The following is a 288,358-nucleotide window of genomic DNA, read 5'->3' on the forward strand; positions in this document are numbered from 1 at the left end:
TGCAAAAGATTAAGGATAACTATGGTCAAAACAATAAATGCTTGATGAGACCCTTGGGTTACATGGAGGTTGAGTTTAGGGAAATTCTTTAATCATGCTAAAGGGTTGAGTTAACCATTAATGGTTTGGGAGACTTTCAAAGTTAAGTGGTTGAAGCCTTTAAGGGTTTTCAAAGACTTTGAGGGTTTGAGAAGTGACTTCCCTTTGTTTAGGGATGTGACAAAGTTTAGGAAATGGGTTAGGTTAATTTAGAAGTGATTAGAAGAGTCTAGAAGAGGTTAGGAATAGGGTTTAGGAAGCAAGTGGGAGATGTAGGATTTTGCAAGTGGATGAAGGGATAATAGGATTTAATTGAATAAAATGAATTTAATTCAATTTTGGTTGCAATTTGGGGAAATCAAACAAATTAGATTTATTTAATTTAGGTAGACTATTTAATTAAATTTGAATTTAATTAAAAGTGGATAGAAGGGATTTAATTGAATAAAATGATTTATTCATTAAATGGTAAAAGAGGTATAGTGAATTTAATTTAAATAAATTGAGTAATTTACTTAATTAAATAGAGAAATGAACATAAAATATTCATTTAGGAATATGGTCATTTTTATACGTCTACAACCGGCATACACTGGCATTTGGAGACATACACTAGTGGATACCGACATTGAGTATTTAGGGTCATCACCGGCACCAGCACCAGCACTGGCATCCAGCATTTTAGTGAAGTCGACATCAATCTGGATCCGAAAGGTTTTATTGTAAAATAATTTTGTAATTATTGTATTGGGCCGACATTGAATATATTTTGTATTGTAAGACGACATAAGGTAAATTTTTTTTAAGGGTATATAAGTCAGTATGTTAGGTCATTTTGAGGAAGAGACAACAAGACAATGTATATGACATGGTAGCAGAACTGTGTGATGTGAAGGATATGTATGTAGATCATTTGAATGTGAATGTAATATCATGCTATGATCAGTAGATAGTTTGTAAAGTATTCTTGGAGGAAGAGGAGATATCGGTAGAAGGTTCAGAGTTTATGAACCAATAAAGAAGAGAGCTTTAACCAAAACTCTTTAAGGCATTGCAGATACATTTTGTGAGTTCACTAGTATTATTTTATTTTAGCAAAAGATTGTAGTCAATGAGACTCTTTTGTGTTAAGTAGTGTGCTCTAGGCAGTGTGCCTTCTTGCATGTGCAGGCCCCCATGCTATGTAATATCTTTCATATGGCAAATGAATTGATATTGTGGGTCATGAATCCCATCATGGTTTTTCCTTCTTTGAGGTTTTCCATGTATAAATTTAGTGTGTTATGGTGTTCATTCATGTGGTTGGTTTATTTACTTCATGTTATATGCTTATTCATTTACTGGTTTATATGTGTATGTTATAAAAGGTTAGAATCTTGTGTTACCAGCAAAACACTGATTCACCCCCCCCCTCTCAGTGTTCTTGGGTTCATTGTATTCCAACAATTGGTATCAGCGATTGGTACCTCAGAGGAAGTTTAACAGCTTGAGAAAGATCCTGAAATTGTAATAATTGAACATGGCTATGGAGAAGCAACTTGAGATGGCACTTGAGGATTATGATGTTAAAAGGATGAAGAACTTGAAACTTCAAGATGAATTGAATTTTTATAATGAACTCATTCTTATTTTGCAAGAAAGGTTATCATCTGCACAAGCTAAGAGAAAGGAACTTTTGCAAAATTAGGATGGTGAAGAGAAAAATGCACTTAAGGAACAATGTCGGAAACCGAGTCAAGCAAACATGCTCATGAAGAATGAAATGCAAGACCTGACTATGAGGTTATCAAAAGATATTGAGGACATAAATAAGAAGGAAGAAAATATTGATATCTCTAAAGAACAAATTTTATGATTGTGGTAGATTGACTCATGAGATTAATCTATTGAGAATTGATTTGGTACACTCCTGAAATAATGAACAAGTTCTTGAAAGATAAATAACTACTCTGAGAGATGATCTGATTACTGCAAGTGAGTATAAAGAAAAAATTAGGATTAGTGTTGCACACTTGGATGATTTATTGAAAAGACAAAGGTAGAGTGAAGATTCTAGAGGACTTGGATTTGTGCAAGGTGAAAGCTCCAGTACTGCAAATGAAGATCAGATAACTGGTATGTAGAACTCATCAAACCAAAGGAAACTGATAAGACAATCTAATGATTACAAATTCAATGATAGATGTTTTGTTTGTAATAAATTTGGGCATATGGCTAGACAATCTAGAAATAGAGAAAAACAAAACTACAATTCAATTCCTGGTCAATGCATAAATTGTAAGAAAAATGGTCATCAGTCAGAAGATTGTAGAATGAATGTCAAATGTCATGCATGTGGAAAGTTTGGTCATTTGGCTAATCAATGTAGGTCAAGGAATGACACCGAATATGTCAAATCAATTCAAAAGAACAATGTTACATGTTATGCATGCAATAAAATAGGTCATATTGCTAAGTATTGCAGAAGCAAGTCTACATTGGTTAGCAATGATAAAGAAAATGAGAAAGGAAAGCAGAAGGTAGATGAAATACAACAAGATCACACCAAGAAATGGGTTAGAAAATCTAAAGAAACAAGTGGAGATGCAACTACACCAATAACTCCATCGGTAGACCAGAGCATTCCTACACCAGCAGGAAATTCAATTGGTAACTGAGGCATATGCCTTAGGGGTTCACAAATTCATTGCAAATCTTGCATATTCCCTGAAAGAGATATGGAGAGTGGTATTAATCATTGTTGGAGGTTTATCCGACATAAAACTATGAAACCAGCATCTGGTAGGGCACATCGCTAAGAATTTATGATAGTGATGAGTTAGGGTTTACTCGCTAATAAAAAGGGAAGATGAACTCATTTTCACTCACCCAACACTTGAGAGAACCAGAGCAAAGAAAAGGCGAATCATAGGCAATCAAGAGCGAGCAAAGGCATTCCAAATAATTTCCAACAGTCATCTGAGAAGTAATCAAAACCCTTCAATCGATGATTATTATCCAGGTTTTTCTTTGAAATGGCATCTGGATCATCATTTGCTCATACTTTTATTGTGAATCCCATTATTGTTGAGTTCAAGGATAGGCTTAGGCTTGTTTTCAAGGAAGTTCCCCAAATTTATATGAAGGAAGATTCTACTAGCACATTTTTGAGGGTTCCCGATGGAATGGTTTATGTAGAAGATGTCAGAGCCTATATTCACTGCACATTGGAGGACTTAGGAACTGAGGAAATCAAGGGAATGTATCAATCTATGATAATAGGCAGCTTTGGTGCAATCAAACCAGAATATCAAATTATTGAGGATCTAGGGTTAACCAGAATCTTGTATATTCTAGAATTCAAGGATGAAGTGATCAGATATGTTCTAAGCAGGGTCCATAATAAATTCATCTAGCTGGACCGGCCCCACATGATTACCAAAGAAGCTATTCAAGTGGTCACCAGCTTATCTAAAGTTGGACAAGAACCACGAAAGAAGATCTCCACCACTGCAGTTGAGAAGCTCACCAGTGCAACTCATGATGGAAGATCTATGAGGATCAACACCATCAAAGACACTGATGTGAAATTTTCTAGCATGATAATCAGATACAAGGTAACTCAATCAAGTTGATTGAACTCTATTGCCAGTTCCTACATCCATGTTGCATATTAGATGATAAAGAATAATGAGAAGTATGAGTTGTGTGAATGGCTAAGAAGTGAGTTAATGATTAATCTTGGCAAACTTAAAGGGGTTAAGAAAGGGACTTTTAGGTTTGGCAATCTTATTGTCTGATTGATGTTATACTTCATGAATGAGCTACCTGGTTTGGGAAAGAACCGTTGGGCACATGACATACCGGTAGGTATGCAGATCAAAGAAGAAATAACCGATCTTGGTACTAACAGGGATGAGAAGCTATGGGGATACTTCAAAACTTTTCAAGAAAATATGAGATTGGGGGAGAGAATTTACAAGCACATTGTGGAGAAATACTCCACTGATATTTGCTTTATGGTGAAAACAGATGAGACACTGATGGAAGCAATGGAACCTAGAACTATATGGGTCACTGAATTGGGTTATAAGTTAGATGAAAACATATTGGAGTTATATGCTAAAGTGTTGATTGATGCTCCTTTGGATGATAAGGCTGAACACTTTGGCACTACAGAGGAGAAGGCTTTTGAAGTTAAAACTAGTTTCAACAAGAAAACAAGAGAAAATAAGATAGACTAAATGTATGTATTTGTTCAAGATGTAATGCATAAGATTGATACAGAACTAGGTTTTGGATCTAAACCGGTTGATCAACTGGAAACAACAAGTTCTCCTAAGGTGAAGAAGCCTGAGACTTTAATTTCTTCTATCACTTTTGATTCTGATCTAGAGGACAATAAACCTCTTGCATTTAGAAGGGTATAGAGGAAGAAAGATGACAAGCCTCCGGTAGATGAGAAGAAGGTGGAACCTAGGAGGAAGTTAGTTAGAAAGGTAACAACTACACCCACACCTCCGACAAAAAGGAAGTAGCCTGCTCCATCCGCTTCTGTGACCCCCAAAAAGAAGAAAAAGAGTGTGATAGATGAATCAATTGAATCAAATAATGTTACCATCATTCTCCCAATGATGTGCAAAATTGATTGATGAGATAACTAAAGATGGAATGTTGAAGAATGTGTCAAATTTCTATGAAGATTTAGAAGATAATGAACAAGATGAAATAGAAGAAGCAATCTTGTTATATTTAGACATATATAAGAAGGCTTTGGTAGAGTTTTTGAAGGAAATTCCCTTATTATTGTACAATAAGTTAGATGCAAGGAGATTAGATGCAATTAAGAGGGACGGAGAAATCAAAAAAGTTGAACTTTTGAATATGTGTGGCTCTATAAATAATGAGGAAATGAAAAGATGTATAGATGTTGCTAAGAGAACAAGTTTTAATAGAAAAACCCAACAAATAGGCCTAATGATGGGTAGAGTCAATGAGATAGTAAATGAGACCAGAGATGGTTGGACCAAATTCTTCCAAAAGAATCCCGATTTTCTCACCTCTCAAGAAGAATTTTCTAAGGCAACTTCTCCCACCATTCCATACAAATATAAAGGGAAAGAAATTTTGGAAAGTTCAGTTAAAATTTTGAGTGAACTGGCAGTTAAACCCAAAACCAATGAGAGTGTATAGACTAAACCGGCAGAGATTACATTTGTACAATCTAGACAAGATAATATAGATAATGTACATGTTACAGATAATATTGTGGATAATACTCCATCGGCAGTAACTGATACTACAACAAGTGGAGAAGCCACCGGTGCATTAGAGGAGGACAAAAGAGATTCACCGACAAAGGATAAGGAAGAAAAGGAAAAGGACACTGAACCAATAGTAGTTTCCCCAGCAAAACCTTTGGCAATTGATACTTCTCAAGTTGAGAAGAAATCAATTACAGAGATGCATCCCACAAAACTAATGATGATGGCTACTCAAAAGCTAATGAAGGAGGGATCTATAGACAAAGGAATAATAGATCAATCAATAACAGTTTTGCATAGATTGATTCCTGATTGCATGATTGAAAATGAAGTGAGCTCTTTCAACAAGCTTAAGGCACTAATAGAGCATATATCTAAAAACTTTCAATCATTGCAGCAAATTTCAAACAAGAAAGAACTTGAAAGATTTACTCTGGCCAAGAAAGCAGTTTTTGACCAGATTATTGAGATAGAGAAGAGGAAGGTTGAAGAGAAACTTATACTCATTGAAAATTATTTGAAATAGTGTACTAACATCTACAAGGTCTTTTGTAATATACAAATTCTTACAACTAATGTAGATTAGAGGTTAAAGGAATTACATGAAAAGATAGCTAATATTGTTAATTCTTTTGATGGACTAACTTCACTTACAACTTCCATTGATGGAAAAATTTTGACTTTGGAGAACCAAGTTTTTTCTTTTGAAAAGGAAAGAGACAAGATCATTCAGAGAGCAAGGAGTCTTAGAGGTTTGGTGAGTCCAAGATTGGAGTCACTTGGTGTACATAAGAGGGAATGTATGGATATGATTACAAAGCCCACATCAACAGAAGTCACTGAGATAGAAACACTAGCACATTTACTGAGTGGACTTGTATCCATATTTGAAACATTCAAAATCGGCTGGGATACCTATGTACAATTTCTAGAGAAAGCTTACCCGGAAATTTTGAGATTGGTCAAGCTCTGATAAAGTATCTGTAATTATTCTTTCAATTCTTTCACTGGTATTTGGCATTGATGCCAAAGTGGGGTATATGTATGTAATCCTAAAGGGAGGATAGGCAGAGTATATTGCTAACAGGGTCAATCGGCTCAGGGGGAGCATGATTCATTTTTCAGTTGAACCGGCAAGGAATCCATTTTTCACATGAGTGTTGCCATCAATGCCAAAGGGGGAGATTATTGGCAATTGCCACTCATTGGAATCATATGTTGTCATCTATGGCAACAAGATTCTACTAAAGGCATATACTGGCATATACCGGCATTTGGAGGCATACACCGGCAGATACCGGCATTGAGTATTCAGGGTCATCACCGGCACCAGCATCCAGCATTTCAGTGAAGCTGACATCAATCTAGATCTGAAAGGTTTTATTATAAAATCATTTTGTAATTATTGTATTGGGCCAACATTTAATATCTTTTGTATTGTAAGCCGACATAAGGCAAATTGTTTGTAAGGGTATATAAGTCAGTATGTTCGGTCATTTTGAAGAAGAGACAATAGGACAATGTATATGACATGGTAGCAAAACTGTGTGATGCGAAGGATATGTATGTAGATCATTTGTATGTAAATGTAATATCATGCTATGATCAGTTGATATTTTTTAAAGCATTCTTGGAGGAAGAGGAGATACCAATAGAAGGTTCAGGGTTTATGAACCGATACAAAACAAAGCTTTAATCGGAACTCTTTTTGGCATTATAGATGCATTTTGTGTGTTCACCAGTACTGTTTTATTTTAGCAGAAGCTTGTAGTCAGTGAGACTCTTTTGTGTTGAGTAGTGTGCTCTAGGTAGTGTGCCTTCCTACATGTGCATGCCCCCATGCTATGTAATATCTTTCATATGACCAGTGAATTGATATTGTAATCCAACCATGGTTTTTCCTCTTTGAGGTTTTCCACGTATAAATTCAGTGTGTTACGGTGTTCATTCATGTGGTTGGCTTAATTACTTCATGTTATATGTTTCTTTATTTACCGGTTTATATGTGTATGTTATAAAAGGTTAAAATCTTGTGTTACTGGTAGAACAGTAATTCACCCCCCCCCCCCCCCTCTTAGTGTTCTTGGGTTCATTGTATTCCAACATGATTCACCCCCCCTCTTAGTGTTCCTTGATTCCAATAATTGGTATCAGAGCCTATTTCCTCTCAGGAATCCTAATAACTTGAGGAAGGTCTGAGAGATTAAATCAATGGATTCTAGTTTGCAGAGACAGCTTTGTGTAGCACTTGAGGATCTTAATGCAACAAGAAATGAGATTAGTTCCTTGAAGAGAAACCTGAATGCAGCTGAAGACTTTATTAATGACTTGAAGGATCAAGTGAACACTTCAAGAGACAAGAGGAAGGAATTGATGGACAAGCTAAATGAGAAAGAAGATCAAATCATGGAAAATCGGGGCAAAGCTGATGAATGTGACAAACTTGCAAGAGAGAATGTTGCCTTGAAGAATGAAAGGAAATCCATTGTGATGAAACTGACTAAGGAGATTGAAGACCAGAATAATAATGAAGAGAATTTGACTCAATCATTGAAGGAAAGATAAGATGAATGCTTCAGACTTACCTATGAGAATGATCAGTTGAAGCTTGAGTTAACACGATCAAGGAATAATGGTCAAGAACTTGAAAGACAAATTGTTTCCCTAAGAGATGAATTTGCTACTGCAAATGAATAGAAAGACAAGTTCAATGCTATCTCAGTAAGGGTTGATGAATTGCTGGAAAGTTAGAGACATGGAAAGGACATGCGAGGACTTGGATTTGAGAAAGGAGAATCCAACAAATCTGGACAAAGCAATGCAAAACCTAATCAAAAGAAGAGCAAGAATCCTTTGATAAGACAACCTATCAATGCTCATAAATTCAATAGTAGTTGATTTACTTGCAATAAATTTGTTCATATGGTGAATCAATGTAGAAGTAGGATGAATAATGGAATGAACAATATAAACAATGGTCCTACCTTAACCGGTCAGTGTTTCATATGCAATAATTTTGGTCACAAGTCAAATATGTGCAGAGCAGTAATGAATAATTTTAAAAACAAGAGATGCTATGCTTGTAGGATGTTTGGACATATCTCTAACTAGTGTAGGATTAGACCAAATCAGATGAACTTTAGACCTATGTATAATGTTGTTTGTCGTGCATGCAATAAAACTGATCACATTGGAAAATATTGCAGAAACAAAACTATGAACAAGAGTGCTCCAATAGACAAGAACAAAACTAATGATAAAGGCAAGGCAAAGGTAGAGGAGATCATAGATAAGCATGAGAATATGTGGGTCCAAAATGTATGAATCTAAACTAGACAATGGATCTACACCTAAATCTGGTACGTAGGAACTTCATCTGGTAACTAAGGCATTTGGCCTTAGGGGGTAGCATCTTCATGCAAAATCTTGTAGAGCCCCCCCTTTGAGAGATTTATGATCGATCAAGGTTGATTGCAGATGTTTGGAGATGATTATCTGGAACTCTTCATGCCAATATTTGAATCATGTGAGTTGATTGATGCTAAACAAGGCATCTGGTTGAACCTTATCAATGCATTTATGTCAACTTGAAATTAGGGCTTGCAAGGATAAAAAGGGAAATTGTGAATCATTTATCACATTGCATACAAAGAGGAAGTAATTTAGAGAAAGTCAAACCAATTACTAAGGAAATCAAAATCTTTGAGGTGCTCCGATAAAAGTTATTGTGCATCTATCAGAAACAATAGGTATTTTCAAAAACTTATTGTGAACCCTAAATCTTTTGAAATGGCATCTTCTTTTGTTAATACTCCATTGGTAGTTGAGGTTTCAGAGAGGGAAAGGCCGCAATTTAAGAAGAGCACATTCAAGTCAGTCGACGATGATCCAAATGGTGCTTTCTCATTTGTGCCCTATAGTGTCTTGCATGTTGACAATGTGAAAGCTTATATCCATTGCAACATTGAAGAAACCAGTAATGAGACAATTATAGCACTTTACAACCAACACCTCTGGGTAAAAGATGGAAATATTAAGAATAAATATGTGCAATTGCAGAGGAAGGGTTTCATGGAGTTCATGCATTTCCCTGTGTTCAATGAAGATGAGTGGGTGAGATATATCCTAAGCCATGTATATGATGAATTTATCTAGTTAGACAAGCCCTACAAAATCACCAAGCAGGACATTCATTTAGTCACATGTCTGTATCAAACTGATGATAAGCCTCATCTGAGGAAGGTAAGTAACACAACCATGACAAAAGAAACTAGTGTATAGTTTGATAACAGATCAATGACTATTGATGATATCCAGGAGAATGATGTAAGATTTGCATCTATGATCATTGGCTACAAGGTATATCAGTCTATTGACTGAGACTGAATTCAGTCTCTAGTACAACCATTTATGCAACATACCATATGGTGAAGGAAGATGCTCAGTATGATCTTTGTTCAGTTCTTCTTGAGGAGCTCCTGAGCAATTTGAAGAAGATAAAATCAGATAAGAAGAATGTATTTAAGTTTGGCTCTCTAATTATTTATCTAGCACTTTACTTCATGAATGAAATTCCTGGAATAGGCAGAGTGTAATGGGAATTTGATTTTTCAGTGTCCACTCAGATCAAACAAGTTTTGCAAAATTTGGGAAACTGAGGAAATCAGACAACAGCCTTGTGGAGTTTCTTTAAAACTTTCCAAGGCTAGATGAAGGATAGAGAAATGATTCCCAAAGAAATTGTTGAGAAATATGAGAACACTATCTACTTCATGGTGGACAAAGATCAATGTCACATGAAATATGTGGAGCCCATGATAGTCTAGATTTTTCCATGGGTTATGAGGTGGATGGTCAAACACTTGAAGATTATGCTCAACATGTTCTAAGAAAATTGGTGGACTCCAATGAATAAAGATTTGGCACCTTTAAGGAGAAGGATATGGAGTTGCACAAGCAGTTTACCATGCCTGCAAGGAGAGGAAAGTATCTAAGATGGTTGATGAAGTAGTTGTATAGATGGGATTTACTAGAGAGGCGATAAAGCAAGCTAGGGAGAAGCATGCTCAAATGCAAGCTAAGGAGGAATACAAGAAGCCTAAGGCTGAACTGGTTCCCTCCAAAGCCAAACCAAAAGAGACCAAGTCTACCCCTACTCTGGTAGTACCATCAATGAGACAGAGCTCATCCAAAAAGGGAATTTTGAAGCAAAAGGAGAAGCCCAAATGAACCTATGTTGATGTATCTTCGGTGGCATCTAAGACTGAATCAAATGAAGAAGAAGAAAAGGTTAAGAAGAAAGGTGAATTTGTAAGGGTGGTGAGGATATCACAATCCGGTGGAGCCCCGCAGAGCAAGAAAGATAAATCTGAACCTACCCTTACCAAAAGACCCAAGAGGGGACGGAAGCTCAAAACTCAACTTGATGATGATCTTGAAACCGGTGACTTGCAAGATAAATATACAACATATCAATTAATTGATGAGATAATTATTTGTGGAAATTTGAATAATATTAGAGCATACTATGAAAATCTAGCTGAGGCAGATCAAAGAAAAGTTGAGGAAGTTGTCATTTTGTACTTGCACAACTTTAGAAAAACTTTGATTGAGTTGGAGAGAAGCATCCCTAAGGATTTGTATAACATTATTGATGCAAGGAAGATAACAACTAGTAAAATTGATAAGAAAATGAAAGAAAGAGAATTGATCAATGTCTGCACCTATATCTCCCAAGATAAAGCTAAAAGATTCATTGAGGAAGCAAATAAGAAAGAATTCAGAAGCAAGAATAGGGTGTTAGGATTCCCAAATATACCAAGAGGGGGGGGTGAATCACTATCTTTCCAGTTAATAGATTTTCTAACCCTATTAAATAAATTGCATTCCAAAACAATGTACTGGTGAACAAGAATTAATGTAGTAAATATGAACAATAAGCACAACATAGAAAGCACACCATAACACAAGATTTTTTAGCGAGGAAACTCGGTGTGGGAAAAACCTCAGTGGGATTTGTGACCCACAATATTCACTCACTAGCCAATGAATGGATATTACTTACAAAAGGGGCCTACACATGCAGGAAGGCCAATTGCCTAAAGCTCACTGCTTAATTACAAAAGGAAGTCTCACTAACTTACAAAATGGATTATGTAAATCCAATATAATGTATAGCTTTAGTTCAGCATCTACTATGCCAGGTTCAGTACCATTTTAAGCTCATACAATAACCATAAACCTTATTCCAAAATCTTCCTTAATATTCACATGTTACTTCTGCAATAATCTTCCCATGTTCACATCTATAAATGATCTACAAGATCTCATACTTATATATGAGTCTTATTACAGTATGTCTTGTCGGCTTACAAAAAGATATTACAAATAAATACAATATGCAATAAACAAAATCCTATCGGCTAGGGTGTCGGTAATCATCTTTACCGTTGCCAGTAAACTATCTGTCGATGTAGAGTCTATTGGTGATAGTTCCATAGGATTGCAAGGTTGTGATCAATGACAATACCTTCAATCACCTACAATTTCTCATTGGAGTGTGCAATGCCAACAATCTCTCCCTTTGGCATTGATGGCAACACCCATGAGAAAAATTCAAAAAAGTATCCAAAATTTGAAGTCCAAAAATTTTACCAAAATTGTGTGCTCCCCCTGAGTAGATGATCTCTTTTGTCCATCATTTTTCTCATCTCTACTACTCCCCTTTTGACATCAATGACAAAGGCTGTCAAAAAAATGTCAACTGAGTGTAGTTCTCAGCTAGAACCTTGTAACTGGTTGGTTACAATCTGAAAAAGTTTTGCTAGTACAAAATTTAGGCTCTTAGTGAACCTTTCACTATCATTCAATGCTACTTCAATCCTTTGAATTGTACCAGTGAGGATGTGCATTTTCTCTGATACCAATTGTTAGGATTCTCAAATATACTAAGAGGGGGGGTGAATCAGTATCTTGTCGATGATATACTTAGAAAATGTGTCTAATTGGCTCAAAGAATATTTATTGTCCACTTTGCACCTAGGTGCAATCAATTTTAATAAAGGAATTGTATCATCAGTAGATTTGTATGAAAGTGCATTACAATCTGTGATTTTCTTGATTGAATCCAATAATACCTTTGTCACATTAGTTGGTCTAAAGTCTATCATGGAAGAACCAGATCATTTTCCAACTACCTTAACAATCTGCATTCCGCTAGTGTGAGTAGCCTCTTTGCTTGTGTTGACCTCTGATAGGTCAGTTTGTGTCTGCATCTCTACTAGCAAAGGCTTGGGTCTCTCAGCAGTTACCGATGGCACTGTCTCAGTCTAAACCTTTTTCTCTTCATGTTTCTCAGTGTGTACCTTAGTTTGTTTCTCTATGCTTTCTATTGCCGGTTTCTCTGATGAAGTCTTAGTATTCACTGTCGGTATCTCAATATGCACCTCTGAACTATCCACTGCCAGTATCTCTAACTCTATGGGTATTTCAATGTGTGCACTAGTGGTTTCCTTATCAACCACAATGTTTACCTCTTGTGTATCAATGTTCATAGTATATAAAACTTCTGAATCAGGATTGGTTTCCTCATGTGTTGATTCCAACTCAACATTATCAGTAGTCGGTGGTGTATCAACAGTCTCAAGCGGTGAAGTATCAGAAGAAGGTGGGGGAAAATTATCTGTTACTTTTATGCTTGGAGGTCCACCTACCTTTCCTTTACCTTTGTCCTTTTCCTTTTGTTAAACTCTAAAATTTTTGGGTCGTTTGAGCTCTTCTTGCTTTTCTTTCTCCACAAAGAAGATATCCCATTTATTTGTTGTCTCTTCAAAGATTTCATTCACTCTTCCAGCCATTAAACCTACATGTCAGTGACCACTAGAAAATACTGTCCTATTTGCCTCACTTATTAACTCATCAATTTCTTCTACTGATTTAACTGGATGAACTGCAAGTAATTTTTCTATCTTTATCTTCTTATCCAATTCCATGATAGCTAGTCTTTTTGCATCAAGTCTCCTATACAAGTCACTCGGTAAATCATCTACAACTTCTATCAAAAATTTCTTCTAAATGTCTAAGTGTAGAATGATATTGTTTTCTATACTTTCCTTTTCTTCATTAGTAAAAGTATCATACAATTTACTGACATTAGACAAGTTTCCTTCATTTGTTATTTCATTTAAAAGATTATCTAAAGGAGGAATAACTTGTTTTTCCTTCTTCTTCCTTGGTGCCATTTTCTTTGTTGGGGGCCTTACTACTTGTTGTTTCCTTCTTGTTCTCTTTGGTGTAGGAGAGGGTGCCAGTGAAGATTTTCTTTTCCTTTCTACTCTTTGAAACTCAGCTGGGATTTCACTGTTAGATGAAGTTCCAACCAGTGAAAGATGAGCTTCTAGTTGTATCCCTTCCAAGTCACTCTCCTTAATGCCAGTGATATTCAATATGTTTTCCTTGATTTCTTTCACCTGTTTTGATGCTTTTTTGATAGTTTTCTCCCTTTTCTTCCTTTGTTTAAGTGTTTGTATATTTCTTTCAATGGTTTCAGCATTTCCAAATATTTCCTCTTCAGGTTCTCTAGGGGCTTCAAGTAGGGCTTTAGCATATGTCTCAATTATGTTTTCATCTACCTCATAACCCATTTCTGTCACCCAAACAGCTCTAGGAACCACTGCTTCCATCCAGATTTCATCTTTCTTTATAAGAAAACATATTTCCTTCTAATATTTGTCAACTATGCTCTGAGATAACCTTTCCCTTATTTTCATTCTAGCCTTAAATGCTTGGAAGTATTCAATTATGTTGTTTTCCTTGTCATCTCCCATGCTGGTAAAGATATCCAAAAGTTGTTTTCCTACTGGTATGTCAAAACCAAATTATTTCCTACCTATACCGGGAACTTCCTTAGTAATATATAGCATCAGGCACACAAGTAGATTACCAAATCTGAAAATAAATTTCTTATCACCTTTAATTTTCTTTAGGTTGTCAATCAATTCATCCTTTAGCCATTCACATATGCCAATCTTAGTGTTACTCTTGATACATAAACTAGAAACAAAGTTTAATCTATTAGCATGTGTAGTTTTGTATCCTAGTATCATGCTAATGAATCTGACATTTATATCTTTGATATCATTGACTCTCAAGGATCTGCTGTCATGGGTTGCATCGATTAGTGTCATCACAGTGTTGTTTGGAACTTTCTTAGTTTTGTCAGGCCTACTACCGGTGGAATGTAATCCAGTCACTACCCTAACTTCTTATTTTATGATCGTGTGGATAGAGTCGAGCCAAAATAATTCCCCATGAACTCTACTTAACACTATTCTCACAACTTCCTTAGGAAAATCAGGAATACTAAGTATTTCCACAAAACCTAGGGTTTCTATGATCTTATGTTCTGGTTTCACAATACCATTCTCATCACAAATTATAGTCCTATAAATGTTCATAATTTCATTAGCCCCAAGTTCCTCAATATGACAATGTATGTATATCTTAGGGTCTTTTGCATATGCAACTCCTTTGGATATTTTAGAGAATTCACCTAGGGTATCATCCTGCTTCGCTATTTTGGGTATGATCTTAAATACGGGCCTGGGGCATTTAACCACTTCAACAACAATAGGGTTTGCAATGATTTCAGGTGCAGAGGAGGAAGCCATTTGATAAATACCTTAATCTTCCTTTAGGTTTGAATGCTTGAAAGTTTTTGCTTCACTTCTCATTGTGGATGCCTTCGCTCGAGTTTTTCATGCTCTTAGAAATTTGAATGCTCGGTGAGTGAAAAAGAGTGAAAAACACTTGCTTTATAATGTCATTTCCTTCAACTACCATAATAAATGTCTATCAGTTAAGTAAAAACTTAACTCATCTGCCGGTAAAGAAGCAAATCATCTTCTTACCATCAACCGAGGGTAAACTAGCATGATTTTGAATTAGTTTCCATACCCCTAAAAGATTTATTTTTAGTTAGATGAAGAATCTCCTGTCGGTGGAGTGATACTCTGTTCTATCGGTGAAGGAATAGCCTCATCAACATTCTGATCTGACTTTCGAATCCATTGTTTTAAAAATTCTTGCTTTACCTCATCAACCTTCTCTTTACCTTTCAAACTAGGTCCTTTGTTATTTGTCAGTGATGCCTTACTTCTACAAAATTTTGCAATATGTCCAATCTTGTTACAAGCATAACAAGTCACATTATTTTTCTGAATAGATTTTCCATATCCTATGCTAGTATGTATTCTACATTGATTAGATAAGTGTCCAAATCTTCCACAAACATAACATCTTACATTCATTCTGCAATTTTCTGAATTATGACCAATTTTGTTTCATTTAGAACATTGACCGGTGGGTGCATTAGTGTTTTGATAATTTCTAGATCTACACCGATTTTCTCTATGACCATACTTGTTACAGTTAAAACATTTCCCATTAAATTTGCAAGCATTAGGTTGTCTTACCAATTTACTATGATCATGATTATTTGCAGTACCAGAGCTTTCACCAACTTCAAAGCCAAGTCCATTAGTATCTCCATTAGGTTTCAAGTTTTTCAGCATGTCATCAAGTTCTTCTGAAATTTTCTTGAATTTTTCTTTATGTTGATTTGCAGTAGCCAACTCATTTTCCAAGAAATCCCTTTGTCTCACGAGTTCAGTTTTATAATGTTCCAAGTGAATCAGATTTATCTTCAATATATCATTTTCATGACTGAGTCTTAGATTTTTAGTTCCAACATCTTTGATTCTCCTAGCCAAGTCATCTTCATTTTTCTTTCTGTCTTCAATGTCTTTACAAAATCTCATAGTCATATCTTGCATCTCATTCTTCAAGGTCATGTTTTCTTACTTCATCTTGCTTACAATATCATTAAGAGTTTCCTTTTCATCATCATCACTTTATATCTTCTCATGAAGTTCTCTTCTTTCTCTTCTAGCAATAGTAAGATTCTCTTGAAGTCCTTGAATGATTTCCTGTGCAGCCTTCAGATCATCTTCAAATTTGATATTCTTCAACTTTTTAGCTTCATAATCTGCAAGAGCTATTTCCAATTTCTTTCTCAAGTTATCCATCTGTACCGGTGTCAGAATCTCCCTCAAGCTGTTAGGCTTTTGAAAAAAGAGGACCAGGCTCTGATACCAATTGTTAGGATTCCCAAAGATACTGAGAGGGGGGGGTGAATCAATATCTTGTTGGTTACAGATTTTCTGACCTTATTAAATAAATTGCATTCCAAAATAGTGTACCGATGAACAAGAATTAATGCAGTAAATATGAACAATAAACACAACATAGAAAGCACACTATAACACAAGATTTTTTAATGAGGAAACCCGGTGTGGGAAAAACCTCGGTGGGATTTGTGACCCACAATATTCACTCACTGGCCAATGAATGGATATTACTTACAATAGGGGCCTGCACATGCAGGAAGGCCAACTGCCTAAAGCTCACTGCTTAGTTACAAAAAGAAGTCTCACTGACTTATAAAATGGATTATGTAAATCCAATATAATGTACTGCTTTAGTTCAGCATCTGCTATGCTAGGTTCAGTACTGGTTTAAGCTCATACAATAACCATAAACCTTATTCCAAAATATACCTTAATATTCTCATGTTACTTCTGCAATAATCTTTCCATGTTTGTATCTATAAATGATCTACAAGATCTCATACTTATATATGAATCTTATTACAATATGCCTTGTCATCTTACAAAAAGATATTACAAATAAATACAATATGCAATAAACAAAATCCTGTTGGCCAAGGTGTCAGTAAAGTATCTGCTGGTGTAGAGTCTATCGGTGCCAGTGCCATAGGATTGCAAGGTTGCCATCAATAAAAATACCTTCAATCACCTACAATTTCTCATTGGATTGTGCAATGCCAACATAGGGTGAATAGGTTAATGATTGGCAGGGTTGAAGAAGTGAGGAAGGAAACTAAAGAAATTTGGAGAAAGATCTTAAAGAACAACTCTTTATACAGTGACACAATTCAGACTGTAGGCATAACCGATGAAGATAATGATGGGGATATTATTGGTATATGGAGATGATGATGAGATGAGAAGATGACCGGTAAATTTATTGTTGGCGTAACTTGTAAAGTTGATGGATATTGTTGGCTATATGATGATGATATTGTTGTAAGTTATTTGATGATTTTATTTGTGTTGTCATTGATGGAAACCATGTTTGTTGAGTCATCTAAGTAGTCTAGGCCTACTGGTAAAGCCTAACCGATAGAGGAATGTGTTAGACAACAAAACTGCTAAGTTGTAGTTAACCGGTAAATAGGAACAATATGATGATCAAGACACCGGTGCAGATGATTTGTGAAGAGTTAGATGTTGCGGTTTGAAATATATGTTTATGACATTGGCATGAGTCTGTAATTGAAACTACATCAACAGATTAAGTGTATTAAGTGAGTTATGATTGAATATCATGAGCTCTGTGAAGAAGAATGTATACCGATAACAAATCTTTAACTGGTAATGATTTATGGTTTGGTGGTGGATCTTATCATATTCATTACTTAGTGATGAACATGATAAGATTGTACAAAGATTGGATTTCTTGGGAAACAACAAAGTGCTTAGTAGAATATGACAAGGGTTTGATTGCTTATCAAATCAATGTGTGGTGATCATTCAATGTTGGAAATTGTCTAGAATTTTGTTGTAATGAACTGGAAATGATTTGTAATGATTTATAAATGTAAATTCATTGTATTTTGAATGAAGTTAGGGTTATGTAACTGACCTAGTTGAAAAGTGTATTTAGATCGAGTTGGAGAAGAGATTTTGTGTTGGTGATTTGAGAAGAAGAGTGTACCGAACTAGATTCAAGTGTTTGCATGTGTGTAGCAGAGTTGAGTTGAAAAGGATCTATATTAGCAAGAAATAAAGTGTTGTGATCAGATCATTTTCCCTATTGTTCCCTAACAGTTACAACAATTTGAAATCCCTTAACTAGGTAGATCCTAAAATGTCTTATTTGTAAATCCCTTCACTGGGTGGCTCATTAGCTTGAGTTTAAAATCCTGTAACAAGGTTACTCCTAACATGGTAGAGCTCCTAATAGGGCTAAGGTGAAATCCCTTAACCCGGTGACTCCTAACAGGGTTTTCTCTTAACTAGGCATATTGTAAGCTCCTAACTAGGCTAGGCCTTTAACCGAGTACATTCTGAAAGAGTGCAAATATTTTGTGGGTGCTAATTCCCACCATGGTTTTTCCCATTTGGGTTTCCACATGAAAAATCTTTGTGTTCATATGGTGATTACATTATTGGTTTGAGCATTTGATATATTTACATAGTTTGCATGTTGATGAACACTTGAATAAATGGTTTGGTATATCTGCTAACTAGAATATTTGAGTAGTTACTAGTACAATTTTTTGAAGTATTGCTGAAATGTTTAACTACTGATTCACCCCCCTCTCAGTAGTTACTAGATCCTCATAATAACATAGACTTCTCATCTGGAAGTAAAGGAAGGTGTCTCTGGTGATCAGAAGTATGAAACTCAGACTGGGGGACATTTGAAAGACCATGCAACACTTGATGTTGAGATTAGTGAAAATCCTCCAATGGTAGATAATGTTGGAGAAATTTTGGAGGTTCCCAAGGATGACTCTACACCAAGTGGTAACACTGGTGCACATGATAAAGGGGATGGTGATGGCGAAAAGGAACCTGAGAAGATAGAGGTATAGGGTGCTAAGGTAGATAAAGGGAAGGGAGTTGTTGATCTAGCAATTGAAACTCCTCTAGTCAAAGGGATAAGGACCCTACCTCAAATAGCTATCAATCTTGATGGCCCTTTGGATATTGGACAAATGTCACCAGTTGAGAAGTTGATGCTCGCAACAACAATACAAGCTCAGGCTAGTCGGGATTTGGTCAAATCAGAGAATGAATATAAAAATCTTATTTTGATGTCAGTTGATGTGTTGTAAAAGGTGGTTCTAGGTTTGCAACTAGATCACAATTTTAGCCCCTCCAGTAAATTATTGCAATTGATTAACAATGCAAATACCAATTTTGATTCTTTGGAGAAGTCTACTACTAAGCGATTATTAGATAGATTCAAGGAGGTGAGAATGCAAACATTCTAGAAAATGATAGAAGATTATCAAGTCCAATTGAATAAAGGTTTACAGACAATCTTTGATGCACTAACTGAAGGCGGTAAAATATATGTCTTGTCTAATTTTGCCAAAATTCACAGTAGACATAGACAAGTAAATAAATATTTGCCAAGGTAAACTAGCTGGTATTTCACAGTATTTTGACTCTAATGTAGCCCTAACCAGAAGTATAGAAGGGAAGGTAATGGCTCTCAATGATCATATCTCAAGCCTTAATGTGAATAAGGACAAAATTTTGAGGAGAATTGGTGAACTTCGAAATTTGATTACCCCCCAGCTGGACACCGTGTTAAGTAATAACGTTGATTGTATGAAGGCTATGGGACAAGATATTCCATCTAAATTGAAGGGTGTAGAGATTCATGCATATGTTTTTAGTGCATTCAATATAGTTTTGGATAACTTGAGGAGTGGGTGGGACACTCACCTAGGATTTTTTAAGACTATTTTTATTGATATCTTCAAGTATATGTAAAGTCTCTGGTAGATATCTTTGTATATAAGTTTCAGACAACACCCCATCTTCGACATTGTTGTCAAAGGGGGAGAGATTAAAGGTGAAAAATGTATAGGTTGCTACAAGTTTTTGATTTCTTTTTCTAAGGGGGATCCTTAGAATTTTTCATAGCAATTTTGATCTGGTGTATAGGTTTCAACACTTAAGTCATTTTTTACGAGTGTTACCATCAATGCCAAAGGGGGACATTGTTGGCAATTGACACTCATCCAGTGTATTATGATTCTTGATTATTGGTTTAAGGGTTGTCATTGATGGAAACTCATCATGGAATTCTATCTAGTAGCTATAGATCATGATAATTGAAAGTGGATGTGAACCGGTAACCAGTTAACTGGTATTTTAGGTTGAACAAAGCAGCTTTTGGTTCAAAAATTTTCTAGTGATTATGGTGTTATGAATCATGTATGGGATGATAGGGATGACATAGAGACATCATTTTATCATCTTTTTGGTGATCCATACTTTCTTTTGGTGATCTGGTCAAGCCAACTCAATTCTACATAGGTCGACTTGACAGTTGTCTACTTTGTGATTGCAGATATAAGATTGGTGCAGAAGATCATTTTGATGTATGGTATGAAGTAATATGAGTGATTTGTGATCAAGAATTCCTTTTGGTGCAACTTCACATGCACATTCTTTATCCGATAGTTGATTGAGATAGAGAATAGAGAAGAGTTGTAGGATAGATACAGTCAGGGTTTTGACACTTAACCGGAACTCATCCAAACATTGATAGATGCTATTTTGGATTTCATTCATTGTAATTCATCTATGTAGATGATCTATAAGGAAGTGGGCCTTCCAGGTTTGTAGCCCTTATTATAATTAAGTTGTACGCTCTAGGAAGTCTGCCCGAATGCATGTGCATTCCCCATTTTCTAATATTATTTTGCTATTGGCCATAGTGGAATAATATTGTGGGTTCAAATTGTTAGGATAATCGATGAACAAATGAGAGGGGGGGGGTGAATTAGTTGTTGACAGATTATAGTATTTAATCTATTTAATAACCTTTAACTAGATTAAGTATCGGTAAAGCAGAAACAGATACTGGTAAACAATGCAACTTAACAATTAAACAGATAATCAATGCAAAGAAACCATACCATATAACACCATGTGATTTGTATGTGAAAAACCTGGAAAGGGAAAAAACATGGTGGGAAGCCTACCCACAGTCAGATGATACTTCTACAGAAAGTATGTGTTACAATGAGGGGCCTGCACATGCAGGAAGGCACACTGCCTAGAGCATACTGCTCATTACAAAAGAGTCTCACTAACTACAGAGATTAAAACCACCTCAAGATATATGGACATCAATCCAAAATAAATAACTGCCAAATATAGCATCTACCATGCCTGATTACAGTCCTAGTTAAGCTCAATACTAGAGGCCTTTGACTGAATCTCCTTCGCATATGATATTACATTCCATGACCACGAACACTTATTATAATGAGATCTTACATAATTTTATACCAACCCTAAGGCTTAAACCAATTAGGTCAGCCACCTAAAATATATTACAATAAAATCATTACATAAATCTATATTACAATGATATACCATGTTGGCTTAAGACCAAAACAACAATAACAAATCCATAGATCATCTTGAAACATCCCGATAATGTGTAGAGTACACGTTAACATGATACCAATCCATAACCTAGATAGGCATTGGACCTATTTTGGGTCCACCATGCCAAAGCAATGTCTTCATGTAGTTGAAGCACGATCAAAGAAAATCTTCAACATCTTGAAATCCTTCTAGAAGCCACACCAACATCACTTATGCATCCTGCCAAGATTCCTCAGTAAAAGCTCTACTTGTTAAACCTTAAACCAATGTCGGTAAGGGTTTACAAGAGTGTATGATAGCATCTGATTACCAGGTCAATACCAACTAACCAAAACATACTCAAGGAACATGTAACACATGAAATGAAACATACTCCATTGATCCAAACATGTCAGAAGTGTCCAACAGATAGTCTCTTATGCCGATAACACTAGATATTCTACTGGTAACCAAAACCTATCTGTCGATAACTAACCATAATAGCTAGTGTTGACATCAATGACAAAAAATCAATGTAACACATAATCAATTCATCCATAATGCCAACAATATCCCCCTTTTGTATTGATGGCAACACTAGATGTGAAAAACATCTAAGTACCAAGAAGTCCCAAACAAGTCTCCCCCTGTGGAAGACAACCAACAATCTCCTAAATAATTATTCCCCTTTGGATGATATCTTTGAATTTATTTTTCACATCACTATCACTCCCCCTTTGACATCAATGCCATAAATCTTACAAAAAAATCAAAGCAAGAATATAAACCTCTGAATCTCAAAGCTGACTACTCCCCCTAAGTAGTAGTACCACTCATCAGTGTCAGAATGAATAATATCTCTGATAATGCATGTCAGACTGATGACAAACTACATCAATCATGTCTTTTCCAAAGGGGCAGAAACCCCTAACCTGTCTCTCAAATACTCAAATGATTCCTTAGATAGTGGTTTAGTGAATATATCTACAATCTATTCTTTAGTGTTCACATAAACCAATTTGACTTCCTTTCCTTCTACCTTGTCCTTCAGAAAGTTATACTTTATTGATATATTCTTAGTCTTAGAGTGAAATACTGGATATTTAGACATATCAATAGCTAAGAGATATCACAATAGATAACTACCGGTTCAATACAATTTACCTTGATATCCTTCAACATTTCCTTCATCCACAAGACTTGAGTGCAGCTAGTTGTTGCTGCAACATACTCAGCTTCTGTAGTAGATAAAGAAATGCATGACTGTTTTTTGCTGATCCATGAAACCAGATTCTTTCCAAGAAAGAAATCTCCACTAGAAGTGCTCTTCCTGGCATCAGTATCTCCTACCCAATCTAAGTCAGTATATGCACATAAAGTGAAATCATCATTTTGAGAATACCATAAACCATATTATGTTGTTCCTTGCAAATATCAAATTATCCTTTTTACTGCACATTCATGATTTTCTTTAGGATTACTTTGATATCTTGAAACAATACTTACTGCATTCATAATATCTGGTCTAGTTTGAGTCAAATATAAGAGACCACCAATCATAGACTTATACCTTGTCAGATTTACAAGTGTAGAAGTATCCTTGATAGATAATTTCTCACTTGTCACCATAGGAGTACTTACCGATTTGGAATTATACATACCAAACTTCTTCAACAATTCTATCAGATACTTAGTTTGACAGATAAAAATGCCTTTGTCAGTTTGAGTAATCTACAAACCCAAGAAAAATCTCATCTCACCAATCATGGACACTTCAAATTCATTCTTCATATTGTTAGCAAATTCCATGCACAATTTATCTTCTCCTCCAAAAATGATATCATCAACAAATACTTCAATAATTAGAATATCATCATTAGTGATCTTATAGTATAAGTTACGATCAAAATTTCCTTTAGTAAAACCAAGCTTCAAAAGATATTTATCCAACCTTGCATACCAACCTCTAGGAGCTTGTTTCAAACCATATAAAGCTTTCTTCAATCTGCAAACCATATCTTTATCATCTGTCAGTGAAAATCCATCAAGTTGCTCAATTTATACTTCTTCCTCAAGTTCACCATTCAAAAATGTACATTTAACATCCATTTGATAAATCTTATATTTCTTATAAGTTGCATAGGCAAGAAATAGTCTAACAGCTTCAATTCTAGCTATAGGTGCAAATGTCTCACCATAATCAATTCCTTCCATTTTAGAATATCCTTTACAAACCAATCTAGCTTTGTTTCTTACAACTTGACCATCCTCATTCAGTTTATTCCTAAAAACCCATTTAGTTCCAATAACATTCTTATTTTTAGGTCGAGGAACTAAAGTCCAAGTTTCATTATTCTCTATCTAATATAGTTCATCTTCCATATCCTTTAACCAATGTTTATATTTACAAGCTTCAATAATAGTTTCTAGTTCAACTTGAGAAATAAGACATACCTCTTCATTTGCTAGTCTTCTTCTTATCATAACTCCCTTGTTTCTATCTCCAATAATTTGATCTTCAGAATGATTTAATCTTACATACCTTGGTGTCTTTTGAACTTCAGGTTCATTGTTTTAATCATCAGTCATGGTTGAATTTTCTAATTGTGTCAGTGTAACTGTCTTAGTTTCCTATACTGGTTGAGGTATTGTCGGTTTAGTTATGATCATTTCCACTGCCGATTCCTTGTCATATGATATAGAATGATTTTTGTACTGCTCATCCACTTTCACATTAGCACTCTCTACAATTTTATGCAATCTTTTGTTATAATATCTATATGCTTTTCTTTTAATTGAATAACCAAGAAATATCCCTTCATCACATCTAGGATAAAACTTTCCAATTGAATCATCTCTTTTGATATAGCATTTACTTCCAAAAATTATGAAATATTTAACAATAGGTGTATGTCCAAACCATAATTCATAAGGAGTCTTACCGGTTTCACCTTTGATGTGAACTCTGTTGAATATGTAGACTGTTGTATTCACTGCTTCTCTCTAGTAGATGTGAGGCAATTTGTTGCATCCAAAATGGTTCTATTCTTTCTTTCCACTGCTCCATTCTATTGAGGAGTCTAAGGTGCAGATAATTGTCTCCTAATACCATTTGTCTCATAGTAACTGTTAAATTCATGAGAAGTGAACTCACCACCTTGATCTGATCTTAGACATTTGATTTTCAATCTAGTTTTTGTTTCAACCTTTTCTTTAGATATCTTGAATTTCTCAAAGGCTTCATACTTCTCCCTAAGAAAAGTCACCCACATCATCCTAGAATAGTCATCAATAATTAGCATGAAATACCTATCACCTTGAAATCTTCTAGTCATTGCTGGACCACATAAGTCAATGTGAATCAAATCAAGTACATCATTATATTTGTTATGTATGCTCTTTAAAGAACTTCTAACTTGCTTTCCCAATTGACATTCCTTACATACCAGATTATGAGGGTTCATAATCTTTGGTATATCTCTAACTACCTTAGTTGAACTAATCATAACCAAAGGATTTTTTATTTTTTTTTTGAAAATATGGAGAAGGGGAGCGGTCAAGCCCAAAATTTAATTTTTTGGGTGGGAGTTCTGGTTCAGCACTGAGACAGTTTGTAGCAGGAGATTCAAAGAGTATTATAGAAGGGGGGAGCTTAGGTGGTAAGGATCTCAATGCTCCTTTGGATTTGGAGGACCAAAATGGAGGTCCAAGACCACGTGAGGAGTAGATAGTAGGAGGCAGTGGGAATGGTCAGATTCAAATTTTAAATATGGGAGGCGGCAAACTGAAAGCGGCTCTAAGATAGCAAGTGGCAAGTGGTTCAGAGGACATAGTGGAAGGAATAGAATCTTATGGGAGGAATCTCGAGAACCTGTCGAGCTCAGAGGGTCTTAAGGGGGGCCCTTGATCGAATGGACACATTGGCAAGTGGTCCTCTCTGTTTGGGGTCAAACCTAAAGGTAAGTCATCCTTGCCCCTGGTCAAAAATACCTCGAATGTGTCTCAGGGCAAGTTCGCCATTTCTGTTCCTGACCAAATCAAAGACCATAATATTGCTAGAATGGAAAATACTTTAATTAGTAAATTTTTTGTTACGAGACTGAAAATTGAGGTCACTCATGGGTTTGTAAAGAGGAAGTGGAACTTGAAAGGTCAAGTAGATGTGGTCGCTATAAACAAAGGATGCATGTCCTTCTCTTTCTCTTATGAGGAGGATCGTAAAAACATCCTCTGCATTGGTTCTTGTGTGATAGGAAAATATATCATGTACATCCAGAAGTAGTACCCTAATGGGGGAAGAGAAAAAAAAATTTTGGTCCAAGTTCCTATCTGGATAGAGCTACCTGGGCTCCCAATGGAATATTGGGAGGAAGATGTGCATGCAGGAATAACCAATTCCTTCAGGGAGCTTATTTTTATTGATCCAGTCATGGTATCCAGAAGAAGGCTTATTTATGCTAGGATACGTGTAGGAGTCAGGCCCGAAACGGATATGCCAGAGGAGATAGAGATAGAATCTAAACTTAGCAAATGGAAGCAAAATATTGTTTATGAAACAATCCCTTCTGCTTGCTTTCATTGTAAAAAAGTAGGGCGTTGGGCTAAAAAATGTCCAAGTAATGTGGTCAAATCTCAATCCCAAACTAAAGTGTGGAAAAAAGTAGACAACTCTTTAAAAGCTTTGGATTCTAATATTCAAGATTAGGAAAAACAGTCCCAGGTTGGAAGGATAGAGGAAGAGCCCATCAAAGAGTTGGGAAATGAAATGAAGAAAGTAGATAATGAAAAAATATCTCATCAGGAAAAGGAGAAAAATGACAAGGATTTAGATTATGGAGAAATAAAATCATAAGTTAGCAGCCAAAGTGAGGAAACAAAAGAAGATAAGATAGAGAAAAACTCAAATAATTATGAGAATAATGGAGATAATCAATCCAAAGACAATAAAGAGGAAGGAGACAAATTTAACTTAGTATCTAATTCACCTGAATTACATTAAAAAAAAAAGAATGGGTTCAAGATGCTCAACTTGATAACATTTTGGATCAAGGGATGTCGGAGATCTCATTAGCCTCTCCAGTTAAGGTAAAGCTAACTTTTTCGAAGGATAAAGAGCCAAAATGGGAAGATGAGGAAGACATCAAAAAGGCACTAGGAAAGAGTGAGTTAAAGCAGGAGGAAGAAGAAATAGCAGAGGATAAAAGAAAGATCAAGCAAAAGAAAAAGAATAACAACAATATCAATAATAGCACATCAACTAGAAATACCAAAAGCAAGCTTGGGGATGTGGGAGCACAACATACCTCTCCAGAAAGATATTCAAATGCAAAGAAGAGGAAAATGGAAAAAACAAAGAATATTGTAGATGGGACTCAAAGAACCATCTTCAAGGCAGGTAATTCAAAAAAACTATGAAGATCATCTCTGATAACTCAATGATGAATGGATAGTACCAAACCGGTACTGAGAGGGGGGATGAATCAGTATAGACAAAAACACAATCTTAAATCGGTTTGTCAGCAGACATTGTGCATTGACAGACAAATAGTAACACTAGTCTTTAAACAGAGTACAATCGGCAAAACCCAGAATAACTGAGACAAGCATAAACTGGTTGACACTTATCTTCTCATACAATCTAACACTTCATTTTCATTTCACCCTAGTGCATGAGCAGGTAATATACCATCAAAGATATACATATAACAGCTAGATCAACATGATTCACAACTTGACAGAAAACAACATAGCATCACATGAAGAAGACATCACATATGACACATATTTTTCACATGGAAACCCAACTAGGAAAAACCATGGTGGGGATGAATACCCACAAGCTTGTTTTTGAACTCTTTAGAAGTCCGCTCTATTAGGAGCCTTGTCCAGTTAAAGACTAATACAATAGGTTCTGTTAGGAACCGATCATGTTAGGGATCACCCGGTTAAGAGATGGCTAGAATACTCGGTGAAGGGTTAAACCCTGTTAAAGGCTACCTTGTTAGAGGATTTCAAGAACTCAATGGTTTTGAGTCACCCTGTTAAAGGATTTACAACAAGCCAGTTAAAGCTACCTTGTTAAGGGATTTTCCAACTATTGAGGTGGTAAGAGATCAACAAGTATTACAATGATCTGTTAACAACACTCAATTCCAATGCAGATCTGCTTTAGCTCCTCTTCACCTTCTGCACTTACACTATGTAGGTATCACTTCTCTCCTCTAGTCTAGCAAGAATCACGTATCTCTTCTCTTGGATACACACACACAACTTTTGCCAACAACCTCAGAAAGAAACACAACATCGATCTTATAGGAAAATAGATAGGTCAGTAGCATAAACCCTAAACCCTAAACCTATTAGGTTAAGGAATTCAAACGGTTCAATCCTGACTGTTGAGCACATTGCATTAAATGCAACAGTCTTGATCCAATCTCAAGACGTTCTCTATCATTTGTTTTCCATTGATTTCATGGCACCTGGTAACCCATCATGCATTATCACCATTTACAGGTTTCACACATTCTTGAGGTAGATGGGAACAATCTCCTTCATGCAAGATCCTTCACGCGCACAAGGCTGATGTGGTAACACGATCTATTCTTTGTTACCATGATAAATCATCACACAAAGTCACTGGTTGAGCCACATAGGCTTGAAGCACTTCAACCAAAAACCTAGAAGTTGAGACTACCAACCAATAGTCATACAAAGCTTCCATGTAACGGTTCCCATAACCATATGTCGGTTCACCTTGAACAAACACACCGCTTCACTTTGGCACAAATGTCGGTTCACAATGTTATTTCGGTTCCCTTCTCTTCATCATATTGACATCAATGACAACACACAATGTCATTATGTCCTCATACTAGTTCACATAATGCCAATAATCTCCCCCTTTGGCATTGATGGCAATATACAAAGATATCTCTCTGCTTCACATCTTCTCCCCCAATTTCTGCAGATATCTTCTCCACTTCACATCTTCTCCCCCTTTGACAATAATGCCAAAGTGGAGGCACAAGCTTCCTTGTTCCATTATGCTGCTCCCCCTAAGGAGGAGCATCCTTCAACACAACAATCCAAAAAAAATTTGACTATGCAATACCTGACCAATGTGGAGCATATGCCTTTAGTTTACCTCCTAAAGGGGCAACACCCCTAATTCACCTCTTAAGTACATAAATGTAGCCTTTGGGAGAGGCTTGGTGAATATGTCTGCTAACTGCTCCTTACTCGAAACATGTTCCAGTGCAATCTCTTTGTTCTGAACCTTTTCCCTCAAGAAATGATACTTAAGCTCAAAGTGTTTGGTTCTAGAATGTAAAACCGGATTCTTGGAGATGTTAATTGCACTAGTATTGTCACAAAATATACTTACCGATTCAGATACAGGAACTTTGAAGCCATTTAATACATGCTTCATCCAAATTGTCTAAGTGCAGTTCATGAAAGCTACAACATACTCTGCTTCTTACTCATCCATGAGACCAGTCTACCACTGAGAAAGAATGCACCATCGGTTGTGCTTTTCTGGTCATCTACATTACCTACCCAATTAGCATCTATGTATACTTTCAAGTTGAAATCCATGCTATATGAATACCACAATCCATAATCAATAGTTCCCTTCAGATACCTAAGAATCCGCTTAACTGCAAACAAGTGGGATTCTCTTGGGCTTTTCTGGAACCTTGCAGTAATGCCAACTGCATGTGCAATATCTGGTCTGCTATGCACTACATAATGCAACTTACCATTCATTGATCGATATTCCTTCTCATCAACCAATGTTGAGTCATCCTCTTTGGATAGTTTACAACCGGTCACCATCGGTGTACCAATTGGTTTGCTATCTTCCATGCCAAAGGTCTTCAACACCTCTTTGACATACTTGGACTGAGTGATAAAGATTCCATCTTTCATCTGTTGGATATGCAGTCCAATGAAGAACTTAATCTCCCCTATGACTGACATCTCAAACTCTTTCTTCATCTCATCTGCAAACTCATGACTCATCTTGTCATCTCCACCAAAGATAATGTCATCAACCAATACCTCATATATCAGGATCTGATCTCCTTCAAACTTCAAGTAGATATTGCTATCTTCACTTGTTCTCTCAAATCCAATCTTCACAAGATGGGAATGCAAGCATTCATACCATGCTCTAGGTGCTGCTTTAGACCATTTAAGGCTTTATGTAGCCTACACACCATGTCACTATCTTTAGATAGGGCAAACCCATTTGGTTGCTCTATATACACCTCCTCTTCAAGTACACCATTTAGGAATGCAGAGTTTACATGTATTTGATATACTTTGAATCCTTTAAAAGTTGCATATGCAAGAAGCATATGAACTCCTTTCAATCTGGCTATAGGAGAAAAGGTTTCTCCATAGTCTTCTCCTTCTTCTTGGGCATATCCTTTGCACACCAATCTGGCTTTGTTCCTAATCATTGTGCCATCCTCATTCAGCTTATTTCTGAAAACCCATTTGGTACCAATGACATTTTTATGCTCCAATCTAGGTACCAAAGACCATCTACCATTTTTCTCTATCTGGTCAAGTTCTTCTTCCATTGCCTTGATCCAGTCTTCATCTTTATGTACCTCTTTGAATGATTTAGGCTCAAATTCAGAGATCATACATGAGTTTTCTCTAACCTTTCTTCTTGTAAGGATTTCTGCATCCTTATCTCCTATTCTCTACTTAGGATCATGATTCAGCTTGACATACCGAGGAATGGTCTTAATAGATTCCTCTTGCTTTTCTTCTTCATCCTCATCTCCATTAGTATCAGCATCTACATCTACCGGTGTAGGAAGTCTGTTACTGGTACTCGGTTGACTGACAACCGGTTCCCAGAACGTTACAACTGGTTCATTTACTACTTGCTCACTGTCGCTTTCCTCAACTTTCTCAAAGGTTTCATCAACTCTTACATTGATGTTTTCAATAATTCTTTAAGTCCTATTATGGAAACACTTGAGAGCTTTGCTCTTGGTGGAATACCCTAGGAATATTCCCTCATCACATTTCACATCAAATTTGCTTTGGTATTCACTCCTCTTGATGTAACATTTTCTACCGAACACTCTAAAGTAGCTAACCATAGGTGACTTACCGGTCCAATACTCATAAGGATTTTTATCCTTACCTTTCTTGATGAGTACCTGATTCATTGTGTAGACTGCAGTGCTCACCGCTTCTCTCCAAAAGGTGTGGGCTACCTTTCCTTGAATCAACATAGTTTTAGCTGCTTCAACCACAGTCTGGTTATTCCTCTCTACTAGGCCATTCTGCTATGGAGTTCGGGGGGCAAAAAGTTGTCTCTTGATGCCATGTTCTTCACAGTACTTGTTGAATTCACTGGAAGTGAATTCCCCTCCTTGCTCAGTTCTCAGGCACTTGATTCTTTTATCACTTTCCTTCTCTACTAATGCTCTAAAAGCTTTGAACTTTACAAAAGCTTCAGACTTATCTTTCAAGAATGTGACCCACATCATTCTTGAGCAGTCATCAGTGAGAATCATGAAGTACCTATCACCCTGCACACTCCTAGTTTTTATAGGACCACACAAATCAGTATGCACAAGATCAAGAAAATTGTCAGCAGTGAAAGGTTTACCTTTAAAGGTTGAGGAAGACATTTTCCCCAATTGACACTCTCTGCACAAGGTAATATCTAGTTTGCTTAGCATCGACAACCCTCTAACTGCCTTGATCTTACTAGTCTTCACATTGTTATCAAGGTTTACATGGCAGAGTCTCCTATGCCATATCCAGCTATCATTAAATTTAGCCATAAGACATGTACTTATATTTGCATTTAGCTGAAATAGGTTACCTTTGGTCTGCATGTCGGTGGCCACCAATTCACCATTCTTTCCTTTGATTCTGCACACTCCATTCTTGAATTCCAGAGTGAGACCACTATCATTCAACTGGGCAACACTCAGAAGGTTGTGTCTGAGACCATCAACCCAATACACATTGTCAGCACTACTCTTTCCATTCAGAGAGATGGACCCTCTACCTTTGACCATACATGGTGCATCATTACCAAAGTGAACCACACCACCATCATACTCTTCCAAGGATAGAAACTTGCTCCAGTCATGAGCCATGTGGTGAGAATAGCCACTTTCAATAATCCACTCATTGGAATTATTAAACCAGGAGACAAGAGCCTTCTTGTCTAACACATCTTTCTTGACAACAACAAACACAATATCTTCATTTTCTTCATCTTCTGATTCCTCATTTTCAACACCTACATCAACTGCCACAAAATAGTTTCTCCGGTTTCCTCCTTTGAATTTCTTAAACCTTTTTGGTTTGTCCTTGTTGTCACCATTAGGATAGTTTACAGCAATATGTCCTATCCAGTTACAAGAAAATAATTTCAAAGGGAGCTGACCTCTATATTTTCCGGTTCCCTTAGGAAGTTTCCTAGCAAGAAGAGCTTCAAATGCCATTAGAATCTCCTCATCATCCATTTCTCTGCTCTGTCTTGGTTCACCACTAGTGCTGGATTCTTTTCCTTTTCTAGATGATACAGCAGAAGCTTTAAAAGTTAATTCAGTCTTTTGGACACTGCCATCAAAACTATTTAGCTCATAGGCTATCAACATTGCAATGATGGAGTCTATAGATACCTTAGTCTTGTCTATTGATCTCAGCTCCTGAATAGCAGCAACCCTTATTGCATAGACCGGTAATAAGGATCTTAGGACTTTGCTTACCATAGTGGAATCTTCCATTTTACCACCTGCACTCTTGATATCTCCAACTACGGTTTTGATTCTTATTACATACTATTGAATTGTTTCACCTTCAACCATCCGCATGTCTTCAAACTTCCCTCTAAGGATTTCTTCCTTAGCTTGTTTTACATGCTCATCACCACCATAGATATTTTCAAGAGTATCCCATACCTCTTTGGGATTTACCTTATCTTGGACATCAATAAATTCAATGTCAAATAAACTACTAATTAGGGCTTCCATGACTTGCCCATTCTCCTACATCTCTCTCTTTTGGTCATCGGTGAGAGTACCAGTAGGAGCAACATAGGCATTCTCAACATAGCTCCAGTGTTGACTACCCATGCTTCTGATGTATATCTTCATTATGTCTTTCCATTTACTAAAATTTTCTCTGTTAAACTTTGGACCTTCCCTCTTCATCATTAGACTGGGATCTTTACCTCAAGCGGTTAAACTTATAACACAGAGGACCTGGAGGATGCTCTAATAACAATTGATAACTCAATGATGAATGGATAGTACCAAACCGGTATTGAGAGGGGGGGTGAATCAGTACAAACAAAAACACAATCTTAAACCGGTTTGCCAGCAGACACTGTGCATTGACAAACAAACAGTAACATCGGTCTTTAAACAGAGTACAACCGACAAAACCCAGAATAACTGAGACAAGCATAAACTGGTTGACACTTATCTTCTCATACAATCTAACACTTCATTTCCATTTCACCCTAGTGCATGAATAGGTAATCTACCATCAAAGATATACATATAACACCTAGATCAACATGATTCACCGCTTGATAGAAAACAACATAGCATCACATGAAGAAGACATCACATATGACACACATATTTTTCACATGGAGACCCAACTGGGAAAAACCACGGTGGGGATGAATACCCACAAGCTTGTTTTTGAACTCTTTAGAAGTCCGCTCTATTAGGAGCCTTGTCCGATTAAAGACTGATACAATAGGTTATGTTAGGAACCGATCCTGTTAGGGATCACCCAGTTAAGGGATGGCTAGAATACTCGGTGAAGGGTTAAACCCTGTTAAAGGTTACCTTGTTAGAGGATTTCAAGAACTCAATGGTTTTGAGTCACCCTGTTAAAGGATTTACAACAAGTTGGTTAAAGCTACCCTGTTAAGGGATTTTCCAACTGTTGAGGTGGCTAGAGATCAACAGGTATTACAATGATCTAGTAACAGCACTCAATGCTAATGCAGATCCGCTTTAGCTCCTCTTCACCTTTTGCATTTACACTCTGCAAGTATCACTTCTCTCCTCTAGTCTGGCAAGAATCATGTATCTCTTCTCTTGGATATACACACACAAATTTTGCCAACAACCTCAGAAATAAACACAACACCGACCTTATAGGAAAATAGATAGGTTAGTAGCATAAATCCTAAACCCTAAACCTGTTAGGTTAAGGAATTCAAACGGTTCAATCCTAATCATTGAGCACATTGCATTAAATGCAACAGTCTTGATCCAATCTCAAGACGTTCTCCATCGTTTGTTTTCCACCGATTTCATGGCGGTTGATAATGCATCACGTGTTATCACCATTTATAGGCTTCACACATTCCCGAGGTAGATGGGAACAATCTCCTTCATGTAAGATCCTTCACGCGCACAAGGCTAATGTGGCAACATGATCTGTTCTTTGTTACCATGCTAACTCATCACACAAAGTCATTGGTTGAGCCACATAGGTTTGAAGCACTTCAACTAGAAACCCTAAAGTTGAGACTACCAACCGATAGTCATACAAAGCTTCCATGTGCCAGTTGCCATAACCATATGTCGGTTCACCTTGAACAAACACACCGCTTCACTTTGGCACAAATGTCGATTCACAGTGTTATACCGGTTCTCTTCTCTTCATCATATTGACATCAATGACAACACACAATGTCATTATGTCCTCATACCAGTTCACATAATGCCAACAATCTCTTGGAATATTTGAGGATTGAACAATCCTCACAAACATGATTTAATAAAAAGTATGATTAGAGACAAAAACCCAGATATTTTTTTGATTCAAGAAACCAAGACGTCAAAAGATAAGGTAGAAGGTTTGAAGATGCTCAATAATGGAGGAGTTAGTGGTGGTAGTTCAAAAGGTGCCTCGGGAGGTATTGTTACTTTCTAGAACAAAAACAATGTAGAAGGAGAAGTGTTGATTCAAGACAACAATTTGGCCTATATCAGATTTAAGAATTTGAAAGATAGCACTTCATGAGTATTAACTAATTTGTATGCTCCTAACACTAAGGCTGGCAGAAGTGATTTTTGGAAAAAACTAACCTTGTTAAGAAGTAGGTTTGCTGAAGATAGTTGGGTGATTATGGGGGACTTCAATTCCCCTTTGAAGGAAAATGAGAAAAAGGGAGGGTGCCAAACTAATCTAGACAATAGGTTGGACTTGATGAGCTTTATCAATAATAATGCTCTTCATGACCTGGAGTTGCAAGGATTTAAATTCACCTGGACTAATAGGAGCGGTGAGGATTTAATTCAAGTAAGACTTGATAGAGATCTTATCTCCCTAGATTGGTTTAATCTATACTGTTGTTCTTTATCTCCTCATATAAGGGCAGGATCAGATCACTATCCTATATACTTTATGGAAAAGGCCAAGAATAGAAGGAGACACTTCCCTTATAGATTTGAGAGAATGTGGACTAAACACCTAGAAATGGAAAACAAGATCAAGGAATGGTGGTAGGTCAGTATTGAAGGGAATGCCATGTACAAAGTGGTCAAAAAGCTTAAGTTTGTAAAAGAAAATGTTAAGAGGTGGAATAAGGAATTCTTTGGGAATATATTTGCCTCAAAAGCTACAACTCTCTCAGAGCTAAAAGATATTCAGGATGAGATACAAAATAATGGATATACTAATACTTCAAGAGATGCTGAAGATGTAATCCTTATGAGATATCATGACATAATAGAAAAAGAAGAAACCTTCTGGAAACAAAGGTCAAGAAATGTGTGGTTGAAGGAAGGGGACATAAATACTAAATACTTCCATATGTCCATCCTAAAACATAAGACCATCAACATAATATTACATATTAAAGTGAATGGCAGAAGTGTTGAAGAGGAAGAACCTATGAGTAGGGCTGCTATGGAGTTCTTCTCCAATCTCCTTGCTAAGGATCAGAATTTGGATAAGTAGGCCCAAAAGAACCTTATGGATTGTATCCCTACTATCCTAAAGGTAGATCAGAATTCTCACCTGATTGCTATCCCTTCCAGTGATGAGGTTTTGAAAGCTGTCAACTCCTTTGAAGGCAATAAGGCGCCAGGCCTGGATGGTTTTCCCATGTTCTTTTTTCAAATGTATTGGCATATTATTGGAGATGATGTGTCCAGAGTTGTGAAAGAGTTCTTTGGTGCTAGAAGAATTTTGAAAGAGGTAAATGGCACTTTTATTGCTCTTATTCCCAAAAAGATGGGAGTCGATTCCATGGATCTTTTCAGACCTATAAGTCTTTGCAACTCTCTTTACAAGATTATCTCCAAGGTTCTGACCTCTAGAATCCTGAAGCTGCTTCCTTCTATCATTTCTCCTCAGCAAAGCGGTTTTGTTCCTGGTAGACAAATCTTGGATTTGATTATCTCAATCCATGAAAACATTCATTATTTATCTAATTCAAAAAATGAAGGCTTTCTTCTGAAGCTTGACCTATCTAAAGCCTATGATAGAGTGGATTGGGATTTAATGATGGAAGTTCTCTCTACTTTTGATTTTTGTTCTAGAAGTATTAGTCTTATAAGGCAATTAGTCTCTTCGGCTTCTTTTTCTATTTTAATGAATGGATCTCCTTCCTCTTTCTTCAAGTCCTCAAGGGGACTCAGACAAAGAGATCCTCTTTCACCGGTTATTTTTATTATCATGGTGGAATGTCTAGCGAGAGGTATAGGGAAGCCGGTCGAGAAGGGGGAGTTTTGTGGTTTGAAACCATCTTCAGCGGATCAAGTTTGTTCCCACCAGTAGTTTGTGGATGATTCTATAATTATGGGGAGGGCCATAGTGCAAGACTCTAGAAGTTTAAAGAAAGCTTTGGATAGTTATGGATCAACTACTGGGCAACTTATTAATTGGTCTAAAAGTTTTATTTATTTCATCAACAATCTGGAGAGAAGGAAGATTAAAATAAGCAATATCTTGGGATGTCAATTGGGGAGTCTTCCAGCTTCCTACTTGGAGCTACCCTTATGCCAAGATCCTCTTGATACTTTATGGGGAGCTTTGGTGGATAAATTCTAGAAGAAGCTAGTTGGCTAGAAGGGCTCTCTTCTTAGCCAAGTTGGTAAGGTTCAGTTGTTAAAATCAACTCTTCAAAGTATTCCTCTTTATGCCATTAGCCTTTTCAGAATTCCTACCAAGTATGCGGAGGCTATTGAAAAGATCCAAAGAAATTTTTTGTGGGCATAGGTTGAGGAGAAGAAGAGAAAGAATCTGATTGCATGGGACAAGGTCTATAAGCTAATAAGAATGGGAGGTCTGGGTCTTAGAAGAATAAGAGACATGAATGAATACCTTATGGCCAAGCAGATTTGGAGAGGGTATAAAAACCAGGGAGAATGGAAACTGATATGGGACAACAAGTATAAAAGGCAATGTCCTACACTTCTAAGCTTCCTCAAAGTGGAAGATATCCCAATTGGTTCCAATATCTAGAAAAATGTATCTAGAACAAGAGATTTAATTGTCAGAGGTGCAAAATGGAAGATGGGGAAAGGGAACCTTATCAAATTCTGGGGAGACTCCTAGCTTCTCGAGTCCCCTTTGACTGAAAGTCCTGAGTGGAGTAGATTTCAGAAATAATGCAAGGAAAGATATGGACCTATGGTGGGTGATTACTGGCAAGATGGACAGTGGAAGGATTTATCTTAGGTGGATCACTCCTTGGGAAGTCTGAACAAAATAATGAATTCCATGGTAGTGGTGGAAGATGAAGATCAATTAATTAGGAAACTCACAGCAAATGGTAAATTCACTGTGGCTTCTCTTTATTATCAACAATATTCTAAAATGGAGAGCCCATGTTGGGCTAAGGCCTGGGTAAAAGGCCTAATCCCTAAGATTAATATTTTTTTTTGGCCAACCCTTCAAAATAAATTTCTAACTATCGAGAACCTCAGAAAAAGAGGTATGTGTATGCTTAGTGTTTGTTTTCTTTGCATGTAGAATGAGGAGACCATCAACCACCTATTCTTTCACTGCTCTTTCTCTATTGATGTCTAGGGAATATGTCTAGATCACTTTAAAATCAGTTGGAGTTTCCCAAAGTCAGTTCAAGAGGTTTTTAACTCTTGGCAATATCCATCAAGGAATAAGTCTACTATTTTTTTGTGGAAATTAGCTTTATCCCATATGTGCAGGGGTATATGGAAAGAGAGAAATGAAAGAGTATTCAGAGAGAAGGTGTCTAAGGCTCAGATTATGTTTGAGAAAATAAAAAGAAATATAGTAGAAAATATGAATATCATAGGTGGTATTGTTAACCCTCAAGACAAGGATGATCAAACAATCTTCAAGAAGTGGAGATTAAAAGGTCGAGATCACTTTCAGACCAATCCTAGAGAGGGTGTGATATGGGTTAGCCCTCCCGATGGTTGGATGAAAATTAACTTTGATGGTGCATCAAAGGGTAATCCTGGTATTGCAGGATGTGGGGTGGTCCTTATGGACAAATGGGGAAAATGCAAACCTATAGGAAATCAGATAAATCATGTAGCTGAGGCTATGGCTTCATACCATGAGATGGTCCTTGCTAAGGAAGATAATAACACCAAAGTCTGATGTGAGGGAGAGTCTTTGAATATAATCAATTGTTTGAACAAGAAGTTCCCGCCTTCTTAGTCAATAAGCAATGCTATCAAAGTGGCTAATAAAATAAGTGAGGAATTTGAAATGTGTATTTTCACACACGTGTATAGGGAAGCAAACTCATGCACTGACTGGGAAGCCAACCTGGCTTGCTAAAAGGAAGATATCATAACTATTTATGATGAGAGTGAGCTCGCATGTGAAGTGAAATCCCTACTCGATCTGGACCATATTCAATCGAGACAACATGGCACTATCAACTATAATTTCTAAATGCCTCTTCCACTTATTTCGAACTAGGGTTATTATAGAGGTAATGAGCATTTATTTAAGTGTCTTTTCATAATTGTTTGGCACAGATTTTGGGCTTTTTTTTAGGGCATCCATAGAAACCAGAGAAGAAGATTTGGAACCAAAAGAAGGAATTTCAGGGATAGCGAAGGAAAAATGGGAGGAAATAAAAAAAGGTTAGAACTTGCCTCTTACTCAGAATGGAGGAAGAACAGGGAAGTGTGGGACATCCTTCAGGATGGGGGTCTGAGTATGTTTATGGAGAGGCTTAGTGGGAAAGATCCTACGGTTACCAACATTTTATTAAGAACTGGAAGAATGGTAAGATCTTGATTGGGTCCCAAATGATGACTGTAGATGAGGAGATTATTACTAAAGCTACAGGGATGATGAATGAGGGCATGAAATTTTATAGGGATCGCAACGTCTCTGATAAAGCAGCAGACAAATTCCCAGTCATGGATGATGATAAGAAGAAGATGGTAAAAGTTGACATTTCCTATCATTCCCCAAAATGTATATGCAGGCCATGGAGGTTTGTTTTATTTGCTACTATCACCTATATTACTTTGGATGGTAGGTTTACTAGAGCCTATGGACACAACTTTTTTTTTTCGACCATTTCCACCATGGGGAAAAGATGAGCCTGCCATATTATCTAGCATGTTCCATAGACCATACTATCAAGGAGATTCAGAAAGATCCCAAAGGTGACCATGCCCTTCACCAGGGTCTTATGACTCTTGTTTATAAAGTGCTTAAAGGGAGATGCATAGAAAAACCTATTAAAGGTAAATAGGCAAGAGATGAGGACACGAAGAGTGAAGCCAGTGGCTTTAACTTTGATTCGGAGACTGAGGGTGACTCGGAGGAGACTAGTAAAAAAGGGAGAAATAAGGCTAAGAGGAAAAGGATTGTGGTGGATTCAAATATTTCAGAGTCTAAGGTCGAATACTTTGAGGGTAAATTCATTAAAAAAAAGAAAGGGAAAGTTACAGGAAAGCAAATTAAGAGGAAGAAGATCAGCAAGGGAAGTAATAAAGATATTAGCCAAATTCTAATTGATTCTGATGAGGGGGCAAAGGAGAATAAAAATGATGAGGGATAGGATAAGGAGGGGGAGGAGAATCCAGTTATGGGCAACATTGAGGGTTTGAACACCCAAGGTCAACAAAAAGAGGATCAAGAGGACAAAAGTGGTAAGCTTAGTGACTGTGTTGGTGAAAATGAGTCTATAAAGGGTTTCTGTGATATCGTCGGTACAATGGTGAAGGACATAGATAGCTTGAAGAAAAATATGTTGGCTGCCAAAAAAGTAATGATTGGCAAGAAACCCCTATCGAAAAATGTTAAAGAATTGGAAGTTGCAATTAATAATGCGGAAGCCATTGAAAGCATGGTAGGTAAAATTATTGCAACTAAAAATAAGGTTAAAGAGATGGAAGAAAATAAGGAGGTGAAAGGGATGGAAATTGCTATGAAAAATCTGGGTGGCAGAATTGATAGGATGGAACTCATTGTTAATAAGATTGAAGAAAAAAACTTCCAGATCCTCAAAGCTTCGGTGGAAAACATGAACATCTTGATCAATAGATTTGAGAACAACACAGAGAAAGATGGTGACAAGGAACAGCCAGACAAAAAAGGTCACGAGAAGAGGACCAGAGCCAATACTAGGATCAAGGGTGACATCAAAGGTCATGAGCTAGAGGAGTTAAAGACCTTGGCAGACAACATGAAGCAGATGGTTGTCCATGCTGAGGATATCATGAAAAGTATCTTGTTGTCTCTGTCTCTGTCTCAGCAGTGGTCTCGGTTTCTATCTTTTTGTTGTCGTTTTGCTTTCCTAAAGTTGTCTTTTTCTGGTTTTTAATGTAATGTTTGTTGAGATCCCTTTTTGTTCGGTTGGGATCTTTTTAAGTTTTTGAAGTGATCAGGCATGGTCTTTTCTAGTTCTTTTGATCTCCTGCTATGTAAAAGGTTCGGGTTCCTTTCAAAAACCTACTTTTACTTAATCAAAACATGACACAACCTCTTATGCCATAACCAACTCTCATCAATATGAGCAATCAAACATGTTTTATTACCAGTTTTCAAGTGAAAGATATTACCTCTAGTCTGAGTACCAGTTGCAATCTCCAAACTAGTCTTGTTAATGATTTTGCATTTTCTATCTTTAAACTGAAGTTGGAAACCCTTGTCCACCAATTGACCAACACTCAAAATATTATACTTTAAACCTTCTACATAATATAATTATCAGTATTATGCTTGCCATCCAAAGAAATAATACCTCTACCTCTGATCATACATGCTTTGTCATCTCCAAATCTGACTTGACCACCATTGTATTCTTGCAAGGACAATTTTTTTCCTTTATCTCAATTCATATGATGTGAGTATCCACTATTAATTACCCATTCATCCTTATCTTCAAATTTTACTGTCAAGGCCTTTTCTTCATTTTTTATAGCCGGTTCCGATTCATATTCCTTTAAAGCATAGAACACCCATTGCTTTCTATTACCAGATCCACTAGTAGAGTCTTCTGTTAGTTCATCTCCAGAGTCATCAATTACTCCTTCCTCATCAGCTATGTAACATTGTTTACTTTTCTTGAATCTATCTTTGTTCTGGTTAGGCTTAAATGATTTCTTAACTCTTTCCTCAAATCTTGCATTCCTTTTAGGACATCTAGATGCAAAATCACCAATCTTATTACATGAAAAACATTTCAAAGGTTCTTTTCCTTCATACTAACTTCCTATCGGACCTTTAAGTACTCTTCTAGAAAATAAGGCTTCAAGTTGCTCAAATTCTTCATCTTCTATCCTCATGTCTTCCAATTATTTTGCATATAAGACTTTCCAATTACTTTTGCTAGTAGATGATGATGATGCATGAAAAGAAAGTTTAGACTTTACAGTTCTAGAAGATCCAAAATTTTCAAGATCAAAAGCAGATAATTTCCCAATCAGAATGTCTCTGTTAACTGAAGAGTTTTCCATTGTTCTCAACTCATTAATTGTAGTTGCCTTCATCTTGTAAGTCGATGGAAGGGCTCTCAAGACTTTCAAAACTATTTCATCTTCACTCAGAAATCCTCCACAACATTAAATTCCCATAACAATCTCATTTACTCTTTCCATAAACACATCAATTCTTTCATTATCTTCCATCTTCAAGTTTTTGTATCTTACCCGGGAACCATCAAGTTTAGCAATTTTGATAATAGGGTCAACTTCATTCAAAGTTTGCAATTTGTCCCACATAACCTTTGCTGATGATTTATCAATCAATCCCATGATCTACTAATCAGTAAGTGCACACAATAGGGCTTCTCTAGCTCTACAATCATTTTCAATATTCTTGTCCAAGTATGTAGGAGCTAGATTTCCATATGTCGGATCATAAGGTGTATATCCTTTCTCAGTGATCTCCCAAATATCCTTGCCAAGACATCTACAATGAGTCTCCATTCGAATTTTCCATATCCCATAATTTGTTCCATCAAGCTTCAAAATTTCTCTTCTGAAAATAGTTGTCGGTGGATTTGAAGTGTTAGCTGCCATAGGATCTACCTAAAGAGGTTAAGCTTCTGCAAAAGAGGACCAAATCTCTAATACCAATTGTTAGGATAACCAATGAACAACTAAGAGGGGGGAGGCATGAATCAATTGGTTATAGATTATAACATTTAATCAACTTAATAACCTTTAACTAGATTAAGTATCGATAAAGAAAAAACAAATACCGATAAACAATGCAACTTAATAATTAAACAGATAATCAATGCAAAGAAACCATGCCACATAACACCATGATTTGTACATGGAAAAACTCAAAAGGGAAAAACCATGGTGGGAATCCTACCCACAGTCAAATGATACTTTTACAGAAATTATGTGTTACAATGAGGGGCCTGCACATGCAGGAAGGCACACTACCTAGAGCGTACTGCTCATTACAAAAGAGTCTCACTGACTATAGAGGTTAAAACCACTTCAAGATATATAGACAACAATCCAGAATAATGAACTGCCAGAGATAGAATCTACCATGCCTGATTACAATCCCAGTTAAACTCAATATCGGAGGCCTTTGACCTTTTCCTTAATCCCAATTCGATCACATATGATCGACCAAATCTCCTTCACATATGATATTACATTCCATGACCATGAACACTTATTACTATGAGATCTTACATCATTTTATACCAACCCTAAGGCTTAAACCAATTAGGTTGGCCACCTATAAGATATTGCAATAAGATCATTACATAAATCTATATTACAATGATATGCCATGTCGGCTTAAGACCAAAACAACAATAAAAAATCCATAGATCATCCCGAAACATCTTGGTAACGTGTAGACATGTTAACATGATACCAGTCCATAACCTAGATAGGCACTGGACCTATTCTAGGTCCACCACACCAAAGCAATGTCTTCAAACAATTGAAGCACGATCAAAGAACATCTTCAGCATCCTGAAATCCATCTAGAAGCCACACCAACACCACTTATGCATCCCGTCAAGATTCCTTAGTAAAAGCTCTGTCGGTTAAACCTTAAACCAATGTTGGTAAGGGTTTACAAGAGTGTATGATAGCATCTGATTACCAAGTCAATACAAATTGACCAAAACATGCTCAAGGAACATGTAACACATGAAATCAAACATACTCCTTTGATCCAAACATGTTGAAAGTCTCCAACAGATAGTCTCTTCTGTCGGTAACTAATAGGGAGGTGGGCCAAGGGGGTTGCCCAATAGGCTTGTATGTTCACTAAGTAATAGGTCCTTGCTAGTTTCAAGGTGTAGTCACCCAAATCAAAGTGCAAAAGGTTTATAGACAACCTAGCAACTCTCCTTGATCCACCTCCCTAAGTCAAACACTTCTTGGTTGCTCAAAGGCTTCAACTCCATTGTTTCAGCTTTGTAGTCTAACACCTCACCCTCCCAATTGGAACTCATTTCCTCTATTCCTAACCTATTCTCAGACTGCACAAGGTCTCCTTTTGATGAATTAAAAGATTATGTCAAGTTTTACCTCCTTGGGTGTCTTTGGTCTTCTACATTTTAGAGTGTAGAAACCCTTCACAAGTGCTACAAACTGAGTTGTGGAGTCTACCTTACCAAAAGTGTTAAATGCATGCAAGACCAACTTGTTTCAACTGGTATTGATGGGTTTTATGCTTTACAACCTTCCTTTGTGTATCCAATTTGACAAAAACCCAATTTTTAGGCCTAAAATGGGCTACAAGGAATTAGCCCTCCTTTTGGGGTTTTGTGCTCACCCTGCTCCAACGATGGACTTCTAGACAAAAAGAACCTGATATTCAGATACCCTTTTGGAAGTTCGTGAGGATTTTCTAAGTCTTAGGGTCCACTAGGCCTTCTCCATGACTGTCCCAAAATTGGGTGCAAAAAGAAGGGTTTGCAAGGGTTTTGGAGGCAAAAATCAACTTGCAAGCTAGAAATCTTCAAAGGGAACCATGAAACCTTAGTTCTACCATGTCACATACTATTTAGACCAAAATGAAGTAGTTATACACCTTCAAAGGGTTAGAGAACAAGATTTTACAAAAGATGCTCATAGGGAGTGAGCAACATTGACAACTTTTCCATTCTTGCTTTCTACAAACACATCTTTTGCATGAGAACCAATTACATTATAAAGCACGTAAACATGTCTATCATTAATGACAAGAAAGAACCACATTATCCCTACACAAAAAGGCATTAGGCAATTACAAACAATGAGTCATTCACTGTCAAACTAATTATCACTGTAGTTTTCCCTTTCACTATTTTTTCTCACTTTAGACCTGCACTTTCCACTGTCAAAACTCTTTTCCAAAGTTTTGATTTGTGTTCTTTATCAATGCTATATCTTTGGATGCTTGTTGACCTTCATACCTACCATTTGGAAGAGGAAGATTGCAAAAACAACTTCAACAAAAAATGCAAAAATCAGTAATAGTTGACTGTGACAGCCAGCTGGGCGTTACAACTTTGCCTCAAGGATCATTAATTGATCTTGAAAATCTCAAAACCCATGGACAAGGTCAAAGACAACTCCTTGTTCTTGTTTTCAAGCAAATAGAAGGAGGTAAAAGGCTTTCCAAACTCCAATATATGGTGGAGAGTAAGCAACTGTATGGAAATCAACATCAAAATAGTGACTCACTATTTTTTATGCCATTTTCACAAACTGAAAATGCAATCATCCTTATCATGGATTAGAAAGTCTCTTTTCCTTTACATACAACCTTAAACATCAAACAAGTCTGTCCATCTTGGTGAATACATTTTCTATAGAAGAGCAAAGCATCAAACTTCTTCAAGGACCCTAGCCAAATGGTGCACTTGCCTAGGGCTCCATGGCCACAAAACTTCTTGCACCTACATTTTGGAAATAAAAACATGTATATATATATCTTACAAGTTGACCAACTAGTTCTTGGGAAGCCATGAACATTTAGGGCTTCAAGAAGCCAAGTTGGTCAAGCATCCTTGCTAATTTCCTAGACAAGGCAGTGAAACTGTCAAAACTAAATAATTTTGCCTAGAACTCAAAGCTTAATGAAATTAAATGCCACCAAAGGGAAAAGCTTCAGGAAGCATAAGAGAACTGAAAAATGTAAAAATAGTATGGCCATGTATAGCAGGTGTATGGACTGTTGTTCACATGGAGTCAAAACATAGAGAAAAACAAGGTAAAATTAGTGCAAACTTGCAAAATGCTTGATATCTCTGAATGATCAACTCTTACAATGGTTCAAAGAAGAGAATAAATACCTCTACAAGTCAGTTATCCTCCTGTATGGATAGGTACATGTCCAAGAGTACTCAAATTTGACATTTTCATGTCTAAAATGACAACTTTCAATGCCTAGATGATGCAAGGTTGATCTCAAAGACTCCCAATCACCTAAGAACACTACTCACACCTAAAAAACAAACACCAAACATGTCTAAAAACTTTTCAAAAAAAAAAACACATTGAAAACTCACTTTTTACAACATTTTACCAGGCAACTCCAAACTGGCAACTTTGAGCAAAAAGATGAAAATAGGAAACATGACCACACAATGAGTTCAAAACTCATCCAAACAACTTAGAACAACTCAAAAAAAACTTCGACAAACTTTCCAACTCAAAACTAATAAAAATCAAATCTGCTATCAAACCTGTGATGAAAATGAGGCTAGGTGCTCTTGCACCAATAACTCTAGATCTTCTACTGGTAACCAAAACCTGTCTATCAGTAACTAACCATAACAACTAGTGTTGACATTAATGATAAAACATCAATGCAACACATAATTAATTCATCCATACTGCCAACACAAATCCCACCGTAGTTTTTCCCATTGGGATTTCCATGTAAAATCCCGGTTTTATGATCTTGTGGTTGATTATTTTGAGTTTCTACACTTTAGTTTCATACTTAAGCTTCTGGTGGTTTAAGGTTAAATTAGAAAATTTAATAACTGATAGAACACTAATTGACCCCCCTCTCAGTGTTCCTTGATTCCAACAGTGCAAGTTGGCAAATCCAGTAGACAAGTTCTTAAGTAGAATAGTGTTCATCAACTCTAACATGTGAATATTCATTGTGCGGATCTTGAGTATTGATTTTGGCGGTTGTTTATGTGATCGAGGTTAGTGAGCCAACAAAATTTGTTTTGGTCTGCATGACTATTTTTTATCATATGAGTCAACTTGGGCAACACATTTCATTTATGTGTTATGCATTTTTGGGCTGACATGTAAAAGATTTAATTTGATGTTGTGGATATATATGAGTGATTGATATGATCATTTTTTATATTGATGGTTGTGTGGAAAGTGTTTATGAGTGATTGTGCGCAATTTTATGTGTGCTACCAAAGGATTTATGATCCAAAATTTAGCAGAATAACAGAGTTGAAAGTGTTGCAGAGCAAATTATTTTGTGCTTAACCGAAACTAATTTTAGCATTTGTGGATGTTGTTTATCAGTTCAAACATTCCAATCATTATATGTAATCTTTTGTAAGATAGTGAGTCTTCTAGGGTTGTAGACCCTATTATAATTTGAGCAGTGAGCTCTAGGTAGTGTTCCTGAATGTATGTGCATTCCCCTTATGTAGTATTTTTATACTTTTGTAGAGTATGTTGATATTGTGGGTCTCATCCCCACCGTGGTTTTTCCCTTAACCGGGTTTCCACATAAAAATCCTGGTGTCATGATGTTGTTGATTGTCTTGTGTTTCTACACTTTACTTTCATTCATTTGCATCAAGTGGTTTAAAGGACATATTAACAACGTTAAAAATTGTAGAACACTAATTCACCCCCCCCTCTCAATTTTCCTTGATTCCAACAATCGGTATCAGAGTTTAGTTCCTCAGAGGAATCCTAACAACTTGAGGAAGATTCGGGAAAGTGAATCAATGGATTTTGGTAGTCATAGACAACAACTTCTTATTGCACTTGAATATCTTGATCAATCACAAGCTGAGGTCCGATAAGTGAAAGAAAGCCTAAGTCATGTTGAGAACTTCATTAAATCATTGAAAGATAAGTTGAAAAAGTCAAGGGAAAAGTAAAAGGAACTTGTTGATAAGCTAAAGGAGAAAAAAATCCAATGCATTGATGACCAAGCCCTAAAGGACAAGACAAGAATGTGAGAAGCTAGCTAGAGATAATGTAGTTCATAAAAATGAGATGGAAGCCATTTTGACGAGGTTGACAAAAGAGATTGAAGTTGTAGATGCTTAAATTAATTATTTTAATTAATTTAACCTTACTACATAATTAATTTATTTAATTATATTACCCTTTATTCTACTCAAAATTAATTAAATTTAATTTAATTAATCCTCTCACTATAGTCCAATAATTGATTTATTAAATAAATAGATTATTCCCTATTCTTCTAAAGTTCCTCAATTAATTTATTCTTCTAAATTCTCTTTAGTTAATTAATCCAAATTAATTAACTAAATCATGTGATTCCTACAAATCACTTTCCTCTAATGCTCACTTAGCCTAATTAATTCTCCTAGAAGCCTACTTAACATTATTTCTTATTTTTTAATTCCTCTACTCATTCTCTCTCCTCTTGTCAAATCCTCCTAACTTTCCCACTTGTCTTCTAATATCTCATTATCCCACTTAATCATCCCCTCTAATCATTTTCTAGTGGCTAATCCACATGATTAGCCACAAAGTCAACCATTTTCCATAAATGGTTTGTCCCCTCAACCTTCCAAACCTTAAATTCACCAACTTTGGTTATTTCAACGATTTCAAATTTCCTCTCTTCCCCATGCACTCTCATCTTCCCAAGGAATTTTTAAATGCTTTTCAAATTTCCTTTCCCCATGCACCTCATTGTTTGGGAATTTTAAACTCCCTTGTCCTCTCCCAAGGAATTTTTAATTCCTTTTTGTCTTCCCCATGTACATTGTGGAGTGTGGAGACAAGAAATGCCTTTATGGAAAATCTCTTGGTCTCCACACCTTGTCCCATGTCCCTACCTTCTTTCAATCTCCACCCTTGATCCAATTTAAATCTGAACCATCCATTCCTTCTCCTCCGAGTCTATAAATTGGTCTCTCCTCTGCTTCACTTGATACCTCATTTTTTTATGCAAGCTCATGCTCTAAATATAGGAGTTGAGAAAATACAACACCATAGGAGCCCAAATAATCTCTGCAAGCTGAAAAACCTGTTACAAGGAGAAGCAATGAAGCAAATCACAGAAGGAAAGAATACATAGGAAAAATATGCTCCAAAAGATGAGAGCTCAATAATCTCCAAAATGTATTATCAATAATAATCCTTCTTCATACAATGAAAAGAAAGAACTCAACCTTTAATAGGTCAAGAAACCCTAAAAGGGAAAACCTAGGTTTGCACATAATAATTAATTAAAATAATTAATTATATGCACCTAAAGTTAGCTTAAGTGTAAAAGAGATAAAGGGAACTTAAATAATTAAACAAATATTGTTTAATTAATCAAGTAAATACCCGAATACTCTAACACTAAATCTAGCTTTAGAAATCCATTCTTGTGCATCACCACTATAGGCAAATAACATCCAACTCCATAGTCATACATATCCTTCATCCATTTGCAAGCATCCATCCATCCTTTCATCCAATTTTTTGTGCATTGGAGAGAAACCCACATTCAATTAAGGAGCTCATCAAAATCAAGTGGAGACAAGGGCGCATTCCACTTCATCCATTTCTCAATCCGATAGAGAAGGTAAAGGTAACAAGGTATCATGGTTTATTTTGTATTTTGAATGATTTGTTTTAATTACTAACCATTATATCCTCCTTGATACTTTTTACCCCTCTTCATTTCAACACCCTTGGTGGGACCCATGTCAAAAATACTAATTGAGAATTTTAATTTTTTTGTGAGTTTTAGCTTGCAGGTTCTGGAATAGCGCCCGCGACTACACATCGCTGGATCAACATCTCTGCTAAGGATCAATGTATGCGCCCTAATTTCAAATTTTCTAACCACCTTTTTGCAAGTTGTTGTCCTTCAACTCCTTTGATCTGTTTCAACATTTTTACCTAATGTCTTTTGACACTTAGTTTTTTAGCTTGAATTTTACATTTTTTCTTTCTTTTATAGCTTAAAAATCACAAAAATAGTATAAAAGGCTTAAAAAAACAAAACAACTCTAGGTTAGTATCTATTTTTGCAATTTCTTAGCTTAATTAGGCTAGTTTTTCATATTTTTTGATGCATCAAAGTCTATGTAGACGGTCAATGTCTGCCCTCTAGTTCGACGTCTCCGTTGAACCTAGAAAAGCCCTCCTAGATTTGAATTTTGAATTTTTAAATTTTCAAATTTTAACTAATTGTTTTCTACATTTAATTTCCTATTTTGACATCTTCACAGATGCTTAACATTGGTGCTTAGTGATCTCTAGAGAAGGATGGAGCTGGGAGGAACAGTAAGCGGCAATGGGAGAACTCAAAATTCAAATTCTCTAAAAGATGGGAACTCTGGTTCCAAAGGTGAGAGTGGCCAGAACGAAGTTGCTGGTCTTATGGGAGAGAAGGACAAGCCTCCAGATATTCTGAAGGCTATTGACATTCCGTAGTCTGATGGTACTCTGCCAAAGAAGAAAGTTGGTTCTGGGTTTTTGGGGGAGGGGTCCAGTGGGGGTTCTAGCCCATGTGAAGTACCCTTGGAGAACGAAAAAGAATCTAGAAATTGGTCATCCCTTTTTGGAAAAAAACCATCTAGTAAATCCTCTTTACCTCCTGTCAAGAATATTTCTGATCCAACTGGTGGAAAGTTCACTATCTCTATCCCTGATCTAGTTCTAGATCATAATATAAACAGCATGTCGAACTCCCTGGTAGGCAAATTTATGGGTTCCCACTCAAACATCGAAGTTGTTAGGGTTTACATCAAACGGAAATGGGCTCTGAAGGGTAACATTGAAATCTCGGCATTTCCTAAAGGCCTCCTTTCTTTTACTTTCTCATGTGAAGAAGATAAACTAAGGATACTTTGTGGAAGTCCTTGGATGGTAGGAAGGATAGCCTTGGTCCTTCGGAAATGGCATCCGAATCTGAATATGAATGACTCTCTTTTGGCACAAGTTCCAGTTTGGGTAAAGTTACCAGGCTTGCCTCTTGAATATTGGGTAGAAAGTATCTTCTCAGGAATAGCAAGTTCCTTTGGTGAACTCCTCTCAATAGACCCAGTCACAGCATCTAAAAGGAGACTCACTCATGCTAGGTTTTGTGTAGGGATAGCTCATGATGCAGATATGCCGAAATAGATAGATATAGTTTCAAAGTTGGGGACATGGAAACAACAAATAGAATATGAATCTATCCCCTTTGCCTGCTTTCATTGCAAGAAAGAAGGCCACTAGGAAAAATCTTGTCCTATCAAGCCTAAAGGAGAGCTCAGGCAGACTAAACCCTTGGGTGAAATTAAAAAGGTTTGGCAAGTTAAAAACTCAGAAAATAAGGAAGCTAACATTGTTGACAACAACTATTTTGAACCCTTGGGGGAAAATAAGGAAGTGGTCTCCTCACCTTCCGTCTCCAACCTTCCAATACAGGAAGTATTGAGGAAAGATTTAGCAAAAGTTAACAACCCCGTGACAGAGCAGATCTGAATAGAGTAATTGAAAGAACAGACTATATCCTCAAAAGATACAACCGAAGTGGTAGTTGCTGACACTTTTACCGGTAAAGAAATGAAAAATAAAGAGGAACAACCTGAGGAAGGGGAGATCACTGGCTCCCAAGAAGAGAAGACTGACTCATCCCCATTTAAGAACAATACTGAAATGCAAGAAGCTCAAAAATGTACTATATTGGGTATGAACCTTTCAGATTCAGATCAAAACTTAAAAACAGTGAATAGTGCATCACATGATTCCATAACCCCTAAATGGGGCAATGAAGATGAAATATCCAGACTCCTCAGAAATTCTAAAGCAGTTCTTGAGAAAGAAGCTGACTGGAAAATTCCAAAATATAGGAATAAGAAAGGTTCCACTCCCTCGGCTCCACAACTTAGGAAATCTAGTAGAATTGCTCAAGTTGATGTTGGGTATATTTCCTCTTCCCTACGGTGACCTTCTAACCACAAAGTTAGAGACAAGGAGGCCAATAAGAACATTGCAGATGGGACTCAAAAGACTCTTAAGGAGTTAGGAATCAGTAAGTAACTATGAAGATTATCTCTTGGAATATTAGGGGACTTAATAATCCTCATAAACATGATATTATTAGGAATATGATAAGGGATAGTAAACCTGATGTTTTTCTAATTCAAGAGACCAAAATGAGCAGAGAAAAAGTTGAAACTATAAAGTTTTTTAAAAATGGGAGTATCAGTGGTGGAAGCTCAGAAGGTGCTTTAGGAGGTATAGCTACTATGTGGAATCTCAATAGTGTTAAAGGACATGTTCTTATTCAAGAAAAAAATTTCTCTTGCATTAGATTTGATAATTTAAAAGATGGAACATCATGGGTCCTCACCAACATATATGCACCCAACACCTTGAAAGCCAGAAACTCCTTCTGGAAAAAACTTATAGAAACTAGGGACAATTTCAAGAATTTCAGTTGGTTGGTCATGGGAGACTTTAATACTCCTTTGAGAGAGGAGAAAAAGTTTGGTGGAAGCCCCTCTCAGTTTGAAAGTAGGTTGGCCCTTATGGATTTCATAAATACTCAGGCTCTCAACGATGTGGAGATACAGGGATGCAATTACACATGGTCTAATAGGAGAACTGGCAATGATCTTATCCAAGTTCACCTTGACAGGGCTCTTATTTCTGATGACTGGTTTAAACATTATTTCTGCTCCATGTCTGCTCACATCCGGGTTGGGTCTGATCATTTTACCATCACTCTCTTTGCTAATCCTATTAACAGAAGAAGACATTTTCCTTTTAAATTTGAAAAAATGTGGATTCATCACCCTGATATCACTTGTAATAATTAGAATTGGTGGAATATCCAAGTTGAGGGCACTGCTATGTACAGAGTTGTGAAGAAACTCAAAAGTGTTAAGGATAGTATTAGAATCTGGAATAAATCCAGTTTCGGGAATATATTTGAGGCCAAAGGTAAAGTCCAGGATGACCTCAAGAAAATACAGGTCCAAATTTAGAAGGATGGTTTCTCTACTGTGTCTATTGCTGAAGAAAATGAGACCCTTGAAAAATACCATGAAATCATTGCTAAAGAAGAAACTTTTTGGAAACAGAGATCAAGATGCACTTGGCTAAAGGAAGGAGATAGGAATACAAGATTCTTTCATATGTCGACTATCAAACATAAAGCAGAAAACAGGATCACTAAACTGGCAATGGATAGTAGGGAGCTGGTTAAGGAGGCAGAGATAAGGAATGAGGCCAAAAATTACTTCTCAGATCTTCTAAGGAAGGATCACAGGTTGGATGCTGATGCTCAATCTTCCTTTCTTCAAAAGGTTCCTTGCCTCATTAATGAGCAGATGAATTCCTCCCTTTCTTCCATACCTTCGATCATGAAAATAAAAAATGCTATTTTTTCCTTTGATGGTAATAAAGCTCCCGATCTAGATGGCTTCCCCATGTTCTTCTTCCAAGATTTCTGGGACATTGTAGGGAAAGATGTTTCCAACGGGGTTAAGGAATTTTTTGGGGCTAGAAGACTTTTGAAAGAAATTAATGGCACTTTCATTGCACTTATTCCCAAAATTCAAGGTCCTAACTCCATGGACAAGTTCAGACCAATCAACTTATGTAACTCATTTTATAAGATTATCTCCAAGGTTCTTACTACCAGAATCCCAACTGTCCTTCCGTCTTTGATTAATTATCAGTAAAATGGTTTTGTCCCAGGAAGACAAATTCTTGACTCCATTATTACTGTCCATGAGAATATTCATTCTCTTGTAAGGGGCAAAAAACAAGGTCTCATCCTCAAGCTTGATCTCTCTAAGGCCTATGACCGGGTTGATTGGTCTTTTCTTATGAAGGTTCTTGTGGCTTATGACTTCTCCTCCAAATGTGTTGACCTCTTCAGTTAGCTTATTACTTTAGCCTCTTTTGTTGTTCTTGTCAATGGATCACCATCCCCCTTCTTCCAAGCCTCTAGAGGATTGAGGCAAGGGGATCCCATTTCCCCTATCCTCTTCATTATTATGGCTAAATGTTTTGGTAGGTATATGGAAAGCATGGTGATGCAAGGATATTTTAAGGGACTTCAACCTTCTTCAGCTGATTATACCTATTCTCACCAACAGTTTGTGGATGATACCATTGTCATGGGGGAATCAAGTATCTCAGAAGCTAGAACCCTCAAGGACACTCTTTGTAAGTTTGCCTCTGCATCTGGTCAGCTCATTAATTGGGTCAAAAGTGAAGTTTTTTTCATCAATACTCCAGAGAGAAGACAACATAGAATCAGCAAAATTCTGGAATGTTGAATTGCTGATCTTCCTGCCACTTACCTTGGCCTCCCATTGGGCATTACTCCTCCTGATTCTTTTTGGAGCTCCCTGGTGGATAAATTTCATAAAAAGCTAGCTAGTTGGAAAGGAGCCCTTTTAAGTCAGGCTGGAAAGCTTCAACTTCTAAAGGCTTCCCTTCAAAGCATACCTATCTATGCCCCTCAGCCTTTTCAGAATTCCAGTAAAGTATGTTGATGCCATTGAAAAAATTCAAAGAAATTTTCTCTGGTCAGGGGTTGAGGAAAAGAAAAGAATGTCTCTCATGGCTTGGGATCAAGTATGCAGACCAAAAAGTAAAGCTGGTCTAGGACTGAGAAGAATCCAGGCCCTAAATGAAGCTCTCATGTCTAAACAGGTTTGGAGAATGTTCCACTCAGATAGTGAATGGTGTAAAATATAGAGAAGTATTCTCTTCTATCCTCTTCTCTTTCTTCTTTTATCAATTTTGATATTAGCATGAATGGGTCCCATATCTGAAATCATGCCTCTAAGTGTAGAGACAACATTGCTAAAGGGGTTATATGGAAAGTAGGCAATGGTAGGAAAATTAAATTCTGGGAAGATCCCTGGCTTTTCAATAAATCTTTGATTGACATCCCAGAATGGGCCCCTTATGCCTCCTCCTGTATTAGAACTTTTGGTCCTTTAGTTGAAGGGTATTGGATAGAAAATAAATGGCAGAATATTGAAAGTATCCATCCAAACCTTATTAAGCTTAAAAACCATCTGTCATCGGTCTGGTTGAATAAAGAGGAAGACTCCCTCATTTGGAAATATGAACCTAAAGGTAATATTACTGTCTCTTCTATGTATGGTGTTCTCTCCCCTGCCCCTTCTAAAAATCATTTCCAGTCTAAAGCTTGGATTAAGGGTCTAGTTCCTAAAATCAATTTTTTCTATTGGACTATTCTTCAAAATAAAATCTTGACCTTAGATAACCTAAAGGGCAGAGGTTTTTCTTTCCCTAATAGATGTGCTCTGTGTCTTGAGGAGGAAGAGTCTGTGGACCATCTGGCCATCCACTGTTCCTATTCTACTTCTATCTGCGGAAGATTTCTTAAGAGTTTTTGCATTAATTGGGTGTTTCCTAACACTATCAGTGATTTGTTCTACTTCTATAATTATCATTGGTCTAACTCCTTTTTGAGAACTCTATGGAAGCTATCTCTCCCTCACATTCTATGGGGGTTATGGAAAGAAAGAAACAATCGTATTTTCAGGGACAGTTCTCTTACTCAGGATATTGTTTTCTAGAAAATAAAATGGGTTATTGTGGAGAACATTAGGATCATTGAGGCCCCCTGCTTTTCGGTCAATCCTTTGGAATCTCATTTTTTAAGTTCTTGGAGTTTGAAGATTGTTGACAGTTTTGATCCCAAGCAAAACAAAAGATTAGAAGCAAGATGGCAAACTCCCCCTCGTTGTTGGTTCAAAGTCAATTTTGATGGTGCTGCAAAAGGTAATACAGGCCCTGCGGGATGTGGAGCTATTCTTAGAGATGATAAAGATATATGTAAGGAAATGATATCTGTTCCAATAGGAAGCCAAACAAACCATAAGGCAGAAGCAATGGCAGCTCTCCAAGGCATTCTCCTCGCAAAAAGATGGAATTGCCCCTACCTATGGATTGAAGGGGACTCTAACAACATCATTAAATGCCTCAAGGGGACCTCTAAGACCTCATGGTCTATCAATAACATTATAAAGGCTGCTAGAGACCTCATTAACACTTTTGAGAAAAGTTTCATATCTCATATTTATCGTGAAGCTAATGGTTCTGCTGACTAGGCAGCCAATGTGGCGGTCAATCAAGATGAATTGATTACTTGGAAGAGAGAACAAGGCCTCCAAGAGGATGTCAGATTAATCATTTTTAAGGAGCGATACAATAGCACCCCAAAGATCATTAATGATCAAAATAATAATGAAACAGATGAAAAAGAGTGCTTCGAGCTATTCTAATATTGTCAGTACCAGTTTCCAGATTCTGGAAACTATCAGCAGAACCCAGTTTCTAGAAATTATCAGCAGAATCCAGACTCTGGAAACTATCAGCAGAACCCAGTTTCTGGAAAATATCAGCAGAATTCAGACTTTAGAAACTATCAGTAGGAAAACTATCAGCAAAACCCAGTTTCTAAAAGTTATCAGCAGAATCCAGATTCTGGAAACTATCAGCAGAACTCAGACTCTAGAAACTATCAACAGAATTCAGATTCTGGAAACTATCAGCATTGGCGAAGGGAAGTCTACATCAGATTATGTGGAGGATTTGACCAAAACTATTGCTAGAGCTGAAAATATGAGAGAATCCAACCTCAGATTTGAGCAAATTGAGAAAAATCTGATTGAGAGGAAAGTTAATGCTAATGCTATGGATCAAACAATGACAGAAACTGTCAATAAAGTTAGCAAAATTAAAGAATGGCTTAAAATTATCATCAAGCAAAGCTTAAACATTCCGAAGGCTTCTGCTAGCAAAACCAAAACCCTCATCAGCAATTTGGAGGAGAAGGATACCCTAGAAATTGACCCTGACACTAAAGGAACATGAGATTTTCAAGGACCCAGAACAAGAACTAGTGGTAAAAAGAAGGAGAAGAAGTCAAATAAAGACTTGGATGAACTTAAAGCTGCTCTGGCCAACTACAACTAGCTGATGATTAAGGCGGAGGACCTCTTGAAGGCCTTATAATTATGCAGTGTTATTTCTGGTTTCTTCATTTTGTTGTTTCTGCCCTCTGCTATCCTTTTTGTTTACTGGCTTTATTGCCAGTCTTTGTTTTAGTTGTTCTTTCTTGGTCTGGATTCTCTTTGATGATCCTGTTTAATCTCCTTTGTTAAAGGTTTCGGGTCCTTAAAACCTATTTTTCCTATTAATCAGAACATTGGTGCTTAAGATCAATGTCTATGTTCTAGACAATTTAAAATTCAAATTTTTAAATTTCAAGTTTTTTGTGTTTTTCGCTTTCAATTTTGGTAGGTTGTCTGCAAATTGCTTCAACATTTGCACAGGCATTTTAGGGTTTGTGCCTGTGGTTCAGCGTCTTTTCTATAACCTTAGGAAATTTTTTATTATTGATCTAAATTTTAGTTTTTGCAGGTTTTCTTATGAGTCCAAGATCATATTCTCAGATTACTAATAGTTTCTTGTGAAGGTACGATAAAAGAATAAATATCTGGTAGAATATTGAGAGGGGAAGATGAATTAGTATACTGAAAAACTGATACAAAGTGTAATACCCTAAAAATGGTCATCTAAACCATGGGCCCCTAATCTCAACAACATCACCAAGGTCCTAACCAAAGACAATTAAATCAATTTTGAGCACATTATTAATTCTTTAATCATCAAATATCAAATGGCAAATCAATTACTCAATATTAATTAAATATTTATTTAATTAATTGAATCATTTCTAAGAATATCATTTTGATCAATTATCCTATTTTAATTTATTAAATATCCTTGAATATTTAATTAATTAATAAATTTGCCATTTAATCATGCAAAAGGAATTAATTTATTAGAAAAGAGGTATTAATTACAAAGCAAGAGTTGAATTGAAAATAAATAAAAAAGAAGTGAATTGAAAGAGAAATCAAACTTGAGATATTATTTCTTTTTCTAAATTTAGAACTTGAAATCAGAAAAGTAATTAATTGAATTATTGATTATTCTCTAAAATTGGAACTCAAAGCTTTTCAAAAAAAGAAGTTTAGTTGCATTGAAAAGACTCTTTTCTTGAATAAATCAAAGAATTGTCTATTTTTATCACAAATACATGGAATTAATTTATTATTATTTCTAATGCAACTTGAACTTCTTATCTAAATGCATTTCAATCAAACTATAATTGGAATCTATCTCAAGGTTAACTGAACCTGATTTCTTAATTATTTTCAATTAATCCTAAATTGAGCTTTTTCATCATCTCTCTTGTTATTATCTATAAATTCAGCCTCCAGCTCTCATTCCAATTCACTCTAGAGATTTTTGAGAACACGCTTGGAGATTTATTATTATTACACTGATTTTTGCTCTAGAGTCATTGAATACATTGTGCTTTTTTAGATTATTTGCATCCATATTTAGTTTTACACATTATTGCTTGAATTATTCATCCATCTTGCATCCATTTTAGCTTAATATCATGCTCATATAGATTAAATATTTCGTCTTGGTGTAGTCTAGTCACTGGTATTACTTATAAAAATCTAAGAGCAATCTTATACTCGCATCTTTTAGAAGGCAATTGGTCGATTTGTTATGGTTTTATTATTCATGCTTACATCTGTCTAACCATACATGTAATAACTTAATTGAAGTGTTGTGTCTTGCTAATACAATTGTGTCTTGCAAATACAAATTTTTATTCCACTTTTCACACACAAATTTCTAGAGCCCACCATGGTGCAGAAGACTATATTTTTTTCAGCCTCCAAAACTGACTTTTCATTTTTGTTATTTTTCAGATTTTTGACTTTTCAGATTTTCATTCGTACAGCCTCTGCGTCATATCGTACGACTTTTTTCATAGGTTGAAATGTCAAACTATAGGTGTCATATGAACAAGAATTTTACATCATACGAAATGGAATTTTGTATCATATGAGAAGGAATCTTGTATCGTATGATCTGGTAAACTCTGTCATACAACTCTGTATTTTTCTGGTTAAAAAGACAAAAAAAACAAATTTCATGATTTTGGTTTTCTGTTCAAATTGATTATTCTGACAACTGACCTAGTTGTTTATCTATCTATCTTAGAAATTTTTCACAGCCTAATCAGTTTTTTGCAGAACGCTTGTCGAAGAATATGCTTGTCGCACAAAGAAAATATGACTACTGATTTGTTGTCTTTGCAAGTTGCCTAAGGGTAATCGACCAAACATTGTGTATTCTTTCAATTCATTTTTAGGAACCTAACTTGCTATCTGGTTAAAGAACAATTCTGTTTTTTGTGTTTTTAGAAAATTTTGAGAGGTAGGAGAGTATGCTCTTTTCTTTTTCTAGACAACCAGAAATCCAGACCCTTGAGGCTTTTTCTTTGTTTGAGATTTGTACATCTTTAGCAAGCCTGCCCTCCTCAAGGGTTGAAAAACTCTTAAAGCCACTATGGCCGGTGTGAGGGGAATGACCTAAGTGGGAACAACCAAATGCCAAGTACTCCAATCCACTATAAAATAAACATGATTTGATGAAAATCAAGTCAACGGTAGTGCTCGGGAATAGCTCTCCTCCATACCTTCGGGTATATTAAACCTTGGTTTTCAAGGCTGGGAGACCTATTAATTGAGTTTATACCTCAACGTGCCAAACAGATCCCTTACTATTTCCAATTAAAATTAGAAGCTACCTAGTTCACCTCTGAAAGGGGGGATAATCTATGTACAAGAGAGATAGTAACTCTCCCAAGATACTTGTCATTTCATGCCCCCATTAGCATTTGGAGTCAGATAACACGGCATTGAGAATCCATTGCGTGAGACTCAGCGGCCATATTCTGATTAGCTATTGGGTGTGTACCTAAGCCTACAAGCAAATGTTTTCTTCTCTCACCAATTTCCATAGGGTTTGCATGTTGTGATTGGAGTTACTATTCATACTACATGTTTTCTATGTTTTCATCCCTAAAACGAAAAAACTGAAATACCAAAATTGGAGAAGACAAGAAAAAACTCAGTGATTAGAGACTTTGTCTATGTCAGAACTAGTCCATCCTAAGTTGAAACTCTATCTATGTCAAATATAGTCCATCCTAAGTCGAAACTCTATCCGTATCAGAACTAGTCCATCCTAAGTTGAAACTCTATCCATGTCAAAACTAGTCCATCCTAAGTCGAAGCTTTGTCCACGTCAGAACTAGTCTGTCCTAAGTCGAAACTCTGTCTGTGTCAGAATTAGTCCATCCTAAGTCGAAACTCTGTCCAAAACTAGTCTATCCTGGTCAAAAATCAGTCCTTCTCATAATTGGTCATACTCAGCTATCAAAAAACTCATAATTTTAGTCTCTATCCTATGAACAGTTGTACGAATCTGATCATTTTTTATCTTGTACTGTATCCTATGTCATACAAGTCTGATAATTTGTCGTTCGAGCTCAATCCTCTATCATATAAAACCCAACAGTCTATCATCTAAACCTAGATTTTGTGTCGTATGAAACAAAACTGCACTGAATCTTTTGTCATTCTGGACATACCCATTTGTCGTACGGTACTAGGCAACAACTTGTACGAAACAAAACCATTGTCATCCTAGAACTATTAAATTGTCGTCTGGATCAGTAAATCTTGTCGTACGAATCTCTGATTTTGCCAGTACAAAGCAGTCAAAACTTGCCTAAAATTGTCTACAACGAACACAATACTAGTTATCATCATCATAAGCATAAACAGATCAAGACAGTGTACCTCTTCCATATGTTTTGCATGATTTGGTTGATCATCTTTCAGCTAGTTCAATCAACTACCTATCAAACTTAAGTCACTTAGATAACGTCTTACACAGGATAGATCATTCCTGAAACCAGACCGAATCTTAGTCACTACTCTCGAATCAACCTAGATAAACGTCTTATACAAGATATATCTTTCCTGAAACCAGACTAAATTTTAGTTGTTTCTCTCAAACAATACATTAACCGAACAAACTAGCTCTGAAGTTGATCTTGACCTCTGCATCACAAACAACTTTAGGTCACACTAATCCATAAAAATGCCTATTCTAATCAAGAGTTCTCATAAGAAATAAGCCAAAGGCAAAGGACAACCCTTCTCATATCAAGATAACTCATTTTATGTGGAGGATCCACTCGCTGACATACCTTCGTCATCAGGCAGACCAATTTTTCATGAACATGAATCTCCAACTATATATGAGACAGAACACAATGAAAAGAACAAGGACAACATTAGTATTCATGAAACTGATAATAATTCCTCATCAAGTGAAGATGAAGGAGGCATTGAACCTCTAGAAAAGGATATTCATGACTATCAAAAGGACAAAGACTTTAGAAAAATGATGAAAGCTATCCTGGCTCGAGAAAAGGAAGACTATTTCCTAAAACTAGCAAAACAAGGTGCCAAACTTCCTACTAGATATGATGTTCAAACACTCGTCACTAAAAAGGAAGAGTCACCTATACTCGCAATACACAGACAATTACAAGCCTTACAGACTGAGATCACATAATTGAAGAATAAGGATAAGTCCCCAAAACAATATTCTCTGGAGACAATATGCCCAATTCCATTTGACAAAAATCTATACATGTCACCATTTCCTTCACGAGTTGAGATCCCCAAATTTGACAAATATGATGGTACCTTAGATCCTCAAGATCATATCAGAGATTTTTGTGTCACCTGTATGGAGTTCATGCATGATCAAACGTATCTCATGTGCCTTTTCCCAAGAAGTTTGGGAGGACAAGCCATGGAATGGTTCTCAATCCTACCTAAAGGAATGAAAATGTTTGAAGAACTAATCCAACTATTTTTACAACAATACTCATACAACATTCGACATCCTGTGACTATGATCGATCTTTGCAATACTAAACAAAAAATAGGGGAGCCTTTTCTCACTTTCCTCCAACACTGGAGAAAAATGTTCTCTAGGTATCCACGACCTATCCCAAACTCTGAGAAAATGGATATATTTGTCAATAACTTGGTCCCCAAACTAAAATATAGTATACAAATGCAAGTACACCCATCATTTAACAAAATGGTAGATAATGTCATTCAAATGGAAGATGTGCTCATAAAGAAAGGGGATATCTCACGTTGGAAAGAAACACAACCAGGATCTAACTCTAAAGAGAAGAACAAATATTGGAAATTTGGAAAAGACAACAACAAGAATATTGTTAATGATGAAGTGGTGGACACTATTAAAACCAACTCAAATCCCATGATATTCAACTTGGCTAGTGGCACACAAGCGCTCAAAGTTGTTGAAGCTGCAGCAAAAAATCCTCTAAAGAAAACAAAAGAGTGGTCCAAAGAGAAACCTTGGCTTTATAAACCTAAGCATGATTTCACTCCTCTTGAAGATTCATATGAACCCACTTTCAAGACTCTATTGGAAAACAACCCAATAACACTACCAGATAACTCCAGACCATATGATCCAGAAGTCAAACCAAGATGGTGGAGAGAAAATGAATATTGGGACTTCCAGTAGAATAAAGGTCATAACATAAACAATTGCATGAAGCTAAAACATGAGATTCAAGATCTCATAGATGCTAGTAAAATTGTTGTTGGAAATCACCCGACCAATGTTGATCATAAAGAATTTAAAGACCCTTTCCCTATTTATGAACAAGGTGATTCTTCAAAGACCAAAGGAGGTGCCAAAGTAAATTATACTTATACCAGCAATGACAACGTCATCAACATTCTTGAGCCTTCCAAATCAGAATATTGCAATGTGATTATAGTCCAAGATAAACTAAATGAATCATGATATACAAGAGCTCTGACCCATTCTCAGAAGAAATTCACTCTCCAAGGAGCTAGTTCTTCCAACCTGACTCAAGCAATATTAAACCCAACAACCCCATCAAACAAGCAAAAAGAATCAACCTTGGATAAAGTTAAAAGGCTCACTTCAACATCATCCTCTAGATATAGTGTCGTTGAAAAGTTGAAAAGGACAAATGCTCAAATCTCAATTTTTGAATTACTAAAAATCTCTTCTACTCACAAAGAGATCCTAGACAAAGCATTGCTCACCACTAATGTTCTGAAGGATTTAGACATTGATCAGTTTCAGTCTATGGTGGGTCACCTAGCTTCACCTCACTATCTGACCTTCTCTGAAGAAGATGACAACTCACCAAATCATCCACATAACCAACCATTGCATATTGAATCCATGATCCATAAACACAAAGTCAAATGTTTTTTGATAGATGGAGGCACATGGTTGAATATATGTACTTACAGTCTGCTTACACAGCTAGGATTCTATGAAAATGTCATTGATCTTGGCAAGAAAATAACAATAAAAGCCTATGATGAAGAAGAAAGGACCTCTAAAGGTCTGGTATCATTACCTATCAGAGTGGCACCTGTAGAAAGAGATGTACTTTTCTAGGTACTTGATATTCATTTCTCATACAATATCTTACTAAGCAGGTTGTGGATTCATGAAATGAAGACAGTACCATCAACATACCATCAATGCTTAAAATTTCCCTATAACGGAGTTGAAGTTAGTATTCTTGTTGATACAAATGTCATCTATAATGTATTGACAAAAGGTGCAGATACTTATGTGCCTCATAATAGGGTAGCCTCTACAAATGAAGATCCAAAAGCACTGATGAAAGACTTAGAAAAGAGATTGAAGATTACAAATACTGGCATGGATGGCTACAAGATAGAACCGGTACTTTCATTAGTTTCTCTCCCTCCATCACCAAAACAGTTGGGCAAACCATCAGAGGCTATGAGAACACAAACTTTAGATCCAAATATCATATATGATGGTCTCTTTGTACAGTCTTCTATGTCCCTGGTAGATGAAATAGAAAAGGATGTTGTTCTTAACTGGCTTTTCAAAAAAGATAGTCAAAACGATGAGGTACGACATTGTGATATTTCCTCAAACCAATATGGTCCTGGCTACAAAATGATTCAGTACATGGGATATTCAGGTACTGATCCTCTAGGAAAACAAAAGGAAGATATTATTGAACCAATTCAGCTACAAACAAAATCTACAAATGATAAAGTTGGACTAGGATACATTCCAGGAAAAACATCAGATCAAAAACATGCTTCTAAGACTAAATGGAAGAAAAGGACACAACCTTTAACATTACAGGGAGTAAACACTCACCAAGTTCAAGACAACTATGAAATAGAATGAGAGGAATTGGCAATAAAGAGAGAAGAAATAGTCAGTAATCAAGTTCCGAAGGTATCAGCTACAATGCTCCAAGAAATAGAAATCCCGGATGATATGAAAGAAGAAGTAGAAAGGTTCAGAGAAATGTTTACCCCGCTAAAAATTCCAATCACATACACTAGTAGACAATAGGTAGAAGATTCTGAGATTGACTCATATGAGTACGAATGGGGTTTAGATCACCTCTCAGACACATCCACTATAGAAAAGCCAGAAGAGTCTACTACCATTACGGATGATACTCAAGAGCGGATGCGCCTAAAACTGGAAAAAGAAATATAGGAAATCAGATAAAGGAGACAAGAGAACTATAAACAAGGACTGAAGGAATGAAGAGTACCAGAAAATGTCTCATCTATGTGTCCCTATACTAAAATAGAACAAATCAGGTATAGCACTACACAGGAAGAGGTTGAAGCTATAGAGGCAGAACCAGTCATCAGTCCAGATGAATTTGAATGGAAAAAATGATAGAGAATCATAGAGACATCAAGATCATGTCCACAAGTATGTCAGATACAAACAATAAATGAACCAAATATTGAAGGGATTTGCAGTATTAAAGATGTTGGTGTTGATACCATACACATACTCACTAAATCATTTAAAGAAGGTTTGAAAACTTCATCTGATGAGTCTGATGACTCTGATAATAGTTCTATTCATGACAATATCTACTCACCATCCAACTCTGAATCATCTGGTGAAAATTATGAAAATATATCTGTTGGCATTATGTGAACCAGTATGAGGACATAATGACATTGTCTATTGTCATTGATGTCAATATGCTGAAGAGAAGAGAACCGGTATAACACTGTGAACCGACATTTGTGCCAAAGTGAAGTGATGTGTTTATTTAAGGTGAACTAGCATGTGGTTATGGGAACTGGCACATGGAAGCTTTGTATGACTACCGGTTGGTATTCTCAACTTCAGGGTTTCTAGTTGAAGTGCTTCAAGCCTGTGTGGCTCAACTGGTGACTTTGTGTGATGAGTTAGCATTGTAATGAAGAATAAATCATGTTGCCATATCAACCTTGTGCGCGTGAAGGATCTTGCATGAAGGAGATTTTCCCTATCTACCTCAGGAATGTGCGAAGTCTGTAAACAGTGATAATGTATGATAGGTTATCAGCCACCATGAAATCGGTGGAAAATGAATGATGGAAAATGTCTTGAGATTGGCTCAAGACTGTTGCATTTAATGCAATGTGCCCAATGGTCAGGATTGAGCCATTTGAATTGCTTAACCTAACAGGTTTAGGGTTTAGGGTTTATGCTACCGACCTATTTATTTCCTATAAGGTCGATGTTGTGTTTCTTTCTGAGATTGTTGGCAAAAGTTGTGTTTGTGTATCCAAGAGAAGAGATACATGATTCTTGCCAGACCAGAGGAGAGAAGTGATACCTACAGAGTGTAAGTGCAGAAGGTGAAGAGGAGCTAAAGCGGATCTGCATTGGCATTGAGTGTTGTTACTAGATTATTGTAATACTTGTTGATCTCTAACCACCTCAATAGTTGGGAAATCCCTTAACAGGGTAGCTTTAACTAGCTTGCTATAAATCCTTTAACAGGGTGACTCAAAACCATTGAATTCTTGAAATCCTCTAACAAGGTAACCTTTAATAGGGTTTAACCTTTAACTGGGTATTCTAGCTATCCCTTAACCAGGTGATCCCTAACAGGATTAGTTCCTAACAAAACCTATTGTATCAATCTTTAACCGAACAACACTCTTAACAGAGTGGACTTCTAAAGAGTTCAAAAACAAGCTTGTGGGTATTTACCCCAACCGTGCTTTTTCCTAGTTGGGTTTCCATTTGAAAAATATGTGTGTCATATATGATGTCTTTTTCATGTGATGATATGATATTTTCTATCAAGCGATGAATCATGTTGATCTAGTTGTTTATATGTATGTGTATATGTATATGTATATGTATATGTATATGTATATGTATATGTATATGTATATGTATATGTATATCTATATCTATATCTATATATATGTATATATATATAGATATACATATACATATACATATATATATATATATATCTTTGATGGTAGATTACCTTTTCATGCACTAAAGTGAAATGGAATGAAGTATTAGATTTTATGAAAAGATAAGTGTCAACCGGTTTATTCTTGTCTTAGTTACTCTCGGTTTTGCCAGTTGTACTCTATTCAAGACCAGTGTTACTATTTGTCTGCCTAAGCACAGTGTCTGCTGACAAGCCGGTTTAAGATTGTGTTTTTTTCTGTACTGATTCACCCCCCCCCTCTCAGTACCAGTTTGGTACTATCCATTCATCATTGAGTTATCAATTGGTATCAAAACATCCTCCAGGTCCTATGTGTTATAAGCTTAACCGCTTGAGGTAAAGATCCCAGTCTAATGATGAAGAGGGAAGGTCCAAAGTTCAACAGAAAAAATTTTAGTAAATGGAAAGATAGAATGAAGATATACATCAGAAGCATGGGTGCTCAACACTGGAGTTATGTTGAGAATGCCTATGTTGCTCCTACTGGTACTCTCACCGATGACCAAAAGAGAGAGATACAGGAGAATGGGCAAGTCATGGAAGCCCTAATTAGTAGTTTATCTGACATTGAGTTTATTGATGTCCAAGATAAGGTAAATCCCAAAGAGGTATGGGATACTCTTGAAAATGTCTATGGTGGTGATGAGCATGTAAAATAAGATAAGGAAGAAAGCCTTAGAGGGAAGTTTGAAGACATGCGGATGGTTGAAGGTGAGACCATTTAATAGTATGGAATAAGAATCAAAAACATTGTTGGAGATGTCAAGAGTGCAGGTGGAAAAATGGAAGATTCCACTGTGGTAAGCAAAGTCCTGAGATCCTTATTACCGATCAATGCAATAAGGGTTGCTTCTATTCAGGAGTTGAAATCAATAGATAAGACTAAGGTATCTCTAGACTCCATCATTGCAAAGTTGACAGCCTATGAGCTAAATAGTTTTGATGGCAATGTTCAAAAGACTAAATTAGCTTTTAAAGCTTCAGCTATACCATCCAGAAAAGGAAAAGAAGCTAGTACTGGTGGTGAACCAAGATAGAGTAGAGAAATGGATGATGAGGAGATTCTGATGGCATTTGAAGCTCTTCTTGCCAAGAAACTTCCTAAAGGAACTAGCAAATATAGAGGTAAGCTCCCTTTGAAATGATTTTCTTGTAACTGGATAGGACATATTGTTGTAAACTATCCTAATGGCGACAACAAGGACAAACCAGAATGGTTCAAGAAATTCAAAGGAGGAAACCAGAGAAACTGTTTTGTGGCAGTTGATGAAGGTGTCACAAATGAGGAATCAGAAGATGAAGAAAATGAAGATATTGTGTTTGTTGTTGTCAAGGAAGATGTGTCAGACAAGAAGGTTCTTGTCTCCCGATTTAATAATTCCAATGAGTGCATTATTGACAGTGGTTGTTCTCACCATATGACTGGTGACCAGAGCAATTTTCTATCCTTGGAAGAGTATGATGGTGGTGTGGTTTGCTTTGGTAATGATGCACCATGTATGGTCAAAGGTAGAGTGTCCATCTCTCTGAATGGAAAGAGTAGTGCTGACAATGTGTATTGGGTTGATGGTCTCAGACACAACCTTCTGAGTGTTGCCCAGTTGAATGACAGTGGTCTCCCTTTGGAATTCAAGAATGGAGTGTGCAGAATCAAAGGAAAGAATGGTGAATTGGTGGCCACCAGCATGCAGACCAAAGGTAACCTATTTCAGCTGAATGCAAATATAAGTACATGTCTTATGGCTAAATTTGATTATAGTTGGATATGGCATAGGAGACTCTGCCTTGTAAACTTTGATAACATTGTGAAGGCCAGTAAGATCAAGGCAGTTAGAGGGTTGCTGGTGCTAAGCAAACTGGATAATACCTTGTGCAGAGAGTGTCAATTGGGGAAAATGTCTTCCTCGACCTTTAAAGGTAAACCTTTCACTACTGACAATTTGCTTGATCTTGTGCATACTGATTTGTGTGGTCCTATGAAAACTAGGAGTGTGCAGGGTGATAGGTACTTCATGATTCTCATTGATGACTGCTCAAGAATGATGTGGGTCACATTCTTGAAAGATAAGTCTGAAGCTTTTGTAAAGTTCAAAGATTTCAGAGCATTAGTGGAGAAGGAAAGTGGTAAAAGGATCAAGTGCCTGAGAACTGATCAAGGAGGGGAATTCACTTCCGGTGAATTCAACAAGTATTGTGAAGAACATGGCATCAATAGGCAACTGTCTACCCACTAGACTCCACAACACAATGGCCTAGCAGAGAGGAATAACTGGACTATGGTTGAAGTAGCTATAACTATGTTGATTCAAGGAAAGGTAGCCCACACCTTTTGGAGAGAAGCGGTGAGCACTGCAGTCTACACAATGAATCGGGTACTCATCAAGAAAGGTAAGGATAAAACTCCTTATGAGTATTGGACCGGTAAGACACCTATGGTTAGCTACTTTAGAGTGTTTGGTAGCAAATGTTACATCAAGAGGAGTGAATACTAGAGAAAATTTGAAGTGAAATGTGATGAGAGAATATTCCTAGGGTATTCCACCAAGAGCAAAGCTCTCAAGTGTTTCAATAATAGGACTCAAAGAGTTATGGAAAGCATCAATGTAAGAGTTGATGAAACCTTTGAGAAAACTGAGGAAACCGGCAGTGAGCAAGTGGTAAATGAACCAGTTGTAACCTTCTGGGAATTGGTTGTCAGTCAACCAAGTACTAGTAACAGTGTTCCTACACTGATAGATGTAGATGCTGATACTGATGGAGATGAGGATGAAGAAGAAAATAAAGAGGAATCTATCAAGACCATTCCTTGGTATGTCAAGCTGAATCATGATCCTAAGCAGATCATAGGAGATAAGGATGTAGGAATCCTTACAAGAAGAAAGGTCAGAGAAAACTCATGTATGATCTCTGACTTTGAGCCTAAATCATTCAAAGAGGCACATAAAGATGAAGACTGGATCAAGGAAATGGAAGAGGAACTTGAACAGAAAGAGAAAAATGGTACATGGTCTTTGGTACCTAAACCGGAGCATAAAAATGTCATTGGTACCAAATGGGTTTTTAGAAATAAGCTGAATGACGATGGCATAGTGATTAGAAACAAAGCCATATTCGTGTGCAAAGGATATGCCCAAGAAGAAGGAGAAGACTATGGAGAAAACTTTGCTCCTATAGCCAGATTGGAAGGAGTTCGTATGCTTCTTGCATATGCAGCCTTGAAAGGATTCAAAGTATATCAAATGGATGTAAAATCTGCATTCCTAAATAGTGTACTTGAAGAGGAAGTGTATATAGAGCAACCAGATGGGTTTTCCCTATCTAAAGATAGTGACATGGTGTGTAGGCTACGTAAAGCCTTATATGGTCTAAAGTAGGCACCTAGAGCATGGTATGAATGCTTGCACTCCCATCTTGTGAAGATTGGATTTGAGAGAACAAGTGAAGATAGCAATATCTACTTGAAGTCTGAAGGAGATCAAATCCTAATCTGTGAGGTATTTGTTGATGACATTATCTTTGGTGGAGATGACAAGATGAGTCATGAGTTTGTAGATGAGATGAAGAAAGAGTTTGAGATGTCACTCATAGGGGAGATTAAATTCTTCATTGGACTGCAGATCCAGCAAATGAAAGATGAAATCTTTATCACTCAGTCCAAGTATGTCAAAGAAGTGTTGAAGACCTTTGGCATGGAACATAGCAAACTAGTTGGTACACCGATGGTCACCGGTTGTAAATTATCCAAAGAGGATGACTCAGCATTGGTTGATGAGAAGGAATATCGATCAATGATTGGTAAGTTGCATTATGTAGTGCATAGCAAACCAGATATTGCACATGCAGTTGGAATTACTGCAAGTCTCTAAAAAAGCCCAAGAGAATCCCACTTGGTTGCAGTCAAGCGGATTCTTAGGTATCTGAAGGGAACTATTGATTATGGATTGTGGTATCCATATAGCAAGGATTTCAACTTGAAACTATTCACAGATGCTGATTGGGCAGGTAATGTAGATGACTGGAAGAGAACAACTGGTGGTGCATTCTTTCTCGGTGGTAGACTAGTCTCATGGATGAGTAAGAAGCAGAGTTGTATCTCTCAGTCTACAGCAAAAGTAGAGTATGTTGCAGCTTTCATGAACTGCACTTACACAATTTGGATGAAGCATGTATTAAATGGCTTCAAAGTTCCTGTATCTGAACCAGTAAGTATATTTTATGACAATACTAGTGCAATTAACATCTCAAAGAATCCGGTTTTACATTCTAGAACCAAGCACTTTGAGCTTAAGTATCATTTCTTGAGGGAAAAGGTTGAGAACAAATAAATTGCACTGGAACATGTTTCCAGTAAGGAGTAGTTAGCAGACATATTCACCAAGCCTCTTCCAAAGGCCACATTTGTGTACTTAAGAGGTGAATTAGGGGTGTTGCCCCTTCAGGAGCTAAACTAAAGGTATATGCTCCACATCAGTCAGGTATTGCATAGTCAAATTTTGTTTGGATTGATGTGTTGAAGGATGCTACTCCTCAGTGGGAGTAGCATAATGGAACAAGGAAGCTTGTGCCTCCACTTTGGCATTGTTGTCAAAGGGGGAGAAGAAGAGAAGTGGAGAAGATATCTATAGAAATTGGGGGAGAAGATGTGAAGCAGAGAGATATCTTTGTATATTGCCATCAATGCCAAAGGGGGAGATTTTTGGCATTATGTGAACCAGTATGAGGACATAATGACATTGTGTGTTGTCATTAATGTCAATATGCTAAAGAGAAGAGAACTGGTATAACACTGTGACCAAACATTTGTGCAAAAGTGAAGCGGTGTGTTTGTTTAAGGTGAACTGGTATGTGGTTATGGGAACCAACACATGGAAGCTTTGTATGACTACTGGTTGGTAGTCTCAACTTCAGGGTTTCTGGTTGAAGTGCTTCAAGCTTGTGTGGCTCAATCGATGACTTTGTGTGATGAGTTAGCATTGTAACAAAGAACAAATCATGTTGCCATGTCAGCCTTGTACGTGTGAAGGATCTTGCATGAAGGAGATTGTCCCTATCTACCTTGGGAATGTGAGAAGTCTGTAAACGGTGATAATGTGTGATGGGTTATTAGCCACCATGAAATCAGTGGAAAATGAATGATGAAAACGTCTTGAGGTTGGCTCAAGACTGTTGCATTTAATGCAATGTGCTCAACAGTCAAGATTGAACCATTTGAATTGCTTAACCTAACAGGTTTAGGGTTTAGGGTTTATGCTACCGACCTATATGTTTCCTATAAGGTCGATGTTGTGTTTCTTTCTGAGGTTGTTGGAAAAATTTGTGTGTGTGTATCCAAAAGAAGAGATACATGATTCTTGCTAGACCAGAGGAGAGAAGTGATACCTGTAGAGTGTAAGTGCAGAAGGTGAAGAGGAGCTAAAGCAGATCTGCATTGGCATTGAGTGTTGTTACCAGATCATTGTAATACTTGTTGATCTCTAACCACCTCAATAGTTGGGAAATCCCTTAATAGGGTAGCTTTAACCGACTTGCTATTAATCCTTTCACAGGGTGACTCAAAACCATTGAGTTCTTGAAATCCTCTAACAAGGTAACCTTTAATAGGGTTTAACCCTTAACCGAGTATTCTAGCCATCCCTTAATCGGGTGATCCCTAACAGGATCTATTCCTAACAAAACCTATTGTATCAGTCTTTAACCGGACAAGGCTCCTAATAGAGTGGACTTCTAAAGAGTTCAAAAACAAGCTTGTGAGTATTCATCCCCACCGTAGTTTTTCCTAGTTGGGTTTCCACGTGAAAAATATGTGTGTCATATGTGATGTCTTTTTCATGTGATGATATGTTGTTTTCTGTCAAGCGGTGAATCATGTTGATCTAGCTGTCTATATATATCTTTGATGGTAGATTACATGTTCATGCACTAGGGTGAAATGGAATGAAGTATTAGATTGTATGAAAAGATAAGGGTCAACCAGTTTATTCTTGTCGCAGTTACTCTAGATTTTGTCAGTTGTACTCTGTTCAAGACCGGTGTTACTGTTTGTCTGCCTAAGCACAGTGTCTACTGACAAACCAGTTTAGGATTGTGTTTTTGTCTGTACTGTATTCACCTCCCCCCTCTCAGTACCGGTTTGGTACTATCTGTTCATCATTGAGTTATCAATATCTACCTCTCTTGTTCCTGTTGAACCATGATATGAAGTCCAGTCTGGCATAGAAAATGACGTTACAAGTATGCCTATTGGATCAGGTCAACTAAATACTAACATGAACTCTAATATTCATGTTCTAACTCTTCCTGGTCTTGAGACACTTGCACAAGGCATCCTTTTGGAACTTGACTCTTCGATCTGTAGTTGTGATAATAATACCGTGAATGCCCTCGAACTGATCCAAAATTTATCCTTAGTACATCCAGAACTGATTGACTGTACGTCACAAAACCAACCAATGAATATACCTAATTTTTCCAATGACTATACATTAGCCTATTATCTCAATGCAGTTGAGCCTATAGACTCTTCCACCAATGAACAAAGTGAAAACATGACTGAAGCGGATATCAAGAATCTTAGTTGCAAAAATAAGAAAAATAAAAATAAAAGATCTAATGGTGAAAACCACATTGTGATAGGGTCAGAATCTAAAAAAGAAAAAATAAAGGAAGTACCGAAAGGTGAAAACCTCTATGAGGTGCCTGAAGGCGAGATACTTGTGTTGGCATATGTGTAGAGTATGATGACATGATGATAATGTATGTTGTCATTGATGTCAATATGCTGAAGATGAATCGGTATATTGAAGTAAGCAACTTGCAAAAGAACTGGTATGATGTAGTGAATCGGTATATGTGAAAAAGTGAAGTGGTATGTCTGTCCAAGTGAACCGGTATGTTGGAATGAGAACCGGTATACAGAATGTTTTGTATCAAGGTTTCATATGGTATGACTACTAGTTGGTAGTCTTAGCTTCAAGGTTTCCAATTGAAGTGTTTCAAGCATGTGTGATTCAACTGATGATATCGTGTGATGAGTTAGCATTGTAATGAAGAACGGATTGTGTTGCCACACCAACCTTGTGCGCATGAAGGATCTTGCATGAAGGAGATTGATCCTATCTACCTTGGGAAAGTGCGTAGTCTCTGTAAATGGTGGAAAATGCGTGATGGGTTATCAGCCTCCAAGAAGTGGTGAAGAATGAACAATGGAGAACGCCTTGAGATCTGTTCAAGACTATGTTAATCAATGCAACATGTTCAACGATTAGGATTGAACTGACTGAATTGCTTAACCTAAATGTTTAGGGTTTAGGGTTTATTCTACCGACCTATCTGTTTCCTATAAGGTCGATGTTGTTTTTTATGTTGAGGTTGTTGACAAATGTTGTGTGTGTATCTAAGTGTAGAGATATGTGATTCTTGCCAGACAAGATAAGAGAATAGATACCTGCACAGTGTGATTGCATAAGGAAGGAACTAAAGTGGATCTGCATTGGCATTGAAGTGTTGTTACCAGATCATTGTAATACCTGTTGACCTCTAACCACTTCAATAGTTGGAAAATCCCTTAACAGGGTAGCTTTAACTGGCTTGCTGTAAATCCTTTAACAGGGTGACTCAAAATCTTTGAGTTATTGAAATCCTCTAACAAGGTTTAACCCTTAACCGAGTATTTTAGTCATCCCTTAATCGGGTGATCCCTAGCAGGATCGGTTCCTAATAGAACCTATTGTAAAATTCTCTAACCGAACTAGGCTCCTAATAGAGTGGACTTCAAAAGGGTTCAAAGAACAGCTTGTGGGTATTCATTCCCACCATGGTTTTTCCTAGTTGGGTTTCCACGTGAAAAATTATGTGTGTTATGTGTGATGCTTTTTCATGTGATGCTTTGTTATTTTTTGTCAAGTGGTAAAACATGTTGAACCAGTAAGTCTTTACATTTCTGTTGATGTATCACTAGTGTATGCATATGGGTGAACTGGAAATAACATGTTAGATTGTGTAGAAAGTTAAGAGCTACTAGTTTATGTCTTTCACATTCTTACTGTGTTTAACCAGAAGTAATCTGGTTTAGACCGGTGTTATTGCTTGCAAGTCAAGTGTAGAGTTTGTAGTCAAACCGGTTGAAGGAAAAGTGATTTTTGCCTATACTAATTCACCCCCCCTCTCAGTAGAAGTTTGATACGAATTGTTCATCATTTATTCATCAATTGGTATCAGAGCATCTTCTAGGTCCTCTATGTTGTAAGCTTAACTACTTGAGGTAAAGATCCTACTCTAACAATGAAGAGGGAAGGTCCAAAGTTCAACAGAGACAACTTTAAAATATGGAAGGACAGAATGAAGATATACATCAGAAGCATGGGTGCTCAACACTGGAGCTATGTTGAGAATGCTTATGTTATCCCTACTGATACTCTCACCGATTATCAAAAGAGAGAGATTTAGGAGAATGGGTAAGTCATGGAAGCCCTAATCAGCAGCTTATCTGACATTGACTTTATTGATGTTTAGAATAAACAGAATCCCAAAGAAGTATGGGATGCCCTTGAGAATATCTATGGTGGTGATGAGCATGTGAAACAAGCCAAGGAAGAAATCCTTAGGCGAAAGTTTGAAGATATGCAGATGATTGAAGGAGAGACCATTCAATAATATGGAATAAGAATCAAAACTATTGTTGGAGATATCAAGAGTGCAGGTTATAAAATGGAAGATTCCACTGTTGTTAGCACAGTTTTGAGATTCTTATTACCGATCTATGCAATTAGGGTTGCTTCTATTCAGGAGTTGAGGTATGTATACAAGACAAAGGTATCCCTGGACACCATCATTGCAAAGTTAACAACTTACAAGCTAAATAATTATGATGGCAGTATTCAAAAGACTGAATCAGCCTTTAGAGCATCTGCTGCACCATCTAGAAAAGGCAAAGAAGCTAGTACAAGTGGTGAACCAAGACAAAGTAGAGAAATGGATGATGAGGAGATCCTAATGGAATTTGAATCTCATCTTGCCAAGAGACTTCCCAAGAGAATAAATAAATACAGAGGTAAGCTTCCTTTGAAATGCTTTTCTTTTAACTAGATAGGACACATTGTTGTAAACTGTCCTAATGGTGATAATAAGGACAAACCGGAAAAGTTCAAGAAGTTCAAAGGAGGAAACCAGAGAAACTATTTTGTAGCAGTTGATGAAGGTGTCACTGATGAGGAATCAGAAGATGAAGAAAGTGAAGATATTATGTTTGTAGCAGTCAAGGAAGATGTGTTAGACAAGAAGGCTCTTCTCTCCCGCTTTGATAATTCCAATGAGTGGATTATTGATAGTGGTTGTTCTCACCATATGACTAGTGACCGGAGTAAGTTTCTATCTTTGGAAGAGTATGATGGTGGTGTGGTTCATTTCCATAATGATGCACCATGTATGGTAAAAGGCAGAGGGTCCATCTCTCTGAATTGAAAAAGCAGTGCTGACAATGTGTATTGGGTAGAAGGTCTCAGACACAACCTTTGAGTGTTGCCCAGCTAAATGATAATGGACTCACTCTGGAATTCAGAGATGGAGTGTGTAAAATAAAAGGTAAGAGTGGTGAACTGATGGCCATTAGTATATAGACCAAAGGTAACCTATTTTAGCTAAATGCTAATGTGAGTACATGTCTAATGGCTAAGTTTGATGATAGCTGGATATGGCATAGGAGACTCTACAATGTAAACTTTGATAATATTTTGAAGGCCAATAAGATCAAGGCAGTTAGAGGATTTCCTATGTTGAGCAAACCAAAAAATCCTTTGTGCAAAGAGTGTCAACTAAGGAAAATATCTTCCTCAACCTTCAAAGGTAAATCTTTCACTGCAAACAATTTACTTGATCTTGTGCATATTGATTTGTGTCATCTTGTGAAAACTAGGAGTGTGTAGGGAGATAGGTATTTTATGATTCTTATAGATGATTGCTCAAGAATGATGTGGGTCACATTCTTGAAGGACAAATCTGAAGCTTTTGGAAAGTTCAAAGCCTTCAGAGCACTGGTTGAAAAAAAAAGTAGTAAGAGGATTAAGTGCTTAAGAACTGATCAAGGAGGAGAATTCACTTCCAGTGAATTCAACAAATACTGTGAAGAGAATGATATCAAGATGCAACTGTCTGCCCCCCAGACTCCACAACAGAATGGCCTAGCAAAGAGGAACAACTAGATTGTGGTTGAAGCAGCTAGAACTATGTTGATCCAAGGGAAGGTTGCTCGCACCTTTTGGAGAGAAGCAGTGAGCATTGTAATCTACACAATGAACCAAGTACTCATCAAAAAGGTTAAGGATAAAACACCTTATGAGTATTGGATCGGTAAGATACTAGTGGTAAGCTACTTTAGAGTGTTTGGTAACAAATGTTATATCAAGAGGAGTGAACATCAGAGCAAGTTTGATGCTAAATGTGATGAGGGAATATTCCTAAGGTATTCCACAAAGAGAAAAGCTCTTGAATGTTTCAACAATAGGACTCAGAGATTTTTTGAAAGAATCAATGTTAGAGTTGATGAAACCTCTGAGAAATTTGAGGATATCAGCAGTGAGCAAGTAGGAGATGAATCAGTTGTAACCTTCTGGGAACTAGTTGCAAAACAGCCTAGCACCAGTAACAGTGCTCCAACACTGGTAGATGCTGATGAAGATGAAGATGAGGATGAAGAAGAAAAGAAAGAGGAAACAACTAAGATCATTCCTAGGTATGTAAAGTTAAATCATGATCCAAAGAAGATCATAGGAGACAATGATGTAGGAATTCTTACAAGAAGAAAGGTCATAGAAAACTCTTGCATGATCTCTCAATTTGAGCCTAAAACATTCAAAGAGGCACATAAAGATGAAGACTGGATCAAGGAAATGGAAGACAAACTTGACCAGATAGAAAAATTTGGTACATAGTCTTTGGTACCCAAACCTGAGCATAAAAATGTCATAGGCACCAAATGGGTTTTCAGAAATAAACTGAATAAAGATGGCACTGTGGTAAGAAACAAAGTCAGACTGGTGTGCAAAGGATATGCTCAAGAAGAAGGAGAAGACTATGGAGAAACCTTTGCTCCTGTAGCCAAATTAGAAGGAGTTTGTATGCTTCTTGCATATGCAGCATTCAAGGGATTCAAAGTATATCAAATGGATGTAAAATCTGCATTCTTGAATGGAATACTAGAAGAGAAGGTGTATATAGAGCAACCAGATGGGTTTGTCCTATCAGAAGACAGTGACATGGTGTGTAGGCTACATAAGGCCTTGTATGGACTAAAGCAGGCACCTAGAGCATGGTATGAACGTATGCACTCACATCTTGTGAAGATTGGATTTGAGAGAACAAGTGAAGATAGCAATATCTATCTAAAGTCAGAAGGAGATCAGATTCTAATCTGTGAGGTATTTGTTGATGACATAATCTTTGGAGGAGATGACAAGATGAGTCATGATTTTGCAGATGAGATGAAAAAGGAGTTTGAGATGTCACTTATAGGGTAGATTAAGTTGTTCATTGGAGTACAGATTCAACAAATAAAAAATGGAATCTTTATCACTTAGTCCAAGTATGTCAAAGAAGTATTGAAGACTTTTGGCATGGAAGATAGAAAACTAGTTGGTACACCGATGGTGACCGATTGTAAACTATTAAAGGAGGATGACTTAGTGTTGGTAAATGAGAAAGAATATTGATCAATGATTAGTAAATTGCACTATATAGTACATAGTAGACCAGACATTGCACATGCAATGGGCATTACTGCATGGTTCTAGAAAAGCCCAAGAGAATCCCACTTGGTAGCAGTCAAGCAGATTCTGAGATATGTGAAGGGAACTATTGACTATAGATTATGGTATCCATATAGTAATGAATTCAACCTGAAAGTGTTTATAGATGCTGACTGGGCTGGTAATGTGGATGATCGAAAGAGCACAATCGATGGTGCATTCTTTCTTGGTGGCACACTAGTCTCATGGATGAGTAAGAAGTAGAGTTGTATCTCTCAGTCTACAGCAGAAGCGGAGTATGTTGCAGCATTTATGAACTACACCCAGACAATCTAGATGAAGCATGTATTAAATGGCTTCAAAGTTCCTATATCTAAACCGGTAAGTATATTTTGTGACAACACAAGTATGAGTAACATCTTCAAGAATCTGGTTTTACATTCTAGAACCAAGCACTTTGAGCTTAAGTATCATTTCTTGAGGGAAAAGGTTCAAAACAAATAGATTGTATTGGAACGTGTTTCTAGTAAGGAGCAGTTAGCAAACATATTCACCAAGCCTCTACCAAAGGCTACTTTTACCTATTTGAGAGGTGAATTAGGGGTGTTGCCCCTTCAAGAGGTGAACTAAAGGTGTGTTCTCCACATCACTCGAGACTTACATTGATATATCTTTTTAAAGATTAATTTGTTGAAGGATGCTACTTCTTAGGGGGAGCACCATAGTGGGACATAGTTGTTTGTGCCTCCACTTTGGCATTATTGTCAAAGGGGAAGAAGATGTAAAGAGGAGAAGATATCTACAATACTGGAGAGAAGATGTGAAGCTGAAGCAGAAAGATATCTTTGTATATTGCCATCAATGCCAAAGGGGGAGATTGTTGGCATATGTGCAGAGCATGATGACATGATGATATTGTATGTTGTCATTGATGTCAATATGCTGAAGAGTGAACCGGTATATTGAAGTAAGCAACTTGAAAAAAAACCGGTATGATGTAATGAACCGGTATATGTGAAAAAGTGAAGTAGTATGTCTTTCCAAGTGAACTGGTATGTTGGAATGAGAACCGGTATACAAAATGTTTTGTATCAAGGTTTCATATGGTATGACTATCGGTTGGTAGTCTTAGCTTCATGGTTTTTGGTTGAAGTGTTCCAATCCTATGTGATTCAACCGATGACATCGTGTGATGAGTTAGCATTGTAATGAAGAACAGATTGTGTTGCCACGTCAACCTTGTGCATGTGAAGGATCTTGCATGAAGGAGATTGATCCTATCTACCTCAGGAATGTGTGTAATCTCTGTAAACAGTGGAAAACATGTGATGGGTTATCAGCCTCCAAGAAGCGGTGAAGAACAAACAATGGAGAACATCTTGAGATCTATTCAAGAATGTGGTAATCAATGTAACATGTTCAACAGTTAGGATTGAACCGACTGAATTGCTTAACCTAAATTTTTAGGGTTTAGGGTTTATGCTACTGACCTATCTGTTCCCTATAAGGTCGATGTTGTTTTTCATGTTGAGGTTGTTTGAAAATGTTGTTTGTGTATCTAAGTGTAGAGATACATGATTCTTGCCAGACCAGATAAGAGAATAGATACCTACATAGTGTGATTGCATAAGGAAGGAACTAAAGTGGATCTACATTGGCATTGAAGTGTTGTTACCAGATCATTGTAATACTTGTTGACCTCTAACCACTTCAATAGTTGGAAAATCCCTTAACAGGGTAGCTTTAACCGGCTTGCTGTAAATCCTTTAATAGGGTAACTCAAAATCTTTGAGTTCTTGAAATCCTCTAACAAGGTAACCTTTAACAAGGTTTAACCCTTAACCAGGTATTTTAGCCATCCCTTAATCGAGTGATCCCTAGCAGGATCGGTTCCTAACAGAACCTATTGTAAAAGTCTCTAACCAGACTAGGCTCCTAACAGAGTGGACTTCAAAAGGGTTCAAAGAATAGCTTGTGGGTATTCATTCCCACCATGGTTTTTCCTAGTTGGGTTTCCACATGAAAAAATATGTGTGCTATGTGTGATGCTTTGTTATTTTCTATCAAGCGGTAAATCATGTTGAACCAGTAAGTCTTTACATTTTTGTTGATGTATCACTAGTGTATGCATATGGATGAAGTGGAAATAAGATGTTATATTGTGTAGAAATTTAAGAGCTACTAGTTTATGTCTTTCACATTCTTACTATGTTTAATCGGGAGTAATATGGTTTAGACCAATGTTATTGCTTGCAAGTCAAGTGTGGAGTTTTCAATCAAACCGGTTGAAGGAAAAGTGATTTTTGCCTGTACTGATTCACCCCCACCCCCTCTCAGTACCAATTTGATACTAATTGTTCATCATTTATTCATCAACTTGATGTAATGCCAAGTCATTTCTAGGAAAGGTCTTCCATATTGATCGAGCCAACTCAGCCAGTGAACATTGGGAGTCAAGAGACACCACACATCATTCATGTAGCTCAATCTCTATCAGTAGAAGAATTCAAGGATTTCACTCATCTATTCTCAGAAAAGAAAATAAACTTTGTGTGGACATACTCTGATATACCAGGCCTAGATCCTGATCTCATCATGTACCATATTTCTATCACACCAGGAGTTTAATCAATCAAACAAAAACTCTGTAAGATACATCCACCTATGGCACTGCTAGTCAAGGCTGAGCTAGAAAAACTGCTAAAAGTTGGATTCATCATAGCCATAGATTATGTTGTATGGATTTCAAACATAGTACCAGTGTCAAAGGCAGACAAATCTATTAGAGTTTGCACAGACTTCAGAGACCTCAATAAAGCTTGTCCAAAAGATGACTTTCCATTACCAAACATTGATATGATAGTCGACATGACTATTGGGTATGAGATGTACTCACTAATGGATGGATTCTCTAGATATAATCAAATCAAAATATCTCCTAGAGATCAAGAAAAGAAAACTTTCACCTATGCATGGGGAACCTTTTGCTGGAATGTCATGCCATTTGGGCTAAAGAACGTAGGGGTGACCTATCAAAGAGCAGTTACAACTATCTTTCATGACATGATGCATAAGAATATGGAAGATTATGTTGATGACACCTTAGTGAAGACTATGAAGAGATCCATGCATATTCAAGAGCTAGGTCCTATACTAGATAGAATGGAAAAGTTCAAAATCCAATTAAATTCAAAGAAGTGTGCATTCAGAGTAACATCTAGTAAACTACTTGGCTACATCATTTCAAAGAAGGGAATTGAGGTCGATCCTGAGAAGGTTCAAGCCATAATGGAAATGTTGCCTCTGAAAAACATCAGTCAAATGAGAAGTCTATAGGGACATCTCCAATACATCAAATGCTTCATTTTTTAGCTAGCGAACAAAGCTCAACCTTTTACAAAAGTATTGAGGAAAGGAGTAATATACAACTAGGATCATGAGTGTGAAAAAAATCTTCATAAAATTAAAGAGTACCTATCTAATCCACTGATATTGATGTCACTGATTCAGGGTAAACCACTAATATTATATATATTAGCAACCGAATCATCACTGGGGGCACTTCTGGCATAACATGATGAAAATAAAAAGGAACAAGATATCTATCACATCAGAAGGACATTGGTGTCTTATGAAATGAACTACACTATAATAGAAAAAGCATGCTTGGCATTAGTCTTTGCATCACAAAAACTGAGACACTACATGTTAGCACATTCAGTCAAGCTGGTGGCTAAAATTGATCTGCTCAAATATCTTCTCAACAAAGCAACACTTACAAGAAGATTGGCGAAATGGGTCATGATCCTTATAGAGTTTGACATTGAATATGTGGAATGCAAAGCCATAAAAGGATAGGTAATTGTTGATCAACTTGTTGAAGCTCTGCTTGAAGACACTCAACTGCTGCATATAGATTTTCCAGATGAATCAATAATGCATCTTACTCAACAACCCTGGAAGATGTTCTTCGATGGGTCTTTTACTCAAAATGGTTTCGGTGCTGGAGTACTATTTATTACTCCTTAGAAGTACTCAATCCTGAAGTCTTATAAGATTCTATAACCTTACACAAACAACATTGCAGAATATGAAGCTTTGGTAAATGGGATAAAGCTGGCCATTGAATGGAAGGTTGCAGAATTCCACATCTATGAAGATTCTTTGCTGGTCATCAACCAAGTTAATGATACATATTAGACTCGAGATGAGAAACTAGTGCCTTATAAGAGAATGGTTGATGATCTTAAGAAGTATTTTGCTTTTGTATCATTCCAACAGATTCCTAGATCTGCAAACAAAGCAGCAGATGCTATGGACACCTTGGCATCTATACCTGAGTTACAAGAGTCCAATTTTTGCTTTGAATTCCTGGTGGAAGAATTACATTACCCAAACTATGATTCTCTTGAGACCCAAATAGACTGTGCTATTATTGGACATGACTCATCCCGATATAGCCACATCTACTCTTATCTATGAGGCCAAATTATCCCTGAAAATCTTACCTATAATGAGAAAAGAAACCTAACTCAAAATACTTCATGGTATGTTATCATTGCTAATGATTTATTTAGATGAAGTTTGGATGGTACATTGCTTAGGTGTCCAGAAACTAAAAAATCTAAATGTGCGTTATCAGAAGTTCATGAAGATATTTGTGGATCTCATTCGAATGGTCTTACTTTAGCTCGGAAACTATTATGGGCTGGCTACTACTGGCCAGACATGGAGAAAGATGCTATTAAATTTTCTAAGACTTGTGAGAAATGTCAGCTACATGGAAATCTCATACATGTTCCACCAAGGGATCTTATACCCTTTACTACACATTGGCCTTTTCAGCAATGGGCCTTTGATTTCATTAGTCAGATATATCTTGCTTCATCTAACAGACATAAATTCATCATAACTACCACTGAGTATTTCACCAAGTGGGTAGAAGTGGTTCCACTCATCAAAGCAACTGGTAAACAAGTCCCCTTGTTCATCTTAAATTATATCATCTGCAGGTACGGGATACCTTTGTCCATTGTGACTAATAATGGAGGACAGTTCAAGAATAAAGAGTTGGATGAGCTTTGTGAGAAACTCAAAATTAAACAACACTAGTCATCAGTATATTACCCTCAAGGTAATAGACACATCGAGGCATCTAACAAAAACCTACTGACTATCTTGCACAAAACAGTGAACAAATCTGGGAAAGATTGGCATCTATAGCTCAATCCTTCACTATGGGCTTACAAAACAAGTATCAGAACACCTACTGGGGCTACACCTTTCTCTTTGGTCTATGGGTTTGAAGAAGTATTACCCATTGAAGTAGAAATACCATCTCTAAGAGTTTCCTTCCAAGGTCTTATTACTGATGAAGATCATAAAATATCTAGATTGCAAGAACTCGAATTACTAGATGAACATTGACAAGTGGTGTTTGATCATCTTAGCATGTATCAAAAGAGAATGTCCAGAGGATATAACAAGAAAGTTAGACAAAGAGAATTTCAGGTTGGTGACCTAGTCCTGAGAGAAAACCCTAAAAATTAGCAGTTTTGAGACAACAAAGGGAAGTTTGAACCCAACTGGTTGGGTCCCTACATCGTTACTGCAGTATTCGGCTCTAGTGCCTATCAACTCTCAAACTTGAAAGTAGAACAACTCTGTGAACTGATTAACACCATCAAGTTGAAGAAATTCTTCACTTAGCATTCTCTACTCCAACAACATATACAATTGAAAAAGTCCTGAAAAAAAATAAAAAAATCATAAAACGAAAAAAAATAAATAAAGAGAGAAAATGCCCTGGTGAAAACCTAGTAAACAGGCACCTTGGTAAAAAAAAATGAATCTTTGCCAAGTAGGTGAAAACCTGGAAAATAGATGCCTCTTGTACTCAAGTGCTCCATCTATCAATGCAACATTGGCATTCTCGCTTTCCTACATCTTTACTTTCACTTGTACATATATTTTAGTCACTTCTATGACATCCTGGTTCGTCGGAACCCTCATGACTTGAAACTGGTCAATGTCCTAGTTTTAGGTAAATTGATAGAGCATATTACATGTCCTAATCAGTATCAACTAAGTCATCTTTCCGTCAGTGAAACCTGGTCATCCACTTTGAGTCAGTCACCTATCTCCTGACTACTGAAGAGTTTTATCACTGAGCAAAGAAGCAAAACAACATAACGGAAAACAATCACTAAAAAATTTGAGCTATGAATGAAAATTTTCTTTGTGTGTTGTCTTTTATATTGGTTTTCGATTATTATCCCTCTGAGTAACTCGAGGAAGTCTATTGTGACTAAGAGGAGAAAGGATTGGAGGCATAATATTTTCTTTTTTTTCTGCCTGTAGGAATAATCCCAATGATCTAGAAACATCTAAACTAGCTAGGTGTCTATGATAAGAGTCTTCACATCAAGGTGAAATCACCTCACATACCTCGACTCTGCTTATTTGAATGCTACAGGGAGGCCCACATCATTTCTTTGTTTGTTTTGAGGAAAAAAATTTATGATGCAATTCGGGTCCCTACGAAATCTGTCCAAGGATATGAACAAAAAAAGGGTCATTGTGGACAAGATAATAAATATTGCATATTGGAAAAGAAAGGAACTCTAACCTGCTTGTGTGTTCATTATGCTCGGTGATGAATCTTAAGCATTTTAAATCCAGTGACAGTTTAAGTTACATTTTGCATATCATTTTGAATTTCATTTTGTATTTTGTGAATCTAGAGTGATTTTGGTGTGATAATAATGATCTCTTAATTTTATGAGAGCTGAAAGCATTATCATTTTTTACGCTAAGTGGTCTCTTTTTCATCATTTCTCTGATCGAGTACTTGTGTTTTGAGATATTAGCTGCATACATAGACATCTTACATAGATTCATACATTTAATATTACTCATTTGCATTCATCTTATTGCATAGAAACAATGAAAACATTACATTTCATATTACTTATTACACATTCATCTATTTGCATATGAAAAGAAACAAAAATAGACATCCATAATCATTTGTATTACATACATCCATGCTATAAAAGAAATGCATACATATAGAATAAAGCATATAGAACACATCTCATAAATGAATCAACACAAGTACGATGAAGTCAAATTGGATCTCGTATATATATTGTATAAGGTTAGAGTACAAAATGATGTCACATGACATGTACAAACTCCCATCGGAACAAGAATTGTATAGGCTACAAAAAATGGGTATGTCTACAAAAAATATCCAAGCTACAAAAAAGACTATCTAGCTCTCAGCCTCTCCCTCATCGCCTAGTGGAGGAGGTGGAGCCTCTTGACTGGGATCTTGACGAGGTGCCTGAGCTCCCTCTGACCATGCCATATATTGTGAGTAGGGGACAACCTGCTATGCAAATAGAACTGCAAAATTATACGCTGCAACATAGTATGTCGCCCTACTCATCTAGTGAAGGACCTCCTACTGCAATGCCTCGATCTCTTCTCTCATCTCTACTCTCATCACTATGACATGATGGTCATGCTCAACCCTAAGATCTGCTAGTCATCAATCACACTCCACCAGCAATGTCTGAGCCACTGTCAGTTGTGACTATAGCTTCGTAAGACATGCTCTCATCGACTATCCCACATCAATCCCCTACTCTCTCGTAGGCTCTCCACCTCCACCCTACTCCTGTCACCACTATCGGACCTGTCTTGGAGCTACTCGCTCCTCCTCAACTCCACCCAACCTCACACCTATACTCCAAAGGGATCCGCCCTCACCCCTTTGCTGGCCAGTTGGAACCCTGTTGTTGCTGGCACCAAGATCACCACCTGCATGCCTTTGAGCCTCATCTCTTTGTCCTCATCCCTATCTCTGTCCCTGGTCCTATTCCTATCCCAATGCTGGGGCATCATCCTCAACCTCCCCTATATGAGGAGCCTGCTTAGATGGATCTATCAATCTATGGAATGGATGTTCTTGGAACCAATCCCTGTACTAAGGCAATACCCCTGCATTTGCAACATCATCCATGTAGTCCCATCTCAGTTGTTGTAGACCAGTCAGCTCCTGCATACTCAAGGAATAGGATAACCTTGGTGGCCATCCCCACCTCTCCTCATCAGCATATCTAGCATACGATGTGAACTCCTGTGACACCCCCTGAGGCCTTCCATATTGCCTCATCACCCATGATACTACAAATCTCTCAACTATAGTCTGTGATTTGCCGATAAGTGGGCATGTAACAAAAACATCTCAGCAAACTAGCCACCAATCATCCCATGGCTCTAGGCCCCTGTAAGGTCTCCATATCAGAGATATAAGGTCATCTAACTGTCGCCGCCAAAAATCAGTCTTGCCTAGATGGGGTTGTGTAGCATAGTTGGCATACCTATATATAATCAGTTGCCTAGGCTCTCTACTGTCATCTACAATAGGCCGACAAATAGGAAGGTGCTCCCAAGCCCAAACTTGTAAGATCAACACACCAGCGGTCATGCTCTTGCCCTCCCTATGCACTATCTCATGCATCTCGTGATAAATGTGGGATAATAAGCAAGAACCCAAGTCAAGCCTCTGAGGGGTCTTCATCAATCCCTCTGGCATCCTACCCCAACCACACTAGAATCTCTGTTGTCCTCTATTTGGCATCAGAAAATAGCTGATAAAACCTGCTAGAACACAAGCCAGAGGAAACTCCTCACTGTACCTACTCATCATGATGTCCCAACTAATGGAACGTGTCAATATATCGGGATCCTTGAAGACATGCCTGACTACTTGTAATCCAAGTAACATCGTTGCATCGTAATCTAACTTATCCGCAACAAAAGGGATACAAAGGATCCTATATACATCCTCGGGAGTGATGGTCATCTCCCCAACTGGTAAATGAAAGGTATTATGCTCTGAATGTAATCTCTCTACCAACACTGTGAGAATTCTATGATTCACACGGATATCAGATAATCTAAGAAGGTGCGTCAAACCGCACAAATCAATATGAGCCTGGTTAACCTCTGATAACTATCAAACTAAAGTCATGGTGGGTGGATAAACACATCTGAAGAGCACATGAGGTAATCAAACCTGTAAAAATCAAACAACGAAGCATCAGAAAACATTCCAAATAAGCCTACAAGAGAAGTAAAACATCACGCATATCCAACTACACTAATTGCAAAATCAAAATTTCAAGTTTAGACATTCAAAAATGCTCATTGTTTTCCAAATGACAAAACACAAAAGGGCGGCAACTCGTATGAGTCAAGATTAGGCCCCGTATGACAAAAGACTCCCATATGACAAAATATTAGCCTTAGGATGACAAAATGGTCTTTTATGAAGGTTGTTGTACGACATAAGGGTGGGGTCCGAATGACAAAACTAATGGCCTCAAACGACAAAAACAAAATTTAGCAGTTTGTCATACGAGACAGAATCCTGTCTCGCACGACAAAACGAGATTGGCCGACTTAAAACATGTGAAAACTTGAAATTTGAACAAAAAAAATCAAAATTGAGAACATAAAAAGGATTAAGATTGACCACTTACCGCTGGCTCATAGTGTCGAGGTCGATGATGTCATCTTTGGCACTTGAATCGATGCTCACAAGTAGGGACCACCATTTTCTTCACAGAAAGCGTTTTGAATTTTTAAACTTGGAGGGTTAAAATGACACTTTTACCCCTTAGATAGCCAATATCCTAATTTTTCAACTTGCTCCGATGGACATGAAAATTGTACCCTTAGCTAATTCACCCATTCTGATTCCATTTTTGAGATCGAAATCAAAATTTGAGATCATTTTGCTAGTCAATTTTACAAAATTTGGACAACTTAGCACTTTTCATAAAAAGCTCATTCTTTCTTCAAATTTTGCTCAATTCCTCATGAATCAATGTTGAATCTAAATTCAATTTCATTCTACAAATCAACTTGTGCTCAATTTCTTATCAATCAACACCAAATTTTCAACAATTCCTCTGAATTATTCTTTCTACTCAAATAACTTATCATCGATGAAAATTGGCTATCATCATGTACCCTCGTTATCTTTCAATTTTGCTCCCGAGGGGGCATACTCATGACCTCATGACCTCACATCTTCAAAGTCAAGAAATTTTTCAAATCTTCATCAAAAGTCGAGATCGAAATCAAAATTTGAGATCATTTTGCTAGTCAATTTTATAAAATTTGGACCACTTAGCACTTTTCATAAAAAGCTCATTCTTTCTTCAAATTTTGCTCAATTCCTCATGAATCAATGTTGAATCTAAATTCAATTTCATTCTACAAATCAACTTGTGCTCAATTTCTTATCAATCAACACCAAATTTTCAACAATTCCTCTGAATTATTCTTTCTACTCAAATAACTTATCATCAATGAAAATTGGCTATCATCATGTACCCTCGTTATCTTTCGATTTTGCTCCCGAGGGGGCATACTCGTGACCTCATGACCTCACATCTTCAAAGTCAAGAAATTTTTCAAATCTTCATCAAAATTTGAGCAAAAAAGAAATCTTTTCAACTAAGAAAATCAAACAAATCCTTATTGCTATGGGGCATCTCATCTTTATCGCTTCACATCAAGTTGAGATCTCTCGATCATCTTAATTGAATCAATTGCTACGGGCATATCCGTTTCATCACTTCAAATCAATTTGACATTTGTCTTCATCTAAATCAATCTCTTAACGTTAATCAGTTTCATCACTTTGCATCAAGCTGATTATTCATTTAAACTTAATCAAAAGTTTTAAGAGTATCTTTGATCACATGCTCAATCTAAGCAGGTGTTCAGTTTCATCGCATCAAATCAAGCTAGACAGTTTAATCTTTGCTCATTGTATCTTGATCCATCACATTCAAGATCAATTTTTATCTTCACTCGCTATATCTAGATCAATCAAGTTCTTGATGTGAGGCCCTACCCCGACTCATCCTAGCATTTCAGTGATTTTCATGTTGAGACTATTATGGATGCTTTATTTTTATGCACTATGGATTTAGAACTTATATGATTCCATGATTTGGATAACATTGATATATATTGATGCTTCATTCTATGCATTATAGATATAGAACTCTACATGATTCTAGAATAAGATAACTTTGTGATGATGTATGTCATTATTGGATTTGCAGGACTTTACTATGATGATAGAAATAGGATGCATGTCTTATGTATGGATCAAAATTATGAGGATTATGATAATTATTTATGTGGATTTATTTTGATACAAGATATAGTGATTTTGTTTAATGTCAATTCTATACAGAGTGTTTGATGTGTATTCTTATTCATGTGTTTAAATGTTATATGAGGTTATTTGAAAGTACTAATGTGTAATTGAGATGTGCAAGAAAATTATCCATGTGACCATGGAAACATTATGGAGATCCAAACCTAGACCTATGTATGTTCTTAAAACCAGAGATTGTCTATTTGGAGAGACAACACCCCGTGTGTATCGTATTTTATATGTGAAAGTAAATGTTGTATGTGTATTAAATTGAATTTATAAATTTGTGTAAATCCAACAAGAGACAAATTCCATGTGTAATTTTGTAATGTATTTTATTGTGTCACTTGACACGTGTTGATTTATGTGTTGATTTATGTCTTGATTTTTGACTTGTCTCTTGGAGGGAGTTGTTCAACTATAGCTTTTTCAAACATTTGAATGTGGTTCTAAAATTTCCTTGGGTAGAGAAACTTTGGAGTGGTCAACTCAGGTTTGATCCGAAAGTTAACTTCATATGGGTTTATAAGGGGTCAAATGGACTCCTAGGGGTAGTTTAAAGGTGTTTCCTAAAGCCCATAAGGTATACCTATGGGTTAGGAGTATTTTTAGGCATGTGTCTTCTCCCATGTGACTGTTTAGTCACCTCAAAAAGTGAGTTTCCTAAGGTGAGCGAAAATTAAAATTAGAAGGTGTCATCTAGGTTAGATAACCTTCCCTTTTGATGAGAGATCCTTTTCCACTTTTTCTTACTTTTTCCTTTTTCAGTTTTAGAAACCTGTGAGAACTCTCACTGAGATCTTTTTAGGGAAGAATGAGAGATTTTGTGGGTAATCACCCACTGTCTATTTTTGGGAGATCATGCAATTTTGAAAAATACAGTTTTGGGATAGAATTTTTGGCTAAGTGTAGAAGGAAGATTTGTGAATTTGGGCTGCTCATCCTCAAACTCGTTCTAGCAAACCTTTGGGCAAATTGAAGGTTGGCTCATCTTGTTCTTTTGTTGTTTTTTAAGCTGCATGTTTATGTTGGAAAGATTGTTTGAATGAAAAAAGTTGTTGTCTTGTATTTTCTTTTGTTAAAAAAAAAATATTATGCATTCTTTCTTCTATTCTTTTGTGCATTTCCTGTGATTTGGGAGTAACCAGGGCCTTCTACTCTTAGGAGAGTAGGATGGTCTTGCGGGTGGTAGGTGTTTGATAGCCCTCAAGTGAGAGACTCTCATTATGAGAGCGAACTCAGGGGGTGTATATGTGACCCTTGCTACATGGCCTAGTTTGTGCATTTGGGGGTCATAAGGGGAGAAAGTATGGCAAGAATGTCTTGGGGGGCATAAGGAATGTGGGGTTAATGAACTTATGAAATATCTTTGTTTGCCATGAGGTGGCATTGTGATCTACCATTCTTGCAGTCTCCTCGGGGTATTTGGTCCACTACCGCCCATGTAAACTCATCACATTTTGTGATGAAGTGTAGCCTTGGTTGGGAAAGTGTTGTTGAGTGTTTTTCCCTTGCTTGTTGTGTTTGGATGTCTGTAACCTGTCTAGGGCTTTGTTCTCTAAGCTCGGGGGTGGCTTCTAGTAAGCCAAGGCTGGGAGGTGAGCACTCCATGGTCAAGCCTTATGATTTATTTGCAAGGCTGCTTGGAAGGAAAAGAAAAAGACAAGCTAGGAGTTGCTGGTTTTTGTTCTTGATTTGCAGAAAAAGAATAAGTAAAGGGATGCTATATTTCTCAGTTACAGAAATCTAAATAAAAGTTGCATGTTGTATTTATTTTGAAAGAAATGTATTCATTTATTTAAAGTCCTCATTTAATAGAAAAGAGAGACTAGATGGGTATCTCACCCAATTGTAATGTTGACTATATTGTCTTTTAAATAAACTTTAAAGAAATGCATTATTTTTATTAAGTATTATTTTGTTGCAAAAAAATGAAATGTGTATCTCTGGATTTAGTTCCTATAGTTCTGAAAATAATATTTGTTGTGTATGTGTTATTTTGAAAATCAAGATATTCATTTTATCCCCTTATGCATTTGAAATCTTGGAAAAGAATGAAATAGAAAAGCATGTATGTTAGTAAGCTGGAAATAAAACATTTAGTCCTATTTATGAAAATGCAAATATAGTTTATCAAATTCTATCATTTTCCCTTTTATTTATTCGCAGAATATAAATCTAAAAATTAACATGTCTATTTCTAAGATTTATTTCAATGTTTTCTAGTCTAAATATAGTTGTTGTTTAAATTTATTTAATTCTATCATTTACTTATATGCAGAAAATAAATCTAAAGTTAAATAGTCTATCTCTGATTTAAGAAATAAGGTATTTAAAATAAAAAGAAATACATTGATTTAAATCTGAATATATATATATATATATATATATATATATATATATATATATATATATATATATATATATATATATATATAATTATAATTTAAATTAAAAAATATATATATATATAAAATAAATTAAAAAAAAAAATTAAAAATATGTAAATGCCAAAGGGAAAGGGGCTCAGCCCCTGCGGAACCCCCGCAGGGCGCCCCCCCCCCCCCCCCCCGCGTTGCGGGCTGCGACTCACAGCGGCGGCCAAGGCCGCCTCTGTGGGCCGCAACCCGCAGGCACGACTGCGGTCCTCCCTGCGGGGAGCCCCCACCGTCACAACCGCCTCCCCCTGCATGACAATCTCTGCACTGCCGCCTCCCCTCCTTCGACATCGCCACCCCCTGTGAACAAAAAAAAATAAACCTCCACCATGGCCTCCTCTACCATGAAAGTCGGCCTCCTTCTCCTCTTTGCAAAACAATAAAACCCTAACTTGGTTTGGGTTAGGCTAGTTTAGGAATTTTAAAAGAAAGGAATAAAAAAAAAAAGAAATTAGGTTTTCATTGTTATTTAATATCTTAGTTAAGTTATATGGGATATTTATAATTCAGAAAATAAATATCTTCATATATATGTGTTTTAATGAATATATATATATATATATATATATATATATATAGAGAGAGAGAGAGAGAGAGAGAGAGAGTAAAATATGAGTATATAGGTCAAATTGTAGATTAATTATTTTATTATATATATATTTTTAATAAACATATGGGTATATTTTTAATAAACGACGTTTTAAATTCTAATTATTTTGGAGTTTAATCTTTTAGGGAATTTTAATGGCTCTATAAGTTATTTGGCCATAGGAGATAATTATTTTGGTTCACCTAAATTTAGGCTATTCCAGACTAAATTTTATAGGACAATTTACATTATGGATTTAATTGACCCTTTAGTCGAATTAGATTAATCACATTTTAATTATTGTTAAAATAAAATATAGGCGTTAATAATCTAAATGCTAGGACTAATTTATTTAGTTCCTAAAAGCAATTAATGGATATTGGAGATTAATACTACCTTTGTCAATTAATTTAGATTTTTTTGGTTAAATTAATTTATTGATTAAAATTGATGAGATAATAACTAACTCTTTTAGTATTCTGCATTTAATTTAAATTATTTTCGCTTACTTGAGTTAGAGGTTAGAGTTAACTTAAAACATAGTTAAGACAAAACTTGTTAGTGTGTTTCGTATTTGCAAATTTAATATTATTAGGTTGTTATTTTAAAAAAAATAAAAAATTATCCCGTTCGTGCCCAAAAGTTTGGGCATGACACTTGAGTAGTAAGATCCGCTTCTTGATCAATCAAGTTCAAGTTCGATATCTTTTGTTTTCTGTCATTCCTAAGTTAAATCAAGTTTGGGATCGATATCACTTTAATTAGAGTTCATTCAGCTTCATCGCTTTGAATCAAGCTAAACACCTTGCTTTTCATCGAGTTCATGATCAATCAAGTTCAGAACTGGCATCTCTAAGACATCACATATTCTTTGAACAAACGCGTTGCTCGCACATTAATTCAAAGAGGGGCAAATGTAATACCCTAAAAATGATCATCTAAACCATGGGCACCTAATCTCGACAACATCACCAAGGTCCTAACCAAAGGTAATTAAATCAATCTTAAGCACATTATTAATTCTTTAATCATCAAATATCACATGGCAAATCAATTACTCATTTTTAATTAAATTTATTTAATTAATTGAATCATTTCCAAGAATATCATTTTGATCTATTATCCTATTTTAATTTATTAAATATCCTTGCATATCTAATTAATTTATAAATTTACCATTTAATTATGAAAAAAGAATTAATTTATTACAAAAGAAGAATTAATTACAAAGAAAGAGTTGAATTGAAAATAAACAAAAAGAAGTGAATTGAGAGAGAAATCAAACTAGAGATATTATTTCTTTTTCTAAATTTAAAACTTGAAATCAAAAAAGCAATTAATTGAATTATTGATTATTCTCTAAAATTGGAACTCAAAGCTTTTCAGAAAAAGAAGTTCAGTTGCATTGAAAAGAGTCTTTTCTTGAATAAATCAAAGAATTATCTATTTTTATCACAAATGCATGGAATTAATTTATTATTATTTATAATGCAACTTGAACTTCCTATCTAAATGCATTTCAATTAAACCATAATTGGAATCTATCTCAAGGTTAACTGAACCTAATTTCTTTATTATTTTCAATTAATCCTAAATTAAGATTTTTCATCATCTCTCTTGTAATTATCTATAAATTCAACCTTCAGCTCTCATTCCAATTCACCTGAGATATTTTTGAGAACACGCTTGGAGATTTATTATTACGTTGATTTCTTCGTTGGAGTCATTGAATACATTGTGCTTTTTTAGATTACTTGCATCCATATTTAGTTTTACTCATTATTACTTGAATTCGTTATTGCTTGAATTATTCATCCATCTTGCATCCATTTTAGCTTAATATCATGCTCATATAGATTAAATTCTTTGTCTTAGTGTAGTCAAGTCACTAGTATTGCTTATAAAAATCTAAGAGCAATCTTACACTCGCATCTTTTAGAAAGCAATTGGTCGACTTGTTATGGTTTTATTATTCATGCTTATATTTGTCTAACCATACATGTAATGACTTAATTGAAGTGTTGTGTCTTGCAGATACAAATTCTTATTCCACTTTTCACACACACACAAAGTTCCCAAACTCAACCTCAGTCAAACAAAGTAATCATATTTTAGTCAAGATCAATATTTATAAGAATACTTGACATCAACTAGTTTAACTGTTATGACAAATTTAACAGTAAACAACTTCAATCTTGTGAATATCAACAATGCTTAATCATAACTCAACATATTCATCTCTCAATGCTTCTACTTAACATGCCTTATCAGATATTAACCAAATCAATAAATAAGATCACAACCACAAAAGCACTAACCACCTTACACAAATGCTTATAAGTGGAAAACCCAAATAGGTAAAAATGATGGTAAGATGAGACTCACAAGGATAGCTATCTGAACTCTTTTGAAGTTCACCCTGTTAGGAGCCAAAGCCTATTAGAGCTTTACAATAAGTCCTGTTAAGAAATAATTTTGGTTAGGAATGACCCGATTAGGGATTTTACAAATATGCCTTATCAGAAGAACAATACCCTGTTAGGAGTATCCTTGCTAGAGGATTTAAGAATCCAAGCCAATGGACCACCTTGTTAGAGGATTTAATGAGTAATCAAGCTTGTTAGAGCTTACCCGATTAAGGGATTTAACTTCTGTTGTAATTGTTATATAACAAGAATTTTATTGATCTGTCTGAATAGCACTACGTTTGCTTGATCAGATCCTTCTATAACCTTCAGTCTAATTTCACTCAAAGTGCAGATCCATTCACCAGTTTGGCAACTACACACTCAACAAGTTTTCTACCAACCTTGCCAACAACCTTAACAAACAACTTCATCGACCTTAAATAGAAATCAATTAGGTCGGTAACACAGCAAAAACCTAAATTCTCATCATCAAGATTACAAACAAGTCGGTACAATCTTAACTGTTAGAAATCATGACAGTCTCTTCACATTCTTCAAGACAATTTCAACCACTCCATGATCACTGCTCTATTGGATTTTGTAACTCATCACGTGTTGTGCATTAGATGCAATCCACTTTGTTCCTTCCCTAGACAAGAACAAACATGCCAAAACAATTGGAATATCTCCTTAATCAAATGATCACACGTGTCTCCATCATTACCGCTTATCAAATAATAAACCATCAAATTTGATCAGTTAGGGTTTAACAGCTGATAGGGTTTACTGGTTACATTACATAGAAAGGTTTAACCCTTTACACTGATTCAACTCACAAACTTAACATATAGGTTTACAACATCTTCCACAAATCTCTTCTTACCAGTTACTAGCCAATATAAAAAACAACAATATCAGCAATAACATGAATACCATTTACTAATTCAATTGACATCAATGACAACATATCATTAATGCAATCTTGATACAAAATACCAACCAACTCAAAATTTCAACAATCTCCCCCTTTGGCATTGATGGCAATACAAATATCAATGCCTTTGATTGTTGCTGAGATTGGTGAATAGGAATCCTAGTTTACATTACCAAGTATTCACCTTTCTCTATTTGTGTCTTTTACCGACATCTTTATACTCATCAAATCATACTTCTCAAGATATGGCAACATCATATTGAATAAGAAAATCAATTTCTTGACATCAATGACAAAATAATAATATTAAGACAGTAAACATCCTTAATCAGTTATGTCCATAATCATCAACAACCTTCTCAATGTCCTTATTGAAATGCCAACAATCTCCCATTGTCTATTATAATGTCAAATGCCAACAATCTCCCCCTTTGGCATTGATGGCAAAACCAATTGATTTGACCTAATTGATTTTGATTGTTGTGAGTTGTTTGTGAGATTCTAAAATGCTCTCTTCCTGTCATCAGAATTCTCCCCCATACATTAGACTTCTCCTCTTTTCTCCAGTCTTCTTTTCTGCTTTTTTTTTAGTCTTCTCAGTCTTTTCCAGTATTCTTCTCCAATCTTCTCCCCCTTTGACAACAATGCCAAAGTAAAGAACTAAAACATAATTTCTTCCTGTATGAAGTGAATTCCTGCTGTAATGTGTCAACTTAGTCTCAGTCAGAGCATTTTTTTTCAATTCTTGTTTCCTGTATTGTATCCTGCACTGTTTCTTGCAAACCTTTAGAAAACATCCTAAAGTGTGTAAATCAGCATCAACTCCTAAAAAATATTCTATAGAGTCATCAAATTGATGCTTTCACCGAACTTGGTCAGTGAGTAGAAGATAGGGGTAGGACAACTAACTTGCTTCTGAGATACTCAAAAGTGTCCCTTGGTAGTGGCTTGGTGAAGATATCTGCTATTTGTTCCTTTGTGCTAACATACTCCAACACCACTTTCTTCTCTTGAGCTTCTTCTCTAAGATAATGATATTTGATAGAGATGTGCTTTGTCTTAAAGTGCATAATAGGATTCTTCAAAATGTTAATGGCACTAGTATTGTCACAGAATATAGTTACTAGCTTGATAACTTTCTCATTTATACCTTCCAATAGTTGTTTGATCCATGATATGTTGGTACAATTCAATTTTGTAGCAACGTATTTAGCTTCTCTTATTGATTGTGAAACACATCCTTGTTTCTTGCTAAGCCAACTCACTAGTCTTTCTCCTAAAAAGAAAGCTCTTCCACTTGTGCTTTTTCTATCATCAATGTTGCCTGTCCAATCAGCATCAGTATAAACTTTTAAATCAAAATCATTTCTTTTTTGATATACTAAGCCATAATCCTCAATGCCTTTCAAGTATCTAAAAATTCTTTTGATTGCTATCATGTGTGTTTCCTTAGGATCTGCAGAGAATCTTGCAACTATACCTACTGCATGTGCTATGTCTGGTCTACTGTGAACAACATATTGTAGCTTTCCAATCATGGATCGGTAAAGTGTCTCATCAACAGATGCAGATTCATCATTCTTTGATAGTTTACAGTTGGTAGTCATAGGAGTACTTACTGGTTTTGAATCCTCCATTCCAAATTTATTCAAGATTTCCTTTATGTACTTGGATTGAGTAATGAAAATCTCATTTTTCATTTGCAGTATCTGTAAACCTATAAAATACTTTATCTCACCAATTAATGACATCTCAAATTCTTTGCTCATTTCATTTCCAAAGTTCTTGCATAAAGAGTCATTTCCACAAAATATGATATCATCAACAAATATGCTTGAGATCAAGATTCCATTTTCATCATTCTTCATGTACATATTGTTGTTCTCACTAGTCCTTATAAAACCAATCTTAATCAAATAAGAGTGCAATCTTTCATACCATGCTCTAGGTGCTTGTTTCAGACCATATAATGCTTTGTTCAATATACATACCTGATCTTTACTCTTGTCTTCAACAAATCCTTTAGATTGTTCAATAAAAACTTCTTATCTTAATATTCCATTCAGAAATGCAGATTTGACATCCATTTGATATACCTTGAAGTTTTTTAAAGCAGCATATGCCAACAATGTTCTTACTCCTTCAAGTCTAGCCACAGGTGCAAAAGTTTCACCATAATCAATTCCTTCTTCTTGAGCATAACCTTTGCATACTAGTCTTGCTTTATTTTGAATGACCTCACCTTTTTCATTTAGCTTGTTTCTGAAAATCCACTTTGTATCGATTACATTTTTGTCCTTCGGTCTTGGGATTAGTGTCCATGTGTCATTCTTCTTGATTTGATCAATCTCTTCTATCATAGCATTTATCCAATCTTCACTGCTAAATGCCTCTTTCACTATTCTCAGTTCAATTTCAGATATCAAACATGTGTTCTGTCTCAGTTTGTTCCTTGTCATCACTGGATCATCCTTATCTCCTATAATCTGACTTGGTGCATGATGTCTTCTGACATACTTGGCTAATACAGGCTCGATAGGCTCTGTATGATCTTCTTGATCACTCGGTAACTGGATATTCTCTTCATTTTCTTCAATAGTTTTCTCGGTAGGACTTGTCAGTTGAACATAGACAAATTCATCATAATCTTCTAGTTCTTTGGAATTTCCTTCATCATTTCTTTCTACAAATTCATCAATTTTCACATTTGCACTTTCTACTATTTTGTTAGATGATTTGATCAGACATTTAAATGCTTTGCTTCTAGAAGAATAACCTAGAAATGTTCCTTCTTCACTTTTCTGATCAAACTTGCCATTTCTATCATCTTTGTGTACATAGCATCTACTTCCAAAGATTTTAAAATAACTTACATTAGGTTTCTTGTCATACCAGATTTCATATGGTGTCTTCAAAGTACCTTTCTTCAGTTGTACTCAGTTCAGGGTGTAAACTGTTGTGCTTATTGCTTCTCTCCAAAATGTTTGTGGTACTTTCTTTTCAATCATCAAGGTTTTGACACAATCCACAATAGATCTGTTTCTTCTCTCAGCTATTCCATTTTGTTGTGGAGTTCTCGGTGCAGAGACTTGTCTTTTAATACCATGATCATTGTAGAATAAGTTGAACTCATCAGATGTAAACTCTCCTCCTCTATCTGATCTAAGACATTTCAGTTGTCTTCCTGTTTCATTTTCAACTCTTGCCTTGTACAATTTAAACATTTGAAAAGCTTTTGATTTTTCTTTTAAAAACATTACTGACATCATCCTTGAATAGTCATCCACAAATAATATGAAATATTTATCACCATAATAACTTTGAACTTTCATAGGACCACAAAGATCAGTGTGCACAAGATCTAAAATTCCCTTAGAAGTGTAAGACTTGTAAAGCTTGATCTTGTCATCTTACCCATCTGGCATCCTCAACACATAGCATTCTCAGGTTTTTCAAGACTCGGTAGACCTCTTACTCGATGCTTCTTACTTATTTTGATTAGATTATCAAAATTTACATGACAAAACCTTTTATGCCATAACCAGGTATCATCTATCTTTGCATACAGACACTTGTTCCGCGTTGAGTCAAGGTGAAATGTATTACCTTTTGTTTGTATCCCAGTAGCAGCTAACTTTCCATGCTTGTCACGAACTTTGACAATTCCTTCTGAAATTCTATTCGGTAACTTGTATTGTTTAGTTGTGCTACACTCAACAAATTGTATTTCAAACCTTCAACCCAATAAACATCATTGCATCTTGCATTGTCAAGAAGTGTTATAGATCCTTTACCTCTTATTGGACATGGTGCATCATTACCAAATCTTACATAGCCTCCATCATAATGTTCTAACATAACAAACTTGTGTTTATCACCTGTCATATGATGTGAGTGTCCACTATCTATGATCCAAGAATCATTAGTATTTATGTGAGATATTAGGGCTTTTTCTTTATACCTTTCTTCATCTGATCCATCTTTGATAGCCACATAAACTACTTCCTCTGTATTAGTTTCATCTTATTTATCATTGTTGGATTCCTCATCAGCTATTAAGCATGTCTTTCTATCTCTTCTTCTGAAGTCTCTGTGTCCTCTATAATGATTATCTTTCTATCTGTCATCTCGGTAATCTCTCTTTTCAGTAGAATCTTTGTCAGGACAGTTAGAAGCCATATGTCCTATTTTATCACAATTGAAACATTTCAAATGTAGTTTTTCTTTATACTTACCTTTGCCTCTTGGTAACCTTCTGGCTAATAGTGCTTCAAACTCTTCCTACTTTCTGATTTCCTCATACAGTTTGTGTACTTCTTCTAGTTCTTACGAAATCTTTCACTTGCTCCATTGTGATCTCCTTCAGAGTACTTATACTTTCTTTCATTGGAATCATTAGATTCATCAAGATGAAAAGAACTAAATGTAGATTCAACTTTATTTACCGAAGATCCGTTGTTATCAAAGTTACTTAACTCAAATGCATGTAGCTTACCAATAATAGCATCTAAAGAAACTAGCATATTAGGTACAAACCTCAATTCATTGATTGTAGAGACTCGGATTGCATAAGCCGGTAGAAGGGTTCTTAACAACTTACTTGTTATATCCTTTTCTTCAATAGTTCTACCTGCTCCTCTTGATTTGATTGACAATCTCCTTTAGTCTTGTACTATACTGGGATATGTTCTCACCTTCATTCATCCTCATAGATTCAAGTTGTCCTCTTAGACTATCTACTTTTGCTCTTTGAAAATGTTCATCACCGCCATATACAGATATGAGCTTGTCCCACATTGCCTTTGCATCATTGCAGCCTTCTAGATCATTAAACTCTGAGTTAGTCAATGCAGATGTTATTTCAATCATTTCTTGGATATGTTCTTGCTTTGCCTTTATTTCTTCCATGGTCAATGGATAGGTGCTTGGTGTGATGAAATCATTCTCCAGATAATATACAGCATATTCTCGAATTCCTGATAGGTGCAACTTCATCCTTTTCTACCATGTAGAGAAACTTGACTTGTTCAGCTTTGGTGCATCCCTCTTATACATCTTTGGATTTTTACCTCAAGTACCTTTAAACTTTTCTTCCGGAGTCCAGAGCTCTGATACCAATTGATAGTTTTGATACTTAATGTAAGTACAAATCCAATAGCCAACAAGATGAGAGGGGGGGTGAATCATACAAACTTAATCTTCCATAAAAACATCAGATTCAACCTCGATAACATATACTTCAATAATATAACCAAAATTGCTAAACATGCAAACTCAAAAGGATGTAAACATCATAAACCTCATAACACCAGATTTAACATGGAAACCTAAATAGGGAAAAACCACTGTGGGATTTCAGACCCACTAAGAAATATACTCTTCTAGAGTATGCTTGGTTAAAAGCAAATCTTGTTAAAGATTACAAACGCATTGCTAGATGTGACCCAGTTAAGGGATTTCCCTCAGATCTGTTAGGATCTTCACCTTGTTAGAAGTGACCTTGTTAAAGGATTTCAAACACTCAATCAGAATGTCACCTTGCTAGAGGGTTTTACAAATAAGATTGTTAAGTCCACTCGGTTAAGAAATTTTCTGTCACTTTCACAAAATAACAGTAATAAAAATCTATCTACAACTTCACATCTAAAATACTAAAGTAGATTCTTATTTGCTCAATACAATCTAGATATAGAACTAATCTAGTCCATCTGTTGGGCTTCTTATACTCTGTTATTCAAATAGGTCTTCAAGCTTATGTGCTTGGTAATCACTATGTAGCATCCCTGTGCATACATTTGCCCACATACATTGTTTATCAACATTTCCCTATTTATAAACAATTAGCTAACTGCTTAATCTTCTTGATCACATTTCCCATGATCAATCATAGCCATCAGATCTTCAATCTTGTCCAGGTTCAATGTATCCTTCGATCTGAAAAATGTTTTACCCCGCCTAGGAACTTGCATACATTTATTGGAACTTGTGCTAGGGTAATGCAGTTCAATTTGTGCTGTAGATCTTCATGCTGATTTTCCTTTGCCATAGATTCATTAACAAACTTCATGCATGGCATACCAATCATTTAATCAGTTCCATCTCATCAGCTTCCTTCATTAAATAATGCATGTAACCATTTAATGTATTCTGATGTAGCTCAGTTACAACTCAGTAACAACTCGGTAAATACTAAACTTCACTCAGTAGACATTCCGCCTTCATTAACTGATAGCAATAACCTTAGGGTTTACTGACTAGGTTCCTTAGGGTTTACTGACTAGGTTCCTTAGGGTTTACTGACTAGATTCTTTGCTAGGTAACATAGTATAGTATTAACCTTACAATTTACAACATATTTATGATGTTAAAACAATCTAAACATCATGATCTCATCATTGTTTGACTTGGTAATAGTTGCCCATTGAATACCTTATTCATCCCCTTATTCATCATATTCTTTCTGTGTTTTTTACTGACATCTTTATAGTCATCAAATCATACTTCTCAAGATATGGCAACATCATACTAAATTAGAAAATCAATTTCTTGACATCAATGACAAAATAATAATATTAAGACAGTAAACATCCTTAATCATTTATATCCATAATCATCAACAACCTTCTCAATATCCTTATTGAAATGCCAACAATCTCCCATTGTCTGTTATAATGCCAAATGCCAACAAGACCAACTTAAGACCTCGCGACCAAAGCAATTTCACTAACAATCTCTTGCTTAGTAACATAAAATGCTAACACCCAAAAAGCTAGAGACCTTGCGATGTAAACCCAAACCAACTTGTCGCCAACTCGCAGCTTGATCACGTCTTTAGACATTTTACCTCGCGAGTTGGCAATAACCATAAAACTTAACCACAAACTATCTGGTCGCTAGCTCGCAACCTAAAATTTTTAAGGCTTGGATGCTGACTCGTTCCTAAGGGACTATTTTGAAGGTTTCTCTTGAGTTGAGGTTGATTAGACAAGCGAGGACGACAGTTTAAGAGGCATAAAAGGATTTGATAGCTTCTGAGTTAGAGATGGGAGATCACAGATTTCTCTGAGAAATAAGAGCTCAGGTTGCTTGTTGTCAGGGATTTTGAAGCAGAATTTGTTCAATCAAGGAGGAATAAAATCAGAGCAAAATCGTTCACAATAGATGAGCCTTGGCAAGATGCAGTGGATTTGATAGGCATGATGATGACTTCTAGAGTCTACAGTCATGTTGAAAACCACCAAAATGATAATTTTTCACATGAATGAGCATCACCAAATGAAATGTGAAAATGTTATAAATACAATGGAGTGGTGACTTGATTGGTAGAGGAGAAAATAAACCTTTTTCATTTTTTGGGAGTGGTTTTTTTCTCAGAAAGGAAGATGATGTTTGAGCAGGATCATGCATGGAGTTGTACTTGTTGTGTGCTCTTTGATACTGGATGGGTATTTTTTTGTTTTCTTCTCTATGAGTTTGTTTATTGTCAGAGGGGTTGTGAAAGTGAGAAGGATTGCCAAAGGGGATGTGAAAGCCTTTTCTTGTCAAGAAGAGCCAACCATGACACATCCTCTGCTTCTACTCTACCATAGGATGGCAAGGGGTTTGAAGAAGGAGCCTGTAGAGGAATGAAAGAAGGATTTGTTTGGGTGGGGAGTAGCAGCCAGTCATCTTTGTGACAACATGGAAGCTACAACCCCTCCCCAATAGATTGCATTTACCCTAAAGCTCATGTTTCCACTTTCCCTAATCGTGGGCATGAAGGCTCGAGTTCCTCTTTCCATTTTCTCTGTTCCTGGGCATGAAGGCTTCCTCCTCTATTTGGAAATGATCTGTTGGACTTGGATAGAATGTAACATCTCACATTGCATCTGAAATGAAGGTAGCAGGGTGATAATGGTGTGGCTCAAGCAGTTTTGCAAGTTATATAGTCATTGGGGTTCCTTTTCTGGTTACAATAGTGATTCTAGACTCTAGGTGAAGGGATCAAGTTGTATACTGTATAGTCATTTACAAAGAAAATGAAAAGCATTTAGTTTCAAGCTTTGTGCAGGTTCTTGAAGGAGTTATATATAAATTTATTTTGTGTATAATTCTATCTCTTTCAAATTATCAGAATCATGAGATTTAACTTTTTTCATTTGTTGCATTGTTATGGTGTATGTAATTTTTCATTTAATGCTTCCTAATCCTATTATGCCTAGGAATGCAAAATTTATGTTAGTCTGGAATCATATTAAATAATTAAGGATTCACCTCATTGTAATTGGTGGGTGGATTATAGATAGTCATAGAACACCTCCATATATATTACATAAACATCCATAGCATATAAAATCATAAGAGTATTAAGAATGAAAGTATTAAACACCACAATAGATTATTAGATAGGAATACAACATATTACATAATTAGTAAAACATCAAGACAACCTGATAATAAACTTCAATAAGATTCATTTGCAGATAAATAGGAATGAAATTATGAATAATGCCATTAAATACACAACCCAGATTTATATGTAAACTAAAAAACCCTTGACCATTCAATTCAGAGTGAAAATATAAATTCAACACAAAGACAACTATGTGAAGATCTCATTGCTCAAACTACAAATGATGTTGATATTATATTCATAATGATATCGGAAAGTAAACTCACAATGTGATTCAGCTATGCACTTATCAAATTCTTGAACAGTTGAGCTATTATAACTATATAAGAGTTTTCAAGTTCAACATCATTGATCAATAAAAGTGGCAACCTCAACCTTCAGAGATTCAACAAGCTTAGGATTACTGTGAGGAATCTTGGGTAGCAACCTCAACCTGAGATTTCTTCTTTGGCTTTAGCATGGCTTGCCACTTGTCCACCTTTTGTCTGTTGGCTAACTGAATGCCTTTACCTCTTCCAAATTTGCAACTGAATCTATCCATCTGGCATTTGTAACTGCCCTGGACTCAATAATAAACATTGCATGGTCAACCTCAACCTTGAATAGTGAATCAAGTAGACCGTTAAGGAAATCAGCATCAACCTATTCATTTACATGCTTGATTATTTCTTCTTGTTGCAGAATCAAATCAAATTCGCTGGTCCAATCAGAAACTGATTTCAAATCTCCATTACTACCATAAATTGAAGGCACCAATTTATTATAACCTTCCCCAAATTTCTGCAATTTTTCATTTATAAGCACATCCTTCCTTGTGAAAAATGCATAAGTTGCATTCATTACCTCCACCATGTCTTTAGCGTCACTGATCTTGGGAGGGAAATCATCACTATATATCATTGCAGTATCTAGCTTATCCATTAATCTGCTTCTTCCTGACCAAACATTGAACAAAGGTCCAAGAAAAGCGACAGCCTCAGAGGATGTTTTGCTTGCCTCTTTCAAAGAAATGTGCAAATCATGCACAACCATCAATTTGTCTTTCAATACACTAATCCTGTGTTTTAGAATTCCTGATACAATAGAGATAGCCTTGACATTTTGTTCCTTTTCAAGCTTTTCAATTTTCACTATGTATTCTTCCATTTTTGTTATCACATCAGTTGGCATTTCTTGTACTTGTTCTATAATCTGTATTGGGGGAGGCTCATTTGCAATTTTTTCTTTCAACTCCACTAACTCTTCCTCCAGAGTGCCCTTCTTCATCAGTGTCTCTTCATATTTTTTAGACAAGCCAATCAATTGGGTATATGTTTTTGTGTATCTTCTTGACAAATCCTTTGTTTTTGATAAATTCATGAAAGAAACTTGAGTCAAAAATGAGGCAATCTCCGTGTCAATTGTGTTTTGCAAGTTCCAAATCATTCTATCAGCTTTCTTTTCTACTTGGACAGTTAGAAGGTGGGCCTTTTGAGTGGAAGGGGCCAAAGACCAAGCAGCAAGTGTCTTTGACTTAGGATTAAATCATGATCCTCTAATTACATCTCCAATTTCAAACTCAGTTCTAAACATTGGGTCCTCTTGCTTCCTAATATGATCAATAATAAAAATAGACTGGATATCCCAATCAGGCATCATAATCATACCAGTACTCTTTATCAATTGTCTTGCCTATTCCACAGATATTTCCTCCCTGTCAGGATCATATTCCTGCAGTGCCTTGATGATCTCCTCTTTCTTTTCTTCATTTGCTTCCTCTATGATCAAATTTTGTTTTAATTGATTTTGTTTCAACCATGTCAAAAAACTTTTAAATTCATCTGACTTAACAAAGTCATCATCTTTCATGAACTCATTTGACAACATCACATGCTCATCAAAGCCTTGAGCAAGGGCTTTGTTTGTTTCTCCCTGTTCTTCATTCTACCTTGCTTCTCTAAGATTTGTCCTTATTTGATGAAAGTAGTGTCCTTTTTCTATAACAATTTCTCTAGCAGGGCCTCTCCTCACAATTGTACCGACCTCAATGGTTTTTTGTTTCTTTGCAGCTGGCACTCGGGTAGATTGAACTTCATCCCCACTCTCTACATCATCAACATACACACTAAGTGGCCTCTTGCCATGTGAAGAATGTCCATCTTGGGGGTCTTGCTACTGAGTAGCCACTTCTAGAATTTGAGGCATTTGTTCCATCAGAGTTTCATATAAACTCAGCATCTTGTTAATCCTCTCCAGGTACGGGCTATTAGGGCAAAAACTTGAGAAACTAGGGTTAGTAGCCTTCAATTCTGCTTCAACTCTCATCAAATTTTTCCAGTTTCTTCTCCTTTCTTGTACTTCATCTTCTCTCAGCAAATTTCTAACCAGATCTTCATCATCCAATGGTTCATGGTCCTTTATTGTGGCCCAAGGTGTCATTTTTGGCATTGCAACTTTAATAAATTGTTCCAAATCACAGAATCTAGACACAGCATTAACCAACCTATATTGTTCCAGATCACATAATCCTCTGCAATCCGCTCCAAATCTATATATGTACATGCAACACCAATAATCTGGAAAGCTTCAACAAAGCTAGCTTTGTTAATTAAAACTAGGGCAGACTGGTTCTTTCTTCTAATTACCCTAAATACTAGGCAATAGCATTTGGCCAACTCTTTGATCAAATCCACATCAACATACACATTTGGCATAGTTAACTTTGCCATATTTAAATCCCAAGGGTTTGACATCGGGACACCCTTAACCCTATTTTTCCAGAAATAATGAAATAGAGCAGAACCAGTCATATTAAACTTGGTAGGGTTTCTGCATTGGCTCCATAAATCTCTCCATGCCAAATGATTTGTATTCAAAGCAACGGAAGTCCCTGGCATCAAATCTACAAATTCATCTTTGTATTTCTTAACCATCATTTCCTTAGTGGCACTGGCGTTGGAACCTTCAGGTCCTCCTGCTCCATTTGTCATGGCCTTGGGCTTGGGCTTGGAACCTCTAGTACCACTCATCGCCTGGCTCATTTTAGCTACAGGAGAAAAACTTAACCAATTTTCTAAAATTTTCTCACACCCAACACTCTGAATTCTCCAATGCTGTTGTAGAGCTCAATTCACTGGATTACCTCGAAGATAGAATGCATTAATACAATTATACAAAACCTTAGCACGATCATGAAATTTATGGTATTTACTATTTGGGCGCCATCACTTCTCTCAAGTCTCAAGTCTCATTAATTGCCACACTTGCATGAACTAGCTAATGTGGCATTAATTCAAACTTCAAACTGAAGTACTTGAGCGAAATTTGAATTCATGCCCTTCTATTTGATTGGTGATTGGCATTCAAAACTTTTACAGAACCCAAAAAACAAGTCCACGTGTTAGCGAGTTAGTGACAATGCTACCAAATCCTCTTAATCACAAGCTCGCAACCCCTTTTACAAATCCTCAAAGAATCTCGTGAGTGAGTGATAGTCGTTGAGCTAACAAAACAACTTATTTCATCCTAAGCTCGCAACTAGAAACTTAACTTGACTTAAACCCTTGTGATCTTGCGATAACAAGACACTTACCTATCGCCAGATCGCAGCTTAAAATGCTAAACAACTTCAAAACCTATGAGCAAGTGACTTAATCGCATCGCATGATCACAAATTAAAATGACTTAACCGCGATCACCTCGCGACCTTGCGATAACATAAAATAACACCCAGTCGCAACTTCGTAACATAAAATGGTATTTGGGTGCCGTCACTTCTGTCAAGTCTCATTAACTGCCACACTTGCATGAACTAGCTAGTGTGGCATTAATTCAATTAAACTAATAGAATGCATTAATGCAATTGTACAAATGTCAAAATCTTGGCTCGATCATGTTAAAACTTTTATAGAACCCGACAAACAAGTCCATGTGTCAATCCCCATCTTTAATTGCACACTCTCAACTGGTTATAACAATTAGCAAAGGAATCGGCAAGTTAGCGACAATGCTACCAAATCCTCTTAATCGCAAGCTCGTAACCCCTTTTACGAATCCTCAAAGAATCTCATGAGTGAGTGACAGCCGTTGATCTAACAAAACAACTTATTTCATTGCAAGCTCGCAACTAGAAACTTAACTTGACTTAAACCCTTGCTATCCCATGACAACAAGACACTTACCTATCGCCAGATTGCAACTTAAAATGCTAAACAACTTCAAAACCTACGAGCAAGTGACTTAACCACATTGCATGATCACAAATCAAAATGACTTAACTGCGAACACCTCGCGACCTTGCGATAACAAAAAACCACACCTAGTCACAACCTCACAACATAAAATGGTATTTGGGCACCGTCACAGAATCTTGCGAGTGAGCAACAGCCATTGATCTTCATCAAGCCCTTCAGTTGTAACCTCGCAACAACATTTGTAATATTCTTTCTTTACCTGCGAGCTGGCAACCACTGCAAATCTAACAAAATAACTTATTTCATCGCAAGCTCGCAACTCAAAACTTAACTTGACTTAAACCCTTGTGATCCCGCGACAACAAGGCACTTAATCACCATCACATGCTCGCAACACTTTTTGAATTAAGACTTACAAACCCCCGAGCATGCGATGACCACAAAATTAGACCAAAACTTACCTGTCGCTAGATCGCAACTTAAAATGCTAAACAACTTCAAAACCTATGAGCAAGCGACGAAACCAACTAAGCTACGATACCAACTACATTGCATGATCGCAAATTAAAATGACTTAACCATGAACACCTCGCGACCATGCGACAACATAAAATCACACCTAGTCGCAACCTCACAACATAAAATGGTCAAGTACAAAACATCTTGTGAGGTAGCGACAACTAAAATCTCCCAGTACTCGCAAGCTCGCAACTTAAACTGACTTGATGATAAAGGACCTATGAGCTAGCGATAACCATTAAACATGTCTAACCAACCATTTGACCACACTTGATGTTGACATGGACAAATAAATAGAGGACAACTCAAATTTTCAACGCATGACAACTTCAGTTTACTAGCCAACTAAGACAAAAAACAAACACAAAACCCTAATCGCCATGAACATCATTTTAAGCATTTAATGTAGAACAGTAGAAAGGTTCTAGCAGTAACAATTATGCAATATGAATAACTTTATGGATCTTGTGACACAAATTGTTGTATTTCATGTTCAGCATGTTACATAATGTGGAACCAAATACCAATTTACTAATAATTCAATTATTTAGTAATAATTCAAATTCACAATTAAAAATATGAAATAAGTATCCGTTCTACTTCTGATTGACGAATTCAAGGAATTCAATATCAAAAATCATCAATGACAACTATAGTATTGCAATTTTGCAAATTGAAATTGTAATATGACTCAAGAACTATAGTATAATTATAAATACCTATAATTTGACTGCTAATTCACTTCAGTGACTCAGTCTGACTATCTAAGGCTTCTATATCCCAAATGGACTCAAGATTCGGAAATTGACTAGTACTAACAGGTTCATCCTCATTCTGAGTCGGGTATTCAGAAATGTCTTCGTCTTCATGCTGACTCTGAGTCTGTGATTCATCATACTCATTTGTCTCAGCACTAGCACTAGCAGTAGCACCACCAGCTTTTAAAGTGTTGCACACCCCTCGTCTTTCAAGCATGGAATTCCAGATTGTCAGTGCCCTATCATATGGAAAATCTCTAACATTATACTGGGTTACAAACAACCTCATGCAAGTTTCCAAATTCTTGTCTAATTAGTTTATGATCTTTGATTTCAAAAGCCCTAATGCACTGAAAACTCTCTCATCTTCCACCGACCCCAATATCATTGTTTGACATAAATCAACAAGTTTCAAATATTCTAGTATTGCAATACGCAATGCTTCACTTTGATCTGTCCTTTTCCAAAGCCTTGTGATTGATCCAGGTTCAAATGGATTCTCCAAGTTAACCAACTGTTGTTTCATAACCAATGCAAACTGTTTACATTATTTTCTAAGATGATCTGAATTTAAAATTCCTTCTATTTGTTGTCCATTGCAATATGCATCTTTTGAAAATGTCAATATCAATTCCTCTAGTTTTTTATGAAACATCTTTGCGTCATTTAGATTATCTCCAATTGAATGCCAAAATTGAGGATACACACAACCCATGGCTTCAAGTATTTATTCTCAAGGGAATCTTTCACGAATCTCAGTTGAAAGTTCATATGCAATAGACTTCAAATTATCACTAACAGATTTAACAATCCTGTCAAAATCTTCCTTTTTAACTGGTAGTGCTCTACCTCACTTGCCCATCTTAGATTGGTGCATTGGTATCTAAAATCCTTTTACAAAGGCACATAACTCATTTTTTGTATTGAAATGTAAAAAAATTTCAGCATGATTCAAATCTGTAATTATCTACAACCTAAAATAATTTGGGCTTCGCCCTATTAGATCTGAATATAGACCATCCAAGCTCAAGCATATCATTTTATGTAGAGTGCTATACTCATTGACATACATAGTTCTGTCTTGGGCTTTCTTAACAAGTTTGTTCATTGAATCCAACATGGGGAGAAGACTAGCTAAAGTTAACAGAGTCTCTATATCACTTAACTTATGTAAGAGATCAGGAGCTTTGTCTACTATGGGGAGTTTCTCATACATTAGTCTGATCAAGGATTGATATTATGTTAGAACTTGTTCCATTGGTCCATGCAAGGAGATCCATCTGGTCTCAACATCCCTGAGAAGCTTGTTTCCTCCTGTTACTCCCTCAGCAAAAATTTGAAATTCTACAAAATGTTTAGGACTTCGGCAAAAGTATGAGTGGAGCTCGTGGACTAGATCTTTAACTTTTGACACTGTAGGGAAATTGCTTACAATTCTATATGCTAAATTCATTCGATGGGCCATGCAGTGAATGCCAACCATGTATGGTGCAATACTAGTTTGTAATCTTGCGCAAAGACCAATCCTTTGGCCTTGCATTACTGCAGCTCCATCAGCTCCAACACACACCAACTTCTTGGAAATTGTCAAGTCATCCATACCAACAATTTCATTCAAAGCTTTCTTAACTTCCAAATATAAATTTTCTACTGTTGAATTGCCCCTCATTTTATGAACACGGAGTAGATGAGCTCGGTGGACGTGTTCTTTTACGGTATACACATGCATACAAACCCAAGTAGTGTTATCTACCATAGTAACTTCATTTATGGATAATGAAATGAAATTTGACTCTTTTACACTCTCTTGTAAATTTTGCTTTTCCACCTCAGCGAGATAGTTTGCCATTTCCCATCCAGTGTTTATTGACCAATGTGACATAGGATAGTGAGGAACATTCAAAAAAGATAATAAATTACTAAATTTTGGGAAATCTTTCATAGGACGCACTCTCAACATAATATGAAAAACAACACTCATCTGAACAATCTTTGCCAGGTTTGCATCTTTCACTGCATGTTCAAGCCCAGCCTTGATTGTATTTCCAAATCCACTATTATGAATTAGTGTCATTTTGTGGTTATGCTCTTCATATTCTATAGCATACTTAACATGAAGATGTTCTTCCTTTTATTTCCATCTTACTACTCGTGTTTCCTTTATGTCTATGATTTGTTTTTCATAAACCTTACCAATATACTTTTCTATGGTGTCAAGATTTAGCTGCATCTTCTTCTCTCTTTTAGTTTTCCAGCTACAAATCTTACACCTGCATTCTGTTGGTTGTTCATCATTGTTTGGGACCGGTTCAATGAATGGGTACTTTGCTACCCTATCAATCTTAAAACTCCTTTTCATCTCCCACTCTCGCCCCAGTTTTACTTTCCTTTTTCTTTTCTTCCTACCAACATCATCTTCAGTACTAGCATTTGTATTCGCCAATGGTATCTCATTGTGTGTATCCCTTAGAACATCTTCTGCCATGTCGGTATTGTCATCCTCATTTGATGCATTTAACTCAATGACAATCCCACCTTGTGGCGGTGGTGAGCTACTGTGAATGGGTTCTACAACTATAGAGGTTGATGGACCACAAACTTTGCCAATTCCAAAAAAAGACTTTATGATACTATCTTTAAGTTTAAGTTTTGGGCGTTTTGATGGCCTCCCAATCCCTTCAGTTTCATCGCCCTAAGGAGTCTTACCCTTGCCTGACATCCCAATCCCTTCACCACCCTGAGGAGTCTCACCCATGTCTGACTGTGACATCTTGAGTCTTGACCTCTCACTACGAATTAAAAGTTAAAACTAATACTATCAAGTATGAAGAAATGATTACTCACCTTTATGCCTTCTCAATTCTTTGAATCAGGAATCAGGAATGAATACCTGGGCTTGTGTTGCAAGATTGTAACTCTGGCCCTCCGCCCTACAATGAACTTTGACTTTCCAACTCAATTTGTGGAATGCGAGTCGAGACTCGAGACTCCAAGAGCTCCCAATTTACTAATTAGACACGAACAAATTGTAAGAAAGAGTGTAAGAAATAGTGTATTTATAGCAATCCATGATTGCATTTTTGGTGAATTGCGTGGGGCCCGAGCCTCGCAATTGCCAATAAAGCTTTAATTTAATTGCATTTTTGGCAAATTACATGGGCGTGCAATGAAAATTTAATTTACCATTGGCGAATTAAGTCCTGGGTACGTGGTCGTTTTACTATTGTTGGCGAATAGAAAAGGTGATCTACTACCCACGTCTGAGTGATTCCAGGCAAATATTATGGGCATGCACATCAATGGTGTGTGGTCGATGGCGAAGCCAGTTTCTACAGTGTGTCGTTAACCCCAAAATTCCAAGCGATTTGACCACAATGGTGCCCAAGACTATTTGTGCGGAATTCACCAATTGGCGAAGATTTTCCACTAAAAAACTCTCTGTTGACTAGAAAAATGATCTCAAATTTTGATTTTGATCCTGAAAATGGAATCAGGATGGGCAAATTAGCTAAGGGTATAGTTTTCATGTCCATCGGAGCAAGTTGAAAAATTAGGGTTTTGGCTATATATGGGGTAAAAGTGTAATTTTCAAATCATTTTAATCCTCCAAGTTTGAAAATTCAAAAAGACTTCTGTGAAGAAAAATGGTGGTTCCCACTCAAGTGCATTGATTCGAGTACCAGAGATGACATATTCGACCTCAAAACTATGAGCCAGTGGTAAGTGATCGATCTTAAGCCTGTTATTCATTTCAATTTTGAATTTTTTGTTGAATTTTTCAATTTTTATCATGTTTAAAGTCGGTTGTTTTAATTTTGTCATGTGAGATAGGTTCCTGTCTCGTATGACAAACTGATTAAGTCTATTTTGTCATTTAAAGTGACCAGTTTTGTCGTACTAGGCCTACCCTTATGTCGTACGATAACATTCAAAAGAGCCCCTTTTGTCGTCCTAGGGCTAGTCTTGTGTCATATGAGAGTCTTTTGTCGTACTAGGTCTTTTTTTGACTCATACAAGTTTCTGCCCCTGTGATGTTTTATCGTTTGGAAAACAGTTAGCATTTTTGAAGGTGTAAACTTAAAATTTTGATTTTGCAATTGACATAGTTGAATTTGCATGATGTTTTACTTCTCTTATAGGCTTATTTGAAATGTTTTTTGATGCTCTATTGTTTGATTTTGGTAGGTTCAATTGCCTCATGTTTTGTTCAGATGTGTATATCCATCGATGATGACACTAGTGCATCAGTTGTCAGATGTTGATCGGGCACATATTGATTTGTACAGATTGACCCACCTTCTTGATTTACCTGATATCCGTGTGAATCATGATATACTAGCCCCATTAGTTGAGAGATTCCACTCAGAGCATAACAAATTCCATCTGCCAATTGGGGAGATGACCATCACTCCCGAGGATGTTTACAGGATTCTCTGCATCCCTTTTGTTGGGGGTAAGGTTGATTATGATGCAGCACAACTTCCTAGGTTACTAGTTGTTAGACATGTTTTTAAGGATCCTGATATTCTGACACGTTCTATTAGTTGGGATGTTATGTTGAGTAGGTACAGCGAGGACTTTCCACTAGCTTGAATCTTAGCAGGTTTTATCGATTGTTTTTTGATGCCAGATAGGGGACAGTAAGGATTTTTGTGTGGATGGGGCAGGATGTTAGAGAGGCTTGTAGAGACCCCTTAGAGGTTAGGATGGGGTTCTTATATATTGGCCCACCTATATCATGAGATGCATGAGATTGTATATAGGAAGGGGAAGAGTATGGTTGTAGGAGTTTTGATTTTACAAGTATGGGCCTGGGAGCACCTCCCAGTTTGTAGGCCGATTGTAGATGATGATTGGGATCCTGGTCAGCCCATTGTATACAGATATTCAGGATATGTCACTCAGCCCCATCTAGGCAAGACAAATTTTTGGAGACAGCAGCTAGATGATTTGATAGCTGTTATATGGAGACCGTACAGGGGTCTAGAATTGTGGGACAATTGGAGGGTTGTTTGCAGGGATTTGTTCATGACTCGACCACTCATCGGCATATCAAAGACTCTAGTTGAGTGATTCGTTGTTTCTCGAGTGATGAGACAATATGGTAGACCTAAGGGGTCTCGCAGGAGTTCACTGCATACGCGCATTATGCAGATGAGGAGAGGCGGGGATGGGCACCGAGATTATCTTATGCCTTAGGTATGCATGAGTTGAGTGGGTTACATCAACTCAAATGGGACTATATGGATGATGTTGCAGATGCGGGGGTATTTCCCCATTACATTGATTGGTTTCAGCAGCATCCATTTATAAGATTTATAGATCCAGCTGAGTAGGCACCTCGCATAGAGGAGATAGAGGATGATACCCCTACACAGGCATAGGGATAGGGACAGAAGCAAGTACTGAGAGCTGAGGCTCTAAGGCAAACATGTAGTGATCTTGGCACTAGCAGCAGCAGGGTTCCAAATGGTGGTAGGCAGCAGAGAGGAGAGGTTGGATCCCTAGGGGTTGTTGGTTTGATATTGCTTGAGCCAGAATTGAAGAACTAGCTCCTTAGAGAGTGACTTTCTTTTGGGAATGGGTCATAGCCTTTGCATATCGTGATTCATTTTGTTTATCTTGGATTATAATCACATTTCAATATTCAGATTGGGAAGACTCAATCATGTTGATGACGTTGTCATTACTGGTATAAGTATAATTTACTTTGGCACCTCCTTTGGTCTTTGAGGATTCACCTTGTTCATAAACAGGTAAAGGGTCTTTAAATGCTTTGTGATCAACTTTGGTCAGGTGATTCCCGACAACAATTTTACCAATGTCTATGAGATCTTTAATCTCATGCTTGAGCTTCATGCAATTATTTGTGTTATGACCTTTATTCCAATGGTAGTTGCAGTATTCATTTTCTCTCCACCATTTTGGTTTGACTTCCAGATCATATGGCCTAGAATTATCTGGTAACGTTGTCATATTGTTTGCCAATAGAGTTTTGAAAGCAGATTTGTGTGATTCTTCGAGAGGAGTAAAGTCATGTTTAGGTTTGGAAAGCCAAGGTTTCTCATTGAACCACTCTTTTGCTTTCTTCAAAGGATTTTATGTTGTAGTTTAAGCTTCTTTGAGTGCTTGTGTGCCACTCCAAGTTGAATATCATGATCTTTGAGTTGGTTTTAACAGTGTCTAATACTCCATCATTAACAACATTCTTGTTGTTGTCCTTGCCATATTTCCAATACTTGTTCATCTCTTTAGAGCTAGATCCTGGTTGTGTTTCTTTCCAAGGTGAGATATCTACTTTCTTTATGAGCACATCTTCCATTCGAATAGCATTATCTACCATTTTGTTAAATGATGGGTGTACTTGCATTTGGATACTATATTTCAATTCTGGGATCAAGTTGTTGATGAATATATCCATTTTCTCAGAATCTGGGATAGGTCGTGAATACCTAGAAAACATCTTTCTCCAACATTGGAGAAAAGTAAGAAAAGGATCCCCTATTTTTTGTTTAGTATTGCAGAGCTCGATCATAGTCATAGGAGTATTATTATAAAAACAGTTGGATTAGTTCTTTAAATTTTTTTATTCCTTTGGGTAGACTTGAGAACCATTCCATAGCTTGTCCTCCCAAACTCCTCAGAAAAAGGCGCATGAGATACGTTTGATCGTGCATGAACTCCATGTTGGAAGCACAAAATTATCTGACATGATCTTGAGGATCTGAGGTACCATCATATTTGTCAAATTTTGGAATCTCAACTCATGAAGAAAATGGAGCCATGTATAGATTTTTGTCAAATGGAAATGGGCATATTGTCTCCAGAGAATATTATTTTGGGGACTTATTTTTATTTTTCAGTTTTGTGATCTCAGTTTGTAAGGATTGTAATTGTCTGTGTACCATTATTATAGGTGATTCTTCATTTTAGTAATGAGATTCTGAACGTCATATCTAGTAGGAAGTTTGGTGTCTTGTTTTGCTAGTTCTAAGAAATAGTCTTCTTTTTCTCTAGCCATGATAGCTTTCATCATTCTTCAGAAATCTTTATCCTTTTGACATTCACAAATATCTTTTTTCTGGAGGTTCAGAGTCTTCAGCTTCACTTGGTGAGTATTCGTTATCGGTTTCATGAATACTAAGGTTGTCTTCATCATTTTGTCTTGTCTCATGTATAGTGGGAGATATAGTTTCATCATAAACTGGTATCTCTGATGATGAAGGTTTATCAATGAGCGGGTCCTTTACGTAGAATGGGTTATCTTGGTATGTGAAGGATTGTCCTTTGCCTTTGGCCTCTTTATTATGAGAACTCCTAGGTTTAATAGGAATTTTTATGGATTGGTGTGACCTAAAGTTGTTTGTGATGCAAAGGTCAAGATCAATTTCAGAGCTAGTTGTTCAGTTAATGTATTGTTTGAGAGAAGCAACTAAGATTTAGTCTGGTTTCAGGATAGATCTATCCTATATAAGATGTTTATCTAATTTGATTCGAGAGAAGTGACTAAGACTCGGTCTAGTTTCAGGAACAATCTATGATGTGTAAGATGCTATCTAAGTGACTTAAGTTTGATAAGTAGTTGATTAAATTAGCTGAAAGATGATCGACCAAATCGTGCAACACAAATGGCAGGGGTACACTATCTTGATCTGTTTATGCTCAAGATGATGATAGCTAGTATTATGCTTATTGTAGACTATTTTAGGCAAGTTTGAATGTTCTGCACTGACAAAATAAGAGATTCGTACGACAAGTTTTAATGAGTCGGACGATAATTCAATAGCTTCAGGGTGACAACAATAGTATTTTGTACGCGTTGTTGCCTAGTACCATACAACAAATGGGTATGTCTAGAATGACAAACTGATCAATGTAATGATTTATTGTATGATACAGGATTTATCTTTAAACGATAATTCTTAAATTCAGACAATAGACAATCAGGATTCGTATGACACAGGATATGACCCAGGACAATAAATAATCAGACTCGTACGACATAGGATATGAAGCAGGATGATAAATAAACAAACTTGTATGACCATTCACTGGACAAAGACTGAATTCTGAGTTTTTAAATGGCTGAGTATGATAACTAAGTATAACCAATTTTGAGATGGACTGAGTTTTTTACTAGGATAGACTAGTTTTGACAGATTTCTGATTTAAGATAGACTAGTTCTGACATGGATAGAGTTTTTTATCACTGAGTTGTTTCTTGTTTTCTACAATTTTGGTATTCTAGTTTCAGTTTGAGGGATGAAAACACAGAAAACACATAATATGAATAATAACTCCAATCACAACATGCAAACCCTACAAAATTTGGTGAGAGAAGAAAACCTTTTCTTGTAGACTCAAGTACACACCCAATAGCTAATCAGAATATGGTCACTGAGTCTCATCAATGGATTCTCAATGCCATATTATCTGACTCCAAATGCTAATGGGGGCACAAAATGACAAGTATCTTGGGAGAGTTACTATCTCTCTTGCACAAAGATTATCCCCCTTTCGGAGGTGAACTGGGTAGCTTCTAATTTTAATTGGATCTAGTAAGGGGTTCGTTCGACATGTCGAGGTATAAACTCAATTAAGAGGTCTCCCAGCCTTGAAAACCAAGGTTTAATGTACCTGAAGGTACAGAGGAGAGCTATTCCCGAGCACTATCATTGACTTGATTTTCATCAAATCACGTTTATTTTATAGTGGGTTGGAGTACTTAGCATTTATTCATTCCCACTTGGGTCGTTCCCCTCACACCGATCGTAATGGCTTTAAGAGTTATTAGCTCCTCGAGAGGGTAGGCCCGCTAAAGATGTACAAATCTCAAAACTTAAAGAAAAGGCCTCAAGGGTCTGGATATCTGATTGTATATAAAGACAAGAGCATACTCTCCTACCTCTCAGAATTTACTTAAAACATGAAATACAGATTTGTTCTTTAACCAGATAGCAATTTAGGTACCTAAAAATGAATTTAAAGAATACGCGATGTTTGGTCAATTCTTCTCAGGCAACCTGCAAAGACAATGAATCAATAGTCATATTGTCTTTCTATGACAAGCATATTCTTCGACAAGCCTTCTGCAAAAACTAATTAGGCTGTGAAAAATTCTCACATAGATAGATAAACAATTAGGGTCAGTCGTTAGAATAATCAAAATTGAATGAGAAAATTGAAGAATGAAATCTGCTTTTTGACCAAAAAATACAGAATCGTACGATAATTATTACCAAGTCGTACGATAAACTGTACCAGATCATACGACACATGTAGTTTGTTGTTCTGGCATATGAGAAATGTCGCACGATATTACGCAGGAATTGTATGGACGAAAATCTAAAAAGTCAAAAATCTGAAAAAATAAAAAATAAAAAAAGTTAGTCTTGGAGGCCAAAAAATGTAGTATCCTGCCCCACGGTGGGCACCAGAAATGTGTGTGTGAAAAAGTAAAATAAGTCTGATAGCTGCAAGACACAACACTTCAATTAAGTCATTACATGTATCGTTAGGCAGATATAAGAATGAATAATAAAACCATAACAAATCGACCAATTGCCTTCTAAAAGATGTGAGTATAAGATTGCTCTCAAATTTGTATAAGCAATACCAATGACTAGACTACACCACAACAAAGGATTTAATCTATATGAGCATGATATTAAGCTAAATGGATGCTAGATTATGCTAGATGGATGAAAGATTCAAGCAATATGAATTCAAGCGATATGGATTCAAGCAATCATGGATAAAACTAAACTAAGATGCAATAAACTCAAAAAGTAAGCACAATATATTCAATGACTCCAGAGAAAAATCAACATAATAACAAATCTCCAAGGTGTTTCTAAAAAATCTTTGGGGTCATTTGAATGAGAGCTGAAGGCTGAATTTATAGAGAATTCACAAGAGAGATCAAGAAAAAGCTCAATTTAGGATTAATTGAAATAATTGAGAAATCAGATTCAGTTAACCTTGAGATAGATTCCAATTATGGTTTAATTGAAATGCATTTAAATAATAAGTTCAAGTTGCATTGGGAATAAGATTTAATTAATTCCATGTATTTGTGATAAAAATAGATAATTCTTTGATTTATTCAAGAAAAGAGTCTTTTTAATGCAACTGAACTTCTTTTTTTTCTAAAAAGCTTTGAGTTCTAATTTTAGAGAAAGATTGATAATTCAATTAAATTATTTTTCTAGTTTCAAGTTCTAAATTTAGAAGAAGAAATAATATCTCAAGTTTGATTTCTCTCTCAATTCAATTCTTTTATTTTATTTTCAATTTAACTTTTGCTTTGTGATTAATTCCTCTTTTGTAATAAATTAATTCCCTTTTTGCATGATTAAATGGCAAATTTATTAATTAATTAAATATGCTAGCATACTTAATAAATTAAATAGGATAATTGATCAAAATGATTTTCTTGGAATGATTTAATTAATTAATTAAATATTTAATTAATATTGAGTAATTAATTTGCCATGTGATATTTGATGATTGAAGAATTAATAATGTGCTCAAGACTGATTTAATTACCTTTGGTTAGGACCTTGGTGATATTGTCGAGATAAGGGGCCCATGGTTTAGATGACCAATTTTAGGGTATTACAGTTGGACACCATGACAAAATGGTGTTGTTGAATGCATGAACCATACAATTATGGAGCAAGCTAGATGCATATTGATCACTACTAGTCTAGATTATAAATTTCAACTGGGACTATTTCTATATCCTTTTTCTTGATCAATAGATCACCCACTATAGCTCTAGATGATAAAATTCATGAAGAAGTATGGACAAGTAAACCAATTGATAATTCATTTCTTTGTTATTTTGGTACTATTGTTAGGTCCCTAAGACAACTGAGAGGGGGGGTGAATCAGTTGTCCAATAAATTCAAACCAAAATTAACTTAACCAAAACTTGATGCTTAATGTCGGTAAACCAAACTTTATGTCGGTAGATAGTTTTATCAGTTAATTGTAGTACCGGTAAAGATTAATGCATGAAATAGAAAGACAATAACATCCACAACACAGAACACAAATATTTGTACATGGAAACCCTGTAAGGGGAAAACCACAGTGGGAAGCCTTACCCACAATCAGATGATACTACTACAGATAGTATGTGTTTACAATATGGAGTCTGTACATGCAGAAAGGTCAGTTGCCTAGAGCTCACTGCTCAATCACAAATGGGAGTCACACTGACGACAATTGGATGGTTAAATCCAATTATAATGCACTGCTCAAAATAGCATCTTCATATGCTGGATTTAGTACCGGTTAAGCTTGGATATGCCTTCTTCAAACCTTCCTTCAATCTTCAAATGATGTCTGTGTGTATAGCTCTGCTTATTTTTGCATAAACTTTGTTACAATCCTCTTTCCAATCCTATATCATTTTCCATTACAATCTCACAAATGAGATATTACATTTATACCATAACCTAAGACCAATTGAGTAGGTCGGCTCACTAAAGATATTACAATAAAATCAATTACAAATAAATCAATATGCGATGCATCATGTCGGCTCAATGCATTTACAATAATAATAAATCATCTTCATAACATGTCATGTTGATCTGGAATAGATATGCTTGTCGGTGCATAACCTGGATCTATTTTCCTGTAACAGTAAATATGCAAAACCCAAATAGATCAATAACCAAATCACCAAAACCAAGTGATCAAATAATGTCTTCGACATAACCAGGTAGTTTCCAAGTCATTCCAAATGTCAGTGAACCAAATACCGGTGACTATGCATGAGTCACTGACTTGTCGGTGAACATAACCAAAGATCTTCAAATGCTGATAAGTGTTGACAAGTGTTAACAAGTGTTGACATCAATGAAAAAACCATATCAACATATCCAAAATACCAACAACTAGTGCTTATGCTCATATTCCATGAGAGAATAGAAATAAGCTAGACATGAAGTCAACAAAATGTATTTTTCTTGGCTATGTAGAAGGTACAAAGGGGGTATAGATTGTAAGATATTGCTACCCACAAGCTTATAGTTAGTGAGAATTTTTTTAATGAAAATCAATGCAAAGAGGTAAATAATAGCAAGATACAAAAGTTATTCTAGTAGAGGTGGAAAACTTTGATGATAATCTAGAGGTTCCAAATGAAAATCAAAAAGATGAACAACAACCAAATGAACCATAGAGATGAAAAATTACCCCTTGTAATGAGATCCACTAGAGTATAAAAACCACCTGAAAGGTACTCTCCTACTTGTAATTATATTTATGAATTACCAACTAATCTTGGTAAACCTATTTCATATTAGGAGGCTTGTGAAGTTGAATGTGCAAAAAAATGGAGAGTTATTATGGAAGATGAGATGGAAGCTTTGCATCAAAACAAGACATGGGAGCTTGTGTCATTTCCTAAGGGGAGAAAATCTATTGGAAACAAGCAAGTCTACAAATTATAAAGGGATATAAATGACAATTTGGTAAGATATAAAGCTTGGTTGGTGGCCAAGGGGTATACACAGAAGTATACTATATGATTTTGATGAAAATTTTCACCTATTGTATGCTTAAGTACTATTGTAGACACCTAAAAATGTCTCATTAATAATGTACTAATTATTTGTCCAATTAGTTAAATAATTCTTTAATTATTTAATTAATTTAATTAATCTTATCCTTCTAAATTCATATTTCTTCATCATCTTTTTTTATTAAGTATCATAGAATAGCATTACAATAAAGCTCATTTTTTGCTCATTCGAGCATCCACGTTACAAACTTATTACAAATACCAGCTCCTTTCGAGCAAACTTATTACAAATACTAGCTCCTTTCGAGCACCAAACTAGAAACAACAATTGGAAGACCAAGGGTCACAACTTAGAAATCCACTTTAAACAATGTGACAAATAGAACCAATGGAAGACCAAGAGTCACAACTTATAATTCCACAAAGGTGTCCCTCATGGGAGTTGAACTTGGGTCTCCACATTGAGAACTCAATGCTTTAACCAACTAAGCTCAACCCCCTGGACTTCGTCATCTTACTAATTATTCCAATTTCAATTCTATCATCGTTTAATAATTTAAACCAATTTCTAATGTTAATTAAATATTTATTATTTAATTAATTGTGATTATTAATCATTCAATTTAAAAAATCTTTATTATTTAAATAAATTCTATTTTCAAATTATATCTTCTAATCATTTAATCATTAACCCTCTTCCTAATATTAATTAAATATTATTATTTAATTAATTGTGATTTAATTTAAATAATCTTTATTATTTAATTAAATTCAATTTCTAAATAATTAAATAGTTTATTTAAATTATTTAATTAACTAATTTATTCTTCTAATTCAAATTCCAAATCCCCAAATTCTAATTTCATTTAATTTCATTAATTCTTCTAATTCAAATTTCAAATTCATATTCTTCCAATTTCTTCCAATTTCAAATACATGTACATGATTTCAAAAATTAATTGAAAATCAAAGTCAAGTTCTAAATATATTCAAATGATAAATATAATTTAAAATAAATTCAATATTTGAATTAAATCTCATGCAAAGATTAAATTGAAAATCCAAGTCAAAGTTCAAGCACATGCTAAATTAATTAATTCAATTAATTAATTAATTAAAATCATTATCTTTTCAATTCCTATTTCTATCTTCCACTCTGCTTTTTTCTAAAAAGCTTTCAATCGGTTAGCTATTCAATCTATTTTAAATGACTATTTCAATTAATTGATTAATTGCATCATTCTTCAATTATCCTCCAATCATTCTTTTTCATCTTTCAAATCAGATTTTTTATCAATTAGTTAACTCAATTAAATATTCAATCTATTTTGTTCCACCTCCAAATCAGCAGTTCAACTATCAATCAACATGTGAGCTCACTTGAGTTCCACCTTTTGATCATTATGATCCATCTCTAAGTCAATCCTCTCCAATAATCTATAAATTCAGCATTCAAACTCCATTTTCAATAATCAAGAACTTCAAATCTTTTTGTCAATTGTAGGTTGCCAGTGCGATATCTGAGAGCCATCATACCACAAAGAAGAGAAGAACAATGGAAGCTATGATGCAGAATAAGGAGTTTTATATTGATTAAATTTGATTTTATTTGCATCTATTTCATTGGTTTATGTTTGAATTGGTAGAATAGGGATTAATGATTTCCTTATTATTTCTAGTTAACCAATGATAATTTTAAGCATATGAATTTTGGTGAACCCGACATGAACAACAGCTAATGAACCCTCTGTGTTTTCTGTGTGATTTTTTGCAGATCATACGGATTTTCATATTTTTTTTCAAGTTTTGTATGGATTTCAAAAGCGGAATCAAACATCACGCAATCACATAGACAGAATTATGCATTCAACCTGTTAGGGTCATGCATTCGTGTTGATACCTTCATGCATTCGCTTAGATATAATTATGCATTCGTCATTCACATTTAGGCATTCTCTTTGTTTCATTTTCCTGTTTTTTAATCCTCTATTCTGTCTAAATTATGTAAAACATTCTGCAAATTTGAAGACTTTTTATCCTTGTATGTTGCTTTCAATATAACATTTGATGCAATATAAGGTAAAATTTAAGATTCTAGGTGCTCAAAGAACATCAAAACAAAGGAGGCAAGCCAAACGTTATCACTGAATTCTAAAGGCAGAAAAAAAGGATACAAGACCTAGAGGACCAACCAGCTATTGATAGATACAACATCCTAGTCCTATCATACAGAGTGAAATGTGACTTGTTTAATATAGAATGGTTGATGAGAGATCTAACTAGGGCCTCACAGTCTATTTTGCAGGTTTTTGGTGAAGTTTAAACTTTTTGTAGTTTTTTTTAAAATTGTTTGTTTATCTATCATGCATTCGTCCTGTCAATTTCACGCATTCGACCTGTCAGGGTCATGCATTCAATCTATCAGTTTTATGCATTCGCTTAGTTGTCATAATGCAGTTTCCTAGACATTATTACGCATTCGCTCTATTAGAATCACACATTCATTCAATAGGTAGTTTGGCTTTCTATTTTCTGGTTTTTTGTGTGTTTTCTGGTTACTGATTTCATGTTTGCAGTGTGTGGTGAAATTACAAAGAAGGCTTGATCCTCCCAGCTTATTTTGGAAACCACTAACAATTTGATTGCAAGATACTTTAAGGTTATATCACTTTTGGATTTTGGGTTTAAAATTGACATGCACACTTTCACACTTCAGCTTGGTGATTAAAACAAATCTAGTTAAAATTGACATGCATGCTTTCACACTTCAGCTTGGTGCTTAAAATAAATCTGGTTAAAATTGGCATGCATGCTTCCACACTTCAGCTTGGTGCTTAAAATAAATTTGGTTAAAATTGACATGCATTCTTTCACACTTCATCTTGGTGCTTAAAACAAATTTGGTTAAAATTGACATGCATGCTTTCACACTTCAGCTTGGTGCTTAAAACAAATCTAGTTAAAATTGACATGCATGCTTTCACACTTCAGTTTGGTACTTAAAATAAATATGATTAAAATTGGCATGCATGCTTTCACACTTCAGCTTGGTGCTTAAAACAAATCTGGTTAAAATTGACATGCATGCTCTCACACTTCAACTTGGTGCTTAAAATTGATCTTGGGTTTAAAATTGACATGCATGATCTCACACTTCACTTTGTTGTTTTAAAATAGACATGCAAATGCATATCTCACACCTCAATTTAGGCTTTAAAATTGACGTGAATCTGGCTTATGAATAGAATAAATCACACATTACGATATTTAAGGGAAAAAGAAATTTTTTGTGTCTTGGGTTGACCTATTATTGCATTAAGTACCTTTTCACCCACCTTCAGGGTCTTGGGAGAGAGGGAAAGGTGATAACGACACCCATTTTTTCTTTTTAGTAGTGAGGGGTATTTTTGACTAGGGATTTCATCACCCTACATAGGCTTCGAATTGGGATGCGTTGGGGATATCATCTCTCCTAGCGTACTCTCGAGTGGGTTTTTTGAGCCGCTATATAAACATATTGGTCAGGCGGCTAGAGTGTTGAGTGAATTCGATGTATGTGGGGGCCTTCCCTACATCGATAAGCTTAACTAAAGCCTTAAGTGGATTTCTCTGAGAATTCATCATTGGATCGGGATCCCTCAAAACTTACAATAAGAACCAACTTAGTAGCCCAAATCCCACATTCATCGATTCTAGGAGTGAGGATCGTACCCCATAGATACCCTTCATGTACCTTGCATTATAAGACAAAAATCCCTCGATGATAAGATCTTCAGATCTTTGGGGTAAGAGAGACTAGCATGCCCGAGAAGTGTGTATCGTGGAGTGGAGCCAATGCTACCAAACTCTCTAGTTGTTCATCTTGTTTCGATATTTTATTATAAGGGCCTCTTTGAATGTTTTCCACTTTCCATCCTAAGATTGTCTTCTGTGTCTTTATGTGCACCGTTGTGCTAGACCAATATTGAGTCAAAATTTGGGCTATTTTAGGCCCTACATTGTGTATCTTTGAATTCTCAGAGTTTGTCAGAACATAGTTCATTCAGCTATACTTATCTTCAAACGGTGTTCTCAGAATTGAAAAAAAAATAACAGACTTGTCTTACAAATAGAGTTATTTAAAACAGAGTCTACCTTGAAACTTATGACAAATCCAATGAAGTCCAAAATTTTACATACGTGTGACTATAGGTGTTCTTAGAGTCCTTAGTCCATGCATAATATTCATTATAGTCCTCATTTACATCCCTAGGTTTGCATAAGTCCTTGCATGGTCCTCATTATAATTTGCGTCATCATAATCTTTTCATAAGTCCTTATTTGTGTCCCGTTAACCTCCTAGTTCATTTTAGTGTCGTTATAATCTTCATATTAGTCCTTGTTTAGACTTCATATACGTTTGTCTTAGTCCGTTGTCATTTGCATACTCATCCTAGAATGTCATAGCATATGTCCTAATGGGTCTACCAAGTGATGGTTTGCTCCCCTTTGAGCAACCTAATCTAGTGCTAAACAATGGTCAATGAGAAATCATTGACGGCTTAGATAACTTAGCTTGGCAATTAAAGACAAGTTCACCTCAATACATAGGAGTCGAGTTTGAGCTAGATAGAGAGTATAAGATTTCCTATAGAATTGATTAAGAAATTTTTGCAAAACTTCTTAAACAAGAACTTGAAAAACTTGTACTGCAAAAATCTAAAAGTACTCAACAAGTTTTGCGTCTGAATCCCTAGTAGAGAGTTAGTTCTAGTGTTGCATACCTCACTTTTTGGTCTAGAGTCTAGCATGCATAATCAAGGTATGTCATCGTCTTTCATTAGGTTCTAAAGTGTCCTCATATAGAAGTCTTAAATGCCCATCACAAGGTCACAAAAGGCAAAGAGTAAAATGGACCCAAACAACGACCTGTCAATTAATCCTACATGGAACATGGACATATCAAGAAGTCAAAACTCTCAATAGTCAAATCCCTATGTCATGCTGACAATACACAAGCTACAACAAAACTTAACATGTGAGAAAATTCAGTCAGCTCAATAGGACTCACATGTCCTTACGATTTTAAACGCTCTTATAAACAATGATAGGGATAGGTATCTTTCTTTGTTATTACAAATTGATACCAAGTTAGCTCAAGGTTTTGATGTCACAATGATTTTCCTACCAGGGATTACTTTAGGTCAAAATAGAAGTCAACTACCAAATGTAACACAAACACAAGCTATGACTTCAAGTTCCTCCCAAAATGCATCAACACCATCAACCCAAGCAAATTTGGTGTCAAACACAAGTTCTCAAGTGAGTGCATCATCCTCAACAATGAACGTTAGCATACAAATGCAAGCTATCATGGCCTCTCAAACTACACCAGTAATGTCAAGTGTTTCAACACCCAGTCAAACACAAGCCTCACATAATTCTCATATAACAAGTGCCACTCAACCTTCAGTTTCCTACTCAATAGGTTCTACATACAGTCATCAGAACATAAACCCAGGTTCCGCTAATACAATGAGTACAACCCAATAAAAGATGGGCTCACAATTATCTTATTTTACAATACCCAGCGGAACCCATAACACACAGAATTATAGTTATGGTACCTTTCAACAACCTCCTATTTATACTACCATAAATCCTTTTGTGGGAAATATACACGGGCAAAGTGTACCACTGACTCACATAGAAATTTTAACCCAACAAATATAGAATCTACAACAAAATATTACAACTATGCAAATTGGTAATGACAAAAAGAGCTATACAATGTAGGACTTATGTCCTTATCCCTTTGATCATACAATATACATGCCTGTTTTCCCTCCACATTTTGAAATGTTGGTATTTTGGATATGTTGGTATGGTTTTGTCATTGATGTCAACACTTATTAGCACTTCAACACTTGGAGATTCTTGTTATGTTCACCGACATGTTCAATGACTTATTTACATTCACCGGTATTTGGTTCATCGGAAAGTTATATTGTTCACCGACACTTGGAATGACTTGGAGATCACTTGGTTATGTCAAAGACATTGATTGGACATTTTCTTATTGTTATTTGTTCATTGGTTTGATTAGGTTTGCATAGTTGTTGTTACCGGCAAATAGGTCCAAGTTATGCACCGACAAGCAGGAAGGACAATCCTAAACTTGATGGAACTAACTATGGTATATGGAAGATCAAGATGGAGACACATTTGAATTGAATTGGAAAGGACATATGGGATGTTACAAAAAATGGCTATGTTGGTCCTACTCAAAGTCAACCTAATCCACCAACCTTGGCTAAAGATGAGGAAAATGATTGCAAAGCAAGAGAAGCACTTTTGAGCGCTTTGTCAGATTGGCAAATCATGGGATTATCAGATAGATCTACTACTAAAGCTATTTGGGACAAATTAGAAACATTGAATGAAGGAGATTCCACAGTCAAAATTGCAAAACTTGAATGCTTCTAGGTCAGGTATGAAAATCTGAAAATGGAAGAAGATGAAAGGATTTTTGCTTTTATGGAAAGAGTAAATGAAATTTTTTGGGTATAAAATGTTGTGGAGGAACCTTAAGTGAAGATGAAATTGTTTCTAAAGTTTTAAGAGCATTGCTACTAGCATATAAAATGAAAGTTACTACTATCAATGAATTGAGAACAATGCCTAATACATCAGTATCTAGAGACACTTTGGTTGGAAAACTTTTAGCTTTTGAACTTGAGGAATTTGGTCTTGTTGCTACAATAAAGACAGGTCTAGCTTTCAAGGCATCAACATCATTTGTAGCATCATCATCATCATTTGATAAATCTAACTGGAAAGCCTTTTATGCAAGAGAACTTGAAGAAAGCAAGAGAGAAAATGAAGAACTGGAAGAACTTGAAGCACTATTTGCAAGGAAAATGCCTAAAGGTCCAAGTGGAAGTAAGTATGAAGGTAAAGCACCCGTTAAATATTTTAACTGCAATAAAGTTGGTCACATGGCATCTAGGTGTCCTGATAGACATGCAAGATTGAAAGAAGAAGCTAAAAGAACATATAAGCCTAACCCCAAATATCAGAGATATAGATTTAAGAAGAGTAGAGACAAATCTTGTTACTATGTTGATGAAGGAGTTATTGATGATTCTGATGAGGAACCGGTAGACAATGGATGGGATTTCGTTGCTATAACTGATGATCAACTGGCACCTACTGTTCAACCGGTAGTATAGGCCCTGGAAGCTAAAATTGAAGATAAGGATGAATGGATCATTGATTTAGGATGTTCACATCATATGACTGGTGATAGAAGTAAATTCTTAACCTTTCAGGAATACAATGGAGGTCTAGTAAGATTTGGAGATGATAAAGCTTGTTTGATTAAAGGAAAAGGCACTATATCTTTTGATGGTAAACACAATACTGATAATGTTTACTATGTTGAAGGTTTGAAGCATAATCTTTTGAGTGTTGGTCAATTAGTTGAAAAAGGATTTCAGTTACAATTCAAGAATGGTAAATGCAAAATCATGAACATAACTGGTTTGGAAACTACAACTGGTAATCAGATTAGAGGTAATATCTTTCATTTGAATAACAATGAAAAGACATGCTTAATTGCGCATATTGATGAAAGTTTGTTATGGCATAAGAGACTTTGTCATGCAAATTTTGATTGCATTGTGAAAATCAGTACAACTAAGGCAGTAAGGGATTTACCTAAGATTGTTAAACCTCATAATCTGATATGTAAGGAATGTCAATTTGGAAATCAAGTTAGAGCATCTTTTAAGAGTATTCCAGAAAAATCCAATAATGTTCTTGACTTAATTCATATTGATTTATGTGGTCCATCAAGAACTAGAAGTTTACAAGGAGATAGATATTTTATGCTAATCATTGATGACTATTCTAGAATGTGTTGGGTTACTTTTCTCAAGGAGAAATCAGAAGCTTTTGGAAAATTCAAATTATTCAAGGTGATGGTAGAGAATGAAACCGATAAGAAAATCAAATATCTGAGATCAAATCAAGGAGGTGAATTCACATCTAAGGAATTTAATACATTATGTGAAGTGAATGGAATCAGAAGACAGTTATCAGCACCCAAGACACACCAACAAAATGGAGTTGTACAAAGGAAGAATAGAACTATTTTGGATGCAGCTAGAAGCATGATATCAGAAGAAAATCTACCTCATGTATATTGGAGAGAAGCAGTGAATACAACAGTTTACACATTCAACGAAATTCACATCAAAGGTGAAACCGGTAAGACCCCTCATGAACTATGGTTTGGTAATACTCCTACTCTTAAATACTTTAGAATATTTGGAAGTAAATGCTATATTAGAAGAGATGATTATATTGGAAAATTTGATCCTAGAAGTGATGAAGAAATATTTCTTGGCTATTCATCTAAGAGCAAGGCATATAGATGTTTTAACAAGAGATTGCAGAAAATCATTGAAAGTGCAAATGTGAAGATTGATGAACAGTTTAGAGGAAATTCAAGGTACATGGACTCTGAACTGGCAATAGAGATAATATCAAATGAACCTATAATGAGTACACCAGTACAAAATGTTGATCCAGTCACACTGGCATCATCTAAAAATTCAACAATGACTGAGGAACATAACAAGTAAAAACACCCTGGTATGTAAGACTAAACCACTTTGAAGATCAGATAATTGGAAACAAGTATCAAGGTGTTATGACTAGAGGAAGACTGGCAAATGAAGAGGTATGTCTTATTTCTCAAATTGAACTAGCATCAGTTAATGAGACATGTGAAGATAAACATTGGAATAAAGCTATGGAAGATGAATTGGAACAAATTTAAAAGAATAACACATGGACATTGGTTCCCCGGCCTAAAGACAAAAATGTAATTGGAACTAAATGGGTATTCAGAAATAAACTTAATGAAGATGGTAAGGTAATCAGAAACAAAGCAAGATTAGTGTTTAAGGGATATTCACAGAAAGAAGGAGTTGATTATAATGAAACCTTTGCACCAGTAGCTAGAATTGAGGCAATCAAATTATTATTGGCTTTTGCAGCACACAAGAACTATAAAGTATATCAAATGGATGTTAAATGTGCATTTCTGAATGGTGATCTTGAAGAAGAAGTTTACATTGAACAACCTAATGGATTTTCATTAATAAATGACAAAGATATGGTTTGTAGGTTAAGGAAATCTTTGTATAGACTAAAGCAAGCTCCTAGAGCTTGATATGCTAGATTGGACAAATATCTTTTGAAGATTGGTTACACTAAAGGTAATGCTAACAACAATCTATACTACAAAGTGACTAATAATGACATCTTGGTTATAGAAGTTTTTGTTGATGATATAATCTTTGGAGGAGAAGATGGATTATGTAAAGACTTTTCTAATAAGATGCAGGAAGAATTTGAAATGTCTATGATTGGGGAGATAAAATTCTTTTTAGGATTGCAGATTTCACAAACTGATAAAGGTATATTCTTATGTCAATCTAAGTACTTGAAGGGATTACTAAAGAAATTTGGCATGGAAAACTCTAAACCGGTAAGCACACCTATGACTACAACTAATAAATTATCATTGAAGGATGAATCAACACCTATTAATGCAACTAGGTACAAGTCTATGATAGGAGGTTTACTATATTTGACACAAACAAGACTTGATATTATGAATGTAGTATGTATTGTTTCAAGATTTCAGAGTAATCCCAAAAAAAATCATGAATCAGTAGTAAAAGGGACTTTCCGGTACCTACAAGGCACTACAAATCTTGGCTTATGGTACCCTAGAGATGAAAACTTTGACTTATGTGCATACACAAATGCGAATTGGGTAGGAGATGTAGATGACAGAAAAAGTACCACCGTTGGAGCATTTTTTTCTTGGTAGCAGACTAATTTCTTGGTTGAGTAAGAAACAAAGTTGCACATCTTTATCAATAGCAGAATTAGAATATGTTGCAACAGCCACTAATTGCACACAGGTATTGTGGATTAAGAAAATGTTGAAGGACATATAGGTAAAATGTAAGGAACCTATAACTATTTACTGTGATAATTTGGCAGCAATTGATATATCTAAGAATCCGCTATTTCACTCAAAGACTAAATATGTTTCTATCAAATTCAATTTTTTGAAAGAGAATGTTGAAGCAAAAGAAGTGAATTTGGTTTATGTGAATACTAAAGAGCAGATTGCAGATATTTTTACTAAGTCTTTGCCTAAGGAAACTTTTGAATATCTCATAGAGCAGCTTAGGGTTATACCCCCACCAGTAGAGACTTAGATAGTTGATGTTTTGTCATCAACCAGCAGAATTAACAGAGAAATTTTTCTCTGGCTTTAATGAGGAGAGCTACTTCTCAGGGGAGTAGTTGGTATTTTGTAATAAGTTGATATTTTGTATGAACTATTTGTAACTAGTTTTTTATTGCTTTGGCATTTGATGTCAAAGGGGGAGAGATTGTTATGGAAAAACAAATTATCTTTTGGAGAGATTATTAGGGGAGAGATTATTACTCTCTATATCTATATTTTGATTTCTGGTTAATGATCTCTTTGGGAGATTGTTGGTTTTTGGTTTTTGGCATTTCTATTTTGGCACTTTGATGATTTTTCCATCTTGTCTTGCCATCAATGCCAAAGGGGGAGATTGTTGGTATTTTGGATATGTTGGTATGGTTTTGTCATTGATGTCAACACCTGTCAACACTTATCAGCACTTAGCACTTGGAGATTCTTGTTAAGTTCACCGGCATGTTCAGTGACTTATGTACAGTCACCGTGTATTTGGTTCACCGGCAAGTTATATTATTCATCGGCACTTGGAATGACTTGGAGATCACTTGGTTATGTCAAATACATTGATTTGACACTTTGTTATGGTTATTTATTCATTGGTTTGATCGGGTTTGCATATTTGTTGTTACCAACAAATATGTCCAGGTTATGCATCGGCAAACATATCTATTCTAGATCAGCACGATATGTCATGAAGATGATTTGTTATTATTGTAAATGCATTGAGATGACATAATGCATCGGATATTGATTCATTTGTAATTGATTTTATTGTAATATCTCTTAGTGAGCCGACCTACTCAATTGGTCTTAGGTTATGGTATAAATGTAAGATCTCATTTGTGAGATTGATATAGATTGGAATAGGATTTGAAAAGGGATTATAATAAGGTATATGCAAATATAAGTAGAGCTATACACCTAGACATCATTCAAGATTTAAGGAAGGTTTGAATAAGGCAAATCAGAGCTTAATCGATACTAAATCCAGCATATGAAGATGTTATTTTGTGCAGTACATTATCATTGGATTTAACCATCTAATTGTAGTCAGTGAGACTTTGTGATTGAGTAGTGAGCTCCAGGTTGTTGGTCTTTCTGCATGTGCAAACTCCATATTGTACACACATATTATCTGCAGTAGTATCATTTGATTGTGGGTAAGGCTTCCCATAGTGGTTTTTTCCCTTACATGGTTTTCACATACAAATATCTGTGTTATGTGTTGTGGATGTTATTGTCTTTTTATTTCATGCATTAATCTTTACCAGTATTGCAATTAACTGATAAAATTGTCTACCGGCATAAATTTTGGTTTATCGGTATTAAGCATTAAGTTTTGGTTAAGTTAGTTTTGGTTTAAATTTATTAGACAACTGATTCACCCCCCCTCTCAGTTGTCTCTAGGACCTAACATGAAACACCGAAATTTAACAGATACAGAGGGAAATGTGATCCTAGAGATCATATCAGAGAATTTTTTACTGCATGTATAGAGGTTGCAACCGAAGACACTTATCTAATGAGATTGTTCCCAAAAAGTCTCGGATGCCTTGGAGTGGTTTTCACATCTCCCACCAACAATCACATCATGGGGTCAACTAACAAAACAATTCATTGCTAACTTCTCGCATAACATTGATACCCCAATTACATTGATGGATCTATGTGATGCAAAACAATATGAAAAATGAAACATTTGCATCCTTCTTACAAAGATAGACATCTTTGTACAGAAGATGCAAGACTATTATTCCTAAAACTCACCAAGTTGACATGTTTTCATAAAACTTAATCCCAAAGATTAAGTACCCAATACCAATGCAATGTTTGACCACATTTAAATAAATCACTAAAAAGGCCTTAAAGTGCGAGAAGGGACTTGTAGAACAAGGTATCAAAAAATATAAAAATTCTACAAACAACACCAACAATAATAAATCTAAGTTTTGGTCAAGAAATAAGAATGTGACCAATGATGGTGTGGTAGATGCTCATATAGTGAACAAAGCTCAACCAATTGTATCTTTACAAGGACCAATTCAATAATCTAGTCAGAATAAAAGTCCACATACAGAAAATAACACGGTGTCAACAAATGCAAACACTACACAAGCTACAAACACAAGGTTCCCAAGGATGAATGCTCCAAGAAGGAACTACACACCATTGGGTGAGCCTATTGAATCAGTGTTAAAGAAATTAATACAGACAAATATGATCATTTTTCCAGAAGTTAGAGTATATGAGCCAGGTCCTTTCAAACCTACATGGTGGAATGATAATATTTTTTCTAACTATCATCATATAAAAGGTCATAAGACTGCAAGTTGCTATAAGTTGAAGAACTCAATTCAGGACATGATAGATCAAGGTAACATCACAGTTGATACCAACAAAAATTTAGCAAACACAAATCACACCATCTTTAAGGATCTTTTTTCCAGACATGACAATGGTAAGGCATCAACATTAGGAACACAAGACAACATTGCCAACTACACAAAAATCTCATATGACTATACCATTCATGCTATTACTTCAGGGGATGTAGTAGATGTTGATTCACAAGAAGAACTTGATTATGATGAGTAAAATCAAGGGAATGATAACCATGATAACCAAGTTTGCATGATATCAGAAGCACCAAAATATGATAAACATGAGAATCTTTATCTTATGGACTGGGGACAGGAAGAACCAACTTATTCGGGATGGTTTGAAGATGAAATTATAGCACAAATCATGAATGTCAGACTTGCACATGATGACTATAGGATGGGATATGAAATAAACCTTGATAACATAGCATATATTGCAAAAATGTCCCTCACAAGGGATAATGCAGTGGCTATTATCACAATAAATCCAAGAGACAGAGACTATGCAATAGTTACCCAAGGATCAAAAGTAACCTTGCAATGAGTACCCTCAAATCAGTCACCAACAATAGGGAACTATAATGTGGTTGAGGAACTAAATAAAATCCCAGCACAGATGTCACTCTTTGAGTTGTTTCTTATATCACCAAATTACAAAGCTATCTTGGATAAAGCACTTCAAGATTCAGTAGTCGATAGAGATATAGATGAAAATGCTTTCCAATCCATGGTAGGAAATCTGGCTGATGTTACCTGTATTGCTTTCACGAACTGAGATGTTTCTAATGATAGACTTTTCCATAATGATCCACTACATCTAGAAGCTTACATAAATAAGAAGAAAGTCAAAAGAGTACTTATAGATGGAGGAGCCAGTCCTAACATCTGTACACTAAAGCTAGTCAAGGCATTGGGTTATTCTGAACTTCACATTGATCCTTCAAAGAGAATAAATATCAAATCATATGATGATGATGAACGCCCTTCAAAAGCTGTAGTCACACTACCAGTACAAATAGGACCTATCACAACAGAGGTTACCTTTCAAGTGTTGGATAGAGAACTAGGGTATAACATTCTCTTAGGATGCCCATGGATTCATGCCATGCAGGTCATACCTTCAACATTCCACCAATGTGTTAATTTTCCATACAATGGCATTGAAATCACCATCCATGCTGATCCAAACCCATTTCAACACTGTAATCACTTAAAGGCAAGTGTGGATAACTAGGTACCCATTAATCAAGCAGCACCGCTCACTACACAAATGGATTCATTGACAATCACAAAAATACAGGAAAATGCACATACAACATCTTCTTTACAGATTAAGGATGTCGATTGTGGAATACTCCATTTCAAGTACATCAAATGTCAGACAATTATCTCTTTCTCCTAGGTCTTTTGAGAAACCTTAGAACACTGTGATGAAACAAGATAAAAGAAAAAGATAGTAAAGTACTCATATCCATGCTCATTCATTAGATGGGGAGACTTACAGGAAGAATCATTAAATGAAGATGTCAATCAATAGATATATAAAGAATAATATGACATGATGATACCTAGATTACCTTTAGATTAGTATGGAAACAGTTTCAAGATGCTACAAAAACATGGGTATGATGGTACCACAAGCTTGGGACTACAAAAGAAAGGAATATTGGGACTTGTTTTACTTTAGGAAAACCCAAAGAATCAAGGGTTAGGATATAAACATGTACCAAAAAAAATAGAGGTAGTAAAATGTACACTAGATATATTGAACAAACCTAGGCTACCATTAGAGTACATACCTTAGAATCAGTTATCAACACGGGTATTTCCCCCTTCATGTCAAAGAAAAAAGAAAGCACCAACATATCCTAGTATTGAGTCAGATGGTGAAGATATGAGGTGTCTTCTACAAGAAACTAATACAAAATCATCTAATAATATAGCACTTGAAATATTTACACAAGAAAATGTGGTAACAGAAATGGGCTTAGCACCGGCAAATGAGCCTAATCCTTGGATTCTATCAATAATTTTACCAAGGGAAACAACACAAGCTCTACCAAACGAGTTAGATGAAGAAAGACTACAATGACTTATACCGAGCTTGAGAAGGGTATCCACCACACAAAGGAGGTCCACAAATCAAGAACAAATTTAGTTACAAGAACAAGAGGAGATAAGTGACACAGCCTCAGAAAGTGGAACATACATAGAAAGTGTGACAGATTCTCACGACTATGAATTCCTATCTAACCATTATGACAGCCCACAAGTAATAGACACGATAGATGACAACCAATCACCCATTTATGATGACATTGCCTATGAGCATACACCAGATCATCCAAATTTAGTCAAACATGTTCAAAATAATCAAGTATGCATGTTGTTAGAGTCTTTTACAACAGAAGGAAGCAATGACTTACCCCTTATACATTCACATTTAATTGATTGGGGGCAAGAAGAAAAACCAACTCTAGACTAGTTTCAGAATGATGAAGCTATTGAAGAATTCCTTGGTGTCAGAGAAGGGTTTCTACAGGGTGATCATAAGGCAGGATTTTCTATAGATTTGGATAGAACAACATACTTTGGAGAGGCAAGTGCCTCTGTGTCAGAAGATACAAATGAAAGTGATTACAATGGCAAAAGAAAGTTAGACAACCTCCCTATTGAACAAGAGAATTCAACATTACTCATCGAAAAGATTGAAGAAGTCAATATAGAAGAAGGAGAAGTTATACATAATATCCAGTTAGCAAAATCATTAAATCGGGAAGAAAAGGACAAGTTCATACAGTTCTTCAAACAACTTCTAATCAATTTTGCTTGGTCCTATGCAGATATGCTAGGTCTAGATCCAGAATTGGTATTACATCACTTACCCTTGCTACCAGGAATCAAATCATACAAACAAAAGCTCAGAAAGATGCATCCACATATAGCATTACTGGTAAAAGTGGAACTACAAAAACTTCTGGATGTGGGCTTCATTAGACCTATTGACTATGCAAAGTGGATATCCAATCTAGTACCTATGACTAAGCCCATGAGGGGCATAAGAATCTGCATAGACTTCTAAGATCTAAACAAGGCATGCCCTAAGGATGATTTCCCATTACCTAACATAGACATGATAGTTGACTTAACTGTTGGGAATGAAATTCTTTCATTAATAGATAGTTTCTCCAGAAACAACCATATCAGGATTGCACCAAAAGATCAACACAGGACGACATTTACCTGCCCATGGGGAACATACTACTGGAACGTCATGCCATTTGGTCTTAAGAATGTTGGGGCAACATATCAAAGGGATATGAAAACATTATTTCCTGACATGATCCACAATATCATGGAAGATTATGTTGATAATCTACTGGCTAAATCACAAACAAGAGAAGGTCACCTTGAAGTCCTTGCTAAGATATTTGATCGATAAGAATAATACAATGTTAGATTAAACCCAAAAAATTATGTATTTAGTGTAACAACGAGAAAACTTTTAGGCTTTATTGTTTCTAACAAAGGAATTGAGGTAGATCCAGAAAAGGTCAAAGTGATCATGGATATGCAACCTTTGTCAACACTCAAGCAGTTAAGAGGGTTGCAAGGAAGATTACAGTCTATAAAAAGGTTCATAGCACAGCTATCAGATAAATGTCATCCATTTCAGCATTTACTCAGAAAATGAGTCACCTTCAAATGGATAGAACAGTGCCAAGAATATTTTCAAGCTTTAAAATATTATATTTTGAATACTCCAGTATTAGTTCCACCTACTCAAGGAAAGCCCTTATTACTATATATATCAGCAACAAACTTATTTTTGGGAGCCCTTTTGGCACAACACAATCATCAAGGAAAGGAAAGAGAAATCTACTATATAAGTAGAACCCTAATTGGATATGAGCTTAATTACACTCCTATAGAACGAGCATGTCTAGCAGTGATCTTCCCATCTTAGAATCTTAGACATTATATGTTGATTCACAAAGTTCAACTCATAGCACGCTTTGATCCACTAAAATATTTATTAAGCAGAGCAATATTAACTAGAAGATTGGCCAAGTGGGTCATGATTTTAAGTGAGTTTGACATAGAATATGTGGATAGAAAGGCAATCAAAGGGAATATTATAGCGGATAAATTAGCAGAAGCTCCCTTGCAAGGCAGACACCCGCTACTAGTAGATTTTCCTGATGAATCTGTGTCTACATTGACAACATCCACCGCTTGGAAATTATACTTTGATCAATCTTACACAAATCATGGGGCAAGAGCTGGGATTCTTTTCATCACCCCTCAAGGTGATTCTATCCCAGTCATTCAGAATCAATTTTCCCTATACAAACAATATAGTTGAAGATGAAGCTCTCATCATAGGACTTTGTACCGCTCTACAGTGGAGGATAAAATAACTACAAGTGTATGGTGACCCACAACTAATTTTCAACCAAGTCAATAATGACTATAACACAAAAGACGATAAACTGATACCTTATAAACAAATGGTAGAAGATTACAAAGAACACTTCAGTAACATCACTTTTGAACAGATCCCAAGAATGCAAATTAAGGTGGTAGACTCCATGGATACAGTAGGGTCTCTCCTATACATACCTAATAATGAAACTCAATTTGAGTTTATTGTAGAACAATTGATGGTACCAGCATATGAGATTCCCTCATCAAAATATGTATGTGTAATTTTGGGTCCTGAATCCCCATGGTATAATGAGATATACACATAATTACATAATCAGTATATGTCTCTTGATCTATCAATAAATCAAAAGAATACTCTTATTCATCAGGCATCCAGACACATTATTATTGATGACACATTGTACAGAAAGAGCCTTGATGGAACACTTCTCTAATGTCTTGATGTTGAAGAAGCACAACCTACCTTAAAGGAGGTACATAATGGAATTTGTGGTGCACATCCAAGTGGCCCAACACTATCAAAGAAATTATTAATAACTGGATACTATTGGCGTGCTATGGAAAAGGATGCCTATAAATATGTACAAAAGTGTAGACAATGTCAAGTGCATGGAGACCTCATTCATGTGCCAACACAGGATCTCCAACTTGTCACATCACCCTCGCCATTTTCATAATGGGGGTTAGATCTTGTTTGTAAAGTTAATCCTACTTCTTCCAATGGGCAAAAATTGATCTTAACGGCTACTGATTATTTTACTAAATGGGTAGAGGAAATCCCTCTAACATACACCATGGGTAAGAAAATAGCAAAATTCATGCTTAACTACATCATCTATCGATTCGAGATTCCAATGTGCATAGTTACTGACAATGGACGTTCATTCAAGAATCAAGAAATGAGAGAATTGTGTGAACAATTCCAAATACAACAGAGATTTGCAACTCCCTATCATCTATAAAGTAATGGACAAGTAGAGGCAACAAACAAAACAATATTAAAGATCCTAAAAACATTTGTCACTAATGCGGGGTGGGACTGACATCTCCAGTTAAATCCTGCTCTTTGGTCTTATAGAACAAGGGTACGCACACCTACAAGAGCAACACCCTACTCATTGATACATGGTATAGAAGCAATATTACCTATTGAAATAAAACTACCATCTTTAAGAGTCTCCTTAAAACACATCATATCAGAGGAAGACTATCGAGTTGCAAAGTTACAAGAGCTTGAAATGCTTGATGAAAAGAGACAAATTGTTTTAAGTCACTTGCAAGGTTACCAGAATAGACTGAGAAGTTACAATAAATGAGTACGACCAAGAAATTTGAAGTGGGAGATCTAGTTCTCAAGGAGAACCAAAGGAACCTAGCAGGACGTGAAAATCTAGGGAAGTTTGAACCTAACTAGCTCGGTCCTTTTATCATAACAATGGTCAAAGGAAATAGAGCATATATTTTGGCTACCATGGAGGGAGATCCACTCCCTGACCCTATGAATAGCATGCACCTTAAATGATACTATATCTAAGGGTTGGGTTAGTTTAGGTTTTTCTTTCTGCATTGCATCTCATTTTATTCAAATCATTGCATCACATATAGTTTCTTTTTCAAATGCATCACATTCGCAAAATTTCAGCATTGGTATATATCAGAATCAATAAAACAAGGCAACTGTCCAAGTTTATCATTTGTTTGCATTCAAGATAAACAAGTGTCATCTCCTTTCTTAGATATTTGGACATGAAGTCTTTGAGGTGCTAAGGTCATTCATTTTCAACATTACCCTGTGATAACACTTTACTTATGGTTGGGTAGTGATTTCACTATTTGATACTTGTTAACCCAAAATATATCAATTGTTATATCTCACACATTAACAAAATCTCTAATTCATTTGAGACACCTAGTTGATCATATGACTAGTGAAAGTTCTAAAATTATACTTCAGTGTCGTTGTAATTATCACACCCAAGTAGGTTTCATTACTTACAAGTCAAGGCAAGAAAATAAAAAAGAAAAAGTGTTATGCCAAATATTCATCTCAGGGCAAAAGAGCAATGATATATAACTAAAATATCATGCATACAAGTGCGACAAAAATCTTGACTATGGGAACATGTGAGTAAATCCATTAGGGATATGGATGCCTACTGGGAATGGAGAAATATTTGATAAATTACAGTCTATAACCTCATCGGAGCTCTAAACTCTTACTGGCAGTGAGGCTCTATTTGGGATGCTATTGAAGTTAGAATAATCCATGTAGCTAGTCATATAGGATGCTAAGGATCTTTATTGAACACAAGAGCAAGAATTAACTCATTTGCACACACATGGGTAAAAGAAGATTAAATTTTCAAGAACCAATGGGGAATTTTCTTGCATCTCCATTTATAAATCCTAGTCACTAAGTGTGTTAATTTGGATATTCCAGGGGACCTTAAGGATCGATTGACCGCTTATCTATGAAATTTTTTGTACCTCCAATTCAATTGATGTATTACAAAATGCTAAACAAACACAATCATCCTTGTTCGAATAGGAAATGCATCTTCATCATGCATATTGCATTAGCATAGGTCATGTCAAAAATTCATTGTCTCCACATGCATTTCTGCAGATCATCATTTCATATAGGTCTGCATACGGGCATAGCTGAAAAAAATCCTAAAAAGCATATAAAGTCCTTAAAAAAATACCAAAAACATTAGACAATCTTTCAAAAAAAATCCAAAAACATTGAAAAGCACAACTACTCTAGTGGGTGTCTGTGATAGGAGCATTCAGCTTGTGAATGCCACACATACCTTGACCCCTAGCGTAATTCCCAAAATGGAGGGTTCACTCCTTGTCTGCTAATGTGTTTTTTTCTTCAATGAGATATCTTCACATATTGGTTCCTTATACCTTGATGTGCTAAGCTCCCTTGTTCCATAATAAGGCTCAGTGATAAATATATATTGTGCAATAAATAATGACACAAGTTCATGAATCAATCATTCTTATTTCATCTCATTTGATTTTTTTTTAGTCTATTGATTCTTTTCTTATCATCTCTTGCTAAAATCATTTTCTATCATCTAACATTATTCTTTCATCAATCAATTCTCTCCTCCATCTTACTAACATTTCTTCAAGATATATCTGAGTTAAAAGAAATAAAGCAATATTCTGACATTATCAAACAAAAACAATTTGCATTCATTTGGTCATTCAAATCATATTCTTATAGTTCAAATTACATTCATTACATTCAAATCATATTACATATAATATAGATTGCATTCATTTTAGGACATTTGATATAATCTAGATTGCATTCATTATATAGTCTAAATTAAATTACATTAATCATTACATCCAAAACATATAGAAAGCATTGCATTAATCATTTCATTCATAGAAATCATTCATAAATCATATAGACATGGATCACATAACACATAGAATCATACATCATACATAGAACACAAAGCATAATAGATCACCATCAAAAAATGGCATATCAAATATATAACTCAAAAATGGTAATGTGTTATAATACAATCATCATAAAAGGCCCAAAGGCTCAGATAACATGATCTCAATGTATCAACCCACACTGCCTCTATCTCTAGGTGGATCTTGACTGCTAGATCCTACCCCTGGATGTCCCAAAGATGTCTGAGGTGGACCCATGACACCACCACTACTAGTCCTCCACGAAGTAGACCTACTAGAACCTGAATGGCCTCTAAAATCACTGAAGATAGGAGCTCTATGTTCCTCAGGTACAACACCATGATAGAGTTGTCTATAATATAAGGCCTCTTATGAAGTATAGTAAAGTCTATCAGAATGTGAGCATGCATCTGTACCCAGAGCAAAATGATGGTCATAAGCAGCCTGAACCAACTGCATCATCTCTCTCCCTCTGGAGATTATCCCTCTCATCAACAATTTGGTCCCTCTCTCTCTCTAGCACACCATAATCCCTATGAAATAGATCTTTCTCAACACCCCGTCACTCCCTCAGTCTCATCACCTCATCCTCTAGACTCTGAATCCACACTCTAAGAATCTATGGATCATCATCATCTTTGTCACCACCCTATCCTCCATCCCCACCCTCCTCTACAACTGGTGCATCTTATAACTCTGACATGTCCTCATCATCCCCATCCTCGCTACTCGATGATCCTGATGTAGAATCATCATCATCTCCACTATTGCTAGACTCGATGTCTCCACCAATGTCTATATCCTCATCACCCTCCTCATCAGCACCACCCTCCTCATCTCCTCTTCCACCCTCATCTCCCCCCTCTCCTCCCTATCAACTCTCCACTATCTCAGATGATATATCTATTGAGGTGTGATAGGAACCATCAGATCAGTCAATGGAAAAGGCCTATGTCTGTCGCACCGTGCATCATATTGAGGTGTAGTCCCTGGATCTGCGACACCTTCTCTCCAACCCCACTGTAATACCTGAAGTGCATCAAATTCTGCAGTAGCCACATGTGGCTATATACAAGCACCCCAATCTGAAACCTCATGAGTAACAGGAGCAAAGTAAGTTGTGACGCTAAGTACTCCATGTACCTCTCCAAACTACCTAAGTACCCATCCTGGTAGGTACATCTCAATAATCCTCTACGTCTCTACAATCCTCCCAATGAGATATCTTTGTTGTCTACATAATGGTAAGTGTTGAGCATCATCTGCCTAACTGGGGCAATCCAAATAAGGTCTCCAAATGAAATGCTACAAGATGTCAAGCTGATGAAGCCAGTACAATGTGTTACTTGAACCCCTATGTCTAATCTTAGATGTATATCTATAAGCATATGGCTCCTCAGGTTGCAAGTCAACATGAATAATTGGCCTTGAGATATAAATGTGCTCCCAAGCCCAAGTGTCGTAACCCATTTAACTTAATAAAAAAAATCTCAACTAATTTTGTTTTTTAGTAAATATTGATTACTTTCTCTTACTTATTCTTGATTGTGTTTGATTCAATCACATACTCTAGTACATCTATCCAAACGATATAGGCATCTATCCAACCGGAATGGGCATCTAACCATACGGGTTAGGCATCTATCCATACGGGATAGGCATCTACCCAAATGGAGTAGGCACCTATTCATAAGAATAGGATATGCTCTGGCCAGAGACTTAAGACTCATCGGGACCATCCGGGTCCTAAGCCACTCTCTAAAGACTACACTCCCCTATTAGGAATGCACTAAGGTCTTTATCTTTAGGAGTATATAAAAAATAATTATATAACAAGCTTGAGTTCTGCCTTGGAATTTAGCCTAAAGCCTCAGGAAGTCAAGAGAATCCATACGCGATTCCTCCTAAGTATGCATTGAATTTAATTTAATCCTTCAATTAGTATTTGCACCATTTATTAAAATACCAAGGAGCTCACCCAAAACTGAATCCTAATCCCCATCCTCGAACGCCTAAGTACAAGGGGCAACTCCATCCCTAGACTACCTACATACCCATTTCAGCATGGGATCAAGGCGTAAAGTATGTAGTTTTGGTTTCTAACTATGGTTTAATGTAAACTATTTAGTGGCTACGCAACCCTTTCTAGGGTCAATGTTGCAGACAGTTTCTCTACGATTGCTATCCAGGATGATAGCTTTATAGGAAAAAGGCTCAAGGTGGCCCTCTACTTGTGGCCTAAAACATCTAAGTCCTATTTCCTATCAAAGTGTTACCCTTGATCCATTATCATTCACTGAAATCATCATGATAATTAAATTCCAAACATGACATGCAACCAAACCCTAATGGGGTTTTCTAAGGTTTAACTAAGCAAATGTAACTTCATTTTAAAATTAATCTTTTTAGATTATCGATCCAAGGGGGATTACCCACCCCTTGGATTTTAACTTTCAAATGACCCTTATTTCTCTCTGGCGGTTTAAAGGGACAATGCCACAAATGTCGTTGTGGCACCTTTATTAGGCGTTAAGTGCAATAGTTCAACACAACGACATTACCCGTAAGCATGACCCAGAGGCACCATAGATACCGAACATTGCTAGTTTTTGGTTTCAACTCCTCTTGTTCAGTTGTCTAACTAGGGATTTAACTTTGAATTCATGAATCTTAAATAAAGCAATATACCAATGAAAAAAGAAGTTATTACATACAAGGAACCATCATTTGAAATTAAAAGCGAAGTACAAATTTACGTATTTGAAAGGAACATAAACAAATCAACTACTTTGGAGTAGTATTTTCTTGTGAGAAAACTATGATAATAGTTAAAACCTTGAAACTTGAACTAAGTACTTGAAAGTACTAATTTCTTGGAAACTATGATACTTGTGAAATATAACTCATGAAAAATATTTGAATTACTTGTAAGATATAATTGTTTTGGAAAAAACCCATACACTTTAAGTATAAATCCTAATACTTGAAGGTACTAAATTGCTTGAAAATTAAATAGCAAGACTTTGGAAATGAATTTAACACTTACTATAAGCTTCAGAATAACCGCACTATTGATAAATCAACTAATTCTTCCATTACCAGTAACCTGATTTTTATCTTTAATTATTTTTTACAAACGATAACCTTACTTAAATATGAATCCTAAATTGTTTGAAAGGAAATGAAATAGTAATACTATGAAAATGAATTTAATACTTACTTGCTTGAAAGAGAACTATTCAACAATAAGCTTTTCAAAATAACAATTTTTTTTTTTTATTTCCTAATTGTTTTGAAAAAGAGATTAAGAAAAAAAAACCTAAATACTTGCTAGTTAATGGAGGGTAAATATTAATAAGACTCCCTAATAAATAATTTTAATCAATTTATTTCTAGTTGAGCTCTCAAATTCCTTGAAGAGAGTTAAGGTTTCTTCCTAAAATTTACTTCAATTAAGAAAAATATTATTTAAACGAAAGATAAATATTTAATTCAAATTCTTAGAATTCTAATTAATACTATACAATTACCACTTTGTGGTAACAACTCTCTCTATATATAAAGATTTACCTATATGATTCATTATACAAATAATTTTCTTCTTTTACATTAATAAAATTATTAACTTATTTACTCCTACCCTTTTCCAATATTAAGCTTTACCTTTACATAATGAATTTACTTATTCTTTTACCCAATCCAAATCCAATTACTAACTTACTATTCTTTTACACAATCAAATTAGTAAGTAGAAATTTATTTACTTGTCCACTCCTTGTAGAATATAATTAACTACACTCTTCCATAATATTCTCATTTCATTCCTTTCATGTGAATAACTCTCTTCTTTTTTTTGAAGTTTTATTTTAAACTCAAGGCACATACCAAAAATGTAAGGAGGACGAGATTTGAACTCTAACCTCTAGCTTAAGTAAAATATGTTTTACCATTATGCCAAATTAGCTACATTGTTTTAACATCTAGAATGAGTAAATAAAAAATAGAATATTTGCAATATGGTAAAAAGAATAGAAACAAAATTTAAACTCTTATCCAACGAGAAATTTTAATTCGTTGCTTCCCAAAGGTAAGGACACTTATGATCATATAGAGGTTGATGTTTTCAACGAATTGCAATTGTGTAATGTGCATTTAACCATACACTTACATGGCATGTTGAAAAATTATTTCCATCACTTTAACACCGGCAGCCTTTTTGGGAGTCACCAAGATACTGAAATAAAACAATCTGAATTTTTAAAAATATTGACTGCCACTACTATAATTTATGCTATTTCAGATATCCTGTAATATTACTCAAGAAGAGGAAATAAAAAGTAGCACAACTTTAGATTTCTTCCATTCATCTTGGTCTTACATATGTTATCATATTCTCCATTGGCTTGCAATATTAATGAACCAGATTGCTCAGATCCCCCTCCCACTTTCTTCTCTTCTTTCTTTCTTCTTTTTCTTTTCTTGTGTCCCTCTCCCTTTTCCGTCAACTTCTCCAGTTTGTCGTGGAGAACTCTCCCCCCTGCATGTCTGCCAAAGCTCCTATTATATAGATGGTATAATAAATGGTGTTAAAGAGTAGTGGAGTGTTGGGTTTGTGTGACAAACGTAAAAACCACTAAGTGTTATAAATCTGCCAATCAGCAATGAATTCAACATGTACATATTATTTGAATGCATGAGGAAAATGGAAGGACTAAAAGTAGCTAACAGGTTCAGGCATAATTGTTACCTATGGGACTGTAATTTCCAACAATAGTTAGCTATCATAACTATCGGTTGTATATTGTCGTTTGGGGAAAACTTGTGAGCAATTAATATGTGAATTGTTGGGGTTTATAGTTGTCTAAATATGGTATGAAGTAGTAGACAAGATTTGAAGAAACGGCTATTATCATGAGTTGTTCGTGACAAAGTTGTGAAAATTAGTAATTTGGATTTAATTTAATTTAAGGAAAAAAAAATTATTCTTAAATTTTGATAATTTTTAAATTAATATAAATTAACTAAGATTATAAATAAAAAACTTAATTTTTACATTTATTGGATTAAATAGATTAATCATCTATTAATTAAGCATCTTTAACTAATATTACTCGTAAGATTAATAGTAATAATAATGATCATCATCATCATTACAATAACAACAACAACAACAACAATAATAATAATAATGTCAAGTTTTGTCAAGGTCCAAAAAGAGGGTTATGACACTAAGTCTGGAGCAATGTCACACCACAACTGACAAATCGGTATCTCAAGTAAACAATGTTGTGCATCTGGCAATAAACCATTGCTAACAGACAAGGACCCCAAGCATACACTCGCTAATGAACGATCATATCATGGAATACTCTTCCCCATCCAACTGAAAATCTGTGACCTCTCCTATCAGGGATAAGAAAACCACCTACAATACTGCACAATACTATAGTGAGATCATCATAATCTAAATGAGCCCATGGGATATCATAATGACCATTGGGCTATAAATCTCGCTCGTCACACTCAAAAAGGGCACACAGTCCTGCGATACTATCATTGTGATCATATACAACTATATCTCCATGGATGGGAATATGAAGTTGTTAGGCCCAATATGGAAAGCTAATGCACTGAGAGGGGAGGGATGAATCAGTACTTCAAATCTTTTCTTCTTCAACACTAACTTTACTATTAAGCATAAACTGAATATTGTTGAAACATAATATAATGCTAAAAATAGATAACAATCATACATGATTCACTCCATAACACTTATATTTTGGTTACGCAGAAACTCCTTGTTAGAGAGAAAAACTGCGGTGGGGATGGCACCCACAACTTCACTACTGCAATAATAAAGGTTGCTTGGTTAGAGCTACATGTTTAGCTATTTTTGATAGCTTACCCTGTTAGGAGTATCAAGATCTTTAGATCTACCTTGCTAAAGGATTTTACAACACTTAAACTAAATGTTGCACCTGGTTAAAGGCTTTACAATTTATAGACTTTATTAGAGTCTTTTACCGTGTTAAAGGTTTCTCTTACAACTCAAAATATTACAATCAAAATCTTACAAAATATCTGCAACTTCACATCTGAAATGTTATAGCAGATTCTATGTGCTCAAAATGAAATTACCTTGCTTATAGCATACCTCGGTAACCCATAAAATAACTCGGTAAACCTTTTTTGTTTACTCTGTTCCTTGACTGTTCTCTGAAATCCTTCTTGGTGACCTCTGTGTATCTGTAACAATCATATCACTCAGTGCTTTCCCATGATTTTGTTTTTCACATATGTCTTGCTTCACACTCTTGTCTTGCTTCTCAGTCATACACACACACATATTTGATCCTCAATTCATGTTGTATAAATAGATCTCTTATGATGATGATCTTGTTCATGCTTCGATCTTACAAACATGATTCATTAAATGAATAACTATACAAATTATTTCATTGGATAGATGTCCTCAAAATCATACAGAATCTTAAGTACAATTTCCAATGAGATAACGGTTCCTTCTTCCTCGAGCTTGTAACACGTTTCCATATGTGTCAATGAATCTGGTAACATGTTTCACTTGGTGTGTATCAACTTGGTATACCATCTTTGTTGCTCGGTAGTCATAGAACGTTACTCTGTAGACAGCTCAGTGTATACTAAACTCTGTGACTTGTAACTTCTGTAACCAACTGCTTTGTGCTTACTGACTAAATATTTCAATAGTAATAACCAACTAGAGTATATAGAATGACTTTGGACATAAAACTAATGACAACTTAGTAAATAGTAACAATCTCCCCTTTTGAAATTAGTTTTGAAATGTTTGACAAAACTTCTTTCAAAGTCATAACTCAAAAAATCTATATACTCACAAAATTTGACTGAACTGACAGTATATACAATTGTCAATAAAATAGTATACTCAAATATACTCCCCTTATCAATATACTATACATAACTCTGATTATGCATGCGTTGTGATCAATATTTTGTATTCCCTGCTCGGTTCACTGCTCGGTGATCACTGCTCCCCCTGTCAAAATTATTTGTATACTCGAATATGCTGAACTACTCGGTATACTTCTCTTGTATACACTATTATACACTATACTCCATACTCTATACTCTATACTCTATACTCTATACTCTATACTCTATACTCTATACTCTATACTCTATACTCCCCCTTTTTGACAAACATTAAAACTAGTTACCATTTGATGGAGGCAACTGGTCAAAAATGGATTTATACTTTATTCTTGCATCGATGAGAGCGGCAGAGAGTGCATCCTTGACACTATCCATGAGTGAATTCTAAGCTGTAATATCAGCTAACACTGAAATCAGTCCATCTAAACTGCTTCCCTCTGGCTGAGTAGATAGGGAGGTAGCCTTGTTGATCTGTTCTTGGATGGAGGACAAGTGTGGAATGAATAAAGTTTGAAGAGTCATAATATCCATCCTTATTTTGTGCTCTTCATTCCTAAGTTCTAGTTGTTGAGCCATGAGTAGTTGTAACTTGGTATAGAAATTCTGAATAGAATTTGGCTCAGTGGTCAACTTATTTGAGAGATCGGTGATCTCTTTCTCAATCATTTCTATTTTATTCTTGATATCTTTAATGAATAAAGAGAATGTACAAAGTTTCTGAAATAAATAAAGAATGTGCTTGAGTTGAGGGGACAACTCAGCAATAAATTTGACTAGTTTGACTTACCGATAGCAATGGCTTTCTATACCTCTTCAATCATTTTTGTAGTGAGCTCTTTGTACTTCAATTTGCTCAAGTATTCAGATGTGTCTACTACAGATGTCTCGATCTGATTAAGGAGTTCATCCAGTTGAATATGGATGGCTGCATCTTTTGTCATTGTAGCTTTAGGTAGCATATCTGTTAATAGTGCTTTGACCTTCTGAAGTACAATGTTTTTCTTTTGTATAGCCATTTGTCTCTCTTGTTCTGCTTTGGCTTTGCATAGTTCACCAAATTCAATTAGTGCTTGCCCTTTTAATTTGGATATGTATACATTCGGCAACACAATTGGTTTTGACAAATCTAACTTGAGACTATGCTTTTTCATTTTCTTTTATTTAGAGGAGGAGGCTTTCACCGGTTGAACTAATACAATGGCTTGGGAGGATTGTTTACCCTCTGTAGGTTGCTCGGTAGAGACAACACTTTTATCAATTTCTTTAGCCTCAGAGGTAGCCTTCAGTGAATCCTTGCTTGGGGTCTCACTTGTAACATTTTCAGTACTTGAAGGGACTTGAGAAGTCTGTTCCCCAGTGGCTTGGGAAGTAGCTTCTCCTTTGGTAGACTATTGACCCTCTTTTCCTTGTTCAGTATCCTGAGGTGTCTCGGTTGAAACATGTTGACTTACTGGAGGATAGGACTTGACTTGTTCCAAAACTGACTCACTTGATACCAGTTTGGCATAAGCATTCCCTTCTATCATTTCCTGTTTCTGTTCCTCGGTATCCATGACATCCTCATCAGGTTGTATGGTTTCAGCGGGATCTTGCTCGGTGATATCCACTATTTCAACTTCACCTTTCTCATCAGCACTCTTGATTCGAAAGATTTCTTGCCATTTTTCCTTTGTCTCGTTCTCTACATCAAGATAAAGGCCATTCATCACTTTCAAGGCTCTTTGCTTGACTAGGAAGTTTGAGTGGTAGTTTTTTAGATGTTCACTTATCTCATCTACTGACATGTCTGGAAAGAGATGTACCAGACTTCTTTCTCTCATCTTCTTTTCCGAGTCCATGGCATATTTCCACTTGTTATCAATATGTAAATATAATGCTTTTATTTACTTCCAATGGGACCAGTCGGAATTTCAAAAGAGTGCAGATGACATCTTCTTCAATTTGTCTCTTTTCTGCATCAGATCTGGAGTCATATTTTACATATCTAAATGCTCCAAATCCACCATATTGCTTCAAATTAGCACAAAAGTTATCAACACTATGTACATCTTCCTTTTTACTCTTAACAATCTGAAATTTATTTTTGTCTTCAGATCCAGTGTCACTGGACTCTTTGTTCAAGATGAGTCTCCGAGTAGACTTCTTGTAAGTTTTTGTTACCTTTGGAGCTGCAACATTTTTCTATTTCTTGCTCGGTGACACTGCAAAAGATCTAGTGTTTGGGTGCTTCACTGGAGGAGTCAATGATACCTGTGATGTATCCTATTTCTTCCTTTTCAAAATTTTCCCTTTTGGCAACTCAGTGCTCAATGTAATAGCTGCTTCTTGGGCTTCAGATTCCTCCTCAGTGATGACTTGAACGCTCTTGACAGGAGTGGAGGAAGAATCTTCTCCAAATTTCTCCATTAATGCTTTAATCATTTTTGTTGCTTTTCGTGTAGCCTTAGGTACTACAATGCTCATTTTGACTTTTTCCTTAACTTCTTCATATGTACCGTATCTGATCTCGGTACCATGCCTTGGTAGTGCAAGAAAAGCATTTATCTGCTATTGTGTAATGTCAAAATCAATCTCATAACCCATCGGTGGCAAAGATTGAGTCCTTGGCTCTACGGCATTGACATAGCAGTAGTCGGTGTCCACTTCAAAACATATACTATCCTTGTATTTCTCCACTAATTGGGGTGGTATTCTAAGCATGTTATGCATCTTTTCCTGAAACTTGCTAAATATCATCCATAATCTCATTGAAGTTATCACCTAGCTGTTTGATGAAGTCATTGATTTGATGGGTGATTGGTTGGTGTAGCTCCCAAACTACATTACCGACTAATGGAAAGAATTTCTCAAAATAGAAAAACATGCATACCAAAAGTGATCCAAACTTCAGTGTGTTTGCCGAGTTGTTCTTCTTTGGCTTCCTTATGGTGTTGAGATTTTCAAACAAATTTTTCAACAACACTTTGCATAGATCAATCTTCATGCCTCCACAATTTTATAGGCTAAATCAACAGCTGCACAGGGTACACTGTTTTCCCTTGCCGATTGAAAGAAACAATAACCTATGACTCTAATTGCAAACTTCAACTCTGCATCTGTGACATTGCTCAATTTCAGACCTCTGCAATCAGATTCAACTCCGGTTAAAGTGATCAATTCTTTCTGTGAAATCATTTTCTAAGCTCGGGCATGGTCAAAAATAGGGTAACTGGTGATCAAGTGGATGATTTCCTTGGTGATCTTGAATGGTTGCTCCTCTAACCACATAAAGTCATCATGAACTCTACTCAAAACAAATTTAACCCATTGGGGTTTGAAGACTCGTGGGTAGGTTAGTCAATCCCTTGATTTTAATGTGTTCATACTTTCTATCCAGTTTCCCATTGGTACACAATTCATCATATGTGTCCTTGATCTTAGTGTGACCTAGTTCTTCAACACGACACTTAGTGAAGAATCTAACATCCTCAACTAATAAAACCCTATCCAGAATGAGTGAAAATGCAGTTTTATCATCCGGTTCATATGCTACTTTGGGAGGTAGTGAATATTTCAATAGTGCTTCTCAATATTCTCAACAACAACGGGTTTCTGAATCTTAGGAGCCATTTCAAACTTCGGATAATCACTAACAAATGAGCCTTAGGGTTTGAAAACTTTTAACCAATAGATGCTTTCCACTTAGTAAATATAACACAACTGATATGATCGGTTAACTTTCTTTGACAATGCGTTGTGATTGATATAAATACCTTGAATTTCACTTCGGTAGAGATTTGATCGCCTTTGAATCGCTTCGCTCTGCTTTCTGAAAACTTGGTAAGTGTAAAATGACCGTGCAAAAGCTTTTAAGTACACATTATACCTTATCGGGCTCCGTGCAGTTAGGTTAGAAAATATTAAATGTACTCGGTTCCACTAAACCAATTTACCTTTCTTTTTGTGCTTTTACCAAGTAGCCAGACTTCCTGTATTTACCGACTAGACTATTGCTCTAAAAGACTTGATACAATTTCAAACTTGCTAATGCATCTTAGCTATGCAGATTTTGAATTAAGTACATGATAAAATAGGAATTGTTTAAGATTTTAACCTTGAGAGAATGCAGTCCCTTCATACCTTTACCGATTAATTTGGAATAGATGCACCTAACTCGATAGGTAAGGTGCTTTCTTCATTTGACACAATTTCCTTCTTTTTCCAAATCATCTGGAATTTGCATTTTATTTCTTCAATATCTCCTCTAGGTTGATCTCTGCAATCTTATCCCAAATGTCCAACTTTGTGACAATGAAAACATGCCATACCAGGATTTCTCCATTATCTTCGGTTGTTCATTCCAAACCTTATAAAACAGTTGGCACTTATATGTCCATATCTTCCACAACATTCACACCATATCCTTGTATTATAATCCCATGGTACTATAGTATACTGTCGGTTAAGATCTGTGTGAGTTCGGTAGCCTCTAGTATTTGCTCAGTGTGCAAACCACATATAGTTCTTCTGCTTAAACCAACACTTCTCAGTATTGTGTCCATATCTATTGCAGTTTTTACAAAACCCTTTGAATTTTTCCTTCTGATAATTGCTAACAAACTTTGTCCTACATTGATTAGATGTGTGACTATGCTTATTGCAATTGTTACAATAATCATTAGACCTAGTGACATTCGATTGCTTACCTCTTCTGATTTGGCACAAGTTGGCAGTATGTCCTTGTTTTCCACAGTAGTTGCAAATATGCTTCTTTCCTTTGATGTGTTTCTTGTTTCCAGCTTACTTTGATGATTCTCCTCTCTCGGTAGTGTGGATTCCCTTCTCGATAGAGTCTTTTCCTTTGTAACCGAGTCCTGCATCTTTGTTGGGTCTTCTTGTATTCAGTTGCTTATCCAACATCTTTGATGCTTCATAACTCTTCTTCAGTGTTTCTTTGGATTTCTTCTTTGCTTCAAGTTCATCGGTCAATATTGATAGTTCAAGTTTCAATGCTTGATTCTCGTCATCTTTCAAATTTGCTTCATGATGTGCATAACCCAATTGATCTAACAGATTACTTTGTATTCCAGTCATCCTAGTGATTTCATCATTCTTCTCAGACACTAATGTTTCAAGTTGTTGTTTTTCTCTTTCCATATCTCTTATGTTATCCTCAGTTGTCCTTAATGCATCAAGATTTTCAGTCATCTGTGTGCTGAAATGTTCATGTTCTCTTTTCATTTCTTTTAGCTGATCAGTCAGTGCTTTGTTCTTTTCTTTCAATGCTCCAATCATCTTTTCAGTCTCTTTAGATATGCTATTCTCAGATTATGTCTCAATCTATTCCACTAGCTCTTGAGAGTCCTACAAATCATCAGACAATCTTCTCCTAACTTTCAGTGATCTTTGCATTTGTTTCTGCATGTCAGCAATCACTTGATTAGTATGATCCAATTCATTTTGAAGATTCACAATTCTCCAAGATTGTTTGTAGCCTTCCATTGATAAGATCTTTCTCTTTAGGTAGTTAAACCCTTTTCCAAGATTCAAGCTCTGATACCAATTGTTAGGCCCACTATGGAAAGCTAATGTACTGAGAGGGGAGGGGTGAATCAGTACTTCAAATCTTTTCTTCTTCAACACTAACTTTACTGTTAAGCATAAACTGAATATTGCTGAAACATAATATAATGCTAAAAATAGATAACAATCATACATGATTCACTCCATAACACTTATATTTTGGTTACGCAGAAACTCCTTGTTAGAGAGAAAAACTACGGTGGGGATGGCACCCACAACTTCACTACTGCAATAATAAAGGTTGCTCGGTTAGAGCTACATATTTAGCTATTTCTGATAACTTACCCTGTTAGGAGTATCAAGATCTTTAGATCTACCTTGCTAAAGGATTTTAAACACTTAAACTAAATGTTGCACCTAGTTAAAGGCTTTACAATTTATAGACTTTATTAGAGTCTTTTACCCTATTTAAGGTTTCTCTTACAACTCAAAATATTACAATCAAAATCTTACAAAATATCTACAACTTCACATCTGAAATGTTATAGCAGATTCTATGTGCTCAAAATGAAATTACCTTGCTTATAGCATACCTCGGTAACCCATAAAATAACTCGGTAAACCTTTCTGTTTACTCTGTTCCTTGATTGTTCTCTGAAATCCTTCTTGGTGACCTCTGTGTATCTGTAACAGTCATATCACTCAGTTCTTTCCCATGATTTTGTTTTTCACATATGTCTTGCTTCACACTCTTGTCTTGCTTCTCAGTCATACACACACACATATTTGATCCTCAATTCATGTTGTATAAATAGATCTCTTATGATGATGATCTTGTTCATGCTTTGATCTTACAAACATGATTCATTAAATGAATAACTATACAAATTATTTCATTGGATAGATGTCCTCAAAATCATACAAAATCTTAAGTGCAATTTGCAATGTGATAACGGTTCCTTGTTCCTCGAGCTTGTAACACGTTTCCATATGTATGTCTAGGTTCAATGAATCTGGTAACATGTTTCACTCGGTGTGTGTCAACTTGGTATACCATCTTTGTTGCTCGGTAGTCATAAAATGTTACTCGGTAGACAACTCGATGTATACTAAACTCTGTGACTTGTAACTTCTGTAACCGACTACTCTATGCTTACCGACTAAATATTTCGGTAGTAATAACCGACTAGAGTATATAGAATGACTTTGGACATAAAACTAATGACAACTTAGTAAATAGTAACAGAAGTATCCACCAAACATCCTCTAAAGTAATGGATGCCTCACTAGTAGGAAGATGGAATGTACATGTCTCAGAATGTCATCGCTCAACTAATGTAGCGATTAACGCCTTGTTGGTCGTAATCTCTTACTAATGTAATACATGATACAATCCCAAATGTCAGATTGAGCAACCTCCTCATCAAGTAATTGATCTCGAAGATCAAGACCACTGGGTCTACTCTGTCAGCAGTAGAGCACTCCAATATTCTCATGCACAGTGAAAATGATAAAAATGTCAAATACCATACACCGCGATGAAAACTCATTAAATGCATAACAAGAAAACATCTATTTACAACGAATGCGTAATATTTGCAGAGTATGTGTGACATTTAAAGAGTATGTAGTACACTTAAAGTGAACGTGTAACATTTACACTACATGCGTAAAGACAGACAACAATGCGTCAAACAACAATCTATTGTGTAACAATTAAATCCTATGTGTAACACTTACACTATTGCTAAAATATTAATGGCCAATGCGTAACAGTTAAGGCTAATGTGTGAAAATCGGCATGTGTATGCGTAATGATTAAGAAATCAAGGCTCTAAAAAATTTTGGAAAAAATGACAAAAACAGGCAAAAAATTGAGCAAAAATTTGGATACATACCATGTCACCTGTCCTAAGTGGTCTCTGATAGAAACGTACTCACTCGAACAAGTGTTGGTGTGCCCTAATGCCAGCCATGATGATCAAACACTCGCTGGAAAGCACTCAACTCACAATGATCTCCAAGAACTCAACACTATGCAAATGAGCAAATGAAAGGGCAAAATCACTATTTATAGCTCAAAATTAGGGTTTTCTCACTCCAACGGTCGTGGTCCCCCTGAACTTCGATGCACTTGTGGGCTAGTCAAATGTTCTCGAAATCGCACGAAACTTCACATGATTGCTTACTACCATGATATCAAAAATACGGTCTTAGCTTCATAATTTTTCGACCACTTTTTCCGAGGGGGCATATTTATACCCTAACTGTCATCGAGGCATACTAGGGCAAAAAAATTTGTTTTCTTTGAAACAATGTCGCTCCCACATTGTCTCAAAGAGGGGCAAATGTAGACACCTAAAAATGTCTCATTAATCATGTACTAATTATTCGTGCAATTAGTTAAATAATTATTTAATTAATTTAATTAATGTTATCCTTCTAAATTCATATTTCTTCATCATCTTACTAATTATTCCAATTTCAATTCTATCATCGTTTTATCATTTAAACAAATTTCTAATTTTAATTAAATATTTATTATTTAATTAATTGTGGTTATTAATCCTTCAATTTAAAAAATCTTTATTATTTAAATAAATTATATCTTCTAATCATTTAATCATTAACCCTCTTCTAAATATTAATTAAATATTTATTATTTAATTAATTATAATTTAAATAATCTTTATTATTTAATTAAATTCAATTTTTAAATAATTAAATAGTTTCTTTAAATTATTTAATTAACTAATTTATTCTTCTAATTCAAATTCCAAATCCCCAAATTCTATTTTCATTTAATTTCATTAATTCTTCTAATTCGTATTCTTCCAATTTCTTCCAATTTCAAATACATGTGCATTATTTCAAAAATCAAATTGAAAATCAAAGTCAAGTTCTAAATATATTCAAATGATAAATTGAATTTAAAATAAATTCAATATTTGAATTAAATCTCATGCAAAGATTAAATTGAAAATCCAAGTCAAAGTTCAAACATATGCTAAATTAATTAATTAATTAAAATCATTATCTTTTCAATTCCTATTTCTATCTTCCACTTTGTTTTTTTCTAAAAAGCTTTCAATCAGTTAACTATTCAATCTATTTTAAATGATTATTTCAATTCATTTATTAATTGCATCATTCTTCAATTATCCTCCAATCATTCTTTTTCATCTTTCAAATCAATTTTTTTTATCAATTAGTTAACTCAATTAACTATTCAATCTATTTTGTTCCATCTCAAAATCAGCAGTTCAACTATCAATCAGCATGTGAGCTCACCTGAGTTCCATCTCTTGATCATTTTGTTCCATCTCTCAATCAATCCTCTCCAATAATCTATAAATTCAGCATTCAAACTCCATTTTCAACAATCACGAACTTTGAATCTTTGTGTCAATTGCAGGTTGGAGAGCCATCATACCACAAAGAAGAGAAGAACAATTGAAGCTATGATGCAGAATAGGTAGTTTTATATTGTTTAAATTTGATTCTATTACGCATCTATTTCATTGGTTTATGTTTGAATTGATAGAATATGGATTCGTGATTTCCTTATTATTTCTAGTTAAGCAATGATGATTTTAATCATACGACAACTATTAGAGTTGTTTTAGCTCTTGTTGCTAGTTTTGATTTGGAGTTAGAGCAACTAGATGTTAAAATAGTCTTCCTATATAATGATCTCTCTATGGAGATTTATATGTAGCAACCAAAAGATTTAGAGGAAAGAGACAAGGAGAATCTTGTTTATAGGTTGAGAAAATCACTGTCTAGTTTGAAATAGGTAACAAGGTGTTAGTACAAGTGGTTTGATGTTTTCATGATGAGTTTGGGTGTTAGTAGATGTGAGGCTAATCCTTGTGCCTATTTAAAAAGATGTGATGAGGATAGTTTTATTATTCTACATCTAAATTTTGATATCTTGGTGATAGGTCCCAACATGCACAAAATCATCCATTTCAAAACTCATATTGCTAAGGAGTTTGAGATGAAGTACTTAGGCAATGTAAATCAAATTATTGGAATGAGGATACATAGATAGAAATAATAATAGAGAATGGTTGTCACTGGAAAAACTTATGTGAGAAGGTTCTACAACACTTCAATATGTAGAATGCACAACCAATTACTACCCCATTTCTGGTTCATATCAAATTGTCTTTAGAATAGTGCCCTAGTACATAAACAAAAAAGACACAAATACTTCAAGTATTGTACTCATCAACAATAGGTATTATTATGTTTGTCATCATGTGCACCAGACTAGACACTTCACAAGCAGTGGGAGTAATTAGTTATTCCATGTTGAATCTAAGTATTGATCATTGGACAACTACGAAGTGGATTCTCAAATATTTAAGGGGCACTTCAAATGATATTATCTATTACAATGGGGGTATTCTTCAAGTTAATGGGTATGTGGATGCATATTTTGGTGGAGATAGAGATAAGACAAAGTCCACTACATATTATGTTTTATCTATAGCTAAAGGTGTCATTAGCTGGGTATCGAAGCTGGAGAGAGTGGTGGAATTATCTACTAATGAAGCTAAGCATATGGCGACAACACAAACTAGCAAGGAAGCAATGTGGCTTCATAGCATTTTGGATGAATTACAAGTAAAGAAGATAACATGGTGTTGCATTTTGATGGTAAAAGTGCTTTACACTTAGCATGAAACTTGGTATACCATTCCAAAGAAAAGAATATTGATATTCAATATCACTTTATACATGAGGTTGTGGAAGGAGGACAAATATATTTGGCCAAGATACATAGCGATAGGAATCCAATAGATATATTGACAAAACCTATTGGTAGAGATAAGTTCATTTGGTATAGAACTTCTCTAGGCTTTCATATTACTCAATTATATGTAGCATTGACATTGGTCTTTCAGTAGAGTAGTTATTTATATGATAGAAATTCAACTTCAATTAGGAGAATGTCGGAATATAAAGTCAATTCTAGGTTTATTCCAGTAGTAAAAAATAGTCAAGAGTGGGTAGTTCCCTTGTGTTATTCTAGTGGTGACAAATAGTCAATAAGGTGTACAATGAATCATACTTCCTATTTTTATAAAGTTGTCTTCAATTATGACTTTGCAAGTCAGATGTCATGTACTATGCAGATTTATGTTTTATAAATACTTTTTGATGATTTTTGTAACTCTAAAAAATCCTCAATACAAAAGATCTTTTTCCATGGATTTTTCCAAGTATAACTTTAGCATTTTTCATGTAAATCTATGTTTAGTGTTTATTTTTCTCTATATAATTTTTCACTACAATTTTCTTCAACATCAATACTTAATGGTTCAATGCCATCTCCTAGTCATTGTTTTAGTGAATTTTGTAGGCTCTTCCTTGCCCTACACATCAAAAACCAATTGTCATTAATGTTGGGGATGACTATGATTAAAAGGGGAATTTTTTCCTCATGTCATCCATGATTCCCTTTCACCCCAAGGTTCCCATGTACAAACTATGTGCCTAAGCTTCTTTTGGAAAATCTAGTTTGTTATTCATTTAAATATTCGAATGCTACACCAATCTTTTGGTTTTCAAACGCCTTGAGCTAATTTTAGGGAATCAAATGCTCTCAATATGAGCTAAAAACAAAGGAATATATCTTCTCAAGAGTATGAAGGGTTTTCAAAATAACATCTCCATGTGATGGTATTTTTTCATGGCAATTGTAATGATTTAAGGGAATGCATAGTCACAATTGTGCATCTTCTTTCACCACATTTGCTTGTGTGATTGTAATAGGGGTTAGATGAAAAGTGGCAACTTCTAATTCATTACAAGTAATTTTTAATAGTATTTCCTTGATTGCATGATTTATTGTAGTTTTGAGATGGATTATTAACTATTTCCATTCATGTGATATAATCGTTAGTTATCATATGAATGAAATCTAGTTCTATTGATACTTATTGTTAGACAATTCAAATAACCGGAAGACAACTGAGAGGGGGGGATGAATTAGTTGTCACAGATTATCGGAACCTTAAGCAATTAAAACTTTAATACCGGAACCCAAAACATTAATACCGAAATTTTTAAACCAAATACCGGAATAGTAGTTAAACCAATTAAGCATAAATAATAATCAGAGAATAAATACCATCCACATGACACCAAGATTTGTACGTGGAAAACCCGGTAAAGGGAAAAACCATGGTGGGAAGCCTACCCACAGTCAGATAATACTTCTACAGTAAGTATGTGAATTACAATTGAGGGCCCTACACTTGCAGGAAGGCCAACAGCCTAGAGCACACTGCTCATCACAAAAGGAGTCTCACTAACTACATAGAAATCCATACTACAATCCAGAGAAGTGATTGAACTACAAAGATAGCATCTTCTAGGCATGAGTACAGTTCTGGTTAAGCTCAATACCGGAGGACTAAATCCTCTTACATAAACCCAATTTGATCTCCAATGATTGACCAAATCCTCTACCTGAATGATATTACATTATTCGCACATGATCTACAATGAGATTTTACATCATATATATATATACAAACCCTCGACCATAAACAATCAGGTCGGCCACCAGACAATAAACCAATTACATACTTACAAAAAATGTCAGCCTTAGACCAAACAAACAATATTCAACACATAAGACATCCCGAAAATGTATTGAGAAGTCCAATCCACATGCTTCATTAAACCAGTCCATAACCTAGACCAACCGGGACCCAATATAGGTCCACACACTAAGGCAATGATCTCCATCCACCAAGTCTCAAACAAGATCACCAACAACATCCTGAAACTCCACCAGAAGTTGCACCAACACCACTTATGCATATCATCAAGGATCTTCATCAAAAGCTTTGTCACTGAAACCCTCGTCGGAACCACAAGCCAAGCTTCCAAGCAAACAGGACAACACCTGATCACCAAACCTAAACCAACTGACTAAATATGAACATGAGTATTATGAATAATCCAATTCCATATCCAAACCATATCAGAGCCTACCGGATCATGTCGGATCCAAATCAACCAGAAACTACTCAACCTACTAGGACTAGAAGTGTGTTGGTAAAGCATCCAAACGGCTAGTGTTGGCATCAAAGACAAAACATCAATGAAACACATAATCAATTCCTCCAAATGGCCAACAACATATAAGGATATATATATTCCCTCTTTACTATTCATGAATTTTATTCCAAATGGAGTATGCATTGGTTCATATTATTGAAGGATCAAACATTCCACCATTTAAACACCCTTCATCCTTGGTAGAAGTAGGAGTAGATTAGGTTTAGTTTATAAATATGCAAGTTGTTCATGGTTTAATGGTACGAACCAAGGAACAATCTCAAGAAAACCTAATAGTAAAATCTAGGGATAATCACTTCATGAATGTTTTCACCTTGCTAATGTGTATGTAATGTCAAACAAAAACATATTAAAGAATTATAATACTACTATTATTTGTAGGTTCATATGCAAGGTGTTTTATCAACTATAAGAGGTATATGCAGCTAGTTTACCTTGACCTAGTGACGAATAATAAGGATTGAGCATATATTGGGTATAGTTGTTATTATTACAATTATACTGTATTTTAATTTGTTTAAAACACTATTAACAATACTTGTAAGGATACCCTCTCAGGATTAGCTGACTCCAAAGTGCAAGAGAGACTACCTACTCTTTTCAACCCACCTTGAACCCTCCTTAGTATATTGATGAGCATCCTTTTTACATTTTTTTATGAAATATCCCTATCCTTGAAGGTAAGAAGACTTATGGGATTGTGGAGAAACATTTTTGGAACCAAAATAATGATGGTTTTCTCAAGGATATATTGATATGAAAGTTACTTTAAAGATTGTAGTAACTCAAAAAGAAAACTTCATCACCTAAAAGTTTGGATAGATTTATATCCTATCAACTTACAAGAACAAAGTGGCGCAAAAGGACAACAAAAAAAAGAAAGTCCTTGTCTGATATATAGAAGTTCTAGCTATGAGAAGAAAATTTGTCTCTTCCAACTTAAAAGTGGCAACTCTATTTAGTTCAAACCTAAAAGTAGAAATTAAATTAGTAGAGTTGGAGATGGAAGGAAGAAGGTATCTCAAGTACTAGCATGGATACGAAAAAGGCTTCTACTATATACGAAGATGTCCAACAAGGGAAACTCAAAATAATGATAAGTCTTTCAAACCTAATTTTCAAATTTATAAGTAGGAACAAGTAGAGATATCTTATTGACTCAAGAGATCAACACATGTTTACTTATGAATATTAATTAAGTTACGTAATCAAAAAATATGAAAAAATACAATGGTTTATTTATAAAAATAAAAAGAGAAAAGATGTGTTTTTCATGAGAAAAGGGGTACATAGAATGATTGCTAAGTATTTGCAAAGTAATGGTGTGCAATATCAAGCTTTGCTAACATAAATTGATGGCCACCATTCTACTTCTTCCAATATAGGGCCTATAAATATAACAATGAAAAAAATTATTTGATATGCTTTGCTAAAGAGATGTTGAAGCTTTTGATAGTACTGGATTCACACAAGGGTCATATACAAGGATATGGCATGGTTTTTGGTAGAAGAAATGCAGATAAATTCCTTGATGTATGTATGCAATATTTTCACACTAAATACAACCTGTATTCCCCTACTTCTAACATATCATGAAAAGATGAAATTTAAAAATGTTGGGAAAACCTTAAGCTATTGGAAACTCAAATAGTAACATTTAAATATGCTAGTGGTCTCCTAGTGAGTTGAAAGGTAAGTTTCCCTTATGATTATTATGAGAAATATTATAATAATAGGGTGATCATATCAAAATTGATAATATGACTATTGGTGGAAGAGATTGTGATAGATCATATAATGCACACATACATTGTCCATTTCCTACTTCTCCATGTATGTCATATAGATTTGATATTGAAAATAAATAAAAATTAGACCACCTCAAAAAGGAGGAATAATAAATTCAAGCAAAAGTTAAACTACAAGATGCTCAACTGAAAAGAAATGCTATGCTTCTTGGTAGGATATATAGAGATATATCAACTAGTGTACAAAATTCTAGTATGAGTTATTTAAATGTGGAAACATGTGATACTATCCAATTTCCCCTTCCTCCTATGTTTTCATAAACAAAACAAGTTAAATGTAAAAAGGTGTTGGTGTATCATGTTGAGAATGAATATCAACAACTTATTATAGAGAGTGAATTACAAAAGTCTCAACTTGCCACCCTCATAATCTAAATGTCCTCTTAGTGAACAAAAAAGATCTTCCTATAAGAGAAATTTGTTTGAGTACTATGTGTAATATGGCGGAAAAGGGGTTCACTAGTCTAATCATGCAAACTAGGAATCAAACCCAATCCCATCAATTGCATTGGAGAACAACCAATAGGCCAACTGCAAACCCTTTGGAGAGTTGATTACAATGATTGATTGATCTCTTATGATTTGATTGATTTGGGTATTGATTGAGATGTGAAAATTCAAGAACTAGGCTAAATAGTGCAAAAGTGGCAATGATCAACATAAACAGGAAAATGCAAATTTGAAAATTAATTGACATGTATAGAACTAGAAAGGGGATGCAAAGAAAAACTTATGACATAAATATGAGATGAAACTGATTGGATACTATAGTTAGGCATTGTATTCCTGATAGTTCTTTGGGTGCAAAAGAAAAATCCAACTAGTCTCAAGAGCCTCCAAACCACCTTCTGGTCAAACCTTAGGTTGAAAACCCTGGACTATGGTGCTAGGTTCGTAGTCTACGTGGATAGAGGCACTAGTTTTCATTGTCCACCTCTTTTTTTATGAAATTTCCTAAGAAGACCTATAGATGAATCCTAAACACTTTTGTATCTTTAAATTGAACCTATAACTTGTTCGTGAACCTGCAAATGCACCAAAAGAGAGAAAAAAATGGTATTGAGTTGCATAGGGGTTTTCCTTAGTCAAACCTGAGGTTGGAATTACCTACAACAATGATAAAAGGAAAAGAAATAGAAATTTGAAGTAATATGCTTAATCGAAACAATATTACCTCAAGACTAATGATAGTGGTGATGCAATTCTCTTAAATAAGTCCTTCAACAAGTGTTGATGTAATAACATAATAAATCATCACAAAAACATAATTGAATATGTCTTGTTGTATCTTGATACTCCTTGAACTCAAATTTGCTCTTGAAGAATAATAATTGCTCTTCAAATGAAACTGGTAGATAGATGAAATGCATTAGGGATGATATCTTATATAGGGTTCTCAAGGTATTTTTACTTTTTGGTTGATTTAAAATGGTCATATCCCAACTTTGAGGATAGATCTAGAAATGTCAAGGTCGGTGCATTATCCTCCAAAAATTTCAGCCAAAAAGTGTATCCCAACAAAATAAACCCAAAATTATATTAGGATTGATGACATTTAAGTGGGAGAAAAAGTGCTTTGAACTTTAAAATAGAATAGAGCCCAAATAGACTTAAAATAAAATAGAAGAAAGGGAACACGCAAAATAAGGGCCCAAATAGAAATGTTTTGAAGCTTTAAAGTAAAATAGGACTCATATTCTTGAATTGCGGATTAATTCAAGGTCATAATAGGTCCCAAAATTCTTAGAGGAATGACAAAATTAAAATAAGTGCTAGGAGAGTGTGAAATTGGACAATAATTAAAGGAGAACAATTTATGACACTACACTATGAAGATTAAGATGACTAGTATGATGCATTAGAATATGAATCCATGGATGGAAAAGATGGGTATAGTGACTATAATGCAACTAATCCATATTTTCAATATGAACATAGTGTTGATGCAAAATATTATGAGTTGATCGTTCATGACATTAAACATCCAAGGAAACTCACTAGCCATTCCAACAATCCAAACCACCATGTGAATGCATGATATCCCAAAAGATGCAACAAGGGTGTAGGTCAAGAATGAATATAAATGGAGAAATGAAAAAGTTCCAACATAATTAAGTGATACTTATACTACATCAAATAATCTTTGAATATGCATCAATAAGAACTTATAATAGCTAGAGGATAAGATCAAGGACACTAGTGTTACAAAGGTGACAAAGAAAAAAGAGTCTAGTGCAACTATGGGTAGTGAAGAAGGAGGTGTCACCAACTCATGAACATGAATTATTGAAGGATCAAATTCAATAAAATGGCACGATCGGCTCAATCCCTATCAGTGGAAATGCATTGCATATGTGATAAGATTGAGGAACAAAATATTCTCTCTTACAATAAAGTTATATTTTGCAACCTTAGTGCAAATGGCATGATCTTCCCATAAGACTGAATGGTCCTATCATGTGAAAAGATGAACATACAAAGGGAAGAGGAATGTTTGCACATTGAGAAGAATAACTACAACATCACAAATGAGATACCATCTATTGATGTGGGTCAATTTGTTTTCTACGGAAGTCATGATGAACATGAGATGTTTGTTGATCTCCTCCCTATTATTGCTACTATTAAAGATGTAAATGAAGAATCAATTATTTGGATCATAGAACAAACTAATGAATATACATGAAAATCAACGATATTTTTCATGATATGCCAATCTCGGTAAGTTATTTTTTTTAACCATTTCATCTTGTTCCCTCTATCACACCATATAACATTATTTATATTATACCCTGAATGGATAAAGATGGGAAAGAATAACCTATTGCATTGAAAAGTAGATCTTCACAAGATGACAAGTGGAGGTGTGTGTCGCACAATTACAACATTGATTTTATGGAAGACATTGGTACTAGAGTGGATGCAACAAAGTTTAGTGGAGAAAACTTCAAATTTGCATTGACATTTTGCTACCTCCAAGAGTTTGGCCAAACAACTAATGAGATTGTTGATCCATGATACTTTGGATTAGCAATATTTTGGCAAATATTGGTCCTACCCCATACCCTTGTCTTATATTGTTTTTTTCCATGTAAGTATCATGTTGTGTATCTTTGTGCAATAATGATCTATATTTAATCTTTCTGAAGTTTAGATTGTAGACACCTAAAATTAATTAAATTAAATATTTAATTAATTTAAGCCCTTTCACATAATTAATTTAATTAATTGTGTTAGTCCTCTTCCTCTTAAAAATTAATTAAATTGTATTTAATTAATTTTATCACTATAGCCTTTCGTAATAAATTTATCAAAATTAGTTATTTATGTATTCTTCTAAAGTCACCTCAATCATTATTTCTTCTAAATCTCTATCAGTTAATTAATTTCAATTAACTAACCTAATCATGTGATTCCTACAAATCACCCTCTCTAATCCTATCATCTAGCCTAATTAATCCACCTTAATCATGCTTATCATTATCTCTCAATTTTATATTCTTCCACTCATTCTCTCTTCCCCATGTACCTTGAGGGGTGTGGAGACAATAAATGCCTTAATGGCATATCTCTTGAATCCCACAACTTGTCCTCCCAATCCTCTCCCACTCTTTCTTTCAATCCTAGATCTCCATTTCAAAATCAATCTTGGCCCTCCATTTTGGCCTCCTCCAATCTATAAATTGGAGTCTCATCTCCTCACAAATCATCCACTTCCATCATATTCTTATGTTGTCCATTCAAGTCATAAAATCATCCATAGCATCCTCATACTGCCAAAATCTTATCCCTTCTAAGCCATATATATTTATCACTCAATCATCTAATTCAATCCAATCATCCCATCTAAGTCATAAAATCATCCATAGCATCCTCATACTACCAAAATCTTATCCCTTCTAAGCCATATATATCTATCACTCAATCATCTAATTCAATCCAATCTTGTTGGGTAGTGGAGAGCAATCAATAATCCCTTATCCAAGGAGCAAATCAAGTGGAGCAACAAGGGCGCATCTTCTACTTCATCAAGCTCAATCTGAGGAACAAGAGAAGGTTTTGTAGGCATAATTTATTTTATGCATTTTTTGAATGATTTAATGTTTATTTAGATTAAAATTAACCATTAGCATTCCCAAAAAATTTCCCTTGGTTCATTTTGGCATGCTTGGTGGGACCCACGTCCCTTTCTACTAATCGTTTTTGTGGATTTTTAGCAATTTTCTCGCAGGTTTAGCGGATTGGCATCTAAGATTGCACTTTAGTGTCTTCGCAAGACTGTTTTACTGGGATAGAATGACGTCTTCATTTGAATTTTATTTCTCACTAACTATTTTTGTGAAGAAACTACGGATCGGCATCTCCACCTGCAAATTAGCATCTCTGCCTCTCTAAATCGATATCTCCCTAGCCCCAAATCAAAACAAAAATTGCATCTATTTTTTGAATTTTACATGAAAAATTGTGAATCGTCTTCTGCATAGGTTTGAATTGGCATCTGCATAGATGTTTGGCATTTGCACTTAAAACAAAAATTGCCTCTATTTTTTCAATTTTACAAGAAAAATTGTGAATCGTCTTCTAGACAGGTTTGAATCGGCATCTGCATAGATGTTTGCAATTTGCACTTAATAAAAATACACTTTTAGTAAAATAGGCATAACTTTTCGCTCGGGTGTTAGATTTTCAAAATTCAAAATGCATTGGAAAGAAGACTCAGAGATATAAAATGGTTTGTTAATATATTTTTCATATCATTCTTAAAAAGTATTTTAAAATGTTTGAAGTCAACCCTTCTTTTTGAACTTTAAATGCACATAACTTTAGCATATGAAATAGTTTTTCATTATAAAAAAATTGAAATTACTTAGAAAATCATAAGGAGTCTAATTTTGTGATTAGTTTTGTGATTGTAAAATCATAAGGAATCCTCATATTTGTATCTTTGGGCTAATCATCTTGTATTTGTAGCCTTTTCGTTGGTCCAAGACAAAAACTCAAACTACTGATCATTGTTGCAGGACGTTTGTAAAAGAATATCATTCTTTCCACTAGCTTAGATTTTTTTTTCATGCATTAGATTAGAAAACACATATTTTGGGGTTAAAAAGAATAATTATATTTTGTGTTTTGTGTGCTTACACATTCATAAGGTGGACCCACCGTTGCACCAAGTATCCTCTCCCCTCGCCTTCGTGGACCTTGGGTGAAGATAAAAGTGATTGACAACACCCACCTTTGCTTTTAGTAGTTGAGGGGTATCTTTGATTGGGGATTTCATCACCCCACAAGGGTACTTCTAATTGGGACATGTCAGGGATATCGTCTCTCCCAATGCAATCTCGAGTGGTGTCTTTCAAGCCGCTATATAAAAAACCTGGTCAAATGATCGAAGTGTTGAGTGAGTTTGATGTATGTGGAGGTCTTCTCTACACCAATAAGCTCAATTAGAGCCTTAAGTGGCTTGCTTCACGAATTCAATTTTGGATTGGACCCATCAAAAAATTACTAAGAATCGTGTTGTCGTAGCCAAAATCCCACATTTGATGGTGCAGGGAGTGCGAATTGTACCCCGAAGTAACCTCTCATGTACCCACTCAAGATGAGACATGAATCCCTTGGTTAAAATATCTTCAAATCTTTGAGGTAAGAGAATTAGTATGCCCGAGAAGTGTGTATTGTGGAGTGGATCCAGTGCTATCAAAATCTCTAACGGTGCACTTGTTTGAGGTATCGCTTTTTGTGAGAGGCCCCATTGAATGATTTCCAATTTCTATCCTAATTTGTATGTTTTCAAGTGTCTTCATTGTGCAAACCAATGAAATTTTGTAACACTGAGCTAATCTAGGGCCCCCTCTTTCATGCTTGCTTCAAGCGTTATCTTGGCCAATATGTATTCATTGCTTGATATCTCTTTCCAAGACAAACAAGTCCAACTTTTTCCAAATTTTACCTTGTCATAGTCGAACCGAGTTTCAACGTCTCCATCTAAGTTACACCATCTCCACCTTTGTTTCAGTATCTTTGACCAAGTCAAATCCCTAATCTATTTTTATCCATCCAAACGATCATCAATCCCCAACTAATATCTCTATCCAATCATTAATCCAGTCTTGGGTAACCTTCCCCTTCTTCTACCTATCATCAATTCATTCTTCCATAATCCTTTTCCTCCCACCTTTGAGGACTTAGTACATCAACCTAATCAATCCTTTAATCCAATCATCAATCATCAATCACCAATCCTAATCCAAGGTCAACACTTTGTGAAGTCTGATTTAGATCTTTATCATTTGTCAATCCCCAATTAGCCTTGTGCTTGTGAAAGAATCTATCCCAAGTACCTTGCATAATTAGTCCTAATCATTTGGGTTTATCAAAGCTCTAATATTTGTCTAATCTTGCTTAGGAACTTAGCCTATCCTAAGTAGGGGGAGACTTAATCCAAATAAAATCCTGATCCAAAGATCTAGATTTAGCCTAGCTTGGTTGTTACCTTGCTTTGTGGTTTGCATCATTAATCCCTACACCTCACCTAATCCTAATCCTAATCCAAGGATCAAGGTGTCATCCAAATCCAGATCAATCTTGTCCTAATCCAAGGACCAATCCAATCCAATCCAAGCAAATGAAATTGAATCCAATCAATCCTCAATCAAATCCAAAGTTGCTATAAGTCCTAGTGCTCATTATCATCTAACATCATCTCATCACTTTTCTTGATCAAGTCACATTCATCCAATTCTAACTTGTCACCCCATTCGTGCCATCTTGAGGATACCTATGTATGGTCTTGACTCATGCTCACAAAGCAAAAGATGGTGTTACAAGCTAGGGTTGTCGTTGCACTAAAAGATCGACCTGTCAATGCCTGATACAACCACTAGACTTATATAATCCACATGAGGCTGTTAAACCATGCCGCGAATCCCCGCGAGGGACGTTGGCCCGCTGCCAACAATCTCCCTCCCAACATCACTCATCACGGCCTGCATGATTTGAACCTATGACCAAGCTCTGATACCACTTGTTACAAGCTTGGGTTGTCATTGCACCAAAAGATCGACCTGTCAATGCCCGATACAACCACTAGACTTATAGAATCCATGGGATGTTGTTAAACCATGTCGTGAATCCCTGCGAGGGACGCTGGCCCACTACCAACAGATGGTCGCCCAAAGAGTTGAACTTCTTGATCTAAATCCTCATCAAAGACCTTCAACCCAAATCCAAAATCCAAACATCAAAGCTTGGCATGAGAAAATGATCATGGAAGTTCAAGGAGCACCCTAACAATCATGCCCATCCATCTCATGCATGCCTTAAAGTTATCCAACTTCCACCTATTCATGTATCCCACCTCGTCCCACTTACCAAGTCAATCCCAATTAATTTCACATCTCTTATCCTTCCCCTACCTTTGACAAGGGAAATCGATCTTATTCCCCATCCATGTCTTCATATTATCCCTCATCCACATACCCCTCCAATCCAATATGTATAACTCCATCTTAATCCTAATCCCCCAATCTATAATCCCAATCCTCCATCTAATACTAAACCTCCACATAATCCTCGTCCTCCAAAATCCACATCATCCCCATCCTCCAAGTCCTTTTTTCATAATCTCATCCAAGAAATACTACCAAAGGAGACTAAATCCCCACCTTCAAACAAAGTTGCCCAATCTCCCCAAGTCCTTCATCCACCTCCATCCCCTCCAAATCAATGCAACCCTCAATTCCCTAAGCTTCATGATACCACCATTCCCCCATCTACCCAAGTTTAAGCTTCTATGAACTCCTCCATCACACCATCCCCACAACCCCCAACATGTCAAGAGCTTTTTTTAAAGCATGCTAGATTAAATTCCTCTCCACCTCAAGATCAAAGTGTTCCCCCTTCTCATGATAGCTCTACATCTCAAAATCCATGTCTACCCTCCACTCCATCTCATGATCCCATCCCCTCCACTCCATCTCAAGAAAAAATAATCTCTCCATCCAATGCTCTCCTTCCATCTCAAGATCCAATAATCCCTCCCACTCCACCACATGTTCCCATCCCAAGTCAAGATCAAAATATTCCTCCATCTCCATGTCATGATCCCAATCCATCTCACGATCCTAATATTCCTCCTAATCCCCCACATGAACCTAATCCCCCACAAGATACCAATCCTACACAAGATCACATCACCCCTATCCAAGTTGTACATGAATCTCATACCTATCAACTTGGCTCTTCCATATTCATCCATGATGGTTTCCTCAAAGAGCTTACAGTTCCTTCCACCTCCTATCCCCCTCAAAATGGACTCACATCTTGTTTCCAAAATAATCCTACTGGAAAAATAAGTTGTGAAAAAATGAATTATCAAGGCAAAGGGTTAGGCCTCCATAAACAAGGCATATTGGAACCCCTTCAAGTCAAAGAAAATGACAGCTCATATGAACCTAGCTACAAATGTCATGCTAAAGATGTTGGTGTATCTTCCATCCCACCCAAATCCAAAATCCTTTTGTATAAATCAAAATCACACCATCCCCCATCTTCCACATCCATTTTGGGTCCTTATGTTCCAAAGCTAAACCCTTCATCCCTTCCATCCATCTTGGGACCTTACATCCATCCATCCACCACTCCATCACCTCAAATGATCCCTAAGAAAAATCAACAAAGGTACACGTCCTTGAATCCTTTCCCACACTCTCCTTCCACCATACCATCCATAAAATGTCTAAGTCATCCATTCTCATACACCCATTATACCATTGCAATTGCAAGCAATTTGGATGCCAAATCTAAAATGTATAACTCCAGAAATCCATAAAAAACCAAGGATCAAAATGTCCCCTCAAAAAGACATTCTCAAGAAAAAAAAAATATAATCCAAAAGAAAGAAAAATCCAAAAGGCCACAAAGGCCCAAAAAGAAAAAAAATTAAAACTATGTAGATTCCCAAGCTACTCATAGAAGAAATGCATCTCAAAGTAAAATACAAATTGGCATCCAAACTTGCTAATCCAAAAGCTCCCTTCACTCATAAGTCCTCCAATTGTCCATCTAACAATCCTCCATCTTCAAAATCCATTTTGGGTCCTTATGTCCCAAAATCCACACTTTATCCTCCATCTAATTCAAAACCCTCTCTTCCACAACTTCACCACCCATCGAGGTGTGTTCCAATGTTGATCTTCCTTACATCCCCATCTATTTATCCACAAGTATTTCACAACCCCATCTATTATCCAACATCTTTTTTCCATAGTCCCATTCCTTTAATTCAAGCTTTGCATAAATCATTATCCCCCTCCATCTTCCATACATTCCATCTCCACATATATTTCTACCAACATCTATGAGCATACCTCTAATTATCTTGGCTCAATATAGCACATCTTCAAGGGATACAATCAATGGAACTAGATGCTTGAATCCTTTCTCCATCTCCCTTTCACGCATCCACTACCTTTTGCATCCCTTCTCCTAATTCATATCCATCCAAACTATTTCCAAAAAATTCAAAAAAAAAAACAAAACAAAAAAACAAAAAATAAATAAATAAAGAGAAAAAATTCATCCAATGGTGAAAACCAATTCTAGTGGCACATTGGGTAAGTACCATGACGAAGACTTGGTAAACAAACTTCATGTGTAATCCCCTCATCCTCTTGCACTCTACACTTGGGGGCAAGCTTCATCCCAACCAACCTAGCATCCACATCCTCCATATCCCTTATCCTGTATCCACATCCTATCTAATTCCATCCTCCTTTCCTATCTTTGATCTTGACATCCATATCCTCAATCTCATATTCCTCATCATATCCAAATCCATCCTTCATCCATACCTTTGATCTTCATCAAGATAGAGGAAAAATAATGTCCATGCATGCTTTGGAAAATACAAGCCTTAATTCCTCCTCTACCCTTGCACGGTATCCTTCCATCTCACACATCTTTATCCACCATCCTTTCATCCTTAATTTCACTACCTCTAATGTGGGGAATTTCACTCCTTTGCAACTTAGTTCTTGGATCCCCATTGCACCTATATTTCATGATTTATTCCTCCATATCATATCATTATCCATCTCCTTAATCCCTCAATCTCCTATCCAAGCAATCTATCCATCCATTCCATCATTTTACCAAACCTTAGTTTTCCCTTGCCATTGGTTCCAATCCATTTATCCTATATCCACAATCCCATCCTATCATATTTGATCATTTATCCTCTTCCCATCCTATCCAATCCACTCATGTCCCCAATCATTCTACTCTTCCCATCTATTTGAGCTTTACCCTAAAATATGATCTTGTAGTCACACAAATCTGTCCAGCTTAATTAAATAAATATTCGTTGTTTATTCGATTAAAAATCCACTAGCCATCAGTTAATTAAATTAATATTTAATTAATTTATTCCCAAACATTCTTCTATTAATTAAATAAATTATTCAATTTATTTTAATTAATTCATTAAATCAAATTCACAATCAATTAAATAAATAAAATCTATTTATTTAATTAAAAACCCCCTATTCCTCTTTTAAATAAATTAAATAAAAACATTTATTTAAATCATTATCCCCCCCCCACTTGCATTTTCCTACAAATGCAACTTGCACACATTTATTGAAATAAATGAATTTTTATTTTAATAAAATCCTATTTTCCCTCACCCACCAAATCCACTTGCAAAATCTAATCCCCTTCTAGATTCTTCTAACCTCTTCCTAATTAGCCTAATCCATCCCCTAATTATTGTCACATTCCTAAGCAAAATGGAGTCACTTCTCAAAGACTTCAAAAGTCTTTGAAAAGCATTTAATGCTTTGTGTGTTCAACAAATTAACCCCCAAAGTCTTCCAAGACCACTAATGGCTCTTACATGACCATTTATGGCTCTTACATAACCATTTATGGTTATTTCAAACTTATCCCCCAAACATTTATTGTTTTGACCATATTTATCCTTTTTACACTTGCACAAGAGTTTATCCATTGGATAAAAGCTTTATTCTTTGAATAAAGAGTTTATCCATTCAACTAACCTTTACTCTAACTCCCAAAGTCATATCAGGCATTTAATGCTTATTCCCTCTCCTCTCAACCTATCTCACATTGACACTTGTCATCCTGGGATTGGGTTGAAAGCCCTCACATAGATTTGAAATCATTCAATCCTGACCCTTGTTGAGATTGTTCAATCTCAACCATCCATTGCTCCATTTTTCCTATAAATAGAGCCCATTTCTTCATAATCCAGATCCTGAAAACTTGTATGCATTTAACCTATAGGCATTTTAGAGAGCATTTAGCATAGCAAACTAAAATCTTATTGTTTTGGGTTAAAATCAATCATTTTAATATCATCTAGTATTTTAGCTTTTCATTTTACATTTAGAGCAAAAATACTCAAATCTCAATCCTCCATAAGCATCCATAGTGCAAAAAGCTGCTGAGAGCTACACTATTTTGGAACTTGGAGAGGAGAGGAACAAAGGAGAAGAAGCTAAGAGCATGTTAGGAGGTATTTGGAGATGCCTCATCATATTTGCTTCTTTAGTTAAATATGCTTTCATGTTTTTAGTATCTCTTTTGATATGCCTGTTTAGATTAGTTTTTGATTGACTAACACTAACGGTTTCTTGTGTGTGTGTTATTTATCTTAGACTAACCTTGTCCATTTAGTAGAGCATCAGATCTTATATTGGCTTTCACATTAACCAAACACCCATCCATATTGTGGTAATCAAATCTAAGCAGAAATCCTCCCATCTACAAGCCCCACACAACCAGCTTGTCTTTTGTTGTCCATCAATCTATCCACACCCTGCCCATCAGGATGCATCCTTCCCATGTTTGGCAGTTTATCCAAATCCATCACCTACCCATCAGGATTCATCCCTCCCATGTCTGACAGTCTATCTAGATCCATGTCCTACTCTTGGAAAGAGACATCAATTGACCATGTGCATTCTTTTTGCATGATTGAGCTTTTCACTTTGATTTTTATCTTGTGCCCCAGGACTATACCTATTCAAGGCTGCCTTGATCATCCTATATCTCAGTATGTTCTGGATTGGTATACATTGGGGCACATTTTTATGGTATGATGTGTTTGATGGTTTCTCTTGTATGATCCAATAGTCTTGCATCTACACCATCATTAGTGTTTGTGAACCTATGTGCATTGAGATACCTTTTGTTTGAGAGTCTACTCCATGCATCGGATATTCACAACATCATGACTTCTATAGTAAGTGGTATAGATAATCTGTTGCAAAATCAAAACTAGGTTTTCTCTCCACATCTACACAACAAAAAATCCCATCCACTTACTTCCTTTCATTCATTCATCTCATTTCATCCATTTACCTTGGAGACTCCAATTCATTCATTCCCCCTTCATCATCCTTATCCTTTTTACATTCTTTCATCCTCAATCCTCTAGTCCTCTAATCCATTCCGAGAGCACACCCGAGTTCTTAGAACTCAAATGTCCTCTTAACGGGGCATACCATTACCTCCTTGTCATCCTTCCTCGTCTCACCTATGATTGGGGCATCATGCTACTATTCCTTATCCTTTCCATCCACTATGTTTTATTCTTCTTTGATATAACATCACTTCATGACGCTATATCAAAGAGAGGCAAAATGTAGACACCTAAAATTAATTAAATTAAATGTTTAATTAATTTAAGCCCTTTCACATAATATATTTAATTGATTGTGTTAGTCCTCTTCCTCTTAAAATTAAATTTTATTTATTTAATTTTATCAGTATAGCCTTTCATAATTAATTTATCAAAATTAATTATTTTCATATTCTTCTAAAGTCACCTCAATCATTATTTCTTCTAAATCTCTATAGTTAATTAATTTCAATTAACTAAGCTAATCATGTGATTCCTACAGATCACCCTTTCTAATCTTATCATCTAGCCTAATTAATCCACCTTGATCATGCTTATCACTATCTCTCATTCTTATATTTCCTCCACTCAATCTCTCTTCCCCATGTACATTGAGAAGTGTAGAGACAAGAAGTGTCTTTATGGCAGATCTCTTTAATCCCACACCTTGTCCTCTCAATCCTCTCTCACTCTTTCTTTCAATCCTAGCCCTCCATTTCAAAATCAATCTTGGCCCTCTATTTTGGCCTCCTCCAATCTATAAATTAGAGTCTCCTCTCCTCACAAATCATCCACTTCCATCATATTATTATGTTGTCCATTTGAATCATAAAATCATCCATAGCCCTCATAATGCTGAAATCTTATCCCATCTAAGCCATATCTATCTATCAATCAATCATCCAATTCAATCCAATCTTGTTGGGTAGTGAAGAGCAATCCACAATCCTTCATCCAAGGAGCAAATCAAGTGGAGCAACAAGGTCACATCTTCCACTTCATCAAGCTCAATCTAAGAAACAAGAGAAGGTTTTGAAGGTATAATGATTTATTTTATGCATGTTTGAATGATTTTATGTTTATTTATATTAAAACTAACCATTAACATTCCCAAATTTTCCCCTTGGTTCATAGATGTCTCATTCTCTTTTCGTCCCATATTTGCATCTACTTCTCAAGATAACTAGATTCTTGTTGTGTTTGAAATAGGCATGCATCCCCAATAAAAGCCACTGTTGGGACTCAAACCTATATAGTTCCAAATATTGTTTGAGTCTCATCTCTTTTATGTGTCTTGACCTTGTTTGACCCTTCACTTATAATTGACCTAAGATAATTACTAATGGGTCTCCCTTGTTCAAGTTTAGATAAGTTTTCTCCTTCATTCTTGTTTGTCTATCATGTGTTAGAAGTTGCAAAAATCTCAAAGATTGTTTAAGTGAAGGTATTATGTTAAAATTTCTAAGCATTATTACTATGTTGAAGTTTCCTATAAAAGTATTACTTTCCAACCAAGTCTACCTTGTTCCTCTATCCCTATTGTGATATTAGACTTCTCCATTTAGGTATACCTTTCATCTATTTCTCACCTTCACCCTTTTTCCTTGTTAGGATTTTGGATTTCTCCTTCTTAACATTCCTTTCCACCTTTTCCCTTACCTTTATCAGTGTTTCTTCCTTTTTTTTGCCTTGTTTCCCTCAAAATCTTGACTCATCAACCCTTTCCACTAAGTTACTTTTCAAAATCAAAGTATTTGCCCTTCCTTTACTAGAATTTCCCCTCCTTGGTATCTATCATTACTAATTTATTGTGTTTCTTTCCATGCATGTCTATAGAAGCAAATGTGTGGAAATGCCTCCAATCTATTAGAAGGCATGAGACATGCCTAGCTCTTGATCCCCAACACTATTCATTGTATGACCTTATTAAAATCTTCAGTTTAGACTTCCCTAAACTTGATACCTTAAGGAATGAATTCCTTGATACCTTTGATCCTCAACTCCTAATAACTTCATATCTGCTTTCAAAGTCAATTATGTCAAGATGCCCTTATAAGTTTTCTATGAATATGCTATATGCTTGATCCCCCATCTCTAACAATTGTAAAAGTTATGAGTTATCCCCGAACCTTGATCTCTAACACTCATGTTTTGCATTGTTCACTCCCACCTACCTCCCTACACAATCTATATTGCTATTATTGACTCGATTTGACCTTGCAACTACTCAATAAAGTTTGTCCACCTAGAAAACGTTTTTAATATTAAGGGTGCAAATTTACATGTACCTTTATTGATAAGAAAATAAAGATGACCCATGCTACCATTAATGCAATGATTAGATTTTCAACCCTTGATGGTCCTCATGCCATCTCCTAGTTGCTATTCTAGTAAATTTTATGGGCTCTTCCTTGGCCTACGCACCAAAAACCTAGCGACACTATTAATGTGGAGGTCAACTGCAATTGAAAGGGAAAGGGTTTCCTCCATTCATCCATGATTTTTCTCTCATCCCAAAGTTTCCATATGCAAACTAGGTGCCTAAACTATAAATCTACAAACACCAATTTATTATCGATTCAAATAGTTGGTCATTGAGCCAATTTTCTAGTATACAAGTGTCTCAAGTTGATTTGAGGACATTGAATGTTGTCAATCTAATCTACAAATGAACGATGCATTTTGTGATGAGTAAGAAGGGTTTGCAAAAACACATCTACATATAAATGTATATCTCCATGGTTGTTTGTAATGATCCAAAGAAATGAATAGTCATAGTTATGCATTTTCTCTCACCACATTTGTTGGTGGGATTGTAATTGGGGTTAGATATAGAGTGATAGCTTCTAATGCATTGCAAATGTTTTCTGATTCTTTTTCCTCTTGTGCATATGGGTTATTGTATTCTTTGAAATAATTAATTATGTCCATTCATATGATGTAATATTTCATTATCATGTAAATTGAACATAGTTCTATTAATACTTTACAAGATATATTTCTTTTATCTTTTTTATTCATGATTTTATTGCCAAATGGAGTAGGCACTCATCCATATTGATGAAGAATCAATCATTCCATTATTTAAACACCTTCCATCCTTTTTAAGAGTAGGATTAAATTAGGTTTAACTTAGGAACATGCATGTTGTTCATGATTTGGTAGTACAAATGAAAGAACAATCTCAAGCAAATCAAATAGCTAAATCTTTAGACAATTGTTTCATACATGTTTACACCTTGCCACTATATATGTAATGTCAAACACAATCGTCTAAAGGGATTAAATATTGTTATTATCTATAGGTGCATGTGCAAAGTGTCATATAAGCTATAAAATGTCTTATGCAACTAGTTTATCTTGACCTATGCACAAATAATAGGGATTAGACATACATTGAGTATAGCTACTATTGTTGCAATCCTATCACATTGTGATTGATTTAAAACCCTAATAAGGATACATGTATGGAATACTCTTTTGAGTCGATAACTAAGTTTAAAGTGTTGGAGATACTACCCACTCTTGTCAATTGGCCTTAAACCCTCCCTAGTCTATTGATGAACCTCTTCTTCTTGAAGACATATCTCTACCCCTAAAAGGTAAGAATACTTCCAGGATTTTTGACTAACGAATTTGGGACCCAACAACGCCCACCTTTGCCATCACGTCCACATAGGTTCTACAAGAAAAGTAACAATTTGGGTGGAGAATTGTCAAGGTAAATGTGTGTCAATTTCCCTATTTCTAGTGCCAAAGGCATGCCCACCCTCTACAATGTAAGTCTATGTTAATTTACAATATCATTGCTTATCACTAGTTGTGATTGGTTGATTATGCTTGGTAATAAAATGAGTGCAAATCAAATACATCATAACCTAGCAACATAAACGTAATTTGTTTGGCTAAAATTTTACTCTTTCTTTTTTTTTTTATTTGCCAATACAATTTAAACTATCCACAATACAATAGATGAGAGACTCTTTATGTCTATTCTTCCCATAGGGAGAACCATTTTAAATTTTTCAATCATTATTGAGGATACCCAAGTTAATTAACAATATAAACTTGTTACATAGTCGATATCCAATGTTTCTAATACATAATATTTATTAATTCAACTTTATTAGTTTGAGATTATGTGAATTGGATACATCAATCAAATGGAGGTCATGAGGACATAGAAGCCATACATCAGTGCTAAATGGAATAAAGGGAATACATATAATGATTGTTCTATTTGGAACAATTTGTGAATCTATACCCTTAATCCTATGGTGTATATATAGATATGTGTAGTCAACTTGTGGCTAACATAACTCTTCATTAAGTTATAAGATCATTAATGTGGTCTTAGATGAGTAGGTATAAAATCACTAAGATGGTCTTATATAAGTATGGTATATATAAGAGCTAGTCATTAGCTTATTACCATCATATAGTAAGTTGTGTTCTTATTGGGGACTTTTGGAAGTTTACCCTCTCAAAGTGACTTATTATGCTAAGCATTTGCAACATATTTCCTATTAAGTTTTCTTGTGCAAGTTACTTCATTTTGTAATTCTACAAATATTATTTAGAGCTACTGAAAGAATTTATTCACAAGCAAATCATCCATTAAACTCTAATGAACTAAATGACAATGCTTGGTCAAACTTTTGAGGAGTTGATTGAGAGGACAAAGGTGAGGGCATAGATAACTTATTGGTTCTAAACTTATTGTGCCCTACCCAAAAAAAAATGATTCAATCTCACCGAATGGAAAAGATAACTTAGATTATAACAATCAGAATTATGCATCGTAATCATTTGCATGCAATGCGGCAAGAGAACTCCCATTGTCAAGGCCCAACAAAGTAAACGAAAATAGGTCATCCATTTACAAGATTATATTCCAGTAAAACATACAATAGATGTAATTAATCCCTCATCCATGAAGCTGGTGAAACTATAGTGTTGAGCCTCGGTCACTTCTAGGAAAAGCTGGTATTCTACTCGAATTTGGACACAATGAAAAAAGACAGAAAAAATTTTAGCAACTTTTTAAAATTAGAATATATAATACATTGTATTTAACATTTCTTAATTCTTATTGTTTTGCTAGTTTTTCTGATTTTTCTTGGCGGATTTGGCAAGTTTTCACCAGAACTGCCTTACTGATTTTCAGGGCTATGACTGAATAATAAACTCCTAGAGTCTTGGCTCCTTCGGCTCTTGAAATGTGGAAGGGAAACGTGGGCCTAAAGGATTCTTTTCAGAGAGTGTATATTATTGCTAAGATGGAAGTTATTGGCAATGGATTAGAGTAACAACTACCAGTTAACATCTTGATTTCAGCATGGTTTTTGGCTTTATAAAGAATTTGAGTGCACATTTAAAGTGAGCTTAAAGTCGGCGTTAATTTTTTATGGTTTATACTAACTATATACATTAACTAGAAAACATGTTCAATAAATGTGTGAACAAACTATCAAAAAATTTGTCACGGGCTGCAGGCTGTCTGGGACAACTAAGACTAGGGTCCCATGGAGGAGGGCTTCTTAAAATATAGAGCTGGAGCTACCAAGATATTTTAGGAATATTCTCTGAAATTTAAGGAAGTTGGTGATCTCATGAATACAGTATCTTTGTCTTTTATATTCTGTGCAGTGATAAAAACAAGTAACAAAAAATCATTTTCCCTCCAAAATTATTTTTTAACAGAAATCTAAACTTAGATGTTTGACAAGTGGCAAATAACATTCCTAAGCTGGTGGGGCTAGCCCCATCCTGTTTTCACCTGCTCAAATTTACAAGCCTAAAAAGAAGGAGCTCCTCTTTTCCAGGGAAAAATAATCCCATAGCAAACTTTTTTTCCCTTCATAGAGCCTTCCTGAAAAAAAGAAGCTTAAGCCCCCCTGGGATCCCCCCACGGTAAATAGAGTTTTGTGATAGTCCAAAAAAAAGAAGCTTAAGCCCCCCTGGGATCCCCCCACGGTAAATAGAGTTTTGTGATAGTCCAAAGCAGGTTGAAGCCCTCAAGTTTACACTATCACACAGATAATAAACTTATTGATGGTTATGATAAGAATTCCTCCATCCTAAATAATGTCAAAATCAGAAGGAACTACTATTGAGATAATCATCCAAGAGAATTGTCATAAGAGATGTTAGTCATTCTTCTCAAAAGTATCTTAAGAAAATGGGCGACCAATCCAAATGGTATTGTAAGTTGTCCTGCATTACTTCTGATATCGGCCCTCAATTATTAACAGAAAAGAAATGTTTATGGCCTTAAATTAACAGAAAGAAATCAAAAGTAATGGTGCGTAAAATGTGCCTTGCAGATTTGAAGGGAATACCTTAAGGATGCTTGAGATAAATGTGAACGTGCAAAGTTACCAAGGATAAGAGTCACCAAACAGTAAATAATGCATTGAAAAGAATCTTAATGTATCACTGTAATATGTAGGAATATTATTAAAATTCATGCTATTGCTATAAAGATCTCAGAAGATCTTCACGAACTGTATCTCCTTCACAAACTAGATCTAGCTCACAAGCAGCAGACTCTGGATCTCGCTCTCAAGAGCCAAAACCCGGGTATCGCTCTCTATCAAGCTCTGGATCTCACTCTCGAAAGACAAAATTTCTATCCCGATCATCAGGATTCCAAAAATGTTAACAGAAAAAAGGCTTTGAGATTGTGGGTATATAAGGCCCAGACCTAGGAGGCAACATTGCAGCTCTCAGATACGAGGCGCATCTACAATCATCTAAGTCTGATAAACCTCCTCAAACTGTCAAAGAAGCTAGCAATGCATTCTCTACTGACAAATTAATTGCATTCTCTTTAAAAACATATTAGTTTGTAAAGAGAATCATATACATTGGGTCCTTAGTCTGTTAGCCCCTACTAGCAGCTCCTTTACCCGCTAGTACAAATAGGTAGTTATAGGAAACAAGTAACAACATCAAATTGTTTCCCCAGTACTTGTCTTGTGAAAAGGTGTTTCTAGTGAATAAATAGCTTGCTAAAAGAGCAAAGCATATCTAATCCCCATCTCTACAGAATATAGAGAAAATTTCCAAGTTTTTTGAAGTAAATAACTGATACTAGACATCTAGGGATGAGACTTAATCTGGGATTGGCATTGGCAAACACTAATGTACCTTTGGCAAAACTCTAACATGCGTATCATGGTTTGTTAAAGGTATCCTAATAGGATATTAAGTTATTAATTAACTTCTTAATTTTTAAGCACAAAGAGTTCATCATAGAAGGAAAGAAATATTTGAAAAGACTGAGAAAAAAGAAATGTAATGCAACTATCCTCCTGATATGTCAACTGCGATAATGCAGTCTCCTGTTATGTCATCTTTGATGGCCACTTTTAGATTACTTTAATTGGTAGGAGATGAGGCCGGAAACATGTAAATGAATAATTTGGTAGGTAATATTCTGAAGAAAGACAGATTGATGATAATTTTGTGATAAAAATGCAACAAAACAGCAGACGACGAAAATGTAAATATTACACGGATTGCACAACATAGAACCCATTTCTGAACACCATAAAATAAAGGCAGATTGGATTACTGCAAGAAAGAAGATTGGTTGATGAGGAATGGTTGAGAAAGATTTGTGATATAATGTAATGAAAAAACATTAATACTTGAACACACTATGGCTAACGTTGAGAACAAATAGGGATTACTGCAAGAAAGAAGATCAGTTGATGAGAAGTGACTGAGATATATTTGTCATATGATGATGAAGAGAACTGAGATGCGCAATTATGGTGAAATGATAAAAAAACAGCCACGCTAAAGAACAATTGGCAGAGAAACTGAACATGTTGCAAATAGCTAAGGATAAACATGTTCACAGAGGGAACATTCAGATTGTGATCATAAAATCACAAACATGAAGTTCTAAGAGCATGGTGGCAGGAAAAAAAGATGGGTTGACAGAGTTCATGCCTCATCAGTGGCCTAAAATGACAATGTCCTTTAAAAGGATAAAAAATTATATGAGCACAGAAGTGCATAACTATTGTCCTCAAGAGAAATTTACAAACCTATCTAAAGATTGTTAATCGATTAGTAATCATTATCCATTGAATATCCAAAGTCATTCTTTTGATTTGGGATTTCAGCACATGTAGTCAATGAAATCCATAACCCTGTGTGAAGCATTCAAAACCTCCCACCCCATAAAATAGGTAACATTCATATAAAGGTGTGCATATTAAAAATGGATTTAGTGATAAAACCCCAAATATAATCCCCAATAATGAGTTAAGTTGGAATCGGCTAATAGACTATAAAATGCCCCCCAAAGGTTGCATAAAACGTTGATAGGGTTTGTGAACATCTGAATCTCTCCCCTTCAGCCCTTGCAGAATAGGCATGTTACTCACCCTATGGACAGTGGTGAATTCAATTACGGTATATAAAAATATCAACAACATTATGATAAATCTATGTTTGTGTGAGGAAACTCCCTTATAGAATTGGGATTTTATATTGAGTACTTTTTACTAGAAAACACAAAAGGAACACAAAAATAGGAGTGAAAGAAAAAACAATGAACAAAACACTAGGTGAACTAAATGTTCAATTAAACACCTACAAAACTCAAGAAAAATGAAAATATTGCAGATCTAAATCCCTCCTCCCTAATGGAAACAGAGATGTATGCGTGATTTGCACAATGGAACAGCTCGAAACACAAAGTTTTGACAACATGAGCGTAATTAAAAGTTTCACCATTCAAACACTGCGTCACAAAGTATGAAAAAGAAAGCATAGCATACAGATGAGGAAATTTGTACAGTGATTAAATTTCATTCAAAAACTGAGAAACCAGATTTTGTAAGAAAGACTGCTGATTTTTTATAAAAGCTTAAAACCTGGCAGTTCTTGGAGAGCCTCCAATTTCCAACAATTCAATTCCTACAATATAGAAGCCTAGCATCTACCTTTTTATTACATCTTATATATCTATATATATATATATATATATATATATATATATATATATATTACATGTTAAATTAGTTGATGTCTTTGGTCTATAAATAACTCCACACTTAAATAATATATTCAACTCTAAAAATAGATAGATAAATCTCATTATAGTAAACGTAACTTAATAATTCATCCTTTTCAATGACTTGAAGTACATATATCAGACTTACTTAGACACACTTGACCATTAGAAAATGATGATAAGCCCACTGGACTACCTAATGACATATAAAGATTAAACATGAAGTATAATGCCAAACCAGCACCTTATCTATTGGGAAACAAAGATGAAGATTGCATATCATGGAATCTCACTACTCCCAGATCAACAAATGGACCACAATTGAAATCACATAGCTTATATTGCAATCGGCTCCCATTAGGTTATAACTTTCATCATAATGATGTATGAAAGACGATTCTGCCTAGGAAGTTTCTACATGTTGAAGCCATGTAACCAAGTGTCCTCACACACCCAAATTGAAAATATAGCCCCCAAATTTGTAAAAGGTATTTGAATGCCTCAAAATGGAGCAATTGAAGGTTTTACCTATTTCCAAAAACAAGGGGTAACAATTGGCTCTATCTAGGGATTACATAACATACTTAAGGTACAAAAGAGACTCATTAAACTCTAGAACTACCTGTGCAAGAGAGACTCATCAAACTCTAGAACTGCCTGTGCAAGAGGACTCATTAAACTGTAGAACTACCTGTGTCTGAATGGAAAATTCATCACTAATTTGGAAGTCCTAGAGATACCTAAATGTCTCAAGCACCATGAAAGAGTATCTTTCCTACAAATATTCTATCATTCATGCTCCGCAATGAAACCAAAGCCATTCCATAATGTGTCTCACAAAAGAGCTTTCCAATGCTTCAAACAAGATGAAAATGAAGCTCAAATGTTTAAGTTATTCTTAAAAGAGTGCATGAGATCAATAGACAAAGGTGGGGAAAGAAAAATAATTAAGAAACTTTGCATTTTTGACAAATCTGATATTTAAGTCCATTTTGCTCTTTTTGGGGTTTTCAACAAAAAGGGGCTCAAATTTGTGATTTTCTTTATTCAAAACACACATAAAGTAGTTGGAATGGTGTATTTTAAATCCAAACAAATAGTTGGAAGTAGCAAAGGAGTATTCTTTATCCAAAACGCACAGAAAAAGAAAACACAGAAAAGCTAAATTAAACAAAATAAACTTAAAAATGGATTTCTAAAAGTGAAGGGAGAAAGAAAACAAACAATGTTACACAAAACCATTTACACGAGGAGAGAAATAGTGGCCTTTCTTTATTAATCCAAAGAGGCAAATGGATATAGGAAACCTCTTAAAACATGGGGTAAACTAATCATAAAAAGCAGCTCATAATAGGAGTAGATGGATTTAACAAGAGAAAACACAAAGGGCATAGGGATACATCTTTCATTTCTAAACATGAAAAATAACCTAGATGGCATAAAAACATACTTATTTTTGTGCACGAATAACAAACACTTGATATTAGTCTTGGAAAGAAAAGACCTCACAAACAAGCTCATCAATGGAACAAATCGCTTCTTCAATGATGAAATCCTGAAACTCAGATTCAAAAATGGCTTTGAAATCTCCTGGTGTATTGAAATACATCTCTAGCTGCAAGACTGGTGTATCCAATTCCGTTGATGCAATGGAAGCACATGCAAACCCCATGCTGAAATCAGTCCCAAAGTGGGGGACATATTCACCATATCCATCATTTGTGTTAGAATCCACTCCACACATTATAACAGAAATATGAATAAAGATTATGAATGCTTGATCAGGCTGACATATGAAGAACAACCTTATATTATGCACCGAGTTATGAGTAACCAAGATGGCTATGTATCCAATTAATGCACTTTGATTCTGCAAACAAAAGGTTCGTCCTTATTCATACTAGACACAATAAAACCTTGTTAGAATATGCGAAGAAGTTGGACTTAGTATGATAATCCTAGTGCACATAAGATATGAATGGCCTTATATGCAAAGGATGATTGTTTATGCTAGAAGACATTCCAACACACACAAGGAAAATATCCGCCAGGGTAATGTTACAAGTGTTGAAGTAATTAGGATATCACCTTAGTAATTAATTAATAAATCATTATTTACTTAGGTCCCCTATTACTTTAGTCCACTTAAGCTAAACTTAGGAATGCTTTTCTATTATTAAAATGAGCTAATTATAGGTCATGCTGTCCAATTCCCTAGGATGAGGACACTTGTCGTGCTCTAATTTGATCCTCACCTAGGTTCAGATCTAGGGTTTAATCTCTATGTTTTATAAAAATGCATAGTAATCTATTAAATTTCATCTAGGTTATTCATGTTAATCTTAATACCAGATTCTGTTTTAAATCAATTCTCTCTTAAGGTTGAATAGCATCAATCATGTCTTCTTCTATTTAGATGTGATAGATGGACTTCAATTTTTTTGCATTAATTACCATACAACTATATGGTAGTACCACTCACCATTAATCCTTGAACTCAAATTTTTTTCATTAATTTTTCTTTTAATTTGCCAAAAAAAAGTCAACAAAGCACTTTTTTAAGCATCATGTACGTAGTACCTTATGCCTACATCAACACATGTAGGCCTGCGTAGGTTGTATGATGGCAGTCCCAATCCTTCATGTGCCTTCCCTGGGGAATATTCTTTGACCACATCAACATATTCCAACATTTCCTTTCTGGAGGAGAATATTCCAAGCAGTGTGAAAGATTTGTTCAATTTTTCCAAGCGAGGGTAATATAGCAGTAGGTCACAACATATTCGATTAACTAATGTCAGTGTGCCATCATCAATACCGCTCCCTTGGCCCCTTCTTAGCCCTAACTTTCCATAAGGGAGCTATGTTATTTTTTTTTTTGGCATAACTTGGACATATAGAATCAAAATCGAGCAAACAAGATATAATTGGAAAGTTGGTTCTAAGAACTGCCTTGTCTCATCGTTATATTTTTCCTATTAATCTTAAATTCTTAATCAAAGTTAGATATTCATTTCATAATTTCGAGCTCACAACTTTTTGCCACGATCTTGAATTTTCATGATTCTTATGATGTTGGAAAGTTATTTTAGAGCTCTTCAAATACATTATGTAATTTTTCCAAAATCTACCTGAGGTAAATTTTATTCAATTTTTTGAAATTTCACATTTGGTCAATTATTTGGATATTTTAGCACTTGTAAAGGCTATGTTTCAATGAGATGACTTTATTTGATTTTCTATACATTCACTAAGGCTATTGGTCTCTATTTTAATCATTTTGAGTAATCATGGGTTTTTCTATTCATCCTTCAATTGTAAACCTGAAAGAGGATAATTATGAGTCTTGACGAAATAGCATCTTGACACAATCTCAGTGGGCTAGATCTTTCGCCATATCAATATGGACTCATACTTGAACAAGCCACACCAGGGGATAGATCAGCTTGGGGTATTATCATTTACCATGTTGTAGGATTGATTTGTTCTAGTGTTGATCTTGACACTGTGTGTTGTATTAAACATTGATTGTTCACACACTTTGGATGTAACTTTGGGAGATCCATGGAGACCCTAATATCTCTCCATTCCCAAATGATATTGTAGAAAATTGTCTCATTCCTATTGTAGATGCAGATTCCATACCTTATGATGATGATACTTTAAAGGATCTTGAGTATATCACAGGTCTTACATGATCTGATGGATCACGAGCTTGTCTCCTAGGTCCTACTCCTCACATTGAGACCTCATCTCCATCCTACATTATTTTTTATCATATTGGCATCACCACAATCATGGCACCCATTTATTTAGTGCATTAGGACATCCATCTTCTTCTAGACATAGCTACTTACGACTCGTATCTTGCTGAATATCATCCTTGTTTGTGGAATCTTAGATTGTAGATTTGGAGGATTATCTCAAGGACATTCATCTCCTCTTTCATGAAAACCACATTATTGTTGTCATTTCACCATATTCATCACCAATGGATCTTGTTTTACATTAGTCTTCAAAAGTTTCTAGATTGACATCATCTCATTTTGACATAAGGACATTTGAGCAATTTTCAAAGGTACACATCATTTTGATCTAGATTCTTGATTCTTCTAGTTTATAAGAATGGATTCTCCAATCACTGGTGGATTTGTTTCTGAGGGGATACATATTGTTTGAGGGCATTGAATCTTGATTCTTCTTCAAGTATTCATCATTAGCACAAGATCTACTTATTTATGGGGCATTCATATCCTCATCTTCTCTCTCCAATGGGGGTAACATCTATTGTACTTATGCATAGAAGAAATCCTTGGGGGATCACACAAAGTCCTCCTATCTTTCTTTCACTGGTGCAATTATCTCATTTTCTCTCTTTTGGAGAGTAGTTTTCCATGTGGTTTTCTCCTTTTCTCTGGTTATTTGTACATGGGTACTTCATTAGGCCTTATAGTCGAGATCCATCCATACATTCATTCATGCATTCATGTATCAATCATTAAATTTATCATTAGGTTTTTTTCATCTCCCTAAGTTGATATTAAGAGGGGCGTTGGAGTAATTAGGATATCATCTAAATAATTAATTAATCAATCATTAACTAATTAGGTCCCCTGCTACTTTATTATACTGAAGCTAAACTTAGAAGTGCTTTTCTATTATTAGATTGAGCTAATTATAGGTCATGTTATCTCATTACATAGGATGAGGACATCTATCATGCTCTAATTTAGTCCTTACCTAGGTTTAGATCTATGCTTTTATAAGCATTCATTTTATTCATTGTAATCTATCCAATTTCATCCAAGCTATTCATGTTAATCTCAATATCGGATTTTCTCTTAGATCAATTCTCTTAAGGTTTCATAGCACCAATCGTGGCTTCTTCTCTTCAGATGTGATAGGTGTTTTGGTTGTAGGTGATTTTTGGAAGCTATGAAGGTAACCATCAACTACAACAACAAAAATATCCCATAAACACGGTAAAATAAAACGAACATGCCCTAGTCATTGCTTTTCTAAACACAAAAAAATATAGAAAGATCAAAGTGGCTTCAAGTTAAGTTAGAATGAGACAAAAAGATAAAACAAAAAAGAGAAAGGCTAACTGACCAAACCAATCAACACCATCAAATCTCTTACCAAAGGATATATGCTCATGATGGATAATGCCAATTATAGGAAGGGTGCATCTATTAAGGCATGGTTTTGAGATAATTTATTGATTAGATGACTAGGAAACATACATGTAGGCAGTAGGCTATGGTAGTCTTTTAATTGTGATTTTTCATGAAAGCTTAATGTTTTTGAGTGATGGGTAATTTACTTTTTCTCGAGTGTCAAGTCTATGTGATAGTAGTTTATTATAGATAGGATGATGATAATGATAAGCTGAGAAGGTAATGATAATGATAAGCTGAGAAGGTAATAATGATGGTTGTGGAGAGATACCGTCTGATACATTGATTGATGATTGTGTTTGTTAACAATACAATGAGTGGATTATGCATATTGTAGGAAAGTTGTCATAGATTGTTTATATTATACTAATAAAAATATGTAGAACGTAAAAGAGATCACACAACATAAGAAATGTATGTATCACTCAAGATACCCTAATATCCAATATACTCAAAAAAAGAATAAGCCATTAAGGTAGGGCATGACCACAAAATGCTCCGTACAAAAAAATCCACTCTGCTATATCTGCAACATGAGATCCCAACCACATAAAACATTCTTCACATCCTATTCCAATATTAGTCACCTCCTAATAGCATAATGGAGGGGTAAACCACTAATACCAACATAGACTGGCTCATTACCTAATATAATTAATTACCCAAGCTATCCATTGATACAATATAACTAACTAAATTGATGCTTTCTGCATGTCAACATCTCTACCATCACTAATACCAACCAGCATAGGCCGGCTCATTGCCCAATACACTTAATTACACAAGCTATCCATTGACACAATATAACTATCTAAAGTTATGTGTTTTGCATTTCAACATCTCTCTCACCTCATAATAAAATACCTAAGTTACCGATTCGGGCACGGGTATGAGTATAGAATCGGGTACGGAATTGCAGAATCGGCAAAACAAAACAAAATTCCTTGGGTACAGAATTGCAGAATCAGCAAAAAAAAAAAAATCCTTGGGTACGGGTACAGGTACATCCGTATATATATATAACTGATTTTGGATCTAATGTACTAAAGCCTTAAACCTGCTAAATTTGATAAAGAAGTATTTTCATGTATTTCTCCTTAATTTTAAGGTTACATAGAGCAGCGGTGGCCTGTAGTGACATATGCAGACAATCTTTTAAAACATTCTTAAGATTTGGAAAGATGGGTAAATAACTCCATAGTCATTATAATATAATCTAGCCATATGTCTATTATAGTCATTGGTTAATTTATTTTGGTGAAAAGAATTTGAACATTGTTTGCAGTAATGCAGTATGTAGGCATCTTTGAATCACATTCTTAAGAGTTGTAGATAAATGTTATATTATGATATAACTCATGATCATTATACTTCAACCTTGCTACATGTGTGTGAAGAGGCATAAGCTGCCTTACATACTGCATTACTGAAAACAATGTTCAAATTCTTTTCAACAGAATTAATGATTTTGCAGTGATTGCTCCATTTTTGGGAACCCATGGGCCCTGGTCTGCCCAGGTCCTCCGTGGATTCCCCCTGGGTTCCACCCAAGATCAGGACCCACAGAGGACCCAGCCGCCTGGGTGGTAGCCAGGTGGAATCCACAGAGGACCAGGCTCAAACCAGGACCAGAATCCAAGCCTGCCCAGGAGAATCCGGTATCTTAGTAAAGTACGCCTGGGTACATAACGATTCCTTTGCAAGTTCAAGTCGGGTTCATTAAAAAAGTATTTAACTTCCTCTTTGAAGCACTATATTAATGAAAGGAAAAGGAAGAAAATATTGAGGACTTCCTCAAGCTAGGATTTTTCAAATTGTTCATGAGAAACAGTCCTAACAAGCTCTTCAACCAAAAAAAGTGGCTTGAATCATTGTCAAACTATACAATGCAAAAGTCTTCTTTCAAGATGAAGCAGAAGCAATATTTCCATCTTTGCACAAAACTATTCTTCACTATAAATGGAGAATGTGTAATGTACTCAAACAATGTTGTCTGAGTCCAGAATTTAACTCTGATTGTCTTCACTTAGATGACTCATCCAACATGGTGAGATTAAAGGAAATTTGAGGGGAAGGAAAAGCCTTTGCCATCTTTCTAGACTTTTGGCATGCACGAGATGGGGTTCTTTCTTAGAAAACTTCTTCATTGTGGGTGAGTCCAACAATAATCACTTTTTGAAAACAGCTTATGAGCCTTTCAAGGCTGTTTTCTATCTTCATAGACAGGGTCATATTATCTTCAATCTCTATTACTTGTTGTTGTGCTACCTCAATATCTAATAGTTTGCTTATTTTTACGTGATTCTGATTTTTGGATGTAATGCAATAGTAAAGAAGGAAAGTGTGTTAGTGATACTTAGAGAAGTGAGGCTTAAAATCATCTTCAGTGATTTGTCGAAGTGTACTATGAAGCCCCTCATTGGTTCATCTTCTTTCTTTAGGGTTTGTAAAATTTGGAGTAGTAATTCATATTCATTTTCAGCAGGCTTAAATCTTGCCAAAATTTTATTTTTCAGGTTGTTCCAATCTGCTAGGGTTTCAACAAAAAATGTGATAACTACATCCTTCTGAGCAAACACAAATATCCTGCATATAATAGTGAACGTTTATAATGTCCATCAGCAATTCATGAGCCATCTCGTACAAACTTTGAAAACTACTCTTCAGAATTTGAAGGTAGCTCATAGTGTCGAACTAGGGCCAATCATCCAAAATGGTTACTCCTTGGAGTAGAGGCAACTAGTGCCATAATAAAGTTTGGACAAAATAAGGATGAAAGAACATTTATTCCTAATAGAGTTGCCAAAAAATGTGAATGCTCAAATGTGTCGTGTAAATCCTTAGGTGTATGACTTGCCCAATGGATAGAGGCAAACTGACTATTAGTTTGTAACAATATCATGAACAGAGTGATTTCAATTTGCATATGAGAGCAGTAAGTCTTTGTATCATTGGTGTACTTTTGTGTAACTTTTACAAGAAAGTACTAAATGTGCAATGTAACACCTAGATAACTTCAGCAAGATAAAATATTACACATCTAATGCCCTCATACCTAATGACATTGGAAATGTGTGCATGATTTGCACAAGAGAGCACAAAAAACTTTATAAAAGCATAATTTTCACAGATTAGGCAACATGTAGATGACACAAAGTTTCACCATTCAAATTCTAAAATCATGAAGTACGATAGAGATAGAATCAATTAAAAAAAAAATTCAAATGTGATAAACCTCATTCCATGATGCAGTCGTGGCCAAAGGATTCAATTAAGGATTGTCAAACCATGAAGCCTATCACAAACACTCTCAGTGGAAACTCAGTGACACAACAAATAATGGAATAATGATATTATTGAATTCATTGTCAAAATTATATTGAAAATCTTCCCACACGGGCTTACAAGATGAGGCCTCAACCTTCAATGAATAATAGGCACAATCGATATGCAAATTACTATCTGTAATGTCCCCTTTTTGTGAATGCCCTAGTTTCTGCCCTAAATCACAATTTCCAAGTAAAACAAGAAATGAAATAGGGTTAATGATATCATTTACCTAATTGAGACCCTGCAAACAAGTTAGAAACCATTTGTGACATAATTCATGAAATAGACATTCTTAATTAGGAACATTAAAAGCATAGATCTTTCCTACTATGTTGGAAACTATAATTTATATCATAAGATATCTCTAATCTATTTGGGGAAATTCAACCATAGGGAAGCTAGAATAAAGTGACTTGATAGGGTGCCCCAGAGATCCTCTACCCTAGGACCAAGAGTGCTTATACCATCCCTCTTGGCCTCATGCGGCCCTTGCCATCCATATGAGGTGGTGTACCTAGTGAGGTGTCCTATAACCATTCCCCTTCATTATGACATCCTTTTCCACTTCCTATGATTGGATTCCTTAGCATGGCGATAGAGGATTGAAGTGCATTTACAATAGGGTGTCCCAGAGATCCTTCCCTTCTAAGCCCAAGGGCAGCACTCCTTGTACCTCCTTAGCCTCATGGGACCCCCAGTCACCACCATGAGGTGGTATACTTGGAAGAGGATCCCAACGCCATTTCCCCTCCTTGTAAGCCCTTAAAACCCTTATCATGTCTGATTATAACATTTAAGCAAAACATACAAAGAGTCCTACATTATGGCATATATATATGCAATCATAAACAAATATCATATTTCTAAACTGTATGCATATTAATCAACAGTGAGCAGTCATAAGCAATATTCATTATGCTATGTATATCACAAGAAACTCATACCAAAATCATAGTATATGATCAATCTGCTGTATGCCTTAATTTATTATCAATATCAAATCTAAACTCTTCAATACTCTTCTTGGATGCTGGAATGGCTATTTGTATCTTATTCTTGGTGATGAGGAGTCATGCGTCTTCCTTCGGTTGCAACTGCTTGTGGGAGGGACGACCCTTCCTTGTCTAACTGCTGCCCTTCATAACTAAATCACATATCTCTTGAGTCGCCTTAACCTTGATGAACCATCCCTTTGTCTTATGCCAACCAACCCACCTTTCAATAATATTAATTATGCATTAACAACCGTTTTCACTAAGTATGTGATCGCTGTCCTTAAAGGAAGAGGGACAATCTGTATAGGCAATTTTAATTTGATAAACATATGTAGAAATCTTTATTCCATGCAGCCTGTTGTGGGAGTCACGGACTGGTGCTGCATCATGATTAGTGCTTGAGAAAGAGGAAATTGTGAAGTCTTACTAATCATAAGACAATTTCCAGATTTTGTTTGATGGTGATTGTAATGTCATGGTGGGGGCATGACGCTATTTCTGAGCTGACATGATTCTCTTCACAATGTGCTACCAAATATATGAGCTAATATCCAAATTGAGCTCAACAATCAGTTTCTTAGCGTTAATTGTTTGAGCAAGGAGTAAGTTGTCAACCACCAACTACCTACTAACTAGTTCCTCAATGTCAACTGAATGATGTTTATATAGTGAGTAAAGCGATTAGAATGTTATGCACCAACCAGTAAACTGGTATAATGCTCAATGCACAATGCAATATGTAATGGACCCATCTAAGATGAATGTGTTAAAATGTAAGCAATATAATCAATGCAGTTCTAATAATGAAGCTCCATATGACCAATTAGCTTGGATGTACCTTCAAATGTTAGCATGAAAATTGTGTGTTTTCTACATGGCTAAGCCAGCTTTTCTTTAATAACGAATTTGACAACTCATATTATTGACCAACAGCTAATTAATAAATCACATTGTATTACTATAGAATCAAACCATCATGAGCATTGATATCAAATTGGAAACTCTAGGATCATATGCAATGTCCAATAGTAAGATCTCTACTTAGAATTCTAACGTGTTGAAATGATGATTAGAACAAGAATATCCCTCTGCAATTTAAACAGTCTTCTACGATAAGATTTTGATGACTAGAACATTAATATAAACTTGCAAAATGAAACAAATATGCAAGAAAAAAAATTTGGTTGATCCAAGATTTGCTCTTATGCCATGGATGCTCCTGCATCAAACACCCTAAGTAACTAAAAAGTGATTCCCTCACTTTGGGACAAGTGGTGATTTGCCTCAAATTTATGTATACGTGTTGAGTCTTCAAATGGCCTTCCCTTCATTTCACCAAATATTCCTCATACTACTCATTTCTAGTACTCTTTCCAGTCATATTGTCAAGTATCTCCTCAATTAATTCCTTTTATTGTTCCAATATCTATTTTCTCCAATCTACCTCTACTTTGTCTTCCTTCAACTCTCCTTCATGATACTCATACAAAATCTACAATGTTAAACATTTGTGATATACCCAAACCTTCTGGCAATTCAACTTCATATGCATTTCCTAAATTGAACTTCTTGGTAATCTTGCAAGGACCAAACTTCTTCACCTTCAACTTATTATATGTTCCCTGTGAAAATCTTTTTTTCCTCATATATACCATCACTTCATACTACTTACGCCTCCTTTTGTCATCAACCTTCTCCTTAGACTTGGGATTCGTCTTCTCTAATTGTTCCCTTACCTTATCATGCACTACCTTCATGTGAACTACGAATTCTTCACCTTTTGCACTTCCCTTTGTTTTTGATACCCCTCAACTTTGATACATTCCATTAATTACCATTTTATACTATCTCAAATGGTGTTATTCTTGTACTTCGGATCACAAAATTATTATAATCAGCTTGTGCTAAAAATATATCCCAAGTTCCTATTCTCTCTCTTGCTGAACATCTCAATGTTACCTATACTTCTATTCACCAGTACTGTTTGTCCATTTGTCGATGGGTGATATGATGAACTAAACTTCCACTTTGTCTTTATCTTGTTCCACAATGTCCTTCAAAAATACCCAACAAATTTTGTGTGTGTCTCTCTCGAGTCTCACACTACTTCGAAATACATGCAATCTTACAAAATTCTGAGAATGCAGTTACGGATGAAATCTCTCCAGGAATTGGTTATCATTAAAGTTGAACACATGAATGTGGAATTCCCTGATCCCCCAACAAAACACTTTTTACCATGTGTAGATCAGCCTTCTGATGATGAAGGACAATTGATAAAAACTATTAAAGTGCAACCTTCTGAGAAAGATAAGATGACAAATAAAAATAATTTAGGTTAGGTTTGACTCTTTAAAAGCCCTTACTTTCAATCATGAGACTTGGTGATATTGAACTATTCCCAGCTCATGACACTGCAATTTTAATGAAAATTATATAAGAAATTTAGCCTCGTCCTCTTAGTGTATATACGTGTGCAGGCATTTATATATGTAGGTAAAGGTAAAGGAAGGTATTTTGTCACCACTAAACGATACATCAATTTGGCATGTGAGAGAGAGAGAGGGAGAGAGAGAAAACATTATATGTAGTTCCAATTGTCTACTGCGCAGGATTATATCTGCATCCTTTCATTCTGAAGCAGCTTTCATTGGTGTAGGAGGGTTTTGTTCCAAGAGATCCTGCACTGACATAGATGAGTCTAAGTTTCCTTATTTAATTACATGATAATAGCAAGGTCCAAAAAAGGAATTGCTTTTGACATGAACTGCTCCACATACGTTCTTGTGACAGTTTATTCTGGAAAGAAAAGTGAGTTTTCATTAAAGAGGATATTGTATTTCAATATATCTGCTCCTGAAAGTTAGTCATTTGGCCCATGATAACCTGAACTATCTATCCGCAGTCCTGGCCTGTTGTTTTATTTTTGGTACTTCTTGAGTAAATAAGTCCCGAGGGTGATCTGTGGGTTTTCCAATCAAATAAAGCCTTCTCCTTGTGTTTTGGATTTGTATTTTTCAGCAGGTATGAGGTCAAGGGACCTGGAAACACTAAGCACATATAAATGAATGAATCAACACAGAAAAGCCCTCCATTATGCGATTCTTCTTTTAGGAGTCATCCCATTAAAAACTCAAGATCATTACAATAAGGCCTAAGAGAATATTTATAATGAAATGCACACTGAAATCATGCGCCATTTGGTTAATCCTACAAGCTATGATTTGTAACATTGCACCCTAATATATTTGTAAAAAGCCGAGGCTTCAACAAAATTATACAAAACATTATAATAACAATTGTTTGATAATACCTTGAGGATATTAACAGGAGAAATGTGATTAAGGGTGTGATCCCATAGAGCTACTACAGGAACTATTTTTGTGGAGTAGGAGGTCTTATGAGAAGAAAAATAATATGCTACAAGATAATTTAGAATCTTGTGCAAGAAAATAAGAACCCCTAATTTGTAGATTTTAGATTTAAAGAGGTGTCTTTAGGGTGGGGCTGAAAGTTTCCTCCACCCACTTCCTTAAATTTTGCTGCCACATGCCATTCATCTATAAATTATTAGATTTCTGCAAATATTCTTTTAGGTTTAGCGATAAATGTAGATTTAGCATTCCTTATTGCTAAAAATAATCATGAAACCACCAGCTTCCTAAAACCCATGCTTATAAAATCTCCTGGAAATTCCCAGCAACACCCTCGGAGATATTTTTCGACGCCCCCCTCCATGGAAATGCACCCCAAATTAGCCAACAGACCATGTGAGGCATTCTTAGCAGTCATTAGAAATCACCTGCTCTTGGATATCATTCATAGGTACCTATATGATGAACCCAAATAGATATCTCTACACTAATACATGCTTTTGATCAACATACTCACCAATACACTTCAAGAATTGTGTCATTTTCAGAAAATGCCACGAACTATCAGAACTCCTTTTCCAGTCTAGACATTCAATGAGAATGTAACCAATTTAATTCAATTTGCTCAAGAATATCTAGCCACGGGATGTTCTGAAAGGCCACTGATTGTAAATATTTTGATATACTAACTCCCAAATTTTTCATGGGGAAAAATGGAAAGCCAATTGTGTTAGCAATGCCACTAGGAAATTTTCAATGTCTTAGTCATCTAGCTTGTTTTCCTGTGTCATATAAGCTTGAAAATATTTTTCATAGAAGCCACCGTATGCAAAAAGATGGGAAGCATTCAGCCATATATATTTATCAATCAACTAACACGCAATCCTTTGCAAGGATCAACCAGAGCACAATTCTTAGAGTAAATAAGCCTCCACGCTCCTAAAAGGAGGTGGTCTCTTTAACTTGAAGTGGCAGGAGAGCCTTGGATTCCCCAAATCACTAGACCTTGCCGCACCGGACTTTATAAATTCCAACTTTTATTTAAAAAAAAAGTTTCACATGTCCAGCTTATTACCTTGGTCAAACTTTAATGGGATCTTTCCAAAAGTGTATGGAAATATATGAATTTGTAAGAATACAATAAAAAATAGACCATATTTCATGCCAGTTTATAATATCGTGGTTAAGCAGAACAATCCCAATATTAAACCCTTGACTTATCATCTGCACTGGAAAATCCAAAAAGACAAGTAAACTCTAGATCTCTAAAGTTTCCAAAGTTGCTATCATAATTTTTTTTACTTCCCTTGGACGGCAAAAATTACAATAAGTAATCTAACTAGTATTTTGTTGAGACATCATAGCAAATAACACACCATGGAATCAAAGTAAAATCAGAGAATACCTCAAATCTTTATTTTTATTATATAAGCAAATGCCCAAGGAAGCAATGACAAAGAATATTAGGAATGGCAGAGATGCCTGGAGTCTTCAGACATAACCCAATTTATTGGGAAATCCTTGAGAAACAACACTGTGAACTTGGAATTCAATCCAGCCAAAATCCTTTAAAGAATGTGCCATCCAGCATCCCTTCAATCCTGTCTTCTGTAACACCATATTTTTTTTTCCAATAGAACCTTAATCTTGAAGTTTAACTTTACATGTAAGCCACTTTGGTCACAATATATTCTATTGAAGAAATGTTCAAATTCAATCGTAATGTACCCTAAGATGGAACCTCACTGCTCTTTAATGACTGGACTCATATCACCACTCATGTTTCGACTTTTACTCCTCTTGAACAAATGATGCAATTTCTTCAAGTCGACGAAAGAGTGGTTTGGACTAAAAGATAATCCCCTGTCTTCCTGTGATTGTTCAAACCTGCCCTTTAACACTAATTCATCAGATGGCGTGCCCTTGCCTCCCTTCCTGGGAATTATTTCATGCAGAGATCTTCTATCACTTTCCCGGTGATACCCATTTTCTACTGGCCGCTCCGGACTAGCGGATTGCAAAGCACTGATCAGGACCTTCAGTGCCCGGCTAGGAGAATTTTTATTCACCAAGAGAATTTCTCCAACCTCGGCCGGTGTGATAGAAACCCCAGCCTGAAATGCCTCCTCAACATTGGGAAACAGCTTATGATCTTTCACACCCAGGTAGTTATTGGCCAATATTTTGAATGAAGAAAATGAACAATATGGAAAATAAATATGCATGTCCATTCTCCCAGGCCTCAGAAGGGCCGGATCCAACCTATCTTTATTATTTGTAGTAAAAACAATAATTCTTTCCTCACCGCAGCATGACCAGAGTCCATCCATAAAATTCAGCATCCCAGACAAAGTCACCTTGTTTTCCTGATCACTGTCATCCTCCTTGTCCTTCTTCTTCTGCCTGTCATCATCATCACCTCCATCCCTCTTCAACAAATCCACGGAACAATCAATATCCTCAATTACAAGGATAGACTTATTTCTCGTCTGCATCAAAAGCATTCTCAACTCTGAATTATCATTCACCTTGGTGAGTTCAAAATCATAGATATCATAACGCAAGAAATTAGCCATGGCTGCAATCATACTGGATTTTCCTGTCCCGGGAGGCCCATAAAGCAAATACCCTCTTTTCCAGGCCTTCCCTAACCTGTGATAATATTGCTTTCCCCTAACAAAGGCATCAAGGTCCATCTTAATCTTGTTCTTAAGTTCAATGTCAAAAGCAATGGTTTCAAAGGTTGCCGGGTGCCTAAAAGGCACACTGGTCCACTTATCTCTATTGAATTTCTCACCATTAGTATACAACTTCAGCTCCTTCTTCCTCTGTTCAATGTCGTCTGCAACTGCCTGAACATGCTCAAGGTAAGGCTTAAGGACCCCCATCTTGTCCCTCCTGTGAATTTTCAATATAAAACTCTTGACTGAATCAACCCCCTCATTCTTCACAATTACTTCCTGAGTCCACCACACTTTGGCCCCCAGGAAGCTGTCCTCAACACTCTCCCCTGGATCCAAAGCCACAGATATATCATTAGAATTCTTACCAGTATACAAATTAGCATACTGGGTATCCACCGTACCTCCTAAGGTACCCACATATATCTTAACCTTATTATACAACCCATTCTCCTGAACCCTATCAGAGCCATAATACTCAGGAATCCTCAAAAACGTATAACACTTCCACCTTCCCTGAACTAACTCCCACAACTGTTTCACAGCAGCGAAAAGTGGGGTGATGACCAAATTGTTGAGAAGCGCTATAATCCCCAGTATGGACCAGAAATGGGTCATGGAATCCATGGCAACCATCCTGTGGCAAAAGACAGTCCAATTCTGCAACAAATTACCTATCACTTCCACAAAACCGGAGGCAGGTACTATCATATATAACAAGCACAATCCAAATAATCAGACGGAACCACCAGATATCCCAAAATTCTGACGGTGGCTGTTGTCTTGTACTGACTCTACCAATGTTGAATGAAATTTTAAAATTTTTGAAACAGGAAAGTCATCTAATTCCAACTGGGCATCAGCTAATTTTAGATAAAGGTCATCTAAATTTGTACCCTACTCTTCAAATTTTAAAACAATAAAAGACCAATTAAGATTGCACAACAGGAGCTGAAGAATTGGAATTGTACACGCTTTGTGGACAGAATCGGGTGTGCCGTGCTGTGAATAATTGAATGCTAGTTATCGTCCGGGCATGAATAACTAAATACGTTCTGAACAATTAAACGCATGCCTTGCGTTCCTCCGCCTGCTCTTCCCTGGTCAAACACCGCCGTCTTTGGCCTGCAAATAACGCGTATTCAGCTGAAATAAATTACAAAACCAAAATTACCATTGTCGAGGTTAAATAGGGCGTGGCTTCCAAAAAATAGATCGGGTGATGACGTCAATTCTGACGGCGCCGCTTCAGGCGGGGAATTAGAGGAATTGGGCGTAATTTCTGCGGAAAGAAGCTATGTTTAGGCACGCTATACCGTGTTTTGTGCGATAGAGGTTTGGAAGACAGGTGGAGGAGAGGCACAAGAAATTGTCTTGTGAAAATGAGAGCTTTCATTTATTAGTTTTTATGTGGTTTGCGGCACAGGTCGTTGAGAATGAAGGTAAAAGCCTTTACCGATTGGTCTCAGACAAATTGGATCCTCCTATCCAGGTGTATGGCCGGTTTTCTGGTTTCTTCCTTGCTGTTTCCTACTGTACGGTCCCCCCAATGTTGCTTTTCTGTCACCGCCGTCCAATAACATTTTTTTTATCAGGCGTGAGATTGAAATGGAGAGTTATCATGATCCAAACAAGGAGACAAAGCTCTTTGAGCACCCTTGGAAATTTCAACGATTAAATTTGATGACAGTATTTTTTTTTAAATTAAAATTAAAATATAGAAGATTTTGAAATTTAAAAAAAACTAAAATATTATAAATATAAAGATTGTCTGGTGTAAAATTTTCTCAAATGCATGGTGTAAAGTCTTCCCCAAAATATTCAAATTTAAAGATTATATATAAAGTTTGCATGGTGTAAAATCTTCCCAAAAAAGTTGGCTTGGTGAAAAATCTTCCACGAAAGAAAGTTTGCATGATAATTTTTAGCATAAAATTATTATAGTTTTCTTTTAGATAAGTAAAGTTAAGGTTGTGTTTTAGAATATTTTAAGATTGATAAAAAAATTATATATAAAGTTTGCATGGTAATTTTGAATATAGAATTATTATAAATTTTTTTTAAGAAATGAAATTAAAGTTGTGTTTTGGAATATTTTGTGTAAGTTTATAGTTATGTAAACATAGATTTAAAGAAAAGATTTCTTACTTTTATTATATAAATTTTTTATTTTTTTATTTTTTTATAAATTTTGAAGTTTTTAAGACAATGTTTTTTATTTTTAAATTTGTATACATATATAGTATGTAATATTCTAAAAAATATATCAATATTAAACAGAATTTTTTTTATCAATAAAATTTCAATTAATTTAAAATTTATCAATAAAATTTCAATTAATTTAAAATTTTGAAGGTTTTTTAGATTAATAAAAAAATTAGAAGATTATCTATACAAAGTTTGTATGTCAATTTTGAATATAAAATTATTATTTTTTTTAGATGAGTAAAGTTAAGATTGTATTTGGGATAGGTTTATAGTTATGTGGACATATTTAGAGAAATGAATTTTTGTTCTATTTAAATTACTTTTTGGTTTTTGGAATTTGAGATATTTTGGAGAGGGTTTATATTTTTTAAGTTGTGAATATACCTACCTATATGATATGTAATTTTCTAAGAAAATGATGGGCATTTAAAAGAATTTATTTTAGTACAATTGAAATTAAAATTTCAACTAATTTAGAGGGTGAGTAAAAGTTATTCCCATCAATTTATATATTTATATTTCCACGTGATAGCATGACAAACAAGACTATAATTTCAAATCAACCATATAGCCTTTGAAGAATATGTAATCTTCCCTCTATACAAAATGTTTGAGTGAGTTTTATTTCTAAAGACTTAAGTTCTTTGGCCACCCTTCAAAATTTCAGGGCTTAAACTTGATGGTTGTATGCTCAAGTATTTTTTTTATGATATAAAAATTAAAATTTTGAAGATTTTGAAATTCATAAAAAAATTTAAAGATTATATATATATATATATATATATATATATATATATATATATATATATATTGCATGGTAATTTTGAATATAAAATTATTGTAAGTCTTTTTGCTAATTAAGATTGTGTTTGGAATATTTTGTGTGGGACGTAAATTTAGAAAAATGATTTCTTATTCATGTCATTGTTAAGATTAATAGATTTTTTTTGCTTTTTAAAATTTGAAGTTTTTTAAATTTGTGTATATATATATTATGTAGTATTAAATAAATATATCAGCATTAAATAGGATTTTTTTGTATAATTGAAATTTTATTTTTATCAATAAAATTTTAATTAATTTAAAAAATTAATATAACTTTTTGCATGGCAATTTTGAATATAAAACTATTATTAATTTTTAGATAAGTAAAGTTAAGGTTTTGTTTGGAATGGGTTTATAGTTAAGTGAATATAGATTTAGAGAAATGATTTTTTAAATTCATGCAATTCTTAAAAAAATTAGATAATTTTTTTCTTTTTAGAACTTGAGTTTTTTTTGCATATTTTTAAATTTGCCATATGTTGTTTTCTACAATAATCAAATTTAATAGAATTTATTTTTGTATAGTTAAAGCTTTATTTTTATCAATCAAGTTTCAACTAATTTAGAGGGTGAGATTGAAAATTCCTCCCTACAATATATGCATTTATGTTTCCACATGGTAGCATGGCAAACAAGACTAGAATTTCAAAACAACCACGTAGTCTTTGAAGAATATGGAATCTTTCTTCTATAGAATATATTTGAGTGTGAGCTTTATTTCTAAAGACTATTTCAATGGTCAAAAATCAATTTTGTAAAGTTTGTCTATTGTAATAGCTTTATAAAAATCAAGAAGAAACACAATACCACTTTGTATATTAACACAGAATGCTTATAATTTAAAGTTGTTTTCTAATGTTGATTGCATATCTTCAATCCTATGCTAATTTGATAACATGCACCCTTTGTTAACCCATTTCTTCAACTAGTACTCTAACTTGTTTCAATCCCATAATGGTGTTCTAGCCTATTTACTAATACAACAACCAAGTCTTTGTATTTATAGGCACAATTATTTCTTCACACTAACAAGTGACAATACAAAGCCATAAGCAACAAACCATGCATAAGTATCCACTTATGAAAATTCAAGGACCCCACCCAAGGCATGCAAATGGGTAGCGTTAATCCCAAATCCCATTTGGAGATTACATACCCTTAAAATGTAGAGTCAAACTTGTGAAACCATTCACTTTGGGCACCTATACAGTCAATCCCACCTTACAAGATTCCTTACATCAGTTGAAAATAGACAATCAAAGATATCATTGTAACTCTTATATCATAGATATCATAGATGCTCCTACATTGAACTCTCATGCCATAGATGTTTATACAATGTAACTCCATGGCATAGATGCTCTTGCAACATAGATTCTCTTATTCAATACATCAAATCTCATTGTAATTCTTATATTATAGATGCTCTTATATTGAACTATCATACTATAGATGTTCTTGCAATGTAACTACATGACATAGATGCTCTTGCAACATAGATTATTTTATTTAATACATCATAGATGCTCCTACAAAGATGGTCCAAGTGGCAAGATCAATATTTCAAGAGAAATGTTAATTTATTTTCCAAATACAATAAGCATATTTATTAGAGTATTAGAAACTATGATGACTTTACTAATAGAAAAACGAAAATAAATAGATCTTATGACAACCCCCTATCCAAGAAAAAAATTAGAAATATAATTTTCAAATTTTAGACATAAATACATACCATAAATCAATTTTAAAATCTCTTGACTAATTTTTTTTACTTCTATTATAAAAAATTTAAATAACTATCCTTAAATACTCATTACAAGGAATATTTTGAACTAATAAAAATATTCATTTAAAAGTAAATAATAATGATTTTAAATCCTTATCTATAAAGACAAGATCAATAAAAATGCTCATGATCTCATTTAAATACTGATGAGTAACTTTACTCCTACTTTATACAATTCAATAACTATTGAAAGGCACTTTTAAAATATATGAATAATATTATTTTGTCATCCATGAGTTCAACTAAGCACTTATGTACTCATTACAAGTCATTTGAGTAGTTCCTATGTCGATTTGCCTACGACAGAGATTATAGTTTAAATGATATTTTTGCATTGTAAATTGTGGAGTAAAAAAAAGTGAGAATGATGGACCTCCTAGTTTTTTCAATTATATTTATGGGGTAGTTAATTCACTTTTTCTAGTTTTCTTATTCATGGAGACTATTTTTCATGGTTTTAGCAGACAGACGAGAATATTAGGATTAAAAATAGAAACCTACTTTTTCGTAATATTTATAAATAATAATATTTTAAAATTTAATAATCTAGAGGTTTTGTTGAAACTTATGTAATATTATTAGAATTTTGTTAGCTCTAAAATTTAGTGTGCAACATTTGGTGGTGGAAGTAGACTCTGAATATAATCATCTACCTTCTTAAGTTTCATTCCCCCGGTTGGACCATCTATAATATGATTGTTGACTCTATCAAAAAAATTACTCTTTCCTTTGTGGAAATCAATCATGTATATTAGGAAGGCAATGTAGTTGCAAACTTCCTTGCTCATTAGGGGTCTTGAATGTGGGTTTTTTCAATTGGAAGGGGAACATGTAGCTTCCCAAGGAAGCCATCAACTTGATTGATAGTAAATACTCATATGTTAAATGACGTAACATCCCAAACTCTATCCTTCCATTTAATGGGGGTGGGACTAACACAAACTATAATCATGAATCTAAATGAATGGTCGAGAAGCTTCTTTTAGCCCTTTTGAAAGCTCCAAAAATGACAAGAAACCTCATTCTAGAATGCATGTTTTATTGTAGGTCACTTGTTGGTAGTAAGGAGAGAACCTTTACAATCTAAAAGCTATTGCAAGACTTACTTATCATGGGAGTGATAGGAACATAGTGAAGACCAATTCATACATATTAGCAAAATGAAATGATGCTTTATGGAATAAAAAAAGAGGGTTTGACTAGATACTTCAAGAGAATCAAGGGGCACAATCCCATCCATTGATTTTTCTCTGAATTGGAATTTGAGAGTTGTTAAAATGAGAGTGTAATGGTGAAAAAATAGGGTTTCCATCATTAGAGGGAGAAAACCACTAATTTTTGCTTGGGATGACCATTACATTTAAAAGAGGGGGAATCCAATAGATTCAATCACAAATTAGCAAGGATTAAGACTGAATACTGATTGGATTGATTAATTTGGGGGTCCTCTTTTATAAATTGAATTTTTTAATGAAAACAGTGAGCTACAAATGCGAGATTGAGTTGTGCACTTGAATTTGAGAAATGCATGTAGACTCAAATCTGATCCTTGAAAGAGCACCTAAAATGTTGGGACCATGCTGGTGGTCGCCATGGTCCTCTGAACCTTTCGCACACCGAAGGGGGATTGATTCGTCTCTACAAATAATATCGATTCTGAAGATCGCAACTTCGTACATGTTTCTTGCACATAGAAAGAAAGAGAAATAGGTTGGAAAGAGGGGCTTGCTTAAGTCAAACCCTGGTTTTGCAATTAACCATGAAATTGAGATAAAGATAAATTAAATTATTGTAATGAAAGATTCTCCTTTTGAGGGAGATGTTGAATAATGATTGAAAATCAAATGATATACCTCCTTGTGAAGTTTTGTTTGTCTCCACACGGGATTAGGGTTTTATGAAGTCTTCAACAAAATAGGATGGAAAATGTCTACTTCAATGCTTGAATCTTGACTTTATTGTTGCTCCAAGGCTTGAAGGAAGACTGATTATTGCTCAATTGCTTAAATGATTGAATTCTTGATCTCATGTGTGCGTATAATTTCATGTATGTGAATGCATTCATCAAATGAGAGGGGAAAGCTTCCTTTTATACTTGCCCATCGAAAAAACTTGCTAATTTTTCGACATGAGCTGACACGAAGATAGGAAACCTGCTCAAAATTGAAATGCTAAATTGAGTTTTTGAGGGGCCCAAAATGAGGAGGACCATGGCGCCATGCCATGGTCCTAGTGAGGACCAAGGCGCCACGCCCTAGTCCTACTCTGTTTTGGGGCTAGGACAAGGTGCCAAATTGATGTAAAGTTAAAAAAATGTAGCAATAATTGAGTGGTATGAGCATAATCATGTCCAAATCAGGCCTAGGGGCGCAAACACTAAGGTGGGGACCCAAATACGGTCAAATTTGAAGAAAAAGGCAAATTTTAGGATGCTACATTTAGCCCCCACTTTAGCGGGAGTATGAAGTCAATTCATACTCTCGGTAAAGTACAAAGGGTTCACATTGAAAAACTTTCACCAAGTCATCGAGGAGGCAAGATACACCAAGCCCCTAGTGGACTTTAGGATCTTACCACTTCAATAACAAGATAAAAGGGACATCATGAAGGAAAGAGAAAGAGAGAACCATGACTGAAAGCGTAGTTCATGGTTCTCTTACTCTGATTCATGAAAAGAAAAAATACCAATTTTACATAGCAAAAGACTGAGTTCGCTAAGTAACTTAAGTATCAAGATATGCAAGAGAGAGAATTATTGAGTGGAGTGTATGCCCCCACATTAGATCAATTGTGTATGCCTCATCGAGAGCAATTGCTTTAAGGTAGGATACACTCCAAAAAGACAAGCACATTATCGCAATAATATGCTCCCAAGAGAGGACAAATCAAAGGATAATGATCACAAAACACAAAGCACAGAGTGGTTTTAGTTAACTTTGGGGTCAATATGCTTTTTTATGATATATATATATATATATATATATATATAGAGAGAGAGAGAGAGAGAGAGATGTTCTCATCTCCCAAAGAAAGAAAAACCACCATGGAAGAAGAGCACATGTGTCTTTTGAGTCAAATATGAATATGAGACCAAAAAATATCTCAACACTTTGCATCACCCTCAATTAGACAACACTAGGGATGACAAATAGAAGAATTGAGAGACGAATAGAAGGTCACAAAAAGAAAGAGAGAAGAGAGAGAAAGAATATACAACGTGAATGGAGCTAATCAAGAAAGTCATCCACCTCTTGGTCTTGCTCATCATTGTTTCGGGAAGGTGGACAATATGCAAGAGGAGCCACATCAAGCATAATAGATGGAGCTATCACAAGTTCCAAACAAGGACCATGCTATAATGATGAGTTGAACTTTGTTTGTCACTACAAGCTAGGATTAATGATTTTGAAATTGTTTAGATAAATCATTGTCAACATCAACATATTCATATTCATCATCTAAAATATTAGGATCAACATTTTCATCATGAACAACATTCTCACCTATTTCTTCATCAAGATTAACAAGAATAGGAGCTTTAATAGGAATAGAACTTGAACCATCATTTGTCTTAATTATTTTACGTCTTGGAGAATTAGGTTGAGCTTCTTCCCTAGGGTTAGGCAAAGATTGAGAAAATAGAATTATATCAATATTTGGTGTCTACGGGGAAGAAGTATTTTGAGAAGCAATTTCATGAGCCCTAGCACAACATCTCAGTCGGCATTTTATCGCACAGTGTTTTCGTTTAGTTTTAGCTGAAGGTTGTGAAGGTTTAGGAGTAACAAGCATAGGATTATTTTCTTCTTTTAAGGAAAGATGCATGTGAGAAGGTTTTTTAGGTTGAAAAATAGGAGATGCCAGACGATTTCCTTTGTAAAACGCAGGAGGCAGAACCACAACATATAAAGGAGGAATAGAAGGTTTAGGAAGGAGGCTAGGTCCATCATGAGGAGGAGGAATAGGTCTATCCTTAGGAGGAATAATATGTTTATCCTTAGAAGGAGGAATAGATTGACCCTTAGGAGGAAGAGCTTTTATATCCTTGGGAGGAAGAGTAGACTCATCCTTAAGAGAAGGAATAGATTCTTCCTTAGGAGAAAGAATATCTCTATCCTTAGGAAGAAGAATAGACTTATCCTTAAGAAGAGGCATATAATCATCAGTTGGAGGAAGAATAAGTGTTGGATTTCTAGGTTTACTCAGGGATAAAATCATGTCGTTTTTTCATTTTTATAGGATTTGAATAGAGCATCACTTCTAGGTTGGAGAGGTTGGAATTGTTCAAACCAAAAATAATCAAGACAAACATCTCCATGTCTCATTATAGGTTGATACCTATTATGATTAATAGTTATGATTTTACCATCATGAGGAAATTTCAAACACTTATGAATAGTAGAAGCGATCACTTTCATGGAAGAGAGCCAAGGATGTCCCAACTTCACACAAAATTGATCAGATGTAGCAATGATAGCAAAGACAACATCTAAGCATTTAGAAACAACATCAATAGGAAGTGTAATAGAACCAATAGTAGGACAATAGAAACCATCAAAGACTTTAACTATCACATAAAATTTGTCATATATTACTTGATGCAATTGTAAAGTATAAAGGTATTCTTCAGTTATAACATTAACCATACATGTAAGATCAATAAGAACTCCTCGTGAGAGCATGTTTTTTATTCTTGCAATGATATATAATGGACCATCAGGTGCTTCAATAGTTTCACTAGGATCAAATGTAATGCATTAGTCTTTTGGAGATTCGGTTTTATCAATACGTTTCACCACATTATTAGACTCAAGGCCAACATCATTAGGAGAGAAAGCAAGACGATTAATCTCAATCACATTAGTGGAATGGGAAGGTAAAAGATTAGTGAAGATTTGAAGATTTTGATTAGGAGAAGCTATGGATTTGTTTCCTTTATCATTCACACTAGCCACAAATATGGTATTATTATCAATCAAGTCTCGAATCTTACTTCTCAAGGAATAACACTTTTCAGTGTCATGACTGGGTTGACGATGGTATTGGGAGAAATCTTTGGCATCATAAGAAGGTGGCAAAGGTTTCGATGTATCAAGTGGCCTAATGGGAGGAAGTTTTGATACATTCCTTCGTAACAATTGTGGCATAATACTATGCAAAGATTCATTAAGAGGAGTGAATTCTTTTCTAAAGTATTTGGACAAAGGAGGCACACCTATTGTTGTAGCTGCTACTTGATTGTTGTTGTTGACATTGAATTTGATTAATCCCTTATTCGGATTAAAATTTGCAAAAGGTTGTTGAGAAATTTCTTTTATCATTCGGAGCCATTGAAGTGAATTGTTCCAATTGACTCGTGGTAAGGTGATAATTGTGAAGTATTGTGCACAACTACGTAAAGGAAGTAAACTCAGAAAAGAGAAGTTTGTCTCTAATTTATTTTTTTAAATTAGAAATGAAAATTCTTTGAATATCTTGATCAGGCATAGGAAAAGCAATTTGCAAATACAAATATTTATATCTACCAATAAGATAAATCACTTTTTTTTCAACACCTTGCGTACAATGTATTAAATCAGTCAAATTAATCTCAGGATCAATGTTATTGTGAAATTTTTGAACGAAAGCATTAGCTAATTGTTGAAATGAAGTAATAAAATAAGGAGGCAAATAACAATACCATTGCAAAGCTTTATCTCTAAGTGTTCTAGTAAATAATTTAGCCAAAAGCCTTTGATCATCAGCAAAGTCACTACACAAAGTTTGAAATTTTTTCACATGAGTCAAGGGATCACCTTTTCCATTATAAAGCTCCAATTGAGGGACTTATACATGTTTAGGAGGGAAAACATGAACAATATCATTAGATAATGGTCTCACTACATCAAATATGGGCACATTATACTTAGATTGATTCATGGAAGCTATTTATTGTTGTAAAGAAGACACTGTTTGAGCTAGGTTATTAATAGTAGCTTCAGTGGATGGATTGAAATTGGACATGTTGGATTGAGAAGGAGGAGTAAAATTGTTGTATGAAGGAAGGGATTGAGAATAAGGAGGGATATTGTTATATGAAGGTGGGGGTTGAGAATAAAGAGGGATATTGTTATATGAAGGTGGGGGTTCAGAATAAAGAGGGATATTGTTATATGAAGGCAGGGGTTGAGAATAAAGAGGGATATTGTTATATGAAGGCAAGGGTTCAGAATAAAGAGGGATATTGTTATATGAAGGCAAGGGTTGAGAATAAGGAGGTGGAACACTATAGTAGGTAGGTATTAGAGAAGATTGGGTAACAAATGGAAGGCTTATAGGAGGAGGTGTAAAAGAATTTTGATTATTAGAGTTGTCCCCTTGACTAACATGTGTAGGCATGACATTTTGTGTGGAAGTAGCCATGATATTAGATGTAAAAGTGGGAACACTAGCCATAGGTATAGTCATAGGAATAGATTGGTTGTCTTGACTAGGAGTTTGTGTATAACCAAGGACTTCAGCACAACTCTTCATAGACATGATATAAGCATCAACAATATGAGCAATACCACGCAACAAATCAACACCAACTTTATCACTTTGAACCATTATTTTTAATCCTTGAATTAGTGGTAGGGCCTCACTTTCCGGGTATTGTTGACTCGTCCATTGTTGAAGATTTTCAAATTGATTGTCAATCTTCTCCAATTGGTCAATAGAAACCCTAGTTAGTGATTCATCTGCATCATGAGAATTATGTAAAGAGTGAGGATATATAACATCATTTGTAGGATTGGAAGAACCACCCACATCCTCATGACCACAAAGTTTCCAAATTAGACTCCATAACCTCAGTAATTAAACCTTGGGAACTGGAAGCCTTAATTCTATAACTTCTTCTCATGGGGATATTATAGGTTGGACTAATAGTAGTACAACTCATGCACAAAGGAGGGAAATTTGAATTTGAAATTTGAAAATTGAATTTTAAAATAATTAAACAATACAAAATTTTGTAAAAATAAGCAATTTGATTTGTGATTTTGAAAAGATAAAAAACAATTGTGAAAGATTATGCAACCCACTAATAAATTTAAATTTTAAAAATTAGGGTTTTGTGAAAAGAACCTCTTAATTTAAAAATTTAAATTTGAAATTAGATCTAATATTGCAATTTTGAATTTGAATCAGCTCTAAAATGGTAAATTCAAAATTTAAATAACCCACAAGCTCAATTTTAATTTTTTTTTTAAATTAGGGTTTTTGAAATTAACCACTTAATTTTAAATTTTAAATTTTAAATTGAACTTGTAAATGAAATTTTGAATTATGAAATATGAAAAGCACTCAGATCTAAAATAATTAATCCAAATTAAACAATTCACAAGCTTAATTTTGAATTTAAAAATTAGGATTTTAGTGAAATTAACCTCTAATTTTTTAAAATTTGCAAGGAAATCAAACTTGTAAATGAAAACTTGAATTTTAAATTGCATAAACACTTAGATATGAGAACATAAATCAAAATTAAAGGTGTAAGGACTTGGGTTCACCAAAAATGTAATGGTGAAAAATTGGGGTTTCCACCATTAGAGGGAGAAAACCACTAATTTTTGCTTGTGATGACCATTACATTCAAAAGAGGGGGAATCCAATAGATTCAATCACAAATCAGCAAGGATTAAGACTGAATATTGATTGGATTGATTAATTTGGGGATCCTCTTTTATAAATTGAATTGTTGAATGAAAAAAGTGAGCTACAGATGCGAGATTGAGTTGTGCTCCTAGATCTGAGAAATGTATGCAGACTCAGATCTAATCCCTGAAAGAGAACCTAAAATGTCGGGACCGTGGTGGTGGTCGCCATGTTCCTTTGAAATTTTCGCACACCGAAGGGGGATTGATTTGTCTCTGCAAATAATGTTGATTATAAAGATCACAACTCTATACCTGTTTCCTGCACATAGAAAGAAAGGGAAATAGGTTGGGAATATGGGCTTTTCTAAGTCAAACCCCGGTTTTGGAATCAACCATGAAATTGAGATAAAGATAATTGAAATTGTTGTAATGGAAGATTCTCCTTTTGAGGGAGATGTTGAATTATGACTGAAAATCAAATGATATACCTCCTTGTGAAGCTTTGTTTGTCTCCACACAGGATTAGGGTTTTATGAAGTCTTCAAAAAAATAGGATGGAAAATGTCTACTTCAATGCTTGAATCTTGACTTTATTGTTGCTCCAAGGCTTGAAGGAAGACGGATTATTGCTCAATTTCTTAAATGCTTGAATGCTTGATCTCATGTGTGTGTATAATTTCATGTATGTGAATATGTTCATCAAATGGGAGGGGAAAGCTTCCTTTTATACTTGTCAGTCGAGAAAACTTGCTAATTTTTTAACATGGACCCACACAAAGATAGGAATCTCACTCAAATTTGAAATGTTAAATTGGGTTTTTGAGGGGCACAAAATGAGGAGGACCAAGTCACCACGCCCTGGTCCTACTTTATTTTGGGGCTAGGACAAGGTACCAAATTCATGTAAAGTTTAAAAAATACAACAATACTTGAGTGGTATGAGCATAATTAGGTCTAGATCAGGCCTAGGGGTGCAAACACTAAGGTGGGGACCCAAATGCGGTCAAAATTGCAAAGGGGTGCAATTTTAGGACGCTACAGAGAGGAGACAAAATTGAGTTTTATGAGAACCTCATTACATAGGTAACAAGCCTCTCTACCAATGGTGTGAAGATATCTAAAAATGGGAGAATAGATAGAACACCATGCCTTTATATTATAGGAATGGAAAACAACTAAAGCACACTCACAATGTCCTCCTCAAGTCTTCCTTGTTGCATCCTTATTAGGAAGTTTCCTTGTAGCTTATTAGATATGTCACACTTGAAGACAAATTCTAATTTGTATAATATTTTCACTTTTAACTCTTATGTCACATTTTCATCATGCTTAAATCATGTGAGCCACGTTTTTTTTATTCACATTTTTGGAACACTTAAGTTTAGAATTCAAAGGTGGTCTAATCCTCTTTTTTTTTACTAGTCAACCATGACATTAGTTCCAACCTACCCTCTTGGATGCATGTCTTATCTTTTGCTCAATCCCTAGGTATACCACTACTTTAATGCTCCCCTCCATTCAATTGGTCATTCCACATACTACTCTGAATGCTACATGGGGGGGATAATTTGACAAAGGGTAACTCTTCTAAGAGTCACAAGAAGAAAAAAAAGTTATCTACCTTGAGGATTTTGACTACTTGGAATAAGAGGAGCTTTACCTTATCTCCAATGCTTAAGAGAAGAGTAAATATGTTAAGGAGGAAAATGTGGGGTGATCAAGGAAGATGAAACGATTGAGAGAGATTTTATCTTTGACTCAAATTTCCCTTCATCATCCATTGAAGATGTGACTTTAATAGCTACTATGATTAGGAAAAAAATGCTTGAAACACACAAGGAATTTATCACCCACAAGAAAAATGATGAGATGGTTTCATGATAAATTTAATAAAATCACTCTTAAAAACTTCTTGTAAGTTAAGAGATTGGGTGAGAGGACCTCATCTCTAGGGATATGGAGAATATTTTATCTAATTGGTGGAATAATACCTAAAGATATGAACATTCGTAAGGCAAAATCACTATGTAGGATAACAAAATGGAGGTTTTGGGGAAGGGTGTCAGAAAAGATCACAGCTTCAATTATCCAAGCTAATATGAATCTTAACACCAAAACAAGATATCAAAAACAAAAGAAACCATATAACTTCAAATCAAAATGTTCCTAAATACTTTTTACAAATATAAACATTTATTAAACTTTATGTATTTCAATGTTCTAATAAACGTCAGTGAAATAAAGATAATAATTTGTCATACAAATCAATACCAAGTCAACTGCCAAAACAACCATGCTTTTCTTCTTGTAAGACAAGAATGGTACCTAAAGAGTGCAAAATTAATATTGTGTATAAGATGTCAACAAAAGGATCTGGTTGTTCTTGTCGTGCTTTTATGTATTTTCAAAGTATTATTAATTAGCATGTTGAAGGAGTCCGTGGGTAATTGCGGAATAAGACTTCAAACGTTCAACGCGGTTTATACGAATTAATCAACTTATCGTGCCTTCAATTTCAAACCGGGCATGCCGGTCCAAATAATTTGGTTGACAAATGTATTTGTAATGAAAATAATTATATAAATAAATATAGGTTTAAAAATAGATGTAATTAATAAATATATAGTTTAGTTTAAATTAAATGAGAAGATAGGCTTTTTTATTTCTTAAATAAATTGTAGAATAATATCATTGATGTTATGCATAATTTATTTGTGATAATAAAAATGATTATTTTCAGTTTGATGAATGTGATAAGTTATGTATTCCTAGAATTTTATGTAGTTCAATCTTGAATTTCTCATGGTCAATATCGAGCTCCTCAAATTTGATTTCAATCCATATCGATGGTTTAATGGCAAAGTCCATGTTGTGGGCACCTAGATGGTGTCGAGTTCAAGTCTTCTACAATACAAAAAAAAAAAGTTTGATCTCAGTCCACGTAAGTGTATCTGATACATTAAGTTATATGTTAGAATGTTGCTTTAGCAAATATGCTTACCTTCACCCTACTACAAGGAACATGTCCTCCTAGGTCAACCCCCTTATTAGGCAAGTTAATGATAAAGAATGATATTGAAGACAACATATACATATGTGCATGTGGCCTATATGATGATGTGGATATGATTGTGTGTCCCTTTAGAAATTGGTGTGCTCTCTAATGATTTTCTCCCTATTCAACATGTGCTTTCATCTATGAAAATAAGTGCGTGTTAATTATATTTAAATACTATGACATAACATCTTACACAAAATATGCCAAGTTAGCACATAATGGCTATTAAAAAGGGGTATGAAAGTTGAAATTCAAATGTGAATGCTTTAAATTTTGGGTGGATCCTTATGTACCTCAAAATGAACTAGATCAATCTTGAGTGGTGTCGAAATGAACCTTAGGTTAAAATGATAATTTTGAGACGAGGAATGAATGCATAGAAGTGGATGCAAATGTAGGAATAATAAGAGGTGAATAGAGAATGTATATGTAGGAACAAATATAAGAGAGGAAATAGGGATGAATAAAGATTTGGCCATTAGCTAAACTTAGCAAAAGAGTTTGTCATTTGTCAATATGCTATTATATTTGGGACATTCCACCAAGGTGAGCATCAAAATAAATGAGAAATGACACATGTATTTAAATTTTACCGTTACAATAATATCATGACCCACTCCCATTATATGAATAAGCTTCTTACACACCTGTGATTATCTATCTTCTTAGAACATGGTGGAAAGGAAAGGTAATTATGGATTAACTAAGTGTTTTGTATGAGTCAAAAATTTGTCTAGAAGAGGAATAATACAAGTAAACCCATAAAAAAATCCTATATAATAATTTTGCTAAACTATAAATCCTAAGCTTAAGATCAAGATTTGAGAATATAGAAACTCATAATTCAAGCTAGTTTGATATATAAAAGTGGCTATAATACATAGCCGTAAACTTAGTAATAGATTGTTCATCAAGATTTCACTCAACTAGGATCATAAATAATATCGGGTAATTGATACTCCATGAAAGAATGTAATGTGTTAATATTTTATGGATTGAAAATTTATAAAGTCTGACATACTTCCAATGCATGTGATAGGGAGGGTTTTTGTCTTGGAATATATACAATATATGCATATTACAAATCAATTATGTTTTGTTAGTAAGAGTTTATAGAGGATTTATTTGAGATAAAAGAATCCATTGTGTTATATCAAATTTTATAAATTTAAAACATTGATGTCCACTCTCATGGTAGTCTAACTGGCATGAGGTGATTACAAAGGTAATGGCTAATAAGAACTCTATAAATAAAATTTAACATGAAATTAAACCTAAGTACTAAAAAGATTGAGAAATAAGGACTCTTGGGATGAGGTGAAAAAATTAATGGAAGAAATGGCTACTAAGGAATTACTTTTCAATAATTTCCAATAAAAAATTTGGTTTTGCAATTGCATCCAAAGCTAAATACAAGGAGATACAATGATTTCATACAAGATACATTAGAGACTCATCTTGAAAACATAATAGAGGCTCTAAAAAGAGTTTGTGTAGAAGTTGGTTAGACACATGAATATTTATTTATAAGGAAAGATCTAGGTTATTTGGAAGTTACTTTGGAATTAAAGGATATCTCAAAAGATGAAGAGATTAGCATATTATGGAATAAAAAACATTCCTTTGAGATAAAAAATTATGATTCTAATGATGAATATGAATGTTTGGATATCCCATGGCATGCTAGTGGAGATTACTCTTCACACCTAATTTAATTGAAACCAAAAAATAAAAATATTCTATAAGGGTAGTTATAGCAAATATGGTGGTTTGGATTCAACAATATAAGGCATTTGACAAGCATAAGAGGTATAATATATAAGAGGTCTCTAAATGTATGAGATGTTAAAGTTTATGAGAAAGGTCTACTATATACAAATAATGGTAGTAGGATTCAATTTTTGCATTCAAATCCTTGACATCAAATACAATCACAAATATAAGGGTCTCCAAATAATCTCGTGCAAGGTACTCCAAATAAAATTAATTAATTATATTAAGCACCCCTTTTATTTTTAGTGTGACTAGGACAAGAATGGATTATCCTCAACATGAAACAAAGGTCTAGGACTCCTCCATTCAAACATTTAATTACACTAGCAACCATAGGATTTAGTTACAAAGTTTATGTTGTCATGGAGGATTGTGCCTGATGTTTTAAGTGTAATACCCAGAATTCCTATAAAACATGGGAATACTTTCAGGCTTGTGGGTTGCCTATGTTGAAAGTAAACCTTTGGAGATCAGGTCGGCTTCCTGTCTTGATGAATCTCCTACAACTTGTTTTTTGTGAGAAAAGGGTTAAAAGGCTTGCATGTGAAATAAAACTTATCCTAATGGAGGTGATACAACGAGATAATGGAGATTTACCTAATGTGCTAGAACTATGACAGCTGCAATAAAGAATGAAAATGCTTCACAAATCAACTAGATCACCAAATTCATAAATATTTCGTGAAAAGGTTCAAAGTTGTCCAATTTCTGCATGTAGGAAAAGTGATTTTTCACAACATGCAAAGAATTGGAAAACAGATGAACACAACCCACAACCTGAATCTACAATAAAATTATCCTACTTTTGCAAAGCAAAAATGAGATGGAGTAAAGGATTGCAAGAATCATAATAACTCTATCAAATAACTTCCCCTACTATGAAAAAGAAAGAAAATACTTATAAGGAAACTAACACTGTATTGAAAACTAAAAAAGAAATAACTCTATTACAATAACTGAAAAACTAATGAGTGTTGAGATACAATTCTTTTTGGTTAAAATGTTTAAGCAAAAAAGAAAGAACCAGAGGGAAAAATGAAGGAAGAGAAAGGAATATATAGAAAACTCTCCTTCAATGATTTGCCCAAAATAGCCTAAAAAAATCATGTGAAACACTGCCAAAAATAGCCTATGCTGCCAAAAATAGGTCCCCAACTGAAAGTGCAAGAAAAATGACTCCCTCTGCTGAAAATAGAACTGCCACCTCTGCTAAAAATAGCCATCTAAAAAAAGAACTCATCCTCTGAAAATCTGCATGCCATCTTCCCCAAATTTAGTACTGAAAAAGAAAACACTCCCTTCATTGAATATTTGCATGTCATGCTAATGCTAAATATAGTTGCAAAAACATCCCCTCTCCCTTGAAAAACTGCATGTCCCCCTTATTTTCCTTTATTTATTTTAAAATTAACTTTTTTTTAACATTTAAAATAAAACAATTCGTTTTATTTTAGATGTTAAGATAAATTATTTTTATTTCCTTTTTATTTCAATTCTCTTTTATATTTTAATATATTTTATTAAGATTTTTTAAAAAGAAAAATCCTTAATAAAAATATATTAAATATAATAAAATGGAGCTCTTATTATAATTTAATAATAATTAATTAATATTTTTGAAATGACTTAAACCTTAATTAATATATATTAATTATAATATATAATGATAGAAAAGAAAATAAAGAGCATGCCTTTATAAATGCAGGCTTTACAAAATGTATTAGGTCACAAGACACTTAAGTCTTGACCCTCAAGTTGTTTAATATATACATATGATTTATTTGTTTCTCTAAAACAAATATCAAAGAAATACAAAGCCCTTTTTAGGGCATGCGGTAAAAACAAATCGAACCCTAAAACTTCTTTCACTTTGCATTTTGTCTTATTTGAGAAGTCTTCCTGGTGGCTGCTTGCGTGAAGAAATAGGGCTTGGGTTGGTATTTCTTTGCATGATTACATGGCCTCTACACATGATATTGCATGGAGTTGAGCATGGTATGAGACTTGTATCTCCTTTCTATTGTTTACTTTTTTTTTAGAAGAGATCTTTGAAATCCTTGCAGAATATCTGTTTTTCTCTTATGTATGCACTAGGGTTTCAAACCGACTCTTCAACTATGCTTTTTCTTGTGATGTTTGCATGCATATTCAAAGTGTGTTGTGGGGTATTACATTGGCAGCCTTGAATTCATCTTTATAAACCCATTGTTTATTAGGCTTCTTTTCTTCTTATTTATTATGTCTTCGAAAGAAAAAGGAATGAAGAATCTTTATTTTAAACCATGCATCTTCTATATTTAAGGTTTTCTTGAAACTCTAGCTTTATTCTCTACCATGAACCTAAGTCGTAATATTCTCGTGTACATTGCACGGTTCTGGGTTTCTAATTGTGATTAGGGCTTTTGATATTTTGACGGTATTTAATGACAACACATGAGCTATGAAATGGATCTGTGTCTTTTGGCTGTGGATGCCCCTTTCAACTCTCACAATGGCTGCTCTGCGTTTGTGACTTCTTTTCCTAAATTTGGTTCATGTCTTTAATCATGATCATGACTACTCCATGATTGATGAATGAATATTACTACCTTTGTCTGTCATAACCATGTATCTTCTGGCTGCTATTGGACTGCTTTAAAGTTGTTAAGTTGTTTTAAATCTGAGAATGACCGTCTAGAGTTCATTCTATTGTTCCCAATGGTATCATTTGAAGTTCTTTGACTCAATAATGTCTTTGTGATTTTCTTTTATGAGTTAATATACATTGTTTCTCCAAAGAAGGGTTTGTTGTCTTTTTGTAATGACAGTTGTACCTGCAACCTTGTATTATTAGCATTGTGGTTTAACCCTTTAGCTATAGCTGTTATGGGTGATTTTTCAATACAAACTCTATAAATACTGTAATACATCTAGTCATGACTGATTAATGCTACCCAATGATGGTTAAGTATCTTTGCAAGTTCTCCTGTTCATACTCATTGTTCTCAACTTTTTCATTGTGTATGACTTCTCATTGACTTTCCTCACATGGTTCTCTGTCAAAAAATATCATTACTCTGTCTGTATTGTCCATGGCTTTGACAATGATAGGGTTTCTCCTTGACGAATCATGACTGTCTCTTGATATGGTTAGTATCTTCACTATATATTATAACCGTGTTAGCACCCCCCTCAATTTTTCATTTAAAATGTCCAAGCTTGCGGGTTGCCTTTTGGTGTCTTTATTCTTTCGGGTCTTTTATACCTCTTCGTTTTGAACCTAAGTCGTTGAACTTTAAAAACAGTTCAATTGGTTCAAAGTTCAAGGCGCTTTTAGGTAAATGTCTTTAGTGGCCTTTATCTCAACCAAAGAAAGCGCGTTATTGTTATGCGTTTTGAACTTTGAACCCGTGAACCTTTTTGGTTCAAGGTTCAAAACGTCTTTTTGTGAGTCGCGGCTATGTAATGTTATTTAACAAGCAGTTGTGAATGTGTTTTAAGTCGGTTTTGAACTTGAACCTTGAACCAATTGTCTTTTCGGTTCATCAGTTCAAGGTTCAAAGTCCTTTGCTTGTTAGTCATGGTTATTGCTCGCTCCCAATTTTGTTTTGAACCGCTAGTTCACTGTCGTCCTTACCGAATGAACTTGAACCATTGAACTCTTTGTGAGATGGTTCAATGTTCAAAAGGTTCACTTCAAGTTGATTCTAAAGACTTTGCTAACACTAGAGGCATCACGACAATAAGGAATATTCCTGACATCTAACAGTTTAAAATTTTAAATTTGGAAAGTAATCACGAGGACATTAACTATTTGTGCAGAAGTGATGGGCAATTAAGAAAGTGTCAGGTTTTCAGTCATTTCACTATTACTTCACACGTTTAAATGAATCATTATGAAGCGTGTGTAGATTTCTTGATTTTTTCCCGTCTGTTCAAAAAGGATATATGAATTCATCTCCATAATTCATAAGGGTTGCAGCTGCTATAATTGAGCGAATTGGAGATGTCAAAGGTAAATTCAGCTCTACTTTCCTGAGAAGGTTTCACAGATTCATGGTGGTAATAGGTGAGTTCAGACAATTCCCCTATTTTGTATTTATTTAGATCTAAAGATTTATTAGTGTAGGAAGAAAATATTTGGCTTGTTGGAGTAGAACTACCCTATCTTAGAATTGCTTAATTAAAGTATAGGTAGGCAGTATGAGGCCGGTACTGTCGAAACTTGGTCGGACGTCATGTTTAGTGAGCATATTACTAGAACTAAATGATACTTCCTTGGCTCACGTCGACCTAGGGGATTTATTAGAAAGAACCAAGAACCCCGAAGCTGGTTCAAAAATGGAGAAAATAGTGAGAAGTGGTCTTGTTGAAGCTGCTGCATTTCCACTTGCTGCACCATGCCTAGATTTGGTGGTAGCTTTTATGAATAGATATGATGCTGAGAATAGGTACATAAGAACCAGTAATGGTGAGTTGTTAGTTGTTATCAATAGGGAAATAGCAATGACAATGATGGGAATCCCACACAAGGAGTCATATGAGGACTGGTCAATTGGGACTTCATACACATTCTTCTCTGAGAAGAAGAGTGTGTATATAAGTGTAATTGCAAGAAATTGGCTCCTCAAAGTTCAAAAGGGAGGGTCACAACTACAAAAACCCCTTACTAGAGATCATCACAGAAGTGTGAGACAATGATATACTGTTAAATAGGCTAAAAGGGAATTCACTAGAAAGATTAGATGTATTTTTATATTCAGGTCCTATTATCAGGTGACAAATATCTTGACTGGGTGCAGGTAATTGCAGAGAGACTCCATGAAGGTTTAAGTAATTTTGTGGGCATGTCTAGTTTTTATATGTTCTCTTATCTTTTCTACATATTAACCTGTACCAAAGATTGGCATGGCTTGCTCAATGAACCATGGGTGGATGGTATGAAGGTTTATCATTACTATCCTTTGTTACAATAGTAGAAACATGTAGAAGATATTGCCAGATGGAATGGTGTTTTCATAGGAAGACTTGCTTTTGAACTACAGGGTGATGTGAACAAGAGGATGTCAGTTGAAGCAATGGAGTTGATAAGTATATATGGCAGCTTCTTCATTCAATTTCCCATGTTTACCTTTCTTCGTGTAGGTGGTTTTGAAGATGAACCATTCAGGCTACCTAGGTATGCCTTCGATGACTATGTACTCATCGAGGTGAGCATACAACTAGCTCATATTGATAAAAGGTTAGGGGCAAAAGGTGAATCCGGAGTTGCCTTTCCTGTTGAACTTGGATACTACAACTGTAAGTCTATGTCTGATGCTTTAAATTTAGAATTGGAATTTAAGAAGATGAACCTTCAACCCTATGTTGCTAGATGTAGGTTTGATAGCAGAGGCTATGTCATGGAAAACCTAAATGTAGATGACCACTTCTGTCATGAACCCCAGTTGGAAGATTACTGGGAGAATTATAGTGATGAATATGAAGTAAGGAGGAGATTGTGGTCAAGATTTACTCTACAACAGATAATCACCATGAAGCTTCCTATCAATGTGTCAGGAGTATAGGAGGAAACAGAGGAAGATGTTCTAGATCCTGAATTCAACAAGGAAGTTCAAGGAAAGCCAATCCCTGAGATTGACTGGAATAAAAAGGATGATGATAATATTCAAGCTAAAACTTTCAATGTTGTAAGGAGAATTGAGAAGTGGTTGAGAGACCATAAATTTAAGAAAGGATCGCTCATATCCTCCCATGAACTAAGAGTTGATTCACATGTCGTGACTCAACTTCCTATTTCCTCCACTAATGATATTGTTGATATTGCAAGTGGTTCAAAGTCAATTGTTGAAAAAATCCAACCCAGAAGATCAAAAAGGTCACCACTACGTTCTACAGTAGCCCGAGTAACTCGGTCAAGGAGCAAGAAAAAGAACAAAGAGCCAACATTGAGCTAGATCATTGTAGACTTGGATCCAAGTGAAGAAGTTGAAGTAATAATGGATCAATCGGATTTGGGTGAACCTGCGGTACAGGAGGTGGATATAGGTAAAGAAACAAAGGGTGAATTGAATCCATTTAACACTCCTATTATTGTTAATTCACCAAGTACTCAGACAACTCCTCCATCCAAAGAACCTGCAAACACTCTGCTATGGTTAGAGGTTGTTGTTGGGAAGAAACACAGTGTGGTACCAATCACAATCCCTATGGAAGATATGGTCAACAAGTGTCTCAGAAAAGTGTCCAAGCCGAAGACTCAAAACACAGACAATGCTTGAGGTAGATGAAGTAACAGGTCATTGGACAGCCAAGATGGCTAAGCCTATCCCAGGTAGAGACTCGAACAAAGCTACTGAAGATGACTTCACAGTAGAAAAGATTGATCTAGGGGTTGCTTCGCAAGATGTTGATGTCAAACACTTGGAGTCCTCCACAAAGAGAATGATTTCTAGATCATGGAAAGATGAAAAGGATAAAAAAGAACTAAAGAAAATCATCACTCAAATGGCTGAATATATTAATGCCATACACCATCCAAATCCTCAACTCTTGTCACAAGTAGCAGCATCCTTTGATCCCAAATCTCCAGCAAATCAAAAGATGTTAGATCAGGTTCAAAGAAATAGAATGGTAGCGGAGGTGTTCAACGAATGGCTTGATCTCATAATACAACAAGGTTCATACTATATTGTCAGTTTGGTAAAAGTATATGAGGATGCTATGACTATGAGTAAGGAATTGGAATTCAAAGATGTTGTCTGGGAGAAAGAGAGGACTAAATGGGTGGCAATTCTTGCACAGATGAATGATATACAAAAAATTAGTGTGATGAAGTTCTTATCTGGAAAAATTTGTGGAGAGTTTGGATGACAATGTACTATATGTATCGAAGAAGAACGTGGAGTGGCAAAATTCAATTATCAAACAGGGCCACGAGGAATCCACCAAACTGATAAAAGGATTGACAGATCTAATCGATACAATACAAAAAGATCTTAAATGTAGTGACATCCAACTTATGAAAGATGATGCTCAGAAAATCAAAGCTACTATAGATATGATGAAAATCTTCCAAGAAAGGGTACAGTTCATAAGGAGGACAAAATCCTTGACTATGGATGATTTCTCGAAGGTTGCCAGGATTGAGTCAATGCTCAGGGTTTGTTCTGATCACCTGGAAGTGCACAAGGCAAAAGTGTCACAAGTAAATATGGACAAGGAGGTCTGAAAGCAATGAATTTAGCATATTGGACTCCTCTATTTCCAAGTCATCCTGAACTTCTCGGCAACACATTTAGAGTGGCATGGCATTCGCAGTTTTGTGGCAAAACAGGATAAGCCAACGACTTCCTCCACCACAGTGCAATATTAATCAACTTAGGGATGAGCTGCCAGCCTATCTATGGCTGTTGTTTTAGTTTCTTTTGTTTTTAGCAAACGGTTTCTTTAACTTGTGGTTAAAGTGAAGTTTTAGTTATTATGTAACAAACTATGAGCCTGGAGGCTATTTAAGCTAGGAAGTAAGTTTATGTGAGGGTCCAAAAAACTGTGATTTTTGAAGGAACAAACAAAAAAAGAACTCTATGAATTTCTTAAAACTGGAATGACTGGTTTATCAATGAAATGTTATGGTGTGCAGTCCTTAAATCTGTGAGTTTGAGGAATTGACGATCTCTATTGAGAAATTTGCTTATGTGCATAATATTATTTTGTTATCAGTTATTTATGTGTTTTTTGAATTCATTGTTACCATTATTTGCTAGTAAATTCATTGTGGATTGAGTTGTGTTGATCCCCCTTGTCCTGTGAGACATGAGAGAGAATCGATCAGTGTTCATACTACTATGTATTTGCTTTGCTTTGAATTTATGAAATGAACATGTGTGTAAATAAGAGTCTGTGAGCTCTTGTTAGGAATAGATCTTCAAAATATTCTTTTAGTTCTATTTTAAAAGCATTCCTTTGTGTTGATGACTGAATACTGAAGCCTTTTTTGTGCTTTCTGGTTAAAAGTGTATTCATTTTCAAAGTTTTCTGCATAAAAATTCATTGCAAATCTCATGAGGAGCTGCCCTCTAATGCAGAGGATGGATTTGTAATCGGTTCATCCAATTGTTGGTTTATTTGTTCTCCTTTCATAAAGGGTGGTATAAGAGTCATATTAAAGAGAGAAAACATGTTAATTTCAAGAAAGGGACAAATCTGTTAACCAACAAACTATTGATAAAGGATCTTTGCTACAATGATATCTTGGTAATGAAATACATTATTTTTATTGCACATATTGATGAAAGTTGGCTATGGCATAAAAGACTCTGTCATGTAAATTTTGATTGCATGGTAAAAATCAGTACTACTAAAGCAGTTAGAGATTTACCTAAGATTGTCAAACCTCACAATCCGGTATGTAAGGAATGTCAATTTGGAAAACAAGTTAGAGAAAATTTTAAAAGTATTCCAGAAAAATCCAATAATGCTCTTGACTTAATTCATACTAATTTATGTGGTCCAGCTAGAACTAAAAGTTTACGAGGTGATAGATATTTCATGCTAATCATTGATGTCTATTCTAGAATGTGTTGGGTTACTTTTCTCAGAGAAAAATCAGAAGCACTTGGGAAGTTCAAACTATTCAAAGAAATGGTAGAGAATGAAATCGGTAAGAAAATCAAATGTCTGAGATCAGATCAAGGAGGAGAATTTACATCTAAGGAATTTAATGCATTCTGTGAAGTGAATAGAATCAGAAGACAGTTATCAACACCCCAAACATCACAACAAAATAGAGTTGTTGAAAGGAAAAGTAGAACTATCTTGGATGCAGCTAGAAGTATGTTATCTGAAGCAAATCTACCACGTGTATTGGAGAGAGGCAGTAAGCACAACGGTCTATACATTCAATAAAATTCACATCAAAGGAGAAACTGATAAGACCCCTCATGAACTACAGTTTGGTATTACTCCTACTCTTAAATATTTCAGAATATTTGGAAGTAAATGCTATATTAGAAGAGATGAGTATATTGGAAAATTTGATCCTAGAAGTGATGAAGGAATATTTCTTGGTTATTCATCTAAGAGAAAGGCATATAGATGTTTTAACAAAAGATTACAGAAAATTATTGAGAGTACAAATGTGAAGATTGATGAACAATTCAGAGGAACTTCAAGGTATATAGACTGTGAACTGGCAACAGAGATTCTGACAAATGAATCTACATTAAACCCACCGGTACAGAATGAAGATCCAGTTAGACCGGTATCATCTGAAAATTCCACTATAACTGAGGAACAACAACAAACAAAGACACCTCGATATGTAAGACTAAATCACTCTGAAGACCAGATAATTGGAAACAAGTATAAAGGAGTTATGACAAGAGGAAGACTGGCAAATGAAGAGGTATGTCTTATTTCTCAAATTGAACCATCATCAATTAATGAGGCATGTGAAGATAAACACTAGATTAAAGCTATGGAAGAGGAACTAGAACAAATTGAGAAAAATAACACATGGACATTAGTTCCTCGGCCTAAAGACAAAAATGTGATTGGAACAAAATGGGTATTCAGAAACAAACTTAATGAAGATGGTAAGCTAATCAGGAATAAAGCAAGACTAGTGTGTAAGGGATATTCTCAGGAAGAAGGAATTGATTATAATGAACCTTTGCACCGGTAGCTAGAATTGAGGCAGTCAGATTATTCTTGGCTTTTGCAGCACACAAGAACTACAAAGTATATCAAATGGATATTAAATGTGTATTTCTAAATGGAGATCTTGAAGAAGAAGTTTACATTGAACAACCTGATGGATTTTCTTTGACAGATAACAAATATATGGTTTGTAGGTTAAGGAAAGCTTTGTATGGGTTGAAACAAGATCCAAGAGCTTGGTATGCAAGATTGGATAAGTATCTTTTGAAGATTGGTTTTTCTAAAGGTAATGCTGACAACAACTTATACTACAAAGTGACTAATGATGGCATCTTGGTTATAGAAGTTTTTGTTGATGATATAATCTTTGGAGGAGAAGATGGATTATGTAAAGACTTTTCTATTGAAATGCAACAAGAATTTGAAATGTCTATGATTGGAGAGATAAAATTCTTTTTAGGATTGCAGATTTCACAGACTGATAAAGGTATATTCTTGAGTCAATCCAAGTACCTGAAGGAGTTACTAAAGAAATTTGGGATAGAAAACTCTAAACCGGTAAGCACACCTATGACTATAAATGACAAATTATCACTAAGGGATGAATCTACACCTGTTAATCTGACTAGGTACAAATCTATGATTGGAGGCCTACTGTATTTAACACAAACAAGACCTGATATTATGAATGCAATATGTATTGTTTCAAGATTTCAGAGTAATCCTAGAGAAAATCATGAATCAGCAGTAGAAAGGATTTTCCGGTACTTACAAGGCACTACAAATCTTGGCTTATGGTATCCTAGAGATGAAAACTTTGAATTATGTGAATACATAGATGCAAATTGGGCAGGAGATGTGGATGATAGAAAAAGCACCACCAAAGGAGCATTTTTCCTTGGCAGCAGATTAATTTCTTGGTTAAGTAAGAAACAAAGTTGTACATCTTTATCAACAACTGAATCAGAATATGTTGCAGCAGCAACTAACTGTACACAGGTATTATGGCTTAAGAAAATGTTGAAGGACATAAAGGTAAAATGCAAGGAACCCATAACTATCTATTGTGACAACACTACAACAATTGATATATCTAAGAATCCGGTATTACATTCTAAAACTAAACATGTTTCTATCAAACTGAATTTTCTGAAAGAGAATGTTGAAGCAAAAGAAGTAAAATTGGTTTATGTGAATACTAAAGAGCAGATTGTAGATATTTTCACTAAACCTCTTCCTAAGGAGACCTTTGAATATCTTAGAGATCAGCTTGGGGTCATACCCCCACCGGTAGAGACTTAGACAGTTGATGTTTGTCATCAACCGACAGAATTAACAGAGAAATCTTTTACTTCGGCTTTGATGAGGAAGATACTTCTCAGGGGGAGTAGTTGGTATACTAAATTGGTTGGTATTTTGTATTTACATCTGGTTTTGTATTGGCTTTTGCATTTGATGTCAAAGGGGGAGAGATATCTATGGAAAAACACTTTATCTCTTGGGAGAGATTGTTATTTTGAGAGAAACTGATTGCTCTTTGTATCTGTATTTTGATTTCTGGTTATGATCTCTTTTTGGGAGATTGTTGGTTTTTGGTATTTGGAATTTTTGTTTTGGCACTTTGATGGTTTTTCCATCTTGTGTTGCCATCAATGCCAAAGGGGGAGATTGTTGGTATTTTGGTTTGGTTTTGTCATTGATGTCAACACCTTGTTGGCATATGCACACTCCAATGAGACATTGTATGTGATTGAAGGTTTTGTCATTGATGGAAACCTTGCAATCCTATGGCACCGACAAAGGCATTATACCGGCATCAGCAGATCACACTCTACACCGGCACTCAGGACACTGGCACCGACATAGAAGAAAGGAAGTATACTGGCACAGAGGCCGACAAGATTTTTGTTATATTATATTTTGTTTATTATTGAAAAACTTTGTAAGCCGACTTGGCAAATTGTAAAATGACTCTTATATATAAAAGAGATCATTGTAGACATTTGATATAGGAGATGTAAGTATTAAGGAAAAATATTAGGCAGACCTATTATGCGAAATATAGGTTAAGGGGTTTATGTAAGCAGCAGAGTAGCAACCGGTACTGGATCAGGCATTGAAGATGCTATTGTAAAGAAGTACAAGATATTGAATTTGTATAATCCTCATTGTAAGTCAGTGAGACTTCCCATTGAGCAGTGAGTTCTAGGCAATTGGCCTTCCTGCATGTGCAGGCCCCTATTGTAAGTAGTATTCTCTTATTGGCCAGTGAGTGAATATTGTGGGTCACAAATCCCACTGAGGTTTTTCCCACACTGGGTTTCCTCGTTAAAACCTTGTGTTATGGTGTGCTTTTCATGTGGATGTTCTTAATTCTGTTTATTGCATTATTTCTTGCATACTGGTACACTGTTATATTATGTTCTGCATGTTTTAAGATAAGAAATTCTATATACCGGTCAGATACTGATTCACCCCCCCCTCTCAGTATCTGTGGGATTCCTAACACACCTACTATCACTTATCAACTCTAGCACTTTGAAGAATTGGCAATGTTCACCGGCAAGCAAATGACTTATGCACAGTCACCGGTATCTGGTACACCGATAGGATATAATGTTCACTGGCACTTGGAATGACATGGAAAACACCTGGTTATGTCAAAGACATCATTTGGACACTTTGTCTTGGAGATTTGTTCATTGGCATATTCGTATTTGCATATTTGCTGTTACCGGCAAGTAGGTCCAAATCATTCACCGACAGGCTTATCTATTCTAGATCAGCACGACATGCTATGGAGATGTTTTATTATTGTTGTAAATGCATCAAGCCGACATGTTGAATCGGTTATTGCATTGGATATTGTTTTATTTGTAAATTGATTTTATTGTAATATCCTTTAGAGTCGACCTACTAAAATTGGTCTTAGGTTATGATATAAATGTAAGATCTTATTTGTAAGATCAAGTGTGGAATACGAAAAGGAATTGTGTGAAGGTATATGTGAGAATAAGCAGAGCTATACATGCAGACATCATTTGAAGGTTGAAGGAGGGTTTTTGTGAAGACAATCAGAACTACAATGGTACTGAATCCAACATAGTGCATACATACACCATCCCTACATCATTCCTATGTGCACATTTCCCCAAGTGTCTCGTATCCAAACTACTATGAAATGCATTACACTAAGTAAAATTAAGTAAGGCGTAATTATAAGAAATAATTTACACCACCAATTTTTTTACCCAAAATAATCTCATCAAAAAGAAAATCGAGAAGTGATCTGATCCTATTCTAGATAAAGTTGAAAGGGAACAACAATAGTTAGACAATCGTTGAGCAGAGATGAGAGCATGATCCAAATGAAATTGAATAAGGTCATCACCAATCCTTCTATTGGTCTAGGTAAAGGAAGCACCTTTCAAGTCCATGTCCATGAGAGCTTGCTCTTGAATAAAATCCATCAAGTCAGATGAGTTGTCCATAGAAACTTGTGAGCCCCCAAACTTATCAGATTGAGATAGAGGAGTGTTGAAGTCCCCTATGACAATCCAAAGGTCCTCCTTACGACTATCTCAGAATTCTTTAAGCATAAGCCAAAAATTCCTCCTAGGAACTTTATTATTAGGAGCATAAATATTAGAGATGACCTAGGAAAAACCATCCCTTAGATGACTTAGTTTTGTGGCCACGTGGTTAGAATCCTCCCATAAAGGCTGGCCGGAAATAAAAAAATTGATCCAAAATGTAGCTATCCCACTAGAAGTCCCTTGGGAGTTACTACAATGAACACCATTGTCTTTAAAGCCCAACTTATGTTACATGATAATTACTTAATAAAAAATTCATGAAATTTTTTATTTTATTTACATGTGAGGGATTTCTAATAGATTCAATATATATTTCCTTGGTTCAATATGTATACATGGGTATTTAATAATAAATTCACATGACATAAAGAAAATTGGTTTTTCATTAAGATTGCATTGGTGTCCCTTGCATAGGATAACCAAAATGCTTACCTGCTAAGTTGTTAAAGCACTTATAAGATCAATAAATACATATAGAATATTATTGAGGTTAATATATTTTAAGTAGTGAAATTTTTTTGTTCCAACATGTTAGCATGGCAAAATACACATCAATAGTTAATAAACTAGAGGATATGATGCTTCACTTTGACTATGAAGTACACACCTCTTCACTGTATTTTAATGAAAAAATGTTGTTTCAAAATAAATGTATAAAAAAAAAAAAATTATTGTAAAAAAAATTACTAAAGGAAAAGAGACAAAGAAAGAGGTTGAATAGTTAAATATAAAAGTTATAGACACACCCAACACATCAGTAAGCAAGGAGGGAAGTAATAGATAATCAAACTAGTAAATTTGATAAGATGAATAAAATATATTGATCTAAATTCATATGAGAATTTTAACTACAATACCTAGTGTTATAAACTTGCAGTATTGTAAGAATGTTAACGGACAAAATGACAATCTCATGGAAGGAGATGTTTTTCCTCAAAAGTCATCTTTCATACAAACCAAAATGAGATACATAAAATTATCTACAATGTCAATAGTCACCACAAAATTTGAATTTTAAATTAATTTTTTTTAATTAAGGTAAAGTAGGTTTTGAAGGGACCAAAAACCCTATTTACAAGAAGCTGCCATAAAGATACTCATAGCCAACCAGCAACCAATAGCCAACAAAAAAGTATGATCACACTAGCAATAAAGAGTCAAACATAGACCAAAAAGAAAATAAAAACACAAACAAACACAATTACTAAAGGTTTTTAGGGCCTCAACAACCTCAACCTCCAATTGGTTAATACTCTAATGCATATTGTTCATATCCTACAAATCAATTTTTTCTTTCTCAACAAAATTCATCATGTTGCCCCGCATACAAGAACATAGACCTTTCTCAACAAACATCAAAATTCAGATTTTGGTCGAGTCGAACTATATTTCTTCCCTATTAAGAGTCAACTTGTTATACATTTGACATGACTTATTGCTAGGAACATTTATTTAGTTCATGTAATCATAATCAATCAATGACATTAAGAATTTATTGATCATTTAGTAGAACACTTTAGATGCGCCAAGGAACACCATTTATTTTAGAATCATCATTCGAGACACTTGCACACATTCTTATTGCTTGCCGATCGTGAGCACATTTGTATTCATTTTTACCTAGGACAACTTGTCCCCTAGTGATTTGGCATAAATAAATAGAGAGTTCAATGACTTATAGAGAAAAAGACCATAACTAGTAGGATCAAATCCACACCTATAGAAGCACCATAAAACCAAACTCATAAATTTGACTTAAAAGAACTTACAATTCTATGTGTAGTTCTATTAAAGAACAAGTTCACATAATTGTTTTTTCTATTTTGGATTATCAAACTTTAATGATTTAATAAAAAATATATGTAACATCATTTCCAGTAAAGTCCAAAACCTTTTCAAATTTAATGTTTGAGTTGTGTTTGTCTATGTTCTATGAGTTATTACATTCAGTTGGTTGTGTAAAGGGGAAAATTTGATTTGGAAATTTGCAACATAGAAGGAGAAATCACCAAATCAATTTTCGCTTTGAGGGAGGAATTACTTTACATTCAAAAGAGGGGAGGAATCCACTAGATTGAATCACAAATTAGATAAGGATTGAATACTAAGTGGATTGATTGATTATGATGTGTTTTTTCCTCTTTTGTAAGTTGAAATGCTTATTTAGGGTAAAGCATTGAAATTGAAGACAAAACTGAGAAAATACTGAGCTACAGGTTCAAGATTTTATTGTGCACCTAGATCTGAGTAATATAAGCTGATTCAGATCCGCCCTGTGAAAATGTCCAAAAAAGCAGGGACTATGGTGTGGCAACACGGTCCTCTGAATTTTCTGCACACCAAAAAGGGTTGTTTCGTCTCTGTGTCTGAAGCTTATTCTGAGAAGCACAGCTGCGCACCTATTTCTTGCACACAGAAAGAACGGGAAAAAGGTTGGGAATAGGGGCTTGCCTAAGTTAAACCCCGATTGAGGAATCAACCTTGAATGAAATATTGCAAATGCTTGAAATAAATAATGGAAAGGTATACCTCAGATCTGTAATGAGTGATGATGATGCTTTGCTTCTTGAATGTAATCTCATATGTTGTATGAAATGGCATGAACATGACAAAACCCTAAAACACAAACATTCTTTGCAAATGAATGATGTAATGTTGCTCCATAATGGAAGGATGAAGAATATGCAGCCTTGAAGACCTCTAGAAATGCTTGATGATGAATGCTTCAATGCTTGAATGCTTGATTGCTTGAATGTAGTTCTCCTTGTCTTATTGCCTTATTGTCGTCTTATCACCTTCTTGCCAAATGAGAGGGGAAGACCTCCATATATACTTGCCTTTCGTCAAACATATTAATTTTCCGACATAGGCTGACACAAAGGAAGGTTTCCCACCCAAATTTTGGATAGGGCCTAGGGTTCAAATTGGGTCCCAATTAAGGAGGACCATGATCTGGTGCCATGGTCCTAGTGAGGACCAAGGCACAACGCCCTGGTCCTACCCCAAATTGGGCTAGGTTTAAGGGTTCCCAACAAGGTACAAGATGAAAATATGACATTTATTGCATGACAAAGGCATAAATAGGTCTTGATCAAGCATGAGGATGAGAACACTAAGGCGAGGGCCCCAAATGCGGTCAAAATTGCAAAGGGTGCAATTTTAGGACGCTACAGGTTGTATTAGTTTTTCTTATTTGTGAGCAATGTTAAGTCGTATCAACTGATTTTTTTTGTGATGTATACACTATCTTAGTTCTTCTTTCTTCTATAGTCCTCTCTTTTAACTGAATTTTATTCTCATAATAATTCTTTCAACTTTGATCAATATAATAATATTTTTTAACTTAACATTCAATTATTAATTATCTTTCACCACAATTATCATTTATTAATCTAAATTAAAAATTATATACATTTCAATAATTAACTAAATTAAAATAAAAAATAAATATTTACCTTATTTTAACTCGAGTATGAGATTTATAAGCAACACTTCTACATACCTGTATACCTGTAGTAAGAGAGCTTAAACAATTGAGTCATGCACAAGGCACCATAGAAGGTGGTGCAAATTATTAATTTTATTTTTTAACTTAATTTTAATAAAAAAATATTATTTCATTGAATTAGTATATCTAAAAAGTTTTAAATTTACATTCTCATATAAAAGTTCCAAAATTGTTTAAATTAAGGGAAACGTTTTTTATATTAAAACCATCCCCCCTTAACCATAAGACAGTGGGAGAAGGAAAGTAAAGCTCTCAAATGAAAATGAATGCATATTATAAAAAAAATGCCTTTGTTATTTTTAAATAGAAGAGCATCAAATCAAATCTATTTTAATATTTAAAATTTGGAATTTCTACTTGATATATTTTTATTGATCATGGAGAAAGACTCGCATCTTTACTTCTTAATCAACAGATATGTTAGGTTCTACTTTGTAGTCACTCCATGTCTTTTAGATTAAGAATTTATGATGATATTGAAAGGAAATGAAACCACTTTATATAAAATGAAATTGGATTGTATGGGTTGAGAGAGAAATATTATATAAAATATGTTTGTAAATAAGTATTTAAATTAATAAAAGGAAAATGTATTGATTTTTAAGATTTGTTGATGGAAATTTTATTGTAGGTGATTATTTATGATTCATCAATAATGATTAATATTTGTATTTATAAAATTATTAAATTAAATGTTCTTTGTTTTATATTAATCTTATAATTGTGGAATTGAACTTCAAATTTCTCATCTTAAAGTTTGTATGATCATTTTGAATATAAAATTATTATTATTTAGATGAGTAAAGTTAAGGTTGTGTTTGGAATAGGTTTATAGTTATGTGAACATAGATTTAGAGAAATGATTTTTTAAATTTATGCAATTCTTAAGATTTTTAAATAATTTTTTTCTTTTTAAAACTTGAGTTTTTTTTTATATTTTTAAATTTGTCTATAAATATGATATGTAATTTTTTAGAATAATCAAATTTAATAGAATTTATTTTTGTATAGTTGAAGTTTTATTTTTTATCAATTAAATTCAATTAATTTAGAGGGTGAGATTGAAAGTTCTTCCCTACAATTTATAGATTTATATTTTCTCAAGGTAGCATGTGAAACAAGACTAGAATTTCAAATCAACCATGTAGTCTTTGAAGAATATGTAATCTTTCCTTTATAGAAAATATTTGAGTTTTCACTTTATTTCTAAAGACTATTTCAATGGTCAAAAATTAATTTTGTAAAGTTTGACTATTGTAATATCCTTATAACAAGTCATAATTGTTGATTTTATGAAAAAGTAAATACAATTCTAAGTTAACACAATGAACATATCTAATTACTGATTTTATAATCCATAACCACATATATTTTATCTTTAAAATTTCATATAATATGGTATAAGGCTTGTGTATATTTTATAATTCCTACTAATAAATTTGATAAACTTTTGGAGAGAAATTTATTTTTACCTATCCCATTTATCATCCTTGTACAACTCATTGAACCACTAGCTTTTGATAATTTATCACCTAAACTTTCTCAACAATAATTACTCAAGACGACAATGAGATCTATAAGATGACTTGAAAAGGCTCCTAAATTTTGTTAGTGTGAGAAATTTATGATCGTCTCATCTGGGCTTTAATGCTAGCTATTATGAAAATTTTGTGATTTGATCAAGAAAAATTGGAGAAACAACATTTTTCTTCCTGTCATTATTAGAATTTCCTAATTCTCTTAAAGATGTACTAAAATAATGTGCTTAATGCTTCTCTCCAATATCAAGTTATTTTTAGTTCTTTTGACCAAAATCATATAAATGTAAATAAAGAAATCTAATAAATTTTAAGAGACGATTTATGATAAGAAATATTAATATATAATTGAATTAAACTATGTCATATTTATAGTTGACACAAGATTTATCTTAGAAAATTCTTTAGGGAAAAATCCAAGAAGAAATAGAATACCACTTTGTATATTAACAAATAGAATGCTTATAATATAAAGAGATTTTCTTATGTTGATCATGTATTTTTCATCCTATGTTACTTTGACAACATGCACCCTTAACATCAATAGAGGGCTGATCAAGGTTATTCACAAAGAAGGAGACAAGGCTCTAATCAAGAACTGGCGCTCTATTACTCTACTTAATGTCTCTTATAAGATTCTTGCCTTAAGGCTCAAAAATTTCTTACCTAAATTTATCTGCTCCACCCAAGATGAATTCATTAAGGGGAGATACATTTTGGAAAATCTTATTACAAGCTGGGAGACCATGGAATGGGCTACAGTCTCAGGTCAAAAGGTGGCCATGTTCTTGTTGGAATTTGAAAAGGCTTATGATAGGATTGAATGGGGTTTTATCTCCACTATGCTCCAATCCTTTGGGTTTCCCGAGATCTTCTGCTAGTTTGTTAAGGTCCTTCTTAGGGATGCTCATGCCAGGTAGAAGTAAATAGTCTGATTTCTCAACCCTTCGAGCTCAGTAGATCTATTCATCAGGGATGCCCTCTAGCCCCTACTCTCTTCATGATAGCCTCTGATGCTCTATTTGATCTGCTTAGGGATAATTCTCTCTCCCCTAAGGTTAGGGGAATATCCCTCCCAGATGACTTAGAGTTGATCAACATTCAATTTGCAAACGATACTGCTCTACTTTTTGAATTATCAAAGGAGAACTTGAATGCTCTATCATCCAAGTTATCTCCATTCTGTGACGCCTCATGGGCTAAGATCTCATAATCCAAATCTACCATGCTTGGATGGACTGAGAAACCTCCAGACTGGCTCTCTACCTATGGGTATCAATGGGGAGGTCCAAACACAATTGTCAAATATTTGGGGATCCCCTTTGTTATCTCTCCTTGCCTTAAGGATATGTGGGCATGGATTAAGGGGAAGATTGAATCCAAACTTAGCAAATGGAATAAATAATATCTATCGTTGGCAGGAAGAATGCAAGTGTGCCAAAAGATCCTTTCCTCCTACAGTATTTATTATGCGTTTGTATGGATGTTTAATAACTATCAGATCAATGAGATATAGAAAACCATCCGGGACTTTCTGTGGTCGGATGGTAGAGGCCACAAGAAAACTCATTCCATCAAGTTGGAATGGTGTTGTATGGATAAATCTATTTGAGGTCTAGGTCTTAAGGATTTAAAAATCCAAGGGACTTCATTGGCTACCAAATAGATTTTTCATGCACTTGAAGGTAATGAACCATGGAAAGTTCTCATATGCAATAATATTAGATTGGGGGTTTCTAAGAAAGCTAAATCATGGAAGTTCCTCCCCATTAGTGATCTGCTAGCTAGATCCTTTCCAGTCTCTACCATAGGCTCTGTTATTTATAAAACCATCTGGAAAGCATGGGAATCCATTAGGTCTAGTGTTGGCAATCAGCCGAGATAATCAAGTCTTTGGGAAAAGGTCAATTTGGTGGAACTTAACCCATAACAGTAAGCCTCTCTCCCTTACTCAAGGGTGCTTGACCAAAAAGTGGGCCAACAAAGGTATTTGTTGTCTTAAAGATATCTTAGCTAACGACAATTTGATCCCATGGGACGATCTCTCTAGTAAATTTAAGCTACCTTTATCTAATAAGAGGACTTATAACATTTTGTGCAATGCTTTTAATCTCCTTCAGCTTCCCAAAACTTGTACTGTTAATGATAACCGTTTTCTCTCCTTTGTTTGGACTGATGGAATCCTGACTGGGAACCTAAAACCTATCTCTATTTATAAATCCCTCTCCTCTAACTTCAACATCCTTAAACATCTCAACTCTATTTGGTATTCTGACCTCTCACATGCTCAATGGAGCAATATTCTTAAGGCTTTCTGGGGTTCTCTAATGGCTCCTAGGAAGAAAGCCTTCAGATGGCTTTTACTACTTGATAAGCTCCCGGTCAGATTTGATTATACAAAAGAGGATATGTGCTCTATTTGTAAAGTCAAGGAATCCAGTAGACACATTTTTTTACTACATTATTGCTAAGGAAATTTGGCTTATGTTTGGTTTTACTCTTCCATTGCATAGTTGTATTCTTGATGTTGTTACTGGGTGCATTAAAGGACTTAAGAAAGATACTAATATGTTCTGGAATTTACTTTCTAGTGATATCCTTTGGTATTTATGGAAAGTCAGGAATTTAGAAAATTTTCAAGGGCAAGAAAGGGCCCTTACTGAGTCTTTTCGAAGACTAAAAAAAGAGAATTTTCAGAGATTCCTATCACATGGACACACTACAGTATTCATCTTTGAGCTATCACATGGTTACACATGGGGAAGAACCAATGCTGAGAGAACTCCATTTGTGAACGCCCTATATGCTCTCATGGAAGAAATCAGGGGAAATGGCCATCTGGTGCGACAACAGATGATCCAATCTGCCAGGATGCTGGATGATCGCAGACTAGTATGGATGAAAGGACCTCCAGGATGGGTCACCTAGATTTAGTCCAGGCTTTTACCATGGACAACCTTTTTTGTAATTAGACATCCCTAGTTTTGTAATTAGACAACTGTTGTCCATAACCCAATTATTAGTCAGACATGTATTTTCTGCAAAGAACTTTTTTCGACGTAGTATGTACATGAAGATCTTATTTTACACAGTTATGATATACTGATAAATTTGTAACTCTCATTTTTGTACCTCAATTTATTCGCTATTTTTAATTAAAATAAATAAATAAAAAAATTTCATTGAATTAATGTATCTAAAAAATTTTAAATTTACATTCTCATATAAAAGTTTCAAAATTGTTTAAATTAAGGAAAAAAGTTTTTGATATTAAAACCATCCCCTTAACCATAAGACAGTGGGAGAAGGAAAGTAAAGCTCTCAAATGAAAGTGAATGCATATTATAAAAAAAATGCCTTTTTTATTTTTAAATAGAAGAGCATCAAATCAAATCTATTTTAATATTCAAAATTTAGAATTTCTACTTGATATATCTTTATTGATCATGGAGAAATACTCGCATCTTTACTTCTTAATCAACAAATATATTAGGTTCTACTTTGTCTATTGTAGTCACTCCATGTCTTTTAGATCAAGAAATTATGGTGATATTGAAAGGAAATGAAACCACTTTATATAAAATGAAATTGGATTGTATGAGTAGAGAGAGAAATATTATATAAAATATGTTTGTAAATAAGTATTTAAATTAATAAAAGGAAAATGTATTGGCTTTTAAGATTTGTTGATGGAAATTTTATCGTAGGTGATTATTTATGATTTATCAATAATGATTAATATTTGTATTTATAAAATTATTAAATTAAATGTTCTTTGTTTTATATTAATCTTATAATTGTGGAATTGATCTTCAAATTTCTCATCTTAAAGTTTGTATGATCATTTTGAATATAAAATTATTATTATTTAGATGAGTAAAGTTAAGGTTGTGTTTGGAATAGGTTTATAGTTATGTGAACATAGATTTAGAGAAATGATTTTTTAAATTTATGCAGTTCCTAAGATTTTTAAATAATTTTTTTCTTTTTAAAACTTGAGTTTTTTTTATATTTTTAAATTTGTCTATAAATATGATATGTAATTTTTTAGAATAACCAAATTTAATAGAATTTATTTTTGTATAGTTGAAGTTTTTTTTTTAATCAATTAAATTCAATTAATTTAGAAGATGAGATTGAAAGTTCTTCCCTACAATTTATAGATTTATATTTTCTCAAGGTAGCATGGCAAACACGACTAGAATTTGAAATCAACCATGTAGTATTTTAAGAAAATGTAATCTTTCCATTATAGAAAATATTTGAGTTTTCACTTTATTTCTAAAGACTATTTCAATGATCAAAAATTAATTTTGTAAAGTTTGACTATTGTAATATCCTTATAACAAGTCCTAATTGTTGATTTTATGGAAAAGTAAATACACTTCTAAGTTACCACAATGAACATATATAATTATTGATTTTATAATCCATAACCACATTATTTTATCTTTAAAATTTCATATAATATGGTAGAAGGCTTGTGTATATTTTAGAATTCCTACTAATAAATTTGATCAACTCTTGGAGAGAAATTTGTTTTTACCTAATCCCATTTATCATCCTTTTACAACTCATTGAACCACTAGCTTTTGATAATTTATCACCTAAACTTTCTCAACAATAATTACTCAAGACAACAATGAGATCTATAAGACGACTTGAAAAGGCTCCTAAGTTTTGTTAGTTTGAGAAATTTATGATAGTCTCATATGGGCTTTACTGCTAGCTATTATGAAAAATCTATGATTTGATCAAGAAAAATTGGAGAAACAACATTTTCCTACATGTCGTTACTAGAATTTCCTAGTTCTCTTAAAGATGTACTAAAATAATGTGCTTAATGCCTCTCTCCAATATCAAGTTCTTTTTAGTTCTTTTGACCAAAATCATATAAACGTAAATAAAGAAATCTAATAAATTTTAAGAGATGATTTAGGATAAGAAATATTAATATATAATTGAATTAAACTATGTCATATTTATAGTTGACACAAGATTTATCTTAGAAAATTCTTTAGGGAAAAATCCAAGAAGAAAAAGAATACCACTTTGTATATTAACAAATAGAATGCTTATAATATAAAGAGATTTTCTTATGTTGATCATGTATTTTCAATCCTATGTTACTTTGACAACATGCACCCTTTGTTAATCCATTTCTTCAACTTGTGCCCTAACTTGTTTCAATCCCACATTGTTGTTCTAGCCTATTTACTAATACAATAACCAAGACTCTTTGTATTATAGGCACAATTATTTCTTAGCACCACCGAGTGACAATACATAAACATGAGAAACAAACCGTGAATAAGTATCCACTTATGCAAATCCAAGCACCCCACCCAAGGCATCCAAATGGTTAGCATCAATTCTAATGTCCCATTTGGAGATAACATAGCCTTAAAATATGGAGTCAAACTTCTGTAACCATCCACTTTAGGCACCCATGCAATCAATCCCACCTTACAAGATTTCTTACATTAGTTGAAAATAGACAATCAAAGATGTCATTATAAGTCTTATATCATAGATGCTCTTACATCAAACTCTCATACCGTAGATGTTCTTACAATGTAACTCCTTGACATAGTTTCTCTTGCAACATAGATTCTTTTATTTAATATATCGAATGCCATTCTAAGTCTTATATCACAGATGTTGTTACATCAAACTATCATACCCTAGATGTTCTTACAATGTAACTACATGACATAGATGCTCTTGCAATATAGATTTTTTTCTTTTATAATACATCATAGATGCTCCCACAAAGATAGTCCAAGTGGCAAGAGCAATATTTCAAGAGAAATGTTAATTTATTTTAAAAATACAATAGCATATTTACTAGAATATTAGAAACTATGATAACTTTACTAATAGAAAAATTCAAATAAATGGATCTTATGACAACCCTCTATCCAAGAAAAATAAGTTAGAAATTCTGAGAAAAGAATTGTGCAAATGAAAAAGATTGAAATGCAAATGACAACCTAAAACTACACAATTATCAAGCCTACACTCATGAATAAGACGCTAAAAAGGAAACTAAGCAAATAACAAAAGCAATAAAATGCAAACTCAATCCCCTCGATTCGATTGTCCTTCGATCTGAATGTGTTCTCGATGCTACATCTCCAAAGGTGCTTGAAAATGCTCCATGATGTGTGAGTATGAAATAAAAGGTGCAAATTAAGCTAAACTATGGATGCTAGGATGGATGCGAGTAATCAAATTGGCATTATGACATTTTGATAGCATGAAAGTGGGTGATTAATGAGGGAAAATGGAAGGTTTAAATAAAAATTGTTAGAGATGAGACGAGGCTTGAGAATGTGCCACTTGTCTCAATTGAGGATAAGTGGCAATGCAAGGAGTGACAAGTGTCCTCTAAGAGGGTAAGTGTCATTGCAAGAAATGACAAGTGGAAGGTAAGCCACATGTCGTTTTGGGAGAGAAACACCCAAACAAATTGATTTTTTTCCAAATATTTGCAAAATTAAGAATGTGCACACGTGATAAGGTTGGTTGAAGGGATAGGGTTGGTTAGAACCCCTAGGTGGTTAGTGGATTAGATTAGATGAGAGGTTAGATGGGGATTACAATTAGGAGCCATGCGCTCTAATTAAATTGTTTGAATTATTAAATTCAAATAAGATGATTAGGAGGAAAAATGGAATATGAATAAAATAAAATAAATGACATATTTATTTTATTTAATAGAAGAAGGGTAAAAGGAGATTAATTAATTAATTGGAAGGGGATGCAATAATCAATTAAATAATATTAACTATTCAATTAAAATATGTGATCAAAAGAATTAAATTCAATTAAATTAATTAATCAAATTTAAATGTCTATAGAAATATAATTTTCAAATTTTATACATAAATACATACCATAAATCAATTTTTAAATCTCCTTGACTAATTTTTTTACCTCTATTAAAAAATTAAATAAATTCTTAAATACCCATTACAAAGGAATATTTTGAACTAATAAAAATATTCATTTAAAATTAAATAATAATGATTTTTAATTCTTATTTGTAAAGACAAGATCAATAAAAATGCTCATAATCTCATTTAAATACTCTTGAGTAACTTTACTCCTCCTTTATACAATTCAATAACTATTGAAAGGCACTTTTAAAATATATAAATAATAATATTTTACTATCCATGAGTTCAACTACGCACTTATGTACTCATTACAAATAATTTCAGTAGTCCCTTTGTCGATTTGCCTACGAGAGAGATTATAGTTTAAATGATATTTTTGCATTGTAAATTGTGGAGTAAAAAAAAAGTGAGAATGATGGACCTCCTAGTTTTTTCAATTATATTTATGGGGTAGTTAATTCACTTTTTCTAGTTTTCTTATTCATGGAGACTATTTATCATGGTTTTACCAGACAGAAGAGAATATTATCATGGTTTTAGCAGACAGAAGAGAATATTATCATTAAAAATAGAAATCTACTTTAACCATTAAAAATAGAATTATAATGGTGTGAGTTTGTCTAGAAATAAAAAACAATTTAAGGTTGATTGTTATGTACATTCAAATTAACTGGTAATTAGATATTATATTTATATATGTGAAATATTTAGATATTTAAATTATATCTTTTATCTAATACTTAAAATTAAAATTTATAATTTATTTTTTTTGATAAAAATGGCAAGCTACTATAATATAATATATTTATATAAAATAAGATTACAAAACCTGATTCAAAAGAGCATATCGACAGGAAAGAACCAAGAAGAAAACATTCGGTTATAGCTCAAATGATACAATATAATCAGATTTACAATCATCCTATTGGATTTTACAACATTACAATATACAACATATATGAGGAGCATGTTTGAACCAAAATTTGTAAGTTCCATGCTAGCCAAAAAGAATTGGTAAGGAACAGTTGCAGTGAGCTCATGTTGCTTGTCAATCAACATGAATACACCCCCCTATGTAAACAGTTATATATGCCTCATCAATAAGCATTGACATGATGATGGTAAAAATTTGGGTCTCCAGAAGCCACAACTACTCATCATTTATAGAATCCTCAAAAAAGAAAAAACATCCATGGGCAGAGGAAAAGAGGTGGAGTAGCCATGCGGGTCAACATCAACATGAGTAAAAAGCTCCCAAAGAGATTCAAATTTGCACCTTGCTATTGCAACCATTTCCTCCCCTATGATATTGGCATATGAATTGATCCAATTGAAGAAGGGGAGTGGGGAATTGTTCTTGAGGCCATTGGTAAAAGATATGAGCATTGACCGAGATATGGATTCTTCCATAATTTCGGCCTTAACTAAGAAACTACCAATCCAAGGATCACCCTTGAAAACAATGTAATTGTCTAATTGGTACTGTATCTTAGCCAAAGTGAAGAAACTTGCAGTTGGAGAATATGGAATCTTCCTTGCAGAATTCCCTGTTTTCCATGGCTTGTCACATACAAAAAAAACCAAAATGAAGATGGTAATAAGACAATAAACCAAGAAATATAATCCTTTGTTCCATATTTCTATGCATTGGATATGGAAAGATCCGATAGAGATCACACACATAAAGTGAACCTGCATGTTTCAAATTTATCCTTGCATGGCAACTTCCATGTGGCATTAGATAATAATGAGAATAATATGACACAATTTCCATTAATAAAACCCTAATGTAGGCATAAGCCTCCAGCTTGTTCACATGAATGAAATGAATATTTGTCTTGTTTTCCACCAAGTTTGTGTACTGCCTCATGCCAAAGAAACACCATTGTGTCAAATCAATGCCATGAAAAAACTATAAGTACCATTAAGCAGACATTGCCATTTCCAAAAAAACAAAACAGATTGAAGGGATATGATAGAGCAATTATTAAGACTGTGCAATAAGCAACACCTTAAGTAGAAAGGGTATACTTGGCATGAATCATCTTTTTGAATACCCATATTGAAGGCCACATGAGCCATAAAGAGAGTAATGTGCCACTAAGGAAACAAGACCATGTGAATGAATAACAACTGGCAAATCTTTGTGCATGACTGAAAAAAGGAAGGCTGATGTCAACTGATACATCTAGAAATAAAACTAAAGATGAAGGAAGATTAGATTTAAGTGATTTGGATATGTAAGAGAAACTAGCATCTATCTTAATTTTATTTCATATCTGGTTATTTGCATTCAATTATATTTAGACAAAAAACATTCTCCTTCTCCCAATTCACATCCTCTATTTGCTAGCAGATCTACTAAATGGTTCCCCTCTCTACAACAATGTTCACTACTATTTGAATTGAAGAGGGACAACATTCTCCTGACCTCTTGAATAATATAATCAATGTTCTAGGAAATGGCTTGTAACTTATTAAGTGATGACATAGTATTTAATGAGTCACCCTCTATTATCAAGTTCTTAATCTTTTGTGTAATGGCCATCCTAATCCCAAATAGAAGTGTTGTTGCTTCTGTAACATTATTGGAACCATCTTGAAGTCTAGCAAAGCCTGCTTGGATTACCTATCCTTTAAAGTCTCTAATGACGTAACCAATGCCAGAAACCCCTAGATTACCCTTTGCAGCACTGTCAAAATTTAGTTTGAAAAAAATTGGTCAAGGGGGTTTCCATCTGATCTCTTTCCTATTAATCTTCTTTCTAGAAGTGGTCATGGGACTACCTTTAAAAGGTAGTTTCAGGAGACTCCAAAATTTCATAATGAGACTGTCCAAAGAGGAAAAGGATGAACTTAATTTTTTGCACTTGGATACATGTGCATTAACTTTTTCAGAGATAGCCACTTCAATCCTCCTAATCATTTGTTCAACATTATTGCATTCTTGTCCAATGATGTGTCTATTCTATTACCACCATAAGTTCCAAACAAGAATGATGGGGTCTACTTCCCAAAGATATGAAAAGAAAGAATCCTTGAAAAGAAGGGGCCAAGAATGAAAGACCTGAGATAAAGATGATTGAAGAGGAGCCTGCCAATCCAGTTTTTGTTTCAACCATGCCCAAAAAAATTGAATATATTCACATTGAAGAAGCAATTGATCTGTTGTTTCTATCCCATGTTTACACAAAATGCATACAAACAGTGGGGCTATATTCAGTCTCACTAATCTATCACTAGTTAGAACTCTTCCTTGTAAGGCCAGCCATAGGAAAGCCCCTGTTTTGTGTAAACCACTACCCTTCTAGCAAAACAAAAAAATCCTCAAAGGACGACCAACACAATGAGAAGATATTTTTTTGTAACCTTCTTTGACTGAGTATGACCCCGATTAGGAAGATGTCCAAATGAGTTTATCTTTGGACTAGGAGAACTAAATCTGTCTAGTGTTAAGCTTAGACTTGAGAATTTGTTTCTTACATGGAGGAACAACAATGTCATCTAAATCTTTCCATTTAATAACCCACAATCCTTGGACAAGAGATGGTTAGAAATAATCACTAACTGTCCAACCCCATGCCATCTTTAAGGCATCTTTTAATTCATCAATTCATTGTTGAATTTATAAAGGAGGGATCCCATTCCAAGAATCCTCCCAAAATCTAGCAGTCCTTCCATCGTGAATTATCCATGATAGGTTAGGTAGAAATATTTCCCTATATTTTAGTAAAAAGTTCCACATTTGTGATCCTTTTGGGGGATCCAGAATAGTTATATTCTTTTAGGTTCTTCAGCATCCAAATATTTACTACGAACAATATCTACCCAAATAGAGGAAAGATTGGAAAAAAACTTTCCATACTAATTTTGCCCCAAGAGCCAAATTTCTACTTTCTAGATTCGGGATTCCTCCGCCTCCACAAAACTTAGGAAAATAAACTTGTTCCCGGGCTATAAAATGAATTCTACTTTTGGAATCTTTATTACCATTCCATAGAATTTTTTTCAAGATAGATTTCACTTCTTGTCTAATCTTGCAAGGCATTAATAGGACTGATATGATGTAATTTGGGATGGTAGCTTGTACTGATTTTATCAGAAGAATTATGCCTACCAAAGATAACCAATTATTTTTCCACGAGGCAATCCTAGCTTTGATGGAAGACAAAATAGTGGTCCAATATTCACCTTTGTTAGTCCTCGCAAATAGAGGAATTCCCAAGTATGTACATAGCAAGGAGGCCAACTTAAAACCAAGAATATGCATAATTCTATTTGAAAGAGTTGGAGAAAAGTGAAGGAGGAAAACTTTTTGACTTTACCTCAATGACTTTTTGTCCTGACACCTCACAATATAATTGAAGGGATTTTTTAATCACCTTTTCTTCTCTCACAAAAGCCTCCCCAAAGAGGATTGTATCATTTGCAAATAAATAGTGGGTAACCTCTATTTGTGTTTGGGGTACGTGAATTCCCTTCCATAACTGAGATGAATGCAAAGAAGAGATTAATCTACTCAATGCTTTAGCCATGATAAAACCTAGAGAAAACCCAGAACAACCCAACCAGAAAGAAAGTTTGGGTTAGGAAGGCCCTAAAGGAAACCCTAACAGAACAGAAAAATGAAAGAGGCACCAAATCACTAGCAATCCATCATCTCTAGCATAAAAGAATCAAGGAGAAAGTAATTCTTAAGCAATTAACAAAATTCCTGAAGGATCTAAGATAAAATTTCTGAATGTCACTCCACTTTCTCTCTTGGGCACTACTATCTACAAGTTGCTTCTTCTGCCTCAACCAACTAATAGAGGAAGTGTTGCAACAAAAAATTTCAATGCCTCTATCTTTTTAGGATTTTATGATATGAAGATATTCCATGGCTAACTTGTGGCAATGATGACACAACATTAGCAAGCTAACTATTAAAATCAGAAGTAGTAACATAGTTGATTTCATAGATTTTATTTTTCTCATTAAAGAGTTTGATGCTCTACAAAAAGGGAAGATTAGTGAATGATAACAAAACACAAACAAGAAGAAAAGCCAAGTTGTTAGTGTTAGAAATCATAAACAAAATACTTTCCTAAACAAGCATATCAAAAGAGATACCAAAAGCATGATAAAACATCTAACTAGGAAGGTAAATATGATGAGGCATCTCCAAATGCCTCCTAACATGCTCTTGACTTCTTCTCCCTTGTTCCTCTCCTCTCCAAGTTCCAAAATAGTGTAACTCTCAGCAGCTTTTTGCACTATGGATGCTTATGGAGGATTGAGATTGTAGTATTATGCTCCAAATGTGAAATGAAAAGCTAATACTAAACTATTGATACTAAAATGATTTATTTTATCCAAGATGACAATACATGAGTTAATTATGCTAAAATGCTCTCTAAAAATGTCTATAGCTTAAATGCATACAAGTTTTCAAGATCTGGATTATGAAAAAATGGGCTCTATTTATAGAAAAAATGGAGCAATGGATGGTTGGGATTGAGCAATCTCAACAAGGGTCAGGATTGAATGATTTCAAATCCATGTGAGGGCTTTCAACCCAATCCCAGGATGACAAGTGTCAATGTGAGATAGGTTGAGAGGGGAGGGAATAAGCATTAAATGCTTGATATGACCTTGGGAGTTAGAGTCAAGGTTAGTTGAATGAATAAACTCTTTATTCAAAGAATAAAGCTTTTATCCAATGGATAAACTCTTGTGCAAATGTGAAATGGATAAATATGGTCAAAACAATAAATGTTTTGGGGAGACAAGTTTGAAATAACCATAAATGGTTATGTAAGAGTCATAAATGGTCATGTAAGAGCCATTAGTGGTCTTGGAAGACTTTGGGGGTTAATTTGTTGAACACACAAAGCATTAAATGCTTTTCAAAGACTTTGAAGTCTTTGAGAAGTGACTCCATTTTGCTTAGGAATGTGACAATAATTAGGGGATGGATTAGGCTAATTAGGAAGGGGTTAGAAGAATCTAGAAGGGGATTAGATTTTGCAAGTGGCTTTGGTGGGTGAGGGAAAATAGGATTTTATTTAAAATAAAAATTCATTTATTTCAATAAATATGTGCAAGTTGCATTTTGTAGGAAAATGCAAGTGGGGGGGGGATAATGATTTAAATAAATGTTTTATTTAATTTATTTAAAAGAGGAATAGGGGGATTTTAATTAAATAAATAGATTTTATTTATTTAATTGATTGGAATTTGATTTAATGAATTAATTAAAATAAATTGAATAATTTATTTAACTAATAGAAGAATGTTTGGAGAATGAATTAATTAAATATTAATTTAATTAACTAGTGGCTAGTGGATTTTTAATCAAATAAATAGCGAATATTTATTTAGTTAAGCTAGACAGATTTGTGCGACTACATTTGCCCCTCTTTGAAACAGTGCGGTTTATCGCGTCGTTTCAAAAAAAGAAAAACTGGTGTGAAGAAATGCCCCATAAAATGTAAATTTAATGGGTGGTATGCCCCCCTGAGAGATGGGCCGAAATTTTTTGAAAAATCGGGCGAGCTCTTGAAAAAGAATGAAAATTGGCAGGGTGGTAGAAGAGAAGGAGTTAGTTATACTAGTGAAAAATAGAAGAAATCGGGGATAACAAGGAGAAATGGGGGGCATGGGAAGTTCACGGGGACCACGGCGGTGAGCGGGGAGAAGTTACAGTGACGACGAAGGATATAAATGGGGTGAAAAGGGCGAAAACAGGATCATTTGTGACCACGACCAGTTGAAAACGAGAGCTCTGATAGTGACGTTTGGAGGAGCGAGCAGCAGCTAGGATGCCGATTCTGATCACCGAGCACAGATTCAAGCGAGTCCGACAGTTCCAGCGCCCAGATGACTACGGACCAACGGTACGCAAATTCAAAAACTTAATTTTTGTGCATTTTTGATAGGTTTTTAGCTGAGTCCAAGTCAAGTCGGAGCAAGAGCGCTGGAACTACGGTTTTGGCGCTTTTGCTCCATAAACTAGCGCTATTGTGCCGCAATAGCGCTATTGTCCCCTTGTTTGAGCGCTTTTGCTCTGCATTAGCGCTATTATATGCAAGTTTTAGCACTTTTGCACTTCTAGCGCTATTGAGGGCTTAATTGAGCGCTATTGATATCAAGTAGCGCTACTGAGTAGTTGTTTTAGCGCTTTTGCAGTTCGAGCGCTTTTTTATAGCTGATTGAGCGCTGTTGTTAGGGTTGTAGTGCTATTGTTAGGAAACTAGCGCTTTTGATGGTAAAATAGTGCTTTTGTCTTAGGATAAAAAGATGCCCTAGTTTGGATGAAGAAAATCTTCCGATGCCAATGATTGATGGATGGCGAGGTGAAGTCGGAGTTGTTTTGAACCATAGCAGCCTGATGAGACTTAGGTCATTTGTTAGGATAAATGCCCGTTGAAGTCTAGGTGGCCATGATTGCTTACCTGTTGAGACCCAAAGATACTTGATCAAAGTATCTGTTGATAGTCTAGGTTTAAACTTAAAAAAGTTTGAAAACAAAACAACTGATGGTGATTGATGAATGTCCATGTGCAAGAGGATCTGTGCGTGTTGCAGTTACGTGAGCGCCATCCTGCGACATAGGGGTTGCGGGATCGATTGACACAGGCGGAGATAGACTGTATTGCCGCGACTGGTTTATACGAGGTGATGCACATGCCCGTGATTCGTATGAATCACAGATTGATCACAGCACTAGCAAAGCGGTGGCACAATGAGACGTGCACCTTCCATTTAGCACAGGGGGAGATGACCATGACGTTAGAGGATGTGTGGCACATCCTACGGATTTTGATTCGAAGGGAGCTGGTCACATACGATAGATCCTGGGGGACTGTGGTAGTGCAAAGGATTTTTGATGAGGAGTGATGGCTCCATTGCTTGGGAGGATATAGCGGCATTATATGAGCTGCTTCCAGCAGTTTTGTCAGGGATTGTGGAAGGACTGCTGTGTCCAGACAGGCGTTCACATGGTTTAGCGGTGGGATGGGAGCAGGTTATCGAGATGATGATGACCGAGGGGACCCGATTTGCGTGGGGGTCGTGCATGCTGGCGCACATGTACGAGGAGCTCCATGAGGTGGTTTACCGGGGGAGGGGTTCCTTAGCAGTGGGCATGACGCTGCTACATATTTGGGCATGGGAGCATCTACCAGTGACTCGACCGGTGAGTCTTAGATTCCGAGCAGTGGACCAGCCGTACATGTTTATGTACAGCGGCATGATGAGTCAGCCCCACTTGGGGAAGTTAGAGTGGTGGCGGCGGACATTGGACTACCTGGATGCAGTGATATGGCGGCCATATTTGGAGTATGAGCCATGGGATGATGACGCAGAGGCACTACCTTATGTGTTTATGACTCGATTCCTCATTGGGAGGACCTCATACCATGTGGAGAGACAAGTGCCCGGACGAGTGATGAGGTAGTTTGGACGGCAGCAGGGACTGCCCAGTGGATCAGGAGAGTATGCGCGAGTTATTCGAGAGCGGTATGCATGGGGTCCAGTGCTACCGTATGATCAGGCACTGGCAGAGTTTCGGACACTGCAGGTGAGGCCATGGGACATACGACCGAGGGTCGTTGATGCAGGGGTGATAGATGAGTACACGCAGTACCGGGCAGCGCACCCGATCCCACGGATATCAGATCCAGCAGAGCCGATCCCAGCTTTTGAGGATGAGAGGGGACAGAGACGAAGGAGGGTAGGAGGTCAAGGAGATGGAGGAGGAGGAGGTGGAGGTGGAGGAGGTGGAGGAGATGGAGGAAGAGGAGGTGGTGGAGGAGATGGAGGAGGAGGTGGAGGAGGATTGGGGATGCGGAGTCAGCGGAGAGGGAGAGGTGGACTGCCTTTACAGATATCATAGGGACCATTGATACCGAGAGGAATTCAGCTGAGTGGGAGGGGGATGGAGAGGGAGATCCCGATGGACAGAGGGGAGGGGACTACGGGAGAGGGTGGTGCAGGGGAGGCAGCTATGGACACTGGGGAGGGAGCCACTAGAGATCTGCGGGATCACATCATAGTACGCTTGCAGACGCGGATAGAGGATTTGGAGGCAGAGGTGGCAGCTAGGGATGTGTAGCTATTTGCACGAGAGTCAGAGCTGACGGTGGTGCTGTGGGAGAGATATAGTGCAGTGGAGAGATTGGCGGAGCTGCAGGAGAGAGTGCGGGTTGGAGTAGGAGCCTATAGGGGAGGTGATGAGGCAGTTTGGACGAGCATAGGTGGAGATAGAGTACTGGCGGGGTTTATATGAGCAGGTGGTGCCAGTGAGTCAGCGAGCACTTAGCTATTCGCAGATGTGGCAGGCTAGATCAGAGCGATCGTAGAGGATGCAGAGCAGTGGGGGTGTGATGGGTCCTTTGAGGAGGGAGAGATCAGGGGATGTGGGAGGGAGTGGTGGTTCGATGAGGCCTCCACGGAGAGATGGATCAAGTGGTGCAAGGACTAGTGGTGGAGCAGGGGGAGGTGTTGGGACAACATCTGGCCAGAGTGGCATTTGAGAGAGCATTTTTGCATCTATGTATTTGTATCATTATTTTGTGGACTGTATCTTGGATGGCTCTTGGTAGCCGATTTTTTGTAGACTTCATTGTACTCTGATATATGAGATGAGATATATGAGGAGAGCCCATATTTTGATGATATGCATTTGATTATGTATGGATGTTTATGTAGGATGATGAGTTTATTGCTTTAGATGGATATGTGTATATGTATGCATTGATGAGATGTTTCTTATATGCATGTTTTTATGATGATTTATGATGCTGGATACTGACATATGAATGCAGGTTTATATAGGTATGATGTATTTGATTTTTGATGTAATGCTTTATGTATGTAATGCCATGATGATGATGTATGCTTATGATGATTTATGAACAGGATTTTGGTGTTTCCTATTTTGATGTAATGATGAGATGATTGATGTGATGATGCTAATGCAATGGTTGAATGAATGATTTTATGTATGAACATGTATCTAGATGTTTGTTTAAATGAATGAAATATGGATAAACAAAATGTAAAGTACAAATGGTTATATGATAATGTTTAAATGAATGCGTATGTATAATGGATATTTATAAAATGGTATGAACCAATGTGTTTTGGAAACGAATGGTTTTATGATTCTAAATGCTTTTAAATATGATTTAAGTACGAATGATAATGTGATGATATTATAACTTATGGGTATAATAACTGCACCTTAATGCAATTAAAAAGATGATAATGAATGCAATGTGAATGAATCCTAAAATGAGCATAATAAGATACTTAGTAATGAATGAATGCACCGTTTAACTATAAAGGAATGCATGCAAATAATAAATGATGAAAAGATGATAAAATGATAATGGATAATCTACACTGTATGAATGCCTAGTAAATGATTTAAAACAGTCAAAGACAATTTGATCCCATGAATGAATCTAATTATTTATGATCGATGCAATGATGTAAATGATTTAATGAAAACTAATGTCAACAATGAACTATATGCAATGTTAAGTTAAAATGACGTGAATGCACTTAATGTAAGATGCAACTAAATGCGATGATGATATGACCATGAGGAATGCAAGGTCTTTGAGACTTTGCATGATGCATTGATGATGTATCAAAGTACTCGGTCGTGATTGTATCCAAGACTAGCTTAATTTTTACATTTTGCATATAAATCCGATATATGAATAGATGAATAAATGGGTGATATGCAATGGAATGCAAGATATAAACAGATGAGATGAAATGACGATCCATAGTGCTCTATTTTCATCATTGAGCTTTAAAATGTTGGAAGAGAATACAAGCATCTTGACATAATGATTCAAGATGACCTGAGTATTCCTTTCATGGATTTTGTATAGCAAGTTAATACAAACGACTTGATATAAGGGTCAAGTCGACTAGAGTATTGCTTGTGGAACAGACAAGGATTATCTCCATTCATGCATGACTTGGATCGTCCTCCTTGATCTTAGGCTGATCATATCCTGAGACAAGTGCATACCATACTAAGAGATAAAAACCTTTATCCAATTTGGATGAGGAGGAACCAAAGAATGAGCATTGTACCTGCAAACAAATAGTATATACATAAAGAATAAAGAATATGGATCCTTGGTAATGGTTCATGCCCATATGGTCGAGGTATACGCTGTAGTCAGCAAGCCGTAGTGATCTATGACTGCATTTTGCATAAGATCACATAGCTTGGTGAACTTCCCACGTAGACACCATTAGTACATGCCCCAGTACTTCATCGGAAATAATGCACAAACGATACAAAAACAATGCTGAAAGATCCTGATACAGATAAACGAATGATTGTACTCACAAATCAACCAAGTATTTGATAGCTTAACATAATTTTCTTGTCAAAGAAAACGTCACTTTTTGTCTTTGTTTTGGTAAGGAAGGATGCATCCTTGTTGAAGACAGGTTGATTGTTGATGTGGATTGTGTGGTCGATTGATAAATGGTCATCGTGTGAGTAGTTTGTCAAGGCTTGTTTTGGTATCTGCATGGATGAGTATGTTCAATGTGTTGTCATGTTTTTGTGTGATTTTCGATGTTTTGTCAATGTTTTTGGATTTTGAATTGTTTTGAATGTTTTTGGATTTTGTGTTGAGACATTTTTGAATATTTTTGGTATTTTGAAGATTGCTTGAATGAAGAACTTTAATGAATCATAAGACAATGTAGAATCCACTTCCATCAATAGGTTAAGGGTATTGCCCCCAGTTTTAGTCATGACTATGAAAAAGCGGGATGCAAGATGCATGGAGTACTATCGTAATTGCAGATGAATAACAAGCCATGGTTTTTGGATGGATGGATGTATGTATGAAGTAGATGTGAGCGCAACAAGTCTGAAAGACAATGGAGCCATAGCCTTTACGAGTGGCACCTGTTTGCCAGGTTTTCACCATCGTACTTACTCAAGGTGCCACTGGAGTGTTTGTTCACCGTTTGGACGCATGATTTTTTTATTTTTTTACTTTTTTGAATGTTTTTGTATTTTCTTCAGGACATTTTTCTAGATGTTTTTGGTATTTTCTGGTATGCAGGGGAGCCTGATGCTCTGTACAGCTTAGGTATAAAACCGTTTGAGGTGCATGCTATTAATTGGATCTGCAAGCGGTTCTCCTTCTAATGTAGCCAACTGATATGCCCCGGACCCAAACACAGCAGTGACAACATATGGGCCCAGCCAGTTTGATTCAAACTTGCCCTGATGTTCTCTATTTGGTTGATTGCGAGGATTCTCTCATAGAACAAGATTACCTACCTCAAACGTATGAGGTCTAACTCGGTGATTGTAGCTTCTGCTCATGCATTGCTGATAAGCTTTGAGATGATTGTATGCAGCTTGTCGTTTCTCATCAAGTAATTCTAAGTCCTGCAGGTGTGAGACTCTGTATGCTTCATCATCGATGAGATTGTGCAAGGAAACCCATAATGATGGTATCTCAACCTCAATAGGCAAGATAGCCTCTGCCCCATAGACCAATGAGTAAGGAGTTGCACCGGTAGGGGTTCGAATGCTAGTTCGATATGCCCATAGCACTGGATTCAGTTGAACATGCCAATCATGACCGACATCATTGACTGTCTTCTTGAGGATCCTCAATATGTTTTTATTGGATGCTTCGGCCTGACCATTACCTTGTGGGTAGTAGGGAGTGGAAAAGCGGTGTTGGATATAAAATTTCTCACAAAGTTCATGGACATCCTGATTTTAAGAGGAAGACCGTTATCTGTGATGATGGACATGGGTACACCATACCGACAGATGATGTAGTTGAGGATGAATGAGGCGATCTGCTTGCCGGTGACTTGGGTAAGTGGAACAACTTCGATCCACTTTGTGAAATATTCGGTGGCGGTAATAATGAATTTATGGCCATTAGATGAAGATGGATGAATCTTACCCACAAGGTCAAGGCCCCATTGACAAAAAGGCCATGGTGTTGTGATTGGTTGCAGTTCTTGGGCTGGTGCATGTATCAGGTCGCCATGAACTTGACATTTCTTGCATTTTCGGACAAAGTAGTAGGAATCCTTTTCCATAGATGGCCAATAGTATCCATTGCGGAGGAGTTTCTTGGCGAGTGATGGACCACTTGAATGAGTCCCGCAAATTCCTTCATGTACCTCTTCCAAAGCCTTTGTTATCTCATCCTGCTCCAGACATCTAAGGAGAGTACCATCAAGACCGCATCGGTATAGGGTTTCGACAATAATGGTATATCGAGGGGTTTGGCGAATGAAGGTTTTGCGTTGGTTATTCGATTGGTTGGGAGGAAGGGTGTGATCGTGGAGATAGGTGTAGAATTCACCATACCATGGGGATTCAGAACTGAGAAGGCGACATATTATTTCGGCTTCGGGGATATCATAAGTGGGGATCCAAAGCTATTCGACCAAGAACTCATAGCGTGTTGAATTTTGTGGAAGATCTAGGAGAGATGCGATGGTAGCCATAGCGTCAGCAGCTCGATTCTGATCTCTTGGTATCTGCTCAAAAGTGAGAGTAGTAAATGATGTCTTTAGAGTGTCCACCATTTGCTTATATGGCATGAGTTTATCATCTTTGGTCTGATATTCATCGGTTGCTTGTCAAATGACCAGTTGGAAGTCGCCATATACTTGTAGTTCTTGTAATTTCCATTGTACGGCTAGCCTGAGTCCTGTGATCAAGGCCTCATACTCTGCTATGTTGTTGGTGCATGGAAATGTGAGCTTGTAAGACTTCGGGATGCTGTCACCCTGAGGTGTGATAAACAGAATGCCTGCCCTCGAGCCATGCCTAGTGTACGAACCATCAAAGTATAGTTTCCATGGTTGTGCTGTTGTGATCATGAATATCTCTTCATCTGGAAAATTGGAAATGAGGGGATGATCACCTATGAGAGGTGCATCAGCCAACTGATCTGCAATAACTTGCCCTTTGATAGCTTTACGGTCCACGTACTCAATGTCAAATTCACTTAGAATCATCACCCATTTGGCCAAGCGACCTGTCAATGCTGCTTTGCTAAGTAAATACTTGAGTGGATCAATCTTTGCAATGAGTTGTACTTTGTGTGTTAACAGATAGTGCCTCAGTTTAGTGGCTGCTAAGATCATTGCTAGGCAAGCTCGCTCAGTAGGTGTGTAATTAAGTTCATAGACAACCAGTGTGCGAGAGATGTAGTAGACAGCACACTCTTTTCCTTCTGCATTATGTTGTGCCAGTAGTACACCCAATGCTGTGCTTGTTGCTGAGATATAGAGTAACAACGGTCTACTTGGATCTGGTGGCATCAGCAATGGTGGATTCATGAGATATTCTTTAAGCGTCTAAAATTCTTGCTGGCATCTGGCATCCCATTGAAAGCGGATGTTCTTGTGTAGCAGGTGTGTGAATGGGTGACACTTATCAGCCAGTTGTGCAATGAATCTTTGAATGGATTGTAGTCGCCCTTGTAATGTCCTTAGTTGACTGATATTCTTTGGTGGTGGCATGTCCATGATTGCTTTTACCTTTGTTGGGTCGACCTCAATACCTTTGCTTGAGACAATGTATCCTAGAAGTTTCCCGGAGGTTACTCCAAAGACACATTTCTTTGGGTTGAGTCGAACATGGTATTGTTCTAGTCTATCAAATATTTTGTCTAAGATGTGGAGATGCTCTTCTCTGGTGAGTGATTTTGCTAGTAAGTCATCAACATAATCTTCCATCATAGTATGCATCATGTCATGGAAGATGGTGGTCATTGCTCTTTGATAGGTTGCTCCTGCATTCTTGAGACCGAAAGGCATTACATTCCAGCAATATGTGCCCCATGGACAGGTGAAGGCTATCTTATGTTGATCTTCTGGTGCAATCTTTATCTGATTGTATCCTGAAAAGCCATCCATGAGTGAAAGCATGGCGTGTCCGGCTGTCAGATCCACTATGATGTCAATATTGGGAAGGGGGAAGTCATCCTTAGGATAGGCCTTATTCAGATCTTTGAAGTCAGTACAAATGCGGATGCCCCTTTTTGGCTTGCCGATAGGCACAATATTGGAGATCCATTCTGCATAATCAATTGGCCTTATGAAACCAACATCTAGGAGTTTCTTGAGTTCTGTTTTGACTAGTATTGCAATTTGAGGATGCATCTTACGAAGCTTCTGCCTGACAGGTTTTGCTCCTTCTGCTATAGTGAGGTGATGCATGACTAAATCAGGATCAAGCCCAGGCATGTCTGCATATGACCATGCAAAGTTGATCTGACGCTTCTGGAAGAACTCTATAAACTTAGGCTGTTCCTCTGGAGTGAGAAGAGATGCCAGATGTATGAGAAGAGGATTTTCAGGAGTCCCCACATTGTATTCTTTGGTTTCCTCGATGAGAATCGTTGATCGTTCCTGTTGTGCATTAGTAGGGAGAATGTCAAACCATTCATCCTCAGGCGCCTCAGAGAGGTTTTCACCATTGGATACGCTCTTTCTTTTTACTTTTGTTGGATCAAACAGTGCCACAGTGTGGTTTTCACTAGAAGATCCATGTTTTATTGTTATATTTTTGCAGCTGAAAGGTTTGGCATCCACCCCGAAGTATGCTGCGCTATTAAGTTCAATGGCGAATCCAGCTTTGTGATCCCCACTTGGTAGGTTATCCCTTAATTCCAAAAAGTCAATGATGGCCTCATCGTTTTGGAAGAAGTCAAGACATGGGGGATTTGGTTGGTTCCATTCGATGAGTTCAGGGTGGATAATGGGCATTACTTCATCGATTAGGTTAAGTGCGTTAGAGGTATCAGTGAGGGTTAAGATGTTATGGTGAAGGTCGTTGATGGTACTTTCCCTGTCAGAATCAGGTGTAGGATGAGACGTAGGGTCTGTGGAAGATGTTTCTAGTTCAGGACCCCATGTGGTCTTTATCTGTGCTTCTCCATAAACAGGGATGTCTTTGCGTGGCGGAGGTGGTGATGTGTCTTCCTCATCTGAAGTATTAAGCTGTACCGAATCAAATTCCCATTCATGTGAGTCGGTCTCTGAATCACTTTCCAGCATCCGATTACTATACCATACTGGGATGTCCTTTGAGTTAAATACTGCAAGTGTGATTGGTTGATGTACCTTTGTAGTGATTAGTGTTGTAGGAAGGTTGATAGTGATTAAAGAATCTGATACGGGAAGTATCGGTAATATTGACTCAGTGGTTTCTGCTAGAACTGTTGGTGCCATAGATGTTGCTGCGGGTTTCAATACAGTTGTTGCTGCTGGTGGGATTACGGGTTCATTTGGTGGAATAAATGGCATTGGTGATGGTTGCGTTGGGGTTGTGAGCCTCGATGGGGCAGTTGGGATGGTGCTTGAGGCTGCTTTAATGATGAAAGGTGTCCTTTTTGCCGTAGGCGAACAAAATGGTTTGCTGGGTTTTCCTTTGAATCTGAATTTAGGAAAGATCTCTTTTTCAAAGCCTAGGCCTGTATTACCTTTGGGCTTTAATTCCGACAGCAGGGGTTCATGTCATCCTTGTTTGCAATATCTCAAAGCACTCTGACCATCATACCCCATTTGTTGCATAATGAGGAGACTTTTGCCATACTGATCCGTAGGAAGTGTAACTCGCGGTATATCAGTGGTGATGGGATCTTTATAGATCCATTCCGCTAAGTCCTCATCTTGAGTTTCTTCTTCTCGACTCTTTCCAAGGATGAAAGGCATTAAAGCACATGCTGGTATGTTTAGTGGTTGCTGGAGTACCTACTGTGGTTTACCATGTGTTCTAGGAGAAGTGGGCATTTGTCCCACACAAAAGAGTTGACTCAAGTTGTATTCCCCAGGACCTTCCTCTGCTATCTTCATCTTAAGCTTTTCTTGCTTTGGTATAGTGGTGTTCGAACTGGAAAGAGAGGTGGGACTTATATATGATGTGGAGGAAATGGCTTCTCTATTATTAGGAACGGTAATCTCTGGTTGATGGCTGATATTATGGCAGTACGCAAAGGGATTTGCATCGCCCAGGATTGTGATCTCTACACCGTTATGTGGGAACTTGATACATTGATGGTAGGTAGATGGAACGGCTTGCATGGCATGTATCCAAGGTCTCCCTAACAATAGATTATATGGCAGAGGAAGGTCCAGAACCTGACAGATGATGTGCTTTACCACAGGGCCTACTCGGATTGGTAGTACCACGACTCCTTTGGATGAACGCTCCGCATCGTCGTAGGCTTTGATTGTGATCTTCTTACGAGGATCCACTGATTCTACTGCATATCCCAATGCTGTGACCAACTGTAGTGTATAAATATTTAGGCCTGCTCCATTATCGATCAAGACTCGCTTGATCCTATGTTGGTTAATAAATCCTTCGATGTGGAGTGAGGCGTTATGAGGTTGTTGGAAGGAAGAGTTGTCACTTTCAGAAAAAGTGAGACAAGGTGATGACTTTAGACTTCCAACCATGGCTTGAAATTGGTCTGTATTCAGATTTGCAGGGACTGATGCCTCTTGGAGTGCTTGATCCAAGATAGTTTTATGAGAGGGCGATAGGCGCAATAGCTTTACAATGGATATAAGCGCAGGCATTTTATGTAATTGTTCCACAAGGTTATATTGCTTTGGGATGGAGGTGGTGCCTTGTGGAGCTGCCTTGATGGTAACTTTGCTGCGACGCGTAACAACATTGCAATTTGAGTTGGGATTTTTGAAGGTTATGGTTGCAACTTGTTCACTGGCATCATAAAGATGATTTACAGTGTAATTATCCGTAGCCTGCGTATAATCAGTGGTATCAGTGCCTCGCCTAGAAGTGGAAGGACCCCTTTGATCTTGTGATGGAAGTGGATTTTTGAACATCAGATGATCATTATTGGTTGTTTTTGGGTCATGTCCTTCAATTTCAATTTCGCTGCGGTCAATAAGATCCTAAATAAGATCTTTTAATCAGTGACAATTACTTGTCTTGTGTCCTCTTCCTTGATGGAATTCGCAGTGTTCAGTATCTCTCCACCATGCCAGTTTGACCTGAGGCTCATAGTTTGATAGTTTTGGTAGAGTGACCAAATTTTGAGAAATGAGTTGTCGCAATACTGTTTCAATAGGTTCCCCTAAGGGAGTGTATGTGCGTTTCTATTTTTGTTGACGAGGTCTTGGTTCATCATGAGATATGATGCGACCTTGATTGGAAGGAACATTTGTGTTATTCTGAGGTGGAGGATTTTGTCCTGCAAACAGAACCATAGGTTGTGCATTTTGGATAGTCCGGGCATCCACAACCCCATCATTGACGATATTCTTGTTTTTATTCCAGAAGCTTGGTTTATCGCTATTGAAGCGTGGGCGAGGACCATCTTTTGGTTCATTAAAGATTTTGATGAGTCCTTTCTTGATGAGTGCCCTTTCACATTTTAAACCCTTGGTAATCATATCATTAAAAGAGTCTGTGTCTTTGACATCCAAGTGAAATTCCATTTCTTCGTTTAAGTTGGAAATGAATATTTCCACTAGTTCTCGTTCAGGTAACTGAAGAGAACGTCTGCTAGACATTTGATGCCATCGTTGCAGGAATACAGAGAATAGTTCACCTGGTTTTTGTTTGGTGTTGCACAGATCAGCCATGGTAATGTCACGTTCAATGTTATGAGAATAATGAGCTAGGAACTTCTGGATGAGTTCCTCAAATGTTCTAATGCCTCCTGGTAGTCGGGAAAACCATGATGTGGTTGTTCCTCCCAAGCTTTGGGGAAAAAGGAGCATTAGGTAGGTGTCTTCATATGCCACTTCGAGGCAAGCGGAATGAAATTCTCTGACATGATCACGGGGATCTCCCTTTCCTCTATATTTTTCAAATTTGGGTGCTTCGAATCCTCGGGGAAAGGGTGGCATATAAAGATTCCTATCAAAAGGATAGGGACAGATGTCATTGAGTGAGAGTTGGTTATTTTTGACACCACTATGAAGTTGTTGGGCGAGATTCTCGACTTGTTGCCGCAACATCTCCATTTCAATCGAAGGAGGAGGCGGTGGGTTGCCTCGAGGAATGTTATATCTGGGATCTCTACCTCTTTCCTCTTCATGGCGACTTTGTCTTTCTGATGCTTGTCTTAATTGGGCAAGATCAAAGTTGGATGGGAGTTTGGCTCCTTCTTGAGCGAGTTTTAAGAAGTGAGCATCCGCATTGCTCCTGAGTATTTTGTCAAACAGTCTGTTAAAGAGAGGGTTATGCTGAGCCCTTTCTATTGTTGCAGGAGTGGGAGTACTTGGGTTTTCGTCATTTGCATTTCCTCCAAGTGCTTCTTGAAATTCATTGAGATTTTCCTCTTCTTCTTCTTCTATTTCTATTTCTCATTGCCTTGACTGTGATCGGGTTTGAGCCATTTTGCTTACAAGCTTTTGTTGAAGTTGTGTGAAAATGATGATGAGTATTTGATGAAATGAGAGATTGATGATTGGTGAATTGTGTTGCATGTGGATCTCTAGCACTTTTAAGGTAGATGTAACCGAAATTCCTTCTTTGAATTGCTTGCTTGTTTGATAAGATTTAATGTGATAAGGTGTAGAGAAATCTGAGATGTGTTACAGATTGAACTACCTAGTAATGAGAGGATTCACTCATGAACTAGTTTTAACCTGCATAGATGTGTCTCTTAGGATGAGCTTATCCTAGATGTAGAAACAATCTAAAAAGTGATGTGATGTGTTTGATTCAAGCAATATCTAAAAGAGAACTTGGGACAAGAACCTCTTAATGTTTTGAGAGTTGGAATGGATTGATGATGAAATGATGATATATGAATGAGATAATGGATGAAATGTTTTAACTTCAATAAAAGCTTTGTGTTACAAATGGGACAAACTCTACTTCTTCCATTTCAGGTGTTGATGGTATTTCTCGAGCTATGTTGTAGGTGATATAGATGTTTGGGAAGAAGTTTGGATTAATCTTTCCTCCTTGATTTTTGTGATAACTCAGAGCTCTATATTGCATAAAAGCTCTGCGGTTTAATGATTCTGAATCAAATTCATTTGTTTTACCTTGAAGGTATAGACGCATGCGATGTAGAAAGACTCTATGTGAGACAAAGATTTGTCTATTAATATAGAAGAATTTCCTCTTTTTGATAAAAGCCTTCGAGCTCAATGGTCTTCCTTTCAAGTTGATATTCTGATGACGCTTCTTCTTTCGCAAGATGTGAAGAATGGTCATAAAATTTGATTCCTTTTTGTTTTGCACTTTGTTTTTGATGTTTTTGGTTGTTTTGAAAAATGTTTGGTTGGATGAATACTTTGTTTTGAAAGTGATTTTTGATTTTTCTTTGATAAGAAAACAAAGCAAACACACAAACTCAAGAATGTAGCCTCAAAGGCACAAATGAGTATGGGTCTAGATCAACCCAATCCTTGGACTTGTATATGACCCTTCCTTTAGATGTATTTTAAGGTGTATTTCCAAAGCCTAAAGTTGGCTCAATTTGCACTTGGTCTTTAAAACGAACACACTTCAAACACTTTTTATCCCTAAGGTCAAATGGCCAGTTGTGATAAATTTAGCCCACATCTTGATATTTCTTCGACTTTGGTACTACATACCTTATGAATGCCGCTGTGGCAGGTAAGGATGTGATATACTAAGTCTTGCACGAGCATAACAAATAGATGATCCCTATGATGGGGGAGTCACCACTTTTATCAAGCCACAAGTGACTTTTCAAAAAGCTATGTTTCTACTCAAGGAAATATGTATGGTGAGTATCTTGGGAGCAAAACCATCTATGCTCTTGCACTAAATTATATCGCAAATATCCTCAATCAATAGAACAAGTGGGCTACTACTTAAAGGTGTTTAGTCATGTTCGATGTTTTTGGACATAAGTTCATTTTGCAGTGACTCACTTAAGAGCCTTGTAACTGGTGGTGGGGCCCATTTGTCCTTTCGGCCAGTTACACTGTAGGAACAGCTATACCCAAGGCTACAGCTTTCGCTCTCACCTGATTTCTATAGTGGCTCGAAGGATTTACCGCTCGAGGTCGTTCCCAAGAGTATCGATCCCTTGGCAAGCCTCTCTTAAAAAGATAAAATTTTTGAGTGTTACTAACACTTTTCTCTTGCACCTAGGACCATGAAAGCCAAGGGAGAGGATAGTGTGTGTTAGAGGTAGGACCACTCGACTGACTTTTTGCACAAGTGTGCCAAACACAAAATTCACTTGTTCTTTTTAATCCATCATCGCAATGTGATCTAACTATTTGGAGATGTTGCTCCAATAGCCATGGTGTTCATTTTAACTTCAAAGGCAATGTGTTTTGTAATCTAGAATTTTAAAATCCTGGTCAACTTAATGAAAAACACGTTTTGCTTGAAGTAAAATTTGTTTGCAAAAATAAAAAACAAGTGGATTGTTCTTTTTACTTGCCCAAAAATTGAAGTGTGGATTGTGATTTTTAAGTTTGATGCAAGAAAGAAAATTTGTTTGTTGATTTTAAGCACCAAAAGACAAATGATCCTAACTAGAAAGCATGAAAAATTTCTTTGTTTCAAGTTTTTAATGCACCAAAAGGAAAATTTGTGATTTTTAGGGGTGAATTTTAATCTGCACAAACCACAATTTGTTAGTAAAATCTATGTCCAAGGGGGGGCTTCCACAAGCCTAAGATTTTCAATTTTTCGGTTACAAGGTGAGTTTTACAATATTCTGTTGCAATAGTGCTAGTCTGCATTTAAACAGAAGCGCTATTTTACACAGAAGCGCTGAAAGAAGGGTAAAACCAGAGAGGCAAAAGCGCTAAAAGATTTTCAATAGCGCCAAAAGAAAGACAAACGTGCCAAAACAAATCCAAAAGCACTGAAAGTGGGACAATAGCGCTCTTGTAAGAACAATAGCGCTAAAAGAAAAAGTGTTGGTAGCGCTAGAACGTGTTCAATAGCGCTAAAGCGCAACTTGTGTGGCACTTTCAACAATCAAACATGTTAGTTTTAAAAAAAAAAATGGTCTTTTTTGGTGCTTGGATTCACGTTGGGTTCACCAAATGATGCTCTGTAAAAAGGGAAGATTAGTGAATGATAACAAAACACAAACAAGAAGAAAAGCCAAGTTGTTAGTGTTAGAAATCATAAACAAAATACTTTCCTAAATAAGCATATCAAAAGAGATACCAAAAGCATGATAGAACATCTAACTAGGAAGGTAAATATGATGAGGCATCTCCAAATGCCTCCTAACATGCTCTTGACTTCTTCTCCCTTGTTCCTCTCCTCTCCAAGTTCCAAAATAGTGTATCTCTCAGTAGCTTTTTGCACTATGGATGCTTATGGAGGATTGAGATTGTAGTATTATGCTCCAAATGTGAAATGAAAAGCTAATACTAAACTATTGATACTAAAATGATTTATTTTATCCAAGATGACAATACATGAGTTAATTATGCTAAAATGCTCTCTAAAAATGTCTACAACTTAAATGCATACAAGTTTTCAGGATCTGGATTATGAAAAAATGGGCTCTATTTATAGGAAAAATGGAGCAATGGATGGTTGGGATTGAGCAATCTCAACAAGGGTCAGGATTGAATGATTTCAAATCCATGTGAAGGCTTTCAACCCAATCCCAGGATGACAAATGTCAATGTGAGATAGGTTGAGAGGGGAGGGAATAAACATTAAATGCTTGATATGACCCTGGGAGTTAGAGTCAAGGTTAGTTGAATGAATAAACTCTTTATTCAAAGAATAAAGCTTTTATCCAATGGATAAACTCTTGTGCAAATGTGAAATGGATAAATATGGTCGAAACAATAAATGTTTTGGGGAGACAAGTTTGAAATAACCATAAATGGTTATGTAAGAGCCATAAATGGTCATGTAAGAGCCATTAGTGGTCTTGGAAGACTTTGGGGGTTAATTTGTTGAACACACAAAGCATTAAATGCTTTTCAAAGACTTTGAAGTCTTTGAGAAGTGACTCCATTTTGCTTAGGAATGTGACAATAATTAGGGGATGGATTAGGCTAATTAGGAAGGGGTTAGAAGAATCTAGAAGGGGATTAGATTTTGCAAGTGGCTTTGGTGGGTGAGGGAAAATAGGATTTTATTTAAAATAAAAATTCATTTATTTCAATAAATGTGTGCAAGTTGCATTTTGTAGGAAAATGCAAGTGGGGGGGGATAATGATTTAAATAAATGTTTTATTTAATTTATTTAAAAGAGGAATAGGGGGATTTTAATTAAATAAATAGATTTTATTTATTTAATTGATTGGAATTTGATTTAATGAATTAATTAAAATAAATTGAATAATTTATTTAACTAATAGAAGAATGTTTGGAGAATGAATTAATTAAATATTAATTTAATTAACTAGTGGCTAGTGGATTTTTAATCAAATAAATAGCGAATATTTATTTAGTTAAGCTGGACAGATTTGTGTGACTACAGAGTTTATCTTTAATATTCAAAGAGAGATAGTCAAAATCCCAATGACTCCACTCACCATAGTTGAGGCCAACATTAGCTACAGTATTTGTAGCCCCATTCCCTTCTATCTATATATGTCTAACTTTGGATTGAAGGAAGATCAACAACATTCTCTTAGCATCATCCATAAGGTGTCTAATTGACCAAGGGCCCCTGATTTCACATTTGAGTATCTAGACAACCAACTTAGAATCACCTTCTATAAAAAAATTATTTACCCCTATATCCTTAACTCTTTTTATTCCTTTCCAAGTAGCAGTGGCTTCAACCATGTTGCTAGAGGAGGAGCCAATACATTTAGCGTATCCTTCAATCAAAAGACCTTTGTTGTCTCTCAAAATACCCCCAGTAGTTGTATTGCTCGAATTACCTTTGGAACAACCGTCAAAATTAAGTTTGGTCCATCCTTCATCTAGTGGTTCCTATTTAGTTTCCTTTCTGGATAAGATTTTATGCCAGTTGAGATTTGTCAATGTTGGCATATGGACACTCCAATGAGACATTGTGTGTGATTGAAGGTTTTGTCATTGATGGCAACCTTGCAATCCTATGGCACCGGCAAGACATTATACCGGCAAAGCATTACACAGGAAACCTTGCAATCCTATGGCACCGACAAGACATTCTACCGGCAAAGCATTATTCAAGCAAGATAGTGCACTGGCATCAGCAAGACCACTCTACACCAACACCGGCACCGGCACAGAAGAAAAGATGTATATCGGCACAGAGGCCGACAGGATTTTTGACATGTAATATTTTGTTTATTATTGTAAACCGACTTAGCAAATTGTAAAATGGCTCTTGTATATAAAAGAGATCATTGTAGACATTTGTAGGATATGGATAGGAAGCATAAAGAAAATTATTAGGTAGACCTAATGTGCGAATTATAGGTCAAGGGTATATGTAAAGAACAGAGCAAGAACCGGTACTGAATCTGGCATTGAAGATGCTATTGTAATGCAGTACAGAATATTGGATTAACTTAATCCTCATTTTAAGTCAGTGTGACTTCTTATTGAGCAGTGTGCTCTAGGCAGTTGGCCTTCCTGCATGTGTAGGCCCCTATTGTAAGTAATATTCTCTTATTGGCCAGTGAGTGAATATTGTGGGTCACAAATCTCACCGAGGTTTTTCCCACACCGGGTTTCCTTGTTAAACATCTTGTGTTATGGTGTTCTTTTCATGTGGATGTTTTTGATTCTGTTTATCACATTAATTCTTGCATACCGGTATATTGTTACTTTATGTTCTGCATGTTTTGATTCAAGAAAATTTCATTACCGGTCAGATACTGATTCACCCCCCCCTCTCAGTATCTGTGGGAACCCTAATAGTCAAATCTTTATTTAATCGCCAATTTTGTTTGTCTTATATCCCAATAGGTAGGCATGGTCTTCGAGAAGCCATAATTGGCTCCATTGATATTTTCTCTGATCTATTGTGTCAAGTTGAAAAAACATCCTTGTTGCTCTTCCTTTTGTCTCTGAAAATTCCATTATTTCTCTTTCCGCAACCCCCAACAAAAAAAAGGAGGGATTTGGTTCTAGAGATCAACAATGATCAAATTTGAGAAGGGGGGTTAAGAGTCCAATGCATAGCAAATTCATTGAGAGAGGATGGGAAGAACCAAGAGATAGACAAGAGGGAAAGCACCTTCTCCCAAAATTCTCTAGCAAAGATGCAATGAAGAAATAAGTGGTCAATAGACTCATCAGTATTATAACATAAGGAACATCCATTGATAAAAATGAACCCTCTTCTAACAAGATTATGAATAGTCAGGATTTTATAATGATTAGTAGCCCACCAGAAGCAATTAATTTTGGGAATAAGCTTTGGGATCCAAACCTGGCCCCACTTAAAAGGGGAAGGATGCCAAAGAGGGCTTTCCAACATAGAGTAGGTAGATTTGATAGAAAAAAGACCCGAAGGAACCTCAATCCAAATCCATTCATCCATTCTTTGTTTAGAGAAGAGGGAGAAACCCCCAATATGTTTAGATAAGAGATGCAAGCTTCCCTCCCACTCTTGTTGGCTACTGTTCATTCTGGTGCTTAAAATTTGTTCTTTGAAGTCCTTCCATTTGGGGCTAAGACCATTCCAATCTATATAGTTATAGACTCTTTTTCCATTAATTTTAGTAAGCATTTCCTTTACACGGTTGAGTTAAATCATGGTATTGAGTGGATGATCTCCAGTCCACCGATCCTCCCAAAAGTCAATGTCTTTCCCATTTCCTATGCTTCTAAAAAGACCTTGTTTCAAGTCATTCTTGATTTTAGTGAGGTTATTCCAAATAACAAAGCTTGAAGGAAGATCATGGGAGTAGAGGAAGTTGCCTTGGTCTAAGTTATGCAGGTATTTAGCTTTGAGAATTGTCACCCAATCTTTCGACCCTTCCAAAAAGAACCATCCACCTTTTTAGGTAGGCAAACCTTATCCCAACTTACAAGGGCCATTCTATAACATTCTTCAGTTCTAGTGCAAAGGAATTTTCTTTAGATTTATTCTATTTTGTTAGCAATGAGGTTGGGATCTTGAAAAGAGAAAGAAAATAGTTTGGAATATTTTGAAGAGAAATTCCTTTAGGAGCGTGATTTTACGTGCTTGGTTGAGAAGCTTTCCTTTCCATCCTGCTAACATTTTTTACATTCTTTCCACAATAAAATTCCAATATCCAATATTAGGATTTTTTGATATAAGAGGAAGGCCCATATAAGAAGCAGGAAGATCAGCCAAATAACAACCTAGAATCCTTGCAACCCTTTCTTTCACCTACTGCTCTGTGTTAAGAAAGTATAATACACTTTTGTTTTAGTTGATATGTTGCCCAATGATAGTAGCATACACAGATATAATCCACTTCCAATGGTCAACTTCCACAACTGAAGCTTCCCCAAAGAAGATAGTATCGTCAACAAACTGCTGATGAGAGGAAGGAGGAAGTATAGAGGCTACTTTAAAGCCTTTAAGAATCTTGACATTAAGCATTTTCTGAATGTTTTTACCAATGACTTCAACAACCAAAATAAAAAAATAGGGGGATATGTTAGGCCCAATATGGAAAGCTAATGTACTGAGAGGGGAGGGGTGAATTAGTACTTCAAAACTTTTCTTGAATAATAACTTTACCGTTATGCATAAACCGAATAGTGCAGTAACATAAAATAAAGTTAAAACAAATAGGTAACAATCATACATGATTCACTCCATAACACATATATTTTGGTTACGCAGAAACTCTTGGTTAGAGAGAAAAAATGCAGTGGGGATGGCACCCACAACTTCACTACTGCAATAATAAAGAATGCTCGGTTAGAGCTACATTTAGCTATTTCTGATAGCTTACCCTATTAGGAGTATCAAGATCTGTTAGATCTACCTTGCTATAGGATTTTACAACATTTATTCTGAATGTTGCACCTGGTTAGAGGCTTTACAATTTATAGACTTGGTTAGAGTCTTTTACCTTGTTAAAGGTTTCTCTTTCAACTTCACAATATTACAATAAAATCATTACAAATATCTGCAACTTTACATCTGAAATGTTATAGCAGATTCTATGTGCTCAGAATAAGATTACTTGCTTATAGCATACCTCGGTAAACCCTTCCATTTACTCTATTCTTTGACTGTTCTCTGAAAACCTTCTCGGTGACCTCTGTGTCTCTGTAACAGTCTTCCTACATTCATACATGCACATACCTTGCTCTTAACTCATGCTTTATAAATAGATCTCTTAAAAAGGTGATCTAATTCATTGCTTCGATCTTACAAACAAGATTTATTGAATGAATAACTAAACAAAATATTTCATTGGTTAGATTGTCCTTGTAATCATACACAATCTTTTGGTGCAATTTCCAATGTAATAACGGTTAGATGTGCCTCGATCTTGTAACATGTTTTCATATGCATGTCCAGGTTCAATATATTTGGTAACATGTTTCACTCGGTGTGTCATCTTTACTACTCGGTAGTCTCAAAAAGATACTCGGTAGACAGCTCAGTGTATACTGTGTTCTGTAACTGCTTTCTTCTGTAACTGACTAGACTGTGCATACCAACTTCTCTGTGTGTATACTGACTGCATGATTCGGTAGTGCTAACCGACTAGAATGTATAGTATGACTTTGAATATAAAACTAATGGCAACTTGATAAGTAGTAACAAGATAGAGGGTCCTTGTGTCTTAGGCCTCTCCCAGTAGAGAAGAAACCTCTAGGTACACCATTCACCAAGACACAAAAATTTAGGGGTAGAAACACACGCTTTGATAAACTTAAGAATCTTCCCACCGAAACCAAACTTTTCAAGGATGGAAAATAGAAAGGACCAGTTGACTCTATCATAAGCCTTAGAAACATCTAGTGTAAAGATCATTCTTGGTTTCTTACTATGCTCCATACAGTGGATAATTTCATGGGTGACCATTGTTGCATCAAGAATCTATCTGCCTTGAACAAACCTCTTTTGGTTTTGAGAAATCAACTTGTTAAGGATAGGTTTTAACCTGTTAACAATAATTTTGGAGAATATCTTGTAGATAGTGTTGCATAAGTTGATCGGTTTATAATCTTGAAGAGAAACAACATCTTGCTTCTTGGGGACAAGAACAATGAAAGTAGAATTTTGTTGATTAAGCAGTCTTCTAGCTCTGAAAAAATCTCTAGTAGCATTATAAAGATCCCAACAAATGATACCCCAAAAATCTTGGAAGAAAGCCAGGGGAAACCCATCTGGTCCTAGAGCTTTAAAAGGACCAAATGAGAATACAAGCCTCTTAACCTCTTCCAGAGAGACTGGTTTCCCCAACTCCTCAATTTTGTTGAACATTCAACACCTTAGGAATCAATTGAAGAAGCCCATCAAGATCTATAAAGTCGGGGGCAACAACATGAAGGGTGTATTTGAAATAGGAGACAACAACATCAACAATATCTTGTTCCTTAGTCATTAAACTACCATCCTCTTTAGTAAGTTTAACTATCTTAATTCAACTTTTGTTCTTCATAGTGGTCTAATGGAAGAACTTAGAGTTCTCATCTCCTTCTTGAAGCCATTGAACTTGAGATTTTTGTTTCCAGAAAACTTCTTCATTCTTGACAATCTTGAACCGTTCATCCCGCAACTCTTTTTCTCTAATGCATATAGAGATGTCATTGAAACCTTTCTCAATTTTGCCCTGAATAACCTTCAGATAATTAAGGATAAGTTTTTTTTCTGTGAAATATGTTCCTGAAGGTTATTTTATTCCATCCTTTGACTTTATCTTTGATATTTTATAATTTTTTGGCTAGCTTGAACATGGACGTACTAGTACAATGGAAATTCCACCATAAAAGAGATAAGATTTTTAATTTTGGGATGGGAACTCCACATATTTTCATATCTAAAAGGGTAAGGACCCTTGGGTGTAGTATTAGCCCAATGGAGGATTATGACATTATGGTCCGATTCTGATCTATGGAGGACTGAAAGAGAAAGATCAAGCAAGACATTCCAGCTACTAGAAATAAGAAATCTATCTAATTTGACTTGGATTAGGCTCCTTCCGCTTCTTCTATTGGACCAAGTGAACACAAAATTATGCAATTCAATATCAATAGCAACCCATAATTGTTTCCTATCATGTTTGGAATTCAGAGCATAGATGTTGATGAGGTTCCATTTGTTGGAAGTGATAACATCTTCTAAGGAAGTGACCAAGATATTTTTATAAGAGTGAGTTTTGACCCCTTTAATAGTAGTAGGATACCATAAAGTGGATATTCCTCCTAAATCTCCTTCTGCATCACTCACACAGTATTCAATAGCTGGCCAAATATTTTTCACAAAATGGTTAAATGTTATTTTAGTCATCTTAGTTTCATGAACTAGTAGAATGTTTATTTTTTCATCAAGAATGCAACACTTAAGAAGGTGTTGTTTTAAAAGGCTATTCAACCCTCAAATATTCCATGAGAGAACTTTCATAATTGCTAACCAAAGGGTTGAATCCCTGACGAATCCTGGAGGGAAAACCTCCTAGGCTATTCCCTTATTTTGTTTTTTGGAACCTGGAATATTATCTAGGGTTGTCTGTTTCCCAAAGGCCACATCCTTGGCTGCATCCTTGACTCTAGTCTCTCTCTGAGATGGTCTTCCCCGTTTATGTTCTCCTCCAACATCTGGTTTTTTCTTCTTTTTGTGTTTTCCACTGACCTGTGTCCATTCTTCCTTCTGGGAGCTCTCGATAAATTTTAGAGAAGGGGACCGAGAAGATGAGAATCCAAGGATAGAGAGGGATGTTTTTTGGTCAATCTTATCATCTCCTTCTTCAAGACATTTTGTCTCGTCACCTAATTCAAGGCACTTTGAGGATGTTTTATTTGGAAATCCTTCTGAAGTCTCCTTTGGTGTATCAACCATTAAACCTTCTCTAGTTGTTTCGGTAAGAACTGCACAAATACTTTCTGAAGACTTATGTAGTGAGTTTTCCCTCCCTGCATCTTTCACACTTGGGTTATTCCTTAAAATATTTGATTCCTTTCCTAAGACATTATTCTCATCCTTCCTAAAAGTATCTATGCCCAGACCCTGTTGGTCCTCCACCTTGTTTTCTATATAAATGTCCACCATCCGTTCATCTCGATTAGCCTCAGAAGATATTGGTAATGTGGTTTTCTTCCTTATATCCTCCTAAGCTTAGTTTCCTAATGAGAAATCTGAATCTTTCTCCAAACCTTTACTTGCATCTTTCCTATCATTATCCTTATCCAATCCATGTAGATCCTTGACAATAATATTTTCAGGGTGTTCCATTCTTTGTTCATCATAATGAGGAAGGGCATTACCATCTTTATCTGTAGAACTATTTTGAGCTTCCCTTTATTAGGGTTGTCTTTTGGTAGACTACCATTTTTATGGATGTTGTTTGAATTAGTAGCATGTTTACTCTTGTAGATATTACTCAAGTGACCAAATGTATTACACATTTGACAAAACAAATGAGCATTCTTATAATCAATAATTTGATTCCATGGCCCAAATCTAGATTTCAAAGCAATGGAGGAAGGTAGAGGGGTGTTAATTGCCACATTAACACACAACTTGACAAAAACCAGTCTAGATTTGTTTAAAGTAACTTTATCCACTGCTAGGAGGTGACCAAAAGTGCTAGCTATCCCCTGAAAGATGTGATAGTTCCAAAACTCCAAGGGGAGAGCAGGGAGTCGGATCCAAGTAAGCATAACAAAGCCTAAATCTGCAGAGCGGTCAAGCCTTAACTTCCATTTGCAGAGGGATAGGAAATTTTTATAGCTCTTATCTAGGGCCCAAGGGCCACCTGTGAGGATCTTGATCAAATCTTCAAGGATAGAAAAACTAAACAAAAACATTCCATTTGACATTGAACTAGCTGAAACATTACCCTTGATTTTCTAGGTCATGGTAACCCATTTTCTGACATAATCGATATTAGGGCGAGAAGCTGTGAACTTACCTACCAGAGATAGTTTCAAAGAAGTCAAAGATTTTTCCAAGACATTGTCTAGGACCATGACCTCGAGACCTTGCACGGAATAGGGGGTTTGAGATTCTAGAACCTTAGATTTGCCCTAGTTTGGAGACCTACAACCCACCAATTTGTCGACATAGGACACATGGTCCTCTTCTGCAAAGACAAGTGTCAAGACCAAGCGAAGGAGAAGAAGGGGGTTTGTCAGAAGCCGGTACTTCCGCATCATGAGATGCAGACGAAGACCCAGAGCAAGAACCTGCTAACAAGAGGAAGCAGCTGATGGGGGAGCTCGTGGGGCCCCCCCATCTGACAATGCCATTCATGCAGGCTAGGGTTGTAGGAAGGGCACATGGAAGGTAGAGCAAAGCACGTGATCCTATAAAATGATTGTTCTATAAAAAAATTTGATTCTCTTCCCTCGATGAAATTCAATCATGTCTATCAAGAAGGCAATGTAGTTGCAAACTTCTTTTCTAATTACGGGGTCTTGAATGTGGGTATTTTCAATTTGAAGGGAAACATGTAGATACATAAGGAAGTCATCAACTTGATTGATAATAAATACTCACATGTCAAATGATATGACATCCCCAACTCTATCCTTCCATAATGGGGGTAGGACTAACACAAACTATAATCATGAATCTAAATGGATGGTTGAGAAACTTCTTCTAGCCCTTTTGCAATCTCCAAAAATGACAAGAAACCTTATTCTAGAATGCATGTTCTATTGTAGATCACTTGCTACCAGCAAGGAGAGAACCTCAACAATCTACAAGCTATTGCAAGACAATACTCATGGGAGTGGTGGGTACAAAGTGGACACCAATTCATACAGATTAGCAAAACAAAATTTTACTTTGTGGTATAAGAAAAAAGGGTTTGACTAGATACTTCAAGCGAAACAAGGGGCATGATCCCATCCATTGATTTTTCTCTAAAGAGGGATTTGAGAGTTGTTAAAATTTTTAGGCCTAATATGGAAAGCTAATGTACTGAGAGGGGAGGGGTGAATCAGTACTTCAAATCTTTTCTTCAATAATAACTTTACTTTTAAGCATAAACTGAATATTGCTGAAACATAATATAATGCTAAAACAAATAAATAACAATCATACATGATTCACTCCATAACACATATATTTTGGTTACGCAGAAACTCCTTGTTAGAGAGAAAAACTACGGTGGGGATGGCACCCACAACCTCACTACTGCAATAATAAAGGTTGCTCAGTTAGAGCTACATGTTTAGCTATTTCTGATAGCTTACCCTGTTAGGAGTATCAAGATCTTTAGATCTACCTTGCTAAAGGATTTTACAACACATATTCTAAATGTTGCACCTGGTTAAAGGCTTTACAATTTATAGACTTTGTTAGAGTCTTTTACCCTGTTAAAGGTTTCTCTTACAACTCAAAATATTACAATCAAAATCTTACAAAATATTTGCAACTTCACATCTGAAATGTTATAGCAGATTCTATGTGCTCAAAATGAAATTACCTTTCTTATAGCATACCTCAGTAAATCATTAATTAACTCAGTAAACCTTTCTGTTTACTCTGTTCCTTGACTGTTCTCTAGAATCCTTCTCGGTGACCTCTGTGTATCTGTAATAGTCATAACACTCAGCGCTTTCCCATAATTTTGCTTTTCACATATGTCTTGCTTCACACACATATTTGATCCTCAATTCATGCTGTATAAATAGATCTCTTGTAGCGGTAATCTTGTTCATGCTTCGATCTTACAAACATGATTCATTAAATGAATAACCATACAAATTATTTCATTGAATAGATGTCCTCAAAATCATACAAAATCTTAAGGTGCAATTTCCAATGTGTTAACGGTTCCTTGTTCCTCGATCTTTGTAACACATTTCCCATATGTGTCTAGGTTCAATGAATCTGGTAGCACGTTTCACTCAGTGTGTATCAACTCGGTATACCATCTTGCTGCTCAGTAGTCATAGAAAGTTACTCGGTAGACAGCTCGGTGTATACTAAATTCTGTGACTTTTAACTTCTGTAACCGACTGCTCTGTGATTACCGACTAAATATTTCGGTAGTAATAACTAACTAGAGTATATAGAATGACTTTGGACATAAAACTAATTTCAACTTAGTAAATAGTAACAATCTCCCCTTTTGACATTAGTTTTGAAATGTTTGACAAAACTTCTTTCAAAGTCATAAAAAAATCTATATACTTACAAAATTTGACTGAACTGACAGTATATACAATTGTTAATAAAATAGTATACTCAGATATACTCCCCTTATCAATATACTGTACATAACTCTGATTATGCATGCGCTGTGATCAATATTCTGTATTCCTTGCTCGGTTCACTACTCCCCCTGTCAAAATTATCTGTATACTTGAATATGCTGATCTGCTCGGTGTACTTCTCTTGTATATACTATACTCCTCTTGTATACACTATACTCCCCCTTTTTGACAAACATCAAAACTAGTTACCATTCGGTGGAGGCAACTGGTCAAAAATGGATTTATACTTTGTTCTTGCATCGGTGAGAGCGGCAGAGAGTTCATCCTTGACACTATCCATGAGTGATTTATGAGCTGTAATATCAGCTAACAGTGAAATCAGACCATCTAAAGTGCTTCCCTCTGGTTGAGTGGATAAGGAGGTAGCCTTGTTGATCTGTTCTTGGACGAAGGATAAGTGTGGAATGAATAAAGTTTGAAGAGTCATAATGTCCATCCTTATTTTGTGCTCTTCATTCCTAAGGTCCAATTGTTGAGCCATGAGCATTTGTAACTTGGTATAGAAATTTTGAATAGAATTTGGCTCAGTGGTCAATCTATTGGAGAGATTGGTGATCTCTTTCTCAATCACTTCTATTTTATGCTTGATGTCTTTAATGAATAAAGAGAATGTACAGAGTTTCTGAAATAAATAAAGAATGTGCTTGAGTTGAGGGGACAACTCAACAATAAATTTGACAAGTTTTACTTTACCGATAGCAATGGATTTCTGTACCTCTTCAATCATTTTTGCAGTGAGCTCTTTGTCCTTCAATTTGCTCAAGTATTCAGATGCGTCTACTCCAGATGTCTCTATCTGATTGAGGAGTTCATCCAGTTGAATATGGATGGCTGCATCTTTTTTCACTGTAGCTTCAGGTAGAATATCTGTTAATAGTGCTTTGACCTTCTGAAGTACTCTGTTTTTCTTTTGTATAGCCATTTGTCTCTCTTGTTCTGCTTTGGCTTTGCATAGTTCACCGAATTCAATAAGTGCTTGCCCTTTTAATTTGGATATGTCTACATTTGGCAACACAATTGGTTTTGACAAATCTAACTTGAAACTATGCTTTTTCATTTTCTTTTCTTTAGAGGAGGAGGCTTTCACCGGTTGAACTAATACAATGGCTTGGGAGGCTTGTTTGCCCTCAGTAGGTTGCTCAGTAGAGGCAACACTTTTTTCAATTTCTTTAGCCTCAGATGTAGCCTTCGGTGAATCCTCGCTCAGGGTCTCAGTTGTAACATTTTTAGTACTTGAAGGGGCTTGAGAAGTCTGTTCCTCAGTGGCCTGAGAAGTAGCTTCTCCTTTGGTACTGTTGACCCTCTTTGCCTTGTTCAGTATCCTGAGGTGTCTCGGTTGAAACATGTTGACTTACTGGAGGATATGACTTGACTTTTTCCAAAACTAACTCACTTGATACCAGTTTGGCATAAGCATTCCCTTCTATCATTTCCTGTTCCTGTACCTCGGTATCCATGACATCCTCATCAAGTTGTATAGTTTCAGTGGGATCTTGCTCGGTGATATCCACTATTTCAACTTCACCTTGCTCATCAATACTCTTGATTCGAAAGATTTCTTGCCATTTTTCTTTTGTCTCATTCTCTACATCAAGATAAAGGCCATTCATCAGTTTCAAGGCTCTTTGCTTGACTAGGAAGTTTGTGTGGTAGTTTTTCAGATGTTCACTTATCTCATCTACTGACATATCTGGAAAGAGATGTACCAGACTTCTTTCTCTCATCTTCTTTTTCGAGTCCATAGCATATTTCCACCTGTTATCAATGTGTAAGTACAATTCTTTTGGAAGAGAATTAGTTACTTCCAATGGGACTAATCGGAATTTCAGAAGAGTGCAGATTACAACTTCTTCAATTTGTTTCTTTTCTGCATCAGATCTAGAGTCATATTTTACATATCTAAATGCTCCAAATCCACCATATTGCTTCAGATTGGCACAAAAATTATCAACACTATGTACATCTTCCTTTTTACTCTTAACAATCTGAAATTTATTTTTGTCTTCAGATTCGGTGTCATTGGACTCTTTATCCAAAATGAGTCTCCGAGTAGATTTCTTATAAGTTTTTGTTACCTTTGGAACTGCAACATTTTTCTGTTTCTTGCTCGGTGACACTACAGATGATCTAGTGTTTGGGCATTTCATTGGAGGAGTCGGTGATACCTGTGATGTATCCTGTTTCTTCCTTTTCAAAATTTTCCCTTTTGGCAACTTGGTGCTCAATATAATAGCTTCTTCTTGGGCTTCAGATTCCTCCTCGGTGATGACTTGAACGCTCTTGACAGGAGTGGAGGAAGAACCTTCTCCAAATTTCTCCGTTAAAGCTTTAATCATTTTTGTTGCTTTCCTTGTAGCCTTTGGTACTACAATGCTCATTTTGACTTTTTCTTTAACTTCTTCATATGTACTGTATCTGATCTCGGTAGCATGCCTTGGTAGTGCAAGAAAAGAATCTATCTGCTACTGTGTAATGTTAGAATCAATCTCATAACCCATAGGTGGCAAAGATTGAGTTCTTGGTTCTATGACATTGACATAGCAGTAGTTGGTGTCCACTTCAAAACATATATTATCCTTGTATTTCTCCACTAACTGGGGTGGAATCCTGTACCTGTTATGCATCTTTTCCTAAAACTTGCTAAAATAATCATCCATAATCTCATTGAAGTTATCACCTAGCTGTTTGATGAAGTCATTGATTTGATGGGTGATTGGTCGGTGTAGCTCCCAAACTACATTACCGATTGATGGAAAAAATTTCTCAAGATAGAAAAACATGCATACCAAAAGTGATCCAAACTTCAGTGTGTTCGCCGAGTTGTTCTTCTTCAGCTTCCTTATGGTGTTGAGATTTTCAAACAGATTTTTCAACAACACTTCGTATAGATCAATCTTCATACCTTTCTTCACAATTTTATAGGCTAAATCAATAGTAGCATAGGGTACACTGTTTTCCCTTGCCGATTGAAAGAAACAATAACCTATGACTCTAATTGCAAACTTCAGCTCTGAATTTGTGACATTGCCTTTGCAATCAGATTCAACTCCGGTTAAAGTGATCAATTCTTTCTGTGTAATCATTTTCTGAGCTCGGGCATGGTCAAAAATAGGGTAATTGGTGATCAAGTGGATTATTTCCTTGGTGATCTTGAATGGTTGCTCTTCTAACCACATAAAGTCATCATGAACTCTACTCAAAACAAATTTAACCCATTGGGGTTTGAAGACTCGCGGGTAGGTTAGGGCTTCGATCAATCCCTTGATTTTGATATGCTCAAACTTGCTATCCAATTTTCCATCAGTACACAATTCATCATATATGTCCTTGATCTCAGTGTGACCTAGTTCCTCAACACGACACTTAGTGAAGAATCTAACATCCTCAACTAATAAAACCCTATCTGGAATGAGTGAAAATGCAGTTTTATCATCTAGTTCAGATGCTACTTTGGGAGGTAGTGAGTATTTCAGTACGGGCTTCTCAATGTTCTCAACAACAATGGGTTTCTAAATCTTAGGAGCCATTTCAAACTTTGGATAATCACTAACGAATGAGCCTTAGGGTTTGAAAACTTTTAACCAGCAGACACTTTCCACTTAGTAAATATAACACAACTGATATGATCGGTTAACTTGCTTGACAATGCGTTGTGATTGATATAAATACCTTGAATTTCGCTTTGGAAGAGATTTGATTGCCTTGAATCACTTCGCTTTGCTTTCTGATAACTTGGTAAGTGTAAAATGACCGCGCAAAAGCTTTAAGTACACATTTTACCTTATCGGGCTCCATGCAGTTAGGTCAGAAAACATTAAATGCACTCGGTTCCACTAAACCAATTTACCTTTCTTTTTGTGCTTTTACCGAGTAGCCAGACTTCCTGTATTTATTGACTTGACAGGCTTCCTTTACCGACTTGACTATTGCTCCAAAAGACTTGATAAAATTTCAAACTTGCTAATGCATCTTAGTTATGCAGATTTTGAATTAAGTACATGATAAAATAGGAACTATTAAGATTTAACCTTGAGAGAATGCAGTCCCTTCATACATTTACCGATTAATTTGGAATAGATGCACCTAACTCGGTAGGTAAGGTGCTTTCTTCATTTGACACAATTTCCTTCTTTTTCCAAATCATTTGGAATTTGCTTTTTATTTCTTCAATATCTCCTCTAGGTTGATCTCTGCAATCTCTAGCCAAGTGTCCAACTTTGTGACAATGAAAACATGCCATACCAGGATTTCTCCATGATCTTCAATTGTTCATTCCAAACCTTATAAAGCAGTTGGCACTTATATGTCCATATCTTCCACAACATTCACACCATATCCTTGTATTGTAATCCCATGGTACTGCAGTATACTGTCGATTAAGATCTGTGTGAGTTCGGTAACCTCTAGCATTTGCTCGGTGTGCAGACCACATATAGTTCTTCTGCTTAAACCAACACTTCTCGGTACTGTGTCCATATCTATTGCAGTTTTTACAAAACCCTTTGAATTTTGCCTTCTGATAATTGCTAGCAGACTTTGTCCTACATTGGTTAGATGTGTGACCATACTTATTGCAATTGTTACAATAACCATTAGACCTAGTGACATTCGGTTGCTTACCTTTTCTAATTTGGCACAAGTTGGCAGTATGTCCTTGTTTTCCATAGTAGTTGCAAATAGGCTTCTTTCCTTTGATGTTCTTCTTGTTTCCAGCTTGCTTTGATGATTCTCCTCTCTCGGTAGTGTGGATTCCCTTCTCGGTAGAGTCTTTTCCTTTGTAACCGAGTCCTGCATCTTTGTTGGGTCCTCTTGTATTCAGTTGCTCATCCAACATCTTTGATTCTTCATAACTCTTCTTCAATGTTTCTTTGGATTTCTTTTCTATTTCAAGTTCATCGGTCAACCTTGATAGTTCAAGTTTCAATGCTTGATTCTCATTTTCCTTTAGATTTGCTTCATGATGTGCATAACCCAATTGATCTGATAGATTACTTTGAATTCCAGTCATCCTTGTGATTTCATCATTCTTTTCAAACACTAATGCTTCTAGCTGTTGTTTTTCCCTTTCCATATCTCTTATGTTATCCTTGGCTGTCCTTAATGCATCAAGATTTTCAGTCATCTATGTGCTGAAATGTTCATGTTCTCTTTTCATTGCTTTTAGCTGATTAGTCAGTGCTTTGTTCTTTTCTTTCAATGCTCCAATCATTTCTTCAGTCTCTTCAGATATACTGTTCTCAGATGATGTCTCAATTTGTTCCACCAGCTCTTGAGAGTCCTGCAAATCATCAGACAATCTTCTTCTAACTTTCTGTGATCTTTGCATTTGTTTCCGCATGTCAGCAATCACTTGATTAGCATGATCCAATTCATTTTGAAGATTCACAATTCTCCGAGATTGTTTGTAGCCTTCCATTGATAAGATCTTTCTCTTTAGGCAGTTAAACCCTTTTCCAAGATTCAAGCTCTGATACCAATTGTTAGGCCCAATATGGAAAGCTAATGTACTGAGAGGGGAGGAGTGAATCAGTACTTCAAATCTTTTCTTCAACAATAACTTTACTATTAAGCATAAACTGAATATTGCTGAAACATAATATAATGCTAAAACAAATAAATAACAATCATACATGATTCACTCCATAACTCATGTATTTTGGTTATGCAGAAACTCCTTGTTAGAGAAAAAAACTGCGGTGGGGATGGCACCCACAACTTCACTATTGCAATAATAAAGGTTGCTCGGTTAGAGCTACATGTTTAGCTATTTCTGATAGCTTACCCTGTTAGGAGTATCAAGATCTTTAGACCTACCTTACTAAAGTATTTTACAACACATATTCTAAATGCTGCACCTGGTTAAAGGCTTTACAATTTATAGACTTTGTTAGAGTCTTTTACCCTGTTAAAGGTTTCTCTTACAACTCAAAATATTACAATCAAAATCTTACAAAATATCTGCAACTTCACATCTGAAATGTTATAGTATATTCTATGTGCTCAAAATGAAATTACCTTGCTTATAGCATACCTCGGTAAATCATAAATTAACTCGGTAAACCTTTTTGTTTACTCTGTTCCTTGACTATTCTCTGAAATCCTTCTCAGTGACCTCTGTGTATCTATAACAGTCATAACACTTAGTGCTTTCCCATAATTTTGCTTTTCACATATGTCTTGCTTCACACACATATTTGATCCTCAATTCATGCTATATAAATAGATCTCTTGTAGCGGTAATCTTGTTCATGCTTCGATCTTACAAACACGATTCATTAAATGAATAACCATACAAATTATTTCATTGAATAGATGTCCTCAAAATCATACAAAATCTTAAGGTGCAATTTCCAATGTGTTAACGGTTCCTTGTTCCTCAATCTTTGTAACACGTTTCCCATATGTGTCTAGGTTCAATGAATTTGGTAACGCGTTTCACTCGGTGTGTATCAACTCGGTATACCATCTTGCTGCTCGGTAGTCATATAATGTTACTCGATAGACAGCTCGGTGTATACTAAACTCTGTGACTTGTAACTTCTGTAACCGACTGCTCTGTGCTTATCGACTAAATATTTCGGTAGTAATAACCGACTAGAGTATATAGAATGACTTTGGACATAAAACTAATGACAACTTAGTAAATAGTAACAAAAATGAGAGGAGTCAAAATTTGGTTTTATGAGGGTCAAGTCTCTCTACCAATGGCATGGAGATATCTATAAATAGGAGAATAAATAGAAGGCCACGCCTTTATTTTATAGAAATGAAAAACAACTAAAGCAAGCTTACAATGGCCTCCTCAAGTCTTCCTTGTTGCATCCTTATTAGGAAGTTTCCTTGTAACTTATTAAATATGTCACACTTGAAGACAAATTCTAATTTGTGTAATCTTTTCACTTGACTCTTATGTCACATTTTCATCATGTTGATCATGTGAGCCTCATGTTCTTTTTATTGGCTTCCTTGGAACACTTAATTTTAGAGTTCAAAGGTGGTGTTAGCTCTACCCCCTTACACCAATCCTTAATTTTTTTACTAGTCAACCACGACATTGGCTCCAACCTACCCTCTTGCATCCATGTCTTATCTCTTGCTCAATCTCAAGGTATACCTCTACTCTAATGCTCCCCTCCATTCAATTGGTCATAACCCATACTACTTTGAATGCTACTTGGGAGGATAATTTGACAAAGGGTAACTCTTTTAAGAGTCACAAGAAGAAAAAAAGTTATCTATCTTGAGGATTTTGACTACTTGTAATAAGAGGAGCTTTACCTTATCTCCAATGCTTAATAGAAGAGTAAATTTGTTTAGAAGGAAAATGTGGGGTGATCAAGGAAGATGAAATGGTTGACAGAGATTTTATCTTTGACACAAATTTATCTTCATCATTCATTGAAGATGTGGCTTTAACAGCGACTATGATTCGGAAAAAAATTCTTGAAATGCATAAGGAATTTATCACCCACAAGAAAAATGATGAGATGGTTTCATGGTAAATTTAATAAAATCAATCTTAAAATCTTCATGCCAGTTAAGAGATTGGGTGAGAGGACCTCATCTCTAGGGATATGGAGAAGATCTTATCTAATTGGTGGGATAATATTGAGGACATGAATATTCTTAAGGCAAAAATCATTATGTCGGATGATAAAATTGAGGTTTTGGACAAGGATGTCCTCAAAATCAAAATAAACCTATAAAAGGTGGTGGACCATAGTGGCACCATCATTCAAAATATTGACAATAACATCAAACTATTGTCAGAAAATCTCATGCCTTCAATTGTCCAAACTAATGTAGACCCTAACACCGAAACAAGATATTAACAAACAAAAGAAACCAATAGTCTTTATAAATGTGAACGTTTATTCAAAGATCATTTGATGTATTTCAATGTTCTAATGAACGCCTTTGAAATAAAGACATAATTTATCATGCAAATAAATACCAAGTCAACTTCCGAAACAACCATGCTTTTATGCTTTTATGTATTTTCAAAGTATTATTAATTAGCATGTTGAAGGAGTCGGTGGGTAATTGCGGAATAAGACTTAAACGTTCAACACGGTTTATACGAATTAATCAGCTTATTCGTGCCTTCAATTTCAAACCGGGCATGCCGGTCCAAATAATTTGGTTGACAAAATTGGTAATTTTGCCATCCTTTTCATTTTATAAATGGAAATCAAATGTTTACTAGTTATTATTTAAATATTATTTATTATTATATTTTTTAAAAAATATATAGAGATTTTTGAGTTTTAAAATGTTATTGTAAAAAATAATTTTTTATACGATTAAATAAAATCAGAATTGAGATATAATGTATTTGTAATGAAATTAGTTATATAAACAAATGTAGGTTAATAAATAAATGTAATTAATAATTAATAAATATACAGTTTAATTTAGATTGAATTAGTCAGTTTAATAAATGAATAATAATATATGGTCAAGTGGCTATAATTAATTAATGGGCATGGTCCAACATGTAGGCAAAGGGTTGCATCTATATATTGCTTATGATGTCATTGTATAGTTGTACCATTCTTTTATTTAATTAAATATACAAGTTTGTGATTTTTTAAAGAAAATTGAATTTTTTGCTTACTAAAATCAAAAGGGAGCATAGAAAAATGATATTTTTAAATTATTAAAAATGAAAAATTAAAGATAAACTATAGAATTTTGGTTTAATTTTTTTTAATTATGCCAAATGATTGGTTAAACTAATTAAACGATAGAATTGAATGGATGCAATACTTTCCTGCCTTGGCAACATGAACTAATAATTAAATGAGAAGATAGGTTTTTTATTTCTTAAGTGAATTATAGAATAATGTCATTGATGTTATGTATAATTTATTTGTCACAATAAAAAAAGATTATTCTTAGTTTGGTGAATGTGTTAGTCTATCTATTCTTAGAATTCTATTAGGTCAATCCTAAAATTCTCATGTTTAATATCGAGCCCTTCAAGTTTGATCACAATCCACATAGATTATATCTAATGCATAAAATTGAACTATGTTGTGTGGAAGTGATATGTTAGAATGTTGCTCTAGTAAATATGTTCACCTTCACCTTGTTATTAACTAAATTTGGCCAAGATAGTTTTTTTGAACACCTCTGGGAGATTTTTGACTTGATAGGGAACATGTCCTCCTTGGTCAACCCCCTTGTTAGGCAAGTTAATGATAAAGAATGATATTGAAGACAACATATACATATGTGCATGCGGTCTATATGCTGATGTGGATATAATTGTGTGTCCCTTTTGAAATCAATGTGTGCTCTAATGATTTTCTCCCTATTCAACACATGATTTCCTCTATGAAAATAATTATGTGCTAAATATCTTTAAATACTAGGACATAATGTTCATCTTCCACATAATATGCCAACTTAGCTCATAATGGCTATTAAAAAGAGGCGAGAAGGTTGACATTCAAATTTGAGTGTTTTAAATTTTGGGTGGATTCTTGTGTACCTCAAGATGAACCAAATCAGTCTTAAGTGGTGTAGAAATGAACCTTAGGTTAAAATGATAATTTTGAGGCTAGGATTGAATGCATGAAAGTGGATGCAAATGTAGGTACAATAATGAGAGGTGAATAGAGAATGCATATGTAAGAACAAATATAAGAGAGAGGAAATAGGGATGAATAAGGATTTGGCCATTAGCCAAACTTAGCAAAAGAGTATGGCACTTGTCAATATGATATTATATTTGGGACATTCCACCAAGGTGGGCACCAAAATAAATGGGAAATGATACATGTATACAAATTTCACCATTATAATAATATAATGACCCGCTCCCACAATATGAATAAACTTCTTATAATACCAAGATTATCTATCTCCTTAGAACATTGTGGAAGAAAAGGTAAGGATAGATTAACTAAGTTCTTTGTATAAGCCAAAACTTTGCCTAGAGGAAGAAAATACAAGTACAAAATCATAAAAAAAAATCCTACACAATAATATTGCTAAATCATAAATCCTAAGCTTAAGATCAAGATTTGAGAATCTAGAAGCTAATAATTCAAGCTAGTTTGATATATAAAAGTGGTCATAATACATAGTCATAAACTTAGCAATAGATTGTTTATTAAGAGTTCACTCAACTAGGATCATAAATAATATTGAGTAATTGGTAATCCATGAAAGAATATAATGTGTTAATATTTTATGGATTGGGAATTTATAAAGCCCCACATACTTCCAATGCATGTGATAAGGAGGGGTTTTATCTTGGAATATATACGACAGATGCATAGTACAAATCAATTATGTTTTGTTAGTAAGAGTTTATAGAGGGTTTATTTAGGATAAAAGAATCCATTGTGTTATATCAAATTTTATAAATTTAAAATATTGATGTTAACTCTCATGGTAGTATGAAGTTGGTTATTGTATTGCGGTGGTGGCACTCCCCATGGGATCTCAGACCAACCACTTAGCCGAAGCCATGGAAGCTTACCAAGCTATTACCTTAGCCAAAACCTTGGGTTATAAAAATGTTTGGCTTGAGGGAGATTCAAATAACATCATAAGATGTCTTAAGGATCTCTCTCCCCCATCTTGGACTATCAAAAATATTATATCTTCAACCAAGAAGATAATTAACTCCTTTGAGCGATGTGTTATTTCACATAATTATAGAGAAACCAATGCCATGGCTGACAAGGCGGCCAACATGGTTGTTCGTGTTGATCAAATGATCTACTGGAGAGGTGAGTTGGATCTTCCTAATGATGCCCATTCCATCCTCATTTATGATAGAATGCGTTGAAAAGATGGAGCGATAAGTGATGATAACAACGTACTTATCAATGAAAGTTTCTATAATAAATTGGAAAGAGCGGCGCTTGAAGGACGAGCTAGATTTTTTTTTAATGTGAACAAGACCTTGCATGCTTTCTGGGTGTCCATTTCTTTTTCGAGGGTTTCTACTCTACATTTTGGCCCCTGTTTTTGTTTTGTTCTCCACTGTGAAGGGTATTATAAACTTTGTTGTGGTTGCTATGGGAGGCAACAATAAGAGGATTGAATCGCTTACCTGTGATGAATGAAAGAAGAAACCGAAAGCGTGGGCTATCATGGAAACTGTGAAAATGATGAGATATTTGGAGCAAATTCTTGGTAAAAACCCCACTGTTACTAGGATATTCAAGAAGAATTGGAAGGAGGGCAGAATCACCATAGGTGGGAGGAAAGTGGAAATTGATGAAGCTATGATTGTTGAAGTTACGAGGATGCCAATGGAGGGAAAAAAGTTCTACAGGGATAGAAATATCACAAAGGAAGCCATCAAGCAGTTCCCGTAGGAAGACTCTGAGAAAGCCAAATTAGTGAAATCCAACAAGACCTATTATTTGCTGAAGGTGATTAAAAAGGTATGGAGATGAGTTTTGTTTCTTGTGATGCAACATGTTACTCTTGATGGTTGATACTCTTGAATGAAAGAAGAAACCAAAAGCGTGGGCTATCCTGGAAACTGTGAAAATGATGGGATATATGGAGTGAATTCTTGGTAAAAACCCCATTGTTACTAGGATATTCAAGAAGAATTGGAAGGAGGGCAGAATAACCATAGGTGGGAGGAAAGTGGAAATTGATGAAGGTATGATTGTTGAAGTTACGAGGATGCCAATGGAGGGAAAAAAATTCTACAGGGATAGAAATATCACAGAGGCAGCCATCAAGTGGATCTCGAAGGAAGACTTTGAGAAAGCCAAATTGGTGAAATTCAACAAGACCTATTATTTACCAAAGGTGATTAAAAAGGTATGGAGATGGGTTTTGTTTTCTATGATGTAACATGTTACTTTTGATGGTCGATACTCTTGAATGAAAGAAGAAACCAAAAGCGTGGACTATTCTGGAAACTGTGAAAATGACGGGATATATGGAGCGAATTCTTGGTAAAAACCCCACTGTTACTAGGCTATTCAAGAAGAATTGGAAGGAGGGCAGAATCACCATAGGTGGGAGGAAAGTGGAAATTGATGAAGGTATGATTGCTAAAGTTATGAGGATGCCAATGGAGGGCAAAAAATTCTACAGGGATAGAAATATCACAGAGGCAACCATCAAGCGGTTCTCGAAGGAAGACTCCGAGAAAGCTAAATTGGTGAAATCGAGCAAGACCTATTATTTTCCGAAGGTGATTAAAAAGGTATGGAGATGGGTTTTGTTTCCTATGATGCAACATATTACTCTTGATGGTCGATACTCTCAATTTTATGGTTATCATTTTGTTCTCTTGAATCACTTCTGCCACAAGGATATGGTGTCAATTCCTTTCTACTTGTTTTGTTCCTTGAACACTAGTATAAAGGATTTTAGGGCTAACCCAGATAGCAATCCACCCATGCATGAAGGGTTAATGTTGCTTTTATATAATCATATAAAGACCATTTCTATTCAGCATTCCATCAGTGATTTTTTGGCCTCGGAAGAGGAGTATGAGAA

The 288,358-nt window shown here is 35.5% G+C and overlaps 1 protein-coding gene across 2 annotated transcripts; it reads right to left on the reverse strand.

Moving 5' to 3' along the window:
- Positions 1 to 198,839: 198,839 nt before the first annotated feature.
- Positions 198,840 to 201,733, reverse strand: LOC131032445 (AAA-ATPase At2g46620). Of its 2 annotated transcripts, none has more exons than XM_057963421.2 (2): positions 201,588 to 201,733; positions 198,840 to 201,256 (listed from the first exon to the last, which is right to left on the reverse strand). In XM_057963421.2, the coding sequence occupies exon 2, from the start codon at positions 200,840 to 200,842 to the stop codon at positions 199,193 to 199,195; it is 1,650 nt and encodes a 549-aa protein (XP_057819404.2). In that variant the 5' UTR covers positions 200,843 to 201,256; positions 201,588 to 201,733; the 3' UTR covers positions 198,840 to 199,192. The 2 variants fall into 2 exon arrangements, with proteins under 2 accessions (XP_057819404.2, XP_057819405.2); XM_057963422.2 differs by lacking the exon at positions 201,588 to 201,733 and having other exon boundaries at positions 198,840 to 200,768; positions 201,103 to 201,580.
- Positions 201,734 to 288,358: the final 86,625 nt, after the last annotated feature.

This window comes from Cryptomeria japonica, chromosome 11 (assembly GCF_030272615.1).
Source record: "Cryptomeria japonica chromosome 11, Sugi_1.0, whole genome shotgun sequence".
NCBI lineage: Eukaryota > Viridiplantae > Streptophyta > Pinopsida > Cupressales > Cupressaceae > Cryptomeria > Cryptomeria japonica.

Excerpts from the sequence above, each read along its gene's own strand:
- LOC131032445 (XM_057963421.2), bottom strand. The coding sequence starts at position 200,842 with ATGATAGTACCTGCCTCCGGTTTTGTGGAAGTGATAGGTAATTTGTTG.